This window comes from Neodiprion fabricii, chromosome 3, assembly GCF_021155785.1.
Source record: "Neodiprion fabricii isolate iyNeoFabr1 chromosome 3, iyNeoFabr1.1, whole genome shotgun sequence".
NCBI lineage: Eukaryota > Metazoa > Arthropoda > Insecta > Hymenoptera > Diprionidae > Neodiprion > Neodiprion fabricii.
In genome coordinates this window covers 27425684-27686800 of record NC_060241.1, presented here as the reverse complement: position 1 = coordinate 27686800, position 261117 = coordinate 27425684, and the positions used below count along the sequence as shown (strand labels likewise).

Below are 261117 nucleotides of genomic sequence, written 5' to 3'. Positions count from 1 at the left end.
TCGTAAATCGGCGAAGGCAATGAAGCTTATAATATATATCACCGCGATTCAGCAGACTCCAACTGAGTTATCGTTGCGACGTTGCGGTTTTTACTGTAATTGGTGAGAATGCAGACGGTTCTTACGACTGGAACGTTTTCCGTGTCAGTACCCGTATTAAATTACCCAAAACCGTCTTGCCGACAACGTCTTACACCCACCTAACTTGCCCGAGCACAGCGGGGACGATGTGAGAGAATAATTATGACCAGGCAGGCTTGTGCAGGTCCTCGCTAATTTCACAAACGTTGCTAACCCGTTGAGGGGATGTTTTGTTTGAACCCCTTTCCTCAACACTCGCGAGCTCGGTTGGTGAGATCATTTTTAACGAGCTTTCGCCGGCATTGTTTGCTATAAGCCTGCCTGCATGCTTAGACGAACCGAGAATATCTTTCGTTCCGAAATTATTGTCGTTGTGAACTCTCGGACCTGGTTACCAACGTTAAATTAGCCGAAAACCGATTGCGGTTATTCGGAAGAGATACCAAGTATGGGAAAATCGGCCAGAATCATAATTTTTCGTTTTGCAATATTCAACAGCGAAGCAAAATGATTCGAAGTTCGAATCACACGAGGAACAAGGCTTGTTATATCAAACGCTTCCACAAATAATATTGAAGAAAAAAGCCGAACGACAAACGTATAGTCATTCGATCGAACATCGTTATCCTCATACACGGTGCACTGATTCATTTCACTCGGGTATAAGCCTGACTTCTAACAGGGAATCCGGTATACGTATAATCACGAAGGCTCGTTTTGACCGCGGGGATTATCTTGGGCAACATTTTACATCTGATAATTTAGTCTACAGGTGTATTGATTTCGGGTGTTCTCTGTACGCCTCTGAAAACGTGATACGTTATCGGCTTGACGCTTCAGCTATGTAGAATTTCGCCCGTGGCACTAATTGAGATTGGCAGTCCCTTATAAGCTGAAGATGATTGTGTGTGTTTTCAGGATTCCATGGTATCAGATCCGCTGATTCCGTCGAGTGTAATTACTGCTGAAATCAATCCTGCACCCCTTCAAAAAGGTCCCTGTACCGTGACTGAAGAACCAATGGCCACTACGGCGCAGCTGATGATTCGCAGCACGCAATCAGCTTACACGACAGAAGCCATCTCCGGCTGTCGGTGAAACACTTAAATAGAACGTCTCCTCTGATTCAGTCGGCGGAATGTAAATTTGATATCGAATAATACGAACAGCTGTATAGGGCGACACGAAGCTCGGGTTGTAGAAGTTGAATGGTGTGAATCAATTCACAGACACGTCGCGCTGCAGGAGGGACACTCGGCATCAAATTTTTGGAAGTGGAAATTTCCTGCAGGAAATTGAAGGTGGGACGTAGCTGCAGCTATTTCTTTCACGTCCTTGAAATAAATCATAAATAATTGCTTCCGTTAAATTCTCACTCCGAAAGATCGAGGGGCGTCAAGCAGCTGTCGATGCCAGGAGGCGGGAACTCTCAACCGGTGTCCATCGAAACTCGATTCAATCTCAAGGGTTTTCATCGACTCTTCAAGCTGTTGCAGGTCGGAATCTAATCTGTTAGCACCTGCCTGATGAGTGAGTGACAACGGGTCTTCAGCTCTGCCTCCCGTGTACCTTTGATTTCTTTTTTAGACTAATAGAGGACTTTCAAAATACGACCGTTTTACATCGATAATTAATAAATGAACATTGACGAACGCAAGCGCATCTCAGCTTCGAAAAAAGCTTTACGTAAGCATCGGAGGGAGCGATGGGAAGTTCTTGTTGGACTTTCAAGTAAACTGAAGTCTCCAATTACCCAACTCTCTGGGTAAATATAATAGGCTACTGTACACGGATAACGCGTGCATTTGTGGCTGTACGTCATTAGCCGTATTAAAAGCAAGGAAATTTTCGTGTTGAAGGAAAGCGCGTTCAAATTTTTCTGCAATACGATTTCAAAGTCGACAGGAATCGGTGAACGATTTATCGCGTTGAGCAAATATTTGCACATATTTTTCCTGCGCAACTATATTGTATTATATAGATGATGTAATATTCTCAGTTCCTGATAACTCTTCGGGGTGAAGTTTTAAATATTCCTTCGCAAGAAGCTATCAGTCTGACGTGAAAACCACTCGGCCACTGAGGACTGTTTTGCGTCAAGGACGTAGTTTGATGTTGCGGTGCGACGATCCGTTCTGCAAGTTAAAAAACCACAGGGTTTTCCCGTGCTCAAACGCAAACGTACGTAGTCGCATCAGAAACCAGATTCCAAAGTGAGAGCAGGATCGTATAAAAATCCTACATCATACGCGTATACTCAAGTCTACTTCATTTCTGGTAAAGGGTTTTTGCCGCGAGAAGTAAAAAGGCGGAGTTGGGCATGTACCCTCGGAAGTGATTAGTTTAAAACGTGAAAAGAAATTATGGCAAAAAGGATAAAGAGAGATTGAGGGGGAGAAAAAACTCGGAGCATGATCTATATTTTTATGAAGCCGGCCAATCGTGAGCGCACCTAGCCGTATTAGGCGCAGTAACTAAGGCAGTAAATCTCCGTGGCGGACGGCGTGGTGGCTCCGGTCGATAGCTCGTACGGGTCAGACAAGTGGGTATTAAATGCCTCGGCAGGACTCTGGTAGTTCGGGTTTCCTTGCAGGCAGCCCCGTGCAGTCCGACGAGAAGACTCGGCAAACGTCAAAAACTCGCCCTGGCCTCCAACAACGGGAGCAACGAGCGAGCGAGCTGACTACAGAAGGGAAGATTCACCCTATACGCGGTCCGTAGTAGCCGGCATCACGTACCCGGAGAATGTTAATCGGGGTTCAAGTACGAGCTAAAAACTACCGGCTACGCATCCCAATGGGGCTCAAGTCCCGCACACTTTCAATACCTACCGACGGAAAATTCGCGAGGGCTGATAGCGGGGCTTGGAGTCAACTCGGGGGGCGATCGATGTTCGTTGACAAGGTTCGGTTGACGCGAGATCGAGCCTAGCCACGTATTTTCAAGCAGATTAACGGGCCTCTGATCTATCGGCTGATGATCAAGAAAAGGCCCCTTTAAATTTACCGCCCGACTGCCATCCGTCTCGAATAATGATCGGTGTTTTTCACCTTCCTGATAACACAGGTATACGTGAGCTTTATGCTACATCTGTACATTGTATATGTATACGCGCGTATACCTCACACCTTTGATACAGGCTTGGCTCTTTGTTTAATAATATCCCCTGTGTTCGTCGTAATGAGCGATGTCGGCGGCGCGTGGATGTTGATGTAATTCAATTAATTTCAGACTATTAATTAGCTTGTTTGCTTTCCGTCCTTTGCGGTTCTGAATATCTTCTTCCCTTCTTGGCAGTAGGACTTGTGTTTCAATGATGTTCGACTCGCGCATATCGGCACACAAGGTATGATCTACCTTTGCTTTTGGGCATATCTTGCAAAATTTTATTTTGGCATCTCATTTCACGTGATTTAAGTGTTAAAAAATAGACCTTAATTTTTTGACGATTCCTACTATCAAGGTATAGGCTGAACAGAAACATTTGACAATGAGTTATGAAGTGATAAATGTTATAAACTCCAACGAATATTGTATGAATAATTTATGATATCCTTAAATTGATGTCACTCTGACAAAAATACCTCTCCGATTGACAAATACTCAGGAGGGTCTAAGCCAATCAATGTTAGCTTACATAGTTTTTTTTTTCAGACTTAAAACTTGATGAAAAATGAACGCTAATATTACAAGAATGTCGAATTAGTAGATAATCTCATCGAGTAAGTCAAGGTGCAATAAACATGCCGCCCATTAGCGAGCTCCGTAATAACTCCTTTCAGAAGCTGTACAGACAACTAAGATTTCTCACGTATCTGATGAGGTTCTACGTGAGATAATATTCATTGCTTCAATTATTCCATACATTCATAAACACATTGATAAGAGGTGTGGTGTTAATTTCTGTTTGAAGTACTACGGCTTCAACATTATACACGCGTAACAAGTCAGAAATCTGTTAATTGAAGCGAACGCCTCTTGAATAATTTCATTAATTGCGTATAAACATTATAAATACATTAATTAGCTGGCTAATTTAATGATATACCCTCATTCGGTACCATACAGTACGATCGTTTATACATAGGTACAAATTGCGTGGTCGGGAAGCCTAAAATTAATCACGCTCTTTGCCCCTTGTCTTGCCATATGCATAGAGCATGAAATTAGGACTCTGCAATATTTCGTTCTTGAAAATTCCACGGGGAAAATTTTCCTACGATTGTACCAACGAGCGTTCAAGTCTGAAGTGTTTCGAACGTTCACGTGTCTCGACTTTGCGTGAGCGGTTAATTCAATTTCGAAACCTTGGAACCGGCACACCACGATAAGTAGCACCCAGCAACCCATGCCGTTGATTGACGCGGGGGATAATTGGCAGCATAGTCACACACGATTAAAGAAACTAGTTACGGTTCGACGAGGTTTGATAACCACTAACTGACAAATCTGTGGTACTTGAAGTTGTAACTGCTCCATTTTAGGTGGCTATCCCACTTTTCTATCAGTGGCACATACTTTTTCAGTATGAAAAATAATTCGTCCACTGTAGCTAATTGTGAGAAAGTTGACTTTGATTAAAAGATAACATACGATCGGTGCTCGGATACTATTCATTAACTACCGACGAGTAAGGGTACATTCTTCTTTACTTGACATGCCATCAATTTTCTGAAAATGTCCATCCACCTGATCGGCCAATAACACTCATGCCAAATTATGTCATGCCTGAATAGCAATCTAATGAATAACTGTGGACAGCTAATTAATACGCCCACATTTCGTACGTAACAGCGGTGATGGTGTATGTATAAGGTCGGTAGACAGGGTGTGTTTACAAGTCAAGTACCGTTGGGATTCCACGTTTAAACAGTTAATTGTAAAGCGCTACCTAGTATATATACATACATTAACGTCGAAATACGACCTGCAGACTCGACTCGGTTACGCAGGATGTTTGGAGATCTCTTAACTCGTAGTGCTAACCCCAAACCCCAGTGGTATTCACCTCAGCCACGCCCCAGGAGTTAGAAAAAACATTTCATTTCCTCGTGTTAATGAAACGTAAAAGTTTTCCTTTGTTGATTTTTTCCGTTATATCATCCTTTTTTCCTTCAATAAATAGCCTGCAGTTCATCTGACTAAACGTAACCGGCATTGATTCGACGATTCAATTTCATCAGATAATCAAGTTGGGTAATTCTCGGACCTCCGATCCTTAAATGCAATACCTCCAGTGGACTCGGATATAGCAACAGTGGGAATCGCGCATGCAGAGCAGAATACAAGGATCAACAATATCATGCGGGAATTATTAGATAAGCTCAGACAGTAGACTAGCTAATTGGCCAACGTGATGCTATTATGGGAATCCTTTCGCGAATCGTGACCCATACGTTCCTCCGGGTACGCTCACCGATTAAAGCCTCGTTTTCCGTCGTCGAGATGTCTCGGTGTACAGACCTTTACCAGTGGAATTATCCTTCACACGGTTTAAATCTCCCCAAGCAAACCGCGGTACAGGTACAGACTCCATACCAGAAGCCCGCGCCGAAAGTACCGAGGATATATTTTGTACGGTGCAGGAACCTCGGATGGCCTGGAATTCGAACGTAAAGAAGGATTTGACTTATTGAAATCGATATCGCTGGGCATAAAAATCCGGTGCACATTCGCGAGAGCACCAGACGTTGGTGTACCGAGAAATAATACAGAACGTGGAGAGATTGGTTGCGTGTGCCGCAAACATTGCATTGTGTCCTGCAGCTTAAAGATTTTCCTTTGGAATGGCAAGAGGATAGCAATTTCAGCAACCGTTGTTGGAAAATTTCGCGAGCATCCAGCATTTCTTGCAACGGTACGAACAGTGGAAGAGGTCGTTGTAATGAAAACTCTGGCGTTGATACAGCGCAATTTTCTAAGCCGAAAGCATGCAGGATGATTATACGTTTAAATTAATGCTCTTGGGTGGAGTCAATTTCAAGCGGACACTGTTGCTAAATGTGAGATTAAGACGACGGACAGCACGAACCGTAATTCAATGGGATCGAATTTGATGCATACCTACGCGTGGTAAAAATTGACAGCACATAAAAACCGGGTGTAAATCGGAGTGTTGTGGGGTGTAAAATAGAATGGTTCAGCTTACGGCCTCTTCAGAGGTGGTATAAATATATATATAAACGTCGGAGAAAACGTGTACATAAAAACTTTCCCGACAAAGGAAAACCGCTCTTGTCTGTAGCTATTGCAGTGTAGAAGCGCGCAACGACTATAAATGCCGAGTTATAAAAATCCTTCCTTCTTCGCAAGCAACGCGATACCATTAATATTGAAAACCTTGTCGCAGATCTTGATATCACTGATAAGAATATCATACTACAATAAATGATGGAAATAAATGACGAAGAAACGGTCGAAACGTACGAGAATCTTGGCTGATTTGATGCGACAAAAACTTGCATTACCTAAAACTAACGATAACTGGTTTTCAGGCAAGTTCATGAAAATCGAACCTCGCTAGAACCCCAGATTATTAAACCTCATCGGCAACATCTTCTGCAGATGGATGTAAATTTCTTTATTCTGAAAAACAACTTTCAACGAGAGCAGCTCGTAGTTGCACTGTGAGCAAATTAATTTTTCATCCGCGACTTATTGCTGCATACGGTGAAGGATGACTGGCGCGCATTGATCGCACTGCAAGCACCTTTTACGTAACGGCTGCTTCTCACAGCGACCCAGAGGAATTCCAGCAGGGTTTAAGGTCTTGTCAGGTACTTTCCAGGTAAGTTTTTCCTCACGTGGGATGAGCTAAGAACTTATTTCGGCCCCCCGTACCATCGATGCATAAGAAATGCAGGAACTTGCCAGGTTCAACTGTCAATTACATTTTGTAAAAAATTTCCAGCAGCAGAGTTTCTGCCGGTAACACGTACCGGGCCAAGTTAGATGTATCCGCAAACTTCGTGTGTGTACATATCTACTACCTGCGATTGAGGGGCCGAATACAATACAGTGCACACGCTCAGTTTCCGGAACTCTGTTTTACGCCATTTCTCTTGGTTCTAGGTCGCCCCGAAGTACACGAGGTGAAAACCAACGTAGGTATCTCTCTCCACCGTATACCGGTAGACCTACATCGCGAGACAAACGTGCAGCGATCTCGAGATAATTAAGATTCGTTACGGCTCAAAGCTCCGAACATTCTACCCAAGGACCGACGAGGCGCGCTGCAGTTACTCTTCGCTTTTTAATACGTCCAAAGTGAACGAGCATGCTTAAACATGAACAAGAAAGGACAGCCACCTGCAGAATTTGAAACGTTAGGAAGACACAGCTCCCACGAAATAGATTTGCTCGTGTAATTTAGACCGGCTTTAAAGGAAACTTCGATCTAATATCTGCAAACTGGAAAATATTTCTGATCACAGTCAATAATTGTCAGTTGGTAAAATCTATTCGCCTGACGAGTTGATAATGAAGAGATAGATCGAACCGAAATGGTGATATAATTTTTCCCCATGTAATTTATGTACGTTATGCAGCTATAAGCGAGTAACGTAGAATATAATATGCTCTGCAGGTACACCTGCATCGAGCATTTCTCTCGTTGCAGCGAATAATTATTACCGTTTTCCGGGCACATCCAACAACTCAATAAGAATTCATTATAAATAGGTCAGCTCTGACTCTGCTCCTTCGTACATGTGTAAGCTACGTTTGTGTTCGACGAATCTGCAGGCTCGAAGCGTCCCCGTACTTGATTTGTTTTTTTTTTTTTTATATTTCAAAGATCATAAACGGGCGTAACAACAAGGTAGTGCCTGCAGACGCGGGTGGCATTCTCACCCCCTTGTCATAGATGTGGCAGATAGGAGTTTTATGGTAATTCTTTACGGTCGAGAGAACACCTAATGCTCTGAATAATATTCCGCAAGGTAGGTTGCTGCAAGGACGCGGAATATCTTCGCTGTTTTATAATAATTGATGCCCTTTTTATTCCGCCACTGGCTCGTATTACCCTCGCTGCAGGTAAAAGGCGCGACGGAACTTCAGCCCATACTGACCTCTCCCTCGGTAATGTCACCAGACTTGAAATCACTTCAGCGGGGATAGAAAATTGCTCCTGCCGCGTAGGACGCGACTTGCAAGCTTTCCTTTCCTTTCCTCTTTTCAGGCAACCGTCAGGAAATATATCGAGCGGCCATATATCGAGTGGCCATATATCGAGCGGAAATATATCGAGCGGCCCCCGCCTCGCCTTCATTAAAGACGCAGACTTACGACTGCAGTTCGTCGCATTAGCGCATAGTACAGCATAATTATTACACAACGATATCAAACTCCCGGGTGATATTTTCCCGTAGATATAACAGTGGGGTGAAAAGGCTGCAAGTCTCGTCGCGAAAGTTTAAAGCAGTTTTACCGCTTCGTTAATCCCATGTGCTTTCGAAAATTTGTCGCTTCAAAACGCCCGTCTCCTTGTCTAGGCGTGCCCTAAGTATCTTGATAACCTGGCAGGTTTTCCCCGCAAAAATTTGACTTTGCGGCACAGTTGCAGCGCGGACAAATGTTCGCTCGGTGGGGTGATGATAATAATAACCGTAAACCCGAGCGGGATAAAATTTTGTACTAAGAGATTCCCGCTCAATGACCGTAGAATTATCTGCCTCCGAAATATACTCTCTCGCTCCTCGTAAATTACAGTATCGGATTAATAAGATTTGGCAGAAAATGAGAGACGCAAATTATAGCGAGCGCCTTTCACCCCGGATACGAAGCTACTGTATGGGAAGTACGGGTACATGTAACTGTTACATACGCATGTACAGACCTGCTCGCGAATAGGCTCTTGAAGAATTGAATCATAGATTCCATCCCGTTCCCACCACTCGGTATTCACCCATAAAATATATGAGCCCTTTTATTTCGAGCTAAGATGCTTTTACAGCACTGAAAAAGTGCATTAGCGTGAAAATCACCAGAGCAGGAATAAAAGAAGAAAAAAGTAGCAGGGTAATAATAAAAAATGAGAATAACGGAGTATACTTGCCCTGCAAAGAATCCGTGTGGACGCTGTTCTGAATTTGTTGCCATCATTCCATCCACTAAGAATCATTGTTATGTATACAAGTGATTTTTCTCAGAAGCCGAAGAAGCTCTGCAGGTATGATAAGAAGGCGTTCTTTGAAGTGATATCAGATTCGTTAAAGGTTGTTCTTTAACACGTAAATATAGTAGGAGGTGAAATCGCGTCTAAACAGCGAAAAATATCCGGCCCAACTATATCTCACCACCACGAGTGACAATAAGTATATCATTTGGCACATCATAAATATGTCATTTATAGCAGAAAGAAATGCGAGATTGCGTTGCCAGTCGGTTTTCACCTCTCGTGGCTAAATATTTATTTCACCACATAACAGCTGCAAGTATCACCGAACCTTTTCCTCTGTGTACCTACGACAGAAGGTTTGTTTGAATTGGCGGAGGGACATTTTTCCACGTGGGTGAGCGGATAATGGCAAGCTAATGGGACACAAAAGTGAGTCGTCGATAACACAGTGGCAAAGAACAAAGAAATAGCACACGAACCTTAGACGCACACGGATCGAAGTATTGGCGTTGCCATCGTTCATCCCGACTTCCGCACATGCTTATCGTTAGCTTAGGGATTCACTGCCGTCGCTAGTGAGTGAGCCGTGCTGACTATCGTCCAAGATTAAATATTGTATCAGGCATTTCTCAATGCGTAGAAGCGGCGCGGCTGGCGAAGTGAAATCGTTCAGGGTTGTTCTTTGAAATCAACCGATTCTCACCCCCTATAGATTCATCGCACCTGACAGGACCCAAGAAACGTCCGTACCATTCGTCCATTAGGATATTGCAATTCAATATTCGTGTCTGGGGCGGTTGAAGGTTCTCAATTTGATTTTACGCGCTGACGTGAATCAGGAAAGTATCGCTTTGTTGCTGCTTCATAAAACCTGTCACCTTGAAGTTGTTCTTATCGCACTATCAAGGGAAATATATACGGGAATCTTAAATTCATGTGCATAGATAAATGCTCCAAGTTGAGAGAGCTGCGATCAACTCCTGCACGTATATTGCTGAAACTCGACGCAAAGTAAAGTTATTAATTACACGAATGGTAATTGTATGTGCCTTTCATTTCGCTACCAAGTTTGTCCCCGGGTATAAATATCATTTAATCATGCATTCGTGTATCCAGCGTTCAATTTGGCTATCACATGTTGACTGTGGAAAGTTCTGAGTGTTATTAGTGTGGAAAGCTCAGGATCAGTTGCCAAACTGTCGCGTTCGTTGTGGTGGTGGTCCGCCGAATGAGCTGAGCTTATAGAGCGTCAGCAAAGTTATCGAGTTTGGGAACCGGGTAAGCCGTCCCCTCTGTTTTTCATATACTTTTCGATTTGTCGGTATTCTTATTGCTTGGAAAAGATTCTCGCGAACTACACACAATCGATATTGAGCAGCAAGAAGTAAGAGAGCTCTGGAAGTGCGCGATATAAAAACGTTGACGTCCCGAAGCACATGCTTCTTTCAGAAACATCCCCTTTCAGTGACGCATCAAGTGGTCAGGAAACGCTTCCTCTTCCTGAAATACTGTTGCAATTTATGTTAACGGAGGATTCTTGCAGCACAGGGTGCACCATTCACTTGCAGCAATCGACGGATTTCCGCTGAAACGTTTGTCGAGCAATGACAGTTCACTTGTGCTCGATAGCCGCTGAATCCCAAGGTATCGGAGATTCAATTTTTCTTAGTATCTTCCTGTTCCATTTGCGCCTCAGGCCTGGCACGAAGGGTCGCGGTAATTTGGACCCTGGTGATATATCAAATTTCTTTGTAATAATACAGTATCTTGTCGGGTTCCCGTTGGTGGGGAGAAAGTATCCAATATGGTGACACTTTGAGAACGACACCTGAGAAACGAGCGGCGTCGCTAAGTTAAAGCGTGGCGTAATCCCCGGGTTTACCGAGAGAAAACTCAGATTCAAGTTATCCCCTTTCTTTCCTTTTCTTCTCTCCCTTATCCCCCGCAGCCGCCTTCCTCCGACCTCCTCATCCGCCGCTCTGCTCCGCCTCTCGTCTATTCTCTCGGCGAGGTCAGCTTATGAGAAATCCCTCCTGCCGCGTGCTAACATTATGGTTGAGTTCGCGCACCCCGGCAACTCCCCTAGCGCTGTCTATTAAATACCTAATATCAACTCATACAGCCCGCCATCACTACCATCAGCGCAGCCCTCCGCCGATCTCCCTGAAACTCCACTCTTAACTCGAGGCTAATCCAAAATGTGCTGAACGGATGCGCATTATCATTCTTGTAGCAGACACGAGAAACTTTGTTCCCTTTTGCCCCGCTCACCGTAATATTATACGAGTTTGAACTTCTCTCCAGTTAATCTGTGTACATATACGTCGTGAACGGGGGGATGGGACTACGTTTTCTTGAATAACAATATTCAAAGCCTTTGTCAAGCTAATTTTTTTCACCCAAAAATTGGCTATGCCTTTTCCCCGGGGCTGAAACTAAAAGCTTTTCTTTTTCACAATCTTGACAAGGTTCTACGAGTTTTAAATCTTTCTCAAGCAGAACGTTTTGGTACGAAGGAGTAAGCGTGTTGCTCTTGCGCTTTGGCTGCACTCAAGCGTGAATTCATGCATTCATTCATACGTCCACTCGGAGTCGCACTAACGAAAACGTATGTAAGGGCATCATTCGATACATAAAATATAACACGAGCTTGCGCGAAATCTCAAGTGATTCCGGGGTGTTCTTCTACCGTCAGTTGACGAAATTGACCCACCCTTTATTCACAAGCCTTACTTCGTGATCGTGGTGAAGGAGAATACTTGCACACTTACGGGGTTACACGCATTTCAAAGGTTAATCCTGATTGAGGAATCGTGGTAGACGTTGCCCGTTTGCTAGTCAACATACGTATGTGCAGCACAGAATGTTGGTCTCTTCGCTTTCAGGTAAACCCGAGTATCGTATTCAAAGTTATTAGATGCCTACCAACGTGCTTGTAAGAATCTCGCTTCAACAAATAGTTCAAACTATTTTTGCACGAAATACGTAGGTAGGCGTAAACGAAATCAAAAATGTGCTTCTAATGCCACTTGCAGACGAGTGTTAGAAAAATTTCTGCTGACTGAATAAATTTTTCAAATACTCAAAGAATAAGTGTCATGAAAATAATGATATCAATGAAAACATCGAAGAGAATAAAAAGAACGAAAACAGCTATATAACTATAACACTATCAATCGTAAGAATAACAATAGTACCAGCAGTAACAACTAAAGTAAATAATGAAAGTAATGATAGAAATAATCGTAACAACACCAATAATACCAACTACGAGAACAACAAGCTCTGCTCTCGACAATCCTGGACGTCGTAATCTACGCCTGGGACGACCCCAGGCGCTCCAACTACCGTGCGTGGCTCGTTGTTATGGTCCGAGTATCGGCGGAAATTCTAGAAACTTTCCGGACAAACTTACCGAACACACGGGGTGAAATTACCGGACAAACGGACAAAAGCTTAGCCATTCGTATTCTCTTTTGATTATTCACCGAATGCATTTGAAACATTCCAAATTACGCGCACGCCGAAACTTGGAACTTTCCAAGCGAAACTTCTTTGGGTACGTGACAGACTGTTGTTGCGCCTCTGTTTCCGTGGAAATCTAGGAACTTGGCTAGTAGGCGAACGGGTTGGTACGGAAGCGCTGAAAAGTGTAATTGCAGGTGACCAACTACATCGTCTTTTTGTCAGTAACAATCAGGAATACAAATTTCCCCAACTTGAAACAAAACTTTTCTCCATACGGATGGAAAAATAAGTGAACAAAGCGCAAGTTTCTCCACCACTGTACCTACGCGCGGATACAAACCGATATTTACCGTCACTCATCGGACTTGTTCAACATATTTATTAACTTCCGTACGTACCTTGTAATTTTTTTCGACACGCAGATCGGATCACTCGTGTATATTGCATAGAAACTTTTCGCGGGCAGACATCGTCCTAGGGGTTGATATTTATACTGCACTGCAGTATGTGCTGAATTTGCTAACAGACGAATCGGCTTCAGTTTGAGATACGGAGTGACAGAAGGCGTGCGTGGAAATGTAGGTCTGCCAAAAGAGTTGCTGACGCGCCAGATGAAGATCGACATCTCAGTTTATCTTCGCACGTACCTTTTCCTTTCAGGCTCTAAGAGAACTTCTACTACTCGGTGATGGGTACACGGTCTTTCGAAGAGCGCCAACTTCCATTCGAGAATTGCCGCCTACCAACTTTATATTTTCTCCGCACATTTTTCTACCGTATTCAATACTATTATTACCCATCATTTGCTCTCGAAGTAACGTCCACGGAACGGAAATCTCCGCATCCACGTTAGCTCGAATATTTTGCACGTCGAAATCAAAGTGGCACGTATAATAGATTACACGGATTCGAATGGAATACCGAAAAATGCGTCAAGGTGTCGTCGCAAGTGTACGTACAACAGTCATACGTTCGAGACATAGCCATGCAATAGCGTTACCGCAGAGCGGCTGGCATGTAACCTCTAGGGTTTCAAACACGGCGGACTTATTTATCCTACAAATAAAAATGTGTATGTTTTGATATGTTGCCGTACGGAGACCTGCAGGATTCAACCAGGGAGCGGTCGTGCGGTTGTAGGCGATCGGAACCCATGCCGTGCGCGTATAAATCCTTTGAAGAATCTCCCGACACGTACTCTGTCTTCGTCGAGGAATTTCAGTTCATGGAAACAAGTTTTGCGGATTAAAGTTGTCAAACACTGGTTGTAGATACGTATGTACGTGTGTTGTTCAGTTGCAAAATACGGCGGAATGAAATTCGTCGATGATAAAAAATTCCGATCGACAAGTCGAGCGAAACTTTTCGGCAGCAGAGTCAATCGCGTATTTTTGTGACAGCAAGAGCTGTCGGCACGAAATTTTTTCATTGCTTCCCATAATGAATATCGGCGAGGCGACTGGGTGCGAGGAGGGCGGAAATGCCGAAGCGCAAATACGGCAACGTGAAATTACCTATTAAAATATATGCGGTTCAGCTCGCGCCCAATTCCACGATTCGTATACAAGAACTCGTCGAAATTGATTTGCCGGTGCTCTTGGAGAGAACTGGGAAGACTCCGAGTCTTGATGGTGCCCATTTTGATGCAAATCAACACGGGGAATCAAATTTATTTAAGATGAGTAAATTTTACCTCATTTATACAGTATACATGCGTATATACCTCCGCGCATATTTGTACGTATAAAAAGGCACAAGCCGTGCGAGTGGTAGGCGTTGCGGATAACCGTGGGCGTAGGGCAGGTGAAAAAGTGTCTGTTAACAGGCTTTGAATAATTCATCTCTACTTTATAAAAAATGCATCTAAAACTCGTTCGCGCCGCTTCCTCCGACGTCGAATCACACGGACGACTAACAATAAGTAATGTATGTCGGGTACGTGGAGGAGCGATATATCATTGCACAAACACTTGTTAATTGAGGATTGTACTCGTACGGCATAGTTTAATGAGCTGGCCAGCTAGCTCAGCTGGTATATTAATTGCGAACCGGCAAGCCGAGCATACAGATCCACACGGTAATGGCTCGAGATCGATTGTGAGCGTAAAATACACGGGGTGGTCCTCGGCGAGCGTCGGGCTCCTCTGCGCAATATGGCGTTTTCCTCTTCGACGTTTCGAAGTCGACCTGTCTGTCCGTGTGATATAGATATACGTCACGTTGCAGAGGTTAATCGTTCCTCGCACGACACGAGCACCTGGAACACGAGTAATTCCCTCGATGTGGACAAATAGGGAGCGAACCTGTCGACGGTGGGGGAACCTATCCTGTGCCAGCTACGGAAATGGAGCAGGTAGGTATGTGATTTAGATTATGAACTTGGCAATTGACGAGCTTTGTCCCTGTCGGGAGGACAAAGCTGACTAAGAAAAAAAATAAATAAAATAACGACAAATATCGAAGCAAAAAGGTGGCGGGACATTTGGGGGACGCGTACGAAGAGCCAACTGTATCTACAAGATGTCCCGAACGTCGGCTCTCCTTTTCCCCGCCCAAACGTCAGTCTTCGTAAAATGACACGCCGACCAAAGAGAGAAAAAACACCTCGGTGTTTGGGCAGTATCGAGACAACGGTCGTTGAGCTCTTTCGCGTTGCGCCGGCTGGAATAATAATTTTTAATTGTACCGAACGCTTGTGTGTTGTATTCGAGTGTATCTGTATATCTCAAGCAGAGAACATGTCGCAGAGATAAGTCGTCGTAGGTGGTAGTTGTTGAAAAAAAAACAACGTACCAGATGAAATTCTCAAGTCATCTATTCTCTGTGTCAGGGGAGATTCCCGCGCGGCGAAGGAACCTCTGGGACCTCCCGGGTTCAGAGGGGTTCGCGAGGGTGGCGAAGGAGTGAGGCGACTGTCAGCGGAGCTCAGATTGTATCGTCGCTCCCAGCGGAGAACTACGCCGGCCACTCTCTCGGAGCCCTTGACTTATGGTAGCAACTGCAAACCAGCCATCTTATCCGCAACGATCGGTCGTCATTTCTTTCTTCTTTTTTCCGTGCTCTTTCGTTTTTTATTTATTTATTTATTTTTTTTTCTCTTTCTCTTTCGTAATCTGTTTTTCGCTTGTTTCTTCTGTTTGGTTTTCACACGTGCAACGCACGTATTTGCTTATATTTTCAAATTTTTCTTTCAATTATTACTTGCGCCTGCACCTTTCGGCAGCTTAGAATTTTACAGTGTTAGATATACGGACAACGGTTGCTAAAGTTTTCATCGCGGAACGTCCCGTTTTCACAAGCAAAATGGGTATTGTGTTTGCGATGGGTGTCTGAATGAAAATATGATAACTAAACGGCGGGCTTGTTAATCTTCTTAACCGAGGCTTTGTATGGTCTGATTTATTATTTACAGCGAGTAATTGCGAGTGCCTTTGGGACCTTGGGGGTGCCGTTCAAAAGTTGCAGCATGGAAATTGGGGTGGAATTAAAGTAGCCCAACGGATATGGTACAGGTGTGTATTTCCCATTTCGCTGATAATTACACGGATCATCAGCTGTTCTTCCATCCGGCTCGATCTCTTATCGCATATAAGTAAATGTACATCACATATCCATTAAATTATCCGTAACTCTGATAGATAGTAGAATATCCGTGCCGCAAAATGGTGTGATTTTGATCAACTTCTTTGACGTACATGTAAAATACATCCTGCGTTGCGTTCAACTAAACATATGCAATATTCCATGATTATAATTATTTCACTCTGTAGCGTGGAATTGAAATTGTACGTGGCAACGCTGCAACTTTACCGTAAATTCATTTTTACAAATATTTTTTTTTGTAACATTTAATGTTATACCCATTATACAGGAACTTGCCGCAGAGGTCTTTTGTTTCCACATTATACTATACGATTCGTAGGACAATGATAAAAAGATGAATATTACACCGCAACAATGAAATTAATTCCTGCAATTAATATTAAACTCTATTGTAATTGAGTGTACAGTATTTTTCCAATATTAATGCGACGTCTGTTTCATATTATACCACGGATGGAGTTCGTCGCTACAGCAGATATTTGAACAAGTGCGAGGGAAAAACATACACTGCATTCTTTTTCAATTCACTGTTTGCGCTGAATGAACGGAGTTCATCAAATCTAGACAATTAGTAAGCACTTTCAATAATAATTGATCAATATGAGTTTATTTTTTTCACTGTAGTAAGAAATAATTCTGCTGCTTACGCTGATTCCACGTTCATGTTTTCCAGCCAATAATGTCAGAAGCAAGAGTTTCAATAATAATAATGAAAATAACAGACCGAAAGGTAAATAACATTCTTGCGCTACTTCCGTCAACAACTCCACTACTTTGTATGCTTTTTAGTTTTTATGAGCACTAGTTCTTATTTTTTTTTTCAACATAAAATTGCTAAAAAAATGTCATACCAAAATTTAGGGATAGAAATTCAAAAATATAAACACGAGGTCGAATCGATGAGCAAGTTTTAAAGATTTTGTCAAAATTTAAAGTCGATTGGATAAAAATTGACCGAGAAATCTGCATCGCCGGATTGGAAACGTGATTGTTCGCTACTTATATGCGCCATGCCGCCATTTTGACTTTAATTTCAATGAAAAAATTCCGAAATGTTCTTAATACTATGAATAGTGTTTTCATTTTCTTCAAAACAAATATCCAAAAATAGGTACGATCTAAGACCGTCCATGCTGTATGAGACTGCGATAAGCTATTAATGGATTTTGAATCAATTTTGATAAAATATACATTTTCCCCACGATAATCACCCATGTTAAAGTCCCGCAGGGTTTCGCTCAGTATCCAATTGCACGCGCTGTCCGACAATTCGGTCCTAGCTGTACACATCGCAACTCGAAATGTGCCAACCGCATAGACAAGATTGGCGGTAGTTAGATGTGCGTTACATCCTCAGTTTAAGAGCTATTCTCGAATAACCCCGATACTCTCATTGAAGTTTGACAGACCAGGTGGCAGCTGATACGTGACTAGTTTATTTGGAACATACTGAATATTTTCTCATAGATAAATAGTAATTTATTTTAATTTAATTTTCCGTCTGTCGACAGAATTTTGTCATTATCTGAAATTGACAACTCAATGCCTTGTTTTGTCGGTTTAGTTCTACAGCTTTTTGCACTTTCGTACATTTTAATTATAAAACGGACAGCTGAGTGAGGTTTTACAATTTGCTTGCAGTATGCCGGTATTATTGATTTATATTCTTCGTAGAATTGCAACAGAATAGCTTTAACGATTCTACTAAGATATGTTACACTTCTGGTGAAATTATTTTCTCGTATTTCTGGAAACTCTCATTCGATTTTCTGACAAATTTAGAATACATTCAGACTGGGCAGACGAAACTCAGTTTTTATTTTCCGCATACAAAACGTTATATATACAATGTAGAAAGAAATTGTTTCAATGCTTAGAGTTATCGTCAATCTTATTTGGTCCACTCCCGACTTTTTATGTATGTAAAAAAAAAAAAATTCTCCATTTTGAATCTGTTGAATAAATGGGTAACAAATTACACAATGTTACTCTTTTACCGTCAACTCGAATATTTCTACATTCGTTGGTATGAATGTCGGTCAACAATAATTACTGAAGTTATAGGGTGAATTATTTGTTAGCACTTACATCTGGGAACTCATAGCTTAGCGCGATCCTTTGGTGACGTTCTGTTCCGCGGCTGCATATTTACGGGGAAGATCGTGAAGCTTATGAGTTCGAAGAATAAATTTCCACCATGACGCGGAGAGCTTCGGTGTTCTTTCTCGGTTAGGGCTGGTGAAGTTTACTTTTATGATGCCAAAGCGTGCTCTGTAAATAAATCGTGACGCAGGCATGGAAGATTTTCAGAGTTGTGAAAGCTTTCGAAATGTACGCATGCAGTTCAAGATACAAGAAAGTTACGTACGCGTAGCCAGAATTCAGTTCGAAATTGTCCATCAGGCTCCAAATCGTATACCGTTCGACCCGACAGCCATCCCGTTTGACGGCTTTAAACATTTCCTCCATGTATGTACGGTAGTATTTTATTCGATCGTAATCCTTCATTTCACCGTGGTCAGGGAATCCGTTTTCAGTGACGTAGACCAGCGGATTGTCGTATTCTTCTTTGATTTTTCGTAGCAAATTGCCAAACCCCTCAGGCACGATCTGAAATCAGGAATGAGGCTGGAATACTTGTCGTTAACCCGTTGACCGGTAGAAAGTGATTTAGCTTCGTACTTACTTTCGTCGTGGAATCCGATCCAGTAATCCATTCGGGTCTAGTCTTGCGTATTAAACCAGAATCGGAGGAATATCTTCCAGGGGTTTCGTTTGGATCAGGCAGCCAGATGACGGACGAATAGTGATTCAGACCAAAGTAATCAGAGCTTCCCCTATAAAATGGTGGGCAGAAATTGACTTACTCACGATGAAAAAGTGCATTCGCAAACGAAAAATGTCAAAGTTTGACCCGAGTGCATACTTTATAAATGATATCCACTGTTCCGTGAGCGTGGGAAGACGTGATTCTGGATAGTCTTCTGCCTTACTGTAATTGGCTATCCTCTCTTTCATCACTTTCGAAAAGTCGCCCTTGTAAATAGGATGCCCAATCACTCCACAGCCAAATTGGAAACCTATATCGGCGGAAATGGTGTCATTCGTTTCGTCAAAAACGAATCCGTCGCAAGGATTGGTAATACCAATCTGACCACCTTGAGTTTCACGGAATTCTTTGTCGTAGATGTGATAAGCTGTAGCATGAGCTTTCAAAACGTTGGTTATGCAGGTGTATTCTCCGTAATCGAGTAAACTTTTGCCTGTAAAAAAATGTAACAAATATATATTATTCGTCTGGTTCAGAACTGTGCGAGGCACAAGTCTCGACGAAATTGTGGCAGGCATTGAAAGCTGTACGTACCAGGGCTCATACTGTTTCCCTCATAGCCTTGACACAGCTTCTGCGGTTCGTTAATGGTTGTAAAGATTTTAACATAAGGCCCCAGTTCTTTGAAGATAATTCGAGCGTATTGTGCAAACCATTTCACCATATGCTTGTTCATCCATCCACCCATGTCTTCTAGCGTTTGCGGGTGGTCGAAATGGTATATGGTCACCATGGGCTCAATACCATTCGCAATTAACGTCTTCGTCAAATTTAAGTAGTGTTCAATACCCGCTCTGTTCACTTTGGTCTTAAGTCCGTGAGGAAGAATTCGTGTCCAGCTGATCGAAAACCGATAATAGTTGAACTGCAACATATTGAGCGTTAGAGAATCGGAAAGTGGATTCGTATTCACAGATTATTTCTACCAATCACGAACTAGTGGCATAATATGGATTTCACTCCGCACGTGATATTCAAATAAGTATATTAATGCTACACCACCGGCCTCGATACAGTTTGTCCATTACCATGCTCAATTTGTGTCACTACGAAGTCTTTTCAACGATGAATTGATGGATACTGGAGTAACCAATTTTTTTGGTGCCGGTGGTTCTCTTGAACGTTACAACGTAAAATAAACAAATACGAGTTTAAAGTGTCTATAGCACAATTGCTTCGCATCACTTGGAGCCATTTTGCATGAAAAAGATTGTTAGCATTTATTTTTGTTGAAAACTCACACCAATTTTCTTAAGTAAAGCCACATCCTCTTTGTACTTGTAGTAAGAGTTACAAGTTATCTCTATGTTGTTCCCATCTGCTATGCACTGCGGGCACTGATGAGTCCAATAATCCCAATTACTTACTCCTTTGTCTAGAACCGTAAATGTGTTGAAATATGTACGGCAATAACCGTATATACTTTATCAGCGGTAAGGACTGTAAAAACAACAAGGTGCTTACCACTAACATTCCAGGCCCCTTCGGTTTGAAATGCCGAAGTGGCAGCTCCAAATAGCATTCCAGTTGGGAAAGTGAGACTGTCCACTTCATGGCAAGAAATTCTGGAAATATTTTACAGTTTAAAATGTGATTGACAGTCATCAGTTCGTTACATAAAATATTGCTTTAACTCACTTCGAAATAGCTACGCAACCCGTTAGAATGATGAACATATATTTCATGGTGTTATCAAAGTTTGTAAAATATTATATGATCTCTACAGGGAAAATCAATTTTTTGGCAAATAGAGTAGCTTCTTCAAGGTGTACAGTGAACTTTGTTTTAGGTAGAAAAATTTTGCGTTTAAAGATATTACATGTAGATACACGAAAACCAGGGTGAGTGGTTTATACGGTTTTCGACGAGGAGACGTTAAGTGTAAATTCACATCGCAAGGCTAACTTATATACCTGTTCCTGATGTTGTTGCTACAAATTACTGAAGACATGTTGTTGCGCTTTATCCTGTCTTCTCCATCCCCTCTCCACTCACTCCTGTTTGTGAAAAGTTTTATTGTTCTTCCTATTGACACTCTCGTTTAATTCGCCATTTGCACGACACGACATATTAACGCATATCAGAGCTATCGCTTGATAGCTAGTGAGCATATTTGGGTTGTCTGCATAAGACTGTTCAAAAATTTCACTTTAATATCAGCAACTGTTCGTACGATGTCAAAAAGTTGGAGAATTTCGCAACAGGCGTTACGTTCATGTAATGTTACATATAAGTGGGCAAAAATACGTTGAAATAATATTATGAACTACGATCAGAGAAGATAAATCTTTGCGTTTTACTATTATTCAACATTATGTAATACATATTTTAAATTTCGATATATTCAAACCAATATCCTCACGAAAAATGCCAAAAATCTGTACGAAACAGTATAAAGGGTATCAACTAGTATCGCGTATCGTAAATTACACGTTTTTCATTACGATATTCGTGACCCGAGCCCAGAAAATTGAATATTGGCTAGAGTTATTACTTACGTTGTTACGTGTAACGTGACTTTGATACATAGATTATTTTCAGGACAGATATTATTTTCGCAATAACAGCTATCGCTTGTGTACCGTAAGTAAATTAAATTTATACAGTAAATAAATGATTAACCTTGCTGAGCAACAATAAGCACTTGACTGTAATACGAATGAATGTTTTTTAGAATGCTAATATTATCTTTGTTTGTCAAAGTATTGAAAAAAAATTGTTTGAGCCAAAAAAAATATTTGGTTAATGCTGCCACATAATAATCTGTTGACTAATCGAAGAATAAGCCGTGAAAAAAAAGAATGGCACATTATTTATTCCAATAAAATTTCTCCTCAAATGCATGTACTACAAGACTACGTTGAATTATCAAGTGTCTTTACTTCATTGAAAAACAGCTTGTCCCCTTGATAGTCCTTTAATAATCTTAGCTTACTCAGATCCTGTGATGCAGATTATTTTAAAGGTCAGAAAGCATAAATATTTGATTTCGTTACACACTGATACCATTAATGGTGATTTGTGAGCCTTTGAATAAATAGGCGTCCCATCCGAAAGTTTGAGTTTATCTACGGCGGAGGTCCTATTATTGTCAAAGTTAAAGGAGGAATTCAACAAAACATTTGATAGAATTCTATTGTTGTCTCTTCGACGATCTGTATACTTTATTTATTGATATTGCTTTTCAAGTGGTCTCTCAATAGGAATAATACCATTCCTACAATCTGAAACATATAGGAGCAAGGATTGTTCATTCTGATTTGGTAGCGCTGAAAAGGTTCGTATTCATTGTCATGTAGAAGGATACAAGTATCTCTATGATCAATCAGCATGTTGTGAAAGAACATGGGAATAATGTCGGAACATCCGGCATCAAGTACATTCTTAGATCAAATCGCCCAACATCATTGTGGGCTACTTCAAGTTATCTACAAGCAACAGATACGGTGAAGAGGCATTGTAGTTGAATGCTAGGGGCTGTAAATTGGATGGCGGTATCCTGTTCACATAATCACCTGCAGCTCGTTGACATGTTGAGAACATTCGGATTTTCTATCTTGCTAAATTAAATTTAGTTGTTGAATACATGTGAGAATACATGCTCCACAAATTGAACATTTATCCGTCGAATAGGTACGAGTGACACAAAGACGAGGGAAACGTATAGATAGCACATGTACTGTGGTGTGTTTGTTTTATTTTTACACGTTACTCTTTGTTCTGATCAATCCAAAATAATCAATTCATGCTTATACTAAATGAGTTTCCAACTTTAACTCTGTGAAGCATATTTTGTCTGACTTTTTGTAATTGTAAATCCAGTAATTACAGAAATAAGATCCGAGTGATCTTGTAATTTTGTAACTTCGATACTGCATATGGATGTGTATGATTTCAATGTCATTTGGAACGTCGTCATTATCTGTGATTACTCTTCCAAACACTTTCAATCTTCGCTAATGTATCGTTTATTTTAGGAACATCTTGAAGGCGATGAGTTCGAATAACTTCTGTCCACCAGTACGCTGATAACTTGGGTGTTCTCTCCCTGCTGGTACTGTTGAAGTTGACCTTGACGATCCCAAACGGAGTACTATCCGTGAACCCAAACAATAAAAATATTCGTTGATTAGGATTCGCACGATGATTTCAATGTTGCGATAAATTTCACGGAGATCCAAAATTACTCACGTGTAACCATAGCCGAATTCCCAATTATCCAAGAGACTCCAAATCGTGTAACTTAAAATACGACAATCGTCACGTTTGACAGCGATAATTAATTCTTCCAAGTACGAACGAAAGTAGTTTATTCGATCTAGGTCGTTCAGTTCGCCATGGTCAGGAAATCCATTTTCTGTTACGTATACTATAGGATTGTTGTATTCATCCTTGATCTTCCGCAGTAAATTTCCAAAACCCTCGGGCACTGACTGCGTGTGAAAAGCAAGCGATAAAGTCCAACTTCCGAAGAGCGATATTTGACGCACGTTTAACATTTGTAGTAAATTTGCGATAAAACGTTTTTTGCGTGCATTGATTACCTTCAACCAATAAATAGATGAATTGTGCCAGGTAGATTTTCTCATATTTATTATGCCAGAGTCGCTCTTGTATATTCCACGAGCTTCGTCTGGATCAGAATGAACTATTTCGGAAGTGTATTGATTAAGAGCGAAGTAATCAGCTGTTCCTCTGTGCATAAATAAAAAAAATTACAAGAATTTTTCTCACGGTCCGCAAACTGGAGATATAAAGTTTTGTATTCGTGCTGATGTTCATACTTTATGTACGATATCCATTCGGGAGAGAACCTGGGGAGACGAGATTTGTGATAACCTTGGTACTTGCTAACCAGGGCTACCCGTTTTTTTACAATTGGTGGATAATCACCAATGTAGATAGGATGTCCCACCATTCCACAGTAAAATTGAAATGCTGTGTCAGCAGCAATCGTGTCATTCGAGTCATCTAAAACCTGCCCGCTGCAAGGATTGTTAATGCTAATTATACCGTTTTGGGATGCTCGGAACTCCTCATCGTATATATGATAGGCCGTAGCATGGGCCTTCAGAAGATTGTGGATGCACAAGTAATATCCGATATTGTGCGGCAACAGCTTACCTGAAGTGATTCGGAAAATTCAGAATATTACAAATATATCAAGCATGTACAGTAGGGTGATTCGTACTTAGGGTGTTGATGATTTTTTTTCAGACCACCCCCCAAATCAACGATAAATAATTCAAAAACAATTTCATAATTCTTTCAGATTTTTATATCAATTCTAACCCGTGCCTGTAAATGGATGGATATCACCACTTAAAATACACCTGTTTCAGATACATTCTCAGCATATATTTTATTGTAAGAGTGACGACGTTCGAATCAATCTGTAATTGCGAAGATTTAGTGAGTATTAGTACTACTATCTGAGAAAAAATTCACATCATCATACCAACCAATCTCGACGAATTGCACACCCTAGAAATTTGACTTTTTCTTTTTATTTATAAGAAACGCAATTGTCTATATTATCTGGTATGATGATGTGAATTTTTTCTCAGATAGTAGCACTAATGCTCATTAGAACCTCATATTCATGGATTTTTTCGAACATTATTACTCTTACATTAAAATATATACTAAGAACATGTCCGAAACACGTGTATTAAAATACATACTTTTAAAAATTGGGAAATCCTTCCTCTTACAGGCACGGGTTACAGTTGATATAAAAATCTGAAAAAAATTGTGAATTGGTTTTGAATTATTTATAGTTGATTTGGTGGGGAGGACTGGAATAAATTCGTCAACATTCTAAATGAGGACCACCCTAACGTACAGGATTGTATTCGTATAACTTGTCGCACGTACCAGGGGCTGTTCCGTTATTCTTATAGCCTGCACACATCTCTTGTGGTTCATTTACAGTTGTGAAAATCTTGACCATCGGACCAAATTCCTGAAAAATGATTCTTGCATAGTCGGCATACCATTCTACCATCAACTCGTTGGTCCATCCACCCATGTCTTCAAGTATTTGCGGATGGTCGTAATGGTAGATGGTGACCATAGGCTCGATACTGTTTTTCCGTAAATACTTGATAATATCTTTGTAGTGCTGAATACCCTCTTCGTTTACATAGTGTGTGAATCCAGCTGGGAGAATTCTCGCCCAGCTGATTGAGAAGCGATAATAGTTGAACTGTAAAGAAATTAGTATTGACAACATGAAACATGAAAATTGTATCCAACGATAATTTTGAACAAAAAACTCACTCCAAACTGTTTGGTCAACGTGATGTCTTCTTTGTATTTATGGTAAGAATCGCAAGCAATATCTCCGTGACTTCTGTCTCTTATGCAGTCTGGACAGGTATGCGACCAAGAGTCAAACATGCTTATTCCTTTGTCTACGAGAAATGATTAATTGGTTTAAATAATATTTGCGGTCATTATCACAGAATTTCATTCAAAAAAAAAATACTGAATTATCTTTAATAACGCGAAGCGATTACCGCTCTCGTTCCAGGCTCCTTCAGTTTGATAAGATGAAGTTGCAACGCCGAAAAGAAAACCATCCGGAAAGGTGAGACTGTCGATTTCATCGCAAGAAGTGCTAAATAAATTTTGTGTTAATATTAAACGTTGATCGATACGTTGATAGACGTTGATATACGAAATACTGTATGAAATATTTCGCCGACTTACTAAGAAATAATTGTCCAGCTGAGCACAAGTACCAGAGTATGTTTCATGATAATATGGAACCATTCGGTATTCTACAATTTTTTATTTCACTCCGAACAACTTTTGTTTGAGGTTTTAAGGAATTTTCAAACACTTCAATAATTATGACTGACACGACGAGTTGAGTCGGTTCACCTCAAAGATTGGCTATGTCGGGAACTTGAGTTGCTTGATTTATAAAGTCAGTTGTTGTTTTTCCACCACGCCTATGCAGGAAAAATATTGTTTCATCTTACACTTTATTGGTTAGTATAGATCAACTAAACCGACTTTCCAAGCTTCGGTCATACCTTCAGTAAATGCTTATTAACTGACGTCAATACGCATGAAAATAATCATGTTTTGCCCGTCAGTTTCTTAAAGCAAGCTGAAGGTGGAGTTTCAGGATTTGATTAAACGATTGTCGTTTACTTATGTAAACAGTTATATCGGGATGATGTAAGGCGAATTTTTATTATTCGTCCGTATTGATTGTTTTCTCATACATCCGTTATTGGTAACCGAGCTATCTCAGATCACCAAGAAATCCAATGCACGTGACGTCATCGTAATTAGGTGCTCAATTCAGAAACCCGGCGCCACGGAGCATTTTTTTCTGCTGGATCGTTTGCTGGTTTTTGTTGCATTGAAGAAACAAGGTGATCGAAAATTGAAACGCAGAATACGAAGCCGTTCTTGGCTGAAGCGGAGAGACATGGGGCGATATGCTTTGACGATGTAATTATCACAAAATAATTTGCACTAGGGCACTACTCTCGAAATTCGTAATTTCTGATTCTTATATCGTGCTACAGTTTTCAATTGATAAATATAATACAAAATTTAAAATTTTTTTTTCACAATTCGTGGTCACGTTACAAATTTCTATTCTACGAACTAATGCCAAGTTCATCTTGGATGTAAATAATGCATCTTAAGTAACAACACACCGCCTGTAGATGCACTGCGCCCGCCTCTCAGTATCAAAAGATGTAGTGAAAAAAGCACATGGTCAATCACCGAAATACTTTAGGATTTATTTTAAGGATTATATTTCTCTGCTCTTGATTGGGGTGAACAGGACTTTTACGTTATAGGTTTTTAGTAATGGGAGTCAACGATTGAGCACGTATCATATCAGGGCATCGTTCGACAACGGTTGATCAAGGTGTTTATTATTTATATCTATCAGTGCTTATATTTTTACCACCATGTCAACTTGACTGCTTGCCAAACTGTCAAAACAAGAATATATTATTGGCATTTCTACGGTAAAGTATGCATTGATCAAAGCGGCTTGAAAAAGAAGTAAGGTTTATGCAGACGTATTCGAGTGTTTAAATTGAAAAGTCATAATTTCATTCGTTAGTTGTAAAATGTTGTTTATCTGAGTTCTAGAAAGTATTCCAAGTCTGTATACCGTTACTTTTATACACTTAGAAATTTAATATTCAGTGCAGTTGACGAACTGTTTGTGCTGTGAGAACAAAATGCACATGTCTTCATATCTTATAACTTAGTGACTTCAAATTTAATCTGTTCGGGACTAATAATTCAGAACGCGAATGTTCCTATGACAATAGCTGTGGCTCTAGGCAACGTCATCTTCATCTCTATTTAAATCGAATAATATTTTTGTTATAACGATGTAAAGTGAGTCCGCTTCGCCCTATTTCCTGGGGGCATCTTGAAGCTTGTAAGTCCCGATAACTTTCTTCCACCAAGAGGCTCAAAGCTTCGATGGCCTTTCACTGTTGATACTGTTGAAATCTACTTTCATGATTCAAAATGATCTACTGTGAGTGAAAAATGAAAAATAGAATATGCTTCTATTCAGATGTGCGAAAATTTCAACATTTACGTGTAACCATCAGCCGATTCGAAAGTGTCCATCAGACTCCAAGGCGTATTTTTTGACGCAATAATCTTTCATTTCACCGAATCAAAATATACATTTTCAGTGACAGAAATAATTGTATTACTGGATTCATGTTTGATTCTTCTGAGAATAATACCGAAACCCTTGGGAATGACTAGTGTTCAATAATTCAATGATAATTAAGCTTTAAATTTCAAGCCACTATTTTCAATCGGCAAAGCAATGGGCGATACAACGTTGACAAAAATACAGTACTACAGATACGTGAAATATTGAAAGCAAATAACGGCCAGATATTGTTCATACGAATATGCGTGGATGCCAGCATCTTGATTATATGTACATGGCAAATATGTGATAAACATACCAGCAGCAAATGGTGAATGAGTGGATATATATATACATGTGTCAATGTGATGTCTCGTATTGATTCGCGTAATGGTAAATACGTAGTAAGCGAAGCCCAATTTTATCCGTATAATGTGCCGATTATTTCTTATCTGTATATGTTTTAGGTATTGCCGGTATAACAAATTATAATACGTTGGTGTCTTTCTGGAGAATAATATGATTCTCAATATTTACTTACAACCAATGGACAGATGTATTAGGCCTGCTGTTGTCAGAGAAAGTTATTGAGCGAAAATGGACTCAAGTTCACGTCACACAAAGAGTCAAGTTTACGGATTTATATGTAACTTGTAGAAAAATATTCGTTCCTAGATCTTTTACTAACGCGACATCTTCTTTATACTTGCAGCATGAGCTATATGACTTGGGCACTACTGCGTGAAATAATCCCAATCGCTTAGTCCTGTACCAAAAATTACACATGCATAAAAAAGTATCTTGCCCGCCGGATTAGACCACCATACTTTTATGTTTTAGTTTTTGAACACGCTGAATCTGAATTCGATGTCAGAATCGCTCGATCATCCCCAGACTTTGATTTGCGGATTATAACACAAAAAAACTCAAAAAATAACTGATCCGACGGATTTAACACTTTTTTATGTACCGGCATTATTGAAGTGGCATAAAAATCGCGCTGATTGGAGGATCACTGAATCGATTTCCTTATCATTAACGTTGCAAGCTCCTTTAGGTTGGAACGTTGGAGTTTCAGTTCGAAAAGTAAAGTAATCCGGAAAGGTGTACCTGTTGTCTTCGTGGAAAAAAGTCCTGCAGAATTCTTTTTTTCAGTCGATATTTTTGTTAATGTTCTACCATTCGCTGTACAGAGAATTATTGACCCACTTCGAGTTGACCGCGCAAATGCCTGCCACAATTAGGATGATTTTCATAGTTAGATTCTGTAATCGCTGGTTGAGTCGGAATAATTCGGTAAAACAATAGCACTCAGTCCATTACTATATGAGTTATAAAATTATCTCCTTATGGTTCTAGTACGAACCGTAGCTCGCTCTTCTTGAAAACGTTGAACAAGAGTTGCCAGCAGTTGGTATGTTATATGTCATTGCATTGTAAATATCGCGACAAACTGATAAAAATATTCATCACTTTACCTTGTTTTTATTGACATTGATCAATCAAATTTGTTTAGATTGGGTTATTATTGTGAATATTATATTATATCGCGATGATTATTAGTCGCGTTGTTATAACTATTGAAGTTGTTTCACTTTGGCTTTACTCTATGCGATGAAGGGGCTATTTATTTTCTGTTAATGTTCATTGGCAATTAGGTTTTGACGAGTTCATTCTTGTAGTCGTAATCTCCATTTTCGATGGGCGTATCTTTATACAAAGTACTTCACTTATAAATAGGTTAATCCGCTGTTTACTTTATTCTATAAGAACAAATAACGTTCATTCAACACTCCATGAAATCTGTGCGGAGTTTTATATACTAGATTTATACCGATACATGTTATGATTCTAAAGATTATGATCTTGATTCGAGAATGACTATTATGGTGCGCCACCATCACGATAAGATACGTTTATTTTTTTGGGTTGAAATGACACGGGTAGTTGTAGGAAGTATTCTTGAATAATAATTTAAAAATGTGCGAAATTCATGAATTTATATATCAGTGATGTATTTACATTTCGCATACCTAGAACAAAACCGTAACATCTGGAAAAAAGTTTTCCCATGAACTTTTATTCAAATTCTACTATAAATGGCATTACATGAGTTTTTACGGCAGTTTTGAAAACACAGGATTTTTTTACTTGTTACAGTTTGATTTTGGACGTGCAATTTGGTTGTTCTTAGACGGCGAGGGTTCTTGAAAAAATTAAGTTTCCATTTTCCTTCACAAGGTAACTCTTTCCAAGTTTAAAACCAAGCGTGGCTTTAATTATGCTCCAAGGCTTTTCCTTAATTCATCTGATCAGATACACAACTTATACTTATCAACGGTCCAGGCATTCTCTTGACTCTGCTTCAGGCTCTGTTTGCATATATGTGGGAATATCTTGGAGTATACCAGTTTGAATGACTTTTTGAAACCAGTATGCCGACAACTTAGGTGTCCTTTCCCTGTTGGGGCTGTCAAAATTCACTTTCACGAGTCCGAATTTAGCTCTGAAAGTAAAACAAAAAATTGAGATTTTATTAGGAAATGGAAAAGATTTTCGAAACAGGCTATATGCACTCGAAGGGTATAAGAGGTGACTTACACGTAACCAGCATCCAATTGGAAATTGTCCATGAGACTCCACACCACGTATCTTGATACTCGACAACCATCATACTTGATAGCCTTGATCATCTCTTGCATGTAAGATCGATGATATTTGATTCGGCTGTAGTCATTCAATTCACCGCGGTCAGGAAAGCCGATTTCAGTTACCATAATTTCCGGGTTATTGTAGTATGTTTTAATTTGTTGCAGAACCATGCGGAAGCCTTCTGGAACAACCTACGTCGACAGTCATAGTTGAAATCTTGATATTTACGTTCAAACTGTTTAAACTATGTTCGGTTGTACGCTGATTTTGATTACCTTCACGTAGCAAAGATATCCAGTGGGCCAGCTTTCGCGATAACTCATCGTTACGCCCAGGTCTGTGTTATATATTCCACGGGCTTCGTCTGTGTCAGGCGTTACAATTTGAGACGAGTAGTGATTCAGAGCGAAAAAATCAGCTGTCCCCCTGTGAATCACGAGGAAATGTTGTAATCCTCATTGATAAAGCTTGATGCAAGTTTCAAATGTCACACTTTCGGGGATGTACATACTTTATGTACGATATCCAGTCTGGTGAAAACGTGGGGAGACGTGATTCCGGATAACCTAGTGCCTTGCTTACGAGGGCCACTCTTTCTTTCACAATTGATGGATAATCACCGATATAAATGGGATGTGCTACTAAACCACAAGTAAATTGGAAAGCTCTTTCAGCATACACAGTGTCATTTGGCGTATCTGGATAATACCCGTCACAGATATTGTTCAGACCAATGCGACCGTGCTGATATGGTCGAAATTCGTCATCGTACATGTGATACGTTGTGGCATGAGCCTTCAGAACATTATGGATGCACAAGTAATACCCGACATAATCTGGTATAGTTTCACCTGAAAAAAATGGTGGTGCCATGAACTTTCAACACATTGACAGTAATAGCAAGATTATGGTTGAAGATGGACTGATGTTAGGAAAAAAAGACGTACCAGGGCTGAACACAGTGCCATTGTATCCTTCGCAAACTGACTGAGGTTCGTTTAAAGTTGTGAAAATTTTGACTTTTGGTCCTAGTTCTTGAAAAATAATTCTTGCATAGTCAACGTACCATTTAATCATCAGTTCGTTGGTCCATCCACCCATGAATTCCAGTATTTGTGGGTGGTCAAAATGGTGCAAAGTTACTATAGGCTCTATACCGTTGTAAAGAAGTTCATCTATCAAGTTTCTGTAGTATTGAAGGCCAGCTTCACTTACGTTATTAAGAAATCCAGTTGGCAGAATTCGTGCCCAACTGATCGAAAAACGATAATATTGGATCTGGAGGATGGAAAATTATGCATGTTGAAAGAATTCTAAAGCCACAAAAATACGTCACCTTTAGTATCAGGCTTACCCCAATATTCTTCATTAACGCCACATCCTCTTTGTACTTGTGGTACGAGTCGCAAGCGATGTCACCATTTTGGTGGTCCAATATGCATTCTGGACAGTGATGCGTCCACCAATCCCAATTACTTACTCCTTTGCCTGCATAAAAATTAATCAGTTGTGACAGAAATCCACGTAATCATTTCTTTCAGTTTTTGATTCGTGCAAGAAATAAGAGTACCTACCACTAACGTTCCAAGCCCCTTCAACTTGGTAGGCTGAACCTGCAGCTCCGATCTTCAAGTTTCCGGGTAAAATGAGATTCTCCATTTCCTCAGCGGAGGTTCTGAATGAATATATTTGTAATCAGTTTCATGGAAACATCGCGATAATTGGAAAAATGGCGACGTGACAGCACACCTTGAAATTACTATAATGTTGACACCAATGAATAAAATACTTCTCATAACGAGATTAAAGTTTTCCATTTTACGATTAATAACTTTCCCACATGGTTTAATTTTTCCACCACGTACAGTGGCTAGCCAGGTTTCAACTTTCTTTTCCAACATCAGTTACTTTCTAGTCTGCAAATATATAGTGCAAATGTGACCCGTGTAGACGATTTATATACCCGTTCATATATTATTTTCTATTTGGCGTAACAATGCCATATGGTTTTATCCTCTGGACTGTTTACCTCTTTTCAAACTGTCTATGTTGATGGACGAAACAAACTCAACTTTGAAGGGTATATATGCTGTTATTTTTACGTGACATATTCACTTTACTTCATTGAAACTCATCATGAGACTTCGTCAGTTTAATCAGTCACGTATGATGTACGTTATTCTAGACTGTGTTTCGCTGACGGATGCCTGAGTAAATATTAAAGAATAATGAAAACTCAATAAGAAAGTCTGTGGTTGATGAACGCCGGTATTACAAACGAAAAGACTGAAGAATGTGATTGAATTGTGCGAGATGAGTTGTTCGCGTTCTTCATTGTTCATTTAAAACTCGAGTAGGAATAGTGCAAATAGCATCACTGTTTCTTTTGTCTGTAGTTGAGAAGATGCTGTATTCAATATTCACGGAATAATTAAAATGTCACTTATTTTGACAATTATTATTAAAACTACAAATCACCAACGTGAAAATGTCACAGATGCTGAAATTTTATATGCAATGGCTAACTACGCGTTTCAAAAATGTGTTTCATGTAAGAATAGTGCCAGAAAATATATTTCTGAAATCAGTGGTAGTTCAATGAACGGTATACATTCTCTTACATCATTATTACCCGAAACTGAACCTTCTTACTAGATTTGTGCACAGCATTGCGTGCAAAGTTTTACCGTAGCTTGTATGAAGCGCAATCATGTGAGTGAAAATAGGAATGGTGAGAACTAAAATGGTAATTCAGCCCTAGTACACACCGAGGAACACTAAATTTGAAAAAATTAAACATGCTACACATTGCCAGTAATTTAAAAACCTTTAATAATGAGAAAATGAGCAAAGAGAAGACGAAGGATTGTCCGAGAAATTTTATCATATGTCTGTCGAGACAGAATCAGAGAAATATTAAGTAGTGCTCATTAATATGCGGAGCTGAAGAGTTGAAACGGCTTATGGCACATTAAAATGCGAGAACGTCCGATGAAACGGCCGTGCTATAGCTATCTGTTGAAACTGAGTTTCATTGCGCGCTTAACCCTGTGCCTTCTGGTGTAATACGTACCCAATTACTCGCAATTGAGTTGAATACGTTAAACTTATTCCGGTATCCGAGATTCTCTCTCACACATTCGAGTTATGTCGATATGCATACCTCATTATTATATTATGACGAGAGAAAAGTATGAGATCCATAACTGCTTTACGAAAAAGGCAGTCTCTAAATACGAATTAGGGTGATATGCAAATGTGTCTCTCCTATACAATATCCTGCGCACGTATCTGAAAATGAGTTTACCTGAAAATGAACAGAAAGAATGATAAAATATACATGGACCACTTTTGAATCGCCTCTATATTGTAAAAATATTTTGAAAATTGAAAATTAGGCGAAAACTATATTAAGTATCTTTTATACAGTACGAATAGCAGAGTGAAATTTTAATTTATTTATAAAGATATTAAAACATGAGACGTCATTAGGTTTAAAATTCATTCATTCATTCATTCCACAATTCATTCATTCCAGGTGTATATTGTTTAAAATAGTGTATATTGTTAAAACTGGTGGATATTGTTAAAGTTATAAATAATTGTAAATAACTGTCCTTCGTCTATTTTTTTCAATATCGTATATTTTTTGATTTCACTTTTATTGTTTCTTCGTTTTATATCGTCTCTCTTTAAAATTTGGCTTGGCTTTTGGAGTGTCTAATTATTAATTTGAAATGTTCGTCCTCGTGGTTTAGATTTACGTTATTATTGTTAGTTTGTCGATTTTCGATCGGTTACGACTTAGTTTCAGAGACGGGAACCTCCGCACCTCCATCCTCCTGGAGAGACGTAGCCTAAGCAACCATTCTTCTTAAATTTGTGACCAGGTGCCCCACTCCCTGGGTCTAACCTCATCCGCTCGTGCCGTGTTCATTGCGCGGTTAAATTTGAATTATTACAATATTTTGGAAGCTATCCAGGGGTCATATGACGTCCGAAATTCAGACTGTCGAGAATTACTTGAAGAACTTAAAAATATAGAGAAGCCCCTTGCCTAGACGAAAAGGGTTACCTCAGACTCCTTCGAGGCAAGCTTGTAGATTCGACATCGAATACGGCTTTTCCGTAGTAGCTAAAGAGCTGTACGTTTCAGGAATATCTGCAGACAGTTTGTAATCGGATATATTCTGGAGGGTATTGTACAGTATTATGTGGATAAGAGCAAGGCGATATATGGAAACAGTATTTAATACGAGCCAATAAATGCACTGCGTCGGCCAATTGATTTGTTTGGGTAGCTGAAAAACAGGAGGTGCTTAGAGCAATGGGAGTCCCCTTGTCAAGATGAGTAAGTCACCCAAGGTATTTTCGAATTTGATCATTTCGAAGAGGCATTTATTTCATTTCATTGGACTGTTCATGAAAAGCATAGTTCTGTTTAATGTAAGCGTATACATACGACGTAATCGTGCAGTTTCGGTAGTGATGAATTTTTTTGCAACCAAGTTTTTTTTTCATGTGTCGGAGGATACGTGAAGAGATCATAACGGGAAAATTTTTCTTTTTTGTTTGCGACGTATCATTAGTCGTTAACTCATTAAATCTTGAATTTCACCTTCGGAAATTTCAAGAATGCGAGTGAAATGTATCGGTATATCAATACATTATACTTGGGTTATGGGATAGTTCATAACTGCGATTTCACAGATCATTTCAAGCCATTTCCCTACGGACAAAAATTGTACTTGAAACTTTCGCAGACGCACTCTACCAAGTAAATAGTCATGAAAATGTATCTATATCATCAGAGATTAACTCTCCAATCGTTTATTCAAAGCTTTCCACCAGCATGCGCAAAAAATATTCACAAAAGCAACGATCCTTGACTTTATGAGTGTGACTTTAACCCCACTCGAGCCCCTGATTCGTGCTTGGAATCTCTTATGGCTTAAACGACGGTACTTAACGATTAAAAAAAAGCTCAGGACGATAATAACCCGTCATCAGACGGACATGGAAGGTTAAGTTATGGACAACAATGCAATGAATACATTTCAAAACTCTTATTCACTGCAACTCATTCTTATTAACTTTCGCACCAGAGAGATATTTATTCGCTGTGACCTCGCTAAGCCGTGATATTAACGTTCAACTGTTACGTCACAATCTATAGAGAATCATCGTCACAGTAAGTGATATAATTACTGCCCATAAAGCTCGAAAACATATCCGTGATGAATGTAAGTTGTGGTGAATTGAAATACACGATCTGGTGTTTGCTTGTTTAACGTCGCGAAGGAATGCGACAGAGTCGAGAATTCTGTTAGGTATAGAAGTTATCAATTTTTTAGTAATAATCGTGTTCGTTTGACGGAACTGATTCGGGTCGTGCTTGAAAGGCCGAGAATGCAGATTTGCATTTGCTCGCCGTCGTGCAATTATCCTCAATCCCGAGGTCATTAACAGCGCCCATAAAAGGAAAATTAACTTTCGTTTTTGAGTTCCGTGTGAGAGATTTGAAGGGCTCGACCATTAGTAAGTTCATTTCGCTGAAGAGCGCACGATGTTGTGTGGTCAGTGTTCATGACAGCGCGTGGTCGTGGACGTTGGTATTCTGCTGGTCATGGTGCCAGAGATGGAAAAGCTGTTACCGCAAGAGCAATAACATTATCAAATGAAAGGACGGCTGAATTCTACCGCATCGCGAGTACATTATTCGTTTTCAGCTTTTAAAAAGAAACTAATGCAATAATCAATTTTTAAGGCCAAGTGCCTCACAAGGTCAGGTGTTCCCAGATCAGGGAGGTCATACGAATCCTCGATTCTTGCAAGTCAGCGCCGAGGGTGTTGATTAATTTGAACAATCCTTGAACAAGGTTAACAGTAAAGAAATTTGAGTATCATCGCGATCGACCACGAAGAACTCATTCCCCAACATCGCCAGTACAAGAGCTAATACATCTAAAGGTCGATTCAAAGCTCAAGTTGAGATGCCATGATTTTCCGATGGAACGTGAAAATATGAAAACTGATCCGATTCAAGATACAACTCCAATAGACGTTTGTAAATAACGAGAAGTACATGAGTGACATGTCCGAAGCAGAGGCAATTAACTTGAACCATAGGGCCGAACGTCATGCACAGCTGTGCAGAAACGCCACATGCAGGAAATATACGACGTCAATTTTATCCATTAATAAATCAATCCAAAGCCCTGTTCGTAAACCTATATAATCTGGTTGCACGTTTGTTCCCTTTTACCAAAGATAGTATACAGATATTTCGTATCAACCAAACTGAACTATGGGTATAATGATAAGCTATACGTTATACGCCTACGCGTAGCGCTGCGAAGATTTCCTGAGCTTGCGTAGACGGGTATAAATCAAAGCTCTTTTTCCTACCGCGTCACATGACGGCGTAGTAAAAGTGGCAAGGGAGTACATATATACATATATATATATGTTCAAGGTACAAAAGGGTGTAGATAATGCCATGGACCTGGGGGCCGATCTTTGTTCTTCCTAACCCGTAAAACTATTCAAGATGAAGTAACTCATAGCTTGGGCGAACTTTCATCTAGGCTAGGAAGTTGTTTTAAAGTTTTATCCCCAAGGCGGAGGGTGGAGGAAAAATTTCACGACATTCGAGTGTTTGCCAATTTCTTAAGGCTTTTCCCACATTTCTACAGGACAAATATTAAACAGTACTTTCTTGTTTGTATGGCATACACTGGAAGTAATCTTTGGCCGATTGAAGCATTCGGCTCCAAACGACATTTCACTCGTCAGTTGGGTATTCCCTAGGGATGATTTCGCGTTTCTGTCAAAGGTCGTCGGTCAAAGGTCAATATTACGGGACGTGGATTTCGTTTTGATCAACCAAGGTATTTTTTCTTTCTCTAACCCTTCGAGCCAGCAGAAAAAAAAACATTCATTCTATGAAAAAATGTAAGATCGCCTTATCGCCATTAAAAACAACTGGTAACCGACGACCTGAATATCTATATCTGTCTCACAGATGTATTAATTTTTTCTACTAGGGGCTTCGCCCCTGCGCGCTTCGCGCGCCAACCCCATCTCGGCGCTACGCGCCTCGGGCACTCGGCGCTGCGCGCCTCGTTGTTCGGCGCTTCGCGCCTCACTATTTCCTTACGCATTGTCTAGTAGACAGGCGAATTCCTTCATGTTGATTTAATGACAGGTCCTGCACTTGCTGTCCACTTCAATTCCTTCTGTGCTTACTTTTCTTTTTTTCATCAATCTAAGCTTCCATTCGTTGGTTGAAAATTGGTGTTCCTTCTCTATTGATATCTATCTATCTCCTTGACTTGCTGAATTATTTTTGCTACCGCTCTGCCCGTTATTCTCCAAAATCACCTTCTTTATATTATTTTTTTCTCTACATTTATGTTGCTGTTCACTCCGTAAAACACCTCTTTCTCTTGTGGTCAACATCGATCATGGTCGTCCTCTTGCCTGGTTATAGGAATATTTGTTTATTATTATTCTCTGGCTTATTTGGTTCTTCGCACTTAAAATTTTATTTTCCTTTTTCCTTTGTGATACTTCCGACCATCCACCATCTTCATCGCCTTGTCTGCTGGTTGAAACTCCTCCTTTCTGTTCGTTGGTTGAAAAGCCAGTATGATATTTTTTGTTCGCTTCCCTATATTTTCGCTGCTGTTCCCGTCGTCTAATTTTTCGCTCTTCTATGTCCATCACATTGGTTGGTCGTCCTCTCGATTTATTTTCCGAATCAATCATCGCAATCGATTCTTCTAATTCTTCGACACCCTTCGTTGAATTATTTTTACTGCCGCTCTGCCGGTTATTCTCCAAAATCACCTTGTTTATATTATTATTTTCTCTATATTTGCGTTGCTGTTCATTCCGCAAAACACCTCTTTCTCTTGTGGTCAACATCGATCCTGGTCGTCCTCTTTCCTGGTTATACGAATATTTGATGGATATTATTCTATGGCTTATTTGGTTCTTCGCACTTACAATTTTATTTTCCTCTTTCTTTTGTGATACTTCCGACCATCCACCATCTTCATCGCCTTGTCTGCTGCTTGAAACTCCTCCTTTCTCCATTGTCATCGTAAATCCTGGCTGTCCTTTTGACTATTTGGTGATATATTTTGATTTACTATTATTTGATTGTTACTTTTCATACTTATTACTCACTATCTGAATTTTATTTTGGTTCTGCAAGACATCGAAAGTGTCCACTGTCTCCGTCGCCGGTGAAGAGTAGCGAGAATTGTGTTCCATTTTGTGATCCGATCCGGTGTGGATGAATTTGTTCTTCGCGATACACGATTAAACATATCTTAAAAATATCCGCAGCTGCATATATTGCATTTTTATTCATATGTGATTTGTAATCACCAGGTCACCTAACCACAGCACCGTTTGACTCATTACCTGTAATAAAACCCGCAAATGTAGACCAATTATCCACTATATTTGAAACGATACTCAGTCTCACCTCTGCGTGTCGATTTTGAGTGCCGTATACACGATACGCCAAAGCGCGAAAAAGACAATTCCTGTCGGGAATCATCTTGATAATTTTCGTTTGCATGTTCATTTTTTGCGCGTCAGAAACAGATACCTATAAAGATATTTGTCAAAGACTGTCATAAACAGCCGATGACAGCTGTCAAAGGGTTTGCTAGATGTTTTTTGTTTTGTTTTCGGGATCTCACCCCACCGCCAACTTCATGCGTATACTATTGTTATTATAATCTTTTTTTACTATTGTTATTATAATCTTCTTTTACTATTGTTATTATAATCTTTTTCTACGTTCATTTGTTTGAAACTTTTTTATTAGATAGAGAGATATGTCACTTCTTGTTTTCACGGTACGAAATAGATTGAGTTTTTAAATGAATCATAAGAATAGACATTTTTTTCGATAATCTAAATGTGTCTTTTTTAAAATACCCTATGAAATTTAAAAATCGTTGTAATACAGAAAAAGAAACAAATTTTTGTTTAAAGAATGTGGTTTTCACTGATTTTCTTCACCGTTCAGTCTTAATTTATATATTTTGTTCAAACAATTTGAATGAAACTAAATATAACGCATACCATTCTCTTTCTTGCTGACAAACGAGAAGATTCATGTGCAATAAAGACTCTTCATCTGTGACAGAAATGATTTCATGAACAAGATAGACGCGGGATGGACCCCCGTCCGGCGCTAGAGGTCGTAAAAATAAGTTTGTCACCGGTGGGTTGAGACAGTGTGGTAATTCGTACTGTCATTTCTTGTGACTGTGCGAGAGTTCGATATTGGTACGTTACGGAAATATACGTTCCAGCTTAATTATTTAACTGCAAAAATACCGGCAATATAATAAACAAATTAAAGATGCAGTTAACAGCATATCTAAAAACGACGAATACAATAAATATCAGACGTATTCATTTCTATAACATTATGTTGTCACTTTAAGAATATTCATTTTATCATAATTGACCGGAATGTATGAAGAGATGCGACATATCTGTGTCAATAGTGAACGAACTGACAAACTGTACAAATATGTGTACATGTATAACGCATGTGTACGCATGACTTGCAAGCAAACGGCGAGAAAGCAGTAATTGTATCGTAGCCGTGATCGAGAATATACTCATTCTCTCTAGTCTGAGATCTTCGAAATGACAAGGATCCACAATTTGACCAAGGTATTTCACGCAGATGTTGACTGGGTAGAGGCACGTACACTTTAAGTCACGTTCATTAAAATATAGCGAGAAAATGGTAAGGGGAAAAAATTTGTAATTAAAAAAAAGTAAAAAGTATGAAACAAAAAAGGAAAAAGCCATCTCGGCCCCGTGAGTACGATGTGGTATGCGATGCATACCTATTTGCGACAGTTGGTCTGCTGCCAAGATTGCAGACTCCCTACGGCTATCGCACTGCACTGTTCTGCCTCTTTGGTTGAAATACGTAAATCTATTGTACCGCGACTACGTAGTGTACTCATACACGGAGCCAAACGATCGTTCGAGGTACATTCACCATCCTATTTCTCATTACGAATGGTGAAGGTTTTCAAGCTGATTCCCAACATGCACCCCGCGCTAAGAACTATTCCAAATGACGGTGGGGGTGGTGGTGGTAGAGGGAAAAAATACCCGCCTAATCGCGGCTAACTTTCGTGCTTCAACAGCGAGGGAGTTAATGTAAGATTGTTATTTCGAGATGCCTGTCACGACGCGGTATGTTTTGATTGGAAATTACAATGGAAATCGACGCCGCCCGTTGTAATGTTCTATGTAGAAAAAGTCTAAGGCACGATAATATACGATGGATTGATTCTTGGTTCCATACCATACCCAATTGGAATTGCAGAAGAATCGGAGAATGGTTTTAATGTAATAGACGATTTTGTCTCAACATTTGGCAGTACGAATTATTCCTCTACACGCTTTATAATATGCCACTTTGCGTCATAAATGGAATTACGATACATACGCAAAACCAGCGGTGAAATTTCCAACGCACCGAATTCCTCGACATATTTAGGATATAAATAAGCGCCACAGGCTCCCGTAGGTACCGGAAATTATTGAACAACCTCGCAGTAAGTCAGGACCATTATCCTTCATTTCAAGAGAACCTTACGCCACGCGACATTTCAAATTCGTTACTTTATGATAAGTGGAATCGTGGTGGATTATTTAGCACGTTTGCGAAAGAAGGGTTCAGAGCGAAAGACTGTGAGGCATTCGCCAAATCCACGTGGCTGTAATAAGCAGAGTTGTTGGGACGTCCCGACTTTATTTGTTTTCTTATCAAATTCAATTTCATTGACACTTGTCAACCGTGCTAAGCCCGCATTTTGTTTTGAATCATACGATCCTCGTCTCGCTACTCCGGCAGGGGTTGTTCGCAGCCCCCTCGAGGGAAATTGTACTCTTCTCCTACACGCGTTAGCACTTATCTCCTACTTGTCTGCCACACTCACAGCTTCAAAGTGACTCCCCGAAATCGATCACGGCTTTACTTGCCTTCGTTTCACGTTAATTACAGTCACTCAATTAGGTTCGCGAGTCGATAATATATTTACTCATATGTACTTTCTGTCGTCGAAAACCTGGATACGACCTTGTCTTAAGTTTTTGCATTCTTAAAGAAGATCAAACTGTTACTCAAGTTGTTACAGAGTCCTATTACTGTGCGCGCTATCGTATTACGGTGACACGATGGTACTTTTTCCGAAAGCGAGGCATCAAGTTACGCGATTTCGCTCGTTGCGTAATACCCGTAATGTCTGATTGGATCCATATCCGAAAGTTTCGGGTAATCCGAGATTTTCTTTATCTCGGATGATTGCGAAACTCCTATAAACGACTTTTCCAGTGCTTGTCGCAAAAGTTTAGGAAAGTTATTAGATTATATTGTGTTATATTGACGTACATACCTATAACCTAATAACTTATCTTTATACCTATGGTGAAAAAGTACAAATATTAGAACCTGACCTGGAAGAACGATCGATATCAGGTATTACAGTATCAATTTCACCTTATTGGCTATCAAATATATGAAACACGTACGTGGAAACTACGACATTTATCAAATTCAGGCAGGTGGTTGAGCTTTAATTATCTATAATTGTTGGAATACGTTATTCCACTGCAGGTAGAATTAAGAGACTTAAATCGAGGATCACGACTTGTTGAATAATGCTGGGTTATTAATACTGTAACGTTTCAGAATGCGGACAAAGCCACAGTTCTCATAAAATAAGCAGACGAGTAAAACTTGACATCAACGGTAGGATGAAAAACATCTTGAAACAAAAGTTGCAGTGGATGGATGTTTATCTGCATGCAGCTTGCTGCCGAGACCATCTCATGAACAAAATAAATAATCGAGGTACAAACAGGTGACGTGGTAAATTACAATGAAGACGCGATACTTTCGATTTAGAGGTGAAGTATCGTGGCTTGAAATCGATCTTGTTACCTGTAGAATCTTTCTTACTGGTATTAAATTTTTTTTTTTTTTTTGAAAACTCAATTTCTCCTTCATGCCGTTGTTATTCTGGCATAGCAGCTTGGTTTCGAAAAGAATGGAAATGTATCAACAAGTGGGAATAATCAGCATCACAAATCGAATTAGAACAAAGTTATAGCACGCCAGTGACTAATCGATTAGTCGTGACGCTATCTGAAATCGGAGATGAAAACATGTACATTTGGCCGTGAAGATATTGTATCGAAGACAGACATTATTGACGGAATGTACAGTGTATACTGCGAGTATTCGCCACAGATGTTCGCAACGTTTAAAAACAGTAGGAGTTATGATTTTCTGCTAAGTTGATGCTGAGGGCAGACCGAACGGCGGCAAACACCGATAGCTCTCCTCAAATCGGCCCGTCAATAACAGGTGAGGTGAACGTTGAGTGTCACGGACCATTTATATCTCGGTGTGTTCCGCCAAACAGACGTCGAGACTTACGCTTGGAGCGTGTCAAGAGAAAGGTAGAGGAAGAGTGGAGTGAAGAATGAGACAAGAGCTGGGAGTCGCGTTGGCGGACGAGGAGGAGGAGGAGGAGTAACAGGGGCGGGCGGTGAGGGGTGGGTAATTAATAAATATACCCGAGGAGCCACCGTCAGCTTCACTTCCTCACGAATTGGGATATGTACATGCCACACAAATTTCCGCCCTCCTAAGTAAATAACCATCTTGCATTCGAGACGGTGTGCAATTATAGCCCTATAATCAATTGAATTGTGATTAAGTATAATCAAATTTACATGGATCTCGTCGAGCAGATAACTAGCAAACAATCAATCATTCCATGCGCACCACTCGGTGGTTACAGTCGGGTTACTCGTGAATAGTTATGTCCAAATGAACAACCTGCAACCCAATGGGAATGCAGAACAAACACACGACATGAAAAGTTGTCGTGGGTACGCGAACGCATTTCACGTAGGCACGTCTTTCTGTGCGACGATTTTCATTTTCTTTTTTTTTTCCTTCTTTTATGTGATTATCGGGTCAAGTTATCAGTGGGACTAATGCAGGAAGTTACGGACACTGATGAATACTTTCCTCGCATGATGTCCCACATCGATATAGCGTGCTTGGGGTAATACGAGCATGAAGGTATGTAGAACCCGATTGCCTCGGTATTCCTATTATCGTTGATGGTTTCCCGCGTTCTTGCGTACAGTGTTCTTTTGTCATGGAACTTCCCAGAAAGTTTCCCGTCAAGCGAAAGTGGCAAAAAGTGGAACAAGGGTTTAGTATTATTTGTGACCGGCAGTAGACGAGCTGTCCAAGAACTCGTTATGCGGATAAACTTGAAGCTACACTATGCACTCATCTTTTCACGAACCGTAAACATGCTGTGCCATCATTTCATGAGAAAGAATTCCAGAGTCGTTTTCTTTCATTTCCCGACCGTTATCAAGGACATTGTCGAAATTTTCGAGAACGTGTAGAAAGACCTTCATAAACTGCCGATCGCTCTATCCGGTGATCTCCAACATTTTTGGAAGTCTGGCGTTAACTGTGGCAGGCGGAAGGTTATAAGCAAGGACATGTAAGCTATTGCGGTGTGGAACTACGGTCGCTAAGTCACGTGTTGAATGTCGCCTCGGAGGTCGATATGCATTGGTGAACTCAGTGCTTCAAAGAACAGATAATATCAATTTTTGCGACTTTGTTTGTAGTTGAGTAGATGTAGCGTACAAGAATTAGACAATGTTCGAAGGTTTAGGTTCTGCGAGAACTTACTTTCAATTCCGGGTTTCAAAAGTTATAATTCAATTCGATAATCTTATTGCTAAGAAGGTTAGAAAACTTTTTGAATTCTAAAATCACAAGGTGAAGTTATACTTTGGTCTTTTACTGTTAACGAGTGCAATTCGGGCTTCGTTTCAATATTTACAAATCTCGCAACAATGATGTTGAAGAGGGTTCGTAATCTGTGTGGAATTTGAATTGAAGAGCTTTTTGAGGAACTCAGACGTGACTTTTCAGCTTTCCTCTCCGCTTCTTATCCTTCACGCCTTCCTATTTAGCTCTGGTTCTCAGGAGGCATCAACCTCCTCCGTATTGCCTTTGACTCAGGGAGGAAATGTGTTTCCCTCGTCAATTATACGACCCCTAAATGAAATTACTCGAGTGATTGTACGGTGAAATTCCAAGTCCTTAACTTATTTTGAATCATATAATTGCACGGTAAAGATACAGGGCAACCCGTATTCCCCTCTCAGCAGCCAAAATTCCGTGAAAATTGTTCAAGATCCTCGTAAATCGCAGTGTCATACCGGTTAAGGTTATTGGAGCTGACGTGAATATAATCTAATTAAAGGAAAGTTAAACTTACTAATTTACCGGTAACGAGGAGATATCATTTGACTGCGGGGCGAGGATAGAGGACACGGAGGGTCGCGGGGTCGAGGGAAACCAACACCCTACCCTATCCTTCCCTATACCCTACGTTACGCCGGAGCGCCGACACCAATACCGGCTCTGTACCAACATCACCATCTATACCTGCCTCCAGCGCTGTAACTTTGGCGCCCGACACCCACTCTGACAACTCGTATTCGCATCCTCGCCACTTGAGAAAGTTTAAGCACTACTTTCGAAGCACGTAAATGGGGGTTACATGCGGAGAATAGAATAAACAATGTGAGGCTGCCTTGGTGCACATATCCGCGCGGGTGTATTTTAGAATGCAGTAAGTAGATGCCATTCGCGTATACTTTCCAGATAACGTTTTGCCTGGTGTCAACTCATGCGTATGTATGCACAAGGCGCGATAACTTGGGGGGTATTTTTAAAAGAAGTCTAGAAATCTTGACAATCTCGTACATTAGTCGCTTTCGCGCGATGAGAATGCGAGGATCATTCCTTCTTCCGCCTTATATCTTCCATTAAATTTCCCGAATACAGAACGTATTCTTACGTCGTCAGCACGGAGAATTCGTTCAACAGCAACAATTGACGACACTTGAAGCGCTTTGATCATATACGTAGAACGTGTATTGTTGATCAGTGGAATTTCACTTTACGATATGTTCTTTGAAGAGCATTTGTGGAACTGAACTACTTTACGGGAAGGTGATTTCAATGTTTGCAGCGCGTGATGCGGTACACATGACGAGGTAAGTCTACAGGTTTCACTACGACATCGTAAGGAAAACTACCCCTTCCCCAGTAGTAAGAATCACCGCAATGAAAATCGCAAACGTGTCGTACGTGCAAGATATATCTACAACGTGTAAAATTAGGTACTGCGCGATACGTGACGTCGTTTACTTGCCTCTTTTTTTTTCTCTGTAAAAATTCAGACGCGTACTTAAACCTCACCGCACTGTTAGCTTCATATTGCACACAACTATCAGAAGAATTTCAGGTGCACCATAGGATATGTTTACTCGTTTCCCAGATGGCCTGCAGTTCCACATGTGCGATTTTGATCGAGAAGGTAGCGATGCTCAGTTTAGACCAATGAAATATTATCTGTGTGTCTGTGAACATGGGAACGTGCACGAAGTCGTACACATGCGGTTGTAGTTTGTATCGCTGGCTCACATGACCAAACTCTAACTAGCCAAATATTAGAGGATCTATCGGGAAGAAGGGCAAGACGCGGAAACCCGAGCTATCGGATTCCGGCCACGTCGTTTTCCAAAAAGAAGAAATAAGAACCAGCCGAGTTTCAACTTTCATTCGAGCTTTCGTGATACCAGTGGAAGATCTAGGATTGCAACGATGTCCAATCCTGGTATAGAAAGCGAGGGGCTTCTGTCTCCTAGTCCCGCTCGCATCTCAACCACGGAGAAGGTTAAGAAATTGCTATATGCTTATCTCGTGCTTTTATTCTGGCAGGCATTACGTAATGCAGTAGTTTGGTGTCAACACGTTGTTTAACTAACAAGTTTAGTGACAACGAGCTCAAAGCATCTGTCAAAAACGCATCGCAATTAATCGTGCGCTGTTTGTTTAGCATCTGGTCACTCTTGATGGATTTAAAACCGATCGAAAGTTACGTGAGTGAGATAAGAGAAGAATTAAAAAGAAGATTTGTAATATAAAAATATAAATTTGTCAGTGTACTTGAGACGTAATAGCCAGAGGGTAGATGTACATACAGTAATATTCATTAATGACTTAACCTTCCGGCCAACTTATTTTCAACCTGAAACAAAATGTCAATTTGATTTTATGCGAACTATGTGACAATAACTCCCATCCTCTCATATGGGCTGCATCGTCGGTCATTGTCACAAAAGTCGTATAGAATCGAACTCGCATTTTGTTTCGGACCGAAAACAAGATAGCTGGAAAGTCAAGGCATTAATGAACATTACTGTACGTTATTCAAACATGAAGGAATGTCCTAGTATTTCCTCCGAGAGCCGCAGGAAACAACGGTGTAATTGTGCATTGCCAACCCGGGGAGTACTTCCGTTGGTGGGTAGATAGGTAGGTATATCGACAACGCGACAAATGAAAATTGGTCAATACAACGAAACTTCACTGGCTCACTGTATCTGGTTTGTATTTAATCTCCTACGTGCTCGCGGAATTCCGTTTGCAGAAAATCAGACGGTGGTCCGGATGCGACCCAGCGCCGACCCCGTGGTGACCCGGGACCGGTCATTGGCAACGACCGGCACGAGCAGCCCGTCGTTGAGAATATAAACATACCGCGGCCTCGGATCACCGGCGTTCTGCGACAGAGTGAGAGATTATACAGAAAATTGCGCACTTCTACCGTTCCCTGTAGTCCTCTCGGCTGCGACAGTAATGTGGTCATGGAGATGAAGCCAAAAGTTGTCGAAGCAAAGCTCGGTAGTGGATTCAAACCAGTAACCACGATTTTGGAATGCCAAGTTGAAGAGAATCCGACACCGCTTTTCCATTTGGAAACCTCGGGACCGTGATCGATTCCAAGTAGTTAACGCTGTTGTTTTTCAGCTCTAATTTCGTACAATCCAGATTAAGACAAAATTGATTTAAAATATATAGAATCGTGGAAATATCAAGTTGAATTGCAAAGGGCTATTTACTCCCAAGTATAAATGCTTCTTACTACCTTGTTTAATTTATTTTGCCTATGTATCCAAAGATACGTCGGTAGTCGCCGTCGGCGACGAGTACCGACGAGTTCCGACGAGTCTTTGGATGGATAGGCAAAATAAGTTAAATAAGGTAGTAAGAAGCGAGTATATACTCAGGAGTGAATAGCCCCTTGCGGAAGTGTATCTGAATCGCAGTTCACACCTAATGATCCGTAATTGGTTGGATGCAGAGGTAAAAGTACGAGCTTGTGCTCCTTTCTTATTACAGGTATGCATAAAAGAGTTTGTGTAGCACTATAAACGAAATTTCAACTCTCTTTGCACACCACCGACTTAGAAAATAAGAAGAAGCACTTGTGCGTTTTCACGTGCATGTGTATGTATCCACGAATTAGATATGATCGTGCGAGTCGCACTTCTGCTCGTGATTAGGGCGCCTGGGTGTGATTGAGTGGGTGGATTTCCAATTTGCATCGCGACGCCAAAGATGGCGCAATACGTTACACATAGGTTACATATGGCATAGACATAGATGAAACTGAAGCTCAAACTGGAGATAGGAGTGGCGGAGGCGGAGGTGGATGTAGTCGCAGTGTGACGGAGGTGGAGGCAAGTTGGGCTCCCAACTCACCCCGGTTCACCAGGCGATGGCGGCCGACTGGTCTGGTTAGTAGTGGATGGTGTTGCCTGGGTAGTTGGCGGAATGGGGTGTAACCGCAGGCCGTGAGTGATATACCCTCAATATCCACACTTTACTCTAAGATCTCCCTAAATCTCTCTTATACTCTCACCAGTCTCCCATCGCGCCACGTTCGCGAGCATTTATGCACGGGGTGCTCCCAATTTACGAGTCTGAATATCTCACCGTATATCATGCGTGTGTGCGTATGAACGGTAACCTACATGCGTGACCTGATCTTAGTACACGCATAAAATCCAAGGAATATGTGCACATTGTTGCGATTCCGATCTAAAGACCCTGACGAATTATGGAGAGTTCTATATATCGCAACGTCTGCCTGCCAACATCACGTATTCACATATTTCGCGAATGTATGCACATAATAGAAGTTTCGTTGACAGAGTAAAGGACGAGTATACTGCCGGTGCCTGGCACGACAGGGAAACGATACATGCTAAAATAAAAACCGAAGGACTTGAATAACGCAGTAAAGTCCAATCGAGAGAGTTAAGAACCAAGTCAGGCAAGGACGCGAAAATATTTAGAATTTATTCGTAGCGTATCAAATCGGTAGACATACGATATGGGCATATAGTATATTATGCGCATGGATGTGCCACTCGACGACGAATATGCGTTGGGACAAAAGGCGGCGTTTATCGGGCATCGACCAATCTGGATATAGATCGGTTTTGTATGTCCCATCAAGATGTCCCAGATGAGTTCACGACAATTCACCCTAAAACTGTCTCACGAATGCGGTTAACGGCATGGGATTGATTGAAAATGCCGTTAAGCTGCCACGTGATTTTTGCCATAAGTTCTTCTGCGATCGAACAATCCTGCCAACTGTCGCAAACCACTTCGGCTTACCACTTCCGGTTACACAACCTCAGACCAAATGCATATATGTACAGTGCGACTGTCGTGAGCTACGCCAAAATTCCCATCTCGCGTTTAACCGATGTACACTGTACGTCGCAGTGCACTACGTAATGCCAGATTCCACGTGACAGATTTACATACTGTGATCTCCACGTACTGTCCCCGGGCTCATTGTACTAAAAGCTCAAATCAATCGGATGAATTCACGGGATCGGTGGTTACAGATTCGTCAGTGGTGAAGCCACTCCAATCTAGTTTCCATACGCAGTGTTGTTTTGATATCAGGAATCTCCTTACGCCGTGAAGGATGTAGAACTTTGATTCGTTTAACCAGTCGTACATTGAAACTACAGTTTTCGTTGTCACTGGGACGGTGATTATCTTTGGATCTCCAACGGCGTTGGATTTTCTGATAGTGAAATGTATCTATACATATATGTATATATAAATGTATACACTGAAATATCCAGCTCGCACGAACCCTTGATATCACTATTCTAATGGGATATCAGACCCATCTGGTGATTCCGTACCGTCGAACTTCGAAACCAATAAGAAATTATGGCGTTAATATTGGGCACAACGAGAAGAGAATTGTTGCAGCGATCTCGGGTGTTGTATGTATTTTGATGTAGTATTTTACAGGCTTAATTAGAGAACGTTTTTAATCTATGACAGCCCGCGTTATCTATAGCAACGCGTCTGATTGAAAGATTTCCCTTCGGAGGATGTCCAGTTTATGCTTCGCTAATAATTTGCCAGTGTGTACGATCCATTCGATGCAACACACTCTGGGGATTTGCCGGTGGTGTTCAATTATGAGATTGCAGGTCATCCTGTGGCTAAATCGATTGATCGGGCCCGAGCACTGTGTCATAATTCTATCCGCTCTGAACAAGCAGTCGATGAAAGCTCGTAATTCGTGCTGTGAGTTTGAACAACTTTTTGAATGCAATCGAATGCAAATAAAACAATAAGAAACAGAAACGCCAGTAATTCGCTGACGGATAAATTATGCAAATGATTCGTAAACGAATTGATGTCGTAAGCAATAATGTACAGAGCCTTTTCCGCGCCACTTAAACCCACGGGTAAGTTGATGTATTACCATATAGGGGGAAGAATTCTTTACATCGATGGTAAACATTTCTGCATAGTCTGATCCGCTGATTCTCAAGGATTTCAAGCTAAAGTCGGTCTGAATCCATAACCCTTCGACGCGTCTCCTCTTCTGTTGGAAAATTCAAAGTGAAGCGATTCAACACCCGATTACGAAGGTGGAATCGGCAAAGAATTGAAAGCGTTCAACACCCAGAACGGTCGTTGAGGTCGTCTCAAATATCCAGCATGAGAACCGCTGGCCCGGACAATCACGGCGCCAGTATCACGAGCACGCAAAAGGCTTTTGAAAGGAACAAATCTGGGCACTTGCTATTTTTTGCGTAAAATGCGTCCATCCATTCACGCCAATGACGTCGCCATGTAGTACCCGACGGTCTGCAACAGCATAAAGATATCTGAGAGCGACTCAGAGGACAGAAAATTCATGTAGCTGTTTTCCCCCAGGGCGTGAGAGTCTCGACCCCACGTTACATCAGTCACTCGGTCATTCGTCGGACTATCAGTCAGAGAGTGACTCTTCTCCAGGTTCACTAACGTGAGCGCTGCGTCTGTGACTCGACACCCAAGCGTGCTAGGCCAACGAGTACACATTCTAAAGATTCAGCTCGAATCGCAGAGTGTTACGAAAATTCTGCTAGAACGTGCAAACTGTTCACTATCGACGCACTGATGGCAAATAGACGAGAAAAAACAGGTCAGGATGAATCGTCTAGACTAGAATTGTGTTTGATTGAATCGTGTCCATTGAGGGTAAGGCTCGAGGAGAATTATTCTGCCGTAGTAATATCTCCTCGCATTACGTTTAGCATCACCAAAGACTTTTGGGGTGAAGGGAAACGTTTTGGAAGGGATTTCGAAGGTATTTCATCATCGGGGCTCCGGGAGCTTGAGTACACTTGCCACAAAACCGAAGTGCGTTTCACACTCGCTCCGTGAGGGGGAACGCTTTTAATGAAGTTGCGAATCGACTGCCAAGAGGCAATTCTCCCGTGAACTGGACGAGCTCGTTCAAGTGCACTCGAAACCAAGTTGAATGGTAATACCTACTCACTCGCTCCCTCGAATCTTCTTCGTCGAAGTTTATACCTATAGCTCATATCCTAAGTCAACGCGCGACGGTTGCGGCATGCGCCTCGTAAAGTTCCAGTGTCTAGTAACCGATTTCCTTGGTTTATTTTCACCGCTCCTTTCCGTTTTCAATCAAGTACCAAGCGGTCAGTCATTCTTCCATTCTTCGCAGATTTTCCAAACGTTACAAACCTTGTTTATCGCAAATAAGTATGTACACGTGAATACCGATACGGAATTCCCTATTTCCAATCGCAATCACTTACACCGGACGAGATCTTATTGCTTCTGGGCAAAAGCTGGCCGAAACTTTCTGTGAAACTAACCTATACTTCTTTCCAATCCATTTCAAACTCCGGCAGGGTCAAAACTTATACCAGTCGTGGGCTTTACTCTAGAAAGCATCGCTTCATCCTATCCTCGCAGCGTTGTTAAATCCTCTGCTGCAGCCTGGACGTAACAATATTTCGGTAAACAAATCCTTGCACAGATGCAGCAGAATGCGTCAACTATGAAATTCGAATGGAAAATTAATACAATGTTTCATTGATAGCACAAGGGTATTTTCAAACCATTTTCCGCCTCGACTCCCAATCATTCGACATTTCATTCTGTCGCTCTGCATAAGCTGCTGCGAAGCCGGATCCACTTTTGGCTTAAATTGTGCCATACCGATGCAGCCGGTTTAGTAGGGTGTGGTTCCTAACTCTCGATACTTTATCCGGGATTACACAATATGGTAGGTGAATAACATTACCGCTGGAAGCGAGTAATCGATCGGTTGTGGTGAAAAATCGTATCGAAGAGAAGCTCGAATGAATCCACACTTCGGTCTACGTGACGTCCTGTTATTGTCATTATTTTTACCCTCATTTCTCTGATTTCATCCATCCACCGCTCCGCACCCAGCGACTTCGATCATATATATTTTTACAGTCATCTTTCACGGCACAGTATACGAAGTGAATGTTCGTTCGTGCACGCAATTCGAACGTGCAAACTTTTGGTTCTGAAACGCGTCGCACATCGGAGTCTGGAAGACCGGCTCCTTTGTTCGTGGTCGCCCGGGAATGAGGGTGGGATTCGACGCGACCGTCGTGCTCTAGGAACTCTGCATACCGGCCTGGCTATTTTCTGTCTCTCCTTTTCCTCTACCTTGCTCCACCGTTTTGTCCTCGTCCTCGCCATCAGGCGAGGAGCTTTCGGTGAATTATTGGCGTTCGAAAGTTCCTTACATGTTGGTTTCGAATTTACGAAATTTCCGACTTGGTAACTCGCGTGGAAGATATTTCTGAACATACTTGCCTGAAATAGGAAGCCATTTTTTATCCCTGTCCGTACACTTCGTTTCTTCTTTACGTGTGGATTATACTTCTGTTGTCGCTCGTCACCTGTTGTCTCTGACAACAATATTACGAATATACTATAGTATATACAGGCAATATAACTTACAATGTAACTGTATTAATACAGGAAATATTATCTGCGGGGCTGATCTCCTCACTTTCGTTGGAAAACCGTTGTCGAGTTAGCCGGGATGCTTGACTTCAGAAACTCGTTAAAACCGTAGGCAGTGAGTCTTTAAGCATCGACAATCAACACTTGGCCAATAAATTAGTACAGTATAAATTAATTTCCTGTCACGATGTAAAATGACGTACACCCTTATAAGAGGGTAGGATAATTTTAAGCAAAAGTAAATTGAATCGAGGATTTGAAATTGAACGAGGGATATATGTATGTAGCGAAGGTACAGGAATGAATTTTCCTTGGAAAATCCATTTTTCGGAAAGTTTCGTAAATTTTGTCACACAAAGTTCGCTCCGTGTGACTTGGTACAATGAAATAATGCAGCGAGGCGTGGCGAAGTTGAGGAAACTTTATGCGAGGCGGCGTGATCTTGCAAATAGCTGGCATAAATCAATAGGGCATAAAGTGGGGGTAACGAGAAATTGAAGGAGCCGACCCAAATGGATGTTCCCGATTAAGAGAAAAATCGTATATAAATGGAGGAATCGAACTGGATGAAGTTTTATCTGTCTTTCCGTTCGAGGAAACGGAGATGGGAATGTAACCACATGATTTCAACGGAGGAATCTGCGCCGAAAGCATATTTCGAGTGAAAAAATTCTCGACAATTCCATGTTTCCTTAGAAAACAGTGATCGTACGAAATTCGTATAAAATTAGGAAAATACGTTACCTATAACAGTTGTTGTAAAAAATATATTTAAAATCTAGTCAAATTGTTATGATTGCACAACGTATAAATATTGTTGTCAAGTTTCTTAGAAATTCCATCCCTGCCTCCCACGACATTCTTTAAGTGGGTAGAAAATGGGCTACAAGCAGCCTGATCAATAGCAACGAATATATATATATATATATAAAATCATCACTCCTTGGGAATTGAAAAAAATACCCAACCCTTTTTCCGGGGCTGCAGGGGGATCGATACGTTTTTTCAATTAGCGTAACGGCGCCCCGTCTTCACTGATAGCTTCCGCAGCGATTCCCATCGGTCTTTTCTTGCCAGCGTTCTCCAATGACATCGCTAATAGTGCTGATTTTGTTTTTGTCCTTCGACAAGCTCTTGACGTTGAAGTTGGCGTTTCAGGAAACTTTGCCAACTCGCGGCAGTATAGACGGATGTTATAAAATCGAGACATGGCAATAAGTGGATCCGGCTTGGCGGAAAAATTTCAATGGAACAATAAAGCCGAGGAAAAGAAATCGGAGAGGTGTGTTTATCACGTTGCAGAAACGATTGGACTCTGCACCCGGGCAATTCTATCTCGATAATCAGGGATTACGTAACGGCGATTGGCTGCAGGGGAGTGAGGTTGAAATAGAGCTGCGCCGGATCGCTCTATATCCCGAGACAAACATAAAAACTGTTCCCGAGCCACTACAATGACGGATCAGGCCGGGAAATAACATTTTTCCGATTGGACTTCGGCTATACCGTGACTTCCCGCCTACCTTTGTGCTTTGTCTGGTGCTCATACGCGTGGAAATAGGAGCTGATAGAGTGCACGCGAAACAAGGTACAAGAGCGGTTAGAAAATAAAAGGGAAAAACTAGAACCAAAGCGAGAACGAAGAGATGATCAGCCAAGAGTGGATAGTAATTCAAGAGTGAGGTCAGGGTGAAGGACTTGGATCGATTAGCTACCTCGTAGAGTACCGATAACACGAATAACAGGAAAGTTACGAAAGAAGAAACGAACTGTTACGATAAGCAAGGACATGTGGATGTTTGGTGAACATGGAAGAACGAGAGAGTAGAGAGAAAAAAGAAACCGGTAAGAAAGGAATAGTGAAGAATATACACGTACCTCAGGCACAATGGCAGATTTGCTCGGAAGCCGCTTGCAATTAAGGAAACGTACTGCAGCTGAGCCCGTCATATTATGCTTATGAAGTCACGTTGGAGAAATAATAATAGCTCAGTCTAGTCGAACAACTGAGAAAGCTATGCAGTGAAAGGTACAGAATTCAGGACGATTAAACAAAGGAAAATCTTTGTGAGGTAAGTACGTACTTAGTGTTCTCACTATAAGGTTCATGGTTCCTGACTATTTTAAAACTCACACTCCAAAATTCTAAAGGTGCAAATGGATTTTATGCATTTTGAAGTAAGTTCGTAAATACAGAGTTGCTAATACAGTTTGGTAAGCTGCAAGGTTCAAGTTCAGCAAATGTGAATACGCCTGGTGTGTTACAATGTTCCGGTACAGTTCGCAAGACTAAATGATTAGAAATAATGAGATGTCACATATTGATAATAATTTTAAATGTGTGGCAAATTATCAACTGCCCGTGTTCATGCGACTTGCACATGGGCTTCAGGCCCAGCAAAACATTTGAAACTCGGTTTCCTTAAATTGCCAGCGTCACGCCTACAGGGCATTTGTGCTTTCCTGTACAGACTGTTACTTGGATCATTGGTTTGGCTTCGAATTCTCATTTGAATCGTGAGAAACGGCGCAATATTCAACCGTTGTACTACAGCGACCATTCGAAAGGTTCTTCCCTTAAAAACAGCAATATTTCTCGCCCAATAACTACGGTATCGAAGCTATCCGTAGATCAGCTGCAGGAGTGAAAGGAGATCAATTCCAAGCGCACATCTGATGCGAGTGTGATACGTATATGCATTTGCGTAACTGAGATCTGTTACTGTGAGTGCTGAATGTATAGTCATCTATGGTGGCAACTGATCCACACCCATGCGTAACATAAGCGTCGATATGTCCGAGAAATTACCAATGGTTCGTTCCTCCTGGATAACGATCCATCCAGATACGATATGAAATCGTTAACGACGGGCGAACGTGAAGCTCGAATAGCAGCAGCAGCAGCAGCAGCAGCAGCGACGTAACGAGAGCGGCGGTCGACGATCGGTCGATCGGGTCATGCGGAGGATGAGAAAGCGCGCGGTTGAGAAAACCAAGCAAGTGGTTAAGTGGATGAGTCGAATCCGAGTGCAAAAGGGTACCCTTGGTTAATAGAAATTTAATTGATTCTTTGGCTATGCGCAGTCGAGCGCAATGCAAATTAAAGCGTTCCGGGGAGCCGCGGATGGAAGGGCGTCGCGTCGGCGGCGGCGGCGCCGGTGATTTGGACAAAGAGGGCTGCCAGAGAATCGTGGAGTGGGCCTGGAGAGGGTACGGCGAGCGCGTGTGGACAAGAGAACAACAGCGAACAGCACTCTTGTCCCACGCGGCTCAGTTCGCTGTTACACCCATCCGTCCGTCCATCCCGACTCCGACACCCTCCCTTCCGACGCTGAATTCCGACCAAACCGAAACCGCCCTCTCTCCCCTCATTCTCTCTCGGCGCTCTGCCGAACCCTACTAATCCTCTCCTGGTACCGAGGCTGTCGCACTCCACCCTGGGTTTCGCATGTGTGCGCGCCTGCAGAGCTGGGAGGCGTCGGGACCGCGGAGTGTACCCACCGCAATGGTGAACCCGGTTTACACCATTAGGCACCCTTAATCCGGTTATTTTCTAAATTGGAAATCTCGGAGATCAATTGAGACGCGATCGGTTTTAACTTCGGGCAAATAACCTGAGGACTGACGTCAACGGCGTCCGTGCGCCGTGGCTCAGGGTTATTGATTTCACCCTCTGCAGTCGGTATTGTGCGTACATGTATAGGTACCACAGTTAATAAGTTGTTTCCTAAATCTCTGGGAATCGGGAATCCCCCGCGACATCGTTGGTATCGTCCCCTGATAACTGGCCTCCGATATCTTGGACGAAACGTCGTCCCGGATGGTTTCTCACGTTAGATCTCAAGCTTTGACAAGGCTGACTGGCACTGATTTCACGCTCGCTCGAAGTCGCCTCGGAGAATTCAATCCTCATGGCCTCGTGGAAGACGTAAAATTTACTCGGTTTGAGATGGGTAACCCCAGGAAGTGGTCAATGGCTTATTTATAATAAATGTTCAGATCGACGTATTGGCGAACGTGCGAAATTATTGAACAGTTGGCAATAGTTCAATCGTCATGAAATGTAAAATGATGGAAGCTTAAATGAGCACGCTCCACAATATCGTTGCATTTGGTTAACGTTTCGAGATTTAGATATTCGGAGCCTAAGTTAATACTTAAGTTGAATAAATTTTCAGCCATACGGTAGTAAGCCACATCGTTGAGCTAATCGATTCAAGTTTGTTAACTGCCTCTTTCGGTTACCTCGAATCTGGCCAAGTATAATTTCTTGACACTTGTCTGCCAAACTTACTGCATGTAGTCGTCTTCGTGCCGGGCGTCTGCCACGTTCAACACCCTGACACAGGTAATCAATTTGTAATTTTCACATTGTTACATGTGTTCACGTTAAAACGCGTTGCCTAGCGCCCCATAGAATCCTGGTTAATAACTGAAACTATTTATGGACTTCAGCAGCTTAGGTAAAAATCAGGAAACTGTACCGAAATCTTTTTGGAACATGCTTTAAAATACTTCGACTCTGTACTCAAGATATATCAAATCTTCATTGCACTACTTGTAGAATTATCAGATACGTAGCGAATAGCTGACAGTAAATAACGCAGATGATAATGAATCAAAGTTCCGTTAAAAGCGGAGTAATAAAAAAAAATTGATAAATATGTCGCAGGTACATGACATGAATAATATGGATACAATGTTTTATACGCTTCGTGTAGTACGTCGAAAAGCTGAGCTTCGCATTCTAGATATTTCTGTACGTATGGAAATATATTTTCCGGTACTCATACCAGCGCATTTTCCAATGGACACATGCATAAGTGTACACACCGTTGTTGAACCCCTGCATATCACATGCGAGCTAGTGCCTTCGAGCTGAGTCACAAGTTTCCAGAGTTCTGACTCCCGTCTCATGGGTGGCCTTGCAGTTCTCAACGCCAAAGATGCGAAGGCAGACATGCAATCTACTTTCACTGAAATTAAGCTGACGTATTTCGTGTAATAGGTACAGAAACTGCATGCCATAATAAATTTATGCGTTATATCTGCGCGAAGCAATGTCTCCGTTGGACGTTCGTAACTTACTCAACAACTCACCTAGTCTCTTTTCCTGATAACAGGCCCTTGAAATTTTTTCTGAACCGAAAGAATACTTTTCACACATTAATGATCCAATTTATTTGCATGGTAAGGTCGGTATAGTATAAAACGTCATATTATGACAAAACGAAAGAAAAAAATACTAAAGGAACCTTCAACCAGTATGTACAAATCGATTGTACTTGCCGTTAGTTGTCCAATTGGTGAACAAAAAATAACTATTATTGTTCCAACGATTATTTTAAATACCTGCGCTATATTATTATACACAATTAGTCGTTATCGCACTCACAAGCTCATTCAAAAGTATTACTTAATTCTTTATCGTGTTCTACTCTCCCGCTTAAATCAAATATAAATATTGATCTACGTATTTATATATGTACTTGACGAAATATGTAGCACTCAAGGGTACAAACTGCAGTTATAAAAGGTGTAATACGGCATTGCAGGTGTTTCGGGGCGAAACGACCCCATACTACTCACACAAATTAGAGAGTAAAGGCAGGAAGAACTGCAGCTGTGCAATGAACAAACCACCCTGCAGTGCTTTAACTCATCACGTGTATAGCCGCTACACGCATCATATTTTCAGACAAACTACCGCCACAAAACTTCACCGTAATCATTGTGCAAATTACGAGTTGTCACATCGATATGAGTTTTGAATTTCCTGGCCGCGTTATAGCCTAACTACCTCGCATTCGAAAGCCGAAATATCAAGTGTCATGATCGCGGGACTTGCTGAGTTTGAGACACTGTATATATTTGTACGTATTACGAAAAACGTTTAAAGTCGATTCGTTTGAGATTGACAAAAAAAAAAAATACATAAATAAATAAATTGCTGTAACAATATAGGTACCTAACCAAAGTTCATACCGTCGAGCTTCGTTACCTGATGCGTGAACCAAATACTTATATACGACTTGAGCCTAGAGGATTTTCCAACTTTTGTTTTCCAAATCCTTTAAGCTGAAAGTTTTTTGTTTTCTTTGTTTATTTTTCTCTTGCCTTTCCTTTTTTGCTCAAGAAACGATCAATAGTGTCACCCGCATAGAAAACACAGCGTGGTTAAGAAATTAAGGGATAACCGCAGTATTGGTAATTGTCCACCTCGACAAATGGGAAACGTGGGAATTATATTACGTTTGCATTATTATCTGAAAAGTCTGAATACATGGGACTGCGGAAAAGTAAGAAAAAAATTTCACCTAATAAATCATGTACATCGAATTATAAATGAACAGAATTCAGATAACTTTACTAACAAATGTTTAATAAAAATTTCGTCTCTCTGTAAGATGAAAGAAGTTTTATTAGTTTTATTAACTTCGTGCAGTCATGATTTTACAGTGCGTTGCGTTGATAAATCCTATCACCGAAATCTTGCAACGATTTAATTAGAAAAACATCTTAAAAATGAAAAAAGTTTTGTCATTTCCAAGGTACTTCGTATAATGCATTTTCGTGATGAAATACTTTCCGCCACAAACACGTGTCATAACTATACAAGTACGCATCTGTTCGAATATGTATCGAATATAGCAGTTTTTTTTACGAGAGTGTATAAGTGGGCAGCTAATTTGATCGCGTACTTTCATTCTCATGCCTCTCTTTGCAGTAGAAAGCTGCAATAACGGTAATGCTGTCAGAGAAGATTTCCCCCCGTAGCTAAAGCAATTTGAAGAACAGGCAAAACTAAAGAAGAACTTGAAATCTTTTCGCATAGAATTTTTCGTATGATGCAATTTTCCCGGGACATCAAAATACTGGCCACAGATACGTCGTTCGTTCACATTCCGTAACAGACAATGTAAAACAGATGCCGATATTTCCAGATTGTATCGTGAATGCGTGCAAATGTTTGAATACGTTTTAGAAACATCATACCCATACCAGGGTACGAGGGATGACGAAGGAAGACATTAAAACGAGTCCCAACGTTATGACGAATTATTCACAGCTGATAAATTCCAGGCTTGTTTCAGTGAGCGTGATATGAATAGCTCTGTAAAGGGGACGGTTTTGTACGCCGAATCGATACTACATTTCCCTAGCTATGATTAGAACACTTTCTGCCTATGTATGCTAACAACGGGTTGAAAAAAAAAGGTGAGAGGATTCTATTTACCGTGTATAGTTTTTGTAAAAACAGTATAAAAATTGTCGATATAATTCACCGTCCCTCGCAATTTATAAAACGTAATTCAATTTATACTTCATGAATTCACTCGGCCCCATTAATTTTCATTGTTTCTGGTGGGGCGGTTTATATCGCATTTCATTATGAATACAGCAATTTTAAGTAGCCCAGGCACTCGTGAACTTTGTTCCGCGCGGGACAATCGCATACCGCAGCTGTTTTACGCGGTGCGAGGGGAAGATTTAGTGGAATACATACCTACCTCGGGCAGTGCAAGCTAAGCAGACGCCCGAATTAAATGCGTAAATTATGAACATTGATAATTGCTAGGAGAGCGTTGCGAAACGTAAGAAAATATTTCCACCTTCTCCGTATCGTTGCCGATCGTCATGATGAAAATTCTGAAATTTTCTGTCTGTTCGCTGAAAGAATCAGAAAAACAAATGTTGCGTATTAGTCTTTCCGAGAAATTGAAATCGATAGAGCGAATATTAATTTGGCGCGGTGAGAGTACATTCCGAAAAAAAAGAGCATGTCCATTTATCTCTCTCGCTTAGTTCGCGGAAAAACGGTGTCAGCACGGAGTATTTTCCTTGAAATTGAAAATGAATTTACCGCCAAAACGTCGCATCATGGCGTGACTGGCCGAGTTGCCTGCGGCCCGTGCTTTCCGCCCGTGGAAGTTTGATGTTGAATTGATTGGGTGGGACGGCGAGGGGGGAAAGGGGAAACAAGGAGGGTCACGCGATATTCCCCCATTAAAAGCGAAAGAAGATGCTGTTGAAATTGCATGAAACTTTTAACATTCCGCGAGTAGTCCAGACACCCGATGCGTGATTGATTGTCGCCGAGCTGCGCTCGGCTCAGAGAAACTTTTGTCTCAAAAGTGCGGGTGGATTTGATGCCGGTGGGATTAGATCGGCGTATAATGGACCGCACTTATCTGCGTCGCCACTGTTGAACGAGATTCGTCCTCGGGCTGGTGAAAAAACGACAACAAAAAACGAACGAATAAAACGGAAAGAGGAAATACGCTGCGGACATCAAAGGCGCGGCTTCTGTAATGCCGACCAGATTTCGTGTCCGACAATAAGAATCAGGCAGAGTTTGGTGATGCGAAAAACGCGCGCGCTTTTCACCCCCTCCTTCCCTTCTTCGCCACACGGCGGCTCAGCAGTGCAAGCTCCTCAGTGACAACTTTACTTCTCCCATTAATCAACCCTCCTACTACTTTTGTTGCTTCTCACGACCGCGTACGCTGACGCGTTCCATAGTCACGTTGTTTTCTTGCTTTTAAAGATAACGTTCTGAAACTCGTGTTAACTTGCCTCGTTCCACTGCAGCCGCTCTTCTGCCAGCCGCTTTTTGCCCACTTCAACTGTCTCTGTCTTCTTTCTCTCCTTCCTCTTCGTTCTTCTCTTCTTTTTACACACCTCTTCGCCTATATCATGCTCGAAAAATACTTGAAATGTTTTCACTTGGATTTTGCTAACCGTACAACGATCGTGCCTGAGAGTCTTTCAAGTTGGATTATTCTTCTGACATACGCTACGGCGGTTGGTTACAGTGTTGTGGAATTCGCAATACCGATCTGATTCTGATTGAATCCCTGCAATAAACTTACATCATCAATTTCAAATCGGCATTGACTTTTCCTCGATCTGAAAATCTAAATGACAATTCAAAAATCGTCGGTTTATTGCTTTTATGTCATCTCAGCGATTTCATACTCATGCCTTCTAACCAGCCAGTATAGATATATTAACCTTTCTTGAAAAGCTCTTAGGCTGGCCCGACGCAAGTTTTTACGTTTAAATTTTCCGCAAAGACTATTTCGACGGCGTCGAGATATTTCTGCAGTAACGGTATGATGATGGGTACAGATATTGCGCCGTATCGCGTTCTACGTCGTTTCAGAAATTCGTGTGACGGGTTCGAGATAGATTTCAAGCTGATGATACGACGGTGGAATGTGAAATGCGTAGCCTATTACTGTTATTACGTACAAACGGAGGAATCGAGATGATCAAGCGACGGTCCGATGGGTGGTATATATTATGAACTCTTCCGCAACTGATTTGCGTAGAATTTTGTTGCTATGTATATTAACTAAAACTGTACTTAACCTTATTCATATAATTTCTAGCCACGAAAATAACTTAGATAAATGATAAAGAAGCGAGAAAAATACAACAGAAGAAGATGCGATTGAAATTTTTAAAAAATACCTCATTCTCATTTAAAGTGATTTTTTTCTAAACAACCAAGCCTGTACAGGCTTATAATCACTAATTACTAGCAATGTTTTTTGAATGAAAATTAGGCGGGTTGGTGGAATGAGAGTGGATCGATACACTTACATTTAGGGCTGAATTATTATTCCGGTGGAGAATTAAGCTGCGAATGAATGGAAGCGGGAAACCAGGCAACAGACTCCTCCCGCGGGAAGCTGCTAATAGCGTTTAAGAAAAAGGAATAATTAAGAAGAAAATAATGAGATTGGCGAGACTGAAAATAAAATTTTCCCTGCATCTGCAGTTCTAAAGTAAGAGGAAATTATTATTCCAGAGATAAACGTGCGATTCCATTAAACGTCAATTACTCAACTAATTATTATTTTCTAGGAGTAGAACGCTTCACGCTTTGCGGTTTTCTTACAGTGAGTAGTTTATCCAAACACATCGCAGTAATCCAGTCGTTAATGTCATAAAGATGAACTTGAGCATCTATAAAAAAAAGGGTTTAAAAAAACTCGGTTGAAAACCTTATCAAGCAAGTTTATCGCATAGCCCAACGTATAACAAATATCACATTATTCGTGGTAACCGAAAGCGGAAAACTGGACCGCGAGAAAAAAATGTTCACTTTCAAATTTCAACTCAATTTGTGAAGCGAGGTCTGGTTTGTTTGTGGTGAAAGCTCGAGGGATTTCGCGGATGGTATTAAAATGTTAAATTGATGTTTATTACACCTTGTATAATACCTCCATTGGATCAAATCTACACTGTAGATATAGAGAAACATAGATGTATAATGAATGCAGCTGACTATGAATATCGAATCACCGACGTGGTCGCTAATATCATTTCTCCTGCCTCTATTACCGTTTCTGTTGTCGCATACAATTACCGTCGAGGCAAATTCAACCGCGAATGCATACTATAGCTGTTCGTGGAACGAATATCGCGGGTCATTCGCATCGATCCTGGTGCCCAGCTGGTTATCGGGGGAAAAAATCTCGTCGAGAATTGTACGTTCCCATTCTTACATCGGAATAAGTTTCGTTTCTTTAATTAAAAAGTATAAATTAACAGTGTTGTTGTACAGTCTAACGCTCGGCCGATGAGTATTACGAAGATACAACGATAAATGAAGAGGCGTCTTGTAAAATATTTTAAAATCTGATCGTGATCGTTCGGAAAGGGAAGTCGCGAAGGGAAAATAATTTTTCTTGCCTCTCTAATTGAGTCGTAGAAATATGAAACGATTTTCTCGTTAAACATTCTGGGACGGAAAACCCCGCACTAACCGGACGCTCTACAACTAAAACAAATTGAACTGAAAGTCCTGCAGGAACTTTAAGCACCGAAAGTTGGATAATCAGAACGGTCATAAGCTGTTACTGCCAGCCTTTTAAAGTTGCACGAATGGGAAGAGAAAATGTGGAAATGTACGTTAAAATTCTCTCTATATCGAAACTGTCAAGTGAACGAACTGAAACGACTCGTGTGAGACGAGCAATAAACTCGCTTTCTTTCAGGAACTCATTGCAGCTTGTGCTTAATTCTGAACGCTAATTTCACGACAAAACCCGTACAATCCTTATCCAATCGTGATAAAAAAAAGTTTAAGCGCTTCAAAAATCTCAATGTTGCAATTCTATGTTGATCGATTCACCGATACAGTCATTGAATAAATTTACTCGTCTTCGTTCACATTCATTGCGAATGAAATTGAGCTGAGAAACGGTCGGCTAGAATTGACTACACAATTTTTATAAATTCATTTATATAAGGATAATTTATTCCATGAGAAAAGTTGCAAATGAATCTTAACGGTCCTTTGTTAATTACGGCCAAAGTGAAGTATGGCTGTTATGAGATTGTACGTTCCACAGCAAAGCTGAAAGAGCGTCGGAGGGACTGTAATGGGTAATCAAAGAGGGTGACGCATAATTCATGCGATTCGGTGGACGGCCATGCTGACGGCTTTGTAACGATCAGACGGAGGGGTTGAGCCTAATTATTCCACAGGTATGTCAACCCGACGAAGAGCATGCTGTGCTCATTCGATGGAATAGCATGTGGGAATAAAAATTTTGCAAATATATCACGTCTGATTGTACTATTGAAAAATTCCGGTAGGTGCAGATGTATGTTTTCACAGTAGAAGGGAACGCCATAAACATTAGAGTGTATAAGTGTAGTAATTGAAAGAATAAATTTAAAACACCCTCAGAGATTTTGCCACAATAACTTGAAGCGTTAACGTGTAAAGGGGAGAACTTGGCGAGGGAACAAGAGAGAGAAAAAGAGAAAAAGTGAGTGTGGTAGGAAGGGAGTGAAGAAAATCCGAGTGCGATAAAGCAATGAGAAAACGAACTGGGTGAAAATCCAAGCGGAATAAAACTCAGAGAGAATCGTTTGACCGTGCGGGTAAAGAAAAGCGATGACATTTGTAAGATGCCAAAACCTTTGACTTTGTAAAAAGTTGTCGGAGTGTCTTGCAATCTGAGCCAAAATAGCGGTGATATCAGATCACAATAGGGGCACAATGGACGCTGGAGGCGGATACGCGGTCGGCACTCAAAGAAATTGGCTCCCGGGTCCCATGACCCACGCGGTAACCTTCCCAGATAGTTTCGAACTCGAAGATAGCAGGTGGCCGAACGCAGGACTTACAGGATTTCGCTCTGTTCCTCTTGCCTCCAAAACTTGCAGCTTTTACTCTTCTCCCCTTATTTTCACGTCGCCTCTTCCACGTGTCGCTTGTTTCTTCGTCTTTATATTCTTCCGTCTGTTTCTTTTTTCCCGCCTAGCTCTCACTCGATAAGTAAAAGGTTACAGTTCCCTGCAACAGTCTTTGGAGAAATCCGAGAACAGCTTCGCGCTAATTACAACTCCTACGCGATATGAAAATCAAGATTCTCATGTACAATAGGTAATTCGGTATACTTGTTCGGTGGTTGAGAATTGTATACTTCATTTGATTCGGAGAACTCACGTCTTACGGTAAGTAAGTACGTTGAGATACGTGACTTATGACGTCCAATTATCGCAAGCAAATATAACAATAACAGTGGACGAAAATTACCGAGAACGATGCAACGTAGCTGAGTTTGAGAGTTTCACTGATCCTTTCTGTGAAATCCGATAGCAAGTATCATTGTGTGATAGGGATGGTTCCCTGACGCTACAATTTTAATCGGATTAAGTACCACTGATCGCTACGTGGGACAACATCGCAAAACATACCGCGCGAGCATGTAACGATGGTTCGACTCGTGATACGAACATATTATATTGACGTTATTCATATTATGAGCCTGCACAATTTACGAGCATGGGGTTGAAATACTTCAGTTGTATTCCCACGCGAGTAACCGATTAGTAGAAAAATCAATGAACGCGGTGAACTCCGGCAGCGAGTTTCCCTTCCGATTGTTCATCCGCGGCTGAGGGGCTTTCTAATCTGAACTTCGGAGTATTGAGACGATTTGTCCTTATCATTTTACAGTCCGTTAGCCAGACAGACTGGTAAACACGCTCGCTCGAGTATTAATACCATTGCATATTCAAAATTCTGCATTCTGAATATTCACATTTCTGTAAATGATGGGCTGCACTTTAACCGCGCGGTCGAGGTGAATAATATCGCAATTTATTGTCAATTCGGTCCTCCGATCGATGAATATAGGATAGCTTTCATTAAAATTCCAACGAGTCGGAGCTGGTGAATCGGCCGACAGCAAAGCCGAGAAGGCTCGATTAAAACCGGAAGGCAAACAAACGGCTTACCTTAATTCACCTGAGCGCCTTTTTCAGGCTCTGAATCATTCGGAGTTAACCGTCCATTGCAGATTTAATGCCGACTTTAGGTACGTGTCACAACTCGAGAGGCAACGATCCGTAAAATTGGATTTCGTAAAAAGAATTTTCTAAACATCGGGGCACTCTGCAAGACGCGACGAGGAAGCGCCGCGCGTCAGACACGGTAAAACATCGCGAAACTGCGCAAGCTTTGCTCAAAAATCACTACGAAATTTGACGAAGGTGTGAATCGCGCGGCTTACGTCAACTTTTCAAAGGTGCGGATGAAAATTTTGCGTACGATTAGAATTTACGTTGACCTGCGTGAGCTTTTAGAATTACGTCGGACCTCTTCCGTCCGGAAGGTAAGCATAACCTTTATCGGTAAAACACTAAAATTGCGAAAACTCGGAATTTTTCTAAACAATCGTAGTTCCGATTCGCAAATTCGACAATACCGGTCTTCCGACCATGCGAAATGTCCATTTTCACCGTTCCTCCGAAGTGCCGGGAGACTAAATGAAATATTTCGCTGGAGTTGCCGCCTTCCAGGTGGAGGTGCGTCTCGGAGCTATGGTAAGTCGGGGTGAGATCGAGCCGCGGGATCAAAGCCCGGCAAGTGTGTTATCCGCTCGAAGTGTCCCACGAGCGTGCTAATGCTAGTTTTATCACCAGGCCCTCCCCCCCTTGCCCCGCTACGTGAAACTCGGCACCTTTCCATTTTCTTTTCCCCTTTATACCGCTACCCTTCTCCGATGTCGACGTCTTCTAGTTCCTTCACAGCGGGAATTCTCTCTCTGCTTTTCAGCCCCCTCCCCTCCTCGCTCCGTCTCTCTCGCATTTCCCGTTCCTCGGGGAAGCGAGAGAGCGAAACGAACCCGGACCGAGACGGGAACGCGGCGGGATTCAGCCCCCGCTGCCATGACGCCTCAGTAGCGACCCGTGGTTGATGCATGGTGTGACGTGACCAACACCGGTTCACCTCTCCTCCGCTCTTCCCGGCTGAATAATACCCGTTTAAAAGCTAGCGGCAACAGTTTTTCTTCGCGTCTTTTCTCCCTCGCTCACATGCCGCCGAGCATCCCGCCCTTCGTCCCTTTTCCACCCCCACCCCTTACTACGCAGAGGCTGAATAATTAGTTCGGGGCTTCACCCCTGCACACGCTTGTACCCCCGTGTAGCACGACTCCGGCCCGATTTTCACTCCCTAATTTTTTCCAATTCACAGAGGGTGTCGCAGCTCGCATGGCTCGCTTCTCCCTGCTGTAGGTATACGGCGTTTTACATGCCGCGAATCAGGTTCGCGTTCCTCGTAGAGAATATCTGCGGGTGTGACGCGATTCTATTTAATCGTCAAATTCAGCTGCATTGGTGCAAGCCTGTGTCACTGCTGATTTCGAAACGGTTCGACGTGCTTGAACCACTTTTTTTTTCTCATTAGGCGGTAGATAATTTTTCAGAACTGTTCACAATTTCTTGCTGCAACCTGATTGATAGCATTATGTAGTGATTAGTGAATTTCTTGAATTATACAATTTAGGTTCAGTGATCTTTCTCGAAACAGTGAAAGTAAATAGAATTATTTTACGTGCATAACATAACCGCAAATCGTATGGTAAATACGAACACAGTTGGTACTGTGCATTTTGAAATAGTACCTATTTCACTTCTAGCTAATGAGATGGAAATATCAATTAGATGAAAAATCAGTAATAAGTAGGATTGACAATAAGGTAGCTAGGAAAATGAACCTAATCTGTCATTGAATTGTTGAGTCGACTCTCCCTTTGAAATTTGTTTGCGCATATCGCCGCTTCTTTCCTATTGCCATCGTGTCACGAACTCTTTACAATCTCTTCTTTTCTGTATTCCATGTAACCAGCAAGAGAATAAACGTAACAGGACGATTGCTACCTTGATTGACGCAGGTTTTCTAACTTTCTGATTCCCAGTAAAGCTCCGTCCTCAGAATCCCGGGAGCAGGAAGTTATTGAGAGTCTACGGTAGAACGCGTCGAGATGCACGCCAGCACATCGGTGCCAATCCATGCGGCATTTGTGTCGGCAGTGTTTTCTATTCTTTTATTTTTTTTTTCTTCCCACCACTCAAGGAGCGCCGAGTTTTCAAGTAGAATTCGTTCGAGTCGGAAGCATTGTTACCGTGAAGTAGAAGTAACAACGGGAGATAGTATAGGTATAAAAATCTGCAAAGCTAACGATCTTATTTTCGGAGATGGGGATGCGGCGGCTTTTCCGCGCAACAACTGCCCCAATCGACGTCGTTCGAACATCTCGAAGCTGCGAAGTACTTTCACCGGAAAAAGCACTACGCATACCTAGACAACCGACTTGCTCCGCAGGAACGTGAACAAATTCTGCTGCACGTTTTCTGCAAGCTGCGAGACGCGATCCATTTTTTTTCCGCGTTTCGTCGCGTCCACTTCGCCACCAGTTTTCACCCTCGCCTCTGGATACGTGCTGCGATTTGCTGAAATAGTCAAGCGCGTGATGATAAAATGGAACGGAATTATCAGCGGTTGGTTCCTAGGGCTTCCACCGGAAACAATGATTGTCATTCCCAACAACCCCTATCGTCGATACACGCGACGTGCGTGCACACAATGGATAGATGGATATAAGCGCTTCGTACTTTCAATATATTCGCCGATACCTCGATTTTACGCTGCATACGTGTCATCGCCAGTGTTTAGAGGTGGATGGGTAACGCAATCGCATAATTCGCAGGTATTTTGTCACGTTTGTGGTGTATTTTCAAGTACTTGTCAGATTAATAATTATTATTCGAATATTGGTTATCCTTCGGCCGGATGAAATCAAACTTGGTATACGTGCAATTTCAAGAATTGGCATCATGCTAATTGGAACCGAGTTATCGTGAATGAAAAACGGTATAATCTTGCCTTCCAAAATTTGTAAATTTTCGTGACGAATCCTTTGATATAGCATTGCGAAATAATTGAGGCTCAGAGGCTTTGGAATTGTAGAAATTAAAATCAATCGATCGATTCTACGTATCAAATAATAATATTAGTAATGATCCTAATTGCAGCTTTGTATTTTTTTATAAATCATACTACTAACGCAGTCGAGTAACACTTATCTGATTTCAGTTGTAGTAATTTTCCATAATGGCAGTTTTCATTCACCTCATACGCAGTCTTGTTCGACACATCAAATTAGGCCGCCATTAATTGTTGACAAATTGATACGCTGCGTTGGACACATATGATACAGTTATAGTAATAATGAAATGTGAAACTAATCGAATGTGGAATTTAATACGAAAATCATACGTAGAGAACCGTTTCAAACACGTTTGTTTACAGTACCGTTTGAGTTGAATCGTATCATTCGCAAAATGTACGATTCGGTAATAAATATATTAATGGAATTACGGTATCTCTGTTACAAATACACGAATGAAAAGAATGATTCAAAGCAACGTATCTCACGAAAGATCGTTCAAAAGCTTGATGAAACTGCGGAGTACGCAACGTGGGCGGTAAAGCGTGATAACTCTAACAACCCACCGATGTACGTGAAGCGAAATACCTCGTATGCTGTGAGTAAATATAAGTAATTGTCTGATTGTAAGCGTCGCAAACTATAGAATATGGCAGTAAATTGAATTTTTTATCCAATTTTGAATCCGCTCTCTGTGAATAAATTTTGAATATTAAGCTCCGAGCGACGTTATTAAAATTATGGCACGTTACCCCGTCGTCGAGGTGGCCAATTGTGGGGTGAAATTATTTCCTATCTTTGCGCTAAAGGTACATGAGAGCAAATCCCGGGGCGGTAGAAAGGGGTAAAGCACGTTGCTAACCGCCGCTTAGAGTTTCACTGATCGCGACCCCCTTGCGCTTGAGGATAATAACTTTATCCCATCTCAGATAATTGATTCGAACTCTGGAGTAATTAGCTGACGAGTGCAGGGATTTTACGTCTCCTTTCTGTTCCTCGCGCGCCGAGTCCGTCACCTGATATCTGATTCCCTTGGGCTTGTTTCCCAGCCTTAAACTCTCGAGGATTTCGCAAGCTTCCCCCCCGTCACCGCTGTTGTCGTCGTCTTCGTCGTCGTTGTCGTAGTTTCCATTCAATTCGAGCGAAACTATTCAGCAAGCGAGGCATCGCCGCCGGTAAATGTCGTCCGCCTACGAGCACGAGCCCCGATCCCAAATCCATGACTTACCATTGAAATCCGATTTAGCTTGTGAGATTTGCGAATCGAGCTCGACGTCCGGTACATAGGATATACAACCGGGCATCATCCTCTTCCGGAAACTCGGTAAAGTAGCATCAAAAGTGTAGATCTTCCCATGGTCCCATCCTCGGACAAGCTTATACACTCTGACATCCTCGTCCGGATTTTGTTGAATAAGGTATGAAAATTGTTGGCGACGAATTATAGATTTCCAAGAACGCTGGATGCGAAGATCAGCATCAAATACGACACAGCGAGTTATCAGGAACCCGCGACGTTGCTAACGTCGTTTTATCATAGGTAGCTTAATTCGATATCCAATTTGGGTGGATTGTTATGAAAGGAGAACCGGCTACCTTGAAGCTGAAAAATCTCTTTGTGTCAAAGTCGAGGCGTTACAATATAATGTTGCGTACGTATATGTATATGTGTGCACATAAATATAAGGCCATTATTTCATTACTGCAGCTAATTTGAGACTTACGGCATTGGTCGGCCGTAGAAAGCAACGAGGTTGTGAAAGCTGCAGCTCGGGGAGAGAAGTCAGCTGTCATTAAACGGGCGACGCTAGTGAAGATTAACGAGGTTCTAGAACTAGAGGTCCGCCGAAAATTAATAACATTCTTTTTCCAAGTACACGGTACCCTCGATCAAAGACCGTGAGCAAGCTTAGCAAAAGGCCCCCCACGCAAAACGCCCGAAGAGCTTATAAGCTAACTCAAGGTCAGGTGCGTTTATGTTCATAAACGAGTATCTATGTGAATAATTTTCCATTTATCGCACCTAATTATATTCCTCAGCACGAATGGTAGACGCTTCAAGGCAGCATGCGACAGACTTTCAATACGAAATCTTGGTAATTTTCAATTACCCAATTAGACGTCCTTTCTCGGAGAAAGGTTTCCATTCGACGAAACAAAAGAGCATATGAATAGAAGGAGAGATTACTGAAAAAAACGCGTCACTCTCGCTGACTTATTAGGATATTTAAGTTGGTTTTCCGCCGTCCGTCCAAGAGAAAGAGGGTGTCTCCACGGCGTATTAAGCGCAATAACGCCACTCTCATTCGCAATGTCGTGAAATATCGTCTTCCTATGAGCGCGCTGCCGGCGGTATAATACTATCGCTTTCCAATACGGAGGGATGGGGCGAAGAAGGAACTGAAAATATCGTCCCCACTGCGGCACTTCTCGGACCATATGGTGACCAACATATATCATATTAGAAGCCAATTTTTAACTCCAGAAGAGCACATTTCACGAAAAGTGGTGTTATAAACTTACCGCTAAAATCCAATGAATTGATGGTTAACGTTTAGGACCGAGACGCGCGGGGCATTCGGAACGGGGTGCGATTTCCCCGTTTCTGGTTTCACGCTTGAGGTCCATCAACTCCGTTCGTGAGAGGAAACTACGGTAATACCTTACAGGACCGGGGGAAGTGGTGTGTGCCGCGATAGAGTCCGGCAATATAGACAGCCGCAGTCAGCGGCTGATAGCTATTCGTAAATTCGTTCCTGCAGGTCGAGTTGGAGACAGGAAGGTTTCGATTCCGTTGGTAATATTGAATTTTATTTATTTTTTTTCATTTCTCTATCACGTCAAAAGAGCTCAATCTCGGCTGATAGCACTCTGATTTTTTATCTCTACGCCGCTCGTTCCCCTTTTTTTATGCTTCGAGGACAGCGTGTGATTTTTCGTATTTTCCCGCAGTGATAATTTTGAGTCGAATAGATCCCACTAACTGTGAAGTAGGTTAAACCATATAATGTGCAGCTTGATGCGGAATGCAGTGCATTCGATCCCGCTGTCACCAATTTTATTTTACGTCGGGGTGAATTCTCGATCTACTAATTCTAGTTACTGCTGTGTTAGGAAGTCTGAAAGTATCGATGACCGGATCCTTCTAATTGGGGCATCGAGATGTCACGAAGTCGTTTAACATTAACTGAGTCAAGATCAGTTGAGCTATCAATGATGCATTGCAGTGCCACCAGTCGGTTGGATTTCTCTGTCTCGAATATACGCTATGTCAGGAAAGTTTTCGCCCTCTCCAGTCTTATCTCTTAAATATACTATTTTAGTCTAGAAGTACATAAGCAGACGTATTTATGTATACATACATGTAAGTACACACATTTTGATCCTGGGTGTCGTGTCAGTTCAGCTTCATCAGTTTGTTGCCTGTCGGTTCCAACTTTGAAGCACATCTTTCTGGGGTCGACTAAACGATTTAAACATTGACTCCGTTTTCTTTAGACAGCGCATAAACTTCGACTTCATGTTTTTTTTTTTTTTTTCCTAATTGTTTAATGCGACGTTGAAGCGTTTTTTGCCGGCTGTCTGGTAGTACGGAGTTTTCTTGTCAGGGAAGCTCCTTCACAGATTGGAGCAGCAGGCTTCAAGTTGATCCCGTGTCATTATGGACACAAAATAAAGCGGACATATCTTGCCGTTGAGTGAGAGTTCGTATTTACGAAACTAGCCCAGTTCGATAAACTAGTACTTGAAATATTTTTCACGAGTTGAAAAAACATTCCCAACACACTGCAGTGGTGTGATTATTGATGCGATGCGTTGGGAATGTTGATAACGTGAACCTGCGGCATTCCAATCATCAGGTTTGAATCCGTCCAGCAGATGTGAAATATAAAAACGAAATACACAAATTCGATGCATTCAGTGCGGGCTGTATTTTACACGGTGGGATTTTTATTTGCTCCAAATATTGAATTTAGTTCAAATATTAACTCACAATTCAATGAATACCGCACAGTTCGTGCTGCAAGACGAAGCACCCTATTTTTGCACTGAATATCAGCGTTTTTCAAAAATTATTTTCATCTGGAATTTCAGCGGGTCCATTCAGCTACGTTTGTGAGCTGAACAGCTACTTTGCTGCCGGAAAAAACTTAGCAAGTAGTAATTAATTCATCAATACACGAGCTAATTCTCTCCGCCTTCATCGGGAGTTGATTATTCTTTTAACTCTTCTTCGTTTTCTTTTTTCCGTTGTAGCGAAGGCGCCGGTAAATCTGTTCCTCGCGGTGAAGCGTTCTTCGATCAGATTCACTCGATTCAACGTGGTTTGATTCGAGGAGCAAATCTTCAACAATCTTATTACTTTATATAAATAGCCTGCAGCCTGACAATGGTGAATCCGGAAAGTGAAGAGAATCGGTGCTACGTTCAATTAAGTATACATATTTCACAAAATAATTTGATTTTCCCTACTTAACGAATTCCTACATAAGTTCGATGTTCGATTTGAATTACTAAGAGGACAGGTGAGCTTGTTTCTTATCGTTGTCAGTCACGTTTAACGCGTTACACAGCTTGTTAAAATCAAAGTAGCTTGTGCAAATTAAATTCACGACATTGCTCGTCAAGTGTGGAATCTATTTTTGTTCTTAGTTTCACTCACAGCACGGAAATCCTACTAGAAATATTTGGAGATCGTTCCTATTGAGATTGTTGAAATAGTCCCAAAAGAAATGTTCGATATTAATAGTTCAGATCCTGCCCAATGTCACATAATAATTCATCTACTACTTCCTTCGGTAACTTTTAATACTTCATGCTATACCGAGTGAAAATATCCAACAATAAGCGAAACGATGAGTAAAAACTCGCACGTAACTGATGAAATATACCGCACGGTATATTTTTCGATTGAATCGCCGTTGCACCCATATAAAAAACCGTATCAATAGCCGTACGTATATTGAACACAGTTGTTCAAACAAAATATCCCGTATACCGCAAGGGCTATTCCGATGAAAAGCGATATCTAGCGATCCAATTTATCTTCATCGAGTGTATCAGATCATTCCTCGTTTTCCTGTAATAATTTGTTCTACAGCGTATCGGAATTATACGAGGCTGGTGTCTTGTCCTTCGTATAAGGTACGTCTTGTTTTATTCAGCACTAGCTGGCTATGTTCGCCCTTCGGCCTAGGGAGCCATCCGTAGCGAAATAACCGGCAGTACTTCCATCTCCCCTTGCCAATTATCCTCCTCGGTGGTCGGGAAATATTCGGCCTACTCCTCAACTGACCGAGGTTGCGGGTCAGGCTATAAAGAGGCGTTTTTCGTTCTGAGCCCACGTAATGTGAGCCGAATTTGTGACTATTTCAATCCGGCAGGAACGACGTATGCAGCTCAGCAACGTTGCTTATCAGTTATCGGTCGCGTTTAATGTCCTGCCAATTATGATAACGTCAGTCGTAACGGATGTGATTATCGGTTGCGTTTGACCAATGTTGGGAGTAATAGCAGTCTGGGTTAGATTCTTTCGTAAGATTTCTACCTGATTATTTACAAAAATATGAATAGTACGTACCGTGCCAGAGTTGGGCTACAGTTACAGAGCTGTAATAGTCGACACAACCTTTCCGCGTATGTATCGGCCTTCTGTATGAAATAGTCGAGCCCATAAAATCCCGCATGTGGGTAAACAAAATTCAGGATTACGGTAATACTTCCCATTTCTAACAATTTCGTTTGCAGCAGGGATCGTTTGGTTTCATTAAAGGTTAAACGAAGCTAAATGGAAGTGTAGAGGTGACGTGATACTTGCCGGCAAACCTGTACACACATATATATATATATAATGAAATAGCTGGGCAAATAAATTACCTTCTGATTTACGCCTCTCTTCGTACATTTATTTCCTACCTCTGCACTCCTCGCTGTTCCAATAACGAAACATAAAAACAAAGACCACTCCGCGGTGTACCTTTGCCTACAGACAATGCAAATTCTCTGATTATCTCTCACACCCTCGTTCCTTCGTCAGAGTTCCTCCGCCTCAGGGTTATGTTCATACCTTCGAAAACCAGTCGATCTACTGTCTACAACTAATCGTCTTGAATTAGTGCCAAGAATTCATCGCGAATTCCTCCCGTCCATTAGGCACCTCGAATACTGCAGAGCGCGCAGGCAACAACTCCATTAGGTTGGAACCGGTCAACGGCCGAATAAAACTGGCCAGTGATTCTGCGGGACATTTTCTCCCAGTTTCAGGCTATTTTATACCGAGCAGAAAAAGTTCTGCCGCATCGTCAACCGCGGTGTATAAGTCGTCGAAAGAAATTGCGAACTCACCGTGGCTGTAATGGTGTGCAGAAAAAAAAAAAAAAAAAAAAAAAAACCAACGCTTTTCGGGTCCCGAATCAATGCTGATTCTGAAACAAACTGCAGCTTATTATCCGAGTCACTGCGCGTTATTTGTACGGTATTTTTGGTCTGATGTTAGAATTAAGAAGGCGTATGATTTGCTGAACAATTATTATTTCGCATCCTTCATTTGAGTCTGACAGTGCGCTTTTCCGATTTTTTTTAAAGCTTATCGACAACTGGTCTCTGGAGAACTGGAAAGCGAACAACGGCCGAGACTCGTTTGTCTGAACCGCTTAATACGTTGAGATTCGCGAATTATTTCGACCGACGTCCTCAGGAACGGAGTGGCGAGTTTCCGATGTCAGTGAATTTCGTTACCGAATCGCGGATTCCCTGACGGAAATGCCGATATGCCCTTAGAGCGGAAAAATAACGACCAAGTTAATGGCTCCCCACGACTCACGAGTCATGAGTTTCATGCCCTCTTGGTCCCCTAATCCCTCTGTCTCTCTCCCTCGCCCCTCGCCTCATTCCTCAACCTTGCGGAATCGCCGGCCCGAGAAGGGAGGTCAGGGCTGATCCGGGGTTCGTTCCCTGGGGGTGCCACACCGTGAAGCTGAAGTGGTCGCCTGGCAGACGCGATCGGGGTTAGCCATTTTACTGGTTTTCTTCCGCTCTAGGCGTCACCCTCCAGCGGGAGAAGAAGACCAATATGGCTCCGTTTAGGCGCTCCGCAGTCTCGGCTCGATCATCGGAGGTGGTGGCTGTCAAGCCTCCTCAAATTTTCCCTAATTACTCCCAAAGGCTAGCTCGAGGTTTCACCTTCCTTTCAAAAGACCGGACTGACCTGAGTTTAAATGGAATTGAAATGGATTAAAGAAGGCGAAATTGGAGAACAAAAGAGGTTCGCCCACATTCAACTTTCGCGTGGCTTTGTGTCGCTTCGTGATATCTGCCTCCTCTCCCTTCGACTCTCGCTCCCTTCTCTCTTTCCAGCCACCCTGATCCGTCTCTTCCTATTTGTCTTTCGCTGTAGGGAATCTGTCTAAGGCGATCCCTTCCAGATGCGTATCCCCGGATGTACGCGGGGATGCCGATTCGATAACGGGTCAAAATAACAAGTCCATGTGATTTCTTTAATTAACTGCCATCTCTTACGGATACATCATTTTACGGAAAAGTATCGTACAAATTGAAGACCGTGATACTTTTTCACTTTTATCTTCGTTTGCATTAGGTACCTGATTAGGCTCACATTCGCTTTTTGTTAGTTGTTTTCAAAACAATCTCAAATCTTGAATTTGAAAACAGATTAACAATTCAATGACTCGTTCCACTTTCGCTTTGCTGAAAATAAGGCGGATAAATGCATAGAAACCGCTATGAATTCGAAATCACTGAAGTTACTTCGGTTCCCGAACGGTCATCAATATAATAAACCTGCAGAAGAATTCTGCGGAAATGTAAATGTACAATGAGACTGAATTCGACAGGTAAAATAATCCCCCTTGGAATATCAATATTCCGCTGAAGCGAAATTGGCGATAATCATAACAAATACTAAATCATGGATAAACAACGAATCGATCCTTCAGATCTAAATGTGACCAGCGCTCGCACCACTGGAAATTTGATTCAACCCTTGTCATCGCTATCCAGCAATTACCGCGGCGTTAGCACTTTCTCGTTTCTCCCGTTCCTTTTTTCTCTGTTTTTTTGTTGACCACGATAATGTAGCGAAATAGGTGATGTTTTTCTATGGGATTCGCAGCGAGTGTGCCGACGTTGAGTGGTCTTTAGAGTTATCCGTGGGTTGAAGCCGCTCTCCGCAACAGCGGCGTCTGTTTCTCTCCTTCGGCACGTCTCATCCTCGGCTTCGCATCGACATAACCCCACGTGTTCCAATCCCCCAAGGAATGCGCAGGACACTTTCAAGATTACGCCTACCTCCACCATTCTCCACCGCCTTCCGCTTTTATCCGCTATATTGTATTTCCTCCTCGTCGCGGCGTCGCGACGAACCTCCGAGCACACATACCAGACCTAGACGCGTCCCCTGAATCCGCCCTTCGGCGTCACACGAACCTCGTGGCACAGACCGGGGTTCAACAAACCTGCAGATTCTGAGCAATAACCGGCATAGCGATGATTCACCACCGAGGAATCGGTTCGCCCTTAGAACTAGGTACATTCGTGACGCGATTATGGATGTTGTTGAAGAAGGTCAAATTGTTAAGCTCGCGAAGCTCCGCCACGACGCCGCGTACACATACATATTAACGGCCCCTGCTCGGGTCACCAATATCGGCGTCTGCAGGTCTTCTTGATTCAACCTTCGACGTGGGTTTAAGCCCGGGGTTCAAGTTTCGAGTTATTTATTGCGTGGGAAGGTTTGTTGGCGGTAAACCGCCACCCGGGGCCACGGGGCTTCTCGCTTCTTGTTGACGTTGATGCGAACACATTGAGTCGAGTAACTAACTAGTTTAGCTGCGGTGTAAATTCGTCATTCCGTTGCTCCCTTCGTAATTACAATCGCTTGTCACGGTTCCCCAGCCGGCGTATCCTTCCCTTTTACCCTCCGAGCCTCTTTCTCGCACTCCGCGCCATTCCCGCCGGCGTTTCTTCCCTCGGGAGAGTAAAAAATAAATGGTAGCTGCCCTGATTGATTGCCACCCCTCCAGCTTATACGCGAACCACTCGCGCTCTACTTTTTGCACTTTTAATTGAGGGTCATTTACACCGGCACAGATATTCTCTTCCATCCCTTCCCTAACACGCTCGGCTCGGTGACGATTTTCTCTCTGCCAACCGCCAACGTCGAGATATAAAACCAGCGCTTTTTTCACACTCCACGTGATATAGAATCGTAGACAACGATTGAACGGTCTGTGAAAAAAGATTTTCATACCTACCTCAACGCTCTGCACATAGATTGACAAAGTTCTACATTATTTATTCGTTTTCCGGAATTGATGTTTTTTTTAAGAGGGGTTTCCCAGGTAACAGCAGTGGAAAATGATCATTTTTTATAATATTTTATCGCGAATAGACTAATCGACGAAACAGAGTAAACCAGAACGCATTTGTGAGCTGCGGATTTTGACGTTAAAATACAAAAAAGTTTTTCAAATTACTTAAAAAAATTGACTCCGGTTGCAGAAAACGATCGGTAAACCGATAGCCACGTTTTTAGGTGAACGGAATGTCTGAAATAAAAAAACCCAAGACTTTTCAGAAGCTTCAATATGTCCTCGAAGCTTTTATAGGATGGATTTTTGATAAATTGAAATTCGGCTTAGCTGCTTTTTTTTCATCGGATCTCGTATTTTTTTTTTGTGACTTTCGGGAACATTTTTATCAATTTCTTAAGGACAAAAAGTCGAGTAAAAAATTGCAGAGCAATCAAAGGAGAGTTCCAATTAAATGGACGTAGACGAGTGAATTTTTAAGATAATTTGAAAAACTTTTTTGTGCCTTAAAGTGAAAATCCGCATCGAAAGGATCGTATTTTGAATTGAAACTATTCGTATGAAACCAATTTCTAAACTTGCAACAGCGGCCAAATAATCTTTTCAAAAACTGTTTTTTCCATCAATCACTTCTGTTATTCAGCTGTAAATGGCGAATAAACTAAAACAAGTTTTTCACAACACCTTAACCCTTCTCCAAGTCACCAAGCTTTTCCATACGTACGAATAATAAACGTTTGGAGAGAACAATGCCGATGCAACGCTAGCTGTATTTTCCTCTTTATTCGACTCGATACTTTCTTATCCACCGCTTCAGCAATCGGTTTTCTCTCCAAAACGAATATACACGGCATCCACGTACCTACCTTACACGCGCACCGTGATACGAGTATCTACTTTGGTCAGCAAGGTAGCTCTGGGTAGTAATTTTCAACGTAAACCTTTGCTCAACGTCTGCTGACCGCGATCATATCGGGCACATCGTACACGTCAACCACGGACACGTAGGAATAAAATGGGCTTACGGTAGAACTCACCTTGCAAGCGCTGCTGAATATGATGCACCGTCGATGTGCGGATAACGAGACACTGCAGAGGTTTGTCAGATTACCACTTAACCACAGTTGGAGTATAGTTACGGTTAGTGAGAATGGGTTCTGGATGGCGGGAGATAAGAAGGTTTTTTGGTTGAATTAAAAATCACGAATTATATCAGCACGATATGAATAAAATCAATGATGTATATATCTATATTTTTCGTTTGTTTTCATCATCTTTATGTAATATATCAATAAATACAACAAATTATTATCTACAATGGATACAATATTGTTTTGTTTCTCAAATTAATTTATGTATAATTAATATATGTTTTTTTTTTTTTTTATTTTTATTCTCTTTTAGTTTACTCCGAATTCACCGCTCACCACTTCTCTCAATATCTCATCGTACCGCTACTATATTTTCTATACTGTAATATATATTAAATTATAGTCATGTATTATATAATATCATAACATTATAATATCGGTATTTCCTTATTAATCTATCTCACGCATAGAATGTGACTCCGAGTGATGCAGACGAGGTAATCGACGGCGGGAGAAAATCCGTGTGCACCGAAAATTCTCTCACGCGCTTTAATCGAGGACCGAATGAATTTCCACCAAACGCAGGCTTTCCAATCAGCTTCGCGCGTCCGCGGGGCTTTATTTATTTATTCTTTTTTCCAATCAACCTCCGTATAGTCAAACAACAAAAATCGTTTTACAAACCGCGAGCTAGCCTAGCTACGTGCCCGCGGTAGCGTGACAGCCTGACATGGGTTGGTAATATTTGTCAGTGGCACATAACCAGCTTGTCACGAGACAGCCGTCTCCGGACCATTGACACGCTACTGACACAAAGGTCGGAACGCGCTTCGCTAGATCACCTCGACGTATCTTCAATACGGTCACGAAGCTTTTCGCCTCTATACTTGAGGTTGAAGTTCGAACTTGTGACCGGATCCCAGGTGACCCTCCGACTTCGACCCTTTCGTTTTCTCTCATTACCGCGGGTCGACTTCTTTGCAAGAAATACCGGGACGCCACCAGTGTGGTTATATATACAGTCGTACTATTCTGCACCAATCGGAACCCATTCTTCGCTTTTAGTATTATCTTTCAGGCTCCCGAGAAGTTTAGTTCAGTTCAGTCAAGTGATGTTCATCTCGGTCGAAGTGACTATACGTAGCTTATCAGTTACTTTCACTCTCTCTCTCTTTCACTCTCTCAACACCACACACTCTGTACAATTTTTAAACGAACACGAGAAAAAAGAAAACCCGATGAATAAAAATGGAAGGCTCGCGTTACGAGGCCGTTTAAGTCGCTGTCCTATTACAGCTGGAGCACCGTGCGCCACTGTCCAAACACCGAATGATTTCATATTGACAGCCAATCTCGATCGTGATTACAAAAAACAAGAAAGAAAAAGGAAATAAATAATTAGAAAATGTTCAATGAGCACGAGTAATATTGAATAATTGAATTTGATACGTCATACTCTTCAGGAATTTGAGAACGCTTATTTACAATCACACTTGGGCTTGACATTTCAAATTTCACTTCGTTACACAATATCACGTTACATTGCTAATATGTATTTCATGTTCATAAGTTGTGTTGTTCAAATTTCAAGACCGAACATATCCAGCAATTGAATCGATCAAAGACCAGCGAGAGGTTTTGTTTACCAGATTAATATACGAATATGCGCTTTGATTTTACAAGCTGAGATATCAAGTTTCATTGTATATTCCCTCACATTTCCCTCTGCAGTTTTACGATTTCATTCCGACGACCGATTTTCATCTAGGTACAATACTCGTAGAGCAAGATTTTTACAGCTGAAAAGTTGTTATACATTCTCAGTACTAACATCTCACAGCACATACACTCCTCTCTTAATCAACAGGACACATTGCAGCTTTATTTTTCACGTGCTTCTACACGTGCACAGAAATAAGCGTCGCGTATATTTTACTTCCGTTACGAATAAACGAAATAGTTTTACGGCCATGAAACCAGATCAACAAAATTTGGGTCTTGGAAAATACGCGCGATTTTCCTTTGACGCCTCTGGCCGGTCACAGTCCGTGAAGAGAAGAAAGATTCTCACTTTGGAGCCACGCACAGAAATTAATTGGATACTCCATCGATATACGCGTATTTGAATAGGTATAATTTGAGCATGGTAACCTAATTGGTTCTTTGAATCGACCGAGTCAAGCGAATACTGTTCCCGGGTGTTGTCGTCAAATTGATTCACCGGTCTCAATGGCGGATTCAACAAATCGTAAAATTCACCTATTGTGGCGACAATTTCTTCCGGTGAAACCTTCCGAGTTACACGCGAATCTCGCGAAATTTTCAAAAACACAAAGTCGCCTTTTGCCTCGTGTTCGTTAGCATTTAATTTATATACTATTACACGGGGTTCGCTCCGCTTCCGTCATTCAAAGTCACTCGAGCAAGTAATATTTCCCCATTAATAATACTTTTTCTAAACACTACTCGAACACACTCGCCAATTACGTTTTATTAGATTCATTTTGCAGCGAAATTTTATGTTCAATCGAGTAATTTATTCGAATATTCTAAACACTTGCGAATGATCGCGATACATCCTCTTCTCATTACAACTTGTTCAGCAGATTTTTCGTCCCAGTGAACGATAATTTAAAATTATGAACACCGTTTTTGGTCGCTGTTGTAAGCTTGATTGCGTTCGAACTACAAATATAGACGTTTCGACTGCTTGATCGAGAATGATTGTTTGCCGAAAGCGGATTCTTTTATACATACATATTATGTATACGTGTTTATATCTATTCAATATATGCATAACTATACATTTCATACCTTTGACTATAACATGATTTCATACGTATCAGCTACGAGGTCTTGATCGATGTTTTCTCGCGTAACTATTTATTACATCTCTTACATAATACTGCACAAGCATTTTCAAATTCTCGCGTATAACATCAAAGCTGCAAGGACGTCAACGGTTTCGTGACAGTGGGCATTAACTATGTGTATAGTTTTATATATAGACGCAAGATAGCTGACTGCAGGGATGGTCGGCCCTGAAAAAACGTCTATTGGGAACTATTCAAAATCATTGAACTCCGAATGATTATTTAACAGTGCCCAGTAGTTTTTCCTCGCTCCCAATACATTATATATTACATATAATATATTTATATTTATATTTCTCCGTATTGTGTAAGGGAAATGATCTCGGGAGAATTATAGTCAAGGATTCTCCCTTCGGCCGAAATGATTATCGAATTCCATTTTCCCATCGTCGCGAAGCGTGATAACGAAACGAAAGTATGCCACCCATTGCTTCAACAGCTCTGTGAATGCAAAACAATTCATGAATTACTTACTTCCGCGTCAAATTTATTATCCCCCAAGTGAACACTGAATTGGCATGTTCGAGTTACAATATATATGTATATATATATATGTATGTATGTATGTATATGTATATGTATATGTATATGTATATGTATATTTACAGCGAGATATGCGAAAGTGCTATCAGTGATATTACATTATGCGAAGAAAAATGATGACACGAAAGTAGATAAGCATTTTCATCCGATGCAGCTGCCGGCGCGACGTACGAACATCAATTCGAGAAACATTTCCACTTCACCCTGAGACACTTCACCTTTCCTGGAGTATAAGATATAAATTTTCGTCTTACCCTACCTGCCTATTTGAAATATCAAAATGCGTCGGTAGACTTCCCACACGTGAATAAGTAGGTACACCTTGACACACGTATGTCCTCTGTGTCGGTGTAAAACGAATCTGTTTATACGCGTACAGTTAATACAACCGAATTTTCGTTTGCATGTTAGAATCGAAAAAAGGGTTACAACTCGTTTTCAAACTAAAAATATGAAACGAAAACTATTTTTCACTTAAACTGTTTCACATACGAAAAATATTTCAAACGAATCGCTAGATATTACAGATGAAAAATGTGCATTTTGTCTAGTGGGAAGATTCACGTATTCAGATAATCTTCCTCCGTAATTAAATTTACAATATTTTGCAACAATTATAACAGCACCGTATCGAATGTCGAATAAATCAAACTCTTGTCGAAACATTCACTTGAAATTAAGATGCATTCATTTATTGTTTTTATCTGTCAAAAGTTGTGTTCATTAGTAGTTGAATGAGCTCAGTAAAAGAATATCAGAACCTATGTATTATATACATATATACATACTTCACCGGACTAATTACAGTTTGTCGAGATAATTTTTACGATCCATCCATCGCAGAGTGATGAAATCCTGATACGATAATTATCGGTGATGTTGATAATAATAACAACAATAATAATATTAATAACCACAGCAGTAATAATAATAATAACAAAAATCACTTTTATTTCCCACCATACCCGGTAGAGTATGTCCCCAAAAGTGTCTGCATGAGACTTGTGGGGGGCAAAGTGCATTAGTGACCATCGTTATGCGGCTTTAGCCGTCTTGAGATTTTCAGTACAATATAACGTTATAAAAAAGAGTTGCCGCGATTATTTTGTTATAGATATCGCATAAGAGTTGAATCCTGCAATTAAACGGCGAGTAATATGAAAGGAATGTAAAGGGAAGAAGGAAGGTTGAAAAATTCACTTCACTTTAGACTGTACATTATTACAGCTGCCTGGTCATGGTTTGAGTCAGTTGCCGCATCGCACGTGTAACGGACGCCACCCAAACTCTCGGCAGGTAGACATAGCTGGGGTTATACGTTAGGTTACATACATAGTTCGCAGAGCGATAGCCTGTGTAATTAGTTGCACGATGACAAACGCTGTTCGTTATCTTCGAGTATAAAAGGCCTGGGGGGTAGGTACTCTAATTGGAACATCGTGTATAATTAATGATTTTCGGTCCGACACGCCCTGGCGTTATACATACATTCATGCATACATGCATACATGCATACATACGTACGCGCACACGCCGTATGCCGGACGCAATTGTAACCGGGATCGGACAATGAGCTGCAGCTGGATCGAACGTGATCGCGTCCTTGCAGGATCTAATATTAAGTGGAAAACGACGCCGTTGCGAACATCGTGAGCTTCGAGCTTCCTTCGTTGCGTTTTTATAATACAGAATTTTGTTTTTCCTACGGTATTTTATTTTCACGTCTTAGTTGGGTTATTTACTTATTTATTGATTACTCGTTATCGTTTAAGTTTTTTTCTTTTTTTTTTTTTTTCACCTGGATCTTCATTTCGTTCTAGTATATTTCTCTCCGTCTTATTCGTCACGATTTCGACTATAATCCGCTTCTCTCTCTCTCTTTCTCTTCCTTTCTTCGTTTTTCTTTTTTTTTTTTTAATAACAAACTTTTATACTTATTTATAAGTCGTTTAGTATGAAAATAATTTAGCACACTCTTCTGCGGCAGAAATTTCATAGCTGCCGTCCATACCGCTTAATACACACTAACTGGAAGCCCCATCCGGAACGTACGAATCATCTTCTGACAACGAACAACAGCGCGAGGGTGAGGAAGAGGAGGAGGACCGTCCAGATCCCTTGAACCCGTAGCGAGGCTGGTTCGCCAGAACCGTCCGATGGGTCTTGGGGCGTCCGCATCGAGACCAGAGTATAATCCCCGTCGGAATCTGGAAACAGATTTACAATATCGCTCTGACAATTCGAGGCATGAAAATTGAAGCGTGAAACCCGCCTGAGGTCCGCCTCCCTTATTTTCTCCCTTTTAAATTTCATATTACATCTCTCTCTCTCTCTCTCTCTCTCTCTCTCTCTCTCTCTCTCTCTCTCTCTCTCTCTCTTCAATGAAAACTCGACGAATGGTGCAGTTGCAGGGGATTTTACGACGTTTTACCTACTTTCGAAAATAATGGTGCGGGACATTCGGGCGAACGACTTGAGTACGCGGAGTTTGATCACGAAGAGCTATAGGTACCTATACGTATAATATATACGGAGTGGTATAAGCGGCATATTTTTATTACTCATGGTTTACGATTTCGGGCAGGACGTATGGCTCCTGCAGACGGTGCCCGGAGAGTCCTGCAGTTTCGGAATGCAAATTATTCGCAAGGACGCGCCATTGTCGCGAACGTCCAGCGGAAAACGCGCGATGCCGCTCGACAAGTGGACGGGGAAAAGTTGATTTTCTGGGCTGATATACCTCCGCCTAGTCAGTCGGTCTTACGGGGGAATCTTCCCACGGGAGAAGCTGACAGCCCGGAAACTGCGGCTTGCACCGCAATCACCAGGGCTGTGTTCAACGTGCTAGCGAAGGTCGGGTAAACCGAGGCAGTTTGGAAACTTGCTTAGAATCGTTTCATACACCGGCCTGCAAGCTTCGCACTGTGGTGACATTAAAAGTGACCCCTGCCATTAGCTCGCGTCCCGAGGCCCTTCAAAGACTCTGCAGTTCGAATGAATATTGTATAAGCGAGGTAGAATATTGCTTCACATTTTAGTCTTATCGCTACCGAGTTATGGTCCTCTTGTGTACCATCGCAAACGCCACAGCTATAACTCGATTTCCTTCTTTCTTTCTCTCTTTCTTTCTTTTTGATCGTTCATTTATTTTCACTACGGTTTGTTGTTTCTCTTGGCAAATGGATTACCAGTAAAATTACCATTTCGATCATCAGAGAACGGTGGATATAGAAGAAATTTGGAAGATAAACGTTTGCGCGCGAAAAGCGTGAATTCTACTCCCCGGATCAATTATTTCATTCCATAAACATACGCGGTCAAACGTAGAATTTCATTTTCCACGCATGAGTGGGTTTTTCTTTTTTTCTTCTTTCCTTCTCCGTCTGCCACACGTGTACTTTGAACTCGTTCGATTTTTAGTCGGAACCTCAAATCGATCCCCGTTTCTTGCGAATTTTCCCAGAAACGGATTCCGCCGATAAATGAAGTACCCGAAGAAAGATTCTGCGCATTTACTCCCATCTCGTTATGCCTGGTTCTTCGTCCTTCTGACTGTTGTGGTTTTGCTTTCGCTTCGTGGCTTGCTGGCGATTCGTTTTATGTACGTAAGCCATTTTTATGCTACATGCACGTCCTTGCAAACAAATTGATCTATTTCTGCGCAAAGACAAATAGATCAACAGACGGATAGATAGACAGATACTCTCCGCTATTGACGAACCTTCCACGAAGGCTGGTCGACCGCGACCCGAGCACGAACAAACAGTCGTGAAATTTCTCACATCATTTCGCTGCATGTTCACCTTGTATTGCAGTAACTCTGCCCGAATATGGGTATGGACAAAAAAATGGTTCGAAATATTTTTACCGTGCACATTATAATTACGTGCAAAAATTGGTTGTACAGGGATGCGATTATAACGTCTATTTTTTACGGATGTCGTATGAGCAACTTTATGCATAACCCGTCGTCCGCAATGTATGTTATAGGGCAGAGACCGTGACCGTAAGGAAAATTAAGGCATCAACTATTGTTTTGAGCGTTTTTTAGCTTCATATACACACAGGTGTATAGGAATAAGCTGGGTTTGTCCTGGAAATGAGCATATTTACTGATGTATTGACATTTTTTCTTGCGACTCGGCATTAAGCAGATCGACAAAGATTGCTAAATTGACAGTTTGCGTGGCTCGGAACCACCGAGCTTACGATAATATCCGTTAAAGTATATAATTATAACCATTGTTGCGTGGAGTTCTACTAATAAAAGGTGATCTTAGCGGCGAGTTGGTCTTGCGTTCGTCCCTATCCCCCACGGGAAACGAGCAAACATTTGATCGAGTCATCGTTTTTCTTTCAAACTTGAAAAAGATCAACTCCGCTGGGAGCTTTCTTTGAAATTCCCTTCGACGCGAGAAAAAATATTGTGATTCAGAACGTTGACGAGTTTATTGAGAAATACGGAGTGAACTGTAACATTTAAAGAACAACAATGTACCCGAAGTAAAGATCCTTCTTCCGTGAACCCAAATGCAGTGTCTTTCATGCGAATTGGTAGGTACTTAAAAAACGTACGGTAGAAACTTGCGTGCATTGTTGAAAATCTCAGTCTTATCGAATGAAAATTTGATATTGCCAGAGAAATATTTGCATTCAGGTTTGGTCAAAATTTGCATTTTGGAATATAAGGTACCGGTCTCTAAATGAAGGCTTAACGTGATGCGTGGAGAAAAAAAAAAATAAATAAAAATTAAAAATGAAAAAACCGCAGCAACAATTTTTCACACTCCTTCGCGAGGCATGCGGCATAGTTAAAAAATTCACCACATATTTCTACGTTTGTAATTTGCAAAAAATGTCATGTATGATTCGACTTCGCGGCTGTGGCGGCGCGAATATGAACGCTGCGGCGTACGCCGGTGAGGTGACGGAGTGCCTGCGGAGAGTGGCAATGAGAAAAGGAAGTTTTAGAGCGTCGTCGCCCACCCCGAGCCCCGGCCTTCAAACTTTACTTCACAATCCTCATCTCGGGTGAAAAAATTGCGGCGAATTCGTTTGTTGAATTTATACACGGGCGGCCAAACGACTGTGAATTCTCATCTCGGTATAGCATGCGCATAAAATGGGGGAAAAATTAAACTTGAAAAACATAAGTCAGGCACTCGGTTATAGTCGTGATTCGTGAACGCAATATAACGTCCGAACACACAGAGACTCAAAAGCGAGAATCAAAACTGGAATTTATTCTTATCGGAAAGTGGAAAATTACTATCTAAGATTTGGCCTGCTATACCTTGCAGAAAAATGATAAGGTGCGTCGAAGCCCGAAGTTCATCGCTTCGCTGATCCTGAGAGAATGTCACGCAAGCGGAAGCCGCATGTGTGTGTTCGAGTACGGCTGAAGGGAATTCGAGACCCGGAAAACATGCAAAAGTTGCGTTCTTATCAAAAGGTTGGAACATTTGCCGACGTGGTATGGATTTATTTCCCTTCTTCCATCTCTCTCTCTCTCTCTCTCTACGTCTGTCTCTATTTTTTTCTTTCTTCTTTTCTCTCCATCCGCCTCCCCGCGTCACTCCGCCACCCCCCTCTTTTATCTCGCTCCTTCCTTCTTACGCGTGCAAGACGCCATTTGTCTCAATTCTCACACCTCGTTCCGGAGGATTTCGTAGGACGTTGGTAATTCGAGCGAAGCCATTGATAGCGGGACCATCAGACCCTGTCGCGAATATTGATTAGTCAGAGTAAGTTTTTGTTTTTCTTTCTTGCAACTTTTTTTCTTCAACCCATGCAGTCTCGAAGCTCTCCGATCCTCGACATTGGTCCGGCGTGACAAACGTCCACCAGAGGCATTCTTCGCATCAGCCTGCCCAGTATGGAGAATTTTTAATAAAATTTATCTCCCGACGAGAGCGTTTCTGGGAAGACGAATTTTCAACGCATTCCCAGCTGATGCTACCATGGGTGAGTTTACCTCTGTGATCCACTCCGTATTTATATGAAATTCTTTCATCCGGCTTGAGTATTCAAATTACATCACAAGCATATCTCTCTGCTTTATTCTGCCGGGGATAAAAGCGAACGGAAGAACGTTGCCGGAATTCCGTGAATTCAAAGTCATCCTCACGCCGGCGCTAATAGTCCTTAATCCACGTATTGCGCTTCCTTCAATTTATCACCGATACGTCTCCTGGGCTATTTCTACCTCGCTTTTCTATCCTCGTGAAATACACTCACTCGTTGTACGCAGGTACTGTCGTTCGGACCGATTATTTTTGCATGGCTTGGAGAATCGAAGGGCGGAACGGTCAAATCTAGGATGCGCGTGTACGACTTTTGTCGGGCGAATGATATTCTCCTTATTTCAAGCTAAAAATAACTCACGCGAAGTATTTTTGGCAGCACATTCACTGACTGAATGCTCGCACCGTAACCTGATTCTGCGTTTTGGCAAGGTTTTACATCTGGCATGGCACTGTGGATTCAGCATGGAATCACGTATGCTAGGCGTAAAGCCCTGCGCGACTAACACTCAATCAATCCTAATAAACCGAGATGAGCAATTTGTTGACGGTGCGTACTCAAAATAAAATGTTTTTTAAAAATAACACTCGAGTGGGTAATGAAGGATATTTTTTATGATAAGCTGCGATGTGTGAGTAAATACCTGTAATCAGCGGTATTGTGCAAATTTCGAGCTGTTGTGAATGGTTTAATTAAATGAACCAACCTGATTCTCTCCATTCTTCTACCGCGTAGTCGATAGGCCGTTGACGCGAGTTTTTATTTCCATTTCTCCCTGCAAACACGCCACAGTCTCAGTGTAAATTATGTTCGAGGGAAAGAGACAAAAACTTTTCATGCAGGTCATCGTGCTGAAGCGAATTTTCGTCAACGTTAATTACACGCAGAAATTAAGGATTAAATTTCATAGCTGGGGTTGTTGCAGCGAATTTGTGAAATATTACGTATAATATATACATGTGCTTGGGTGGAAAACCGTACGTGAATGAACATTGAATTCACTTTATTTAATAACGTGCACAAAGCTACCACCGTGAGACGTTAACGAGAATTATCCAATGTTTCTTGCAGAACATAACGGATACATTAAGACTGACGTAGCAGAAGATTTATTGTACGGAACAAGTTATATGAACGTGTATATGTGAAATACATGTATAAATGTTATACATACAGGAATACGGACGTGAAACACCGTGGTTAGGACAGAAAAATTACCGTTTTTTTTTATTGATGACGTCACGTGAGGGGAAACTTGCGTTGTCGTGGTGGAGGGGGCTGGAATCTCTGTAACAAACGATCCCATCGTACCGTTTCGCTGTTATTACTTTTTACCCGTAAATTCGGAGCCGCGTGTAAGCAATTCTACCGACTCAGGCCTCGCATGGATTTTAAAATCCAGCGATTATTGCAGGAAAAAAATTAAATGGTAGGAAAATTGCGTGTATAAATACGTATTTTTTAGCAAAAGAAGAATTACATGTATCTGAGATGCGTCTTTGTGAGATTTCCGATAAATTCGAATGAGGAAATCTGAGAAATTGTAGAGGAAGTTGGAACGGAGTCAGACGACGACTTGAACGATAGGGTACCGTTTACCAAGCGGAGAAACTTTATCGTAACGATTCGTCAGTTAACCGCTTGCATCATTCTCCATTTCGTATAAGATAACGTGTTCCATGTTTTCTTGCTTTGACCCGCAGTTTGATCTTCGTTTCACGATATGTTTATATGTGATATATTTAAGTTATGACAATACTTATGGTATTTTATGTAAGAGAGAATGAAAAAAAATATGTATCGACAAACTCGTAAATCTACCAAACGTTATAAATAATTTACGTGACAAAGATCGAATCTGATTCCAGCTGTTCTGTTTGAAAAAAAAATTCAAATAACGATATAATTCATGTAAATTGACATATTCCAACGGATTGCGTGTAGAGTTGTAAATTATAATACAACTCAAACTGCGTATCGCAAAATATTCTCTTCTCGCAACGAAGTTCAGTGAAAACCTAAAAGTCAATAATAGCCTGAGTCATGATTGTTGAAGCAACCGTAACTAGAAAAGGTTCAATTTTCAAATCAGAAATTAATCTGAGCCGAAATTCATTCTGTTATCTATAGCAATGTTCTGAATGTATATTCTTGGCGAATGAGAAAGACTCCAGGCTGAAATAAATACACATCGCTTCAATTTACCCGTCATTTAGATTTGAGGGCGAACGAAAACGATGCTTGACCTCGAGGTTTGATCGATCTCGGCTAATTCCGAGGGTCAAGATTGCACGGGTACGGTGGTTCATTACCGCGGGCGGTCGATCGACGCGATTAGATTTCGTGTTACATTCACATCCGATTGCTGGTGCGGCAGTGTGATAAGAAAGAAATAACGAGAAAAGTAAAATGTTATTCTCCTGACGAATCGTGCGAATTGACTAACCGTCCAGTTTAATCACGCCGTCCGTTTCTCCCAATGAATTTTTCGCCACGCATTTATACGATCCAAAGTCCTTCGGATTGACGTTCCTTATCTTCAGCATCATGTACTTGTTGTAACCGCTGTCCGACGAGACAGCCTCGTGTTTGTCACCTGAAACAAGAAGGTTATCTAGGCCAATAGAAGAAAAGACGGCGGAGCTTCGGCTAGAATGGAATTCACAAACTGAGTTTCGCGAATGGGTTCAGCATTAATCAACGCGACTGCAAGCAATTCCTGCTGCAAGTTTTATAAAAGTTCCCGGTATATTACTACCATAAAATCACATTTGTACTGCACTTTTTAAAAAGGCTCTTGTTCCGACGGCTTAACTCGAGGTAAAACTTTTCACGCGTTCAGGGCTGCAGGTACACATTATACACATGTACACGGGATGAATTTACCCGTTTGAATGAACTTCGCAAAATAATGAATCTCTATTCGCTGACGTGAGCAAAAAATTCATTCAGTCCGGGTATACTCGGCGACACTTCGTTATTCATTTCGCTCCGTCACATTATACTCTTTGGTTTTTTGCTCATTTTTTCAGACTTCCGTTCTCCGTCTTCCTTTTTCACCCCGGTAACAATTATCCCCCACATCTAACGTTAAATCTCGTACGTAACACCTGAGCAATAAAATTCCCGTATTACCAGAGACAATCATGTCGCCACGTTCCGTCGTCCAATAGTTGATCGAGGTCGGGTAGGCCTCGGTGAGACATTCCAGGGTAACATCCTGCCCAATATACGCGCCTTCCAGCTGATTCGGTATCGACAACATCGGCGGGACTGTGACCAGAAAACATACAGACAAACATTGTATACACGTATGTACCGATGGGTACATGCCTATAATGTACGAGGATAATAAATCCTCGAAACAAACTTCTCGCCATTATTATACACACCTACGTATACGTTCATACATATGTGTATTCGGGCGGACGTAACATACAATAATACACTTCATGTTTTACTTTGCCGTGTTTTCCGTTAACGGGGGGCGAGAGGGGTCTGAATTTTTCAATAGCCCCCTTTTCGCAAGCCCCGAGGAGAAAATACCCGCCCGCTGAATACGGCGGAAACGTGCTCACCTCCTCGAGGCTGGCAAATCGCTCGTTTCCTTGTTCGTGGAATCTAAAATACACCCTCGCACACATCCCTCGAGAGTTTTTGCGCGTATACTACGCGTATTCGCTTCAACTAATCAAACCCTTACACACCAGACTTAACTGGGATTAAATTAAACTGATAATTCGATTCCTGCGCGGTCGCGATGCACTCGCCCGTTATATCTGACCAATGTCCGGTCTAAGTACCATTTATCCCAAAATTTCCAGATTTGCGAACTGCATGGATCGATATTGCGGTTGTACAATAACCGGATTCGTCAGTTAACCAAAACGAGTCGATACAGTAACCTTATTGATGTTTGAATGACGCGAATGACGAACGAATGGACGACACGACCCCTTTCTTCTAGAAGATTTTTTTCGTGGGTTGCATTAAATCTAATGGAAGTTCGTACTCGTGTATTCTATGAGAACACGAATATCATTGATGATGGAAGAAAATAACGCGAATCATACCGATATGCCAGCGACCGGTAACGTTTACCAAAGATAATACTTTACAGAAGTATATTCCACCAATCAGGCTTATTGCCACGCCGAAAATCTCATCAACGTCCGAGGGAATGAAGATTATCCGCTCGTGAACCGCTTACCGGATCAATTTTAATTAAACCGTTATATGTATATAAGTCCGCTACCTTCGTCGTCTGGTAACCAATTGTGAACAAATTCGCTATCATTATGCTACCTAAGTTATTTTCTTCGTGCCACACGAGGATTATTAATTAACGGATGGTGTACTAGACGTATATATATACAGGTATATACTCGCGTTTGAGATTGATCATACCTGCGAGGCTCGGCGGCTTCAGCGCGTTCCTGCTCATTAACATCGTCTAAGTTCGGAAGTTTTCGACAACATTCGGAGGTAAACAGATTACCATATACGTACAATTTTGTATCGATACAATGTGATCGGGGACCGCTGCTGAAGGTCTAACTTTCTCGCCAAAACAAAACCAAAGTTCGATCGCGATACGTTTCAACTTCGAGATCCCTTAGTATCAGACGCGACGTGGCGATTCGCAGAGACGTGTACGCTCCGTCCGATAAGAATAGCCATTATTCAACTGTTATAAGGGCGAATTTAACCCTAGTGAAATTAGCGTTTCAAGTAGTGACGGTGTCGGGCTAGACGTTGCGTCCTGTGAACTTGTTTTCGTTTTGTGTCTCGGTTAGGCGTGAATCTGCAGCGACGCTTCAACCTTGGATTATGCCATCAGTTTCGGTAAGTTTGAATTGTTCAATCACTCTTCTACTGTTGTGTTTGTGGAATGCGTACTTAAACTTTTTATCAAGAAATTGGATAATTAAATCTGTCCACTTGTAAGCGACCGCTTGATATCGAGAGTGAAAGTAGTAATATAATTAATGCTTGCACGCGTCCGACGCAACGGAGCTTCGTGATTATAGTGGCCAGCATTCCAAAGTACCGAAGGGAATTGGTCAACTTCCTATGTTTTTGGTAAGCGTCTGTAAAGGGTAGTCATTTTGAACGGTGTTCAAAGCTCGTTAGTCCGGGCGAGAAATTCCTAATCACTCGAGAGTTCGCGGAGCAGGTACCAATCACTCATTTGCCATTTGGGGTGCCGTTCATCCTACGACTTGACACGTGTAAGCTGGAAGTTCTGAGCGTGAGTGTGCACGGTTGTATCAAAGGCCCAACAACGACCGTCTAGATTATCAAGCTGGGCACACAAAGAAGACAGACGCACATGTACAAGCGCGCGACACAAGCGTTGAACCTTGTTCCCTACCTCAAAGAGAAATTCCCCCTGATTATTATCGCGTTACAGTTAGCGAGAGGTGCGAGGTAAACGTAGCGAGGCGACTGTAACTCGAGAGTGAAACAAACGGTTGTAACTCGAGTGCATCCCGTCCCGACTCTGTTGTCTCGATTCGCGGGAAAGGCGTTGGTGACATATCAACCAGCGTTAGAGCACCAAACACGTACAGGCGGGACGTGAAGCGAGGTCCAGGCTTTCAGCCTGTCCACTTTCCTCCGAGGCGCCCGGATAATGGCGAGCTTTCAGCGTGTCTCCAGCCTAGCCTTAGCGCAAGCGCCTCGGCGATGTTACACTTTATTTTATATTCCTGAAGATACCGAACACCGTCTATCCCGTTCCCCCCTTATCGCCCTCCGAGGGGAGAGCGCTGTCTTGACTCGATCCTACCCTGAGAGGGTTCAAGGGTTGAGTTATGACAGAGGGATAATATATCGCGGGGAATCGACCTAGATCCCGAATTTCTGCTACGTTTGCACTGCTTCTAATCCCTAATGTACCAGCCTCGCGACTCGTCCGCAGCTCTGATCTAGACGAAGAAGGAAACCGGGCACTTCCAACTTTGAAACTTGAAAACCATCTAGCCACCCGGTATTTTACTTTCGCCAAAAACTTTTTCCCGCCCCGATATACTCTCCCGAACTGAAAAGGGTTCGTCTTGCCCAATCCCACGTATTATATATCAAGGATATTTTTTCACCCCTGAAGCGATGGAGATGAAAAATGGTAGAAAGGAAAAAAAGAAATACACAAGTCTTGTCAACTTGCAACTTCGTTTGAGGGATGAATCTCGGGATTAGTCAACAATACGACTCTTGAAATGTTCAAAGCCACTCACATTGAACCCGGAGAACGATTCTCTTACTGATCGAGGGTGGGACTCCGTTAGAAGCGATGCAGAGGTAGGCACCCATGTGCAGTCGGCTAATCTTGACGATGTGGAGGACTTCACCGTCGACTACGTTCACTGAAACATAAAGTTGACCGTTATTCGAACCATAGATCTTCCGAATCATCTTTCCGTCATCCTCATGCTTCGCGATCGTTCAGCCTTTTATTTATACACACATTTAACCCATTTGCTTTTTTTCACTCTATAGCGTATAATCTTGATTTTCGTCTATTACGATTTTCTCTAAACATACTGCATATCAAATAAATTGTCAAGTGCATGAAATAGAGGTGAAATTTTTTGCCAAATCTATTGTTGTCATTTATTTTGTAGAATTATTCTCACATTCCGAGAGAAACGGAAATTTTGACGAAAAAAAAAAACTTAATTTCTAAAACATGTCCGAAACATCTCAAAATCGTTTAGAAAATGTTTCTTTACTCAAATAAGGGCATTTTGAGTTAATATTTTCATTTTAAAGCGGACGGGTTTCAAACACGCCATCATCATTATTCGCTACTCATCGAGTGACGAGTGCATCGTAGCGTGAATGGAAGTCGGCAATATTCGTGACTGTTTCGAAGATTCGTAAAGCTGTGGAGACGTGATCCCGTCAACACTCTTTGGTTGATTGAAATTGTTGGCCCGCAGTCATACGAGATCGGACAATCAATTTGTACTTGATCGATACGTGTTATAGTTGAAACGATCAATCACTTAGCTTCCAATCCACTTCATTGCAGATGCAAAGGCCGTAGTCTAACTTTGTTTTTCACCTACAACGTCAGTGCCGAAACGAAATACGTGCATGGGCGTGCGTGTTTAATCAACGGAAAGGAATGGCGTTACCTTGTTTTTTGGCTCTGTGAATAAATATAGATCCATCCCACCTTGTAATACGTACTTTTCACGATACTTTTTCCACATTCTTAAAATACTAAGCATTTTTCGAAGCATTGCCTGGGGTTCTATTCAGCTCGTATATCCCTGGGTAAAAAAAGTCATGTCTATTCGGGCAAAAGAAACCTTGCTCCAGGGAAAAATAATCGCTGTCAGAAGTAGAAGCCAAGATTTATTAGCCACCGTGTTTCGCTTTGAGCCACGGCTATTTCCACTGTCAAAAAAAAAAACTTCATCCCGAATACGTCCGATTCCAATTCCTACTGCGGAATCCTTTTGCCGCGCGTATACAAGTCGCGTCAAACTTGAAACTTTCTCTAGTCCTGCGTTTAATTCATTTGAGTGTGGAGAAAGAATGCATGGCTAATGAAGGCCACACACGCCGCAATTGGAATTAACCACGAGCGGGCGTCCGAGGTGTTTACGTTCATTAGCTAAGCTTACAGTCGGTCCTTCAGGTCGCGTGTCCAGGACAAGAGTATCAAGCAGGTCTGTCGTCACCACGCGGTCTACATATAATAGGTGTACGTATATACGTATATATTATCTTTAATTATCGCCCGGAAGTTGCTCAGAGTGAGTAGCCCGAAGTGTTACATGTACTAAAGTGGTTTAAGGAGGGTGGGTCACAATCTCGTATAAATTGTGTGGCCACTAATTGATCCCGATCGTATTAATCATTGCGTGCGAGAAAATATAAAGTGTCTACAGCAGTCGCCTGTAACATCTTGAATGGAGTTCAACGTTCTAACACAGTGTTAAAGAATTAATGGAATTTTAGTAGCTTGCACATTTGATTCGTTAGGTTCGCGTCCGGTTCATTATTCGGGATTGCGTATTTTTTCGCTTCGTTTTGCATTACAGTACGTGGGTGAAAAAAATTCGACCAACTGCGACTTATCGCAACGTATCGTTGATCAGCATTACGAATGGTTCTATTTGACGCAGCGGGTGTCTAGAGACCGAAGGCGCGGGCTGGGCGTGAGAAATTTGCTCTTTCATATTTTCACGTGTTGCACGACGGGAGCTATAGACATCACTTGATCTTTGAAAGAGCTCTATAGAAAAAATCGCGAAGCATTATGTCAGGAAAGCGCGGTGCTTTTTGGCAGAAGTGATGTCTACCGACCCCGCGACGTGCCATCCCTACAAAAATATGAGGGAACGTATTCGATGGATCTATATAGCTCGCGCCGCAAAGTAACTCTCAAAACGTCAGCGGCGCCGGGACGACAATCACTTCGCGGAAGGGCTGAATAATGATCGAGAGTTGACGTGGAACATTTCTTGACATTCGTCAATTGGTCGAATCGAAGCGTTGACTCGATCGTCGTGGACGTCGTTATTTCTTCAGTCCCTTTTTACGAATGTACGTACACGACGTCGGGTACCTTTTACTCGAGATTTATCGCAGATCGAACGATTGTATATCCAGTTTTGCTGAAGATTTCTCATAGATTTGTTAATTCGAAAAATGTGTCATTTCGCGAATAGTTATATTAACGTGGATTTTAAATCCGATGTGATTGCGAGTCAATTAATTCTAAGCCGCGTGTAAATACTTGATCGATGTGATTGCAGTTACGTACGTATTACAATAACGGACCTATGAAAATTTTTGACCGCCGTTTGCATTTTGAAACGGGATGCAACGGCAAACGCAAAAGGCTCACGGGCTTCTGGGGATTTGATGTCGAAACTATTCAGGGAGGACTATGACGTACATCGCCTAGCTCCCTTCAGAAATATGTAGGATGCTCGCGTATAATGCAGAAACCTAGACTGCAGGAATGATCAAAGAACTGCGAGGCAGTGGAAGATTGCCGTGCCACCGTGTGTATCACGCGTTGTTTTACGTGAACAAAGGTAAACGCGTGTATACCTCGAGCTTTCGTGTGCAGTGAACTCATGAGATTTCAATCAAGGAGTCTCTCGGGATGTGAACCGCGACAGGAGCAGCCTGCAGGAAAAATAGGAGTTGATACGCGTGGCTGCGATCCTTGCCCGAGGCGTCCGCGTTGCAATTCACGATTTTCCACTTTGTATAAAGTGTGAACGTGTAACGGGTGACAAATCGGGCTGCCGCCAAAATTACGTGTAATTCGTTTCAACGCGCAAACACACGCGTGGTGCGCAACGGCTCGGAGTGAAAAACGCGCGGTGAAGATAAATAGTTCATTCATTCTTCAAATACCAAACAAACCTGACCGTTGTCGCGATGACCGTGGGGTACAAATTTTGGAAAATTCTCATTCCCGGTGGAAATCCAGGTGTGAGAATTGTACATCGTGTTCGACAATGGAGTTGCGGAACACAATTTTGCTAATGGCGTGCTGTAAGTTAGTACTATAGGAATTAGAGTTGTATTTAATTAAACCGAGGAAAATGATGTGACGTCTAGCCGGTCGGTTTCTTATACCAGAAACGCCCACTCCTTCGAGATCGCTGTACTTCATCTAAAACGGCGAAGAAAGTAGCTATAATTTACAGAACAATGTTTTCTCTATTAAAATCGCAGAAGTAAATTCTGCGAAATTCAATCGAAAGTTTAAAAAAATACAACAGAACTGCAAGAAAAACAAATTGTAAATCGAGTGAGCATCTGATCGATACATCGTCTCCGACTCGATACTGCCATTTCCATGAATTGAGATCTTATAACCTATTTATAACATCCTTCCCGTTGAGTTAATTCAAAAAAAAAAAACAGCGTATAATTTTTCGAATCACTGAATCAACGGCGTGAATATAATTACATTGCCGAAGATATCGGAGTGTTGTTACTTGCAAGTTTTACATTATAGCGGTTTTTATTTCCTCTTAAATTTTTACACGCCTTTCAGAAAATAGTCAGCCGGCGATTAAAAGCTGAGACAAGTTATACGCATATTTCAATTTGCAGCTTGCTCGATATTTTATACATTATATAATATATTCACGGTCTTGCTGGCGTCATGCGAGATCAGCCGAGCAGGCAACGTTTTTCCAGAGGGTCTTTCGTAATTGAACTTTACGGGAGCTTAGTCATATTAGCAATTACCCTCCCGGTTCAAGTGATGCTCGTAATAATTTTACAGAGAATAATGATTACCTGTGACGGTGTGTGAGGGTACGAAATTGCATAACTTACAATTGCTCAAGTTTTTGATAAAATAATCTCGATTGAATCTTTATTCGAAGCAACAAAAATGACGAATCCAATAGCTCTGAGAGCCGAGTGAGAAACACATGCGTGTGTACTAATACACGCGAATTTTATCATCGAAATGAAACAGGAATAAGTTGTATTTCTCCAGAAACATCGTGGTACGCATAAACAAATCGGCGCATTCGTGCGCGAAATACAATTTAGTAGTGAGTATGTGAAATATTTCACGTCTTAGCGAAATACGCTTGAATGCCATAGCTATCGGCAATTTCCCTGAAAATTTACAATACCTCGGTTGAGCGCCTTCTGTATCTAATGCCCATACGTATACCTGCATGAAACACGTGCGCAGTGCGTCCGCATCTGAGCCTTGCGTAATAGAACCGGGAGAGTCGAATAAATTAGACCCTATTTAGGTCACAGCGAGATCTACAACAACGATAACGGCAAAAACAGCCCTTCTTTCAACGTTTTCCGATATGTTTTTTGCCACTAGGCAATCTCGTTTCGATTTGCCGTGGCGATTGTTTTGCATACTAACAAACATCGCGAGATAAATAATCGTTCGACGTATACAATATTCCGTCTTGGTATGATATTTGTTCTTTAAAATGAAGCATGAATCGTTTTATTTTCAACCGAAAACTGAGCACCCAGCCACGTATAAATTTTCAACCACCTACAGCAAACTTCTAACTGATTTATAGCGAATTGAAATTACCAGGAATGTTGCATTATTGTGTTACGTGGGATATGAAATTAAATTGAGATTAATTTCAATCCGATTATGTGAAATCTGATTAGTCGATCGAGGCGTAAAGAACGTCCGTGGAATATATTTACTATTTAATCCTATATGAACTTGATAGCGTGGATATTTTAGTGTTATACGGTAGACTGGTTTCCTATTTCGACATGCAGTGATGAACCCAATCATTGAAATGAAATCGATGATAAATTTTATCGATGAAAATTCCAGCTGAACAGCTGGAACCTTTATCAATTGACATTTTATACAGGCACGAAGCTTCGACTGCAAATTCAAAATAGCACTGCGATTCCTACTCTGTAAACCTTCGTCACTGGTATACAAACGTAATTTTTCGTTCGAGTCAATTTCAATTATATCAGTTATACCTGTAGTTAATTTTTGAGCGCATGAAGTGCGAAATTATCCACGTTGATCGATTGGAAATCGTAAGAGAAATATATACACGTGACCTATAGACGGTTGCGCGTGAATGCATCAACGAGCACGATACTTGAGATACCCTGATTTTGTCTACAGCCTAAGTGGTCAATTGTGTTATGAATATTTGATACCATTACCCAAGCACGTGCGTGCTGCACGCTTCACATCCAGCCACGTTGTGTAGTACGAGACGGTATTTGCGTCGAACGGCATTAATTTTCAAAAAGTCGCCTGTATCGTGCCCTGAATAGGTAATTACTCTCGTATATGCTTTGCGAAAGGATGTCGAAAATCCAGACTGTCGCATAAAAAATTTATTCGCCAATGTTTCATCCTGCCAACGGCAAAACGACTCGAGAATCGGAAAGTTTACTATCGAATCCCCAAAGCTCGCTCCTCTAAGTATTCAGGAGGTCTTAGGACAACCGAGAAGTAAACTTTTCTCGGCGGTTCGTTTCAAAAACGATCATCAAATTCGAGTCACCATAAAACTGCGACGATTTCCTCTCCCTTTTCTTTACACGTCAGAAGTGTACATGCAGACCTGCGATTTTTTGTAAGCTCATTCACGATCAATCACCTGCTCAGGAATTCTTTCGTCGTTCATTATCTCGTAATCGAATCGCCTCGACGAAGCTACATACAAATGACGAAGAAGCGAAACTTCGTTGAAGGTGCAAAGACTAACGCAGTCAATAAATCCTGATATTTCAGACTGTGAAGTATGCGGACGGCCCCTCGGAGATGTGAAAGGAGCGGTCCGTCAGCCCTGGGAAATGGTTTACGGTTCTAAAGTATATCGATTGTTCTCTTGAAAATGCTGAACATTCTTTCGACCTTTCGACCCTTTTCGTCCAACCTATAACTCTTAATTTGTTTGTAATTTCTAGGCGCCACGCGTTAGCTAGACCGCGGCAAACTGCCCGCGGAACGAAAGTAGAACGGTACAAATTGAGTCGCAAACGGTGGATTGGTAAGTAGGAAAGAAACGTCGAGGAAATCCGTTTTCGACTATCCAATTCAAGTAACGGCGTTAAACGAAAGACTTTGGCGAGATGTCTCGCTATCTTTGTCGACAAAAGAAATTAGTGGGATTCGGGCGGTTTAAGAGTCTAGCAGGTAACAATGGTGTCATTTTGCGATCTCGGATCTCTTTGCTGTTCAGTCGTGGTTAGAATCTCTGTAACTGTGTATAACGTGTTTCCACGGATAATCCATTGTCTAGCGGGGAACAATGCCACTCGGACCGAGCCTTCTGTTCCCAGATATACTCGTCCGAGACAATCCCAACCTCCCTTTCTCCCATTTATCCAATTATTTAATTACTCCACCGACAAATCACGCGATCCACCCCAACCGACCAAGGAGAATTACAGACTTGCATTGCGATTAAGAAGCTGCAGCGGGGCTGTTCCTTGCGCCACCGCAACACCTGCTGCGATGACTTACCAGCACTTGTTCCTAGTGCAAACAGCCGGAGTTATATGTGTACATATACGTGCATATTATATGTATACGGTACGCGTGTACGTACACGCACGTGGTGTAGGCTTCCGGCGAGCACCGGAAGACAAGATCTAGGGTGAAAGCAAACGAAGCTGGGTATTTGGAAACTTGTTATGTTTGTGTTAGGGGGCCCTGCACAGTCCGTTGTGTTTAGAGAAAATAGAACAATTGCTTTCTTCTATATTTGCAGAAGCTATATCCTCCGTACGTCGCGGTGAAGTTCTTCCTCTCCGTACACACGTAGATACATACCCAGCACCCTGGCTCCAGACCTCGCGATAGTTTCGCCAAACTCGATTTGCTCCCCCTTCACCCCCTTTCTGGCAACCCGGCCTCCCGGTAGGTATTTTCCTTTTACTCGGTTATTCTTGGCGGGGTTTGCGCTCGCCGCGAACGAGTGCGCGCGTGAATCGGCGAATCCGTTCTCCTGAGAAAGGGTTGTCGGGACTCGAGGAGCAGGCCGGCCGCTGGGGTGTCTGGAGGCTATCAGGCAGGAAGTAATGGCGTTAGCCGCCCCTCGGGCCCCAGAGGCCAACACATCAGTTAGCAGAACCATGCAGCGAGCCGCTCCAACCACATCCAACCGTGAATTCTGTGATATCCGGCCGTGCCGAATCCGCGGAACCGGCGAAGCGACGCCGTGCGCCGGAAACCCGACGCGACGCCTCGCTTTTTCCCCTAATTATGCTAATCGGGATATGTGTGCCTGTCGCGTCAACGCCTATTGGCGAAAGATAAAAATTCTAATGCCCCTCGGGAGTTTCCCGATCGCTTCGTTAGCCTTTTCGGTCCATTCGAGGCCTCGTCGTTACCGAGAAAACGTCACTTTCTTATTTTCATTAGCTTTCAACTTACAACGATTTTCGTTTACACTGTATCGCAATATTCTTCTCGCGGAGAATCTTTTCATCTTCCCAATGAAACCGTATCGCTCGAGCGAATGTTTCAGATGGAAAAAAGAACCGCCAATGAATTATTCACGTGTAATGATTTATGGTGATTTGCGAAGAGTGTAGGAAACAATTTTTGTGATATATAGTCCCAGAACGGAAGCACATTCCGACGTTTTCTACGCGTGCTAAATGATTATCATTTGTCTCTTTGTCATGTAGCGAATCTGCGTGTCTGGCAACAGGCAACGGGTTGTAGGCCGTGTGTGTACAGAGTTGATATTTTTGAGAGAACGGTGTTTAATTATTCAGCCTCGCCTCGGAGGGGGTGCAAATTGCCGTTTAGCGAGCTACGCTCACAGGCACATCGCTGCACTCATTCGCTGGCCAAAGTGAGACAAATTTAAAATTCATTCATATTATCTCGTTGGCAATCAGCGCTCTGTTCACTCCTGAGGTGAGCGACAGCTACTTGCAGAGTCGGTAGAACGAGGATATGGCGCTAAAACCGTTCGGTGTAATTCAATTTCAAGACCTACAAATAGATTCATTTATTAGGAAAAATTGTTCTTGTACCGAACTTGGAGAGATATTATTTTGGCAGAAAATTATGTCTATTATGGTTAAAGGATTTCGAAGAAATTCAAAAAATTACCATAACAGGCAAATTATCGAATGTCGATAAATTTATTATTTGACAAACGTCATAAATGTATCAAATTCACGGTAAAGTATTGGTCTAAAACACTTCAAAAGTCAGAAAAGAAAAAGATAAAGATGATAATCTAGAAAGGAAAATCACCAAATGGATTGATTCAACGCCACTCTCCAACGACTCGGAGCTATAGGGCTATATTTTATCAAAATTAGAGGTGCGCAGCCGAAAATTGTTAGTTACACGGCGGAAATGGTGAATTTTATATAAAACGAATCCACGCTATTTGGTCTGCATTTAACCATTAGCTGCGGCGTACACCGCAGGAAAACCATTAATGATCGTACAGACTCGATTTGGCACACCAATAATTTATGAGTATCGCTATCAACGACAGGAAGTAGGAAAAGAGCGGTGGAACGTTTTCCTGTTTATCTCGCAGCTAATGCAATTAATAAATCACGGCGTACCCGCGAATGCCGGTGATTGAAGCAGGAAAAAAACTTCGCGGATAATTAATACTTCAATATTTATTTATAATTAATCGATCGCGCTATGTTCTTGGGCGATGCGAATACGGTGGAAATGTCGCGCTTTCGGAAAATTAGGCGCAGTTTGGACAGTTGTTTTTTTTTTTTTTTTTTTGCGGTGGTACGAAATATACACGAACACGAAGGAATAACACATTTTATTACGCGAATGGAATTGAGACAGACCTCGCCTTCATCCTCGATACGTTATTTTTCCCAAAAGTGAAGTTTCGCTTTTTACACCGAAAATAAAAATATCTTGGAAATGGCAAAGGTGCGTGGGGCATGGAATATTCACGTCCCTTGGTTCGATCACAACCTGTTGACCGAGCAAAAAGGAAGCCTCGTACCAGAATTCTACATATTCAGATATCGATGAAGCAAGAAATTTCTATCGATTCGTACGCGCGGAGTGTAATAACCCTGGCAAACAGCTCCAAGCTCTACATGTATATGCCGTGTACATATTTGTCAAGCGTCAAAAATTCCGGAGTTGTTGAGTCGAGCAAAACTCAGACGAGTCAAGTGAATATCTACTTATGCATACATTTTTTACCAATACCGAACAGAACTTTATACTTTATTATACCCTGCAGGTACATCTCAGTCGTTCAGAAATGCTGCAACTACGGGGACAGGAAACGAAATGAATACTAAAACCATCATTAATAAACTATCGCATAGTTTACTTCCGCACAAGTTTGCATGTAGTTGAGAATCAGAAGTATTTTCTTTCGAGGTAAAACATGAGCAATAACGACAGCCGTTAAACATAAAATTCAAATGCAAAACACGTGAACGAACTACAAGTTTCTGGTAATTATTTCAGTGGGAAAAAACAATTGAAATTCGTTTAGATGAATTTTTAAACAATAACTGATTGCGATATCGGCGGTTGGCAAAAATGTAAATTCGGATTTCTGGACAAACCTCAAGCTATTGCCTTTACCAAATGTACTTCGGTTGAGATAATTTTTTGTCAAGCTTAGCGGTTGATCAGCGGTGAAGTGGTTGTTTAATTAAACTTGAACATTTTGAACAAGGATCAGATTTCCCGGTGCCCGGGGATATTGAACCAACAAGATGATCTAATCGCTGTGCGTAACCTCGTAATTAATTCCGACATGCCTGGCGAGGTCGTGGGTGATATTGAAACGACAATTCCCAAATTGCAGAACACCGGCCGCCCGCCGCGAACGCTGGGGTGAATTTTAACGAAATGCGATCGCGTGATAACAAATGTGTGGTCACGCGTGCCCGGTTAATTGAAAAATAACATCTGTGGGTAAACTCAGCTGCAAGATGGTGCTGATTTAAAGTAAACGGCACGTGTGTGGTAGCTTGGTTGAAAAGGAAGAACTTTTTTCAACGTTATTAATTCGAATTTATATCTTTCAACAATTATCCTCTCGCATTTAACGATATGCACATCCGCATGTCATTTATTAGACGGCTTTGCCCGTCTTGCGTGGCTCCCCATCGGAAGCAAAAGAATCCAAAATGTAAAAATTCATCATCTACATACATTCTGACACAGGGTGCTTAAGAGTTGGAAATTTCTATTCGTTATTAATTCCGGCTGTTAAACCCGGAGTTGGAGAAATTTTTACACTGCACCTGATTCCCGCTAGCGGTAATAAAAATTTTATGTCTCATATTTACAGGACAATTTTGCCAAAATATATATCGGTACAATAGTAACGGTTTAAATATTTTCAGTTTCGCAAGGAAATGTGGTACGAGTAGCTATATTGAATGTGATTTATAAAGTTTTTATTACTACATTCTCTGATTTTTTACTGCCTTTCACTGCCTTTCTTCAGTTAAGTAATTGGGTTTCAAGATCAATCTATCGCTGTACAAACGTCAAATTATTGCGATAGTTATAGAAAAAGATAATACAAGTGAACATAAATAAGAAGAAAAAAAATTGAGTTCCGTACTGGATTTCCTGGTTACAGCTACAAAACGCATCTACATTTTTGAGCCATGACGTTATTTTTCGGTCATGGTGAAGAATGGAAATATTTGAGAACTGTACAATAACCACATGTATAGAAATTACTCTCAGTAAATTTACAAGGGTTATTTAGAAATCCACACCGGAAAATCAGTTTTCCAAAACAATATCGTTATTCTTTGAACTTTTTCATTCACATTGGACATTTCTGACGCCCGTCTTGTTTTTCTGTCGGTTAAAACGTCCTGGAAACTTGCGGTGTACCTTTTGAACTCAGTGTCGCTAATTTGAGCTGAATTTTTGCGAGAAAATGCAATGCGAAATGACAAGGTAAGGACTCTGTTGCTGAATTGTTAATTCTGAGTGAAATTTTGCTGAACAGCCTGGATTTCATCGACTTGGAAAATGAAGGAAATTCGTCGACGGAGCGTGATCGGTTTTATACGCACGTATCGGAGAGAAATGAAATGTCGAACGAACAAATCATTTGTATGCGATACATAGACGTGCACGGTAGGTAAAACCTATCTCGCGTTGGCCGTTTGACGTTGAAGTCAAGCGATTGACCGTTTATATAGAAAAAGAAAGAAATAGAACACAAAAAAGCATGCAGAATGCGAATAAAGTAACGATTAAAAATGGAAAAACGAGAAATGTAGCTTCATGTTCGCCAACGTTCCCCCTGGAATTATATCATCAAGCTAATCTAGCCGTAGGTAAATTGTAGTCTGTTTAATCTGACCCAAGTTCTCAATAGCCTGTGAAACGTTAGTATAGAGAGAGATCAGAACACATGGTCGCGGTGCGTATTAATGGACAATCGATCCAACAAATACCGATGCCCAGCTGAATTTGAGCATCGATATAAGTATGATGGAACTTCCACCCCAATCTGTACATCAGCGTAGTTTCACAACACAGTAGATTCAAGTGATCGAAACGTCGATTTCAATTCTAATACATTAAATATCATCAAGCTGACGCGTGACGGGTCAATAGAACCGATTTCAATCAGTCGGTATTGGTAATACGTAACATTTACTATCCGTCACGGGTGTAATCTGATATTATAAATTAATGATAAGCTGCATATGCGAGTGTAACATTCGAACCGAGAACAAGATGGCTGTGAATGAATATTTGAAAAATTACTCCTGGCAAACACACTCGTATACATACACATCCGTTTTATCAGCTTTAACGTAACTGTAATAGAAAAGCAATAACCGTTCTCAAGTCGAATATTGCAAAAGTCACTACGGAAAGTTGTAACGTATATACGCCGTTGTTGTCATTTTGTTGTTGAAAAAATTACCTGTTTCACCGTTGTAATTGATGTCTTCGCCATCTTCGCGTCTCCACATAACATAGGGTTCGGGATAGCCGACCGCTTTACAGTTCAAAGTGACGTTCGAAGCTTCGCGAACGACCATATCCGTGCTGGTCTCCTTATCGACGATCGATGGCGGTACTGCAATGAGAAAAGAGGAAAGGAATAAGAAAGAGGGGCGGGGGGGGAGGAGGGGAGGCGGCGCTTTGATAGTATATGAAAAGGACTTGTTTATTTCTTTATTTTTTTACCTGCTACAAAAAGATTTTTTTTTTACATGTACTCTCTCTCGTTGATTTCGTCTGCTGTTTTCTTTCCATCTCTGACAGAGCGGAATCTCCCACCGTACCATACACGCATCTGGCATATATATAGATATATATATATATATGGATAAATGTATGCGTGTGTATAATGTATATAGTATATAGAGTAGAGGCAAATGTATGTATATACTTGATATTTCTCTTTTGTGCTTTATTCAAATTCGACACTTGACATCACCGATTGGCAGTCGGTCGGGCGTAAGATGATGCGGCGGCAGGGGGGAATCAAAAATGCTTATCGTGTAAGAAGAAAGCGGGGAAGAATCTAAGCGCGACACAGACAGGGACTCGAAAGAGTTTTCTCGGTTTTGTGTTTTTCTCATTTTCTTCTTCTTCTTATTCTACCTCTTTTCATTATTATCCTCAGCCCTCCCTTACCTCGCGGAAACCTCTCTCGTCTCTCGGTGGGACGTGAAATTTATGCGGAAATCAACTTACCCACCACCTGAAGGTAGCCTTGACGACTTCGCATCGGGTCCGTATTCACTTGACACATGTACCAGCCTCGGTCAACTTCTTGGACATTTTTTATCTGTAAGTACCAGGATCTGTGGTCGTTGTACGACAGTGAAATCCGTGAATTTTGCGTTATCACATTGTGATGGATCGACAAAATTGTCTGCGTATCGACCCTGACCCACGCCACCTGCAACAAACGAATTGACGGAACTTTATACGCCTGCAGGATTCATTCCTATTCCGACAGTTCTGCTGCATTCGTGTGATGCAGTAGCCGCGGTGAATGGAATAACTATCGGTTTGCACGCTGCTGTTACATATTATTTTTTGAAATTTGTAGGAAAACATCGACAGTCAAAAAGTTTGTTCAACCTGTAAAAATAACCATTCGAAAAATGAACGATATTCCGAACAATTTCAAACTGTTTCATTCAACTTCCGGTATTACTGCAGTATCAACGATGCCGGATATAAAGGGTTTTTTTGGAACGCTATCGTATTTTACACGGTCGAAAAAGTCAGTGTCTCGTTTTTCAGTAGAAAATAACGTGTCATGTGTCCTTTAAAACTAATGCTGCATGCACATGTGTATATTGGGTATGGATTTACCTTGTAGTTGCGTAAATTGTCGACAACGCAAGGGAGCAAAGCATCGCGTCCAATTGTTACGGTCACATTGGGTATTGGCTCAGCGAATCTTGGAAACTGGACTTCTGCAAACAGAGAAAATTCACGCGACGTGTTAGACGATCATGTGACATATGTGCCTAAATGCTGTCGGGGAAAAAGCGCGAGAGGAATAAAAAAAAAAGAAGGAGTAAGAGAAAGAATATTAATATTGGAGTGGATCGTTATCCGTAGCACGCAGGAACGTCGTGCACACGTGAAACGGCATCGGCCATCATCGCGTCTAGCTTTCTGTGACGATAAATATTTAGTATAGGTGGTATTTTGAGAATATATCGCGTTGACATCGGGCTTTCAACTCGGTACACACATTAAGGAGTAAAGGAACCGTATCGATTTTGGGCGAAATCGATTCACCGGAAGTATTCGAACGAATCATTTCACACTCGAGAGAAGTACGTTTCTCTTTGATCGACGCGGCGTCAGGAAAATAAGGATAAACATTCCCCGTCGTGTACGCGTGTAAGCCGTATTGTTATTTATCAAAACGCCTTTAAACTACTCATCTAAATCACATGTACAATCTGGTTAAAATGTGTCGAATTGAATTTTACACAAATATTAAAATTGCTGAAATAACCATTACTCAAAAGCTGTTGCTGAGACTGGCTGAATTGACAATTACCATGAATGATTTCGGCTTCAACAATATTTACTCCAGACTCGAGAAATTTCGATAATTTACTTGTATGAAAAAAATTAATTATGAGACATAAAAAATGCGCGAACAACGTACCGGCATTGAAAGCCGTGGCAGAATCATGCTGTTGATACCTAACTGGAATTTTTTCCATGAAACTTCATGTCTTTCACATTTTTTTCCACAATCAAATAGTCACTTTCGATTTGAAATATCCAACTCCAGTAGCTCCAGTTGCATTTTGTTGTAAATCGTTTCGGACAAAACCGTAGGGTTGACAAATTTTAATTACACACTCGACTGTTTCAAATTATTGCAAAAGCGCTTACCGACTTTCTTCGAACGCGTCATCTGGCATTCCAGGCATGAAGTTTTTCAGCAATTAATCAGCATGTCATTATTCCCATCCTCGTCAGCATATCCAACGTTCTCTGTGCTCGGCTTGGGGATCCAATACTAATCAATTTCAAACCGATATTTCAATCGCTGCAGCCTGAACGGCAATATAACTTTACGTCAGCTTGCAATACTAGTTTGTGCATGAATGAAAAATGAAGAGATCCGGATGCTCTTCCAAATTACTAGCCAATATTTCAATCTGTTACCGAAGAGCGCCGGCAACGCAACGTGGATGCGGAGTATACACCTACATTCCGTTCAGCTATTGTCGGAATATTTTCCCCCGCGTGGTTCTCCGCTCGGCGGGAGGAACGGAGGGAGAATGGGAATGGGAAGGGTTCGTAATGGCAAACGGAAAGGTATAACAGAAAATATTTCACTTTCTCGTAGCTATCCCTCCTGAATATTCACCCAATAAAGAACGCCTACTGCAGCAGTCTCTGCCTGCGGATACACTCACGCGAACACAAATACCGAATGCAAATTGCCCCGCACTCTCTACTTCGCGGTGATACGACGTATTACTCGGCATGCTTATGCCGGTGGTGTAATTAAGGAAGGATTCGAGCGGCGCGTCCTGCAGCTACCATGAAATACGAGCTGTAAATGTTGTTATGCTTGAGCCTTTCGTAAATTACGGAAAATTTAACTTCCAACGACAATTTAACAATTCATTTATTACAAGGGCACATGTGTGTATTCGATAAAATCCTGTCGTTGTATAATAGCTGACATGGCTCATAAATTAAGCACGGATTGATTTACGCGATTGTTAACTGTTGTTATAATTGTGAAAACATTCTTAATTCTTAAGCAATTGTTGGTTCCGTAAAATACTCGTACCGCTTGTGTGCTTTTTCCAATAATTAATTACCGAACTCTTTCGGAATATTAAGCTGAACTCGAACCGTAATAATACTGACAAGGAAAATGTTATTTCAATTCACTGACTCTCTGATCACTTGATGGAATACATCACTTGACATAAGGAAAGTTTGTACATTTGTTTGCTCGAGATTACGCAGTTGTGCGTGTGCAGACAAATATTAGGTACGCGCCGATCGAGATCCTGTTATCCTAAACAAGTATTCGCGTAACCTCTCGCTTGAAATAATAATTGAAATACGGTAAATCAGTGAATATCATACTGACAACTTCGGGGTGAAATTGATATATAATCGTGCAGCATCGTTAGGGAAGAATCGCATGGCGTCGTATCCGTTATACAGAGAACAGGAAGCTTTCAATTGGACTCAAAAACGTACGTCTCGTTAGTTCAACGTCAAAGCGACGACGTCATTGAAATGATATGTGCCGCACACAATTGGCACGGTAGCTGGGGATGAAAACTGAAAAAACTGTCCGAAGGCTGAGTCATGAACGAGGTATAAAACGCCAAGCTCGGCGTAAAGTCGAAATCTTCATACACGCGCTGGATTAGATTTCTTCTTCCGTGTTTCGTAACGATAGAAATGAGAATCGGGAAGGAAGAGATGCTGCAGTACCGAACCTTCCACTCATAAACGTTATTATAATTTACTATTCAATGCAACATTTGTATCGAACCAAAGTCAACCGCGGTGACGAACGTTATCTGAAAGTTTCAACTGAGAAGAGTGTTCAATAACGCATGGATTCATAAAAAGCGGGGTTGGCGAGGGGATAGTGGGACGACACAGGACACGCAGCCATTCCGCTTCGAAATTACCGCCTCTTGGCACCGTTTCCGAAACCTTATCGCGCTCGTTCTGCTCGAGGTTGTCGCAAACTATCGATTTCCCCGTCTTATCATCGAGACGCCAGCAGTCAGATACCGTCCTGAGCTTTCTGAGTTATCGAGACCCGGTTACGTGGACCAGTAAGCTCGAAGCACACGCCGAGTAAAACCCGAAATGTTCGCTAATTTGGCGAAAAAATAAACCAGTGAATTCGCAAAGGTCGGATCGCTTTTTTGTTCCGCTGCAAAATTTCTGTTTACGTATGATTCACCGGAGCTTTCTGACAATGGATTCGCCTTAAATGGCGCATTGGTGTAAATTGACTGTAATGTTGCCAATCTAATCCCGAAACGCTTGATGCGATGCTGGGATAAATATTACGTTGCATATAAAGTGCGTTGAACAGAATTTTGCACATTTATTACCAATTTTATTTACATACGGTTCAGAATTGAATATAAAATAGAATTTATAGTGAATTCAACGCAAATACGACTATGGATAATTATGTTCGTCTGGCATGCTCCGTGATGAATTTTATTATTATTATCACAATTTGGCAAGAACTGTTGACGAAGTCACCGATGAAAGTGGATCTATAAGAAAGAGAATAGCGAGCCTAAGCTTTAATTCGCGCGTTATTCTTTAGAGCCGCGTTTATTTGCGAGGGATGAAATTGAACTCTTTAACGCATACCGCGAATACATACCAACTGGAAAAATGTAATTTCTCCGTAAGCTTAGCTTGTCTGCGTTTACGAACAGCGTGCGGGGAAATGGAAAGCGCGCGATTCTTTAAGACTCGGAGCCAGTGCAGAGTGAAAGTGAGAGCCTTGAAAAGTGTAAGTGAGAACGAGGGGCGCAAGGGGCCAACGTTTTTATGACCCTCCTTGGAAAAAAGCGAAAAGTAAAAAAGGTATTTACGTTTCAACCGCCAAATTTCCTCACATATTTTTCCCTTGAGCAAAAAACTCACTCTCTGCCAGTGCTCAAGACGTTCATACCCAACCAAGTCAGTTCACCCATTCCGCTTATTACATCTCCTTTGCACTTATACAATGTGAAACACACCCTTCGATGGCAGAAATTATATTTTTGACAAATTAATACCGTAGCTATCCGACAAGTGATCCTGATTATCACTGGATTTTGAAAGACCATTTCTTATTCCAGTCCAACGACATTGGAATTTGTTTAAATGTTGTCATCTTTAAACGTATGAAAACGTATGCGGTGATCCTTGCAGCAATCGAACGATTATTCGACACGTGTCATTCATTCGCTTTATACCAGTATTCGGCCTTATATCGACGTTTATGCGAGATGAGACCTAGAGTGGTGAAATGATTCTGAATAAGGGAGACGGAATGATGTATGGAGCAGGCGAGGTTTGGGTAAAAAAGTCGGAGGAAACGAGCGGCTTTTTCTTTAACCATTACTTTCAGGGAACACTATTTTTCAAACTTATGCAAATTCTTGGGTAGAATTTATACCCGTGCGTCTTTTACAGGTAACTTGTTAAAATAGGCAAAATGACAAACGATAAAGCATATTTCGTGGGGCATATGTATGCAGAGCTATTATAATACAGACGTTACGAAATAGGCTGCGAGAAAAATTCTAACCGATTAATCGCAAGTCGCGAAGAATTTTCTGTTCAACGTAAATGTGAAACAATACTAATTATACATACCCGTATTTAAGTTTCAAATATATGTCAAACTACGTCTCTCGGACGTGATTTGGAAGGAAGGGTTGGAACAGCTTTGTAACACGTGAAAGAGAACCGACAGAACGGCTTGCCGAAAAGCGTTTCTGGTACGTTGTCAAATCGCGCGTTACGCAAAATGTCGGTAGCCGGCGATTTGCCGAAATTTACGTCCCGAAAATTAAAGGCTTGAGATTCCTCGCCGAATATCAATTGCCGGAAGAGTGTCCGCCCTCTTGCGTATTTTCCACCGTCGGCGCCGCCTCGCCGCTTCCCTTAATAGGAAACGAAGAGTAATTCTTGCAGCGTTTCTTTCACCGGGCTGATGATCGCCCGCTGACAAATGACAAATCTGCCGTAGCGATTCTCCGGGTTAAATATACCGTGTTTAATAACTTCTGCACAATAGCAAACACGTGACGTATCGCGTGCGTGCTGAGTGAAATTGTCTGGTTTCTATATCCCATCGCATTAATTATTTCGTACCTATACATGTATATGTTAAGTATACAACGAGTATTCGCGGGCTTTCTCGCGAGACAAATGACGATAAAAAAGCTCCACGTTGTCTCGATGATTGTTGTTACTATTGCCGCTGCCCCTGCTACTATCCCAAAAGCTTTCTTGCGACTCGTTTTGTACGTATATCGCCCGCAAACGACGCCCAACTCGCAAAGCAATTAAACGGCAATAAGCCGAGTATATTAGAGGGGAGGGGAGGGGGAGGTTTATTATATACTTTCTACTTCTTTGGCTGGTGTGCTGTACGTTTGTAGTTGAACATAGTCGCGGAAATGATTTGGTATAAAAAAAACCGTATCCTTGCATTGAATTATTTCCACTACTTTTTAGCCCGATGAAAACAAGCCATTCAAACTTTTCGTCCTCTTCTCGTTTCTATAGATTCTCGACGTGTCGCGTCTCGTGAAAATACCCGTCAAGCAAGGTCATGGGTTTCTTTTCCCTTTCGTATCAACCCCCCGTTTTCGACGCGATTATTGGGCAAGTTTTAAAGAAATTAACTCGGAAGAAACGGTGACTAAAGGTCTGTGCGTGATTATAATTGGCCCCCAAGTTACCAGCTGATGCAGAGGAGACAAAAGATTGCCAGTACATTTAACGAATAATATTCATTCGTGGTAACTAATTTTGTAAAACAAAAGAACCAATTAAAGCAACGAGGAGTAGAGGACCGCGAAGCGGAAAAGTTTTGCATGAAATAATAAGAGAAGAAAAATGACCACTATTAAAGCGGACCGTAAAAGGAACCATGAAACAATTGCGCCTTTTACTAATTCAATCTTATAACCCACCTGCGGGCTGTTTGCAGCATAGAACAATTCGCCGGAATATTATAGCGAGGAGCCGAATGGCTGGGTGGATATTCCACATCTCTTGTCCGTACTGCTAGAGGTGCCCCACCATTACGAACAGATACTTTGATTGATGGATCGACATTGTGCGGAGAAATTCATCCACTTATAATTGATATCGCAGCTGTGACCTAGCTACATTTGATCGAGATATCGGGAGGGTGAATTCAATCAGCGGATGGAAACGATACGGTTACTCTCAAGTGTTTATCATCGTTTACACCACTGCGCATGATGTAACGTCGAACGGGGGCCTGCAATTTAGCCTTCATTATTGTTATTACTATCGCGGATATTCGCGTGCACACATGTCGCACGGACTTGGATGTAGGAGCCGAATATAAGGACGCATCTATGTGCTAGGCGAAGTACACATATGTACCTACGCGTGGATTTTCCTGATATTGTCTCTCCCCTGTTCGGCTGATGCTCAAATTTCCACTCTTTTACCGCTGCCTAAAGTGGCCTCTGCGCACTGCCAATTTTCACCAACGTTTTTCATATACCTACCCGCTTATTCCACCTTATATACCTTAGGAGGTATTTTTCTGTCAAAATGTAATACGTCTCCTGCCATGATGTGAAAATAGCGCTTGCTCCGTGTCCTTCGAATTTTTGTCCTCTATTTCTTTTCTGTCTGTCAAATCTCGCTTGGATAATTTTCACCTGCTCGATTCCCATTTTTGCAATCTCGCTTCTGATGAAATTTCTACGAAACACCGCTAATGGAAAAAATAATTGGGCAATTATCGCTGATCTTACTTGATCTTTGGACTCGGTGTAATTTCCGGCTTGTTGAATCCGCTCCGATTCTTCAATACGTGTGCGTAAACGCTACGCTCGAGTGAGCCACAGGCGGAAAAATTTCCGATTTATCGTTTTTGTGCAGTTACAAGGCGATGTGAATTATTCGTAATCGTGACCGCGGATAAATTGGCAAAAAGGCGGAGCGAGGCGAGATGCAGGAATCAGATATGAGTTTTCCGACAGCTAGACGGTAGACGGCGTTTTCACCGGCGCATCAATCTTTCATGGGTATCAAATTTAGCGGGGACGTGTCTCGAGACCGCCCCCAGCCTTCTCTATGTAAAGAACAGGCATCCTTGTGCCGTGCCAAAAAATTCCATCGCTCTATCTCGTGATTTTAAATAATCACATCCGCCGAAGGGGTGAAATATGATTTTAAAAACGGGTATAAAGTACTCGCAAAACTCGCTACCGTTTCTACGCAGGTTTTCTTGGTAGTGCGTCAGGTTATAATAACTCTTGGTACGATTGCAGCAAGTCAAATTAATCGCTTCTCGTGTGTCACGTCATATACGTGTAGGTATATAAGGGTAGGTAGGGTAGGTACTGCATCATTGAGAAAGGCGGCTGCTTTCGCCGGAGGGGAACCGCGAGACGTGAATTAATTGTGTTTTTTTCCGGATGGGTATAACGACATTTAAAAAATATTTTTCCCGTGTTGCTTGGTGGAAGAATAAGATTAGATATCACTCAACGAGCGCAGAAAAATAACTATTTTTTTGGCATTGGCCTGTGAAATAAGAAAAATTTGTATTTCAATTGCCTGACGCAGTGCGCGTGATCGTTGAGTGAAAGAAACACACGACGAAAGGAACGCCAGACCTCCGGCTTTAGAATATTCTTTGGAATCATACTCGAAAGTGAGTCTCAAAGTTATTCACGATTCGCGTCATTCACCCTGCACATGCCTGCCAAATTTACGAGTCCACCTGTGCCAGGTATACGATATGTACCGTATCATAACCATCCCCTTATTTTTCGCATATACGGGTATGAATTAGCGTTGGCGGAGACAGTCACGGGCAAAATAGATGTTATATAAAATTATATATAGTATAAACGAAGGAATCATCCCTGGAAAACCGCCCTTTAAGCTTTCCATCCGTATCCGGATATTCCGTGTCGAAGTCATTGTCGTGCCGGTTCGGGTTAAATTATGACAGCAGGACGAACCGAGGAAGAAAAAAGCGGAATACGTAGTTCGGGGAAATTGTAGAACCGTTCAAGGAGGCGAACGGAGTTTTATCGTGGCGAACAGCTCTACGCACATGATGTTGAACACTCTCCGTATATATAGAGACGGCGTATTGATCGAGCCAGAGCAAATAAAGGGGCACTTAGAATCATTGCATGCCGAAACTCACTCTGCGGCAGGAGCCTACGCCCTCTCGCATAGACAAAGAGTCAGCAAAGAGAATTCTTAGATCGAGTAAAATGCTTGTTCCGGCTTTCAAATTATTACGCGTTACCATTCAAAAGTCGAGACCGCGAAAGCTACGCGCAATTTCCGATTTTCAGACTCGGTCCGGTGCCTAAAATATCCGCGTCGCGGTTTCACGAATATATACATGTCATGGCATAAATTATATACCTACACTTTAGTCTATTTCACCGCCATTTTGCCTACTATATTATTCATCGCGATCCAGATGACCGGAGCCGAATTTCACCGACTGAGGCGTGTGTCCGATAAATCGATACCTCGCATCAATCGAGAAAGTAATCCCGTAACATTATCGAAGCTTTCTTATTCTTTCTTCTCTTACAGTGTATAATACGACGATACAGGCCATCTCTTCTCATGTATATATTGATCCTTTCTCTATCTACCGGGCGGGAAAGACGCTCGCCAAAACTTACAGGTATCTAAGGAAAGATCCGATAGAGGAAAGAATTATCACTTAGCAAAACTTGAGACGGTGAATTACTCTCTTGAGTGCAGCGGTATACGCGTGTCTCGAGTTATTTACGCTGGTTGTTACATCGTTGGTCGTACGGTGGGTAGAAAACGTTATAACTGTAGCCGTGGCTATAATACGTAAGCGCGCAAACTACGCAGGAACCGTTTCGAAGTAGGTACACAGATAGGGCAATATCTGGACGAAAATTTGTCCCGCTGTATAAGCGATGACGGTCGAAGTGTTACCTAAGTTTAATGTTACATGTATATTGTGTAGGTATATCTTGATTGCGATACGACTCGATTGCAGATGCTCACCATTGTTGAATTCCTCCGTTGCCAGCGTGAGATGAAGAGACGAGAGCTTTCCATGATAATCCGAATTTCTCGTCTGTCGTCCTGCGGAGGAGAAAAAAAATTTCACATATTTAGTATCGGAGGATTTGTTTCGTCAATTTTTGCATAGAATATACGGTCAATCAGCGCTCCTCATTCACTTCAAACTTAGACTTGGAATAAAAATTTTTTATCCGTTGACATAACACACTCACGTATGAAGTATAAGTACATTTTTTATATATTATGTCGGAGTATATTTTCACTTTAGTCATGAACATTTTACGTCGAAGTATACCACTTGAGCTCTTGTTTCAGTTGAATGAAAATACCCTTGTCACATTGAAATTATCTTGTATGAAATTTTTGAAGCAGGGAATAATATGTAAAACTTGACAGACGTGAATAATTCGAAAATTTCGGATTAAGAATATTTTTTACCGCTATTGACAAGTGCGACAAAATTTAGGAAAAATAGTACGGCAATCTGTAAGTCACAACACGTAACGTTCATTTTTCCACCGTACTTTATAAAGCGGTTTGGGAAATAGTGCGAGTCAAAAGTGACAATTTACGTTATAAGTGCCATTTTTCGATCGAATCCTGACGTGATGAAAGAAAACGGGTAACGCACCATCGTATTCAAAGTACCAGAATGCGTTGGAAATACACTAACTGGTTCATTTAACATTTTCTCGTAAAATTTTGTAGCCCTGTGTAATCTGACCGCATAAGAAGAGCAACGGGTCTTCAGGTTGTAAAATAACAGGTGCTTCAACGGTTACGTCTGTACAAAAATGATGTATGCAAATGCGGCAATAAGTTCTCTCGCCGTTAAATCTCAGAAAAAGTAACGTGTATATGGGATGTCTGAGGTATAAGAGAGCGTATACACATTATGTATATAAACCATGGTTTAACGGAGAGACGAGCGGTTGTAAGCATCGAAATTTTCCACCCCGCCTGCACGCTGTAGATTATGACTCTAATCTTCATACCGCGATGTACTTGCCTTGGCTAGTGAATAATGTTTCAGCATGTCAGGTACAGAAATTCTAAAATAAATATTTAAACTGTTGCCGGAAGGGTTGTCCCGCTTTTTTACCCTTTATTTTTTGCCTCGTTTTTACCGTTTTTCCGTTCGTTCTTTCTTTTCTCTCGACTCGATTCCTTTTTTTTTTTTTTTTTTTCATCCCACCCTCTTCGCTAAATCAACCAAATTATCGGATACTCGTATCCACGCCTATACTGAAATACATGTTTATGTATACGTATACAAGCCATAGTCATAATTGGTCTTTTGCCTCTATTCGCGCTTTACCATGAAATATAACCTGAAAGTGAAACGTTTACTTTTATACCGTTTCGTTTATTTACTCTATTCCATAAACTCCGTGGCGCGTTTTGAAATTCAACGTGAACCATCAACTCGGCATCGATTCACCGGCTCCGCATCTGCTCGCGAACTTTTCAGTCATTATATTCGTTTCGCGCAAACGTTGGCAACACGATCCGCAGTAGGAAGAAATTAGTTTCACCTTTTTCAGAGTGATTTATCACATTCGGGAATGATTTTTTAACGACTCGCAGTATCCCTCAGCGTTCAAATACAGCCGGGCGTCGTCTGCACCGTGAAAATTGCCAACCCTTTTTCTCCTCAAAGTACCTATATTATATACCCAGAGGCCCCTTTTCGAAATTAGCCTTGTAAGAGCTCGGAGTGAGAGCGAAAGAGAGAAGGCTTATTTACTTGACAAATACTAACTCGACTTGTTAGTCCACCCGGCTGTTATTCCCCCGGCGAAACATGCCGGTAAACGACCATCGAGCAGCTTGACGACCCGTTTACGTACCGCGTACTACGAACCATTTCAAGTCCTTAACAAGGCCTCGTTTAGCCGTCGCGTGGATCTTCTTCATCACCGACAGCGAAAAACCGCAGGGGAAGTTTCAGACGCCGGCAGGAGGGTGGAAATTGCACACGAGAAACGAAACTCGGTGCAGCAGGGTTACGGGCGACTGGTCCGAACCACGTGAATACTTAAAAGGAACGACGCGTTGTCCTCGAGGAATCCCGACGACATTTTCACACATGACACGATGCACCGTCACGCGCCACGGAAATGGCGACAATTTATCGTACGACCACGTCTGCGGACTTGACGTGCATGCAAGGATTTATTTGCATTAGACCGATGGATTCTTTTGACGACAATCTGTGTAAGGACCCTTAAAATTTCTTTCAAGTATTCGTTGTATAATTTCTTTATTTCGGACCGGTAAATATATCGCGGCGATAATGCTGAAGGTGCTAAAGGGCATGTACTTATTTTTGGTCTTGGAGAGTTATAAGCTAAAACCAGAAAGGCGTATGATTAATTTTTTTCGTTGCCAATCGTTCCGTAAAGTTATTTTAAAGCTAATTATTGAAAAAAAGTTTAAAAACCGCAAGAGCGTATATATTTTTGTTCAATGTTTAATTTTAAAATAAGTCTACGGAACGATTTGCAATGAAAAACAAAATTTATACGCCCTTTTGGCATTAGCACCCTGATACAATCACGACCTCTTTCACTCGAAGGTGTGATACGGATTACTATCGGCGAGCTATTCAGTTTTTCCGCATTCATTTTCTCTGTATACCAGGTTCAGTACAAAATGAAATTGCGAATGAAGCCTTTGATATTTTAGTGTGAATAAGCTTCTTCCTAGGCGCAGTTCTGTACCAAACTTTTTCACTGACTAGAAATTCTTTCGTGATAAAAAGATCGAAATCGTCCGGCATAAGAGAGACTGAGATAATTGCGTGAGAGACCTCCCGTATACTTTTACATTTTTTGTCCACTATACCCGAAGCGTTCATCCCGTCCGTCGATGTCATCAATTTACTTTTTGCCATGCCGTCAAAAGGACCAGCTTAAGAACGCGTATCGCTCGTATATTGCTGTAACCCAGAATGGCTTACCCACACATCTCAGAAGCCGAAATATGATTTCCGGAAAACTGTCGCAACGTAAGCTTTCTGCGATACATTCGAGCGGTAACGTCACTTACAAATTGATCTATGCGAGTCAAACACTTGAGAGGGAGGAAAGGCAGGCGTGCAGCAAGTTCCGAGAGTGCAAGAAAGGATGACTTTGTTTTTCCCGTTCTGCTTACACACATACAGTACCTGCTTTTATATCGTACATTTTAAATCGGTATTAGCCGATACTGCAGTGAAGCAATTGAAGAAAAAAATATTTTCGTACCCCACACAGAGTGTTTCCTGTTTTTCAGATATTCGCGAAATTTTCCAACTGAATTATATTGCTTGCTCCGAGTCAAATTGTACGTACATATGTATAAACTGAGCTAGTAGGGTTCACTTTTAATAAAAGTTTCACCGTTATGGAATGCAGATATTTTTCTAACACAACGAAATCTCTCCGTTCTCCGTCTGTCGCTTGTACTATCCGTGCAACTTCAATTTCTTTCCTTTGAACGGCTCCAGGATGGTGTGTACACCTATATAATGCATGCATCTAATATAGGTATGCGTGCGCACGTACTCAGAAGAAATATTTACTCAGGCCAACGGCGGCTTATTGCCGCGAAGTAATATTCAAAACTGATACTTATACGTACATACATCATACCTGTGTACATATCCATGCATGTTATACTTAATTAATGCCGACGTGCGCTAAAAGTGCGATAGTTGTAACTAACAAGCGAGTACCCCTTTTCACTTATTATTACAATTCCCGACGCACGTGGATCGTGCATGATTGAAAAAATCTGCGTCGATTAGTATAAGTCATCGCAAATAATCGCACTACTCAGTATTCCCAATTACCTATTTTATCATTCGGTCGTGGAACGGGATTGATCGGCATTGAACTCGAAGCTAATTGTTGTGGACGAGTGAGGTGAACAATTGGCATGCTCCGATGGAGAGTTACCATCTGCGCATACTCGTTTTTCAAGGAAATTCTAGTAGCAGAAAGAGACGCATTCGGGAAAGGGTGATGAAACTCTGGTTTGATCAGCACGTTCCAATCACTATTCGCGCGTTTCAGACACAACCCCGGAGTTTCCGGTTTCAAACAAACAGTCACCGATCACGTTTCAATGTTCGAATGACGTTAATTGCAAACCCGAGTTTAATCGGCCGGGGTACTGCTAATTTTTTATACAAAATTTATCAACCAAGTAAATAACCATTGTTATTGACCTGCTCTCTAAATTCGAATGAGTGAAAATTCACTGATAACCAGTTATAAGTATACCACTGGAAAAAATCAGTCCATATACTCTGACTGTTCAGTCACTTTTCACTGATGTTCCACTAATTTTTTCCAGCGGTATACTTATCATTGATTCACATTTAGACAGTGTGCTTGGACATTTTCAGAATGAGAATCATTCTCTCACGGTGTATAATCCACCTGTGCGTCCACATATTTGTACATAGGTATGTAACGTTTTATGTAAGGCATCCTGTGTGTATATATTTGGGCACGTAGATACCGTCGCATATTTGGACAGGGCAATATTCGGAGGGTAGGTTTGGAAATTTGATTTGAAAAGGACGAAAACAAAGGAAGAAAAAAAAAAGAATAACGGTTCGGGAGGTTGTTGGAGACATATGCCTTTTGACAAAAAAAAAAAAATTCCAACGACCCACCTTTACGGAATACCGCGAAATTTCAACGTTCACGTGAACACGTATCGGAAAATTTAATAATTCATTCACTTTCATTGAACTGTTCAAACCTTGTTATTTATTAGAATAACTGGATTCATTTTTTATTCGTTCTTTTTTTCCGCAGCGGCTCCGAGCTACATACGATTCGTTAAAACTTGATGGCAAAAGGGTTGAAACATGTTCTCGATAACACGAAGCCAGATTGCGTGTGAATTTGGAAGGGTGCATGACGCGTCGTAATTTATCCGAGACAAAGGAGGCCAGGGTGAATCGTAAAGCAAGTTAACAGCGGTTGGCGAGTTCTGAAGCAATAGATCTACTCGTTGAATTATGTAATCACTGAATAATTATTTGGGCAACAGCGCTGAATTAATTACACAAATTTTTCCACCGCTAATTTTACCAAGCGCCGTCATTAGTTAGCTACGCTAATTTATTCAGATTATGTACCACCCGCTCCGTGCTCTGTTCAATGTCTGACACCTACGCGGAAAACACTTTCACTCATCTCGGAAGAATATTTGTCTCACAATTTACAGGATCCATTAATTTGGCTCTAACGATTTCTCACATACGAAGTCTGAGAATTTCTGACACTTGTTATTTTTCTTTCAATCTCGAAAAATTGGTTCAAATACATCACGAAAATGATAGGATCGCTTTATTAGGTGGGTCGTGAAGTGACATCCGCTCTTTCATTTTCAAATCAATGCCGCAAAAGCAAACACATGCCGCCAGAGTTATCGCCTGATCGACACGTGGTTTTTCAGCAAAATTTGATGGAAAATAACGATCGTCGAGGGGGAAATTAATCGAAAGGTTCGTTCGCGAATTTATCTCACCAGAAATGTTAACCATGACTTTTCATTACCACATTTTGCACTATGATACAAACATTGCGGGTAGATAAATGTACGGACATTAATCCTGTGGTCACATGGACGACGCGAAGTGGATATACAGATGAAAATTTTTGCAGGAATGATAAAATAATTGCAGTGGCGGGTAGAGAAGAAATATATCCACTAGTTTTTGCTCGCGGGGGAGACGACCCGTGCATATTTCAAGTACGGTGCAGTTTGCGTTGCATGCGGCGTGGCCGTAGGTATATCGATTCATTCGACTCGTTGTATCACGGTAGGTATACAGGTCTGAAGATTGTTTCAAGAATCGATACGGAGTCGTTTGAACACAGCTGGATTCGCTCTCTCCGCGGGGTGAAACGTAGGTAAATAACCGAGTTTCTCGCTGCTTGATTTATGGAGTATATTAAGATTGGATTCACCCGTATTCCCACGCGCGATCGAAGCTGTCAGTCAAGTTCACCATTAGGTAACACCGTTTCATGTCGCTGTCGTAAAAGAGAGGAACTTTGGATACGTTCAGAGCTATATCCGCGTTACATCCGAGGTTCGTACATCGCGGAGCTTAGGTCAGGGCACAAGAATGCTGCAGTCAAGTTCTTTTCAACCGAATGAAATATGGATCGAAGCAGGAAAGTTGAACGGGGAGCACATCGAGCAACAGAGGGGATAAGTTTCTAACTTTGAACCTAGAAAGTTGGTTTATCCGAGAATCGCCATCTTCAGCCAAGTTGGCACGTGGAGGCCCTCCAGCTACTGCAGAACCGTGAAGCTGCGGGAAGAACCACGACAATCTGAACCTTATACTCGCGTTATTTCCTTCACGACAATGTTCCAGTTGTACAAGGCAAGCTATACACTCATCCGCTACCCGCAGTGTCGATTTCTGGCACCAATTTCTGGCGCGAATATTTCTCGCGAATGGAATCTTAACGCAAATACATTGGTATATGCCAAGTTTTTAGATTAAAACGCGAAATCGCCATTTTCGTCGACTTATACTCAGATAGGTATGTGTACACGCGTATTGTATACACTTCCAGCGCACAGATCCGCACGTGGTTTAATACGTGAGGGAGGAATGGTCAAAATGGAATTTTCATTCCGGAAAAAATTTAGCTTTCACGCACTCCGTGCGACCTCCGTTTGTTCAACGTCTAAACGATATCGGAAGAAAAGGGTTCGTAAGATATACAATATACGTACTCATATTACTCGTACGCAAATTACGAAGATAGTTAAAGATGTGTTTCACCCCTTTTTTCTTTTCATTAATGAAGAACGTTGACAGCATCTTGAAAACAGTTTTCACCTTATTTTTACAGCCCAGGTGGAAACGGTATTCAAGAAATATACGGGGCTTAATAAACGAAATACGCAGCTTTCAGTTGGGTCGGTTACATCGGCTCATAAAACATTTCGTGCAACCGAATATTCAATTAGAATACGTCGACGCATACGTCTCTCAATTTCGATTTCGGTTACACGAAGTCCAGAGGGTATACCGTGACTGATCAAATCTCGGTAAGTAAATCACTGTTCGTTATTAATTCATCGCGAAAAATGCGGATACAGTGACGCACGACGTTTATTTCTCCTCGTGAATCACTCGCGCGCATACGCATATTGCATTATAGCCGCATGAAATGTTATGTCCATTTTGGCAAGACCGTTCAGTCTGCAAGTCCGCAGCTTTCAGAGAAGTAAAATAAAGACGACGTTCCTGCGCCAAATACGGAGGAAGGCCAACGACCGCGAGATTTATTCCAGTCAGAGTTTAGTTCGCTAAGAGTTCGGATTCAAAAAAAGTTTACTGCGGGTTCATTTTTTCCTCCATCGCAGGAAGACGAATCGATCTAAGATAACCTACACACGAACCCTGATTTTGCTAATTTCAAACTTTCACACAATATAATTTAGACACTAGACCATTTTTTATCGTTCAAATTCAACCTCGGTATCAAATAATAGAATCACTTTCGGCGGGATGATCTTTATTCGCCACCAAAGAGCGAAGCTCGAATTACTTTCGTCGAGCGATAAATTTTGGATTTCCCTATGTAGTTTGAAACTGTTTGTGCCCGTGGAGCGGAGCCGAGGATAGACGAGGAAACCGAGGGAGATAGGGATAGAACGATTAACGATTCGTCTCCATTACACCCAAGTTCACAATTGCTACCAAGGATTATAGAGCTCAGAGCAAAGGGAGGTATGCTGCTAAGTGAAATACTTGCTAGTCGCGGGCATTGTGTGTCTGGGGTGTAGATAGGATATGGAACCTAGGCAGGAACGTATAACTCGGGCACCATATATATACCCACCTACGTACGTATATAGGTTACAGTTATGGGCAACGTTTGATAACGTTTTCATACATATATTAACGAGAATCAGAATCAACGTAACTAACGGCCACGGCTAACATCGCCCGCAAACCTTGAAACAGACACGTGTAGGAAAACGGTAAAAGGATAATATCTCAGTTGGCTAGGCTGAGAATGATGCGTAGGTGTTTTCGGTGATTTCGATGCACGGCTATACCGCCAATCGGTGTACCTGAATTTCAATCGGTGTCACAATTTCGTCGATTTTGCGATCCGCAGCTGCGCAAATATCTCATAAATGCAGGCGGACACGCTGCGGGAGGGTGGAAATTTATACCTCGGCTGCAACGTTGTACAAATGTGCAGGGGGTGGTCGAACGACTTTGGAATGTTAACTAGCGGGGGTGTTGACGAAATCGGCAACACCGTTCCAGAGGCGAAATAGCGCGATGCACGCGCTCGGCCCTTTTTGTTCATTCAAATCGGAACGTCGATTCAATTTTCGAAACGTCCCATATTCTCGATTGCAGCATTCGACGACCTGCAATCGCACCCTTTCCCTCCGCAGATCCCGGGGTGCGAATGTATGCGTCGCGTGCAGCTCGCAATGGCATTTACATTTATATTGACACGCCGTTTCGATGGGATCTTGAACAACGGGAGATACTTAACTGCATTCGTATAAGCAGGGACAATCGTCAATGGTGAATCCCCGTGAATAGCCGGCGCGTGACCGACGTTTACAATAACCAGCCCTGTTTCGGTCACCCTCGAGCCGAGATATGCGATTTGAATAAGAGTCGCTTCACGCAATTCTTTTTACGATCATGCGTTTCGTTCGCCTGTCCGTAAACCGATGCGGATTCACCGCAGACGGCGATTGGTTTGCTCCTTTTCTTGTTTAACGCTGGTGGAGAAATTGGATTGCGGATATAAATAATTATTCGTGTATGAAAAATCGTTAAAGTTGGGGAAAACTTTGTTGAAAACTTACGCCTACAGCGGGCCAACTCAATCGCTGTCGAACAGATAACTTTCACGCTATCCGGTCCGTAAATGTGTATCGAATTTTTCAAACATTATGAATTATTTATCGCAGTTATACTCGGGATCTTTGAAGAACCGTTTTCACAATTAACATCGACGTCACGAGCCACAGTGATCCATCCACTCACTTTCAATATGATACCGTATTACTCAACAAGGAGACTGATTCCGAATTTCCTGAAACTTTTGGCCCCCTCGGACGAATCAAACTTTCTATCCGCAATGTCAATAAAAAAGAAACGGCATCGAGTGGACTGGGGGAAATTGAAAGAAAAAGAAAACAGGGCAGATTCGAAGAACCGAACAAGCAGGATAAATTTAAGCTTAATATACCGCGGATACGGATCTATAATACCTATATCTGTGTGATAAATTTCTAGGTCACAAGTCTGAAATAAATACGTCTACGATTAACTTCAGTGTCTTGTTATGGTATCGCAGAACTGTCAATAGTTTCCGTAAGCTGAGCTTAAGGAGAATCAAATTATACAATTAACTTGGTTTACCCAACGACGTAACAAACAATTCAAGAAACGCGAAACTTTTCGATAAATCTCAAGTTTCAGTAGGGACACCGTTTCTTCAAAGCCAATATCACGTTTTTTTCGCCATTCCACTAGCACCATCTTCCAAAAATTGTCAAGTGTAATAATCTTCCAAGCTTGATTGTATTAAATAAATTAACAGTCCGGCCAGACGTCAAAGCGTCAATACCGCGTCGCATGCGCGAACAGCTGTTCAAACATCGAAACGTGCAAATGCAATATTCCGCATTTCCATGCGAAGAGCAGAGTTTACTTCGTATTCACAAATAGAACCGAGTTCTTTTACTGCTTTGTAAACGTACGAATGGGGGATCGATATTTTAATTCAGATATGGATCATCATGTTTTTCGATATTGGTCAGACCTTCGAGCATTCGGAAAAGCTCTCACCGTGCGAGAGGTCGCGACGTTGGCATCTATAGTCATATATGCCATCTTCAACCTGCCGTACGTAAGCCACTTAGCCAAATTCAACTCACGCTTTTTCTTCCGTCCTCGAGTTCAACCTCGATGAAATTCCATATACAATTTGCTTCGTACGGGTCAACGTTGAGACAGGATCCAAAGCCAATCTACCACCGCGTTTCAGGTGGCATTATCCTAATCGTTTCAAAGGCTACTTTTGATCTCTTGAACTCCCTATTCTTATTTAATCTTCGCTCCACGTGCTAGTTTTGGCTTACAGAAAAAATCAGCCTCTGTCCTTAATACAGGCATGAGACACGTAAGGCGTCTTGGATATACAGCTAAAAAGCTGCAGCCCTGGTTAAATGAGAAATACGAGAACTGTTGAAAAGGTTGGATAAAGTTGGTTTGCATTCTTTTCCGATGACGAGCACTTTAATTGAACCAATTTGGTCTTATGCATAAATTCTGCAGAATTTCCCTCATCGCCGCTTCACCGGAACGGAGCATTTTTATTTTTGATCTTCTTTTTCTCTCGTTTACTTTTCAAATGCAAGCACGAGTCGTATTACATGGAAAACCTTTTGCCAACTCATCGTGTTGGATACGAGCAGCTGTAACGCGAGTCGAACACAGAGATGGAAAAAAACGCTTTGAAGCAAACGCGTGAAAGTAGGATGTAGCTGTAATATATCAGTGTTACCAAACTGCGAAGCTGCCAGGTTAATTCAACTGAGTTTGAAAAATCCTCGAGATTATTCGATGGTTAATTAACAGAGATTAGCATTCCGGCAGCCGTTACTTCGGATGCTACCACGTATTTTATCAGGCACTTAGTTGGTTTTTTCGTCTTTTCCACTTTCTCTGAGAAATTTCTATCACACTCCTTGTTCTCTGTCATGCTTGCGTTTAATTTTCGAATCAAAAATTAATTAGCCTTTCGGCAATTCCGCCGACGTTAGGTCTCTCGGAAAATACTCCACCATTCCTTATTTTCCTTTCTTTTTTGTCTTTTTCTTTTCTTATTCTTCGTCCCTATTTATCTTTCTCCGTGACTTTGAACGTAAGACACTTCGAGGCAAGGAAATGGCACATAAACTTCACCCAATGTACACACTGCACCCAATGCAAATTCAGCGCGTAAATGGCATATTATTCATCGTTTAGTCGAGCTTTGTTTAAAGAAACTGTACGCTGACTTTCAGGCAAACATTACACGCCCTTCTTCTATGGGTCTCGGACGTTCATGTCTTTTGTTAAGAGCCGGCAAAACGAACGAATGATTCTTGTACATAGAAAGGATATGCAAGCGGGCAGCCGTCAGTTTGAGGCGCTTACCTAAGCTTTCCGTTCGGCGCATAATACGACAAAACCTCAAATTGTTCAAAGGCCTTAATCGACTCACGAACAGAATAGAAGTAAGCAAATGCATTCCAAGCTAAAGGTAACCGAAAAGGTGAACGCGTCCGTGAGTAAAAATTGACACGTCAAACGAATTACATCGAGTAATCAGGCCAAGGCTACCTTATTATTCAATCAAAACTAAAATATTATGTATTTCAATTTAAGAAATTCTAATTCTCATTTTCAATTCACTGTCGCATGAAATTTATTTCACAAGAGTAATCCTTTTTGCCAAAGGTATTTCAGTAGTTTAGTATACAATTGCTTTTATGTCCGCTAAGCGAGGTAAATGAATGACCAAAGGTTGAAGAAGAAAAAGATGATTCACAAAAAGCGTCCTGTTTCGAGGCAGAAAGGTGGCGTAATCTCGCCCATTTCCCACAGCACCTCATCCCTCGACCGCTGTTAATAATCACGTAAATTCGTACACACAAAGTAAACACGCCAGAGGGTAGAGTGCGAGGTTTAAAACCTCCGCTTGGATGTACATGTAATTCTGGTTGACGTTGAACGAAAAAGTCCTCTACCGCACCGTCCGCATGTCCGTGCCTGCTGTTCAGATAAGACCTTGCCAACGGGAGAAGGCGAATCGAGAAGCTTTATAGCCGGCGTGTATGTGGCAGTTGCAGATTTTGCATGAAGTTTAAGCCGCCATTTGAGGCGTCCGGGGCGAAGGAACTTATCCCGGATACGGCGACCATGAGTTTGCAAACTGCGAGTGCGTTCTCCAAAGAACCCTGCTGCAGCTCCGCTCGTGAATGTCCTTCACTCCCATTAGAAACTAGCCAGCTGAATTATACCGCCTAGCTTCAGAAATTAGAAGTTATGCAAGTTTGCTTCCTTCAAAGCTCTCTCTCTCTCTCTCCTCTCTCTCTCCTCTCTCTCTTTCAGTTCACTGCGCTCATTATCGAGAGTAGATTTTCATCTATCCTAATAATCCTGACAGCGAAGAATATTCCACTTGGATTCCGAGAGAGTCGGATATATCCCACCACCTCGGCGGTCAAAGATTATGAATGGAACTGCGGTGCGGCGTCCCGTTGTCTGTCCGCATCCCGACATAATAATGTCGGCTTTGATTCCCCTTGAGCTCCGAGGAGCACGGAAGCTAGGCTGCGCCGTAGAAACCGAGGAGGATTTGTAATATGAAACGATATCAAACGTCTGCAAGGTAACCTCGCCTAGATTTGCACTGCGGGATCGAGGGTGGTGCGAGCTGGTTTGGGATGACTGTTGACAGACGAGTAAGAGAGGAAGGATGAGAACTGGAGGAAGGTCGTCGCCCAAATCAGCCCGACCACGCCCAAGGTTCTACAATTTGAATCCACAACGTCGCGGCTTGTAAGTCCCCGAAGTGCAATAAAAATCTGCTCCTCATTTCCCGGCTTTTCGCAGCACGTACACACAAGATTCGGCTCCGAAATACAAGTCATTCGTGGTATCGCTACTCGCAACGTCTCAAAGGCGAATTGGGAACATGCGCGAGTAAATTTAAGGGATGTCAAATCTGGTCTTTTCGTAACAGGTTAATTGGCGTAGCAATTTCGAGAAAATAACTCGCAAAGGTTTCACATACCGCTAGAATATAAAATACTCTTCCTACCGTAGCGCAGTTTTGATCCGGATGCCACGACGACTGTGGTACTGGTGAAACACGCTTTCATATTTCTCAAATACTATCGGATACTGTTGAGAAGGTGAGAAAATCGATAACATAAGTGTCACCTGAGAATGATACTCGTTTCACCAAAGCTAACTAAATGCCGGGTAATTTTGTTTTTGACCAACGCAGCTCGAGTGGCTGACAATGCTTGCGAGTACTGCTTACGAAGTCGGGGAATAGACGAGCCCCCTCCGATCCGCAGGGTTGCGGTAGCGGCCAGTTAAAGGCAACGTGCACCCGCTGACGAGGCTATCCTGTTCGTTGGGGTTGCCGGGGCGGGTCGTCGAGGTCGAAGAAGCACGGGGCGATGGCGAGGATGCGAGGGGTGTTGGAGGCGTTGGGGGAGGGGGGGGGGGGGGGATTCGAGAGGGATGGAACGGGGCAGCGAAGCTGAGCGGGCGGGATCGACGAGGCGGAAAACTCGACACCGCCCGAAGATTGCACTATCGCGAAGCCACTTGTTTTCCCTTCACTCGTATATACAAATCTGTTTCTACTTGGTACTTTTGTTCCGCCCTTGTTCCCCTTACTCTACCCCCCACCTTGCCGTCCGTTGTCTTGCACACCTTCGCAAAACGAATCGGCCTCGGATCCGGGAACGAGGATCCCGTCGCGGTAGTGAGGACGTCAAATCCAACCGGGGGTGATGAAAATCCGGAGGAATTAAAGTAATGAGAGGAAGGAAGAGGTGGAGAACCCTGCACAGCGCCTGGTGATACCAGAATGGAACTCTCGTCTGACCCGTGTAACGGTTTACGAGGCCGGCGCGATACCGTGTTTCGTTGATTAAAGTCTTGAACCTTATTTACGAGAGGGAATTGAAATAATAGGAGTGTTTTTTCCTCGCTTCAATGTACAAAGTAAACAAAATGAACGAAAATTTCTTTTCAGTCTTGCACTCTCGACTCCGTTCTGCGCACTTTTCACCGAATCTCATCTCAGCTACCGTTCAACTTTCATCATACTAAATGCGACAGAACCATCGCCAACGCTTGCGGCCCATGTGTCTTTCCATTGTTTGTCCAACCTTGGACTAACCGCGGCAAAAAGTTAATTGGAGAGATGTCGCCGGTGCATGGCACAACTTCTCTCAGTCAACTTTGCGTATACAATCTTGCCGAAATACACGAACACGTTTCTCGCCACCAGACTTGTTTAACAAGACGAGGTGCAAACTTTGCACAAATTCGAGACGTACATCTACATCTTCAGTTACGCAGCGCTTACATATTTTGGGAAGGGAAAAAAGTCGGTGCCATTATCGTCACTCTTACAGTTACCAATCATTGTATTCCGAACCCGAATATTACTACGACTGGTTTATTGTATCAAATATCCAAAAGACTTCTAATTCATTCCTCAATGATCCCACGAATAGCACCTCGTTAGTATTCGGAGTTTTTATAATCTATTTTCAGTTTTCCTTAAACCAGTAAAAGTTGAGACCGCACCCTCCAACCCTATAGACGAGCTACGGCAGGACTATATAATAATTTACTTGTGAGCCGTGGTGCCAACGAGGGTGAACCGATGTCGTCACGTCTTTCGACGATGCGTCTATACGAGCCAGTGCCGTCGTCAGAGATCCGGCGAATAGTTTGGGCGCAGAATCGATGTACCACCCGTCCCCCCCACTGAACTTTCGCAGGCTCTCAAGCACCGCTTTCATTATGCACCAGCCTGTGAGAGGGTCTACCGGTTGACGGATCACGGAGTGGAATGCGTACTTCGCGCATGTAATTTTTAGAATCTCCGTCTTGAATCTGTCGACGGTGAATTCAGTGAACCAATTATCACGCTCGAGATGAGAGATCCGGTTACCAAAATAGCAGGGATAACGTTTCCTCCGATACCTGATTAATCAGCCCAACTTGGTCGCGCTAATGCGATGGGTGCGTGAAACATTTCCCTGCGGTTATCAGCTTGATCGATGCTCGGTGATGCGGTACATTGTCAAACCATTACTCTACGCGGTTCTACGTACCCGAAGCTTCGTGTAATTAAAGGCCGGGCTCATTGAATCACCGAGAACCAGCAACATATCTGCACATTATACGTATGATCGGTGTGAAACAGAACTGGCTGTCGAAAATCAAATCACAAATGATTATTCAGAGATCCTATATCGTTGCTGCTTCGCATCTGAACTTGTACAAAAGATTTGATCGATCATCTGTTTTGAAACACCTGTATCGAGTACAGAGATTCTACTTACATGAGTTGTATTGGTCAAATTGAAAATGTAACTCATTTTAAGAGAGGCATCAATCAGAGAGCTTTGACACTTGCAATTAATTGGATAATATATTACGTACCAAATTGATTGTCTTTTCTTTCTTTTTCGACCATACATTTTTGAAAATTCTAATATACTCCCAAGTCTGTGAATAATACAATACGAAATGTTAAAGAAATATTTTGTATTGGTAATTCACAGAATTTTCCGCACCAACTATTGGCGCTCTAATTCAACCGAATTTAAAAAAAAAAAAAAAAAAATATAGCTACAAACAGTGCCTGAGCCCTATTATTGATGCCATTTCACTACTACACCGAGGAAACCCTTTTATCCGCCGAAGCAATGTATGTTCAACCTTGCCAAAATAACACCCAACAATTGGGGAATTAATTCTCATCCCGGACGAGTATAAAACGCATTGTTTCCATCGAACGGTATTTTCGAATTCCCCGCAGCAGCGAGGCCACGATCATTCAGAACTAGAATAAAAAAAAAGGGAATAAAAAAAAAAAAAAAAAAAACTACCGTGGAGAATGAGGAACGTTCGCAACGCCGACAAAAAAATCTCTGACCGAAAAAAGGGTCTGAAAATAACGCAATCTATGGCGCGTGTATTGAATGCGTGCAGAGATTTGGCGACGGAATGAATTAAAATAAAGTCGGCGGTTCGGGGAAAGGCGAAGCCACGCGGAATACATCCTAAATTTCAATAATCACGGGACCAAGGACCAGTGGCCTCGCGAACGACCGGCACATTCTTTAGTCCCAGGTTTATCGTTGCCCTTCGTTGCGGTCAAGCGGTCTAGTTTCGAGCGGGAAAATATTCCAGCAATTTAGCGACACTGCGAAGCGACGCCCGGACGGGTTTCAGGAGTGGAGGGCCGGGGGGCGAAGGGGTGACGGCGACGGGGAACTCCGGGTCTTTTTATGCCTCCGTTGCGCACCCGGCTTAGTTTTATCGGGGACGCGTTATCCTCTCGCGGACCAGGAGCCCTTAGCTCTGTCCTATTCTGGATTAATGCCGGTGGTCTTGCATCCCCTATATTCTCCTTCCCGGTTTTCTGGTTTGCATCCGTTTGAGTATCTCGCCGTCTTTATCTCGCCCCGACCATATAAACCCCCCGCGGAGCTTTCGCTGGCTCGAAATCACTGGACGTCTGTTACGGCTCAAAGAACCTCGGCAAATCCGCCTATTATACTGCTCGAGTCGCTGCTCTCCTGGGGCTAATTATTGCTAGACTAGCTGCTCATTTTAATAATACCCTGCATCTCCGGTAAATTACGTGCCGAGTTGGTCCGAGGTATTTCAGCTATTTCCAACCCGTTTTATCCCCCGCATTCACCGTCAAACGACGCGCGTCGACGCGACGGAGGAGCAACGACCCTCTATTAGTACCCCGGCAAATTGAGCCACGACCCGATTGAAGTGTATAAACGAATGGAATAATTTATGCAATTTATCCAAGCCTCCGATTTCTCGCCTGCGTATCTCCCGCGCCCCTCGATCCCGATCACGCGTCGTTGACGGTAAAGAAGCCGATCAAAGCTCCTGACTCGAATCAGTGAGAATAACCCTCTCGCGCCCGTTTTTTCCGTCCTGAAATTCGATGGGCAGCTATTATTTCGCAGCGGCTTTAGCCCGGCGGCGTGAAAAGCGGTTTTTATGACCACTAGAGGAGCGGGGGAAGAGAGTAGGGGGAAAAAGGCTGGTGGATAAAAGTGGGGGAGGGAAAAAAAAGTAGGATAAATAAAAGAGGAAGTTGTCAAGTGGCGGGAGCAGTAATTCTATTCTCCACTTGTAGAAGTAATATAACTGCGGCGTTGGGAAAAACGGATAAAATGTAAAATTCATATGGAAAACGCGCGTTGAGCGGGCCAAGTTTATGTGCAGGCGGGAATTTAGCCCCTCTCGGGGATATTGCATCCATAAGTAGGTCGCAAGGTCGCTTAAATTCAAAATAAAAACTTTCCCATTAACCGTAATGAGCCCGATAGGATTACCATAACTAGTGTAATAAATATCGAACTTGGTCTCAACTTCGACCCTACGCTTCGGCACTGAAGTCTTCGACGCCCTATCCGCACGCAGCAAAACGGCCATCGCGCTCTTACCAGCTGCAGTATGTTCACCGAGCTCGTGCAAGCTCTTCGCCGCAACCTTACGCCGCAGTTTCGCAAGCGCTTTGCAAGCTTCCGGGCCCCCTAGACGTTCGCGGATTACGTGTGTTTCGCCACCAGCCGCGTACATACGTAAGTACAAGCAACGCATGGCGAAATTCAATTTTCTTACGGTTTCGCAAGCTCCTGGAGGGGCGCAATTTGCGTCTCGTACACCAGTCTAGACGTGTTGTAACTTATTGCCCATTAGCTTTCGGTAACGTCGCCAACGCTTATGTGGGCCAACAACCCCAGCTTTGTACTGTGAAAACTATAACATTTCACCCCCGACCCTCGATGTCTGTCTAGCATTTTACACCCACGTATACCACCTATTATACGCATGTGCCAAATCTGCATAACAAGTGACGCGCTACAGGGAAAGTCGATGCGTGTCGGCAAAAAAAATTTTGCCCCTGGATACCCATAATCTCACGAGAAATTTTTCAAAGAGCGATAGTAAGTAAATTAAGACCTTAGTTCTGGAAATAAATTGTAGTCACTTTCAAAGAGATCTAGTTTTCAATAAAAGAAAAAAAAATCGCTATTCGTCTAAATTTTTCAATTTTATTGCCTATAATCGGAACTCTATGCTTTGTAAGAAAACATTTTTTCTTCTTTCGTAATTGTAAGGTGCTTCTGAAAAGGTCTAATTACTTCGATTCGAATTCTTTAATGAATTTTCGCTCTTCTCGGTCGTTTGCGTTTTTATCTTTATTTTTTTTCTCCGTTCAGCGAATACGCAACGCTGCGTGTAAAGAAGAATTCGAAAATAACGTTGAATTTTTTTTCGCCGCGTTTCAGAGAAAAGCTTTACATGTAGGGGGCAGCTGTGCATGCGGGAGTAGAAGCTCACGTTTTTCCGCTCGAGCAGAGATAATGAAAATGCGAAAATAAAATTGAATTTTTGCGCTTGTTTATAATTTCTCTTTTTTTTTCTCCTCTTCTCCACCCGAGCTAATCTCTCGCTTAATTCAACTTGACGCATCGGGCGAAAACCATTAGCTGGTGCAAATAATCAATACAGTATAAAATTGTGGAGGGTGCCAGTTCCTACTTCTGTCCAATGATTGTTTCCCTACCAACTGCAACGACTTGCGCAACACCGGCGGCGCTTCTGTCTTGTATCGTTGATAACGAATTATCGCACCTAGAATCAATTAATTAATTAACTATCGGTAAAATGTGCAGGACTTGCACTGTTGTCTCGTTTTACCTCGACGGAATATACACAGCTGGTCGTTACTTTTGACGCTTTGCGTAGATAGCGAGACTGAAAACAGTGAGGTACGAGGCGGAAAAAGCTTGGAGGAGATTGTTCAGGTGTCAAGTAGGTAGTTTGGCGCTTAGCTAAGTGTCATCGCCGGAGCTGAAGCGTTCCAGTTAGCGTTTCCGCTTCTTTTATACCTCGACTGGGTGAAATCTAGACTTTAATATCCAGACGCTGATACGAAGTTGTATTCAGTTTCTCTTTCAGGAAGTCTAACGAGTAGGAGAACCGCGCCGCTGAAACTTAATCTGTTATATTATTGGAAAAATTCACATGCAGCCTAAACTAAGCGTACGCTTCCTCTCGATTCTCTTGAGCTTACAAAATGTCAAAAACGCAGTCGTTGGACAATTTATCCGGTATATTATATATAACGTAACGTATTTGGATTTTCGATTTTTTCCGTTGGGAATCCTGGTCATTCTGATTTTCGGTTTTTCTGATTTTTTACACACACTCGTCGGGTAAACTACGCTGTGCGAGTTGGTATTTTGACTTTCGGAATTTCACTTCATCAAAACTTTATTTTTAGCAATTTTGCTTCATCGGAACTTTACTTTTCGGAACCTTGCTCTGTCGCAACTTGAATTTTCGGAATCTTGCATTCCGGAACTTTGAGCCGTCGGATTTCCGACCATTCGAAACTTTGTTATTTCGTAAAAGTTTGATTTCTTTACTTCAAGTTTCGCCACCAGATAATTCGGAACTAGGCGCTTTCGGAACTTTTCAAGTTCGAAACTTCAATCCCGCCCGCGATTGTCCAATCTGGTATTGAATTTATAACATTCAAACGGTTGCGTGGCTTGACAAAGCTTACGCCCTTCTTGACGAAATTATCACTTTTCCATCCATCACCATTTGCATCCAATTTCTTTCCCGAACATACAACGCCGATACAGACTTTAAGAAATATTCATCTTAAAAACGTTTAAAATTCTCACGCAATAACATTGTACGCGATTTTTTTACACGTGACTCGAGAATATTCTAGTTACAAATCTTATCGGACACTTTCAGTGAATGGATTAGATTTCTCAAGACAGTAAAACGTTTAAGATCGCGTACTTCGACTGTTGAATTTATGAGCCGTGAAAAAGACTAAAGCAAATTACTGACAATGAGACTTGTAAGAAACCTTGACGGGACATCCACGAGTTCTTGACGAGTCCTTCAAACCTAATGTCGTCTACCCTGAAGCTGTCATTTTTATTCGTAATAATCCATGCGCTTCGAAATAATTACTCGACTATCCATTGCTTACTACGCGAGGAAAATTTCCGAGTGACGTGTGATATACGAAGCGTTAGGATTTAATATGATATGCGGCGTGGGTTGCGATCCTCGGACAACTTATCACGTGCCGGTTAGTTGGGAACTGATATGCTTATTCGAGCAGTTATTTATTAGTTGGGGTAATTAGCATTAATTAGCGGAGTCTGGTGGGTGCATGTAGCAGGTTGCAGGGGTGTATTTCAGCGGTGAGACCGAGACGACGGGACCAAGGATAAGGAAGGGGATGAGAAGGACGGCGCGGTCGCAACGGATGCCATAATGCAACGGGCTGCGGAAACCGCTCTTGAATCCCCGGCACTGGCCCTCGGCTCGTAGGCCTTCGACCCCGCGATCCTGTAAATCGTTCCTCGGACCAAAGGCTCGTTCCGAGACAACTTGCACCTCGGCACTGAATGCCGTCTCGGATCGGGTAAAACCCCATTCGAATCACGCGCATTATCATAAATCCTATAAACGCCACCTTACCCGAATCGCTATCACGGTCAAATTTCAAATTGCTCGGCTCCGTTATCGCTCAACGAGCAGGATTAACTTTACACCAAATGCACGTTAGCGATAGTCCAGAGACCGAATCGATACCCTTGTTAACGATGTGTTCCCGCCACTTTTCAGGTAAGTTCTTACAAGGCTGCCGTCGGTGGGGAAGTATATATTTTACATAACCGCACGTGAATTTACCTCGCGCCGATCACGGGATACTTACTCCATGGACTCTGGAACCCTTCTCTTATCATTAATAAAACTTCGCTTGAGCTCTCTACCCCTTGCCGACCTCCACCCCTTCTCGAGATTCGCATTTCACAAGTTTGCTTTTGCTCGGCAATTTTCAACTCATAAATCATCGGAGAGAGTATAACATTCTCTCCGAAACCGATGAGTTGATAATCGACTTATGTTCTGTATAGTATAGTACGGATCGTCGTTTTTACTCGGCAATATGCTTTCACCTCTGCTGGTTTTTTTTTTTAATACAAAAATTGAAACGTATTCAATCCGCAGGGTACTCATATTAATTAACGACTGGTTTATCGAATGAAGATCATCAACGATATTAAAATCACAAACAAATCTATACGTACTTGCTTTCGAAACATACACAAAACGTAGGTACCTGTAACCAGGACTCAGTGATTTCCTGTTTGGAATTCCAATGTACCAAAATTATTCTGTCTTTGACTGATGATGATTATTTAATCGTCAAGGAAGATAAATATTCTATCTGCGGTTGAATGTCAAAGCTCAAATTAACAGGAACATCGTGCGTTCGCAGCTTTCTTAATTGGCAAAAAATGAAAAAAAAAAAGATTCACGACCGCTAGCAAACTTCGCATACAATTAATGTGAATATACGATGACGGACTTGGTAGTCTGCATTTTCAGTTTTTTTCCGCAGTTCTTGGCTGAGAGTTTTAGCACTATTGCTAGTATTTTTCAACATGCACCCGACCCCTACTTATATGTGGGTAGACATGTATCTATAGTCTGAATGAAACTACGCCTCTGGGCACTAACATTATACGTGAATAAAAGACTAAGACCGTTTCGAGACTACATCGAAATGTCAGCGGTGGTGGGCGATTTAAAAAGGCAACATAAAAGTGTGGCGCACCGCTACGGCCTCTGATCACTTATGGAACGTGGCAAGGTTTGCAAAACTTTACCTGCAAGGAACTGGGCTTAGGTACGAAGTACGCAGCTTCCTTGCGGCAATTTTTCAAATCGGGGGTGGTTAGAATTTGAAAAAAAAAATGTTCGATGCACGATGAATTGATGATTATTTACGACGAAAGATAAATAGTGATAGCTGCAAGGGGCGTTTAGAAAATGCTAAGACTGTTGTTTAATATTGAGAGAGATGCAGATGAGTTAACGGTTCGTGTTCGACTGCTGAACATTGTCAAACACTATTTTACTAAAACTAGGTGGAAGTGGGTAGATGTATAAAGACGTGCGGGGCTGATTGATAGAAGTACGTAGAGGTGGAAAATCGGAGTTTGTGGAAAAGTTCTTTAGAATGCAGGCGAGGAAGAGAAACTGCAGATACTGTGTGTGGGAAATTTTGGGTCTAAGGATTCTTATTGTTAGGTACAAGGGACTGGTAGGAAAAGACACAGAGTAGAGTTACGAAGAGGCTTAAAGTTAATACAGAAAAAAAGAAATCCTAATATTGCTAGCGTAATCTTAGATTGGATTCATAAAAAAAGTGATTTGTCAAATGTCTTGTTAGTAAAACAGCCTGCACTACAGTAAGATCGACCACGTGCTTTATTTTAGCAATTAGTTCATTACTATCGAACCCTACAAGCCATTCATTGGAGTGTTATTCCGGTTAATAGATTTATCCGAGTTATCGGCTTCCCAATCATCGTACCGTGCAATTAAAAGCGTCGAAAGCTGACGGGATGCTAGAGGTTATATCAATATTTCGAGCCGGGGCATAGTAGCAGTGAAAATTCAATGGGCACACGTGAATCATCTCGTTCGGGTTTTAATGCGAACCGGTAACTCGACGTGAAAACATCTCGCGTATCGTACAGGCAAACGAGAAACCCCATCGCGCCCATACACACCCCTATAATTCCAACCGATAATTCTCAAATCCCCCACCATTTTTCGAATAACATGCCGGCGATCAGCCATCACCCGAACATAAAAACACGAGTGCACAGTGTGCTTGACTTCTGACGAGATTAATCGACGCCGCACCAAATAAGTCGCGGTTTTAATCCCGCAACGAATCCGCACATATTCAATATTCATACCGAATGTATATTCAAGCCAGGTGCAGATTGGTTAATCACTGGATCGAATCAATAGCAAACTCATCGTGACTACAAAATACATATACACCCAGTTGTCGAGAGACGTCTCACTTCGGATGCGAAGAGAAATTGAGAAAAGGAGCGAGAGAGAAACAAGAATAGCGACGGAACAAAAGGGGGTGAAGAAAAAATAAAACGTTGTACCTCTCTAACAAGTACTGTACATATACATGCACAGCGCATACATGTATATATGTCTATCTGCCAACCTACGCGAATCCGCGGAGCTTTTCGAGAGATATATATGCGAAATAATCAGCGAAGTCGTTAGGAGAATTTATATACCACTGCGTATACCAACGGTATAAACGTCGACGTACGTGTACCGTATAGGTATAGGGAGCAGCTTGAGGCTCGGCATATAGTGGCGGTCAATGGTATAAAGGCTTGTCTCTCCGGAGGTAACGATTCGAACGAATCGGTCAGGAGAGTCCTGTAGCAAACAAACGATACTGGCTTCGGCGCAACATTATTAGCCTTGTTTTTGTCAACTCTGGAGGGTCGCTCCACAATTTCTTACCCGGGGTAGTAGTGATATTTTACCCCGGTAGACGGTCACCTTTTAAGCGTTTCACCGGAGGGCAACCGGGCGGCAGTTGCCCGCAGTGCAGAATTGCCATTTTCCGCTCTTCCACTCTCTCGCCCTCTCTCTCTTTCTCCTACCTTCCTCCCTCCCTCCCTCCCTCTCGACTTCATCCCCTAATCCCACGGCTATAAATTAACCAGGACGGAAGTTCGATACGTTAGTTGCATTTGTCCACGGTTACAAAACAAAAAGAGATTAACGTATAGGCGAGAGCCAACGGGGCGTATCATACCTATATACAAGAATATACCTTTGCTTACCTACCTCGCCCGTAACATAATGTTGTATTTTGCCGACTTAATGCATCCAATTTCACACACTCTGATCGTAATAATTTCTCGTCGCATCTCGTAAGCTCAGAGATTATGAAGAAGAAATATTAGAAAGAATTACTTCAAAGGAGTCGCATTTCATAAGAGATGTTACGTTTCCTAGAATTTTTTACTCGATAACAGTTGAAACGAATGTCTCACCGATTATTCAGTTTTATACTTACTTCGCCTCTGCAGTCTCTCTCATTTTCAATTTAATAAAAACATGGAAAATCGCAAGGGGGTCAATGGATCGCAACTTATGTTAGCTTAGCGAACGCGTACGACTCCGCTCTCGTGTCGCGCTAACGAGCTCTATCGCAGAGAGTCGTCATCTTCACGTCACTCTTCGCGGAGCTCTTCACGTACAAGTGCGAAGCGCTTGCCGCCAAGAACGATGCCAAGCCCCGGGGTCATTTCGTCTTGAGTAACGTGCAACATACAGATGGGGATGTAACATATACTCGTCACAACCCTTCGCACTTTAGCTGCAACCATATTCGATGCTTCGTCCCTGTTGATTGTCGTCCGGGAGGTGTTTCAGCCTTTGTTGGTGTAGAGTTTAATTGCTTGTCGCTTTTATTTTTGACATCATTGTTGAGGGCGGATTTTTCATTACGTCGGAAACGGTGAAATAAATCAACGTGGTACATTGTCGGTGAAAAACTGGTCGAAATCTCATTATTGAACGACAATCTTGCAAGGATTTTGAGATTATTAGAAATTTCACAAGTCTTGAATCGATTCCGTGTGTAATTGAGTGTTGAAATTTGAAAAATGAGACATCTCTGTATAATTGGAATTTCGTAATAGTAGCAAATAATTTGATCTTATTAAAATCAAACTCAAAATCGTAAATATTTCGTTTTCATTGTATTCTAGTTATGTCCTCCGTTGAATTTTACAAATTTATGAATTATAGATCAACGTTAATTTGCTACAAAACCTTTAAAATTTACAAAGCCTGGCAAGGTTGGAAAATAGGCAAACAAATACTGCAACAGCCAAAAAATTACAGCTCAGAATTGAAGTTGAAGAAAATTTGGGACGCAGATTAGGATTCATGTTTTCAAACGGCGTTCTTCAAAGACGTTTGAAAAAATTGCCAAAGGTATTTGGCCGCAGGTTACGAACGTCCCAGCTGTATAAGAGAATCGAGAGAATTGCATTTCGTCCCTTTCCGTATACTTTGGTGGGTGCCGTAAATCACCAAAATCTGTGGCTAAGCATCCGAGTCCCTCGTTCCGAGACGAAAGGGCGTGAAGATCTCTCGAGCACAAAAGTAATGAAATGCTTTGAAAAAGCCATCCCTAATACGGGAGCCCTAATTTTCACTCCAATTTCTTGGTCGTATAACTCGCTGCCAGCGTTACCGGAATCTTTTGGAAATCGTAAACCTTCATTTCCATTGCCCCTGCGTCTTCCGGGAGCTTGCGGCGAGAGTTAAGCTTTACAGTCGTGATATAAATAAAAATCATATCCTCTTAAACTTTTATTCAATGAATTCTCCGACAATTTCATTTCTTTGAGTTGAACATTTTTCGAAACTACGGAAACTATCCACAATTTACGAGGAATTTTTCATATTCACTTGTATTCAATCCCTTGGCACACAGCTTTCAATTATATGAAACATGTTTCTCTTCAACGTATTTAGATGTTATACAAGTTTATTAAATTCAGGAAAAGAATCAACGACAGGAAATAAATGATTATTAAAAATTATATCGATGAGCCGAACAAGTTACTTCACATCAACAATAATATTCAGAATTAACTCTCCCGAGGTATTAAAATTTTGAAGCAAGTTTTAATTATCATCGGTGCCCGCTAATTGCAGACTTCATAATCCACTCGATGTATAGCATATAGAGACGTATGAAAAATTTAGCAGCAATTATACTGCTGAAAACAACGTGAGTACAATGAATACAAAAAAATGGTCACATCACCGCAACCGATTGCAAAGACTGATTTTCACCCGGAAAGAAAGAACTACACTGTAAAGCAAAACGGTAATTGGTGCAACGAAATATTACTTTGCGAGTTGTTGAAAAAAAAAAAAAAAAAAAAAAACAATAACAATTTTGTGGCAGCTAAAAAACCTTCACGAGGCAACGAAAGATTTTTAACGTTGTGAATAAGAAAAACAAGGATACGTCGAAAAATAATTTCGTCTTTTCCACAACCCAGAAAGAAAACATTCGTTTTGCCGAACAGTCTTTTTTCTCGTTGTCAGTATATTTGCATTACTTTTTTCTTTCCTCCTTGCGTCCATACTCCAACTTTTTTTTCTCTCTCTCTTCTTTCGACGTCCCTTCCGCGTAAAGCAAAGCGTTAAAGGCTGTTAATAGCCTCGTCGTAAAATTGAATGGTATTTTTTTCACAGACAGTTATATTTTCAAACGTGCAGATACAAAAACTAATATCGGCAGTAAAGCGGAACGGCGATGCTGGTAGCATCGCGGGCACCTTATACCTCGACGTATATTTATTCGTGGAATGAACAGGATTTTAACGTAATAAAAATTTATCGCCTTCGCGGATCGGTTGTTCCGAGGAATGACGCGCGTCTCTTTTAGCAGAAGGCCCCGTCAGGCGTCGCGTCGGCACGCGATCCCGACTCGAAGGGAGGTTTCGCGAACTTTTGGAGATGGTGATCTTCGCTCATTCCCGGCTCCTGCTACCGAGGAAATGCAATAATACAAGTCGTTTTAGTCGGCGACAAGGCGGCGCGCCTTGTTCCGGTACCGCCAAGCTGCCTCTTTGTTTCCTACTCGGAGAGCAAGGGCGCTCGTCGACCTTGTTCCAAAGCCTTAGCCGAGATTACGCCCTTATTTACATAAACTAAGTTCATTCTTCCATCTCATTTCTCGAGACCGGGTCCGCAGACTCCCTGCCGCCCTTTTCCTACCCCTCTCACTCCCCCCGCGCCCCAACACCCGACCTCTTTCTTCTCCACCCTCCGACTCTTCGAAACCCCTACCGGAAATACCTTGGCAGGGTACCGTTCGAATACTATGATAGTATAATAGATGCCTGCGACCACGCGAAAAAGACCGTGACTCGAAAATTGCAGGCATGCGTACGTCACTGTGTCTGCGATTTCTCGCGCCGAGATTGAAATCCGAATCGCACGCCATACGTAATTGTGTATGTATATATTGTTTCATTGTTTAACGAGACGAGGTATTGCTTGTGGAATAATGAATCTTCCGAAGACAACTTGGAGCAGAGGCCGGTGGAAACAAGAGGGTATAGGTTGTTGAAGAGGGGAACAATTTATGCGTTGATTGTTTCTCTCTTTTAATTACTGAATTATTTAAATCCGACTCTTTATTCCAATTGCCAAGCATTATTTAGTCTCGTCATTGCATCCGTAATGTCGGAACGACGCCCCGTAACGTAGATTACGGGATTAGATAAAATTATTATACGCTGAACGCGGAAGCTTAAACAGCTAACCCCGACCCCCGTGTATACGTACACAGTATATACGTATACGCCAGAAGTGGGGTGGATATGTATACTACATGCACAATTGAGCCAGACGGTGTTGCTGATCAAAGGTAATCCTTGTCGTGTTAATGTAGGCTGGTATGCGATAAAACTTCCCCTACAAATATAACAGTTTTGACACGTTGATACCGCTTCTTTGTTTACGCCCTTCTGAATCGAATAATAAAAGTGAAATTTTTCACGTTCACGGTCGTAGTAATAAAACCAAAAACCATTACAACCTGTTTTTTGAAGTATGCGGGAAAATAAATGAATTTTTAAAAAATTGTGACAAAACTGACAAAGCCAATGCTGAAAAGACTCTGTTCGGTTTAATCCGAGTAACTTTTAAGCTCAACAATGGCCACTAATAGGCAGGATACTGTGGTTCAACTCTTTAACAGGTGTGCGGTGTAACAATAAAAGATGCAAATATATGCGGTGCTCACGAAAATTAATATGTAATATATGTTTATGTATATGCCTTTGACGCAACCACCGGCATATTAACAAGTATGTATACATTATATACTCGTATGTATACAGACGTGCCGTAAACGTGAGAACAGAGGCAACGTTGTCTGACGGGCAACTTGACAGAATATCCCCACCGTTGACTTTATATATTTCATAAATAGTCGCTGAGCCCACTCCGTATTTTCAAACTCGTTTACGTGGAAAACGTTTGGAGTTTGCTGGGTGGTACTTGGGTGGCCTACCCTCAAGTTTTAGTAGTACAGATATGATTCCTTTGGAATGATGAAAGGCGGTGAAAAGTTTTTCATGCCTTTTCTACTCTCTGCCTTGAAACCTTGAGATCACGTATTGGACTACAAGCCAGATCTGCCGTATTGATTCTACCGGCTTCTTATCTACCGGCTTATACGAGCATTTCTCCTGAATCCGTCAATAGTTACCGGAAAACGGGACAATGATCAGTCGGCTGAAATATTTTTAATTACGATTTGGACTGAGTAAGTTATCAGTAGGAGAGAATTCTTGAAATAAACGAGATAAAGAATTGAAAAGAATAAAATCGACCTATTTCGAGCTACTGTCTCATAGATTGACGACTGAAAAAGAGGAGAATGATTTGCTTGGGAATGTCAAATGTTAACGCGCAATGATTTTCACAAGAAAAACTTTTATAGGATTCAAAGTGAGGGAGAGGATGGATCAGTCGTGGCGGTGAGGGGTGAATTTTAGCTAGAAGGTAAGTACATATCTCGCAGATGAATACAGCTTTTTCGACTCTCCATAGTCGAGGATACTCGTTATTAAATTTTTCCACGCTGGTATAATGACGTGTAATATGCGCGCATCGAAGCTACACCCATGTAATTTCGCGAGACAGAAATGTTCTGATTATCCTCGACATCGCGAAATGTTTAACATGAACCGCGAGCTATGCACGTACACGTGTGATAGTGTGTACCCTATACGAGAGACGGGAATAAACGAAGTGGAAAGCCTGGTGGTGCACACATAGAAGAGCGTATTCGAAGCAAAGACTTCATTGTGCGCATAGTTTATTCAGCGGTCTTGAAACGCGAATGAGAATTTGCTGCAGGTACGCGGCGCGGTCGAAATATCCGTGCAGAGTGTTTATTTACGCGACGCGGAAGAGAGCCGTTGTCAATTCGCCGGAGTTGCATCTCCGTCAGCGTTTACGGATCGCTCGAAGTTACGGGATAAATGATCGATAAGTGATCAAGCGAAAATTGACTGTACGACAAGCGAGAACGCTGCGCGCTTCGCTTCCGAGCGAAGTGGAAAAACGTGAGATATCACCGGAAGCGTCGAGGTTTGTTGTTTGAAAAGAGAAAGAATTAGGAATTCATGAGGACGAAGAAGCGGAGATGGATCCTGGAAGGATTCATGGGAAAAAAAATATCTCCGAAAGAATTTTAGGGGTTGACTGCGGAGTAGAGGAGATTTAGATCCCTCGCATCAAAATATCTCGCGTTCATCTCCGGAGGTATTTCGAAAGAAACGTTGCCGCGGTTCCTTCGGCTTGATCTTTATACCTACTCAACGGCAAACTCTCCAACGGAATTGTGCGGAGAACAACGAATTGACGGAGAGTTCATCCGTTGGGAAAAAAATAAAAATAAAAGTACGCTACGCGAGCTTTCAAACTTTGAGCACAATTCTCGCGGAAGTGCACTTTTGACAGCCTGAACTTTCCCATTACGTGGTCAGGACGACTGTTTGCCCGGTAATGAATCTCTCGTGTGAGGCACAGCCTCCGAAACTCGTCTCAAAAGTGCAAAATTGAGATAAAGAGGGGAATTGAAAAGAAAAGAAGAACGAAAACGGGATACAAAACGAAAAAAGAAAAACGAACGAACAAACGAACAAACGAACAAAGAACCTTTGTGTCAATTAAAACCGTCGCCCCTTTGGGTCGATCGGGTATTGTCGATGCACGGATCACATCATTGAACGTGTTTCAATTCAACGTCGTTTGCTGGATCCGCCGATCATGTAGGTACGAGGACGGCGCAGTGATCTGTATATTAATGGCCTCTCGTCAATACGCTGTATCACATTCAATGGGGCGCAAGCAGAACAATGCGGGCTGAAACCTATTGAACCAGTCAATTATGGACAGAAGCAACGCACTCCAAAACTGAAAAAATTTGAATTCATTTTGCTCGCGACTTGACTCTGCACGTTTGCGAGGCATCGTCAAAAATGACCCCAAGTGTTTTTCAATTTCATTTTATCACACTTGTCGTTCCGCGCAATCGATGAAAACTATTACACAGCCCGTAGAGTGGCTGCTTGAAAATAACAGAGTTGATGAAAAAGGATGCGATGTAACTGCGAGATCTTCAGTTTATGATGTTCTACCCTCTTTCGTTGCCAAAAAATGTTCTCGGAACCACCGTGCACATTGATATGCGCACTTACTCAGGCGCACATTCATTCGCGTGCACTTGGCTACCGATGGAATTGAACCGTTGAATCTATATTCCATGGGCATAACAGGTTGATGCAAAGCTTTCACTCAGGTACGGAAAAGCCTTCCAAGTTCGATTCGAAAGTCGATATTCTCTCCGAGAAATAGAACGCGTGTGTATACGTTGTACGTACGTACATATGCAATATGCATGTTTGTTGTTAGATATGTGAAATTTGTTTTCATTGTCAACTGAACGCAGATTGTTTACTATAATATTTTTCGCTACCTATGATAGCGTCAGAGTTTAAGTTTAAAAGTTTTTCGTGTTCGTTGATAATGGCTCTGGTAATAATTTCACATTGATACTATTTGTTAAACTTGTTAACTCGTTACCACCTCCAGACACGTAACTTTTCACATACCATGACCGAATTGACCGAAAAATTTTGCGCTGAAATGTATTTTCGTGCGAAACGAACGACTCAAAATAGTGTGTCGAAAATTAGGCGGGAAGAACTTGCAGCGCGAAACGCAAAAGTAGATTCGAACTTCCCTCAAATCCTGAGGCGCCACCATCGATTGACACCTCCGATAAAATTGTTTTCAACGCACCCGACAAAAGGGTGATTTTCCCATGCGAAGGGTGAAGAATAAAAGTTTGCGACTTGTACATTTTCCACGTATAAAAAAATTCACTCCCATTTCTCGAACATTGGAAAGAATTTCTCGAATAGGAGAGAGTCTGCGACGTTACCGACTTTAACTGAACCGCAATTTTCACTTAAAAAATGAAAACACTGACCTTCCACGCGAGGTGCGGAAGTTAGGACGACAGCGAAGGCTGCGGCGAGAAATCGGATCGGCGACATCCATCTAGAAGTTGAACACACGAAACGACAACGACACTTGGCGCGCCGGGGCCTCGGAGCGTACTGACGGAAGCGCTCAGCACGAGGGGGCGAAATCGCGATCCTCTTCTCCTTCTGTGTTAAGGCAACTCGCATGCGCTCAGGGTTCACGTGCCCTCCGCCATCGCGACTCCGGGACCCGCCTTCCTCGTAGAGCCGAAGCCTCGGACGGACACGGCAAGCTCTCTCGTCGGCCATCCCTTGACCGTCTTCGGCCTCAGCTCCACTTGTCTGCTTGCAAGCTGCAGGAGCGCCAGGACAACGACCAACAATAAGTACCTACTACTCGCAGCCGCGACCGTCGGCGACGCTAATGGACACCCTGCTTCGCGGGGTGCTGAAGGCTGATTTTAAACCGGGGTCAACCTCGCCGGTGCAAAGTTTCTTCTTTCGGACCAGTTTTTGAAAAACGCAATCCGCTCGCGAGAGCGAAACCCCATTACCAACCGGAGGGATAGGGTTCTTGTAACGCCTCTCTCTCTTTCTGCATCAAACTTTCTCGAGGTTCTTCTTGTTCCGAACGGCACCGTCTTATTCTTCCTTTATTTTTATCACTTTTCTGTCGCCAACTTCCTCGCCCTGCACAGACGTTTCGACGATCGTCTATGCGAGAGACCTAACGGAGGCTGCGCGGGGACGCGGCTGAACCGAGGAGAAACTGAAATTGAATAAAAACTAAACTACTTTGAATAACGGAGTGCACGTAATACAGGGAAGACCAGGGCAAAGTGGCCACGCGGGAATAAGCGCATTTTCTCCGCACGATTACGATTCTTTCTCGTTCTAACAATCGCGTGATTCAATTATTAATCACCTTCTAAATAAAAGCCATAGGTGTCATTTTATATGTGAATAAGTGTTGGTAATGATTATAAATATTCCAAATTGTTTGAGACCGTTAAGAAATGAGACAGTTGAAATTTAATGGATGTTTCTGTACAGCTGAATTGGTTGACCTAATTATATTCTGGTCAACCCTTTCAGTCACAGTGGGATGCTCAACGTCCCACCTCAAAAATTGCCGTGTCCCAGCCTTATCGCAGTTTATCTCTAACTTCGAATGATGTTTGTTACTTCGTATGACTATTAAAATATTGAAAAATCTAATTTCCGCCATAAAGGATGCGTTACCTTGGATTTAGAAATGATGAAATTCCGAGTCAAGATTCGTCATCAGCGACCCCGAAATCCCCCGGTAACAAAATTCAAGTTAAAATATCGAGTTGAGAAACGTATGACTGAAAAGGTGAAATTGTTGGGCAGGAATTCAGGAAACTCATGAAAACGGTGTTCAGCTGCTTCCATTATTAAAAATTCGCTCGCTAGCCGCAGAGACAATTGCAAAATATATAAACAGCAGTACTTATAGCATTGATAAATATCCGAATATCATCGGGCATCCAACATTTGTGATTGAATGGCGAATAGTTGAAGAGTGAAAAGTATTTTACCGGACTAACACGTATGCGAGAGAAATTGCAGCGAGAGCTGAGCCCCGTTGGGCATCGGATAACGGGGTTGCAGAGCGTAGAATCGGCAATGTATTATTTCAGTACTTGCAATTCCAGGCTCCTCCGTCAGAGTTGGTCCAATTTATAGGAACGAATTCGATATTCTAATCTCGTTTAATTTTATCTGTGTAATGCAGCATTGCCGAAGAACGTACAGTTTTCGTACTCCAGGGCTCGTCGCGTCGCGTCGGGCTCTCGTACGCGTTTATTGCTAGGGTAAACTCGTTACAGGCAGCTGTACCCTCGCTACCCGTGGCATGCCTTCGGGGAGTTTGGATTTGCATCGTCGCTCGGAAAATGTTATTTTCACATTTCATCAGGCTGACAAGCGTTGTGTGGCTCCCGTACGCTCGATTTAATTTATATTTTTACTTTTTATTTTCATTAGTTTACTTCATTTTTCATTTCGTGCTACGTTGCAGCGAACGGGTGCCGATAGATCCGTGCACGCTTGCAAGCTCTTGGAAGATTTGGAAACATCTTTGCGTCGATGGGAATATGGAAGGAATAAGGTTATATTACGTGCTTAATATTTTACCCGAAACCAGATTCTGCAGCCTTGTGCTATATAAGCGAGAAAAATACATAAATACACGTATACGGCACATTTGTATTTACCGCGTGTCGTTAGAATTGACGCGTTATCATTATTAAGTGTTTACCGAAAGCTAATGTCGCATGTTTGCTAAAAATATTTGATATAAAAACGTGCAGAAGGGACTCGAGGTTGGAGCGCGCGGTGTAATATTGTTGTATCAACGTAGACCGCGGTGAAATTAATTGGCAAAAGTGTTTTTATAGAGATATTTTTATAGCCCGGACGCGTAAGATATTTCGTGACACTACAAGCCCATAAATATCCACCAAAAATCGATCCCTCTCCCCTGCTCTAAGCCGCGATAATATAATTCCGGCTAACTTTCCTGATCATCGTGTACGGGAACTGCGGCAAAATGACTAGTCGTTAATTTCCTCATTTCGCTACGTCGTATCACTACATACGTAAACTTGCCGTCGTAAGCAGAGTCGATGGATCCTTTCACAGATCAAAGAAAAGCTCTGGAAAATTCTTCGCGAAACTGAAAAAATTTACCTGGCAAAAGCGCGAAAGTTTCGAACATTCGTATTATAATTAATTGAATCACCTCGCGTATCTTGCAGCTTTCTCTCTCTTAATTTTCCGCTCCTATTGCTATCGCAGATTAGACTCGGGATGTGCGCAGGTGTCGGCGAGGTCTTGAAGTTGTAATTGGCAGTGCGGGAACAATGGGACCAAGTCTATCGATCTTGGGCTATACCGATCTATTGGGATACCACGGAGGTGTATTGTCGAGTTATCTTAGGTGTAAATCAGCCCGGTGAATAGAGATATGCAATTCGATTTTGGGCTATAATTTTGAGGGGGAGGCTCACGGGGAAATATATGAATTATGCACAAATCTGTTACTCTCGGAAATCTTAATGGAAATTCTGGTCCTCGTTGTGCCTTTAGCCTTGCGGCAATTGATCAAGTTTCGCCCTAACTCACAATCAGAAGGACAATTGGAATCTCAGTCTCATGGTTTTCACCGCCGCTCGAGAAGTTGAATGTGGTATTTTGAATATTGTTGTACGGGCTTCTACACTTTTTGAAAATGTTTCAAATTCAAAGGCCATTGTTGTTTCGGACAAAATCGAAGAATAATGTGAATAATCTGCGATGAAAACATGAGACTCTTCTGGTATATGAAATGGAATACTATACTTTGATTTGTGCTGATTTCTATCGAAGAAAATCATTCACGTTAAAAGACGATACCCGCATTCGTGTTTCTAGACAGACGCAAGTTTAATTGAAAGTTTATTCACTTTTCGTAGTTCAGCCAGTGTTTTAAAACTTACCTTGGACTCTTAATTAAATTTCCATCTTTGCCCGGATCTCGAATTATTTCTCGATACATTGGCACGTGATCGTTTATTTTTTATTACGTGCAATTAAATCTCCGAGGACAAAATGGGATATAAGAGACAGCGGTGGGATAAGTTGAATCGTTAATCTTAATGCAAATGTATCTCCTGAATTATTCAACCCCTGTCCCGCTAAATTGCTGTTGCTATGAAAAGATTCTGATTTATTGACCCAATTATTATTGGTCAAACATACCGTGATGTTTTTTTTCCTCTAACTCACCGTACATGTATAATCGCTTCAAAATGCATTCTCTGATTAATTTTCCACTTCGTAACTTGCACAGGATCAAATGAAACGAGAACTTAAAAAGAACGTGTATATTACCGATGAAAGTTTGTGGAAGTTCACTTTACGCCCGGTCTTTGTAAGGGTGCCAGATAATTTGATTGGCATCGTACGATTGAGACAGTTGATTATCCGCCGCACTTTGATTTCCGGAAACCTGTTAACCTTTCACGATGGGTAGAGAAGATGTTGAATAGTAGGAAAACTGGCTGAATTGAGTCTAGCGTCATTCACGAATGAGAACTAACAATTTATCATAACCTGTAGAATTTTACCGAGTAAATTACGGTGTAGACTGGAGGTAAGGTTTGACCCATGGATGATAGCAATAACAACGGTATTCATTGAAATGGTAATTGAAACACGGAATGCCATTTCAATAAATTTAAATAGCACCAAAAGCAAAGAAACAAGGGTTGAAATGGGAGTGCCGCAGGGTTCAATTTTAGGGCCACTGCTTTTTGTTATATACATAAATGATATTTTCGATGAATTGCCACAAGGATGTATTGTTTCTTTTGCTGATGATACTTCGATAATTAGCACCGACTCAACTTGGGAGCAAGCAAGACTCAAAATGGTGAATTATTTACATAAAATTGAAGACTGGCTCAAACGTAACAAATTAACTTTAAATGTAGAAAAAACTGTGTTCATCACTTTTGGGACTTATCAAGTCAGCATTCCGATAGAGTTCACAATTGCCATTAACGGGATGGAAATAAAGCGAGTACAGAGTACAAAATACTTAGGGGTTATCTTTGATAGTCATCTCAGGTGGAATTTTCAAATAGACCACATTATCAAAAAAACCAGACATTTGCTCTACGTTTTCTGGAGACTATCGCATTTCGCTCATAAAAAAATTCTGGTAACGATGTACCATGCACTTTTTGGAAGTATAGCTCACTACGGTATAATAGCATGGGGTGGAGCATACGGAAATGTAATAGATTCTCTAGAGAGGGTCCAGCACAGACTATGGAAGATAATTATTGCACGAAATAATGCTGATTTGATGGAACCTCCAAACATCCGCGAGACTTACACATTGGAGTCACTGCTATGTCATTATGACGACTTGAAAACCAAATACACCCAATCGGGAAGCAATACTAGAAACAAAACCATTGCTATACCAAAGACCTCCAAAACTATAGGCTTTAAAAATCATGTGATTCAGGGAATAAAGATCTATAACAGACTCACGCATGAGCTGAAAATATTAGAATGTAGTAAAAAAAAATATAAAGAGGCAAATAAAGAGCTACCGAATAGCACAGAGAAACTACTCAAGCACCGAAAAACTACAACAAAAATGATCATTTTATTTTATATTTTATAGTATATTTTATTATATTATTATTGATAAATTTTCTTAGTTATATTTTAAATAACTATTTTGTTATTTTTTCTCCATCTACTTTCGCCAGTCCTGCGCACAGACATGCTAAATGTCTCTGCAGGGTATACATTATTGTCCTTGGGACTATTAGTCTTAAATCAAGTATGTATATGATATAAATTGCTGGTTTAAATAAATAAATAAATAAGTAAATAAATAAATTAACACGAAAATTTTATGTATACACGCGGCTTGCGACGCGTTGTACACAAATTTGATGTTGTCTTTTTCATTCTACTATTTTGCATGAAGTATCAATTGACGACATTCATTTATATCCGTCATGCAATGAACTTCATTTCATGTTCTTTAGGGTGTTTGATGAAAAAAAAGATTTGCGATTTTCCATCGTTGCGCTGTCTAAGAGATTTGTTTAGGTTGAAAGAAAGATTTTGGGAGTGGATAAGCGTTTTACTTTATGTGAAAGATCGTCCTCATTCGATTTTTTACTTTTATTGACAACTTTACTTCATTTCTGAAGAATAATAGAATGAACAACGTAGTTGGTATAATACTCTCGTTTTACCGTTGCCGAATCTTACTGAGTTTAGGGGTGAGATGCAGATAATAGCGAAATCATATCTGCCTCGTGATCGAATACTAGCGGTATCGATCAAGGGGCCAATTAGGATCATTGAGCTAAGCGAGATTCTGGGATTGTGGAAGACGTTGTGCTCTGACAACGACCTCACGTAATTCTGATAAATTGCAAGCAGAGTCTTTTCAGATTCATCCACGAATTCGCAGCAAATATCAGCAGTTCAGTATTTATACGCATATATCGATTTGTGGCAAAGAACAATTTTGTGTGAATTCCTAGCGAAGTCGAGATTCCGAACTTTTTCGGGGGAAAAATGTCACCACATCGCGGTGGTTAATTCTTGTTTGATTTTTTTTGTTTTTTTACTCTGACTTTCCACCCCGGACTTGGGAGTATCCATTGTAAAATTGAAGGCACGCGGTATGGGCGGTACGAAACAGCAGGTCATCCCTGAAACAATACAATGGTGTAACAATAAGCCCGATCCCGAATGACGTCGCTGCAGGTATTCTTCGCCGGACGAAACATTCAAAGCAAACAATTTGCCCGGCGCGACAAAAAGTTCACGGGGCCAAATGTAGGTGCAGCATTTATACCACCCGGTGATGCCGGCACTAAAAATTTCAACAATGGCCCGGTGCTACAGCTCAACTCCATTATCAACGCAAATGAAACCACCAATGGATGACTGCAGAGACGACGACGACGATGACGCGCCGGTCGGACCGATTTCAAATTGCTAGGCCATACCCGCGTATGAGCGAAACATCACGGAGCGTGAATCGCGCGTATTTTCACACCCCGTCATCGCCTTTCACGCGTGGCAATGAGTAAAAATTCCCATACGTAGGCATGGTAACAGGCCGTCCACGCACGCCACGAAGGTATGTGCATACATCAATTACGAGAATTTCCACCATTCCCTATGCGTGTAATGGTTCAAGGGCCGAGTTTTCAAATTAGCAGCGACAAGCGACCCTCGCCGTTCATTGTGTTTTAAATTTCTTTCATTTCACCGAAACTGAAAATACTTCCAATGTTCCCTGAGAATTATTGGACACGTGAAATAATCACGCGATATTAATTCGCCTCCGAAGGCACTATGCCCTTGGCGCAATTGTAAGGGTATACAGAATGAAATCAAGTTCCATTGTATTACTCTTTCACCGCTGTAGCTCCTTTGTCGAAAGCGAGCTTCCTATGCCGAGAAACTACAATTCTCGCTGAGCCATTTGTCAACGGAAGTATAGCGCTTTTAAACGCCGTATGAGCGCGCGTCGTGACCGATATAATACAAGCGATATACAACCATAATGATTTAATTAATGTATTTTTGACATCATTCCATAAAGAATAAACGGGTGAGCTAGAGCCGCAGCTGCGACCGACGTTCTAGGTCATGCTCCGTGTAACACGTTCATTTATACCTGCCGACCGAGGAGAACCGAGAAGCACTTTTTTTTTTTCTTTTTAACAAAATTAATATATAAAGCTTTGTCAATCCGGAATCGCCCGCCATTTATACCCGACAACGAACATACGCGGGGCTCTCGCGTTCGATATAAGGAGAAAAGTACGTTACGTTGCTCAAAATTTCAGTCGCGCCTCACGTTTCACAGGCACATAGGTATATACTAACGACCGGAGTAGACTGACCATTTTTGACCACCTTAGAACCGTGCGTGGGCATCAATTGATACGTTTGTGACCACATTTATTCCGTGTAGATGAAAAATCTTTGGTTAGCTTCGATCGCTGTGAAGTTTGATTTTCAAACAATTCAGCGATCTAAAGTTCCACTTGATATTTCCAGTAGAAGACGTTCTTGTTAATAAATCAATAATTCGATATATTTTTCGAACCAGGAACAATTGAAACGTATCACGTGACTGATAAAACGTGCCTTCGAGTCTTACGTGCAATCCTGTAGTATTTATTATTTTCAGTAATCTAGGATTTAATCGGCTCGAATTCAGCTTAGTGGTCGGTATAACTGCTGGCAAAGACTGTATTATCTCGAATAGCGAAATCGGTACTGAAATCGCCAGCTCTTCTAAAAGACCTCCATTTAGGGCACCTTCGGTTTTATATATATATATATACCGCGTCGACTTTGCTGTCTCTGCGAAAACGCAATGACATAATGATAAAAAGACAATTCTACAATGGATCACAACGGATACGAGAGTTTGGAGCGGAAGTAACTTATGTTCGGTTTTCCTAATCGGATGTTCGACTAGCTTTTCCTGGATAATAGCTTTGCCGAAGGATTAGGGAGCGAAGAGGGCTATGGATAGCTTTCTTTATCGAATCGATAACTTCGTTTGATGGTCTCGATAAACTGTTTTCGTTGAGGCTGAATTTTAGACTTGTATAAGAGGGGCTGACGCAGCCGGATACATCCCCTGAAAAAGCTGATCACATTTAAAAAAGGAACTTTTTCACCTTTCGAGTAAACTCTTCGCTATATTACCGTGTTTCGATGCGATCTTATATACAAATTCACCCCAAACAGGTTTGTTTCATCATTTTCATTTCAAAAACTTTAACCCACCGTACACCTTGCATACAAAATTACTGTACTGGACGCATACACTCACACCGCGCGGAATCGATATGAGCACAATCTTTCCGAATATTACGCTTCTTAGAGTTGCGGAGAAAATTAGCTGCTTTCCTTTTTGTAGAAAGTACGCGAACGGAACATGATTTTTTGATGAAAGTTCAAACCTGAACATCGAAAGCGCATTACCGCAAGTAGAGTAATTTTAGGGGCTACATATTCTGTTCGTAACAAGTTTAGTGTAGTGTGTGAAGTTTTCTCACCAGGAGAGTCGAACAGGCCGTGTGACATTAAAATTGGATAATAGCTATATATTTTTCATTGCTCACGAGAGGATTTATACATTTTGAACGAAAATCAACTCCGGCAACATAAAGTGCACCTTGCAGATCGTTCCTTTACCTGTTTCTTTCCTTCGCTTCGACGCTTTATACCCAGACGACAAGCCCGAGCAACCCGATTAAGATTTTGATTCCACGACAACGACAATTCTCGTTTGAAGCAAAACCTAATTTAGAATCGGTCGGAAGAGCGCATAACCCCGTTTGATTTCTGCATGGTCAGCGTATTATTGAAATAAATGTAGGGAAGGCGAGTATAATAGCAGCTAATGAAAATTATATCCGTTTGGTAATTCGCGCGAGTAAGCCTGTATAGACGTCGAAATGCCATTTGAAGCGCAAAATATATATAATATTTTATACATATATATATATATATACACGATATATATCGATGATGAGGAAATCTCGTTTATTGCAAACATCAAGTTCCATAGGATCAATGTTTATAGATCCCATAAATATGATATTGCTCTCACAGCCTTATTACGAGTCTATATTGCCCTCGAGGTTCTTCGGCCTCCTCAGCGCGGCCAGGGCGTCTCCCGGTTTATTGTTTTTTTTCTTCTCCAACTCCGAGGAGAGGCCCCCTCCGAGTACCCACCGTGCAATTTTTACACCGACTATGAGGCTAAATATTTAATGCCGAGTCCCGCGGGCCACGAACCCGCTGCAACTGGAAATTTGTATCGGTCGTGTGGCGTTACTTCTTCCCTGCAACTCAGACATGTGCAATTCTCGGCTCGCGTTTGTCTGCCCGAAAATCGTTCGAGTTGCTTTCAGTTATTCAGCCCCGTACGGCAGCTATAGCAGCGAAACTTGGAAGCATTAGACCCGAGCGGAGAGCCGAGGCTTCTGTAAAGGGCGTCGTCACAATGCAGGCTTAAACACCGCGATTATATTAACTAGAGCAATTAATTGTAAGTAGTTCCGATAGCATCAGGAGTTGATGCTGGAAATTCCTCCGCGTTATGCTCAGACATTCCTCGGATACTTGCCACGGCTTTCCGTAAAGCTCATGCTCCGGTATGCAGCGGGTATCTTAATCGCCATGGACCCGCCGGGATCCGAGACACTCGAGCCTCTGACTCATTCCGGTCAGTCACTTTTATCCCGAAACCCTTGGTCTGTCTGACGCTTCTCTTCGTCTTGTTTTCTCAGTTCCGAGCCTTGGTCCTACCCTCCGCTTTACCCGCTCATTTTATCTTCGTACATTTCCCATCAGCTGTGACTCACTCAATCCGTTTCGAAGGGCAGCTTTAAACGCCCCGCGACATTGACAAACGCACTTCTTCCCCCCTTTCTCCGCTTCCACGTTGTCTCCAATTTTCTATTTCTGTCCTTTGATGCGAGGAGAAAATTGCGCCGTTCTCACCCCTCGCCGCTCTGTTTATATCACCGAATTCTGTGTGTCCTTTGCTCGTGCCAACGACGAGGGTGCACGGCTTGTCCGTTGTGCCACGGTCCGGACGGGTCTCCGCCACCCGCGAATGCATTATTTATTATCTTCCGCTTGCCGTCCACTTGCTGTCCAATAAACTCCCGAGAAAAGTGTAGCTGCGATTCCGCCCAGAGAAGTTAAGAGACAATGGGTGATGATCGAGAGAGGAATGGGTATGATAAGAGGGTAACGGTGGAATTATCGACTGTAGACCAATCGGGAACCTGCGAGGTTTCATCCCAGATTCATAACGGCAGATGTGCGTTCACTCAACGCCGGTGTATTTGCAAATATAATTTAGATAGCTGCTGCAGCAGTCGATAAACCTGACGTAATTTAGCATTTCGTAACGCTTCAGGCGGCACAAAATTCCCTCGATAAGTGTTGGAGAGCTTTTTTGCTTTCATCCTACAGTCAACGTGTATACACGAGCCATATGGCTCGACCCAAATTTTTTCAACCTTCCACGTAACAGTGGTTTCTTCGTAGGCATCGATTCGCTCGTCTGCGACAGAAGAATGGCCGGGTGAATACGCGTGAAAAACTATACAAGGTAGCTGGCAAGAATTCGCGATACGTATACGTAAGTTGTTTGAACTTGTTGTGCGGCCAATCAAATATAATTGAATTTATTTTTCTTTCTTCTTCTTCAATTGTGCCGAATCCCAAACGTCACCTTCGGTTAAACATGTTGTTAAAAATTGTGTTTCCTTTTATCGGTTGATATTTTTTATCAGACGAGTGAAAACGGCAAGTATCCAAGATTCAGACTGGATATTTATATTTATAAATATCGCATCCTCGTCCTTGCGCAACGGAAGCTTTGAACACGGATTACACGATACTCGTCGTCCGTGTTCCTTTGTAGTTATCTCGCTCGAACTGAGATATGATTTGATTCGCGACTGACGGGTCTTTATCTTCACGCTGCGGGCGCAGCCCAAGTATTTACCCCAAGTTTACGGTCGCGTTCTCAGCTATTGAAAACGTGTCACGATCCGCGGGATGAAATCGTCCGCGGATCATTGACACATCAGCCCCAGGCCTGCGGTAATCAGTAGTGGTGAATTTTTGGAAATACCTAATATTTGGGAACGATAGGGCGACGATCACGTGTAACGATAGTCGTAATCCCAGTCCATTAACCTGACAGATGTAAACATGGGTAGTGATAGCGGTCTGCAAATTACCGCAGGAAACCTCGAGGGCTGTGATAGACAGGCTTGTGCGCGACCGATTAAGGGGAGATAATATGAGGGCAATTAGCTCGGAGTAATACTAGTGACGTCGAAAACACCTGCCTTGGCCAGGCCACGTGCCCACGACACGTCACGTGATTTTTCTCAATTAGCTTCATCCGCCGTATAACCGGATATATCGGGGCGGCAGCGTCGCTCCGATGCTTTTCCTCCGCGCCTCGGCCTCTATTGAATTTCAATCGTGCAATTTAATCGCGATATGGACGAACTTACCGCCTCGTAAATTCCGCCTCGGTAAACCGTGACGTTTAATTCCTTGGAAATTCCCGCACGAGCTGCAGTTATTCGTCATGGATAGCTGATGCGTCGTGACAGGGTTTCGCGCGTTCTTCGATCAATAGTTAGGTGAGTGTACCAATTATTGACCTTTTTTGGTTGTATCTGTTCGATTCTCAGTTTTCGATCTATCGAAGTCCCAAGTCGATTCGACAATTTCCAAGGCATTAGTTAAACCAAACTTCAGTGCAATCATTACGTTCACCGGTGAGTTTTCTTTTTGTAAGAGTTCGCAACGCGCAGTCGATCGATTGAGTTTGAGTAACATATGTATCTGAGTTATCGTGAACGTTCCTTTAAATATTTCGATGCACGCAATGGGTCATCCGTTGATTTGATTTTACAATTAGCGTCCTCTCGCCGGTGCTAGAAACTATATTCACATTTGATTACAGTAAGTTTACCATTGACATTCAATTCGTAATTATCGAATGAATATGATATCATATTCGTTCAAATAAACGTGTGAGAGATCAGCAAATGAATTGGTGAAAATCTATCACCTTTGTGATTCACATTACTTTTAAATGTAACTCATTTCAGAACCGATATTGTAGAATATTGTTGGTGCGTGATATCAAATTGTGTATTATTTTTTTTTTCTTTTTTTTTTTTTGTATTTGAACAACTCTATTTTTCAAATCATTTCATACCTGCAGTTGAAACGTGCATCCTCAGATTAATTGATTCATTTTTAGTTTCATAGCTAGTATTTGAACACATCGCCATAAGCTCATGCTGGTAATTACCGATGTTCGTTAAACTTATACGGTTGTAATATTGTTAGAGAGAAATATCGTGCAAGCCATTGGGCTCGCTTGTACGGCTAGTGAAAGTTTCCCTATCCATCATAAAATTTGTATTTATCCTCCCTTGTCTGGCCGAACGTGCAATAAATCGGCTACAAATTAACGTGCAGTTAAAACACGAACTCCCGCAGGTTTCAGGTCTCGTCCAACTATCACGCATATAACGTACTTGTATTATACCATCCAAATGCCTGGTTACAAATGAAAGCTTTCCAGTCGTTTGCCACTTACCTTCGAGTTTTCAATTTTATTCCACAAAAATTTTCCACTCGGAGTGAATTCCTGTGAGAAAGGTTTGAGGATCGCTAAGATAAAAATCACGCCGAAATACGTTAAGCCCTTGGGTTCGCGGTAGGTATCTACCGGAAATTTCACCCTCCGATGAAGTATGATAATTTTATGCTGAATGTGCAGACTGCGAAAATTGATCCGTTTGTAAGGTATTTATTTCATTCTATTTGCCAATTATCCATTCTTCGGGGAAACAGATACCTCAATTGTTCTTCAGAAGCCATAGAGTTACGGTGGGGTAATTTTAAACAATTGTTCCCTAAGTGCAGCTACCTTCTCCGGAGAGGCGGTAATAAAGTTTCAAGCGCCATTTAAATCCTTGACTTATTCGCAGCGGCGTAACGTCAAACTCCTCTATAGATACGTTCCGACTTTTATTTCTCACTTCGATTTTCCCCGTGAAACGCGAGGAAATGCATTTTCCTCTTCGTTGCCTCATCTTTGTTTGCGTAACTGCTTGCAATGTTCTCTAACAAAATTGTACTTCTATCTTATTCTCCGCTTCTCGCTCTCTCGTTTACTGTCTCCTTGCATCTGGTTACAGCGGATTCTGAAACCGCGCTGATTATACATCGAGTAGAAAACTTAGACAATCTAATCAATTCTATTTGAGAAAGTAAGGCACAGAGTAAATTGGTAGCTATGAGATAGATATATCCAGTGACACGATTTAGCTTTCTCTGCAGTTGTAATCCTCGGATTCAATCCAACGGAAATTCGAAGTTGAGGGCCATTCATCTTTCGACTCTTGCATTGATCGGAATGATGAATTTCGAACACGATTTCGATTCCTGCAAACATCGCGACGAGCGTTCATTTTTACGCCTCATATTTCTCTCAATACCTTCACCGACACGAATATAGAATTCGGCGGTACAGCTTTGTGACTTTTGCCAATAGAGGTTATTCCGCCCTAGGCTGCAGCCTTCTCGTCTAAACTGCGACTGATGTTGATGGTGGAATCCAGTTTCATGGAACTCGATGTACCATCTGCATTCGTAACATGTTGATTCTAAAAAAAAAGAATGGGATAAACATTCCCGACAGATTGTATTCCACCAATACATACCACGACTATTACAGTCGTAAGGACTGTCTACTTTTCTGTGATACGGTAGCCAAGGGTAACAGGACTTGGATAAATCGCGACGCCTCCGAAAATCCGGCTTCACCGTTATTCGGGTGAGTTTCTCAGTCTGAACTTGGCAATGCGAAGTTATCGAGGACGAAGGGTTTTTCAGTGGGAGGGGGGTAAAAGCGAAAACGGACACCGTGCATCGCGGCGATCGGCGATCCCTTGACCGTTAGGTTCCATCATTTGCCTTTCCACTTTGGGCCGGGCAGCGAAGATCGGCCGAACCTGCAGAGCCGAGAGGGCTCAGGCGTTGCCTATCAGGGGCAATCACTACACTGAAACAGTCGCCCAGATTCGATTGGGACCCGAATCCCATGTGGCAGCCAGCTATCACGTGACGAGAATTTTTCGCGATGCCAGCTCCCGGAGCTTCGAGGCTTCGCGATTTCGCCCGCCCCCTTCCGACTTCCGTTCGGGGTAGCTTCTACTTGCGGGGTAAGCATTCGGTTCGTGGCCAACGAAGCGAAGCACCGTAGAACCGGGGGGCAAGAAGGAAGAGAGGGCGTCGGGATCGACGGCGCGCTTCGCGATGGAGATTCACGAGGCACGAGGGTAATTAGCGAGAGTGCCGGACTGCCGTTAAATTTTTCCCATCACACGATGTTCGATTCAACTCTTATTCCTGTTATTCTTATCGTTACTTTTATAGTTGGTTTTTTCGGCCTCGTTGTAACTTACTCGATAAGCACTTCATGGCAAGCTGCACACGATTCGGTTGTATTATGAACAAATTTCACAAGTCTGACGTAATCACTTTGGCAGTTTCGTTAGTTTCATTGAAATTTTCTCTGATTCGATTCGTGGTTTTTGTATGATTTGATTCTTTTCACCGTCAAGACGTCCAATTCACACGAAAGAATTTTTTTTACTACGGCTATAGGAATCTTTTTTTCAACGTAATCGTATAATGTAATTTATCTGACAAGTTTTTTTCACCAATAAATTGACTACCGGATGTCTGCTTATGGGGATACTTAGGCTTAATGAAATCATCAACTCGCTGAGGATGGAGTCGTCAAGTATACTGATTTTTGAGGTCGTTTTTGATAAGTGGAAGATAACAGTATGATGTTTATACTGTAATCAGTGAAATGACAAAAAAAAAAGAATGACTAAGAATGCATAAATGAATAAATATAAGTGAAAATGATGTATTCAAGGCGTTACAGATACGGCTTTACCAGCTTATGCAGAATTCATCTAAAAACGATCAATCAAAGGATTGCCTAAATCTACCTCAACAGTCAGAACTTTTTGCTCCCGATATCTATAACATATTTATATCTTACCCGAGGAACATTTCGTATTTAAAATAAGATGTTATACGTACGAATATTATTACATAACGTACTGTGGTTGAGTTGCCTCACTTATTTTCTCATTTTTCGTTGGTCTGAATCATTTTCATACGATGTTATCTTTCATTCAAATGTTGTTTGTTCTGTTGGATTGCCTCGAAATTCCATAAAAATCAGATCAGGGAAGGAAAATTATTTGTACCGTTCTCCGGAAATCTTGTTCGGTTGTTTTTCAACAAAACTGAGTTAAACTCATCGTTGACATCGATCCGTTCACGCATGTATAATACGAGTATACTGCACATGAGTGAGCTCGTTGTTAGACGTTACCGCATCCTATCCTGGGTATATTACAGTAATATCATTGAACTCGGCTAAAGACACTGGAGGAAATTTGGCGGGTTATAACTTCTCGACGTCTGCACTTCCCCACCCGGATGTATGTATAATAAACCTATGTAATGTAGTACGGTAGGTGTATGTAGATGTGAAAGGTTTCGTGCCTACGTATGTAACGTACCAACTCACCCGAAGTGAAACAATATTTGCTGAGAAAATATTCAGAGGTGGGTAATAACGGAGCGCTGGGGAAAGCCAATTAGGTACGAACAATTAGATTTCGTTGATGGAACCGAAGATGCTGCAGAGGCCAGTCTCGTTGTCACTTCAATCGGGAATTAGATTACCTGGGACTAACTTTGATTCTCGCTCGGCGAGATTATTACTAAACTTTTCACATCGAGGACTCCATCTGGTATTCTTCATCCGCGGGAAAGCTACAATTTTAAAGTCATTAAAATTTCTTTGCGAGCTGCGAATTCACATTTTTGATGTATCATCTTAATCTCGTCACATGAACGTGTATACGGATCCACACTTGCGTCCGTAGACACACACCGCATACTTTTTCTATATAATTATTTCCCTGCTCCGTTGAATTACACCTGGTTCTGAATTATTACACCGTACACGCGGTGGTGAAAATAATTAGCGTAAAAGCATTATAACGTATAGCGTATTTTGACAATAATCTTATTCTTTAGAACGAACCATTCTTATATTCTTACGTTAATTTTATATTTTACCCTTTGCAAACGATTGTTCTCGACAATAGTCGTTGATCAATCAGCGCAGAGAGAAATCTTGTGGGGAAAATTCGGCGGTCACGTGACCACGTAGGAAATTCCTCTAAGGAGAGGTTCGCCGGAGCTGTGGGTAACTAGATTTAGGGAAGGACAGAGCTGCACCCTTGCCAATAATATATTATCGCTCGCAGCTAATTAGAAAGATAAGAAGATACGTGTGTGGCGAACGCATATGCCGTCCACGTGCGCGGCGGGAGTGGGTATATATATACACGCCGGGAGTAGTTTAACTCCTAAATCAGGGATTTGTCTTCGCAAAAGGCTTTCGCAAGCACCCAAAGCCAGAGACCCCGCAATGCGGCTAAGTACCAGCCCGGCTGAACCCGGAGCGGAACCCAGTCGAATCGAGGAGAACCGCGAGACCCGAGCTAGCAGCCATTGTTTCAGCATGATTTACGTAAGAGATTTCAATTTAGCATACAACCACGTTATAGAAGAATTGTATTGGCGGAAACGGTTTCTTCGTTCCTTCGTTTCACCGGTCGGTCGGTCGGTCGATGGATGGGGGAGGGGGTGGTTCGAGCACTAATATATTCCTCGTGGATTTAAAAATCCCTCGAATTTACATATATTTACTTTACATCACAAGGTGGATGGTTCGAAAAAGGAGCGGCGAATACGGAGGAGGGAAATTGAAGAAACTAATCCTGACGCTGCTGCACGAAAAGTAACAGAGCAGGAACAGCTGCGGGGATATGGACAATCGTTATATCTGCGGAAACATCCGCCGGCTGTCGAACGGATAGAAAAAATTCTACAACACCTTCCTTTTCTTCCTGTTTCCTGGTCCGTTGCTGCGGCTGTGCGATTTTCAATATCCCCACTCAGTACCGCACGGTAAACACATCGTGAAAATACTAGACACACGTCGTGTACGAGTCGATACAATGATTTGTAAAATTGAAACTTGAATTCTATCGATATGAACTCTTTGCTCCGCGGAAGGGAAAAGCAATTCACTCAAAATTCATGTGCTTCATTTTCCAATTGATGCGATAAAAGTTTTATATTGTTCTTTCACATTTCTTGAGGCAAAATGTTGGGCCGTCAGCATTGTTCATATTTACTTTGCAGCCGAAAAGTTCGTTCTTAATTTGAGTAATTAATATTCCAGATGCAGGTTCGCGAATTTTGTATTACCTTCGCAGAATATTTAGGTGAAGATTTTTCCGAAACTCCGATCAGGCAATCTCGATTTTGATTGTATTCAACGTTTGAATTTTTCGATTCTTTTGCATGCCGAAAATATAACACATAGTTCATGAAAATCCTTTGAGAGAAAACTGAAAGTGCGCAGAAGTGTTCTTCTGAAGTAGGCAAGAGGTTGATCGGTGCCTCGGTCTCAGCGAGTGTTCGTAGCTCTTTGTCGCCGGTAATCCGTCGGAACAATTTTCGCCGACGATAATCTCGTACAGAAGTTTAGCGCGACCAATGCCCGGGGCTGCACGGTCTCACGTCAAAAGCAACGCCGGGCGACGAAGCTTTACAAGGTTTGAATTAGGTCCTGTTGTACTTTCCGCCCCAACCTGAATGACCCGAGGTTAAGTGCAGTTCGAAAGGATTCGCTGTAACCTGAATATCCGCGTATAAACGTTGCGGAGCTTCCAAGCTTGCCAAACAAGTTCCGCTGACCCGACGTAGTACGAGGAAGTAATAACCCTCGTCAAAGGGACAGCTCTTATTCTCGATTGGTGGCAATTCCACTGTACTCGAATCTCGAGAAAAATAAGGCAAAGAGGAGACGGATTACACCTGTAGGTGCCATTTTCGCGGTAAATAAAGCACCGATTGTTTCTAGGTACATAGAAAAAACGTGACCGAGATTATAATATTGCGCCGTGACTGCCTCCGCGAACCCTCGACTCCACTCTTCTGATACACGCATCTCTGGTGCAAGCTGGGTAAGTGCTCGAAGCGTCAAGCTCTGACAGGTGTCACGGATGACCCAGAAAATGCCTGAGAGATGGGCGAGGGGATGGGTGGGGAGACTCGAAGGCCCTGCGGAGGCAGACGTGCGTGCTTTTCCTCGGGTAACGCTGAGTGATCTAATTTTGTTTCCGTTAAATAATATTGTTGCCCGAAACCTCCGCGGAGATCCGGAAACGATTGGCTTGGGGCCAAACGGTTGGATGGAGGATCGCTCGTCGAAAACGCTTGAACTAAACTTTCTTGGATTGCGAGGCTGGGCCATGAACTGACCGGAAAAATGCCCGCAGCGATAGGTACACATGTTTCCGTACCGGATATCCCGCAAGCTCAATTATTTTTCCCTCCGAGTGTATTCTATCCCGCCATTTCTTAATAACACCGCCCCAAGTGACGTATGTCGATAATTTTTTCCTCTCCCCGGGAGCCGAAACGAAGGGAGATATTCCCTTCGCCTCCAACGCCTTTCGGGGTCGCGGGGAGAGCTTCGAGGTCTTGATCTACTGCAGCAGCAGCGCGGCTTACCTCCGTACCTGAGGCCTCGAATGACGTGAACTAGAAGGGGCGAGTGACGTCAGCGCACTGCTAAGGGTTGAAGGGAATAGATTGTTGGATTACGGTAAACCTATCCTCCGAATTTCGTTCGCGCTTTTCGCGCTTTTCGCGCCTTTCGCTTCCGTACTTTCTCTTTCTCCGTGTTGGTGCGCCTACAGACAAACATCCTCCAGATCTTATCACGCCGTCGCATGCTTGTTGAGTATCGGAAGATCTCTCGCAGGCCTTTCGGACTCGTGCTGGAAGAGGCTGGTTCGACTTCTTCAACCGAGTTACATTGGGATAGTTCGGCGGCTGAACGAACGCGCGCATATCGTCCGGATTTTCTTCAGACAAGGACTGGGATTCGGAGTTTTAGTCCTGATCAGGAAACCCGATTGAGAATCTCGTAGGCAGCTCTGCGTCTTACTAGATTTTAACCAAGCCACAACTGATACTTTTACCACAGAAGCACGTATTGCCGAAATTACGTTACTCGAGACAAACTTGGACAATGTCATCCACTATTTTATCCCAAAACACCTCAGTCAATAATTAACAGCAATTGTCACAAGCTGCTGCTTTCTGGTCGAGTTGAGTGGATGATGTTACCTTTCGTTATGGAAGGTTGGGTATATCGGTTATCGGGTCAGGTTAGGCGATTGGTAAGGTGCGGCAGGAGCTACGGACGGGTGAAGGGGCGATATGGAGGTACGAAGGTGATAAGGCAATGATATTGCGCATCGAAGCGTGGCGCCTAGATTGGACTCATTCCTTCCAGCGTGGTGATAATCACTTGGACAGCGACCACCTGCAAACATTAAGACGCCCATCGAGACCTACCTGCACTATTTCACCGAATAACAACTCCATCGGTTCGCCAAGATGAGTAATGGCTTGGTGGTGCGAAATTTTCACCTTCCGCGACTTTGTCATTCAAATCATATTTTGCAATTTAATAAATCGAACCTTTTCACTTTGATGCGCGTTATGCGGCGTTTGTTGCACAGCCTCGCGGCAGGAAAAAGATAAAAGAACACTGCCATATGACGAATGGTTTTCGAACGGTGTTAAAGGTATTGCTTTTTTCCGTTTTCCCGCTTCAATTCAATTCCAACAACGGAAATGGCAACGCGTGCCGAAATGCCTACGGCATGGCCGCTTTTCAAGGAGATTTATTTTATCCGAAGAATGTAGGTATACGTAAGCTCCACGCCGTTCATTTGGTTCATATTCAAGACAAGCCAGTCGCCGCACTTCTTCTTGCAACTGATGTGTGTCGTAGATATGATGTCACGTCAAGTGTCGATTTGTCTCCTTCGATTAATTGGAAAAGTGCGTTTGGATTATCTCGTCGAGGGAAATGTAGAGAAAAGTTCATAAAATGTGCGTGATAATATTTTCTGGAATTATTTTAACTCTCAAAAATAGTTTGTCAAAATTTTATAAAATCCATACGGTTATCGATCGATATTTGTCACCGTCAAAGCCATATTATTTCAGCCTACTGCCCATGCCCGAACCAAGCAAATAAGTTTTCTCTCAGCTAGAGGCAAATTTGTCCTCTCCTCGAATTTGCTGACTCATGGTATAATGAATATTTTTCTGTAAGAGAAGAAAAAAAGAATTTATTTGCGCGAGGCCGTGAGGTGTGATTTATTTGATTTTTTTTTCTTGTATTTGACCAAGGCAAAGATTCAACATCCATTCGTACACAATGCTCGCTTCGTGGCTCAAGTATTCAATCCACATCATTCAAATCCGTCGAATGATCACAAGGGTAGATCGAATCATGCAGTATGGAATCTCAGAGGCAATACGCTCGAGAGCTATGAAGTTCTGTTTAAATACTCTGGCAGGGCGTACGTCGAGTAATCGATATTCACGAGGGGCGCGTTTTCGATGCGAGCATGGCAGAGCAGTTTGCTCGAAAACAATTAGCGGGCCTGCAATTTATTCGTCGAATCCTCATATCTCCGTCGTTTTGATAGATTATATTTCCGATTTTAATGCGCGGGTTTAACTTAATGTTCGATACTCGCGCGTAGATCGCGCGTACTCGAGGCTCTTCTAGGAGTCATAAACATTCCTATATTTCATCGCGGAATCCCGCGTAGCGGCGCAAGCTCGTACATATAATATCAGAGGATTCGGTTCGAGCGGCTCTTTGTCAAATAACGACAAGCGCATGCCACGCACTGACGCTCCGTTCGATTTTCTTTCTTTTCAGTGCCGCACGTTCGCAAGGAAGTTATAATTGCTTACAGAGTAAACAGGGAAAATCCCAGCCCACGCAAGCTTGCACGGGTGAAATTGATGAGAAATACGTGGATTTTCAATCACGTTGTATCCGCATACGCAGCTGTCGCGTCCGCGAACGTAAAACTCGACGAATGCCGCCTTGCCTCGGTCATCGGATAAAAACACGTACAGCGCTTCGGGTCCTTGAGAATTTCCGATAGCCAGGGGATTCGGAATAATTACGCGTTTCACGGCTTTCACATTTATTGACAATTTACAAGTGCCTTTTATTCGTCATCAAAGTTCCCGCGTTTCATCGTCACATCGTGCAAGGCGAATCAGCCGTCGTAGCTTTAAAGTTCACTGAATCCGCGCGCTTATGGCAAACTCTCTGGCGTCTGAAAGTAGCTGACATATATTATTGATACAGAACGCTGGATCGTTTGTCACGATTGGATTCGTAATCGGATCTGGATTCGTTTCATGTCGTTCCGAGTGATAACCTATATAGGTGTGATACTTACGAACGTGTTCGTAAGCATTGATGTTACAGATTTACTCTACTCCTTTCATCCGAACCTCAATCGAGTACGTAGAAATTTGTAAATTATCATTAGCCTGCCACAAATATAAGTCTCGAAGCATTCCGCGAAGCGTGTATGTCTCAAGTACGAACCAGGCAAAAAAATTAATTACACCGGCAGTTTCGAACTTTCGCTTTAGATGTCGTAATTGGAGGACTCTTTACGGAAAATAAGTGACTCGACGAAAAATTAAAAAGATCTACTAATTAAATGAATCTACAAAAATATTCGAGAGAAAAATAGAAACAATTAGTTTGAAAGTTTGAAACATTGTTGTGGTTTCTTTTCGATCACTGGACTCTCTTAACTTCACAATTAAAATGGAAACCCTGAAATGGCAGTTATTAGCAGCTCGTTTCGTTTCCGATCCTTGGTCAATTTTTTTCAGCAAATCTTTGAGCAGAGTACAACTTGTGTTTCCGATTCGGTTTTCGCCGCATTTGTCAAGTGATTACGGAAATAGTCTTCCACTTTAACCATTAAACATAGTTGGAAAAAATATTTCCCAGCAGGTCTATTAAAATCGTCGGGTTGATTTAACCATTTTTTAATGTGTTACTGAGTGAAAGAAAAAAGTAAAAATTGCAAACTAAATGTTGAAATGGCAATGGAAATGGTAACGCTGTGAATAATTCGTGTCATATTCATGAACAGAATTGTAACAAATGACGTAATTATAAAGTTGACCTGAGGGGACATTACGTAGGCGTTGGTTAAATTTTTCCAACAATCTATAAGTAAACGAGATTCACATTAGATTATACTTACTATCATATTATTCAAATTTCCCGAAAAGTTGATTTTAATCTTGATAAAGCCTCGCACATTATTGCCACTTTTTATCAGACTGTGGCAAGTTTGTTGCAGTGTGAATTCGCAAGCAAGAAGTAGCTGGTCTCGGAGCCGAATAACGCTGGGGTAGACGAACGCAAAATTCACTCGATATGTATCATACTCGGTGATATATTTGGCGTACGCGTTATGCCGCGCTGACGTGGCGTTTGTCGAGCAGCTACAGTACTGTACTGTACGATGCAGCATCAATATGTAATCCCGCATCGCGCTGGTGGATTCATATTCGGTGTTGTTGATATTTATGTGCACGCAAACGCGATAGTCAACGTGTTTGCCGCCATTTCGAAATCCAGGTGCTGATTTTTTGGGCTTTTAAGCGCCGTCCGTCATCTGTTGCAGGTGTTACGTATAACAGTCCGCACGTTTTACCAGAGACGAGTTGTCGCCCAGCTTCGATTGATTACACGTCACAGAAGGCGAGAAGCTGACTGTTTAGATATCGTAACTTGAAGGGGCGCCGAGAGAGTGACAAAGAAATTTGTCAGCTTCGCACGAGGATTAATGCACTTGGCTATCAATGCCCAACACCAATTCCCAATTACAGGGAAAAAAAAACTTTTTTCCAAACCCCGCAAACGGTCTCCGAGGAACATTGGAAGATGTCGTGCTGAATCGTTCGCGGTAATTTAATTGCTGTCTCTACTCGGATCTGGGATTTTTCACCAGACCACGTTCTTCTCGCCTAACATGCTTTTTGCCACCGAGTCGGAAAATTCCGAGATTTTTCTGGAATAAAAGTATGGGGACAAAAATACCATGGCTTGTTAAAATGATGGAGGGTCGAACGATGAAGTGTAAAATTTTCATTCACCCTTACTTTCGGAATCTTTCTTTTCGTTTGTAGATATTTCACGAGAAATCATTTGAATCACTTATTTTCTGTCCTTACGTTATACGCCTTCACAGGATGAGACAGAGTTTTTGACAATCTTCGGGTTTTTCGAATATTTGCGCGAACGATGCGTTCAAAATGCCTCGTCCACTGGTCGTTAACACAGAGATTTTACGATTCTTTAATGTTGTGTGCGAGGGCGGCCTTACCTCGAATTTCGCACCCTCGTTTGAGTGAATATTTTAAAGCTTTCAGAACGTTTAGATGGTGTTACGGAAGAAAGAAGACTCTTAGGCTGATTGTACCTCGACGAAAACAAGCGGCGTTCAATTTAACCAGAGTACAATCTCGGCGTCAATAACTTGGAAGAATGATTTGAATCTGGAAAAGCTGCCGCCCGGCGTAAGGTATGACGGTGAAAAATTCATTCGGAATTTTTCAGTCTTCCTCACTCACCGTTCGCTTCATTATCGATCCAGTAATAACTCGTAGGAGCTCCTTTTATATAATTGATGACTCGACCAACGTCAGACACAAGTCTCTAACGCAACCCGCCACTCCGTGACAGGGATAAAATCCTCGTGCAAGTATCGAAAATGCCATACTCGTTTCTTCCAAAGCCGAAATATAGCGGCTCTTTTCATCGATACACAAAACGCCTTGGCAGCCGTACATGCGCCGTATTGGGTCTTTGAAAGACAGCGAAGTCTTCTTACGTTGCAAGAATCGACTATTTTCTAAAAAGTTACCTTTCTCCTAAGAGCCGATCCATTAATTCGCTAAAGGAATTTCACATAAATACATCTTTTATTTAAATTTCCGTGAACTGATTTTACTTTTCAAGACCAAAACAATTCCCAAGAAGTGAAAACAACGCAACTGTTTTATGCGGTAATTGTATGAATAGAAAATCGAATTTCAAAGTAGAACCGGCGCCGAGCAGCACTTATACACATCGGTAACTTCGTAAGTAATGTCGGCATCAAGCGGGGTAATTCCGAGAAACCAGATGTTGTGAACGAAGATTGATTAATTACCCTATAATTGCAGTTGAGCAAACCACGCGGTAGAGGGAGAATGAAAATTTCTATAAATCTTCGTTGTAGAACCACGGGCGTAAATAGCACCGCCCCGTCTTTCAATGGCACGTATATTTAAAGAGTAACCGAGAAAAGTGTAACGACGCAGTCGTGAGCCGGGGACGCGGATCTAATGATACGGGGTAGTTTTACGCGGAGTATCAGACAGCTTCTCCCGACTTTACGGAATACCGAACGAGCGAAAAGCGACTGCGGCTCGGCTCGGCTCAGCTTCCGTGAAACGTGGGGGATGAAAATGAATCGAGTCTCCGTAATTCGTCTGGACGTGTGCGGCGTGTGCTTTAGCAAACGAAATATCGGTATAACGGCACGTATGAGGAGAAGAAGCAGACGGCGTCGACGGGATAAGCGAGCGTAGATGAGGATGTTTTTGGAGACGAAGCCGAAGCCGAAGAGCGAAGGAGTACGGCACCCACTAGACGTATACCCGAAGACGGTTAGGACGTATCGCGTATGTACGCGACGAATTGGAAAATTCCCATGCGTTTACCCCGCGGCGGATGGATGTTGCGCTTAGTATTATTTACGGGGATGATTCCGCGCGAGATCTGATAACTCAGACACCAAAAGGCCGGGCTGAAACACGTCGTAGGTACGGCGAACATATTTACGTTAACGTATAAATCTAAACGTCGTGTGGGAATTGGCATGCATGAGAATACCCTCGGCATTCGATTTAATACGAGTAAAGAGGTAAGACGCCGTGAAACATATCTATCCTGTCTTATCGGATCTCGAAGATGTATATCGGCCACGTCCCTAACTTTCCTCTCCTCTTTGCCCCTCCTGCGTTTTCTCCTCTTCGACTCTTTTCCCCCCATTTCTCGCCCAACCATTTTCCTTCCGCCTTCTTTCATTGCTGCTCTACCTACCTGACTTTGTTACACCGTCGCCACACTTTCGATGTCATTTTCGCAATGCGATCGATTTCCAATGTCACAGGGCTAAACGAAGGCTCATCACGTATTCCATTTCGTAGGGCTGATATGATAGATAAAGTCGACCGACCCCCAGGTGTAGAAGAAATTTTGGTGTTCTATATATATATGTATGTATGTATGTCTAAAACTCTGGCTGCGGCCGTCCGTTTGAAAGATATTTTTTCCTGCCAACGCATCATTTTCCTTTCCACCCTTGTCCCTGTCCTAGCGCAAAGCGACCCTTTTCTCTTCTTATTGCTTTCGTCGTTACTTTACCCATCGTCAAGTTTTCCGTGTGAGAGCAATAAGAAGAATATGAAGAAAAAAAATCCACCGTCATACATTCAAATCATCGCATTATTTTACCGCTTTTTTTTTTTATTAATAATCAATTAATACCATACAATTGAGAATTAGGTATTATTGGTTAATAATGGCGGAAGTACCGTCAGACACGGAAACGTGCAGCGTTCAATGAAAACGGAACTGACGTTTACTTGGCTAGCAGAGGTAGTAACTAAGTGAACCGGAAAGCAGAGAGTTAAAACTAGCAAGCCAAGGGCTGACCGGTCGCTGAGAATTACCACTGAATTTGTCTAGCCGGGAGAATTTATGATCAGGATCGCGCGGTGGCTGAAACAAACCAAAATAAATGCTTCGGATCGGATACACGTATACATATGCTTAAGGTATACGATTTGCGTGAAGTAGCAAATCATGATTTTCGAATGTAAAAACGATGTGCGAAGTTACGCGTTTGCGTGTTCAGAATAAAATTATATTCCACGACTGCGTCGCGTTAGAAGTTGAAAATAGCTGAAGCAAGATGAATCAAATTCCGATTCACACATCTGTTCTTTAAGTTCAAAGTAAACCGACGTGCGAATCGAAGTCACTTCATTCGGAATAAGCATAGGTACGCATATAATTGCCGATGGTGAAACTCGACTAAGAGCGCGTAAATAAACACGAACAGTGCTGTCTTTCCGTAGTTGAAATAACAGCTCTCAGCGGAAGCCGCTCCAATTCCTCGGTGCAGGGTAAAACACGAGTGGTTTAATTGGTGAGGATATATATGTGGTCCATTCCGATCCATTGTTCTTCATCATTACAGCCTCTGATTTTTCTTGCTTTTTTTTCTGTAATCCATCGCGTTTTTATTAGCCTTATTTCGCTGACCTATCTATTATAGCTGCAAGTGCTCATTTCTGCGCAGGTTATATCCAACGGGTCGACACGTCCCTCACCTCAGACCTCCGTGAATCGCGACATAGGTGGCGCAAACTTTTTGATGGGCTTAATTTAGAAGTTTGTAAAGCTCGGATAGCGGACATTCTACGCACCCAGTCGGCACATTACGAGGCTCTGCGAGTCAAACAATTATTACACTTTTTTTTTTTATTTTTCCACACTTCGCTGGTATTTCTGCAGATTTACATTGTATTTATATATACCGGCCTGCCACCGTTGAAGAAGGAAAAATCGTATCGCCCTGTAATCAGCATCCGTCTCTCTGCGAGTAATTAAAGCACAGCTCGAGCTAGCTGAAAAGTACTCAGTCCCAGGGATGGTGGAGGGACAATGGAAAGCGTGAAGAAAAAGCGATGAAAAATATACCATCAAAGCATAAATTACCACCGGGTTAACCAGTCTTGCATCTGGATTCTACATATAAGAAAGGCATTCGCGTATCTACCTTTATTTAACAAGTGAGCCCGGAAAATCACCATTTCCACAGCATGTATATTTAATGTAATAAATTATACGCCAATGATTATGTAACAATTAGTCGATCTGCAATATTGACTTCTCTTCATTGTAATCTCTCCTCGCGTTAACTACGTTTGATATTTTTTTCGAAAGGTTTGTTAAGCACTTCGATACGGATAGTTTACGATTGACATTGTTGAGCGATGAAAACTAAACTAGAACGCCAGTTGATCAATTGACGTCAAGCAGACAATCAACTTCTAGCATTTTGCCATTTATCGATGAAAAGTCTTCTGGAAAAACCACCTTTTCTCGGTGGTTATATACATTCGTCAGCAACCCCGCAAAGATACGGTGGGTATACCGCCTCCACAGCAGACGTCTGAAATCAAATACGTCGCTTATATCTGATGAGGGAGAGCTGTAATGAAGTCACTATCTGTCGGAAAATAAAGTGCTGAGAAAGCAAATTGAGAGATGGTTTGCCCCTCGTTTCGAATGTTTTACTCTCTATATCATTAAATTCTTTGCTCGGTGAAACCTGCGCTTGGTTTTCGCTGTGGCGTTGACGAGCGTGGAATTGTTATTATTTCCCCTTTATTTTACTACATAGGTATGTATATGTCCACGGAATTCTACCGTATTTCTGTCGAGTGTGACGTAAGCGTTACAACAATCATTCTGCACGGTTAAAAAGGAGTACGGTTTCATATTCATTCAAATATTCATCGGTCCAAATTCTTTGACACGGTGTGTGTTTACACGCGGAGAAATAACCTCGCCATCGAGTATTAATAATCAAGCTTACTCTTGTAATATCCGATCATCGATACGGCCGAAGCCTAATTTTAGTATGAGATAACAACCTGTTGTGACTCTGGTTTCCAACGTAATAGGCCAGAGGCTTGCGACGAGACGAATAAAATTTACACGCAATAAACTTAGGTACGTACGATTTTCCGAACCATATATTGAGCCATAATTCACGATTCGTTGTATTTCTTCGCATGTTTTATTATATGAGAAGATCTTCTTCTTGTCGTAGTAGCGACGGATCGTCCCAAACGGGTAATAAAAGTTTGTACCATACTCGGTACAATCGTACATGAAAAGACAGTTCGTTGCAATTTCGTTAGAGTATCCTCGTAATAAAGTTGCCCACAATTTTAGGATCCATGGTAGAATTTCTATCAAATACGTATAAAGTGATAATGTGATTTATTTATTGGGAACGCCTGAAAACGATTTAATCCTTTCAAGGGCTCGTGAATGATAAATAGCGCCATTGAGTCGGTGAAATCAAATACTCGTTATCGACGAAAGTTTGACGTATTTTACGTATGCATGATCCTGTTAAGCGAAGACCTGGAAATATTTCATGTACCGTCGAGGAAAAATTATTAGATTTCCGAGAAACGGAGAGCCAACATGATATTCTTAGAAACGTAGTTTTATCAGAGCTTTCGTCTATAGCGCTGAAGCACTGCCAAAAGGACAAAGCTGATGCGCTTCGAAGAGGATAACGTTTGCTTGCTTTTTTCAATAACGCGGAACGTCCCGATATGAGTATGATTGGAAACGTAGTTTAATATCTCGAGTTGCACCGACGACAGCAAGTTATAATTCCGGATCGAATCATCCTACTGTGAGACTTTCGTAAGCCATGTCGCCAAATTATTCGTTCACGGACCACCGAACGCTTGGTTTGATAATTTGGAAAACGTTGAGCAGTTCGTGAAACGACCGATTCATTTGAATCTATGAAAAAATGCCCTCCGCTGTCAAATCATTCCCATCCATCTTCCTTTCAGAGCGGAAATATTTGTCGAACCATTAAGAGGTCGAAGGCATCCGTTGTGCCTGATAAGGTGGCTCGTAATTAAAGGCATGTGGGCATCCCGCGCTCATGATTTAAATCAATCCATCACCAGTATCAAAAAAATACGAACTTGACGAGCAGCAAAGGGTCGTGGGCTGCTTTATTTACCAGTGAGTTGAGCACTTATTAGCGTCACGTGTGACGATCGAGTGTGATGGCGACCTGAAGTTGAACTCACGGGGTTAACTTTTTACTTATAATTTATCCTACAGATATTGACGGGTAAAAGTGCGATATGAGAAGATACAAGATGGGGAAAACCGTATTGACCGAGGAGTAAAATCTTGCTGTAGGTATCTGACTAATGCATATCGGTGTGAATCAGTTATACTGACAATATTTATTGCGAATCGATCCGACATGCGCTCGGAGTCGAAAGTTTTTAAGTTTTGACGAAAGGCACATTCGGCGGCGCACATCACCTGAGCCTCTGCCTGCCTTATCTGAAAACAAGATTTATTCGCAGAAACATTTTAGGAAAACTTTACTCCCAAGAGTATATCCCGGCCTGCACCTGACCAAGTGCGGCACCTGCCAGCTGGCAGGAATACTTTTTGCCCATTCTTGATGGGAAATATTTCACCTCGCCGATCTCCAAGGGCCCGTCTGATTCCCAATGCATTGCTCTTAGCGTTTGCGCTGATACTTTTTCCAAGTCCTTTTTCAAGCCCCTGCCCATAATCACGTGCATCCTTACACTTCGGTTAGTTTCGAGCGTGAAATATGAAACTTCAGAGCTTGCGAAACGGGGAGAAACGCTGTTTAATAATGGATTTTCAAACTTTCCTATTTCATAATTAAATCGAAAGTGGATTTATTAAGCGAAAATTTCTGTAGCCTTTGGGACTCGAACCTGTTGTTAACCCTTACGCTATTAACTCTTGAACCATTATATTTCAAGGTAAACTAGTTATCTGTAACAAAACGAAATTTTGGATATGAAAACAAATTTATAAAATAACGGAATACCATAAAACGGATCATTCTACTCAACAAATTCATTTAATTTACAATATTTTAAGCTAAAAACTGACTAAGTAAATCTCAAGACACAGATATTTAAGAAAAAAATATGGAGATGCTGCGCGAGAAGAAAAAGATATTTACCTATTTGGGTGAGTGAAGTTGAACGATTTTTACGATATTTCATTTAACTTGGACCAAATCGGATTATTTTGGATGTATTTTATATAGAATTTACGGTGAAGATTCCATGTGGTCATTTTGAGTCCGGTGCGCACCGTAGGGATAAGCCATTGATGCCAGAGTTTGAAGAAACCAACTCCTTATGCCATACGTGCAGAACGATACCCGTGCATTTCCAAGACTAAGTGATTCGAGGAACAAAACCAAGCCAAATCCTGCAAACTTGCAGCAAATCCGAGTATCTCCGAACCCCGAACTGCACGGTATAAACACACATCCTGCGGATGCGTTTTTCAGGCGCACAGCAGCCAGACTTGGCAAGCTGGCTCGGGGGACCATTTCTAAGAATGTTGCGAATAATGAGATTGATTTTTTCCTCCGCAAGGATGGGAGATTGAGGAACGTCGGAGGGGATCCACGGACAATGTTAGGGTGACGGGGAGGCGCGCACGAACGGAGAGCGTCGGGCGACCGATAATTGAATGAGGGAACGTGTGGACGTGGGACATGGGTGTTCCGGTTTTCGCCTGGACGAGGTCGGCACACCAACGACTCGTACTCGCCATCAGGGTCTTTCACCTTCGCGACACCTTTCACGATCGAGATTCCCGCCATGTCGTTATTCAGTGAAATCCGATACCGGTAATTCAATCCCACCCCAAATTGGACGCAGCCGCGGTGGTTGGAGAAGTCGGATATCTGCGTCTAATGCAGTCGGTGCAGACGCAGGTGGAACGCCGTCATGGTAAAGCTACGGGAAAAGCTCCAGCCCTGCAATGCACGCATCTGTATAACGGAACCGTGGATCTGCCGGTTTTGATCACCTTCGTGCCGGTTGAGTAATCTGCAGAGGTTGGGGCCACGAATGTTACATAGGTGCTTGGATCTATGCGAACAATAATTTTTTAACAATAAATTGTAACAAGTATCAAAGACTACTGTCAAAGACCAGCTCGTGGTCGGATCTTAGAGGGATTTCTGACCTCCGTCAAATACGACAATTCTTATTTTACATTTATAATACTTTTTCCCATTGCGAGTATTGAAAATCTTTAAACTTTGGGAAATTATAGAGCTTACGATCGTGTTTGATGTATTGAATTGATGATAACGTGCAAAAAATATCTGATTTAGTTGCAATAGCGTACCACAATGTTAGTCGAAGGAAAGCTAACTAAAAATACTTTGTTGTTTCCGTCCACAATTCGAACTCTTCTCAGTCAACATGCAGAATCACAATAATGAACACTATTATTTCATCGCTTAGGAAAAAAAAAATTGTGAAGTACAGTTTGCCATATTAAATTAAAAAATACAGAATCTCATAAAAGTGGGCACAAATAGTGCATCTACTCTTTCGGCCCGCATTACGGAGCGCATGTATAGGAATATTCTTCGAGTCTGAAACTGTGCGTGGGCGAGCTCTAGAGAAAATTCAAGAAAAAGTAGTTTCTACCCTCGAAACGCCTCAAAAAACCTGTCACGAATCGATTCTATGACTACCCATTTGCCGAAATTTAGCTGGCCACGAAAGGAAAGGGACGTCGGACGGTCGCGAATGCACACGTTTACGATACAGTTCCATCGTCGTAACCCTCGCAGTCATAGGGCCGATAGTTTCACGTATAAACCCCACAATCCCTGAACCCTTGCTTCCTGTATATTATACTCGGCATGGTATAATAAAGGTGGCGTAGTGATGGGTTTTCGGAAATAATGATCGGACGCGAAAGAATCGTCTGAGAAAAAGGGATCGCACTCTCCTATTTGATCGTTACAGTTGTCCGTTATCCTTAATATCGGTAAATTTTTACGTCGAAATTTCGTCTGCGTGAATGTCGAAGTCACTTCTATATCAAGCCTTCAGCAGCATTATATCGACATCCAGTAAAAAGTGAACCCTTGAGCGACCGTGATTGACAACTCGGATTCTGCAAGCCGTGTCACAAGTGGCACGGATTAATCGAATAATCAAAGCCTTGATGACTGATCTTCCGGGGATTCGCCTTATGCATACTCCGCAGTCTGGGTACGGCACAAGACGAGCACGTCTAGGACATCTACGTAATCTGGCAGGTATTCATTATGTACGATATATCCGTTGCATCGTAAAGAAGGGGGGGGAGGGTGGGACTAACTCCAAGAGGAAGAAGAGAGAGAGAAAAAAATTGATGTGAGGAAGTCGCGCGGGTGAGCGGGCGCAATTCTCTAAATGCTGCAGCCATGGTACCTCGCCAGAGGATATTTCTCATGAATGTTTCAAACGAAATTGCGGATCTAACCCCACGGTGAGGCTAAATCATTTGAACCTCACCCTAGCCCAACGGCGTCCCAACACTTCTACATGGCGCACCTCAACCCTCGCCCGGTGTTACTACCACTGCCTGTGAATGGATATCTATAATGCATGGCTCGCCGTATTCCAGATTTTCGATCTCAACGAAGCTTGGCTTTTCCTCGGTAAACTGAACCGTTACATACGCAGGGGATAGAAAACAGAATTAAAAGAAAAGGGGAGAAAAAAAAGCGAGAAGAAAAACATGTACGTACAATTTACTTTTATTCGTATTTGAAACTGGTTTCAATCGAGGTCTGTACATATATTACCTGATTATATACATATCGATGTGTACTTACATTATATTGTTGTGTGTGTGATTTATCGAATTCATCATTATTGCAAATGTGTAATAACTGAAACGTTCGTAAAACTTCCAATCGCGATTATTTTATTTTCACCACAATTTTATTCATCAAAACTATTCGATAAATTCTTCGACACATTTGATTTTTGAAAAGAAGAAAATTCAATCATGTAATAGCAGATCGTGTCAGCAAGTGAATATTTTATTACGGCTTTCACTATTGCCTCTCTTCATTTTACTTTAATTTATGATCTGTTTAAAATATCAAGACGTTATGTTCCTCGGGGATGGAAGCCCTCAGATTTCCGGAGAAGTGGATTTACGTCTAAGAGCCTCGTTTGGAAGAGTATGGGTAGAATATGGAAAACCGCAAAACGGCGACGAACCGTACCAGTTAATTTGCGAACTACTTCGTTGATCCTAACCAAACTTTGCGAAATGCTTAAGCACACAAAGGAGGTAACAGGGTATAAGTTCGGAGAAGAACAATTAATCATCGCAATAATCACTATAAGGCAAATATACACGGAAATCCTGTCACCTTGCGTTTGCGCCAACGCTGTCTTGCGGTACTTTCGCATGTGTTTGACATAGTTCACGGTACTCAATGTTGAAGAAGGACAATCGAAACTCGTGGCATCGACTTAGTTTATCGAGTATCAACCGATTCAGACATGCAAGGAACAGAATCAATAGGGAAAAAAAAAATAATAAATTAGAACGTGAAATGTTGGTGAAAGTTTTGGGGATCAGATTTGTCCCGAATTTACTGCATTACAAGTCATTTTAATTCGCATTGATTTCGATCCAGCATTAGATAGCCTGTCTTTTTAATTCAAACAGAGACGCTGACGAGCACTTCGATTATAGCTTCAACCCCGTCAGACTCGACACGCATACGCGATTAAGTGCTCATTATTTATGCACGTTGATTGGCAAAGGGTTTTTCCACAAACTCACGTTTCACGCGAATGAGATATAATACTTTTCATTGTTTTTTTTTTTGTTTTTTCGGACATCAATATAATGCAAAAGTTGAGCTCTTGCGAAAGTGTGGAATGTAAAAAAGGACTGAATTAGACCGGGTTAGGTTAGGTCAAGTGGAATAAATGATTTTCTGTAAAACGTCCGGTTTCTTTTGTGCACGTCGTACAGTCTCTGCCCGAGAACACTTAGGAGCACTATTGTTTTTTATTTCTGGAATCGAATCCTCATAAAGGTCCGTACGTGAGAGTCATACCTACATCCCTACTGTGCCCAGTTGTTTGCCCCGCTGCCTAGTGCGTCGCATAGACAAACAAGGTTTCTATTTTCGGACTAGCTTCGCGACGACCAAGTTTGGCACGAGAATCGAATGGATGAATGAACATGCCAGTGCTTCTCATCCCACCCGAATCACTAATCTCTGTTTCCCTCTCTCCTTCTCCCTCTCTTTTAATTCAAAATCCTCACCGCTACGTCTTTCGTGCATCATCAAGGGTTGCGGAATGTTCCGTTGGTTTATCGCCATCTCGACAGATATCTACCATCGGTTATTCAACTGAGATCAACTGCAGCCTGAAATTCATCGTTACTGTTTCTTAGCTTTTAAATTATATTCAAAGGTCTATACATCACGCACAAAGTTACGGACAATTTGATTATACTATAAGCGAAGTATCCTATTTTCTGGGGGACTCGTGACTAGGAGGTAAGTGAAACAACGTGTCATGAACACCGACAGAAATGGTCCGCACGCAATTTGCAGATGAAAACATTCTCGTAAGATTGCTGATTAAATCTGGTGATCACGTTTGCGAGAACGTGACTGCAGATCATTAGGTAGCTTGCCTAGGTCTCCTGGCTTGGCGCTCAGTTCGACGGTCCCCTTTCTCCGCGTTCGATTCGAGACGAGCGTTCGATACCCTCTAAATAAATAACAGAGGCCACGGCCATTAAACGAATTAGTTGCATTTGATTCCATGCCTCTCTCCCTCTCTTCCTCCCTTCTTCTTCAGATGATTCTTCCCTATCTCCAAATATAGGTACAGGAAATCAAGCAGGATCGTAAGAACCGTGACTATCGAGGACAAAAGTGTTCGGTAACAAAGTCGTCTTTGGGGTTGAAGATGACGTGACGATAAGTCCCGAGGTAACTTGTAGGAAAGTAGGTACCAGAACGGACGCCTGAGCGTTCGTTAAAAATAAAACGATCGGAATAGATCTGCCAATCTCGATCTTCGCTTCAGGATTCGTCGGCATTCGGTTCGGAAGTGGGAAGATTCGATGAATTAGACGACGCACGAGATATGAACCCCCGGGCGTGAGAGAACCGGGATTATCGGTTAAACACTTCCATTGTCGCTGGGCAGAAAAGCTCGTGTGCGAATTGAGCCGGAGCTTTAACAGCTAGCGTGAGAATCGAGTATTACCCATGTAACCGATGTAACGGACTCGCCGCATCGGCTATCCGCTCTCGATCGTAGGTAGTTTATACATATACGTGTCTTTCTCGATAACTATGAACCAGTTTCGCGTAGCCAATTTGAATCTATTGCCAATCGCGGTCTCGAACGCGAGTCGGTATTCCACGCCCCGCGCCCTTCTTCACTAATGTACATTATGCATACATACTTAACGCGCGGACGTTAATTGGTCTCATACGTGTAGTTGGAATAGTCCCGCGTACTGAGGGGATAGTCGGTAAAATTTTACGGGTGAACATCCGCGCATCGTTGGCGTGTTTTCCGCAGCATCGCGTCGCGGAAGAAGTTGAACTTTGTTGAATTGGAATTTGTTTTTTAGTCACGCGTGAGGGATCTCTGATTCGTTTAAATTCTTTAGTGGCGCGGTCCTCCCCCCCCCACCTTATACCTTATACTTTTTTTCCCTCCCTCCGGTTCTTTCTTCTTTTTTCTTTTTATATAATTCCTCCTGCCGCTGCATTCGAGATTAAACGCCGGGATTGAACCTCGACCGCTCCCTCCGCCGAGGTAGCTAAGTATTCTAATTCGTTGCCGGTCGAACGTCTTTTGTCAAATTACACAGGGAATAATTGTCGCCCTGGCGGAACAAAGTTTGATCACGTGACGCGTCGCCCCGTTGCGGCACGGGGTACCCGGCGTTTGGAAATTGAACGGGAACCGCACTCGAGCACGACCAGAGTCGAATCTCTACTTCACCCTCCCCTATTTTCCCTTTTCGTTTCCCGCCGCCCGCGCCGCCTGTCGCCTCTCGGGGAATTATTTTCGAAACTATGGGTACACGACGAGCAACGATTTCCACTCGGCGAGCACTGCCGAGAATCAATCGATCGCTGGTGTCTATACCTACACACGCACGCACGTATGTATGTAATATAGATATACATATACAGAAATGGGCATACCCATCCACCAACACCAAGCCCGAGTGCCTACCCACCGGGGCGCGATGCAACGAATACTAATTCGTTATCGATTATCTTCCCTCGGCTCGAGCATCGAGCATCGAGCCATGGCCTTATACCATCGGTTCGCAAAAATAAATTTATAGACAACTAGAATCGTTCGTTCGGAAAATCTCATCGGTTCCAGCGCTGATGCGAGACCGTGCAAATTGATTTTTCGATATTCCCGATAGCAGATTTTAGGGTAACCGATACAGGTACATGCACACCGCGATGAATAGCGATATATGCGCGCAGCTCTGATGCAGATGCAAGTCGCTAAGAGATTTCACCAAATATCGATGGGGAATTTTTCGACAATCCTAGTCTTTCATTTTCTGTTTTCTATTATTCTTGTCGTATCCTCTACGCTATTGTACCCTCGCTATTATCAACCGCACTTTCGGAGGAACTTTCGGAGTGGCAGTAGGATTTCGGGCTGAGGATACCCTGAAGGCAACAAACGTTACGCTTGAGCTAAATAAGCAATGGGACTCACCGGGATCGTTACTCCTTATTTCCTTGCGACGAGCGTCGCCCGCTCTTCCGACGCTGCCGCCCCCTCGGCAAAGTCCCGTCTCCCTTTTCCCACTTAAGCAACCTCTTCAATGTTCCCTAATGTCAACTTTTTATTCCAACCCTCGTGGAATCGTGCTTTATGAGGCAATACCATCCTCTATAAAGTGCGGCATAATTGCGCAATCAGCCACATAATGGTTGGTTATCTACCTAGGTGCGCGCAACCCGCCTTAGTCTGCAATGCGCTAACCAACTTCCTAATCAATGTGTGTCGCTCGTTACGCACGATCCGTGAATCACAAATCGCTCACGCTTGTCCGTTACTGACTATTGCCATTCGCATGACGGACCGACGAACATTGCACATCTTGTACAGCTCGTCGGGGAATTCGGTGCAACTGCGAATAAAGAAACTATGCTATTTTTCGAGGAGAGAACCACCTTGAAAGATGAATAGCGGTTCATCGTTCAGATGGTAACAAAATTTTCGGAGTCAGGGAAGCAAAATTTAGTCATTTCTCTTCATCTTTCACTTCATCAAACAAAGTTGGAAAAAATTATCAGGAGGTTGAAAAAGATACTGTTCAACGTGACTCGGACTGAAACATATCAAGATATAGTGTATATAGTACACGACGAAGACAGTGAAATTCAGTTGCGTATAACTTTTGGAATTGTCCTTTGCCATAGAAATGAAAAAAATAGACCCTAATATTCTGAACTATATTTTGGCATATGCACACAAAAGCGGAATTTTTTTTATCTGAAACCGCCGAATTCGTCCGATGATGGACAGGTTTGATTTAAGAAATGTTAAAGAACTATTTGAGATCGAATTTGGTTCCACCAATTTGATGATTTTTGTTGAACGAATGAATGACAAGACGCGGTCAACCTTGGAAGTTGCGGTTGAACGGAGAAGAAGAAATAATATCACAGGTCTGAAATCGTCCGAATTGTAGTTAACGTATGCATTAGCTGCTAACGTATTTGCAATTCAACAGCGAAAATTTGTTTCGAAATGCCTTTCTCTTCGTTTTTTCACATTCCCTTTTTTCGAAACATACCGGCGTTTCTGCCACCGGATAGTTGGCAATATCTCGGGGAGGAAGTAAATGGGCCTCCAGGGGTTTCGATGTTGGAAAATATTTCGTATAATATGCGTCTGCGGTATGGATATCCGTTATTTTTATCACGCCTGTATGGTGAACATTGAAATAAGTCGATCAGAGTCGGTGGTCTGTAAGTATGAAGAATTGGCCATGGAAGGTACCGCGCGCAGGATTGGAAGAGAAGAGTGTTGGACTGGGTTTAACAGTGGCATCTTTTATTCATCGAGGGAGCTCGCTGTGTGGCTTGACGACTGCGTGAGCTGAGTTTATACACGGTCTAGTTAAAGTTCTAACAGCCCCGGGTCTAGGAATCGATCTCATGGATTTACAGCCCTTTACTCGAACCGAGTATTCCCGTTGCGAAAACCCGGGATGATATCTGTTTCCTAATTTAAACACACGGGGTATGCACAATCATATTTGCAGAGTTTTCGTTCGCCGATTGTTTGTTTGTTTGATTGTTTGCCTGTTTGTTTGTTTGTCGAACCGTCAGGGGTGCCGGAGATTCGATCGCCCCTCTAGAATCTCGATTAAGCCGCGACACGGAGACGTTTTTACATTCCAATCAAACCACGACCGGCGAGGAATCCCCTTGAATTATTTTTCGCACGGATCGGGGTATTCAGCTCCCCATCCCCTCCTGCCGCTTGGATTATCACAGGGTGTCGCTTGCTCCGAGTAATTTCAACTCTCTCGCTTGACCGCGCCATCGAGATGGGCCCTCGAAACTTTTCACCGGAATTCCCCTCTCCGAGTGATTAAGAACCCTGTCAAAGTTATCGACCGATTAATAGCGGATCTCATCGCCCCGGACGATGAACCTGCCTGAAATAAAATCATAATTCTAATTCGCAAAAGTGTATCACCGTGGCTCTTTTCCTTCTTCCTTTCCACCATCATTCTGCAAGGACAGGCAAGATGGATCAAACAAAATTAAAGGGGAGAAAAATCCTACCGTTACTTTTTTTCACTTTTATTTCAACGATATTAATAAATACTACCCTCCACCATTTTCGAAATCGTATTTTACGATATAACAAAGGATGCAATACTCGATTTAATATCGAAGGACGTGAGCTTTTTCACTCGGTGGCTCAACTTATTTTCTCTCAAATCATTAGGAATAAGGGAAAGACGCCGGAAAGCGGGGAACCATACTTTCACCCCCGTCTCATTAAAACAGCTGTACAAATTAAATGAGGTGATCGTCAAGGCGGAGACTTCATTGAAAGTGAAGCCTTTTTTGCGCACTGATTTGCGTCTGAGAACGAATCGATTGTCAGCGTTTTTCACTTCCACCTTTCACGCAGACGGACACGTGACGAAATGAAACGCCGGTGGTTTCACATTTTGCGTAACGCTTTCAGGGATTTACTTTTACGTCAGTACTTCTATACATTACTGCTAACAACATGCCGTAAAGAAATTTTCTTTCTCAAATACACGGAAGCAACTCGTGACGAAATCATGTTGTGTTCGTAAACAAAACGATCAGTATTAATTCTGAACATAAAAAGTACTCGTCGAGTAACACACGACGAATGTTAAGAGTAATAAGAAACGAATAGGTGAGTGATCGATTGATGAAATCAAACAGATAGTAAGAAAATAAAATAAGTAAGAAGACAACCGCAGGAATAAAAGCCATTTAATAACCGGAAGCATACCAATTGTAAATACCTTTACAATTAGTCTTTGACACAGAACAAGCCCGACTCCAGTCTCCGCCTGGACATCCTCTGTTCGTTCCCCTTTGTTTTCCTTTGTTTTTTCCACCGCCTCGTGCGTGCCTCTGTTTCAGCTCGCGTGCTCGAATGCGTGCAAGACGGATAAACTTATCGTCCGTATACCAGGGGGTACTAGTGCCGTAGATGTGTGGTACACGGGAACGGAAACGCGTACGCGTAAAGGACTGCGAAAGACACTATGCAGTAAAGTTCTAAGGCCGCGATAGGCTTGGAGGAGGATCCGGAAGGAGAGTTAAGCCACCCCGGTAGCGTAATACGCCGTGGTGACATACATACGACACATGTATACATTTACAGATACGCGTACATCCCAAGTGCTTTGGATCCCAAATAAATACAAATCGTATATATGTTGAAGTGCTTCCGTTCGGGGGAAAACATGAGAAAAGAAAAATCGGCTTCGACTCGGTCACGCCACCCTCTCCACCCTTCCATACACTCCCTTCACCTTCGGCAAAACCCCTCTGATGCAGTGTTTTACAAACGCTGACCATGTCACGTGATCGAATCGATACCCCTTCGCACGAAGAGTTATCTCCAAATACCGAGGAGATGTTAAAAACGTTAATTTACCTCTCTCGGCAACAGGCTCGACGATCATTTCATATTCGTTACTCTCTGTTCGCTCTGTAATTTCCAGCTTTTTCATTTCGAGGTATCGCAACATTTTTTTTAGTCGTCACGTTTTTTTGTTTCTTTCACTCATGGCGTAAAACTTTTATTACCCGTGATCGAAACTTTAACGGTATATTGTGATACCATGCGTGCGAAACTACGATTCCAATGAAATATAGCAAATAAATTCAAGCTTCACTCTCTTTTGCTCCCACTTTCTAATAATAAATAATTATTGAAAAGTTTCCGCGATATTTCCTTTCGCACAAACGTATCTTCAAGTGTCTCTCAACACTCTGAGAGCTTGTAGTACTGCAAAGTAAGAGCTTTTCCTCGAGAACTCCATTTTCATTATTGCTTTCTGTAAACATATATTTTCTTTTTCCACCAGTATATACATGTTCGATGAGAACAAAGTAATAGGGCTTGGAAGTTGAGCTATTCAGGTATGCAGTTAAACTTTAAATTGCTACGATTTCCGCTGACTTCGTACATTATACAAAACTCACTCGCGTACACAGAGTAGGTACCAATCAAACGGTTCGTTGACATGCATACTTTTCTATCTTGTAACATTTCTACCAATATTGCATACTTTCTTTAGACAGGTATCGACGGTATTATTGGCGAATTAAAAGTTACAGACGCGATGAACAGTCTATGCGCAATTTACGATTGCTACTTCCAGGCTCCGAGAAACGCGAATACACATGAATATATATTTATCTTGCTCCTTTTTTCAATCGATCATGTTATCGAATGCAATATTTTCCACCGTATTGTAAGTGCAGGTGGAATTCAAACAAAGCACTCACTGTTTCAATGTTTGTACAGTAATCAAAAAACTTCCACACAGATTTATTAAAATACACAAACAGGTTAATCATCTATGAACAAATGTGGACGTTGAAATTCAACCTGTTATTATTATGAGCTGAAAAATACCAACACATAGTCGTCATTTCGAGAAGCGATAAAGTACCTTGATCTCCTCAACAGCTCCGCCGTATCGAGATCAACAATGGAAGGGAGCCCTGATGTCATAACAATTATGGATACAACAATGAGAGAAGAATGAATTTGCACGAATCTTATTCTTCCGCAAGTTTAACCGAAAGATGGTGGCACGTTAATTGCGATAAAATCGTGTATCCCGTTCGACCCTAGAGTCCCATTCAGCCTCGACTTCCGGCCCCGCTTTGTTCCACGTATACAAAAGTTAGTGCGCAGTTTATTATAATGTGGTATAGAAATTCTTTGACCTCGTGTACCGTAGCGGAGGAAAAAGTTATTTTCGCAACTATTAGATCAGTCGGAAAAAAAAAACTTTCCTCTCTTCCAAATCTTCTGCAAGACGTCAGGCGAAGAAATTTTTTTTGTTTCCATATTTCATTCAATATTTTTGATATGAGAATTACAAGTGATCTCAATTCTGACGAATCTGTGTGAATCAATCGAGCAATTTCGATTTTGGAAAATTGATTTAGGGCTGGTTGTAATTTACCAAATCTTATTTAATTGAAATTAGAATAATTTGATCATATTTAACTAACCTTTTCATTTTGTGGATAAATTACCAATCGTACGTATGGAATTGTTCCTTGACAAGGGTTCTGTATTATACACCCGAAGGATGGCCGAAGCCTGTGGATGTAAGGAAAAAGTTCCCACTGACCTAATCGGTGAGAAAACAACTTCCTCCTGTTTATTGTAATATCCAACTTTGTTCCAAGTCAACGAGTAGTTTTTACCATCACGAGCTCTCGAGTCACGTCCCGCGATTTATTATTACACCAGATCCTGCAGCTTTAGTATATATGTACATAAAATAAGCAGAGTTCGGGTAAAAAGTCGGGTATACCTCGCGTGCAAGCGACTTCCTTCATTTTTCGCAAACGTGCGTGAAAGTGTGAAAAAGTCGAACGTAGTCGCAACCCTGCACAATATATCTGTACCTACAATGGAAGATACTTGGGAAAAAAACGTGTCTGAACGTACAATGCAGACTCGCCGATGCGGGCAGCTTTGACACCGACAATTTTCGATCCGACTCCGGGCAACCAGTAAAAAGTGGAAAATACATGTTTCCGGTTTGGAATTCGGAAAATGAATTGCGTGCGTTACGTCAGTAACGCCCGTTGTGCAGCATACAACGGTGATAAATTTCCCTAGATAAACATATGGGCGGGTTGACGGTTTCCAAGAAGGTTTCAGCCCCGACTCGCCGGCTCGCTGCCTGCCCTGAAACGATTTGACAACGACCCTAAAGGATCCTCAGCCGCGGAGGACGAACACGTCACGCGATAGATGCCACCCGTACCGCTTCGAGTCAACCGCGAGGATTCCCCCGATTTTCCCCAGCTCCCCGCATCATTTGCATTCGGTTTTCCACATACACGCTCTCGTCCAACGCGCGCGTGTCGAGGGACCCACACGAGCGCTCTCAAACTTGATTAGCGCTTGATTACCGCGGCGTTACCGTCGACGGACGTCAAGCCGATAATTTCCCCGTCGAAGCTAACGGCCCGCGACGTTCAACGGGCAAAATTTTATTCCCATGGAGACCGGAGACCCGGCCATGTGACGTGCTCGATTTTTCACGAATTCGACCAAAAAGTAAGAAAGAAGCCACAGACGGAGCTTAGGGAATTATAGAATCTGACCGGAGTTGTTCGCTCCCCTCATCGCGATAAAAAAAAATCCCACCTTTTCCCTCGCCAGTTTTTGTCCGGGTTCACCGGTTCAAGAGAAAGAATTCATCCAGTTCCGCTGTACCACGCGGTTAAGCCACTCAGCCGAACGCCCGAGGGCTGCGACAAATTTACTTGTGTAACTTTCCAGGATTGAGGAAAATGTGATCGAGTGACTGTATAGCGGCGAAATTAATCAAAACGCTAAGTTCAGAGAGAAATTCTTGATTTTCTTAGCCCGCACCTCACCGGCGCTATTGTGGTCGGCCGTTCCGTTTCGCCGTGACAAATACGGTTTGATACGGTCTGAATTTAATTCTGTATTTGTTTGGCGAGCTTCTTTGTCTTAATCATGTCTTGAAAGTCTTTGCTTTTCAGACACGTGCGTGGCGTTGTTTTGTCCCGGAACAAGTTGAATACTACTAACCTGGTGAAATATTTACCTTGGTACTTCACGGAAACCCTGCGCGAGAAAATCAGTTACGAAAGTTAAAGTTCGTCGTCAAGGCTGGTGCTTTAATCATCCGCTCAGGTATTTCGAATAGCCTATTGCACTTGACAGCTTGACTGAAAAATCATTTGTTTACCCAACCCTTATATTATGTCTACAAACTGATCGGTCTAATTTCTTACTTGTCCCTCGATTAACTGCCTCGGGGAAATTTTGTACGGACATTAAACGTGACGGTTAATATTCTGAGGAAATAATCGAAAATTATACGGATTTTTTAAAATTCATTCATATTGTAGGCGCATTGGTACGCAGTCTAGATTTTTGAAGTCAGCTCACCTTACTCATTTCATTTTATCTTCATTTTACGCTTCCTGTGTGAACTCTACGCTTGCGAATGGAATCCCTGCTTCGGATCGTATCTATGAAATTGCTCACGAAGTAGACTAATTCAAGGCGCTATAGAGAGTGTGCTCCTCCCTTGCAAAACTTAACTTCACACCGCAAAGAATTCCCCACACCATTTATCTATTCGATACTTTTACCTTCAATGAATTGAAATTTTTTGTGTTCAGAATTATTGACGTTGGTTTCCGAAATGATACCAATATTACCTACACATGTGACTTTTAGCTATGTACGCACCGATAACAATCAGGTATACGCATATATTATAAAGGTATTGTATAATTTGTACTGATCATTTTCCTGAAAAATTATCATACCGCTTAGTGGAAAGCTGCAGAAGTTAGTATCCTCCTACGTGATAGAAATTTACAAACGACTTTCGAGTACGCGAAACTCCTTAGCATGTAGAATGAGTTCGGAGTTTAAAAGCTTTGTGTACCCGGTGCTGTAGACTTCCGCTTACAACCAGCCACGACGCATGTATAAAGTGAACGTCGCATTCCTTCTACTTTCATTCAAATAAGAACTTGTTATTGTACAACGTGGTAAGAAAACGTCGTAGAACTCAACGCATAAACATGTTCTCTATCAGAAGCCACTTTTTACCTCCCATATATAGATGAAATGTAGGATAAACATATCTGGAAGTAAGTTACGACCGCTTGCCATAAATGTATGTACCTCACGCTATAATTTCGAAATACTCGCTGGGAGTTGTCTCGAATTGAAGTATCGCTTCGCCCGTCAGAAACTCCTCGGTCGGCTGCTTTGCCGTGTTTAGAAAAAAACTAACCTATGCACGTGGATAAATACAGTGCGTCAAGCGCGATAAATCAACCGAACGCTAAACGCGAGAAATAAAAACAGGCAAGAGCTTTGAAACAAACGTGTCGATTTGTCGTTTCAAAAGGTTTAATACCATATGAAACCTCTTCAAATTGTCGAGGGATCGAAAATATTTAACAATTTAGTATTGGATTTTGATCAATCATCATTTGAATTACATGTAATTGCCTCGCGATAATCACGTTCATACGCTTACACTTGCTTCCGCCCAATCTGTACGTGAATATTTGCATTTATCACCTCTTTTGCTCTAGACGGTTGAAATATTAATTTCGATCCGATGCGGATAATGCATCAATGTAACAGGATTGCAAATGGCTGGAAGTACCTAATACAAGTATAGTTTGCGCTTCAGCAATTTATAGCTGAAAAACCTGCGGACATAAGATTGCAGTGTCATGGCACTAAGATAAAAAAAAAACTAACTACCAGGAAAATCTGTTTCAAACTCCTCAGTATATCTGTTCAAAAAACACAAGATTAACATAAATAGTAAATATCAGATGACGTATCTAACACTTTCAAGAAACAAATTCGAAGTGAGAAATAAACACTCTTCACGCCGCAGCCACGTGAGAACGATTCTCAGCCCGTCCATCTTGAAAATCTGAAACCCTATCAACGGGGGTTTCATATCGACGCCACAATCGTCAGTCAACACTCGCCGCCGCCGCCGCCGTCGCGCCGCGCGTTAAGCCGCCTGACTATACCAGCGTATTTCTACTGCGATCGCTGGGTGCTCTCACAAGTAGTAAATGCCGGGGTGGGTACGGCAAGCGGTGATATCACCGCACATAGCGCGACGTTTATACCCCGGGACTGGGAGTGACGCATAGCTACGTATGTGTGTACTTACGTATCGCGACGAGAGTCGTGGACGTTGCTTTCACTGTCCTAATTGTGTCGAACTCGAACGGTCCTGATACGCAATACGTATAACGTGGCGCATATTTAACCAGGGACAGAATACATATCGGCGTGTTGATTCCGTTTCTTAGTCATAGAGTGACGTTCCATTCGCACATCGGCCGATGTTGAGTGCAGGTAACATACCCCGTGTGTTTGCTGCGCAAGAAGTTCTTCCCGAACACTCGGATAATAAAAATGAACCAACTTTTTAAATCCCGATTTAGAGTCACGAGCAGAGTTCAAAATATCTAGTTTCCTTGCTCAGAATCCCGTCGTACGTGTCAAAATTTGTTTCATGTTCGAGTTGATTTTATGTTAATCACGTGGAATGATATAAATATAATATACGCCTGTGAATTATAATAATTTGCGTACCAAGTTCACGGGGCCCACCAAACATCTGGGGAAAACATTCACTTGAGGTAGGTAATTTTCACAGGATTTACTCACGAATAAAATTGATGAACACGTTTACGAATTACCACTTTCTGACATCGAATCTCTGTAACTTCTAGTAGCACTGGTTATAAAACATTCGAAAGCGTCGTGCTGATATTTATCGCTTGGTGCGTAGTCAGTGTGCGAAATTTCAATTTCCTGTGTACACGCGGAAACAGAAGGGCGGGGGGCATTTGCCAATGGAATCCTGCATACGGGAGTTAAATATACGAAGGTTGTTTCGTTTACGCCCAGGTTGAAGCGCACAGCTTATATAGGCGGGTAATGTCGGCCAATGTCGACGTATAAACATTTCACACTTGGCACACGCAGTAACATCTTCTTTGCACACAAATGTGTAATTTCTAGAAGAACCCGCTCCTCCTTCTGCTTCTGTTCCTTCTTCTTCTTCTTCTTCTTCTTCTTCTTCTTCTTCTTCTTCTTCTTCTTCTTCTTTTTCTTCTTCTTCTTCTTCTTCTTCCGCCGCACTGCCATCCTGCTTAAAAATTGCCACGTATAACCAGCCTCGTGTTGATCAATGTGTGAAGCCCGTGGATTCGAGCTACGTGGGAATTTCAAATCGTTTGTTTATTTTTTGAATTACTTTCTGAACACGTTATACCGTTGATGCGTGGGGCGCGTGTGAACACGAGCAAACAGTTGGATATTGAATAAGAGTTGTTCATATATTTACCGCGGTTTGGGAAAAGGTTTACCTAATTTTTTAATAAGCCTGTTTTTTCATTAATTGCAGGTAAAGTGTTTCATTCAACATTATTTTTATCATGTTTCAGAATGTTGCGAATCGAACTGCATTTCCGTCGTACCGCGGAGTGACGGAGCGTAAATCAACGAGTGGTAAGTGTCAATGTTTAAAATACCTACTTTTGCAGCGTGAAACAAACCTGCAGCCTTCATGCGTCAAATGATTGTCGAAGATCGTGTGGGAATCGCAATTTTCGCGGGGATTGGAGAGAATCACCATGTTGAAGTTAGTAACGTTAACGTAACGAAACATCATGGAATAAATCGTTGTACAATTTTAGAACGACTTTCAAGTAATTGGCTTATCAAAATATCAACACTTTTTCTTTGTTATGATAGACTAGCTGAATTTCCGACCATCCTGAAGTTGCGAAGCAACGACTTTGCCAAACATGCATCGTTAAAGCAACGTTACCAACTTGAACCTCATAGAAAATCGCATTGTCCATATTTTCAAGTGTTAAAGACCTTCCACCCTAAGCCAACGTTGTAATGAATTGTTCGCGGTTTGATCATTCGTAGTAATTGATTCTTAAAGCGTACTATATATCTTGTGGATGTATTTTCAAACTACCATATTCCGTTATCAACTAAGCCTCGAAGATATTCGAGAATTTCGCAGTGGATGCGATACGGCAGCAAGGTACTCGACGTGTAATCCTTCCAGCCAGAAATCGATCGGTTGAGCGGTGGAAAACAAAGACAGTAGACACTGTTTGCCAGATAATGGATCGTAGATAATAGATGATAGATACTACAAGGTGTGAAATGCGATTACCACCAGCTATGTTCCTCCAACCCTTTCCTTCTCTCTCTCTATTTCTCTCTGTCTCTCCCTCTCACCTACACCCAGCTATAATCTGTAGTTCAGTGTCCACTCTCTGCCCGAATACAGGGACCGCAATTGGGATTGCGGATCGTAAATCACTGAACGTTAGACAGGCCCCGACGTGCTGATACATTAAAGCACAAATGCAAGAGCGTATGGTTATACAATATTCGAAGTAAAGGTTGCAAGTGAAGAAGTTGAATAAGTAATGCCCTAAATGTGACAGAAATAGTCGAATGACGTAATACGGCAGTAGTGACATTATAGGTAAAAAAAAATTTAGATTTATCTCTGCCTGTAGTTCGTGTATTATAGGTGTATAGGTATGAATACAGGTGTATACAAGTCACTTTGAAAAGATTCGCCGGGGAATTCAATTTGCACAAGCATTGCCAGAGATAGGTTTTCAAATGGAATTCTTAATCGTTGCATCTGTATGCGACGTCGAGCCGGCAACCTTTGCGTGATCACGGCAAACCAATTGCCACGGACTGACGTTTAGAAAATTACAACCGACAAATCGTCCGGTGCGCTGCTGATAGGTGCATGCAGCTGTATATGTGTTTGACGAATATGCTGTTGTAGACCGTAGAACTTACAAATGTGTTTCTGAGATGTAAGCTTGCGCAGCTACCGTTACCCGCATGCATTATATATTATTATATTATATATATATATATATATAATTATGAGATATAATAATTATGAAAAACGGAATAACCAGCGCTGGGTAATGCAAAAATATAATGAATGACCCTCGATAATTTTCGGGCTTCAGAGAAAATCACCGTACGGTAAATTACAACTCGTATTTGTCCTGATCACGAAGATCGTTTGTTCAAACGTATAAATGGAAATATTGCTCGAAGATAATGTACCGTATTGGGATGAGATGGGGGAGGAAGGTTGGGTAGCGAAACCGTTGTTGTTTATTCACCGAAAACGTGCTGAAGTACCGTAACAGGTGAGATTTAAACACACGTACGGTAACTTTTTGCAACCTTGTAGTTAGGAATAGTTGCGATCGCCTTGAATGATCGATAAATCATAGCAACGCCCAGTTCGTTGAAATTAGGATTATTCTCTGCGTGGACGATATTCGAGAATCTTTATTATACGTAAAGTATAATAGGGCCAAAACGGCATAACAGGCTCCCTGAAACTCGTAAAGAGAAAAAAGAAAGAAAAAACGAGAAGGTGGAAGAAGAAGTAAAAGGGCAAAAAACCGCGATCGCGTTTCTTTTATTTTCACAGGGATCGCAATAGTATTCGAAAAGCAGAATTTCATTACGTTTTTATCGGACACGGCTAAGACGGGCCGTGGTGGAAGTTGGAGAACGTCGAGCATCGAAGGTTCGGGGGATGTCCCATCAAGAAAATCGCGTGCTGGCCATCTCTCCTGTTTTTTTTCCCCCCTTTCGGGTTGCAATTTCGTCGCACTCTTATCTCCATGGTGAGGTTCCACTGCGTATGATGCAGGTAGTCCAAACAAAGACCAGACCTACAGGTATCGTTAAAATCCATCCCCGTGCTACGCTCCTTTACGAAGGTCGTGAAATAAGCCTCTTTCCCTGTCCTTTCCTCCCGTAGTCAGGTGCGCGAATTGCGACGCGTCATTGCCTTCAGTCGCAGGCTCACCGACAAAGAAATCGCCGCTTTTCTCTCAACCCCTCATCCGAGCTGCGAACCATAAGACCTCCGTTCCTGCAGCACAGTTGCTGCTACATCGCCTATGGACGGGGAACCAGCCTGCCTTCCCTCTCCATATACCTACTAACTCCTTGTTATCTGCGGTGCTCTGAGTGGTGGTGGTGGTGGTTGTGGGGTGCTCGTGGCCGCTGGTAGTTACCCACCAAAGCGCGGTCCAGGACGACGCGTACGGAGGAAACTGGGCGGAGGGTGGATGAGGAGGAGAAGACGGGGACCGTGCTTGAAGGAAGGGAGAGAGAGAAAGGGGGGGAGAGAGGGAGAGAACAGGGTTCGGGGGGTGGAGGTGAGGCGAGGGGAGTGCGACACTAAGATAAGGTATCTGGAGGAGTGTTTTATCGGGGAGGCGGTTAATGAGGGTCCTCTGATAGATGACCGCTCTCAATCGCGCCGGCGCTACCCGCTCAGAGTCGCTCTCTAAGGTTGGTAATCGACTGATGGTGAAGTCAACGTCACCCGATACCCATACGCTACCAATCTCCCAAACCTCGGGTCTGGCACGACCATGTATATTTGTACGTGTGTGTACCATATATGAGGACGCTTGCACGGATTACGATCGCGGTAACGGATTTAGATTTCGTTTCTCGAAATATAAACCGCGGTCGTTAAGAATTGGTGAATTTTACCCGGAATCGATACGTATATTCTCCCCCAAAGTTGAAGAAAGGAAATGACCACGTTTGAAAGGAACTGTTGTAGGGACTTTGCTGCACGGATGTATTATCCAGATTGTTTGTATCTCCTCTTGAATTCGACCAATTAGTGAGAGACGGTGATTAACCAGAGGGATATCCGGTTATCGCATGAGTCTTTGTCTGAAAACGCGAAGTTGAAACTCGGTCTGAGATCATTAAGATGAAATTTCAAACAAAGTTTCAGTATTCTATAACATACCTGTAGGTACCTACTTCAGATACACGTGTAACGGACGAATAACGATTTTATAAATTGTACGTATAAAAATTAAACAGCTACAGGCGTAATACGCTTGAAAAAAGATCATAATTCGTTATTGCTTTCGAAACAGTCATGGATATTGCGATGAATAATGAAGTAAAATGAGTCTTACCGATCAGATTGAAACTTCAATAACGTCGTACCGCGACCCCTTTTGCTTTTTAAGAAAAATTGGGTTTCTGGAGGTAACAATTGCTTGACTGACGTATAATCATCATTTTTCGAAGCTTAAGTGCAGGGAGCAGCTGACACCGCGAGTTCACTAGAGGGTTCACTTAGCATCGGCTTCCGCGACTGTTTTCGTTGCCCCGAATCGGCATAATTACAAAGATACGCTTCAAGCTGTAGACCTGTCAGGGTGTGTCCTATATGTGCAGAATTGAGATACATTGGTCGTTACCCATGCGTAGGTATTGCTTTCCCCCCTTGTGCAATGCTGCACGCAGAATCTCGCAGCTCATCCTGGCGAGCAGAGCCATTAGCTGTAGCAAGGATCGTTATACGAACGGGATCCTATTTGAAACAAGAGCTGATCTCGACACCCGACCTCGGCCTTTGAGGATGCCAAATGATTGTCCAGCTATCCATAACTTACCGACGATTCTCGAGATGAATCTGACCCGAACCGGACCAGCCCCCATGGGCATGGGCATGGGCATGGGCACAGGGCGCGGGATGGAAAGAACGGAATTAACCGCGCCGCATCGCTCAGAGAAAAACGGGGTTAAATCAAGTCTTGGCGAAGCGCGATGGGAACGAGACGCGGTTAACGACCCTTAGCAAGTGTGTACAAATTATCCAGTTATAGCTCTGGCTGACATCACCGCATCTGCAGGGCGCAGCTTTGTTCGTTTTATACCGCAAGCAATTCACCAGACAAGCCGACATTCCCGGGTGGCGAAGTACACGGGCCGATGTGGTTCTGCGAACACCTACAACCTCCGCCTTGCCGTTATCGCCGCTTAACGCCCACCAACCTCTCTCGTCTCTGTAAGCTAACCCCGCGAAATTTCATCCCTCCGCGCTCCGAGGTGGACAGATCAGCTGATTATGGACACGCGAATGAACTCTGGTCCCCGAAAATTTAACATCCCTGCCTCGGCTTGCTTGGGGAGACCGACGAGTCATAATTGTTATTATTATTCATTATTATGACGTGTATTAACCAGGGGATGCTGGTTCGTAAAAACAACAACTATACATATGTCACGTCTCTGCGCGAAATCGAAAAGGTGCAGACATTTTTTCATCTACTCCAGACGTACTCGAGTATTTCGTGGGAATATAGTTTGGCACTATTATATTATCTCTCTCTCTCTCTCTCTTTCTATATATATATGTGTGTGTGTGTGTGTGTATGTACATACCTGTATTTACGTATACGTATAGTAAAGTGTTATAGAGGCAAGCGTGAAAACTTTTCCGGGAGTGGTTCATTCGCGACGGGCGGCGTTGGACCGAAACTTTTTCCAACTGTGAGTTACAGTTATTATATGTAAATATCAAGTCTTATAAATAATCCAGTATTTCTACTATTCGAAGGCACATAAATCATGCAAATGAAGCATTTGACGTGATAAATATTGCGCCCTTGTAGTCTGTGTCCCCTTTGCACGATTGATTACCGGCAGATAAATCCAGGCCGCACATTAAGCAGAGTCCCCCCACCACCCCCCCAAAGCCCCCGCCGCCACTCGGTGCCGGAGGCGACTTTACTCGAGTAATAAAACGACATTTTAGCGGTAGAAAGACGGTGAACCGTTTTTCAAACGCTTCGACTCATCCATCTACATTTAAAACTTGGCGCATTAGCAAACAGAAATAAAATGCCCCGCGGTCGCCGCTATTGAACCGAAATTGCAGGAGTCATTCCCGGATGACTTTGGCTCATCGCGAGGATGCGTGCAGGAGGTTCTTCCCCGTCTACGCCTTATCACTTCCACCCCTCGTATAAGTCGCTTCGCCCGGATTTTACCGCGTTTTTTTGTACCCAAGTAAATCGAGGATACCGACGCCGACGCTGCTCGAGGAATCTCGGGAAAAATCAGGGCGGAACTCCACAATTGACGTCATTTCCAGAGATGAGAATCTAGCTTTCGCAGTCTCCCAAACGCTTTGTCCCTGTCGACGAGAGTTTCCTCGACTTTATGAACGTATTAATTGACGGCCTTCTGGAAATCCTTGATTTCTTCTCTCTAGCTTTTCCACCCTCAAATATCTCCCCCTAACCCACCCTCTGCCCCCCGAACTATCTGCAGGACGACCGTCCTTAGTCACAGACTCAAGCTCACGATTTGCCCAATCACCGTCGTTGTCAACCTCGTTGCCTCGCTTTCCTCGCTTCTCCTTTTAACGAGCCATATAGTACCAGTCTGTAGTTGACGTACACCTGATAAAAGTGCAGCGTCTTTTAATTCTCCTGAAACTAAACTGTTACTGTTCATTAATTTCGCATTACATTATATCCTGCAGAAGCTTGGTATGTATGTCAAAAATTATTATTCTTGACACTTTTCAGTTTCCGGTCATTGAGTCGGCGCAATACTCGCGGCTTACGGCTCGTAATAACGTGATTATTATAACTGTCTGGTCAATTTTCATGAATTCATAGACATTTTAAGGCTAGATCCCGGCTGCCGGTAATACAGCTGAGCTTTCTTGAACTGTAAAAAAGAAAAGACCTGAAAGTAGCTCGGCTAAGAAGCTTCAAGGAGCTTCGCGCACTAGCATTAATATTCAACAGTTTCAGTTATGAAAGTAAAGTGAAAAAGTAATGTGCTCACACAGCGGGAACGGCATATTTAAGTCAATTATATTACTTAACTCTGCCCTTCCTTACTTGGTATATACCCACTTATTACCGGGGAAACGTTCTTCCTTCTTCGTTATGAAGTATCGGCTTTTTGTCATTCTATTAACAACGAACGCGATGATTGATGGATCCTCACTGATATACGAATCGCTGTCCTTTCTCAACTCGGTAAAGGGCTATGCAACCTGTTTCCATTGTGACTGAATTCGACCGTTATTCTCGAAAGACAGAGGCTCTAGCGACTTCTTTTGTGTTGACTAAGTCGGGCTCTCACTTTTTGGTATAAACCTATTATACGCACAGGTTCCACCGACTCGTTATCGGTGAAATTATTTCACCATTAACCGTGGTGGGTACATAATATCTTCAATGGTTTCGAATGAATTACCGGTTCTGTTCTTTTTTGCTCATATTTTCGATTGTTTTTTGGTAAGAAAATCTCACTTCGTCCGCTAGACAGATTTTTACTACCCTTCGAGAGGTTTATGCTGAATTTAATACTCCGATGGAAAATCTAATTTCCGCTATATTTGGCCATGCGGAGAAAAATTGTTCAACAAATTTTATCACGATCGGAAAGAAATTCTTCACTTTTCGGAGGCGAGGAAAATAATTCAAAGTATGTACGAACGTTGTGTTTGAATAGTCTCCACTATATATTGCATGTAGATGAGAAAATCGTATTGGAAAATTATTCAGAAAAGTTTGCAGGCTCTTGACGACGGAGTAGCTACGCTGCCGTGATTGATCGGAATCTCCACTCTCTTCGCCACCCTTGGCATTTGGAAAGCATATTTTCAGTTATTAAGCCCCCAAAGTTGACGAAAATAAGGCCTAAACTTTTTTGTAAGCGACGTGGAAGTTTTCGTTTGCATACATATTTTACAAGGTTAGGAAAAGGAGAGAAAATTTCACCGAACGGTGGGTCAAATTTTCTCTCCAAGACGTTCGCGCCACGACTATCAACTGGATACGTTCGCACCTTTCGAGTATAATGGGGCTTACGATTAACATACACGTACGACAGCTTGTGAAATTGTTTAATTATTACGACCAATCTACAGATACGACCGTCACGCAATTCGGACTTGGCGCAAGGGGAATTTAATAGCTTTAATTAAGAGGAAAAGAGCAGTTAACGATTATTAAGATTAGATTTGCAGGTAGTTAAACGCGTGCGGCACCCCTTCGTTAATGGTTTCTTAACACGAGTATCTATGTTATTATCGCCGTTTGAGTATGTCTTCCTAGAAAAGATAGCATCAAACCGACCTATAAAACGCATCGGCGGTTAGAACCTACAGTCAGCGTCACAAATAAAAGAGTGGTACAAACTAGATCACCAATCTGCTCGGCACTATAAGTTTTGATACGCATGCGCGATGCACCTCGTATCAGTTTCGGATTCGGTATCACGTTTGATCGAAGAATTTTCCCGGGTATTTGTACTTGTGTCTGTTTGAAGGAACTCGAAAAATGAACGCAACACTACGACCGGGTGTCGAAGGAAATATTCAGACCGTGTCAAGTTCATCAGGAAACAAAGCTCCAGAACACAAGGCGTCGAATTTGAAAGCTTGATCACCTTTGCCTTCAGGGTATAGGGTATACGGACCGAGGTGAAGCAGAATGGACCATTTTACGGAAATCATTCCTTCCGGGAGACAGAAATTTATGCGTAGGATTTTCGAATGGTTTATTCCGATAAAGCGAGACATACCGGCAACGCGTCTTTCTCATTTGCAAGCGGAAACCAAATGTGCTTTTGTTCATTTTCACGTTTGCTGAACCGGTGAGAAAGGGATCAAAGAAGTATTGGTTAAATGATTTTTTTTCTCCTTGTCTCTGTAACAAACCTCACATGAAAACATCTTGACTGTTATTTGAAATTGATGCTGTAAATTTACGGATATTTTTAACGCGTATTAAATCCTAAAACAGAAGGGATGAGTCAGGATCCATCCGACCAGAATCGAATGAATGCTATCTCTCGGTATCAAGTTCCAACTGTATAATACGTGGAAAATTGCAACTCCGTTGTTTTGCAAGCTGGCGTGGATGTGACGCCTGGTATAAAGAAAATTGTATACAGAATGTTGACGTAGTATTACAATGAACGAAGACGCAGTGAAGCTGGAAACGAAATGAAATTAACATGCTCGTAAAATGGCAAACAGTATAACGATGCCTTGGCAACTGGAAATGCTCGTCGCGAAGCACACGGCGCGAGTAAGTATCCGATTCGCGTATATTCCCTTACGTACCTACACTGTTCCGTTTCGAGCCGATTCCCCGTCTACATCCTCTCACGTATCTACGCCCGCCTCCTTTTCGCCAGAAAAGCCGACGTAGAGGATCTTCACGTTCGGTGTATCCAGATACTTACATTATACGTGCGACTTGTCGGGAGGTAGACCCAAATTGACGGAACTTGCGCCGTCTTCCCACCCCGATGCATAATAGAATATAACCGAGTTCACAGCTGCGTTATATATAGTTCGCACGTACGTAGGTACGTACATACCTCTGCCGTTATACCGCCAAGTAATTACAAACTTATCCTAATCGCGTGATCTTGGGCAAATTACTTTAAAACTGTTCACGCAAAACTTTCCACTCTCTATGGTGTGATATTAGCATGTGTTACTGCCGTAGAAATGATCTGCTTGTCACTATTCTCGTTATTCTCAATTCACTGTGATTCCTCATCGCAGGGTAAATGAGAAAGAATAATTTTTCAGCCTTTTTGCGGGACTTGAACATCAATCAGTAAAACTGTGCAAAAACCAGCTGCACGTTTATACTTCATCTTCTTCACTCGGATGTTTTCAGAATTTGGCAACCTCGTACGATTTGAAATTCGATCGAAATTCACGATAACCGTGTATCAACTGAAAAAACTATACGGTAATATTTTTCAACAGACTACATGTGGCACCAATAAATATTTGCAAAATTTTGGTCTCGTTGTAAGAAAGGAGCCGAACTCAGTAGATAATTGCATTAGGTTTGGCACCACAGATGTTTTTTTGTTAATTCTTAATCGACGCGCCAGATATTAAAAGAAACGAATACCTGCATCGGAAAGTCATAAATCTTCTGGTACTAAATGTACTAAAGATTCTCTACCCCACGCGGCTTAGGTATGAGGACCATTCGCGAAACTGATTGCGGTTAACGTAACCCGGTATGACGTTGCAGGGTTAATAATAAGATCGTGCTTCCTTATTTCCCTCAAATTCCCTGCAGACGTTCCGAACCGAAAGTTACCCGTCACATTTAACAGTCAGGTTTATTCTCCGTCCGACGATATGACCCACCAATTATCATTGAGCGCCTTAATCAAGCCTTTATTAGCATCATATAGAACTATCCGTAACTGTATACCAACCGAATTCAACCGAAGGTGTTTCAATTATGCATAATCCACTGAAAGAGTAATTTGGAGGAGAACGATACGATACAGAACTGTGTTACAAAATCGATGAGAAATATACGTACAGACGTGAAAAATGGATCACAACGGTTGATAATGGAAAATTCATTTCGCTTCAGTTGAGTTCTCACTTGTGGGATCGGGTGATTCGCCTGTCGCTATTTTACTTCAATCCGTTCGGATCAGCTCGAAAACATAATTTGATACCCTATCCGAGCATTAATATTTCACGTGGGACAAAGTCAACAGGGCTGGGCTCGTTTTGAGGGGAAAAAGTTTTTTACTACAGGTCTCTGGAAGCTTGACGAGCTCACCAAAAACAGGTTTTACTGTACATAGGTTACAGGCATACGTCATACCGCGAGGCGGGTTCTCTTAATTTTTTAATCCCCGAAGCCAACCTCGGGTTATAATTAATGTCGAGAGATGATGACGATGAACCTCATTAGCTTTCGCTCTACAAGTTTCACTTCAGCTTCAGCTTCGGCTTCCCTGCCCAAATTACCAAAGGTCCGGTCGCTCGGTCGACGGAGTCGGGCGTCTAGCTACTCTCGCTACTACGTCATAGTCGGGCATCGGTGCTTTATCCCTAGGTGTGTGTGTGTGTGTGCGCGCGCGTGTATGGCTCAACCGAATGCGAGTGTTGTACAAACGGCTTGGAAAATACCGGCGTCGTTGTGACATCGGGGTTCTATTTCACCGGCAGAAGTACGGATAATCGAGACAAGGCGCGGTATGTATATATATATATATAGACATACATATATATGTATAAAGTATACGCCGCGGGTAATGAAGTTATATATTTATAAGACGGTATAGTTCTTGAGGCCCGTGATGACACTGGAGGAAACTGAGGAAGGACTTCACATACCTACGTGGTTATCGAGCCCGACTCCAGTGATCCAATCATCTCTAGACGCTGTCATGAAATTGCGTCCCAACTCTATTCTGTCCGCGTGGCACAGCCAATTGCCCTCACCTCGCCCCGCCCGAACACCCGGAGGAACTTTGCTGCATTTCGGATTAAAGCCGTCTGCTAACGAAACCGCCGCTCTTCGATATAGAACTCGGGATCCGACTTCTTACAACAGCTGTGTTAAGGGATTAGTTCCGATAATCAGGGTCGTTGCCTGCGGCGCTAGATATCCACCTTTGAAACGTTAGAATGAAAGGACGGAAGAAAATTGATTATGATGTTTACCGGTGTAGACTGCTAGCGGACGGTTTCTTACTTTATCGAATACAACGGATGTACATAAAAAAAGCTCCCTGCTCAGTGAAAGCTTAGAATTGTTCTTATACAACTTGCGTCTCTGTTTCACAATTCCAAAGATTATTTCAATTTGCACGAAGCATTTCGAGCGAACCAATTGAATTGGAAAGGCACTGAAGAATATTTGTAAAAAATAATGTTGTCTTGGATACTTGAAGTGCCGACCAGTCAACTGAAATTTGTCCAGGATGAGTTATACGCTGTTCCTGAAGTCTGGCTGGGGTTCGTGAATTATTGTAACGTTGTTAAATCGTTTTTTGCTGCCTTTGTGCCAGGCCGACATTTCGTGTGAAAAATTACAATATAAAAGTGCTTGACTCCGCACTAAAGGAGAGATCGAAACTTATACATGTGTCGTAGACAGGCACAGCTGAGCTTTAGGTAAAGCTGCAGGATGGTGCAGGTGTAGCACGGTGCTATTCACCGGCAGTTTTGAAATGAATTTGTAATTTGTGAGCTAGCTGTGAAACATTGATTGTTTTAAACTTCTTCATTGCTTTAGCCGAGGCGCGCAATACGTTTATTAAATGGAGGCGGCTGTATATAACCTGCGAAGAAAGTTGCGAGCGTAGTAAAGATGCAGAACACACGCGTCTCACGGCTAAATATTAACGACGAGTTATCGCTCGATTTATATTTCAATTTTGTTCAAATTTTCCCTCTGTCGTTGCCACTTGAAAATTCTTGTTAAATGCAAGTCTTGCGCGAGGAATAGAGCACTGCTGCACAGACGATCATTAACGTCGAGAGGACTTAATAATTGAAGTTCGACTCGTGTGCGCAGTAATGCGGCTTCAAGTGAGATTGAGCGTCAAATTTATTACTTCAAAGATATCCAAGACGTCTTTTCACGCTATAGGTATACAACGTCGTCTTCGGGAACATTTGACGCTCCAACTTCGAACGAGAGTAGAATCCTGTGAAAACTGCGTCAACCGGTTACTCACCGTGCAGTCCACTTTGTTTCACCTTCTGCATCGATCATTCACACGATGTATTAGAAAATTAAAAATAGAATATCCTTATTATTTCACAGAGGAGTTCTCCGATACTAAAGATTTTTTATGATCAAAAATAGTCAGAGATGCTGGGGAAGGGTAATGTATTTCTTATCGCGTACACTTTATGTAGCAGTTTCTCGGCGACGGATAGCCGTAGATCAGAAATTTATCTCTGCAGCTGCCAGTAAAATCTATCATAGGATCGAGCCACCGGTGCTGTACGTGTATGGATGTATAGGTATGTATATACATGCCGCTGCAGCGAATCCTGCGGTCGATTATATTGCTCGTAATTTCCCACGTGTGGTCAGTAATTACGTTGTGTTTTGTTGTCGGTTGAAAAAACGCATCATGTGCTTTACTTCGCTCGCAGGGCATAATTGATCGAGACACGCTCACTCACCGGCTCTGACAGGTTTTTCGATTGAAGTTTCGAGATCGACTTTCGATTTATCGAGTTTCGGTCGCTACCAATATCAATGAGAAAATCTCGCGGCCCCGGCAACAAGAATACGTGAAGAAAATTTCAAGCCAGAGTTTGGAGCGGCTCAAATACTTATAGCGTGTCCTCGCGAGGGTGCGAGGTAAGGGATAAAAGGTTTCAGGAAGCTGGCAGGGGAAGTTGGGCAGGGTGACTGCCCGATACCGTTAAATCTGTTCCCTTTACACGAACGTGTGTGTTTTGTTGATCTCCAAGGAGCACAATAAAGCCGGGAAAAGCGCATGCATGCAGCTCATTTTCAATCTGCATCGCTGTACCGAATTCCTTCAGTTTGCCAGCGCATTTCTCACAACCGGATCCTGTGTCCACCTGCAATTCCAGCAATTTATTCATGCCTTTGAATTTATCATGAACGGTGGAATATCTGCTCCTCGGAGACTTGATGAATTCCGCTTGCGTATTTTCTTTCACAAGATGAATTCACCAGAAATCTGTATGATCTTTTTAGTCGCTGTACCGACGATGAACAGCATTTCCGCTCGAGGATCATCGGCGTTAAACATTTCTGCGGAATTGAAGGTTCATAAAATTATACCGTACTTGTAGAAAAGCCGACTCTAAAATCCTTGACAAGCCTTTCGCGGTTGATATTTTAGGAAGCGTTACTCCGTCGCGTGTATACCTACCCCCGTAGTTTGGGTTATTCGCAAATCGGCTTACGACCCCCTCAGCGGACACAGAAAGGGAGGGAAGAGAGATATCCGAGAAAACAGCAGCAGCAGCGGTGCTTTCCTGCGTGTTTTGTAACGAAAATGCGGTTTGTTTCTGAAAACAGGCCGCAGATTTGTTGCTTTACAGAATTACCCATCACCCGTTGGTCGGAAGGAAAGCCGTAACGCGCCTGGATTACAAGGACGAACAGGAATCCTTCATCGTCTGGTCACGGTATCTTCGTTATAAACGTACGATCGCTAATGCTCAAACCGGAAATCAACTCAACCCCGAGTCGGTAATGCGAAAACGACAACCTTGTTTCTGCCTAATGTTTTTAAAACTGCGTGAGTACATGCTCGTGCGAAAATACGTACGGGATTGATAAATCTGCACTGTCGTTTATCAGACCTTTATTCGTCACGTAGCGTCAGGACGTCCGTTCACATTACCTTCCTTGGTAACCGTTACAATAACTCATGTAACTGTGAATTTCACTTTTTTCCAACTGATAAATGGAGATGAAACCGGTTACCTGGCTATTGGACGCTCCATCGAATAGGTCGGCCCGTGACCCTGGAATATCACGACGTTTTTCCTATCGCCCCCGAACCGTGAACTATCGCGATCTATCACTTAACCGGAAACAACATGCGTGGCAAATATCAGGGTCCACCTTCCGTGGCGCCCATAATGCTATCACTTTGTCAAACAAATGGGGAGCCTGACGTTTTCTTCCCGTCAGGTGACGTCGGTTTATGTCGATATTCAGTCAGAACGCCCGATCATTCATTTCGAATACATCTACACTGTAAAAAACTGATGGTGTAAAGTACAACGGTGTGTCAGAAACCAAAAACTACACTCCGAATGTGGTGAAAGAAGAAACGGTATTCAATAATAATTATCAGCACCGTTGTGAGTATAAACTACTAATTGACACACCCATCGGTGATGAATGGTTGGTTTTGGTGTAAATTGTGACAACAACTATTCCATCACACTGTTCGTGTAGCGCGATACATTTCTTTTCACACTAGTAGAGAGTCGAAAGGATTAATTTGTTCTGACTGGGATAATTCAGTGTAATAGGCTTACGCCATTGCTTTAATACTAAAAGGGAGTTATTACAAATACCATAGACAGCCACCAAACGTAGGCTGACAATCATTTCTCCCGCAAAAAATCGGACTCCAGGGTATAATAACAACCCTGACGAAGCCGCTCATTTCAATTACTTAGGAATTCAACCAACTAACTTTGGTTAACGATAGTATATCACAAGACTCTTACTTGGGTGCGTCGACTGCAAATCTGTAATTGTAACACGCTGCGACAACAAAGTGATCAATATTTTTAAAGAAATTTCAATCACGAATATAGCTACTAATTCCGGTAATTCTACACCTCCTGTGTAGCCTCTTGCACGTTGTGACATCAACTTGTGACACCGGAAATTCAGCAACGTGTTAATTCTACACCTGAAAGCTAGTCTGCTTGTGACCACGCGCGGTCTTCAATATCGTCAATTCTGGTACATTTTTTTTTTTTTTTTACTGTGAACAAGTTGTCAGTGGGTAGTTATCAATCTTCCAGGAGTGCTTGCCAAGTGCTGGATTATTTTGAACAAAAAGGAAATTCAGAACAATCGAGGCTCGTAATCCCATAAATGAGACTCATTTCGCAAGTGTCATAAGAAAATACAAATTCATTCGTATACGAACCTGCTGATATCGGAAAATACAAATACATGCATTACGAATGACTACGACACTAGCATTTGCTCGACTTTCTCGAAATTACAACTTTCCATTTGTGCCCTTATTACATCCAGGCCTTCTATTGTTGATGGATTGCTCGTGTCATTGCGCAAAAGAAATCATCGGATTGAAGACATATGAGGTTTTGTAAGGATGATTTATTTCCAGTAACAATGATAGCTTCTCGCGTAATCGTGAATGATCGCAGATCCAGTCAATATCGAAATCTGGCTACTTAGAAGATTGTTAGTATCCATCGGTAATAAACTCAGAAGTTTCTACTGCTGTAGACGTGCCATGTATGTTATATGTATAAGAGTTCGAAGCACATGTTTGGTTCCTCCGATCGCGACACATGATTTTACGCCGATTTTTCGACAACTGTAATTCAGAAACGACAGAGCTCAAATGCGACGACGCTATATTAGAACGATTTTTTTGTTTCCAATTCTTCATTGAACTACCTACACTTGTCGTGAATTTGAGAAATTATTCCCAGAACAGTCTACAACGATTGAAATTCCATGAAATTGGAAAATTCTCTCACCGCATTCACGATATTTTTGTGAGAATTATTAAATCAAACTGTAATAGCTATGGCCGTTATGGTTAAACGGTCTCTTCGCGTAATGCGGGATTTTGCACTGTGGATAGAACTGATACCATAACTGAGGAAAAATTCATGCAAATCTCACAAATGGTTCGCGAGATAAGGACACTCCTTTAAAAATACATTTTCCCCTCCCTTATCCAAGCTCCTCTAACCATTCCGTTCGAATTACGTATACCAGATCTACAAATTGTCTACCATAAGGGTATCTCGGTGATCAAATTTCACTCAAGATAGGTTACTCTATTAAAAATTCCACAAAAGCAGAATAACGCCGGAGAGGACGGGCACCTCAATAGAGTATTTCAAAACGTTATTCAAGGATGCTGAAACAATTGCAAGCTCTCGCGTGACGTTCCAGGAATACGTAGATCAATTTGCACGACACGAGTTGGTAGCGAGTTTATAACTTCAGGATGTAAAACGAGGTAGCAGGAAAAGTAATTTGCAAATAGAAAAAGAAGAGCTTTGTCTATTTAACTCGCGAGTCGAAAGGTGCGGGGAACTCGCTGTTTTCACGACTTTCCAGCATCATTACACAACCGTGTAACAAACCATCCGGATATGCGCGAGGCACAATCGAATACGAGTAGCCGTAAAGGTGGGTTGTTTTGCAGAAGCGGCTTCCGCTGCGCCTCCGGGTTTCCGTTTCACGTCCCTCGCGCCTCACCGGCTATGCCCATCCCTCTCGGCGTTTCTCCTTCGTGGTGAACTTAACAAAGCCGTAAAAGAATAAATGGCGCGGTATGCGCGAAGGGAGATAAGTGGTGGGTGCCTCCTTGTTTGCTAATCTAGCAGAGCGGGCCCGGATCATCTGTTGCAAGCTGTTGCGGCAGAGGATGATCGCTAATGGAGTTAGTCTCTACCTCTCTACGGAACGCAAGACGCGAGGCAATCAATCACGCGTAGTCAAACAGAATACTGCGTGACCTCTTTCCGCCTTCCTCTCGACCTTACCCGGCCTTACATTCCCTTACCCAATTTAACCCTGTCTTACCCGCCTTGCCGAGATTCGCCTGCAGTTTTACATTTGCCATCTTTTGCTCGACTTCGGGGATGATTACTTAAAATAACAGGATAAGCCGTGTGCTTATTTTTGTTCATTAAGCTGTCCATTTCCGTGAAAAATAATCAATCCAATCAGCACGTCTGCAACGAATTAGGCAGGTGAAACATATTTTTGCCATCAAAATGCCGTGTCAGCCAAAACTTTATGCTACGATGAGCGGTAACTTCTTTAGGGATATTTCGGGTCTCTGAGCGAGCCTGAAGACCGCATGTTTAGTGTATGATATAAAAATTTTAAACTGATGTATACATACACCTACTCATTGATTTTAAAGTTACCGCGGTTAGGATCTAAGAACTCTGACAACGACGAAGTCGAGAGGCTATCGCTTTATTCGTTGTACCGTCAGATAGATTTTCTTATTATCGTAACAAATCTGTATTGTATAAATAATCAACAAAGTGTAACTGCAAGATACGCAGATCAGTGAACTAGTTTACTAAATTACAATTCAAATGAAATCGGGTGGATGCTAGCGAAAGAAATGATTGGTGGACGGCAGATATTAAACAAAAGACATTTGTCAGAAATTTTCCCCCCCGTCGGTATATAGGATGAGTGAAATTCATTGTTTCAATCTCCCAAGAAGAAAATTCTCCCTCGCGGAATTCCCACGGATAAGCGAGAGGCTTCGGAACGCGAATATTACATAGCTCGATGTATACACATCTGTTGTGAAGTGAGGCAGTCGTCAGATTGTCCAGTTCACGAGGTGGATGATTTAATTTATCCGTTACGAGAAATCGATATCAGCCTCCGGAAAAGGCTGCTCAGCTGCCTCGACTATACAAACATATTCCGAGTGAAATGGAAATGCATTAAACGAAAACCCATTCATCAGTCGCAAAGAAAAGAGAAGGAGGAATAGAAAGAAGACGAGAAAAAGAATAATTTCATTTAATAAAGCTGACGAATCGATTTAGGCGCCTCGCTCAGTTTCGCGAGTTTTTCTTTCACGCAGATAATCGATTCTCGGTAGTCCTTCCTCTTTTACCGATCTCATTACATACCCGCGTGAATTCAGGCACGGAACGACCTGATACAGATCGCAACTAATTTCTCATTGAGTCAACCATTATCAAACGTACGCGTTACAGTCGATAATGTCTTTGAAGTTGGACTAGCGGCGCTGCTGTGGTCCCATGATGAAATCCTGTTCACCAACCACGTTATCCACGCCCTGCACCGAAGCGATACCCGTCCAACTCTGCGGTTAACAAATTAACACGTTTCATCAGGGAACATTCTGCTCCGTGAATGTCCCGCCCTCGTCAGCACTTTGACAATTCGTACGGGACGAAACTGATCGCTGGTAAATCTGCAGGGGAAGAAGTCGGGCCGTACAGAAACAATTAATTACTCGTCCAGTACTTTTCCAGCTCATGTTTCTATACGCGATACGTATTGTACACGTAAGCGCGAAGCTGTGACGAACTGCAAGTTCGTACATGAAGCACACCGCACGCGTAACGAAGTCGGCATTAACTAGCAGCTATTCTACTCGTTGCATTGCCGGAACCAGATTAATCAGCGCAGCAGCTCGTACATATATTTCATATCCATATACACCTGACTTCGTTTATGAGATAAACTTTGCCCATTCGCATTCCCGATCCTCGTACCCTTCCCCTGTTACAAACGCAAATACCAATGGGGCACGTACCATGCATTAGCTACCGTGGCCAGCAACACTGACTTATATTACACTACCTTATACGTGCGGTGCACTGGTTCCTTACATTTTCAGTAAGTACCTGCAACGAGCGCTTGAAACACGAGTGGGATACGTTCTGTTAGGAGGTATTGGTCAAGTTTACCGTGAACAAAACGAAACGAAACTCAAGATGACGTAATCCAACGCCACGTAACGTAACGCAACGTAACGTAGGGTAATGATCGGGCGTAGTAATGAGGACAAATGAAGTGGGTGAATTATACGCGAACGTCCCTATGGGAAGCAGGTACTCGCTCGCTCATGAGTTATTCATGGGAGTCTATCATAGCCACTCCATCCAGATTGTGAGATTAATCGCGCGCGCAAACTCCTTTGCCGGGTGGCTCGCACGGGTCGACGTATTCATTTGGTGCGAGGCGGAACAGTGAGATGTGAAGTGGGACGAAGAGGAGGAGGAGGAGGAGGAGGAGGTGAAAGAGGAGGGGGGAGCTAAGGACCGGGAATGATGGATGCTGCGTTTGGATAGCGTTACTAGTCACTTCGGTTTCCCCCCAATTAGCGCCACCCCCGAAATGACTCGCTTCGCCTACGAGTACCCCTCTTATCTCTCTTTGCTGATCTCTTCTTTTATTCCCCGTTAATTTCTGCCATCTCAATGTCTCCCCCTTCGACTCCATTCGCAACGCCACCACTCTTTCGAAAACATGGTATCACATCGTACTCGAATAATCGGTTTCGATCTTTTGATTTTAACGACAACCGTCAACCTGCTTCAAACAGTGTTTCTGTACCACATCTGAAGTACATCCGCAATCAGATCCTTGAAATTCCACGTGACAAGTTTCTTGCTCGTCGTCAGGAACGGGAGTCTTTAGTGTTTGCACGGGCGGACTTTCACCTGCCAAACGGATCTTCGAGGATCGGTGACTCTGATGGCTAAATTAATACAGCAAACACCTTTCCACCCTCAGTCATCGCTCTCCCTGAAGGTGTGCTCGGGGTGTCTGGCGCCAGGATGCTCTCGAGAACGTCAGGCGCTCTCCTCTTCACTTGGCGTCCCCGAGCCATGTTTTACGCATCACAGGGAGCCCTTCAAGTGTCTTATGAACAAAGTACCCAATGACGGCTTTTCCGGGAGCAAAGTAGCTTTTGCAGCCAAGTTCTGAGCCTGTTGCTATTCACGGAGAAGGAGGGTGGTGGCGGAGAAGGAAGGGACAAAGGGTTTGTACACGGGCGTACAATGTTTCACTAATAGGGACGTGTAACTCATTGCCCTCCCAAAAAAGTATCAAATATTTTTATTCCTCTAGTTATTTTCGCCTTTCGCTTTGCCCAGCCAAGTTGATTGTCTGTTGCACTAGACGGTCAAATAACAATATTGTGCGTATCACTATCCTACTTTCAAATTTGGATTAATACGTGTGTAAATATGTAGACAGCATCACTACGTTTGATTTTTGACTGATTACTTATATGAGTAAAAAAAAAAAGAACAAAATGTCGATGTCAGCAAACCCGAGGGCCGTATTTTAACGAGCTTTCGTGAGATTAAATTTTTCATTTTCTATTTATAAACGGACCGAAACCTTACGTTCGTGGGAAGTGAATTACCTACTCACTTGTACCAGATTTGATCTGTTACTTCGGATATATTTTTTTTTTTATCAACGTTTTACGCAACGAACACATTGGTCACTTCGTTTGGTTATACATAATAATATATGATATAGCTTCGCCAACATTAAGTTGAATCCATTCCCAGTTTCATTATTAATAATCACGGGGACATTGAGGTTTACAGGGATTCATACCTCGCGACTCATTGCAACGAGTCAACTTCCGTGTTTCGTGGCAGGATGTTTGCTCAAGCTTTTGTAAATGCCGACTCGTGATACAATGGAGGGTATACGCCTTATTCCTACGCCCCGTAAACATCAACCGAGAATTTGATGGTAAATAAATTACGTCGCAAGTTAAGCCTCCTCTCCGTCGACTATTGTCCAGGTGTTTTCTGGTGAAGTTTGAGAGCCTCGTTCAAAGGGGCTACTGCAGGGTTGTACCGCGTGTTTTATGAGTATCGTACCTACCCTACCATCACCCACACCACACATCCAGCCAGCCAGCGAGCCAGCGAGCCAGCCAACCAGCCAGCCACGTCTCGTAAAACGAAATTGGGGTGGTATTGCAGGTAGTCGATTAACTCGTCGCTTTACTCCTCCGGACCTCATCACGGGCCCCTCCACCGCTGCCGGTTCCTCGGGATCGTCGTCATTGAGCTTTGGATTAATTTTTATTAGGCTTCGCAGACGGAGCGATTTGCCAAACAAAGTCCAAACCAATTGCATTATATCACGAGAATTGAATGAAACGGCGCGGCGCGAGATGAGAGCTTCGCTGCACGGGCATCCACGTTCTCTGCTCCACGCACGCTTGTGTATCATCCGTGCACCTATAGACACAAGCCTGCCTAAATCCTTGGTAAATATTTGTCAGGTTAGGTTAACAGCTTCGGATGGTTGCCAGGGCTGGCCCGGACTTTGTTAAAGCCTTTCCAGAACTCGTGTACCACAGTGCGCGGTCTACACTCTTGCGCGTACCTTCGTACCCCATCCCCGTCGTGGACCCTAAGCGAGATATCCGCAGATGGGTAGAACCTCTAAGTGGGTTTGAATGCCTGCCGCGGTATACCGGGTTATGGTGCTTTTTTCCTTATTCCCTTTTTTTCCTTACCACCACCGCTCTTTTACAGCTTTTCAAGGGCTTCACAAATCGGACGAAGGATACGGTATAGAGGAACAGATTTCTGTTCCTTCGCGACCACTTTTATTCCCACCGCCTGCAACTACCACTTCAACTTGAGATTTTTTGTCACCATTTACGGAACGACCAAGTCTGAACGAAGTTCGGGCGGACGACGAACGTGCATGCATACATAGGTATACCGTATATACGCGTACATATGTAGGGAAAAAGTCACACTGTCCCGCGAAAGATATAGATAACTTACGACGAAAACTTGCAGTGCAAAACTATGAAAAAGTAATTCTACCCCGGCGGAGCAATTTCACGAGCAAGTGCCGCGCTTGTAAATCCGATTTGGAACGGCGATTAAGGCCGCTTTAGCGTTTCTTACCCATGTTTCTTTTTCTTCTTCTCCCTTTTCTTCTCAGGTTCTTATACTATAAATCCTTCTCCTCTGCGCACGTTGCTCAAAGACACAAATAGCATTTCTATACCTGAAGGTATTCCTCCTGCACGCCAATATATATATATATGCGTACGCACGTGTGTGGTTGTGCATAATGTGCGCAGTGTATGAACCTTACGGTGCCGCGGTGGGTAAATTTTCGAAATCAGTGGAAAGCCAAATTAGCATCAATACAAGTGCCACAATCACCAGCAATGCCGGAGGCGGCCAGGCGTAACACACTGACAAAGCTTCATGCAAATTGAAGACAATTAGAAATTTTGGCTCAAAGCAACGCCAAGCAGCGCTAACACCAGGAAGTAGCGTGTACTTGCGATTTGAGTTTTGGTTGTGGGGAATTCCGCTCCTGAAAGGGAGAATCAGAGAATCTCATCCCTGGCAACGGGTAACGTGACCCCGGATGAACTGCGGCGACCGCTTTGACCGGGTTGTCGGCTATGGCGCAAATTTGGCTCTGTACACCGCCGGCCTGTGTACGTACTTGGCTGCCATGCGTGTTACGGGTTTTCTACAGCGCCACTTTGACTCCGATTCGTCCGATACGGGCAGAAGTGACGGGAGAATTTACATACGAATGAAGGTGTAATCACCAATTTATACGACGATAGTTAATGGAATAGTAATAGAATTATCATTGACTGAAAATTCGGACGATAATCAACGTAGTTCAGCAATTGTCGGTTGTCAGAATAATTAACGATGGAACACCGTCACCCGGTTTATCCATCTACGCTATAAATACGGAATTTTCCCGACGGTTATGAACGAATAAACCTGAAATTCCACTATACTATAAATGAAAATCCGCGCTCTGAACTTTTATCTCATTACCCTGTATCCGTTGAACCGAAAACACGGTCGTTCAACTCGAACAGTCACAAATACGCAATCGAAGATGCATTTACCTGAACTGGGACACCGGAATATCTCGCTATGCATGATAATATCCATATCATAGGTGTATTAAAATTAACAGCGCTACTTTTATGAATACTACAAATATACAGATATAATTATATTGGTCTTCAAATTTCCTGGCAGTATATTCGAAAATTAGTTTCCAACAGCTGCACGGCTGGAAGGCGAAGTACAGACGTGAATTGTCTCATCAATGTTATCCAATGATTAGAACTCCCTGTGGGGATATTCGGACAAAAGGTAGCATTTCAATATTTTAAGCTGCACGTAGCGTTAAGGACGCAAGGATGGTAATTGAGGGTTTCAAATGTAAGGCTGGCATTGAATCATGGATGCCACTGACAAATTCATTCTATCTTAGTCTGCATCATTTATGTCGCAGGTATAAGCCAACAGATTTTCACTTCTGATAAATTTTCCTACAATTAGCCCACATAGAATACCGAATCTTCAATAATTCACAAGAGTAATTGTACTAACGACGTACAATTATTCCTGGAAATAATTGATATCGTAAGAATGTGAAAAAATAATAATTCGCCGTGAAACATGGGAGAAAAAATGCATCTGGATACGCATGAAATGAAAAATCACCCTTCGCCCATCCCTTTCCCCCGAGTCGCGGCATGTCTTTGAAAATGAAATGGTTCCATCAGCCCAAGTCTCCCTTGCATAATTTCACAAGGGATAAGGAATGAAGTGGGTGATCATCATCATGGCGCACGTATACGCGAGGGCTATAATTGAATGAAGTATAAAATATTTAAGTGGCTGAAATTACGTTGTAGCAGCGAGGTGGGTATGTATTTAAAGCGCAGGCATTTGTCATCCAACGATCGTGAAAACTATAACACTCCTCAGCGACACGTCGTGTATTAACGGTTGAGAATGGACCACGAGGAAGCTTAGGGACATGAAATAAAACAAGCTTCTCCTGCACATAATGCGCACAACTTGAAGAAACAGTCGCAGATTACAGTCGCAGTACCAATTTTCCATTTTGCAAAGAGTTTCAGCCGCTCGGGTACGTCATTTGCCACACTTGCCGGCCCCGCTTGCAGCTTTAAAGCCGTACGTTTCGCTCGTGCCGACGGCGTTTACTATCCACCGCAGTAAAAACATTGAAGTGTTATCACGAACAAGGAGCAAAACTGCCCGAGCTTTACTTGCACATATGCGATGAACAAGGAGACTTTACAGGTGAAAAGCCAGTCATCGAGCCAAGCACCACTCTCTTCCCTTCCACAGGTTACAGCTGTTCCGGTTCCGAGGAAGTATCGCTGCGCGAATATTACAGAAGTCGAGACGTCGCGGGTATGAGCCGCGTAAGCCCCGGAGGTTCCTGACATCGCCGGACATTCCGGCAGAAATATCTCGCCGTCGCGCATCGCCCGCTTAACTTCTTTGTCGAGGCTCGATCCGGAGCAGATATCTTTTTCCGCTCCTCCCAACTCTCGGGGTATAAATCTATTACGGAGCGCCGACATTCCGCGGGGGCTTGGCATGTTGGCTGTTGTTCAAATGGTCTATCCGACAATAAAAAGCGATGCACGTCTCCTGGAAATCCTCTACTTCCGCGAGATTTAAACGCACACCCCCGACCCGACCCACGGAGCTACGTCTGTCCCTCCATCCCTCCGTCTCGCTCTTTTTCTCCTCTTCCTCTCGTCCTTGTTGCCGTCACCACCGCGCGGCTCTTCTTCCCCCCCCCCCCCCCCCCCACTGTCATGCTTTCCTCCTCCTCCTCCTCCTCCTCCTCCTCCTCCTCGTCCTCGATCCCGGCATCCCTTCCTTTCCGCGCCGCTTCCACTACTATCTCTACTCCTTTTTCAATGCAGGGAAAGAAACGTGTTTGTGTTTGGACTCCGGCCAGATAATCTACGGCAATAAATTTCTCTGTGTACAATGCCATGTGATTGGTTTTATCTATCGGCACTGTGCGGTGGTGGGTGGCGAGGAAGGCTCGGACCCGGTACAGGCACCTAGATTCCGACCGCTATCCACGTTGCACGCATCAAGCTTTCGCCCCGCAAATCGACTCGAACCGGAATGATTTCTCTTCCATTTACTACCTCCTATCTCATCCTCGAAGTGAAACTTTCAACGGGCGATTCGCGCTCAATGCACGCCGCTTCACTACGATTCGGAACAATGATTTCGGTGCATATCGATCCTTTCTACTATGTCCTTTATTTACTGCTTTTATTTTTATTTGATTGTTTTCTTTTTTACACGCTTACGGTTCGTAGTTCGCCCCGATTGCTCGGGTATGTTAATTCTCTTAACGGTGCGGTGGCGCGTTGAAAGTTAAAATAACCCAGTGATGTACCTCTACCTATCCTGCACCGATCCCAAACTAACTTTCTGAGCGCCTCCTATTTAAAGCACGTATGTTCGTTATTGGGCAATAAATTTTGATTAAAGCGGAGAGGGAAATTTGGTCGGATACTGACTTCTAGTTTTCCCCCCCGTTAGGTTATGGAACTTTTGAACCGAACCGGTTGTTGTTAATTCGCTAATGTTACTATAACCTGACCCCAAGCTTTGCCGTCGAGAAATTATTGCTTCGTATCGCCCGATGATGGCACTATACGTTACACCATTTACAATGTGCCGTATGTTTCCTGCAGGTGACCATTAGCCTTAATCGTAATCGGTGTTCAGCCACGAGTATACAACAACCTTCGCCCTTTCCACCCAACATACGCATCCGTACAGTTATACATCGAAAGTGTTGTGCAAATTGATGTCGACACTCGTTATAATTCGAGTGCAAAGATTTCATATTCATTGTGTCAACGAGACAGCATGAAATATTTTACCATTCAAAGAAACGTATTTCGATGGTGTAACGTTGGTAAAAGTAGGAACGCATAAATTTTTGCGAACGCCTGCGTAACTCGTGGTGAGATATGATACGAAAGTGAAAAATTTGCGAAACGGTTGAAACAATCTATTTCTGAATTTTGTGACAGGCGGGATCAGTCGGCGCGATCCACGTTGGGGTGTGTAGGCAAAATTTTATGATTCATGGGATCGCGAGCGTAAGAGATTCGGCGAGTGGAACAAGGTTGCAAAGGATCGAATCAATCATCCGCGTCGTTTGATTCGATCGATGGTATCTAGGAAAGTGACCGTTGTCAAAGTTGCGTTGTGAAACCGCACGAGTTAGCTTGCGGTAGCTGTATACGAAGTTCGATTGAAACTGTTGAAGTAACGACAAAGCCTCAATTCGGCAAATACGTTCCGAAACGTCGCGATGCGGTTTCGTGCAAGGAAACGCACTCTAAGCACGATGGCGGTGTAGCGGGGTGGTGAAATCCTGAATGCGGTTTTGCAGCTGGATCCTCGAGCCGAACAGTGAAAGGAGTGAGTTGGCAGAGAAGTTGTCGCGCGGTTCTCTCGGCATTTTCTCTATGCGAGGAAAACAGGGTGTGCAGCTGGCGGTTCACTCTTTGCGGAGAATAAGGACAGTTTTTCACCTCGCTACCTCTTTTAATGTCGCATGCGCGAGGAAAACCACCCTACTTCACCCTCCGACACCCACATCTCCACACGCACACACACTCACTCACTGACTCACGCACGGCTGCACGGCCGACGAAGAGAGGAGAACTCCCGCATCTTGCCGGCACACACTCGTGGCGCCAACGGCGAAACTTACTGTCGTATCAATACTACGGTATCCCCATTGTTTTCCCGAGATAACGTACGCGCCGAACTCTATCCCTCTGCGTATCTCGCACTCAGCACAACCCGGCGTTCAACATTCGGTGTAACTTGACAACGCGCAATCGCGGCCAGCTCTTCTGGCTGATTGTAAGTCAGAAATTCATGGCCCATAGTCGAATCTCCGTGATTCGTTGTGCGCGGCGACTTTGCACGAGCATGCGGGCGCCCACCCCTGAATACCGTTGTTATTATACGTCTGACAAATCTAAGGGAAAGGGGAGGGGGTGAAAGGGCCGACACGCGGGGAGCAGACGAGATTCTTGAGAATTGCCGGAATCCGGAGGTAACGCCGAGGGGGAAAAACACCATCGTCGTAACATCGCTGAACCCCCGATGAGTCACGTAAACTGCATGTGACGAAAATTCGCGAGTCACGATCGAACATCCCCGCAGAATACGAGGTCGTGGAATGGAGCAAAAAGCGCGCGACGATAGAAATATATTCGTCCGATATTCTGCGGTTATCGTGGAATTCTGTTGTTTTTTTTCTCTCTCTCTCTCTTTTTTTGGTTGTTCGTTGATGTTTATTTTGTTTTATTCGAACCGAAAAATTTTGAGTCCTCTGCAGGTAACGAGGAATTAATTTATAGAATGAATATTTTCACCTACCTTTGACACAAGGTACATAAGCCAGCCACAAAGTGACACTGAAAATCAGGAACAACTTAGTTATGGTCATTTTTACGCAGCATTCGATTACAACATTAACGCGACCCGGAGTTCAGACAGTGACTGGCTCGTGGATCGCTGTTCTCCAGGAATAACGCGAAACGCATGCGTCCTGGCCCACGTGCCAAACTCTTCCACCCCCCCGACGTCCGTCCACCTCCACACCCACGATCACCTGAGAATTCCTATACGCGAATTGGAAGGCACATGCGAAAGTAGCACCCTAACCATTCTCGCAACAAAAAAGAAAGTAGTTTGCGCTGCATCGTCGATCCGCTTAATAAGATTCGCGAAAATTGTGCAGGGATCGTAATATACATTCTCGAAATTATACCGTACGGTGGATTTATGGTGTAGTTTGATACTTGCAAGCGTTTGCTTTTCCGAGATTTTTTCACCCCCTACCTCTCTCCTTAAATTTTCATTCGTATATTATTCTTCATTCTTTTTCTCCTTGTTGCCTTCCATTTTTATTCCTTCACTCTTCTTCTTGTTTTTTTTTTAACAATTTAACTGCGCCGAGTTGAACCCTGGTGAAAATTTCGATGAGTTATGATTTTCTCATTTATTCCTCAGCAGTTTACCGCGAGTCTTGATTACCGCAGGATTACGCCAGCCCGCGTTCTCCGGGATTAGTGTTACGGAGCTGGCGGACTTTTGAGGAAAAAAATCTGTTTGTATCAAGGGGAAAGAAAACGTCGGCGGAAAAATAAAAGCGTCGCGATATTTTTCCCCTCCCCCGTGGGTAATATCAATCGGTGTACAATATCCGATGGGAATCCCATTACTTGACATACTTGTTAAAAATATCTCGGTTCCCACGAGGGTCGTACTTTAACACCCAAGTTCACTTTTTCTCATTTATAATTTTCACACGATCCTCACAGTGTCGATTTACTGGCAGACATATTTTTCTAATAATCGTGACTAAGTCGAAGGCTTTAAAGTTGGAATCTTTAATGTGCTCGATTGCTCAGACGACTAACGACCAAATGTTCTTGCATAAAAAATAGCCGTGTAAAATACCAAGACCAAGAACTAGAATGCCATTATTGTTTCTTAAAAGAAGGCTGAGTCACACGGTCAAGATAACGCGAGTAATAATTCTCAGCGGCAGCATCTCACGTTCTTGGAAACCTCAACCAGAATACAAACGGTCGGTGGTAGTATCTTTAATGGTAATATACTCGAGCTTCTTTCGAACACTTGAAGCGTCAAGAGTCCAGCTAATTCAAATAAACTCCATCAGGACGTGCTTGCTTAGCAGCAACGGTGAAATGGTACCGAATGGTCGCATTTCTCTACATTACCCCAACTATCCTCGCTAATAAGTCTCTGAAAGCAACGGTTGAACCAGTTATCAACGTCCGTTTGCGGCTGGCCGGTTTCTCGTCGGACACACGTCATCATCCCGATTCCGTTTCGAGAGTTACCCACTCGCGCCGCTAATTCCAGCCGTACATCGTATCCTACATGATCGCTGCCATTCCCGTGTTAAATTGCACGCGAATACCAAACGACGCGGCATTTGGCGTTGCAGCTTTAATCAAGTTTCGTCGACGACGCCCGCAAGCCCGCGGAGCTGAAATAATCCTAGAACGTTATAACCGGGACATATCTGTCTTAACAGACATCCAATTTTACTTAACACGTGCTTCGAGCTCGATGGGGTGCATGCAGCCAGCACGTCTCGGAGATACGTGCAAGTGTGCGCTCTGAACGAGCTAGGTGTTGTCAGCTCCGTTGCCGTTGCCGGTTCCATTCCGCATCTAGTTGCTCCCACACTCCTATAACTCCTTTTCACTTGAATGTGAACCCTGTGCAGCTCGGTTGTGCGGTTTGCTTGTGAGTCTGGTATGTAATCAAGGACTTCCACATTCCGGAATCTAGACAACTCATAGAAGTCCCGAAAACGCAAGTAATTTACATTTGTTCGTGGGTACACTTTACATCCGGCTGTTACACTCAACGGTTACACCTATGACGAGTCAAAATATTGCTGGCCGACTGTCGATGGAGAAAATGTTGACAATGCATCGAGTGTCTTTTCGAACGTGGAAATCCTTTCCTGCAATTGGACTACTTTCCATCACATCGGGCACTCATTACAGAACGCGTTTGAGACTCGAAAAGGTTGTGCTCGAGATGTCGTTATCGGTAACGACAGCTCGTTGGACTTTGATCATACATTTCCAAAACTTCTTTCCTGCACGAGATGAAACGACGCTGGGTATAATAATAAAAATCAGAGGATAAATATGAAACACGAAGTAGATGTTACGTACTTAGCAAGGAGCCGGAAGCGGAAGCAGCTGAACCGGTAGATAGTGTATTTCAAAAACGGGTGTGAAACAAAAGAACATCTCACTTATTGCCGTGTCGTCGATCTGCTCCACTCTCCTTCTCTCGCTCGCGGGCAGTAAACTTTGAAGGCAGAAACTTATAGTCGATACCCAACCGTACATACATATTATACATATACACCTACACATACAGACTGATGCTTCGAACACATTTAACGTTGTTTAATAAATCATCATCCTAAACTTTTTCACCGCGTTTTCAAAGAGGAAAAAATGGGCAATCTTGGCCATACACCAACGGTGTCTTCCTCGTGAAAAATACCACGCCTTGATTCCATTGCCTGAACAATATAACAATTTCTTCATTTATTCTAACGATCGAACCGCTTCTGATTATTATCGCCAACAGAGTAAATAAGGTTCAGCGATTTGAAATGATTCTGAAATCACTAAATTGCGTGAATTAGGAATACTCGAAAGTGACAGCGAACTGCTTTCTGAAGGGTCAGAAGAGCTCGGAAACGATCAATCGGACGATGAGAGCGAAATAATTACAATAATTAAATGAGCATACAGCAGACTGGAGGTAAGAAGGTTTTATTCGACTATATTTAATCCTTTGTTTGTGCATCGAGGGTAGCTTGTTTAGCCGCTTCGTTTTATTCACGAAGTTAGTTGTATATGCAAATACTTAACTGCTTTGAGATGACTTCGAAGCGACCTCTAACTTTTTTCCACCCACCCAGAGACATCAAGGCTTGTTCTACTCGCAGTGGCGGGCATCAGAGGAAAAAGTTCAATCTATTTTTTCTTTGATACATTACGGAGAAGTATGCAAAGAATGGTACGTTCCACGAGCTGGGTTGTAATTAAATCTTACATAAATATGAACAAAGGTTCTTGCGTTGTTTTCAGCTCTTTTTTTTCGTATCTCATGCTCATCGGTAATATTCTGTAGATTAATTTTCAGCAGATTCGCTTTATATTAAAATTATCCAAGATATAACTCCGAGCTCCCAAAAGTTCGCGACTCGCGAACATTGAGCATATTCATTATCGACCAGTCGATCAATTTTGCAAGCTTTACTTTCTTCTGGCCTTAAGCAGCGCGATCAAATGACAAGATGAAAGAAAACGTGTTGCGGGCTTAAATGGGGAAGCAATGAAGACAGCGTTAGTTTGAAAGGGTCGATCAATGATGACTTTTCCTCGATGTGCTCTAAGGATCTTCCGAGCGACTACCGGCATCTGATGCTCAAGTTTATACCCACCTACGATCAACAATTTAATTAAATTTCGAAGCTGTCCTGTGCAGTTGGCTGCACTGTCTCAGAACAATGCATGCAATTTGTCGTGATATACATCGTTGCAGATCCCTTAAATCATTCGAACGCGTTCAATTACATCCGAAGCCGATGGTTGACGGTAATTTGTCTCGTGTAGCTCTGCGGTATATATTCAACTGATCGGTATCTGATGCGGTGGCAAAGTCCTCAAGTGTTCATACAAGTGTTTATCTTTCGAGAAAATTGTTCGCCACTATGTTATATGTGTGTCGTAATTGAGTTCATAGGATTCCTTTTCCCACCGCTCGTTCGTTATGGCTGTAGAAATTACTGTACTGCGAGGATATAGAAACGTGAGGTTCGATAATACGGGGATAAGGATGAAAAGCAGGGAGAGCTTAATCGAAACTTTAGGTCCTTAAATCTGATCGCAAGGTTTGTGTATGTGTCTGTGTGGGTGTGTGTGTAAGCTGTGACGAAGCGAAATGATAAAAGCTTCTTAAACTTCTTCTGTAAACCGGGGAGAATCGAGTTACAACGTTATTGAATGAAGGGGGTTAAATTATGTCGCTAAAGAGGAAAGGATGAAAACTTTACATGACTGCGGGGTGAATCGTTTTATCAAACACGAGCCAAAATAACCCCAGCAGCGTGTAATCCTAATCGCAATTGACTTGATATCTGCAACATTGTTAAATCAAACCCGTTCAACTCGAGACACGGTCAGTCGGATTTTTTTTCCTGGAGTGAGCTGTATCACGGATACTGAGGGAAGCGAGGGTGAATAAAATATTCGACCGTGGCCTCGGCATCAACGCTCAAATTTCAACCCTTGGTGAGGACCTATTAGTCTTCGAGGCACGAAAATCACTGTGATTTTACGGCGGCCGAGTCTATACAAGTATACGGATGTCTTTGAACCAAATAGTTACTGATTTTCTCAAAAGCTCTACAAACGTACAGTAAACGATGAACGTACCCGTCTCACCTGATGCCGCGAAAAACTATGCAGCAAAGAATATCAGTCGTCGGTTCTCGACTGTTTTCGGAAATTTTACCGAGCTAAATAATCATCAAAAGCTGATATTCCGAGAAACACTGCAAGCGAGGCATTTACAGTGCATCCTTGCGATTAGTTGGTATAAAATTGTGAGGGAGGATGGGATTCCCTCCAATACCTGCCACGCTGTATCCGGGAAATCGATACTTCGGTTATCGCCTCTATATTGGTAGAAGTCTTAGCAGGTTAATCAATGGCTCTATAGATATCGAGGGGAGAGCCTCCACCACGCGCCTCGATGCCACGGTTCCACTATCCCGGTGTTCCTCCTCGGGTGGTGCAATCTGTCGATGACATAGCTCCCCGTCTTTTGTGGAGAAACTAAAACCCGGCGAGAGAAAATTACCCAGACAAAGAGAAGGAGAGGGAAGATGGTGGTAGCAGAAGGTAGGAGAGCGTTACACGTGAACTGCACAGGCGTCGCTATAGCTCCCGCAGACTCCAAGAATCGGTGGATCTCGACGGTATTTCAGTAAAGTATCTCCGAAGTGAAATGAAATGTAGAGGGAGAGAGGCGTGACTCGAAGCCGTATGAGCTGCGCCAGATGTTGCAATATTTACGACAAGAAAGTTAGATAGCAGATTTTAGACGCGATACCACTTAATAATCCCGATGTCTACCAACCGGAAGATCACTCGCATTTTCCGTTCTCCGAATCTTATTCCGGAACAATCGATCTGCGTTTGAAGTCTGACTTGGATTTTTTATCGCAGAAGGAATCAAATAGTTATTTTTTACCAACAAGCCAACAATCAACCAATTATATAATACAAACTAGAATTCAAGTTCCGTAATTGATGGTCGGTCGCTGTCGAGTTTCTTGCTCGAATTTGAATTCGGACTTCCGGCACCGACTTCTGTCCACGTATATACACAGTATACGCACACCACGTAATACGTCCCTCGCTAAATTTTCCACCACTCCTTTCACCCACCCATTGTTCCGGTATATAATACACACAACTGTACAGATGTATACACATATATAAATACTTGTTCTCCTCCGTACTCTCTTAACTTTATATTTGCCGGCTTACTGCTCTGCCGAAGCACGTCCGTAATATTTAGTCAAGAGGCCCCTGCTCGCCGGAAGTATAACGTCCTACACCGCGCGTACTTTCACACGTGTTTGCACTCGCTCTGTAACAGCTATGACGTATCCCTAAGTCAAATATTTGCCCCCTATAGCTTAACTAATACATGTCCGATTCGAAATCGAAGTTACGGTTATATCGACATCTTTTTTCAAACCCACGTGCTTACGCTGGAACTGGTAAGAAGGTTCACCGTCTCCGTATTCATTTTTTTAATTGTTGGCGCTGGGGCGACTGGAATTTGACGACGTGATGCCGGCTGCGTCGAGTGGAAACCCGCGCCACGTAATGTAGTGGCGGTAAAGCCTTGCGCCGGCATAGACATTTTACCCTTGGAAGATGCATGGTCTTTGCTAATATGACGTTTGAAATATGGCGCAACTCGGCGCGGCCGAGTCGGGAGGGAGACCTGCGGAAAGAAGGGCGGTGCAGGGCGGACGGGCGAGGCCGCCGGAGAGAAATGCCTCGAGAATTATAAAAGCTCGGAAGCTGGAGCTTAAGACTCGTCGCGCGGGTTTGAATATCGTTTCAACTTGCTCGCCCGTGAAAAGGCCTCGGTAGAATGTTCGTGCCTTATGTTACACCTGGGTGCAGGCGCAAATCGTCCTAAATCGGAAACGATAGTCTGGAGCCCTGCTGATCTCAGTTTCGGAAAAGTTTCGGTCCTTGGCGACGACGTGATACTTTGATTTCTCCACCCACCAACCTTGCCGATCGACTTTCAACGAAATCTCTTTCCGCCACAATTTTCATCCCTCTCTTGCATAAGTTCTCAACGTTACTTATTTATAGGTATAATACGCGCAAAATCGAGGCTCACGGTAATTGGTGCAGATGGTCGAATCGATGCCGATCATTTTTTACCGGTGCGTGTTCTTTCTCGCTTTTCTTTCCGTCGCCGAATTACTAACCTTGTGTGATATAAGACGTACAGTCTAACGACGAGAATCTTCGATCCTGATGGGATCGTGTATCACGATTGGATCTAATGTTCGGTATATATCTTGCGATTCGCGTGGGCTTTGGCTGCGTTTTTATATTTGAATTAAATTGGAAACCCGATATTCGACGTCGCCCTCCCGCGGAGAATCGGAATCCGAGAATTCCGAAAAAAGATCTGCCCTACCTACGCAATCGCGGTTCGTGTCTGTGTCCTGGCTGCAACAGTATCAACAACCTCTAATCATTACTCGAGTTTTACTCGATGTCGGCCGAGTGTATTTTAAAAACTAGATTCACCGTATTCGGGTATTTAAAGTCAGCGTCGTTATTTCGTAGACAAAATGTCTGTTTTACATAATTTCTTTGCTGGTTTAAAAAGGCATCATCCCCAGGCGGGCTGCTCAAGGAATATTCTAATCCATATCCTTGGAACGATTACATAATTTGCTGCACCTCGCTTTTTTTTTATTACTCCACATAACCGACATGTAAATATCGTTTCATGATTTTTCCCGCTCTTGGAAAGGTTCGCGAATAACGCCTGTATTGGTAATCCTTGTCCTGAAATACGGCCGGAAACTTTTCACCGAACATATATCATTATCGAGCGGTGAAAATCGACAAATTAAAGAAGGTTGACGTGGAATTCATTTTATCATCGGGAGTGGCTGACAACTGTTGGGAATCTCGTTGGACGTGCTGAGAAAGTGAAATCAAAAATTCCCCGGGCACGAACTTTTGAAACATCGCTCCGCGTTCGTGACGCCATCTATTTTCTCCATCCACCTAACACTGACTAAAATTTACACGTGTACTTGCGTAGCTGATATACCTATTCTCATCAATTTTAATGCGTTTAATCAGACTCCCAGGAACAGGTACGAATTGCTCATTTGTCAGGTTCAAACGAAATTTGCAGAAATCTAAATGAATGTCCGAATCGTCAAGACAATTATAAATAGTTAACATGACCAGGAAACTTTCACCATATCAAAGTTTTTTTGATCCGCAGTCTCATTCCAAGGGTAAAGCAGTGATTTCTCTGTCTTCACTTTCGCCAAAAAGTGAAACGCATATTTCTTTTATTTTTGGTTGGAACTGCGCGAGATTCTGGCTTGAAAAGTATGGATTCGGAGTCCAGGAGTTCAAAATCAGAACACCTTCAGCGGGTGGTTTGCAAGCATTGTGCGAGGAGTTAACAGTTTGCGCCACAATAACGCAATAACAATGCAATTAAGAAAACTTTGGCACGGGTTGTCACTTCAGATTTCTCTCCGTTTATGCCACGTCGTTGTAGGTATGTAGGCAATAATCCGATTACAAGTTTCCCCACTTCTTCAAACTTCCCCCGTACAACTGCACTCTGTACTTTAACGTCATCTCAGCGAAAACTTGAATAAAATCTGTACCGTATCTGCGTTACGGCAAAAACAATCCGTTATTCACGGCAATGTATTTCACCTGAAGATTAGCGTATATTTGGCACACCTAACCGTTCAAACTTATGAACGAAATTTTCGCGAAGCGATTATTTATCGTACAATGTATTACAATACGCAGTCAAGTTTTATGATGAAAAGAAATCGAGGACCTCAACTTTGATAACGGCACGTATTATTGGTGCCTCGTGTTCGGGTTTTCGGAGATGGCCCTGCTATTATCATTTCACGTCATAGTTCAATTTTTTAAGCTGCATAAAATTTCACCACTCCTAACCTTTCTCGTTACGATCTGTATGTGTGTATAAACGTAAAGAGTAAAGAGAGCGGCAAAGAAGAAGGCCGCGGTCAATTCATTACTCGCCGACAAGTTTCCTTTTTTTCCATGTCTTTTTTTCACTTCTTCAAAATTTTTCATCATTTTTTCCTTCCGAGATGTATTGTACGCTGATCGTTACGCGTCGTCCTTTTTCAGATAAGCTTCCAGTCTGTATATCGCTTCATACACTCTTCGTGTCGAAATATAACAATAAGCCGGGCCTCTCCTCGTCATCCCTGCGCCTTGCGACCCTCTTTTTCTTTAACTTCGCTAATGAATACCAAACATATTGGTTCCTCAGGGCGAGCGTTAACGTGCGTCAAGAAAGATCGTTGCATTATTCCTACTGCTTATGCAAAGCTGGAAAGTACTTGCAAATATTTCGGGGAAAATAGCCGATAGATCGACCTCTCCTGTCGTTGCAAATTCGATCCTGCAGCCTTTTAGTTTCACTCCTCTTTCCTCCCCTTTTCCGACCCTCAGTCTCCCGGTCGTCCCATCCTTCCCCCCTTTTTCATTTTCTCTCTCTCTCTCTCTCTCCTTCTCTATCTCCCTTCAGCCACCCCTCACGTCTCTCCTTCGACTCGGAGTTTAGACTCCCGTTTAGAGTCCTATTCCCCTATCCGATTTCAATGTGGTTCCCTTACGTGTTTCAAATCAAAAACATAAGCGTTATTTCAGCACGTGGCTCTCACGTCTCTCCTCCGCCCGGCGAACCCGCCACGTCATTCCCTATCTTCCTCCGTCTCGAGAGGATCTCCTCACCTCTCTCTCTCTCTCTCTCCCTCTCCAGGCTACTCTCGCTCTCCCGCATGCACAGATGCCACCTTATAAACTTTTATTTTCGGGAACAGTCCAGGCGAAACGTGAAACGTGCTGGGAAGAGCGGCGGCGGCGGGGGATGAAGGGCGGGGGCGGCGGGAGGGGGGAAAGCGTATGTTCTGTCAAGCTGTCGCTGAAAGGGAGCTCGGCTGCCAACTTATGGGACACGTACAATGCGAACGAGGAATATTGCAGCGCGTCCAACGGAGACTATTCCCTGGCATATTGAAATGTACTTAACAAAAAATTGTTACACCGACCTCCGCGTATCCTGAATGTTAATACGGATATGCTATCCGGGACGGTTTTTTTCTTTCCATTTTCGCCATACTTCTTCTTATCCTCTCCACTCTCTGTTCAAACTCAAATATGTATACTCCTTGCAAAATATCTTGTACTCGACATACGCGGACGGTGACAGATTACGTGCAGATATTCCGTGTCTCTTCTTACCTGTAATATATGTATATATATTGTTACAACGGGGGGAAATTACGAAAGATCTAAGAGAATCAAAGAGTTCTCTGTGCGATTTAAGCGAACGCCGAGCCAAAGAAGTCTCACGAACAAGGAATATTAAGAAAGAAAATAGATGTATTTGGACACAAGCTCTCTTTTTAAAGTCTAGAGACTGACTGTTTTTACAATAATATCGGTTGACGCAGCAACCTTATTCTTTTTAAAGACATAAGAGGTTTATAAACGTCTTTTATCTATGATGACTACTAGATCATTTAAAAGGGGACAAAACGGGTGATTTTACCCTTTGTAACAATATATATATATATATAATATGCCAGGTTCGATTAAACAGTGACTATTTTATGTAAATCTGATAAATAAAATATCCCTCGATGCGGGTGCTGCAGAAATCGTATACAAATATATTCAGGTCGTGTACATCTTTAAAGATAGGTCCTAATCCTCAAGCGGATCGGATCGAATCACCTTCTTTTTTTTTTTCATCCAACCCTGATTCGAGTTTGGTAGGTCTAAATAGTTTAGGGACTCTTGCTGCTCTTGAAAAACTCATGGCGCGACGGTGTCGCTCCGTAATCTATCTGTTTCATACATTGTTTCTTGTGAATATGTTTTTTTTTCCGTGTTATTCGACGAATTGAAAAAGTAAAATATGTCTTTTTCGAGTTATTCCAGTGCCAGCGAACCCTTTCGCCAGATATATAGGTATATAGGTATACGCGTCGCGCATTAGATGAGTTCGAGTTATTGAAACCTTCAGTATTGGAATTGTATTTATTCAGGAATATACGCTGGCAAATTCGAGGGTGCAAAACGTAAACACACACGCCGTTCTGAACATATTGAGATTTTCAACAGCCCCTGCAATTATTTCCATAGAGTTCCTCGATAAAGATCCAATTTTTTCAACCTCTTGTTTCTCTGGTTTTTCTCCGTTCAACCATTCCTGAGTTATTTGTAAAAATAAAAAAATAAAACAGCTAGAATTTCAAGAACTGGTCCTTTATAACTCAAAGTTTGATACAGCGTATGAGGTTTCCTGTTATTGACTGTAAACTACAACTTCTTGATGGTCAATAATTGGGTGTTCTGTAGATTTTTCTTCACATTACGCAGAAGCCATTTTACCTTTAAAAGAATGTAGGATCTCCATCAAATTTTTCATACAATTTTTTCTTCTTCTGAGTTATGAAATATATTCAAAGTTTGGGAAATGATAGGGCTTACGATTGTGCTGGTGGTTTAACTAAGAAAAGTTCGAAAATTTGTAACGGAAAAGCTCACGTATTTTCGATTAGTTTTCACTCGATTTGAATTTGGGATACGCTGCTGAATCAGACACTTTTTATATTCCATCATTAATTTTCCAAACTTTTCCTAGGCAACTCACAAGCACAATAAGCCTTATTATTTACCGGAGTTTGAAAAGATTTTATTTCCCAGATGAAGTAAGTATTGTGAAATGAGATTTACCATATTTGACGGAGGTCCGACATCTCTCTATAAAAACGGGACTGTGCAAGTATGACTCGCGCCTTGAGGTTTCCGGACAAACTTGATTATTTTTTTCTATGTGATATAACTAAGAATCAGCTATTTTCGGACTCTTTTCCTTACTCGTGCTGTGAGACCTTGCCTCCCTCTAAATTTCATGATTCTTGGTCAATGGGAAGTACGCTACAGATTTTTACGAGTGAGTTTGCGAGTATCAAACTATGTGACATGAATTTTTTACACATCCAAGGGATCGGACAACGCGTTGTTTGATATTAATTTCAACTTCATACCTTGACTCGTTCCTGAGAAAAAGCATCTCCACAGACGGATGGACAACGAAGTGAACCTGTAAGGGTACCGTTTTTCTCCTGTTGAGGTACGGAACCCTAAAAAAGCTGCTATGAACCATGAACTCGGATTAATAGAAAATGTGCTGATTCGATAGCGATATACTTATTGTTCTGTCTGAATTACACTGTCTAAAAAAAGAAAAAAGTGTAGCGAAAACGTAATATTCTTTGAGCAAAATGTCAATCACTCGTTTTATTCTAATCCCTTGAGTCTAACGAACATCGAAAAGGTATGTTGAAATTTTGTATTAGAGCCGTGAAGTAGAACACCCAGTATGACTGGGTATATTTATTCTCGGCATTATACCATACTCAAATTAGCTGTCAAAAACATGATATAAATTAATGAAACACCTTTCCGCAAGAAAACTCTTCAGGCTGCTGATGCTTGACAATAGGAGTTAATTGATTAATTATGGAATATAATTATTACGTTATAATGCCGGTACCTACCTGTGAGACCCTGGTTTCTCCTACTTATAGTAATAATAATGATGTAAACACAGGCACGCCGTCTTGTGCAGGCTCTAAAGTGGTTTTTTCAACGTCGTTTTCATTCACAAGGGTAATTAAAAACTTAGGTAGAGTTAGAATCGTCAACCGAATCGCTAGGTCAATTAAATACCATCATTTTCAAATTTTTAAGAAACTGGATACAACCTTTCAGAAAATATCGGTACTCGTCAAGATCCCGATCGTTGAAGTGCAATTTTTGACGATTGGAAAAGAATTGTAACACCTGCATTTTTTAGATCTTCACCGTCTTATATTCATTACCCGATTTACCCACGGAGAGATAATTATCCCTCCCTCGCTCTCTCTCGCTCTCTTGGTTTAAGACGTGGAATCTGCCCCCAATTACCTGAAGATAATTAGCTTAGAGTGCCCGTCGTTCGAAGAAAGATTCGTTTAATTTAACACGGGAGGAAATAAACCTCGTTCGCACATTATTTGCGTTCTTCTTCTTCTTCTTCTTCTTCTTCTTCTTCTTCTTCAATTTTCACGCAATACCTGCGGCGCAGTGGCTGCCAGCAGGTGAGACATAAATCATTTGATACGGAAAAATTAATCATTATAACGAGGAACTTTTTCATCAACAGTTGTTCTTTTTCTCTCGATATGTCCATCAAACGGAACTGCAGGACTGTATTAATGATGGTAACGAAAATATAGGCGCACGTATTTAATGCTGCCGAGCTTTTGTTATCGGAAATCAGTTATCAACTGTCTAGAATAATAACAATCGGTAGCGAACAGGAACACGATAATGTCCGCGGTGGTGCAATTCATACAATACAAACCGAAACCCTGGGACCATATCCATAATCACAATAACACGTCTGATCGGATTTACATATTGCATAAAGCACGGTAGAACAAAAACGTAATCGAGGCGTACCTAAATTCAGTTATTATTATTCTAAAAACGTATTGGTATTTCTGGCCAGCCCAGCTATTGGATATACGATATTTCGCAAGCTCAGCTCGAAATCATTTTTTCGCTTCCGCCTCGTCGCATTGTCAACCCTCTGTCACAAATTGCAAATCGATGCTACATTTCGTTCCAAGATATCGTATTCGCGAATGTAAAAAGAAACCCATATAGTCGATCCCCCGATATCCGTATATCTAACTTATGTGTAGCATATAACACTACAGAATATAATATCCACGCCATTCAGCGGTACCATAATTTTTTCTACCTATTTCGTTTCAATTTATAGACCGGAAAATTTTTATTAATACACAACCGCAATAAACGATAACTCATACAGTCAACATTAGCCCTATAATTCACATAAATTGGACAACAACGTCAATTGCAGATCTCTGTAAGCAGCGTTCGAATGTTCAATTTCAGGTCTGACAATTTGCTCCGTTCGACGTGGCTCCCTGTGGGCTCGATAATTTAAAACCTCTTCAAATTTTTCACCCTTACATTCGACCCCACCTGTCGCTGTCCCCGCCTATTGTTGCCTTCTGATTGTGATATCGTAACATGCGAAGACAAGGTAGAAGCTCCGTGGATGAAGGTTATCCGACGTTCCGGCAGAAGGGTCGGTATTCCTTTCGATTGAAAACCAAGACGCGGCCAACGTTGCAGGGCCCTTGCTGACCTTCTTTGTAGCATCGACCATTCGGCGGCCAGTACACGAGACCACCGGGACATTGGGACGAAACTCGGATGTAATCTATTTGGTCGGGAAAGTAGACGAAATCCATACTGAGGCGACGCGGTGCGCAGTTACCGTATGCGAGAAACACCGAGAGAATGAGGAGGCAGGAAAGCAACCTTATCCGCATCATCGATCCTCGGTATCTCTTTCGAGCTTTTTCGGCTGTGGGTAACAATCTGCAATTTCAAACAACGCCGCGCTGGTAAAAGTGTCGGAATATTTTCGAGCTCAGCTGTAAATCTAACAGGGACCATTTTCATCAATTCCATCGGAGTTACGAAATGTTTTTCGGAAAAACAAATTGAAATTAAAAACACACTGAATTTTCATTGAAATTGATCAAAGAAGCAACTTCGGTCTAGATGGAAATCATCTCGAAGTAGGGGTTGAAAGTTTCAGTTTTTAAAAAATTATGATTCGTCGGTTCGAAAGGATTATGACTTACATAAATTAGTTATACACTGACTGAAAATCCTTCAAAATCTGTATTTTATATTTTGTTAACAGAATTTAATTCTTCTCGTCAGGCGAAAAATTGGTCCGTCAACGCGTAGAATACAGCTGAATTTTCGATTGTGTTTATTTTATTACATTTTCAAGTAAATTCCATTCATTCATAATTTGCAGACGATTTCAATTAAATGGAAAAATTCTCGACATTATACCGATGGCGCAGTATTAAATTCCAACTAGATAATCAGCGTGTCGTACAATCCCGTCGAATGTTCGCCACGGTTCAGAAATTACGTAAAAAGAAAAAAAACAAAGCCAACAATTTTTTAATTATCCGCCTGTCAGGCGAAGGATAAACAACGATAATTACCTTAAGAATTTATATCCAGTCAGCTGAGTCGCTCAATGGCGATGATTGACTCGATGACGACCTTCGTGGCAATTGAAGAAACGTAAGAAATTTTCACGAATGCCGAACTCGCTTCCTTTCGCGATTCTTGAAAAATCGATAATTCGATGCACGCACGTATCTCGCGACAGAACTCAGCCGTCGTATATCGAAGGGACGAATAGGGAGTAGCAGGAAAGAAGCGTGGTCGTCGCACAGCTGAAATAAAAGCAGCAAATTGTGAAAAGAGTCTCGAAGAAGATCCGCGGGCGTGAATGGGTGGACGAGAGTCGTTCGTCCTTAGGGGGCCGGGGGATTCCTCCGAGATATCCTTTGTTCAAAGAAGACGGACAATGCGGCGAAACGGAAGACTAACGATCAGAGGGCGGAATCAAAGTGGCGGAGTGACTCTAACTAGCTGGTTACAGTTACCTACCCAGGTATATACGAGCACGGGATGAGGCGGTTTCTTGCCGCATTAAAAGTTTATCGGACACTAAGAGTCGCCTCGAGTTGAGCAGAGTGATCCGGGCGAACGGTGCGCCGGTGCCTTCAGGTGTAACACGCCGCAGGTTGACCGCCGGTGGCGGGAGAGGCGAGTCATTAAGTCAGCGATAAATTACCCACACGCGGTTACTTTGCGCCGTTCCCAAAGCTCGTGATAAACCTCTGATCCTTGACCGAAGGATGCGGCTTTGAACTCTCTGGCCGTAATTGGGATCGAGATCGCGATACGCGTTCGCCGGTCTGCATACCTGCAAGGACAGGCGACGAAGGATTCCTCTCTGCGACAGAATTCCGTAAGTAGATCAGGAACGTTTTAATAAAACTCTCGGCTGTGTCCCAGTTCCTTTGTGAGACATTGGCGGATTGTGCAACTCTTTCCGTCGTTGTTTAACCGCGAAGGAGGGACGAGGACAGCCGTGGAGAGAGATTGGCCTCCTGGTCATCAGCGGCGGGCACCAAGGAGAAACGCCAAATAAGCGATACTTGTTCGGCAACAAAGCGAGAGCTTGGCCAAACAGAGCAAAGACCTAGCGAGACTTTTACTACTTGGCTCATTCTATGGGTACGGCCAAATCTTTGGCCAACTTGTACCACTAGCTTGACCCACACACGCTGATCATTTTGTCTTTGTCCCTGCGCCAGAGTTACGAAACTACGGAATCCTTCGTTTTTCCTTCAAGGAAAAACTCCTCTCGTACCTCCCGCTTCCAGCGAACTTCCCATTGTACCACGAAAATACACGATTCTCCGCCCGACTTCTTTCTCGCCGTCCACGTATACATACACGTACGTGGTGTTGTGTATTTTTCAATGTGTGCGAATTGTATACAATCGTGTATTGTATGTGGGCACGGTATGCTTCCGCGCCTTCCCACCGCATTCCAAAAATCTTATCCGGCTGTACGAGAGATTCCGACCAAGGAAAGTATAACTCGCACGTTACTTCTCAACCTCTGCGAATTGGCCGGGCTGCGGCAATCAATCACCCAACAATCTCCCATAAATGATTCACGTGCTTCGAGCAAAACAAAACTTTTACGTCACGGATTCACTTTTATATTCTATTTCTTTTTGTATTATACGATATATATATATATATATATATATATATGTACACATACTACGATCAAGTCTCGCCCGTGTATTGATAAATTTTCACAATTTTGCGTATAGTTATACGACTACAAGGAAGTAAACGGTGGTTGTGCGATTCAGTTGTACCGGGATAGACACACGTGACTTTAATGAAAAAATACCTAGAGTGTAACGGGCATGTGTGTGAAATGTGAGGTGGTTAAAAAATAATTACCGGCATATTATTTTGCGAATATTCTCTCGAAATATATATATATTGAATGCATAGCACCTCTATGGAGAGAAATAATTATATTGAAAAAAGAATATACTCCGTAACCGTATATCATTACTCAGCATGGAATAATCAGCGAATGGAGAATCGTAATTTACAATCAGCAAAAATCAGTCTAACCGGAAAATTTTGTACAACCCATCATATCTCAATTCGAGGTAAAATCTGTGCTGTCTGTAACAATTAGCTCAGCCACCATTCAACTGACCAATGAAATTTCAACCGACGAATCGGAAAGCGATAAAACGGGTGTCTAGCCAATCAGTGGACGAATATACGTAATAATCCAAGCTAGATTTTCTAGGCTCGATCGATCGTGGCCTTTTTCAATTTCAACGTACAATTACTTTATTCTTTGTCAATTTTGTATAAACAGCAGATGGATGTACCGTTGGAATCTGCCTGGTAAGAATTAGGTAACAAACTTTGCCTACTGCATCCCGCATTTTGAATTTCTTTAATAATGTTGATCAAATGCTAGCTTTGGAAGGAACGTGATGTACGTGTGTAACCAAATGACTCAGGTAAGAGATTCTTGTCATATTTCACTTTATTTACTTGTTTATTCACTTGATAATTACACTCCCTAATTATAGCGGTAATTTAGTCATAAAAGAAATCCAGCATCTGGTGGTAATTACTATTATGCAAATTGCGAATTACTGAGTAATCCTACCTTATTATTTACGATGGAAAACGTACAAAGTAATCCTCTGCAAATTACGAACCGATACCACAATTCTTTGAGCCGATGAACTTTTTTATTCTTATTAAGAACAAATGCGAGGCTTGTGGATGTGGCGAAATTTTCACATTGTATTTCATGAGTTAATTTCATCACGCATATACTGCGCTTCAATCTCTTGAAAAAAGAAACGAAGAATGACCAACATAATATTCCTAATAACTATTTTGCGATACACACGCCTATTTTTTAAAATAAACATTTGCATTCTCCGCAGTGTTAAATTTCAAAACATACGAGTTTCTAAGAAAATCCTGAAGGGTCCTGACAATATTTCTGAGAAATATCTGTGTTGAGAATGAATGAATGTAGGCAATTAATACCGCAGCAGGTTGATGTCTGCGCGTATTTGAAGGTACATTTTAAATTTGAGAGAAAAGTATAAATCTAGCTTCAAAGCTGTATATAAATTGGAGAAAATTTAAAAGAGCAAAAATGTCATCTGCTTTACCGAGGTTATATTATTCCCTCAAACACTGCCTTGGAAGGTTTATTTTCCTGAAGAGTTGTACAAGCACTTTTCTCAGATCTCTTAAATTATTAATGCAACCGCGACTCAAAACTGAATTCATTACCGCGCAGAGCAGCCGACCGAACAGCATTCCACTACACCGAGAAAAATGTTTTATCAACCGCAGTTCTTTCACTTGATAAAACGACTGATTTCTACTTGTTGAAACAACTTCACTTGATTCGAAAAAACATCTCATCGTGTGAAAAATAATACGTTTCAAATAAAAACCAGCTCGATTGGTCTTCTGAAATACAGCCAAAGGGATTTTCAAAACCACGCGTTAAAAAGTATTCTGCAACAGAATCGATCAAAAAAAATTTCTCCACTTGACAAAACTATTTGCCGTTGAAAAAAATCTTTCAGAACTCGAGCAAATTATCAATCGCACAAATTGTAAGCTCCTTCGTATTTCCAAAAGGAAAGATGCAGTCGAGTTGAATAAATATTTGTCCGAGGGTGGACGCGACGCAAGAGAACAGACGAAATTGATTAGCGCACCGCAACTGTTTTCAACATTTATCAAGCCTAAGTATATAATCAAAAAATCGTTTTTTCACTCCCCCCATCCCCTGGCCGCGCCGCACAACATATGAGGCTTTGGATGTTTTCAATATGCCTAAAATTAGTATGTACGTACACTTTCGCGAGTAGGTATGTATATAGCTATATACATTTCCCGGCTGCTGATAACACAAACGAAAGTTGGACGTCTGGAGTGTAAACAGAGCGGGGTAAATCCTCGAAGGCGAGGTATTACCATCGTGGATGTGCCCATAACGCTCGGAGTATCCGAAGGCATACAAGACGGGAATATCGCGCTTGAATCCCTTAAACAACTAACGCGACGTGCCTCGTCTTACATGAATACATAAATACACGTCCAATTCCCAGTGCTTCAAATATCGCCGTTAAAGCTCCCGGGGTTTGCGAGCCGTGCCTAATACCCACACGTTTTACGCCTAGGCGGAAGCTGCAGCTGCAGCTGGTGGCTGCTCAACTTTCGGCAGAATTAATTTACCCGATGGAAGTCAAAGGGGATGTAAAACCTATACGCGGGGGTTCTTCGTACAAACGACTTTTCCATTATATATCCCTGCTCGGCGCATACACACCGGATAAACTATCCCCGAACTGTCTTTCCTGCATTTCCTCTCCGCCCTTTCTCTTCCTTTTACGTTTTCGCGAATATGTACCTACCCCGAGTTACATGCACCCCCGATTCGGTCCAGCGAGTCGGAGTTTCGTGCAACGGAGGAACAAGGATCGGATCGACGATTTTGCGCGAGTTTGCGCGCTGCGCGTATACCTATATATACGTATATGTATATATATGTATGCATGGGGAAAGAGGGGGTGGCAGCGGGGGTGAAGAATACGTCGGGACTGGAAGGCGGGCGACGGGCGACGGGACGTGTAACTAGGATTCGAATAGCTGCCAGTAAATTCCGCGGGCTCTCGTTAGCCGTGCCCGAATTTTGCGGCTAAAAGACATTTTCAACGGAGCTTCGAAGAAGGCTTAGAAAAGTTTTGCTAAGCCGTCTAAAATTTGTAATCCACCCTCCTTAAATCTATGCTAATTATTAACGACTCAGTCGATATGCCCAGCGCACTTTGGGGTAATCGCTTTATCACCGCTTTGCCCCGAGTTTTATTCAACGCTCCCGCGGCGATACGCGCGACACGATATTGCTTGTCAAGTCCAATAAGCCGGTTCCATTTTACGTCCGCAGGCCCTACAGCTACGCTGCGTTTACCCTTTTTCAAACGGGCCATCTTACCATCTACTCGAGTCGGGTGGAATTCGGAATTCGAAGTCGAGGGTCAATCCAACTGATCGCAATCGATTCACCTTGGACAATATGTTCTCGACTACGATCGTGCGGCAGATTTTACTAGTCAACCACTGACGCGTTGTGCAACGACAATAAAAACGGGACACTGATGCGGCTCTCTGCAAAGTCTTTTTTCCGCTTCACCCCATATACCCGTTGTACGTATGGATGCACCAGCGTATAACGTACTATAGCTTCGTTTTGCCGAGGTTGGTCGATAAATGTCACGAGAAGACGTTTGAAATTGCACATTGACGTGTACCTGCCTCCAATTATGGATCGTTACTCCGCGAATGTGCATTCGCTTGCAGCGGAGATAAGGTACACCAGTATCCCTTTGATTTTTCATATTTTCTGTACGGATAATGTACGTATATTCACGCGAATATGTATTGCCGTCATTAGAGAAGCAGTATATGCTCAATTTCCGGATGATGGAACAGGGGGAAAATACTTAGCGAGGTAAATCATTTGCCCTTGTTACAACGGAGGCTAATTGTTCGCATTTATTCGTAAACCAAACTTGACAAAATAAAAAAAGTTACGATCAAAAAATAAAATAGCAAACAATTATCTTGAAATTCTATGAGATTCCAGCCGTTTTTTTTTTTTTTCTTTTTTTAATATTATTCATTAGTACAGTGAATTACACGATGCAATATACTTGTCGTGACGTATGAATCATGAATTGTATAATCTGCATTCCGCGCGCCATGCGGCCATGATCTATCGCTAATGTCGTCTCGACGTCTGACAAGTGACACGGTGACCTTCTTCTTACTGGAATTCATTCATATATTTATTTATTTATTCACTTGCTTAAAGTCGAGGTGCGGTGATGCGCGCTTAGTACGAAAGCGTAAAATGAGCGTCGAGGTACGAGTTAACGGATGTGTACAGAAGTCGCGATTTCTAGAACGCGCGAACTTCACAATATTAGTATATATAATGGCCCATGAAATAAGGTGAGATTTGAAACGACGCGGGATTTTCTGTGAAGAAAACATCGAAAAATTTAAATTGTAAAGCATATGCGGAATCTGGGTAACGTTTACGAATATAATAAGACATACGTTTACATGGGTGTGTATATCGTGTGTATAGACAAACCTAAAACCTTGCGAACCTTGTTCTTACGTCTGGACGCCAAAGAAACGTCTCCTTGTATATCCTTGGGCAGAAAGTACCCAACGCGTATCACTAACCATCGAATTTCGATCCATGATGATTCCAGGGTACATCGGGCACCTTTTAACGCGACAGCCCTTAATTACTCAGCTCGCGCAGCTTCGCAGACAGGTTTTTCTTCACCGGTCTTACAACTAAAAAGGTCCTTTGCATAGACATAATTCTGAAACCCACTCCTTACCAGAGGACCGTGAAGAGGGCGGGAAGGGTGGAGTGAAGAACAAGAGACTTCTTCGAACTAGGCGTGCTGATCTATAGGGACTAGCAATTACCGAGATAATTACTAGACTATTTCACGGAATGAGAGAGAAGGAGGGGAAGGGAAAAGGAGGGAGTTTCCACGACAGAACGGTTAGTGATCGACCCGATTATATCAATTCACACCGATGTTCAGCGGGCCGATTCGCGATTGCCGGACTCCAACTAGGTATCCTCTTTCACATCGAGCTCGATATTCCTGCTGCGGGTGGAAAACGGGCATGCATCGCATCGTTGCGCAAGCCGAGAGCAATTCCCCCCAGCATACTTATTATTCAGTCTTTGGTTGATTAAGCGAAAACACTCGGATAAAGCGACGACGTTTCTGCAACGGCATGAAAATTAGGACACCCAATATACCCAGGCGACGGGCGAGTGTCGGTTGGAAGGATGGAGGAGGGAAGACTAGAGACTCCCGAGTGAGCTGTTTGCAGCTCCTTCCGCAAGCAAACGGTTTGCATTAGTTTGCATACATGAGTGAAGGTTTAAAGTTTAGTAATTTAAACAACCGCCGACTGTCTCGGGCCAAAATAGGCACAGGATTATAGTATACCTGTATCTGGCTGCACTCCCCACCGCAGGAACATACATATTAACTCGGATTCGGAACTGTGCGGAGGGTATATGCGTTATTTTTACAAGACGGCAAAAACAACGAGGTGAAATTTGAGATCGATGGAAATTGACGGAATTCACAAAACTACACGCGTTACGCGGAGCCGGGATCATGGCTCGTATTATCCTCAGGGACTCTCGCGGGAGTCGGGATGTCTTTGACCTACCGTTAGAATAGGGCGGAGGACATTGTGTTCCCTCTTTTAATTTCATAAATCCACCCCCGAAGTACGTCGGGGCCTTCTGTATAATGGCTTCGCGGTGGGAAACCACTCTCGGAATAGTACCTCTTAATTATGTAGTAAAATAGTAATCATCCCTTTATCGCTGTAATTTGCCTCCTTCAAAGTTTACCAAAAGGTGAGTTTATTAAGATTATAATACCATGCCGCTTGTCATACATAAGAAACTCTTCGGAGTATGTATATGAATTATGTACATATTGTACGATACATGTAGCCACCGGACAGACCCGTGCAAACTGCGAGGCTAACGCAGCTTAAAATTGAATTGAAAACTTCTTTCCATAATGGGATATATAAGGTCGTGTCGAGAGGAGACTAGACGCATTAAAAAGGGTAACGGTATAAAGCAATTAAACACTTGAATTGCGGTGTTGCTTCTTGTTGCTTGACAAATCTTTTCTTTCGTTTGGCAAAATGTATACTTGTTTTTGCAACTCTCCGAAATTCTACATCTCGAATTAGTTTTCGCTCTCTCAGGGTCCGATATGCGGGGTAATTTTATTTTGCATTAATTCGCCAAAAAGTTAGGCGGGTTACGGTCCGCGACGACGAACATTAAACTGAAACTTCTTTTTCCATTTTTTTTTTTTATTTTTACTTTTTTGTCTGGCATGGTCGCGTGCATTGAAATTCAAATTCATTCTCGCATATCCATCTTAAAAACACACCAGAGACAACTCTGAATACCTTTGGGGTGTTCCGCCCACGAATGTTGACTCTTGAATGAAACTTGAAAATGTCTTGTAAGCGAAATGTAAGAATAACGTTCCCCCGGAGTAAGAAACAAATGGAATAAGAGAAATAATATTTAAAAAAAAAAAAAAAAAAAACTGTGTCTCCATAGATTATACCCTTCGGCAACTTTCACTTCTGGTCATTTTCGTCTGCAAGCATCCGGATGAAAATTGGCGAAACTTCAGGAATAAACTGCTACGTAACTTTCGGCGGTAGTGTACATTTCGATTGACAAGACGTCGCGGTGTAAATTAGTAATCTTCGATAATACGGGGCTGAAGAATCGAGAGAATAGTGTGAAAATCCAATTAATAGCGTAGCGTAGAAAAATTCTGTTCTCAGTATAAGCGACCTTCAACTATAAAGGCAAAGCTGCCAGAGTCTCTCTATGGAAATTATTCATGTACATGATTATCATCAAGAGAAGCTTGACGGGCAGTTTCTATCTACACCCCTCCGGCTTTTTGCGTGCGGAGACCAAGACTATACATATACATATATACATATATAGGCTGCTATGTATATAATAAATACGTAGATGTACATGCATAAGTTATACCCGTACAAAATAACTGGAAGTAAATATATAAAATTACGACTACACCGAGCCATAGTTTAATACTGTCGTAAACGTATAATAAAACGAGTCATACATTCATCGAATCAGTTTGAATACTCTGCGCAATTTCTTTCTTTCTTATTTAATTTTTTTTGTTTTCATTCGTTTTTTCGACATTGTTTTACCCGGGGTTAGGGGCTGCCAGGAACCATTTTTAATTGCATTCTACTTCTCTTTCGTTTTAATTAAAACGTCTAGCCTCAGCTAACACACTCGCGCAAACACGAGCCCGCGGAAGAAATAATTTTTATTCGCCTCCCTGCAATTCTGTTTATCCTTGCATTTGTTACTTCAATTACGATTATACACCATCCGGATTGCAACACGAGTGAAGTTTATTACATTATCACTAACGTTGTCACTGTTATTATTTTTATAATATATACACATCGCCTCGTATCTGTTTGAACAATCTAATTATCGGACCCGAAGTGGTTCGGCCGAATCAAATATCGCGCTCGGAAGATGATTATCAGCGTTGGTAATTTACAGAACCTTGTCGCGATCACGGGCCGAGGTTAAGTAGTAAAAGGGTAGATGAACCGCGGATCGATAACTGTTAAGGAAAAGCAGATGGCCACCTACCATATACCTCGACACACACATACATACATAGATACATACGGTGTACGTATAACACACATACCCAAGTAGAAAAGTCAGAGGCTACGACTCGCAACTTCTGCGATACAGCAATCGATTGTACTTTCGCAACGTTATGCACCAATTTGAAATATCACCTCCACGCGTCTTCATGTTCGAGTCGGATCTGTAACAGCGCCAGATTGACACGTCCAATTACGGTTACGTCTTCATTACACGATGATATTAAACAACCGATTGTCCTAACCGCAGATGTTAGGTGAGCCTGTGTTGGTAGAATGGCAGTGAACGTGTTTAACGCTACGCCTCTCGAGTCGTCTGTGTTAGATGCAATACACGCACCCGCCCATCGCCCTTAGAGGAAACTGACGATGAGTGCGCGCGACGATCGCATGGTGTGGAAAATTAAACCCGACTGGGTGATCCCGATTCTTTGCCCTTTCGCGGAAGTTTATGAACAGGTTGTAAAGTAGACGGTAAAAACTGGTCGGCTGAGAAAAGTAGTTAATTTCGTCAGATGCGCACAGATTGTATACATGGTCGTTCACCCTGTCTTCAAGCCGCCTTGCCTGGTAATAATATTCAAAGAGGGGCAGGAGATAACCCGTAAACATCGCCACGTGCCGATAATGCGATGTCAGTTGCCGCTGTTGATCCACTCCGAAACGCGTTTTTGGTCCGTTTACGTACATCGTGACAAATTTCGTGAGTCTCCAAATTTCACCAGCGCTTATGGTGTCTGATTTTCAACCGATCGCGAAATTTGTTCGCTCTAATTGGTGTACGCGTAGTCAGCAGTGATCGCATCATCAAATCGCCATTCGCTTGATGATGAAAATTGATGCAAACAACTTTCAAGTGTCACTTATAACGCCGGAACAGCTCTACAGCTGAATACTGATACGCAATGCCGATACGGTGTATAAGCGTTACAGCATCACGGGTTTTTTGCGCTGTCTTTAAAGGCTGGTGAAAAACGCGGAGCACATGTATAGAGCGAGATCCTAATGAATAAGATAACCTAGGTTATTCAACGAGGACAACAATGTCTTGACAACGCTTTTTGCTGTGTAGCCGTTGCTTTTAACTAAAACGCGGAAACGGTTCTGTTTTTCGTCGCTCAAACGACTAACGAGGATCGAGACTATACTCTTGGAAACCGTCGTTATGAGCTTGTACCGAAAGTCATTTTTTTACATGAATATCGAACTTTTTAACAAGTCCGAAAATTTATTTCGGCTCTTGTATTTGTGACGTTGCTGCTTTGAAACTTTCTTCACAGCGTATTGGACAGAAATTCCTGAAATTACATGAGTCGTATACACGAAAAAGTGGCAGACTTCTCATACTACAATACACAACCGAGAATTTCGCACTCTAGCAACAAAAGACGTTTGGAATAAATTCCAACTGCTGGAAGTTTCGCAAAATCACTCGGAATTTCACCCGACAACTGTTTGGCATTCGATACTCTTTTCACCTTATTTTTTATACCAAATTAGTGTAAAATCAAACAGCATAATAAGGATTTGTTTTGATTATCGTTGGAATTAAATTTTAACCGAATACATCAATCTCTACGCACTTCGACGTGATAATCAGGTTGAATCGAGACCTGGTCTTATTCATTGTGTAATGGTTGATGTCCATTGCAAGAAATATTTCGTTAAGATAACGATAATAGAAAACTTATTATAAAGGATACAGGGTTCAAACCATAAAGACAAAAATTTTTAGACACATGTTTATAGATGTAAAATCAGTCAATTTTGTTTTATTATTAATTTCGAGTGAATTTCTTAGTTTTTAGGTTAACTGCACGTATTTTTTTTATTTATTTTTTTTTTTTTTTTGTTTGATAAATGAATAAATTAAAGGTGTCTAATCTTGTATTAATAGAATTATAATTATTAATTATTTTTAATCATCCATTCATGTATTCATTCATTCGCAAGATCAAAATACGCGTCTTCTATATACAAATGTTCATTTTCAAATTCAATTCAACCATTTTTTCATTACTAGTCGTTTCTTTAAACAATTGTTGTCCAAAAAGGTTCCGCAGTTTATTGGTGAAAAAGGAGGTAAATATTTTAATAACGGATTTTGACAAGCCATTGTGCCACATTTTTGTGACATACACTCTATAAAAATGTAGATTGTAAAATTGGATATATTGAAACGTGCAGATAGATTGAAAATGTGGATTACTAGGTATTGATTAGATGTTGGTTCTTCGGCATTCTCTCGCAGAGTGGGAACCGGTGAAACTCATTCGTCCACGCAAACTGCTTTTATTTGACTACTTTTCTTACTTTTATTTGCGTGCTAAGCGCGCTGCATAAATTATTACAATTGGGATTCGAAAACTCGTCTCTTTGATGCGACACTTGCGAAATACACTTTATCGTTAGAAGTAAGGGATTTCGAGTTTCCAGGAAGCCAGTTTCAAGAGGAAAATCACTACGACATACGTCCTTGGAGAATAATACGAGGAAATTTCAATAATCTGCGGTGGTACATTTCCCGAGCATGAGCGTCGGCATCGTTTCTTGGCGATCTGACAATACGTCTATTTCGCGTTTCCTCACTCCCATCTATCATACGTATATAAGGTATATTCTTTAGAACAAGAATGGATCCAGAGGAGATCGCTGCGTCAGTGTACCAGGGTGATATATTCCCTGAGCACAATATTTCCGCTCAATACAGCGAGCTGTAATTAATTACCATCGATACACAAACTTCCGCGGAGTATAAGGTCAATATATTTTCACCTGCAACATTGTGCTCGAACTCGATCATTAGAATTACTCGCCACATAATACTGTGGCAGTAAAGTGATAATCTAAAGCTGGTGAAAAGTAATTCTCTTAGCATCGAAGGGTGAGCGAATTGATCAAATTACTTGCAAGTATTTATATCTTCCGCACGGTCTGCACCCACTTATAACATATTATACATATTATGCCTAATCGGAAAATTGGCTATTAAAACGATACAACGCTATTAACCCTTGTCATGGATCGTAATTACTGATTACGGCACGGGTGAAACTGTTTGTCGCCTACTCCAGGCGTATACGTGGCTATTATACATGAATACGCGCGTATGAACATATTTATTGCAAATTGCCGCTGATCACGTGCCGTTCACACTTCTGTTTCACTTTCGCCGCATACGACACACGCGCAACGTCCGGTGTTTATCGCGTTACGCAGGCACGAACTGCAATATTAATTGTTTGCTTCCTGGTATCAATTACTCATTCAGCATTGCTGCTGCACAGCAATGCGCGATTTCTGAAATATAAATCATCTCGATGTATGCTTTGTTGATTTTTCATTCTCATCATCATGTGTGAAAAAACCGAATGCGTAGAAGATTTATTCACGTAACGTTATACGTACACACCTATTATCGCGGATGATACATGCTTTTCCATTTCGCATTTTGTTTCCCTTTTTGAAACGGGCATTGCGTACTAGCTACCGCATATCGCGATTCAGTGGATATTTGTACGCAGTTGCAAATCATATGTACGTACGTCGAGACCGGCGATAATTGTTAATGTCTGAAGAGCTCAGCGTGGCGTGAGACTCGGAATAACGATGCTTGATTCAATCCACTCGTGGCCCCCGAGTCGAGGGTGTTTAGATGTCACCTGGCGAGGTGGCAGTCGCTTGACAGACTCAGTTCTGCCACGCTCGAGCCGGCCACACTTTATCATCTTGCAATTATTTCGCAGACTACCTCACTCCGTCTTCCCAACCTATCACAACCTCTATAAAATATACGTTTGTAGGCGGGCCAGTAGTAGGTGGTTATTTATTTTTCGAGTAAGTGTAATTTTTCAAACACTGCCCTGCGGAAAAATGTGCCAGGCTGTTTTTGACATGCTGAAAAATACGATGCTGGTACGAGCGTTTCTCGGCTCTGGAAAAGGTACGAAGAAGCAGCAAGGATTCTAAGTTATGGGATTGATTTCCTCTCTTGTCAGAACCCGACTATCCTTCTGTTACCTCGCACCTAATCTTTGAGCCCGGGAATAGCCCTTTGAAATACTTTCAGCGACACTCGACCATTGCCACCTGGGAAAGCCAAAAATAATGGCGTGCTTTCGTCGTATTAGAAACCCTGGACGGAAAAGTGAAGTGCCAAGTCTGAGGAAGAGGAAATGGGGAGGAGAAGTAAGCGGAAAAGAAGAAGAAGAAGAAATGCGTGTATATAGATAGAGACAAACTGACGGAATGCGGGTTACAGGTATACTAAGAAAATGCGAAAATACAGAAAGCGCATCAGGAGCAGAGAAACTGGTTTACAATTTGATAAAGTGTTTCTCAACGATGTGGTCTCCAGAGATAAACCGGGAACATGCTGCACATTCGTCATTTGCGCGATACTGCTCGATATGCATCGTACACGGCAAGTATAAGCATTTTTATTTATTTTTTTATTCACGAGTAGTGGAATCAGTATAGCACGAAATCGAGGCCACCGCAATGTTAACAGTGCAATAACCATCGCTAGCAGACATCAATCGCACGAGTTACCTCTCATCATTGTTTTTTATAAACTGGTCCTTGAATATTTTGGTATCGAGACATGGTTGAATTTGGTAAAAAAAAAACAGATGAATGGCTTGAATGCCTTGATTAGGATAAAATTTATCCTGATGGTAACACCAGAAATGTAAGCTGTCATTTTGATACGGGCCTAAATTTGCATTGAAAGAAACAGCTCAAATACCCACTAGCCAAAATCCATAAGCTTCTTTACATAATTTCAACACAATATAAATTCGCAAATATCGAACATTATGCTGGTACAAGGCGACGGGATCCCACGTAAATATCCTCTCAAACCTTGAGTAAGAATCCTGAGATAAGCTCAGGCAAAACATCCTGCCATACACATTACATTTCGAGTACAAATTTCGCAGTATTTATATTCATGAAAGCTTTTCTCTCAGATACCGTAAATTTTTTATCTCCCGAGGCCTCGCCGTATGCGTAAGCAGAAAGTTTGATTTCTCGCGGAAATACAGGGCTGATGATTTCGCAGTGTGAGTAGGTGATTCCTGAAATTCCCTTAAAGGGGAACCAGAGGATGCCTGCTGAAAACTATGAGGATTACTCTGGCAAGGTGCGGAGGCGAATGGAGCAACGGCAAGACCATTTGCTGCACCGGAAGTAGCATCTTGGGCTATTCTCCGCTCGTTCTATAGTGTACAGAAGTGCAGCCATCCGCTGAATGCCGTAACGCACACACAATAAGACGCCGACTGTATATACTCACGCGAAATGGTTATGTACCACGATTCCCGGGTGAAATAAAATTGGAATAGCGCGATGTTCCTACGCATCTTGCGTTCCACCCTTCCCATGGACCGCTGACAAAGATTACTCCGCCACGAAGCGACACACCCTCGGGCTTAAACGGAAAGACGCGTGTGGAAAAATTTTGTAAACCATCGTCGAAACGAACAGCTATCGACTTTAGATTCAAATATGCGGCACGTTGCACAAACCGTTCGCTTACACATCGTACGGGTATCATAACTGAAAGTGCTGCTGCTCAGTACGTGGAATTCGTAAATTGGAATAGCCAACAGTTCAACGCTATGTACGGGGTGAGATTATAGTTATAGCCGAGTGCAAACGTCCAATGAATACTAGCGCGAGCTGTGTAACAATAAACAATTATTCCCACCTACGATTCAGTTCTATCTCAAGTTTTTGTGCTATTCTTACAAGATGAAACGATTTGTGAGATCGATTTTGCATTTGAAATTCTTGGTATTGGCCGATGTCATGCGTCTTCACCTGGAAAACGTAAAAAAAATCTAACCAATTTTCTACTAACTAAACATAGCACAGTACCTACTGTTATCGGGCTACCGCCAGTTCATAATAAGCCCTTTACAGCCACCCCACTTGAGCAACTGAATAGGGTTATTCACATCAATCCACTCAGGTTTCCTACTTGTTTGACAATCGAGACGATCATTTACCAACGATGCCTTTCGACTTCTGCGAAAATAATCTTGTCGTTATTTTGGAGCTCACGAAACATTAATCGATAGAGGTGAGACCCGCATAACCAATCGGTAGAGATGTGAAGTATTCGCAACTGATTCCAAAGCGATTCAACAAAGGTTCGTTTGCGAACACAAAGCGCGCGTCAATATCTGCCTTGGCAGTAAATATCTGAGTTACGGAATTATACCTTTGCGGAGATCATTGAAATCTGGGCGAGTAGTCGAACGTGATGTAAAATTCAGGAGGAAAAATATATTGTGCGCGAAAGCCGAATTAAGAGCGGAGAAGCTTCGATTTTCGATACCCGGCCTAAACATCGGGGAACTTTTTTCGTTCCGACAGTGCGCTGCGCCCTCCACCCTTGTCAAATTTCGTGTATTGCCATAAAAGGCACGTAAAACCCCCGTTTATGTGAGTCATATAATATATTGTACATAAATTTTCTAGCGGTCTGCTTTTCACGAGGTCCAAAAGGTGAAAGCTGGTGTGTTAAACCCATTGAACCCTGATAATTCGCCCCTACTCCAACGACTGCTGTTTCGTTCCAGAGCCAGAAAGACGTTGTTCGCGGTGACGTACTCCCGTTCACGATGTAGTTTAGACCAGATCGGAGTCACTCAGTGATCATCAGGCTCAAACGCAGGTCTGTGTAAAAAATTGGATTGTCCGAAACGGTCAGAAGGTGGGCAAAGCTCAACTTCGTACTATATCCACTAAGCAGGCGCTTGGCACCCCGTTGAAGAGGGTTCACCGCAAGGTCGCTAGAGCACGGCTGACAGGCTCAAGATGAAACAGCCAGGGGGTAAATCACTTGAAGTAAAATACCGTGTCCTGCAGATTCTGCAGAGGCGAAACAAGGCTTCTCCTGCACCGTGAAATCGCGCTTTATACTGGTCGACAACGCCGCTGATGACCACTTACAGAATTTGATTTCTCACCCTGAAGTATCTCGTGCGCGGGATTAACTTTCCAAGTTTCCTGTCTTCGGCTTAAACTTTATAACCCGGCAGCCTGCACCATGCGCCTTGCTTTAATCAGACTCCTACCATTGTTGATCGTATAAGTAACTTACGTACGAACTCGGGGTGAGTTATGTCTAATCGGCCGACGAGCAGTCTCTGCTATTTTTTGCACGGACGCTCAGTTGCTTTTGTATAAATTTACACCAGTCCTCGATTCGATTACTGATTCACCCCTACCATTCGATGGACACATTCATTGATCGTTGCAAGGCGTACGGAGTAAATATGAAACGGACTTGTGAGGTCCTCTATTTTTTTTTTCTTCTTCACTAGTTGGAATGGAGTTCACATTTATCAAGTAAAGTTTCCTTCTTCCTGCCTTCGTATAGAAAGGGGTCAGATTTATAAACAGATGTACAAAAAAACTATCGCAATCAGCTTTTGAGCAAGTACAACACTCTCCTTCGGTAGCAGACCGTTAGAATTATTCGTAAGCTGTACATAATTTCGTCTTACATACACCGCTTATAAATATAACAAGAGTGGGTATAAAGCATTTAGCGATGAAAATTTTCGAATGGAATCAAGTTATTGTAACCATTTAATTTTACCGCAAGAAGCGGGAGCAGGCCTGAGATATTTTTCTCGAAAGTTCACTCGAACCCGAGCTTAGGGTGGGTTTTGCGGTGGAATTTACTTTACTCGCAAAATAAATCCCACCACTTTATCGATTTAACCCTCTTTCCTTTCCCCAGGGGTAAAACCAGCAAGGGTACCTCTCGAGCTCAGCTAGGATAATAATATATTTATTGACGATAGCTAAAACTTGACTATCCGTCGCGCCGGCGAGAATTAACGGTTCGAAATTTGCGTGCCGTTATCGCAGACTTCCATATTATGTCTACCCGCCCGTCTCGAGGCGAGCTTGCGGGGCCTGGAGACACTTCGTAGCGGGTACTTCGACTCTATGCAGCGTACTCGAAAACGTAAGAAGTTTCCATTGCGCTTTACACAGTTGGCTAACCGTGAAACGGGGTGTTGTAATTTCTTCCGTTACGTAACTCCGTTATACGGCGTGCATTCGAGTGCATTTCGAGGCACAGGGTGAACCCGTGTGTCGCAGCTCGGACCGACGGCGCTCCGTGGCGACGAGCTCACGAAAACGTAACGGGACAATTTCATAATCAGAATCCTTGGGCGAGACGTGACAAACCGGTAAAGGGAGTAACAAGAGTGAAAAAACGTCGCGGCGCTACACCTTTGAGCAGCTTTGCAACACCGTAGCGCCGTGCTACCTGCAGAGCTTAACAACGTAACGCGAATTACCAAAGCGTCGCTCAGGTTGGAACTTGTAATTACGCCACCTTGCGCCGAGCGTCTGACGTTTACCGAGTAAACAAACAAACAAACGTATACCTCTACCTGCCCAAGTATTCGATACGCCGAGGGCGCGCATATCGCACGCATGAATACTCGCCGCGTACTCGCGGCCTCGCGTACACAACCGGCGAAGGTAGACGCTGGTACAATAATTGTGTTTGGCTATAAACGGGCTGTAAAATATCGCGCCGTTACGTTAGGCGGTCGGGGGAGTGAAACGGGGTAATGGGCCCAGTAATAAAATGTTGGGTAGTATAAGAAAGCAGGGGGTTGCAGTGGAAGTGGAGTGGGTCACTGGGGAGCGACTTTGGAACGGTTGGTTCGAGGGTGTGGGGCAACCTGCCGGGGCACAAAACACCACCTTGTAAGTAAACCGATATGGAGGACACTCACGATCTCATCGTAAAATATATATACGAGGACACGTCAGAGGGATGCCGGGAAATTTATTTATTCTTTTCCTTTTTTGCCCACCCTCGGCAACCCTTACACCGAATATCCGGTAATACGATGGTCTCCAATCTTCGCTACGACTGACTACCGTGTCGCCGGCTTCCTGTTAACTTCCATTACGCGATTCCCATAGGAATCGCGACACCTGGCCGTCTACTCTGTGCCGGCTTCTACATGCATTCTCGTACCGCAGCCGACTCAATGCGAGACGAGTAGACGAGTACCTTATCCATGAACACCGACGACCTCAGCTCCGCAAACTACCTACGAATCTTTACCGTATGTACCCGCGTTCTCGCCCTCCTCCCTTTTTCACCGTCAGTTCAGCGCTCATTGGGGAGTGGGAGGACGCCGCGGTAATCGAAGAAGTGCAAAACACGCTTGGGAAATCCTCCTGGTACATACCGCTAACCGAGGAGAGTAGATATGCCTGCGTACACGTATATATATATATATAAATGTATGTATGTGTGTGTGTGTGTGTATGCGTGGGGGGGGGGGGGTAAAACAGCGTTCAGGAAAACTCGCGAAAAGACTCGGGATCAGGTCTGTAAAGCTGCAGGAGCGGTTGACGCGGGAGGATATTTTCAAGACAAAAATTTTATCCTTCCGTTTTCGGGGAAAAAAACGTAACTGCTCTTTTTCCATTCTCTTTGACACGCCGGAACCCTGTAGAACTCCTCCGATCCGTGATGAAGTAATCGGTGCATTTTTATCAATTTTCAATTCTATCGTGACAAATCTTAATGTTCCCGAATCATGCATCTCTCGATATAGGATTCAATAATAATCTCCTTTCGAAGCTGAATCGTGATTGTTGCTTATCGATTAAATTCAGCACATTCGACAGTTTTATTATACACATAATAATATATTTGTTATATATACGGTGTATAACGGAGCAGAATCGAAAGATTCTCAGAAACATGCCGGTACTGAATTTCCTTTGAAAGTTTTCAAATAAAGTTGAAGCGCATGCATAACACATGATGTTCGGGCAGAAATTCGTATCACTGTTCGCAATTAAAATTTTATGAATACCGGACAAGAAACTCACGGAGCTTGTGATTCTGTTGGAATGCTTTGCTAAGCTTGACCCCACTTTGTTGATATAAAGAGGGTCAGCATGACCCGATCGTTACTTATTATTCAAACATCAGATACCTAAGAGTTTTTATCCACGTAATAATAATAATGGAATTGATTCGGTCCATCCTCTTTCTTTTTGACAAATTTTCTACTTTCGCCCATCCTTTGTATTCAAACAATTGTGAAAGGTTTGCAGTCCGCCTCTAATTTTTGTGGAAATTTACGATATATTTTTTTGTCACCTGGTCCCCACTTTACATCACTGTTCAAAACATGCTCACCACGTAAATTAGTCACACAACGTAATACCCACGTATCCGGAAAATATCTCTTGAGATTTATCAGAAGATCCTTTGGATTTAACAAAAGCCATTTAGAATTTTATTGCCTCTGCGATTGATGAGTAAATTGTTAATCACTTTGAGGTATTACAATAAAAAGAATTTGATAAATTGACCCATTAGCGGGTTCGATTGGTAAATTACGAGTTCAATATCTCACCTGTACTTGCTGTATACCTATATTCATCGATTCCAGATACCCTCACCGGCCAGTACATTGGAGTATATTTCTTTCTATTGCCTCTGATTAAAATTGAACGTTTCGTGGAATGCAATATAATCTGACGGGGAAGTTGCCGAGTCAAAACAGGATTTGTTGAACTTTAATATTTCTCCCAGTGAAGATGGATTCTTGAAGATTCAGTTGGTTGCGATTTTCCTTCCATCGGCTGTCACGTGACGTTTATTGACGTAAAGAAATGGGCTAAATTTTAACCGTACCATTACCTTTTAGGTTGAAAATTTCTCACTTATCGTTAGACAGTGGACATTTAATTCAATCTTATGGAATTCAAGCCACTGTACGTTTCGGTGTGTACATATAATTATTATATACGCATGCAGCCGAAGGGAGCGCGATAAATGCAAAATATGAGAATAATTAATTACATATAAATTCGAAAAATGTTGGCCTTTATTTGATTCACCGGTTTCCGTCGTTATTGTTTCGATTGTTTTTCATTTCAATGGATGGGTAAAACTGGATGAAAAAATAAAGTAAAACTAAATCCATCACATACGATACACGATGAATACAATTTATTGTGCAACGAGGCGAGATGGACCGATCGCGCAATTCTTCCATATTGCACAATTCCAACGACTTTTGCCTGCAGTGCGATTTGGGAGCGTAAAAGTGGAGCCGGAATTTCGTTATACGCGAGCTGGACGAGGGGTCAATTAAAAAAGCAATTGAGCAGAAATTAAGTGGTCGCAAACTGTTTGACAGCAATATTGTTGCTGCGAGTCGTTAATCCAGTGACGGAATTTCGTAGAGGTTTTGATGAAAGTCAGAGCGCGACGGAATGCTCTCTCGAAGCCTGTTCAGTGCAACCAACGTGTGAGTCGGAAGTTGGTCCGAAACTATACCACTCTACGTCAGGCGCAGGCATAGGGGCTCCGAAAGCGTCGAAAATTCTGATATATCGTCGAAGTATAATCCCTCGGCGAAAAGTTTGAGGATCTGCGACGTCCGCCGGCCGAGAGTGTCGAGAAATGCAACAACGGAGTGTGATTTGCACGCGGAGATGAAAGGAGAAGGGTCGATAGAAAAAGGTAGAGAGAGGCGTGAAGAAAACGGAGAAAAAAAAATAGAGTAGAAAATAGGGAAGTGGGTAAAAGAGGAAACAATAACTGGCGTGAAATTGGAATATCACTTGGCCCGAGAGCGCAGACGCACTTCCGCAAAATGGCAGACTCAACTAAAACTCTGTCCTTCGACAGCGGAAGCCAAGTTACGCTAGTAAAGTAGTCGTGTGCAATGTGCCACCCGGTCCACACATAGCTGGATGGTGTACGGTGGGTGTCTACCTACAACCTACCACCACCTACTTCACCCACCTACCCTGCAGCCGCGATCTAGCCGGTTGCCAACGGCAACCTGGTGCTGCACGGAGACCTATTACAGTTTCGGGGGGTGGCGCGGGGCTGATCATCGAACACATACAAGAATTCGCAGTTTACAGATAGTAGTCGAATACCCGCTCATTTCTATGGTAATTTAACGTTGTTTTAGAATTACATGCACACACACGCGCACACACACATGCGCGCATCGTCATCTACGAAAGCATCTCCAATTAGGATTAATCTTTCCTATACGCCCGATGGTACATACAAAGCGCGAATTTCACGTAGGTGTGTTTTACCGGCAGCTGCAGAATAAGCTACAAACGCTTCTCTTCGTTTACTAAATTCAACTCATCCGTCTACACATCCTCTCGAGTGAATCCTACTTAAAGAGAAGAGGGTGACGAGTCAATCGGCTTCACTGTCGAGTGTAATAAATATAGTATAAAGTCAGACTTCTCTTTCTGTATGCTCGCAAGTGTTACATACGTGACGGTTGTCTTAGATTATGTATTCGTGCTTTGATACTTTCGTTTCTCATTTTTTATTCACTTCTGTGTTTTCTTTCCTTCTTCTTTTCAACCCGTCTTTCATTTTTTTATTTTCTGCGAACCTATCACAACCGCTTTTGAGACCCGTATTCGTACAATGTCGGAATCCATCTGTTCACGTTTACCCCTGTGTTGCGTTGGCTTCGGATATCGCCTAAACTCCTCGTAATACTAATTAAAGGATTACAGGTATTTAGGTGCGAATGAGGTTTAACCGTGATTGAAATAACAATAAATATATCTAACGAGTTGCTGTGCTAGTAGACCGACACGATTAGTTGTTAACACCAATTTCTTATTAATGGATTGTTACACGAGTAAAGATTTAAATTCAATGAGAATCACTCGCGGAGTGAACACTTGTCCGCTCTGCTTAGGGGTAAAATTTAAAGAAAGGCAAAGGCGTGGAAAAGCGTAGAATACAGACGGGGCAAGGGTCATAGATTTGTAGGTAGCAGACGGGGTGCAAAAAAAATGCAGCTGGGTACGTAAAAGGTTGGACATAGAAAATCTGGATGGTAAATTGAAGGACCCGGTGAAAATTGGCAGAAAACATTTGGGAACCAGATGCATGGTTGTAAATTACCTCTTGAAGTCTAGCGAGGGTTTTGCGACGCAACGGTATCACGATGCGTATAAGTGGCCCGCACAGCGAACTGTGAGATAACCTGGCGAACGAAGGAAAAACTGGGAGGTGAAAAGGATACTTTGTAGGCACGTATTCAAGGTCAGGAGAGAATGTTTATCCGCCGTTACAAATTAATTTGTTCTCACTTGTACGCGTGTGGTTATACATATTATGTACAACGGCATAACACGTAGCCGGATGTAATGCGGTTGTCCTCGTTAAAGCTTTAACAAAGATCTAACTCGATAAAGTACATATTTCAACAGATTTTCCAGTGATAATAACTTTTTGGTATAAAAAATGGAATTACTCGCATTAAGCCACCGGGGTCAGATTTGTTTGAAACTCGTTCGCCGGTATAATGAAATGATATCGCCGGTAGGAAACACGCCTTTTGTTTACCCGACGATATTGCGTATTTAAATATCGGATTCATTCTGTATCCCGCACTGCGTGTATGCATGCATATTATACCTCTGCAGTTTATACAACGAGTTATACCTCTGCAGATGACACATTGACTATCGGCCGGAAATTACACGACCGGTAGCGTATTGTTACGAGTCAACAAGATTTTGTTAAATGCAGCATTTCCGCAACGAAACTTTCGATAGTTTATAGATTTATGATATATCGGAAATTGCTTCACGTGTCGTTGACATTAACTTGTCGGAGTAAATTCAGGCTCTACCACTTTTGCCACTTCACCAAATCTCACCTACGAGTCAAATTGTTTTCCACTTTTATCCGCAACGATGCATACCCTGCGACCTGTCAAGTTCCTTCTGCATTAAACGTAACCCGACATCGAAGCCTGCATCGATGATAAAAAAATGTATGAAAAGCTGGTAACGCACGTGCAATTGGAACAGTATGAAAGTTGCGAAGCTGTACGCGTGTAGAATTTTATTTATTCGTCGAAATTCGATAACGCTGCTCAGTTGATCAATGAACTTGACGCAGTAGCAAAAGTTCAGTGATTCGTGCTGTAAAAATTTTTCATTACGGAACGTAGTTACTTGTGTTTTTATTGCGAGTTTTTTTTTTTTTTTTCTTTCTTCCAAATGTAACGTACGATATGAATACACACTTGACTCGCTTCCAGTGGAATATCAGTAAAAGGTTATAAATGCGGCTCGTTTGCCGTATCGTTGGAAATCCGACAAGCGTTCTCGCTCGTTGGTATAACAAACGTTAAATCGTATATGACCGGGGTCTTAAGGAAAAACAGTTGCACAAATCGTTGGTCCGTTCGGTAATTCCGGTTCTCTGTGGCTGCGCGATACTGTAACTGCAGGGATTAAACGCTGCCGTCGCGTGCTTCGCTGTAATCTCATTGTACTCCTTGGACTCGAAGCGAAGGGACGAGTTGGACCGGACGCGTGTTCGCAGGACTATAATATCTACGCCGAGCCAGTCGTCCTCGTGCACAGGGTTGGGCAGTGAGCACGGCTCCGTATGAAACAAACAGGATGAAATGTGTGATCCGTGTTGACCGGCGCGAAAACGGTGGACTGCGAACGTTGCGGATGATGAAATTTAGCGAATCGGTTTGTTCTGCGGTGGCAGGAGTCAGGAAGCGCCGAATCGTGTCGTACCTACGCGGCTGGGTACAGAAATTCGCCGGACGGGTTGCGACCACTTAATTTCCTCTGTTTTTCAAAAACACGAAAACAATCACTACGTGTCGACGAATAACGGGTGAAATTTTTACCACCAACAGATACCGCACGCCCGTTATGCGGTCAGGTTCATTTCGTCGGACGTGTATTAATTGCCTCGAGCTGCTGCTGTGTTCGCAACGATTTAATTCCTTTCAAATTCAAAGGTAGCATCGAGTTACACCTACGTACGTATAATTCATTTACCACTAAGCGACGAGGGAATGAAAAAGAAATTTAAAAAAAAAAAAAGAGGAAAAATTAAAACAGAACCGGCCCGAAGCAGCAAATTTAGAGTCGTAATAGTCATAATCCATTGGTTGTATATCTTTTATTTTGTTTTTTTCTCTTTCGCATGTTTTATTGCCCATGAATTTCTTTCGATACATTATCGTTTGAAACGAAACGTATAACCGTTGGGCAGAAATCTTTCGCAGCTGCGTTTAATGAGTTGCTACGAGGGAAAGGTTGAACAGCAAATCGCAATAACAAGGCTTGAATTATACTTCGGGGGGTGGAAGTATTATAATGGGGACAAAGGTGCGAGGCGAAAGTGTGTGGGTGAAATTAAATAATTTCACCTTCGCTCGTCTTGAAGCTTAAAAGTTGATTTCGTGATAGAAGGCTGTTTGCTCTTGGAAGAAATAAATTCGTTTTACTTTTTTCATTTTCGTGTCTTTTTTTTTTACCTCCTCCAAACTGCGTTGATGACCTCGTAAAATTCTGCGCATCAT

The 261117-nt window shown here is 42.3% G+C and overlaps 4 protein-coding genes and 2 long non-coding RNA genes across 9 annotated transcripts; 1 reads left to right on the top strand and 5 right to left on the bottom strand.

The window, feature by feature from the left end:
* The first annotated feature begins 14747 nt into the window (after positions 1-14747).
* LOC124177844 lies at positions 14748-17173 on the top strand. Its single transcript, XR_006869678.1, has 3 exons — positions 14748-15020; positions 15498-15658; positions 16080-17173. It is a non-coding gene; the product is annotated as an uncharacterized LOC124177844 (long non-coding RNA).
* An 881-nt stretch (positions 17174-18054) lies between these two features.
* Positions 18055-20958, bottom strand: LOC124177843 (myrosinase 1-like). 2 transcript variants are annotated; one of them, XM_046560711.1, is made up of 9 exons: positions 20739-20958; positions 20565-20665; positions 20342-20475; positions 19635-19965; positions 19197-19533; positions 18957-19107; positions 18639-18880; positions 18359-18541; positions 18055-18222 (listed from the first exon to the last, which is right to left on the bottom strand). In XM_046560711.1, the coding sequence occupies exons 1-8, from the start codon at positions 20783-20785 to the stop codon at positions 18376-18378; spliced, it is 1509 nt and encodes a 502-aa protein (XP_046416667.1). In that variant the 5' UTR covers positions 20786-20958; the 3' UTR covers positions 18055-18222; positions 18359-18375. The 2 variants fall into 2 exon arrangements, with proteins under 2 accessions (XP_046416667.1, XP_046416666.1); XM_046560710.1 differs by having other exon boundaries at positions 18055-18541.
* A 1819-nt stretch (positions 20959-22777) lies between these two features.
* LOC124177842 (myrosinase 1-like) lies at positions 22778-26004 on the bottom strand. Its single transcript, XM_046560709.1, has 8 exons — positions 25815-26004; positions 25622-25722; positions 25383-25516; positions 24978-25308; positions 23885-24224; positions 23645-23795; positions 23292-23533; positions 22778-23193 (listed from the first exon to the last, which is right to left on the bottom strand). The coding sequence occupies exons 1-8, from the start codon at positions 25859-25861 to the stop codon at positions 23019-23021; spliced, it is 1521 nt and encodes a 506-aa protein (XP_046416665.1). The 5' UTR covers positions 25862-26004; the 3' UTR covers positions 22778-23018.
* A 3736-nt stretch (positions 26005-29740) lies between these two features.
* LOC124177841 (myrosinase 1-like) lies at positions 29741-32353 on the bottom strand. Of its 2 annotated transcripts, none has more exons than XM_046560708.1 (8): positions 32252-32353; positions 31986-32086; positions 31766-31899; positions 31359-31689; positions 30923-31262; positions 30687-30837; positions 30361-30602; positions 29741-30265 (listed from the first exon to the last, which is right to left on the bottom strand). In XM_046560708.1, the coding sequence occupies exons 2-8, from the start codon at positions 32068-32070 to the stop codon at positions 30094-30096; spliced, it is 1455 nt and encodes a 484-aa protein (XP_046416664.1). In that variant the 5' UTR covers positions 32071-32086; positions 32252-32353; the 3' UTR covers positions 29741-30093. The 2 variants fall into 2 exon arrangements, with proteins under 2 accessions (XP_046416664.1, XP_046416663.1); XM_046560707.1 differs by having other exon boundaries at positions 32161-32347.
* Positions 32354-79673: 47320 nt separating this feature from the next.
* Positions 79674-221918, bottom strand: LOC124177922 (lachesin-like). Of its 2 annotated transcripts, none has more exons than XM_046560881.1 (11): positions 221808-221918; positions 117572-117652; positions 108632-108735; positions 108002-108209; positions 107223-107378; positions 95073-95201; positions 91969-92106; positions 91280-91429; positions 90052-90120; positions 89540-89608; positions 79674-85016 (listed from the first exon to the last, which is right to left on the bottom strand). In XM_046560881.1, exons 1-11 carry the CDS (start codon positions 221875-221877, stop codon positions 84865-84867), a joined length of 1326 nt encoding a protein of 441 aa, XP_046416837.1. In that variant the 5' UTR covers positions 221878-221918; the 3' UTR covers positions 79674-84864. The 2 variants fall into 2 exon arrangements, with proteins under 2 accessions (XP_046416837.1, XP_046416838.1); XM_046560882.1 differs by lacking the exon at positions 221808-221918 and adding an exon at positions 148417-148535.
* A 13259-nt stretch (positions 221919-235177) lies between these two features.
* LOC124177187 lies at positions 235178-237168 on the bottom strand. The gene is made up of 3 exons (XR_006869546.1): positions 236915-237168; positions 236461-236697; positions 235178-235813 (listed from the first exon to the last, which is right to left on the bottom strand). It is a non-coding gene; the product is annotated as an uncharacterized LOC124177187 (long non-coding RNA).
* Positions 237169-261117: the final 23949 nt, after the last annotated feature.

Coding starts and splice junctions, on each gene's coding strand:
- LOC124177922 (XM_046560881.1), bottom strand. CDS start 221,877: ATGACCATAACTAAGTTGTTCCTGATTTTCAGTGTCACTTTGTGGCTG. Junction 108,210..108,631: donor ACAATTTACGCAACTACAAG/GTAAATCCATAC, acceptor CGTTTGTTGCAG/GTGGCGTGGGTCAGGGTCGA. Junction 89,609..90,051: donor GTCATCAATAAAAAAAAACG/GTAATTTTTCTG, acceptor GCGTGTTTGCAG/GGAGAAATGGAAATAAAAAC.
- LOC124177842 (XM_046560709.1), bottom strand. CDS start 25,861: ATGAAACATACTCTGGTACTTGTGCTCAGCTGGACAATTATTTCTTA. Junction 24,225..24,977: donor GAATAACGGAACAGCCCCTG/GTACGTGCGACA, acceptor GAATCACTTCAG/GTAAGCTGTTGCCGCACAAT. Junction 23,194..23,291: donor GAATTCGGCTATGGTTACAC/GTGAGTAATTTT, acceptor GTTCACGGATAG/TACTCCGTTTGGGATCGTCA.
- LOC124177841 (XM_046560707.1), bottom strand. CDS start 32,312: ATGTTGGAAAAGAAAGTTGAAACCTGGCTAGCCACTGTACGTGGTGGA. Junction 32,087..32,160: donor AACATTATAGTAATTTCAAG/GTGTGCTGTCAC, acceptor ATATTCATTCAG/AACCTCCGCTGAGGAAATGG. Junction 31,690..31,765: donor CGTTAATGAAGAATATTGGG/GTAAGCCTGATA, acceptor TCCATCCTCCAG/ATCCAATATTATCGTTTTTC.
- LOC124177843 (XM_046560710.1), bottom strand. CDS start 20,785: ATGAAATATATGTTCATCATTCTAACGGGTTGCGTAGCTATTTCGAA. Junction 19,108..19,196: donor CAGTGGATATCATTTATAAA/GTATGCACTCGG, acceptor ACCATTTTATAG/GGGAAGCTCTGATTACTTTG. Junction 18,542..18,638: donor GAACTGAATTCTGGCTACGC/GTACGTAACTTT, acceptor ATTTATTTACAG/AGCACGCTTTGGCATCATAA.